At 43.9% G+C, this 287,533-nt stretch overlaps 6 protein-coding genes and 2 long non-coding RNA genes across 27 annotated transcripts; 3 read left to right on the top strand and 5 right to left on the bottom strand.

Moving 5' to 3' along the window:
- Positions 1-3,677: 3,677 nt before the first annotated feature.
- On the bottom strand, positions 3,678-72,561 carry ST8SIA5 (ST8 alpha-N-acetyl-neuraminide alpha-2,8-sialyltransferase 5). Of its 3 annotated transcripts, none has more exons than XM_064642367.1 (9): positions 72,415-72,561; positions 49,136-49,844; positions 34,591-34,698; positions 22,991-23,083; positions 20,707-20,793; positions 17,373-17,517; positions 14,967-15,079; positions 11,462-11,554; positions 3,678-10,434 (listed from the first exon to the last, which is right to left on the bottom strand). In XM_064642367.1, exons 2-9 carry the CDS (start codon positions 49,264-49,266, stop codon positions 9,972-9,974), a joined length of 1,233 nt encoding a protein of 410 aa, XP_064498437.1. In that variant the 5' UTR covers positions 49,267-49,844; positions 72,415-72,561; the 3' UTR covers positions 3,678-9,971. The 3 variants fall into 3 exon arrangements, with proteins under 3 accessions (XP_064498437.1, XP_064498438.1, XP_064498439.1); XM_064642368.1 differs by lacking the exon at positions 72,415-72,561 and adding an exon at positions 50,037-50,144; XM_064642369.1 differs by lacking the exon at positions 34,591-34,698 and having other exon boundaries at positions 72,415-72,560.
- A 24,580-nt stretch (positions 72,562-97,141) lies between these two features.
- PIAS2 (protein inhibitor of activated STAT 2) lies at positions 97,142-122,125 on the bottom strand. Of its 12 annotated transcripts, none has more exons than XR_010426365.1 (15): positions 121,808-121,922; positions 115,807-116,281; positions 113,147-113,231; positions 112,459-112,509; positions 112,263-112,353; positions 109,011-109,145; positions 106,951-107,056; positions 106,286-106,359; positions 105,288-105,448; positions 104,570-104,703; positions 103,972-104,143; positions 101,687-101,826; positions 101,124-101,182; positions 99,820-99,857; positions 97,142-99,134 (listed from the first exon to the last, which is right to left on the bottom strand). XR_010426365.1 is itself a non-coding variant. In XM_064640936.1 (14 exons), the coding sequence occupies exons 2-14, from the start codon at positions 116,276-116,278 to the stop codon at positions 98,928-98,930; spliced, it is 1,869 nt and encodes a 622-aa protein (XP_064497006.1). In that variant the 5' UTR covers positions 116,279-116,281; positions 122,106-122,125; the 3' UTR covers positions 97,142-98,927. The 12 variants fall into 12 exon arrangements, 5 of the variants coding, with proteins under 5 accessions (XP_064497006.1, XP_064497004.1, XP_064497005.1 ...); XR_010426363.1 differs by lacking the exon at positions 121,808-121,922 and adding an exon at positions 100,186-100,347 and having other exon boundaries at positions 99,037-99,108; XR_010426359.1 differs by lacking the exons at positions 101,124-101,182; positions 121,808-121,922 and adding an exon at positions 100,186-100,347.
- Positions 122,126-127,592: 5,467 nt separating this feature from the next.
- On the top strand, positions 127,593-157,584 carry KATNAL2 (katanin catalytic subunit A1 like 2). Of its 4 annotated transcripts, none has more exons than XM_064640940.1 (16): positions 127,594-127,758; positions 135,434-135,504; positions 135,888-136,054; positions 138,102-138,144; positions 138,540-138,660; positions 139,665-139,775; positions 140,258-140,356; positions 140,967-141,044; positions 144,091-144,189; positions 144,748-144,811; positions 146,048-146,166; positions 148,261-148,352; positions 149,815-149,925; positions 155,517-155,679; positions 156,737-156,836; positions 157,165-157,584. In XM_064640940.1, the coding sequence occupies exons 1-16, from the start codon at positions 127,708-127,710 to the stop codon at positions 157,302-157,304; spliced, it is 1,629 nt and encodes a 542-aa protein (XP_064497010.1). In that variant the 5' UTR covers positions 127,594-127,707; the 3' UTR covers positions 157,305-157,584. The 4 variants fall into 4 exon arrangements, with proteins under 4 accessions (XP_064497008.1, XP_064497010.1, XP_064497011.1 ...); XM_064640941.1 differs by having other exon boundaries at positions 127,595-127,758; positions 139,665-139,760; XM_064640938.1 differs by lacking the exon at positions 157,165-157,584 and having other exon boundaries at positions 127,593-127,758; positions 138,105-138,144; positions 156,737-157,056.
- A 2,383-nt stretch (positions 157,585-159,967) lies between these two features.
- HDHD2 (haloacid dehalogenase like hydrolase domain containing 2) lies at positions 159,968-173,989 on the bottom strand. 4 transcript variants are annotated; one of them, XM_064640950.1, is made up of 9 exons: positions 173,764-173,901; positions 173,557-173,623; positions 172,309-172,436; positions 170,966-171,076; positions 168,779-168,987; positions 166,342-166,426; positions 162,242-162,458; positions 161,419-161,482; positions 159,968-160,482 (listed from the first exon to the last, which is right to left on the bottom strand). In XM_064640950.1, exons 4-9 carry the CDS (start codon positions 171,064-171,066, stop codon positions 160,379-160,381), a joined length of 780 nt encoding a protein of 259 aa, XP_064497020.1. In that variant the 5' UTR covers positions 171,067-171,076; positions 172,309-172,436; positions 173,557-173,623; positions 173,764-173,901; the 3' UTR covers positions 159,968-160,378. The 4 variants fall into 4 exon arrangements, with proteins under 4 accessions (XP_064497020.1, XP_064497018.1, XP_064497017.1 ...); XM_064640948.1 differs by lacking the exons at positions 172,309-172,436; positions 173,764-173,901 and adding an exon at positions 173,957-173,989; XM_064640947.1 differs by lacking the exon at positions 172,309-172,436 and having other exon boundaries at positions 173,764-173,900.
- A 1,410-nt stretch (positions 173,990-175,399) lies between these two features.
- LOC135406608 (uncharacterized) lies at positions 175,400-179,916 on the top strand. Its single transcript, XR_010426368.1, has 2 exons — positions 175,400-175,529; positions 179,830-179,916. It is a non-coding gene; the product is annotated as an uncharacterized LOC135406608 (long non-coding RNA).
- IER3IP1 (immediate early response 3 interacting protein 1) lies at positions 176,964-180,343 on the bottom strand. Its single transcript, XM_064640951.1, has 3 exons — positions 180,150-180,343; positions 178,571-178,672; positions 176,964-177,823 (listed from the first exon to the last, which is right to left on the bottom strand). Exons 1-3 carry the CDS (start codon positions 180,238-180,240, stop codon positions 177,768-177,770), a joined length of 249 nt encoding a protein of 82 aa, XP_064497021.1. The 5' UTR covers positions 180,241-180,343; the 3' UTR covers positions 176,964-177,767.
- Positions 180,344-193,096: 12,753 nt separating this feature from the next.
- On the top strand, positions 193,097-196,988 carry LOC135406609 (uncharacterized). Its single transcript, XR_010426369.1, has 2 exons — positions 193,097-194,717; positions 195,176-196,988. It is a non-coding gene; the product is annotated as an uncharacterized LOC135406609 (long non-coding RNA).
- Positions 196,989-197,175: 187 nt separating this feature from the next.
- Positions 197,176-225,059, bottom strand: SKOR2 (SKI family transcriptional corepressor 2). Its single transcript, XM_064640932.1, has 8 exons — positions 222,820-225,059; positions 221,901-221,961; positions 221,504-221,578; positions 214,029-214,094; positions 213,535-213,633; positions 208,766-208,833; positions 200,063-200,127; positions 197,176-197,767 (listed from the first exon to the last, which is right to left on the bottom strand). The coding sequence occupies exons 1-7, from the start codon at positions 225,010-225,012 to the stop codon at positions 200,065-200,067; spliced, it is 2,625 nt and encodes an 874-aa protein (XP_064497002.1). The 5' UTR covers positions 225,013-225,059; the 3' UTR covers positions 197,176-197,767; positions 200,063-200,064.
- Positions 225,060-287,533: the final 62,474 nt, after the last annotated feature.

Here is a 287,533-nt window from a genome sequence, read left to right as displayed (position 1 = left end):
TCTGGAGTTATATGCTCTGGCAGAGCCACATCCATATCATCTTGTAGAGAAATCAAACAAGATTCCCAGAAAGAGGCAGGAGGAACAGTGAGACTCATCCTACTTCAACAAGGGAAGGGAGCTGGTGGACATAGCAGCTTGTACCACACTACAATATTTAGATATTTAGATTAGATATGAGGAAAAAATCTTTTCATGGAAAGGGTTGTAAAGCATCGGAACAGATGGTCCAGGGAAGTGGTGGAGTCAGGATGCCTGGAAGTGTTCAAAAAACACGTGGATACATGGCACTTGAGGACATGGTTCAGTGGTGAGCGTGGTGGTGGTGCTGTGTTGATGGTTGGAACTGGTGATCTTAAAGGTCCTTTCCAACCTTGATGATTCTTTGATTCTTTATTCCCTTCGAGGGGTTTTGGCTGCAAAAGCCACCCACCCTAAATCTCAGCAGGAGGGAGAGCACAGACATGTCGAGCCACCTGGTTATGGGGGCTCCACACACATGAGGTGCACAGGGGAAGAAGCCACTATCCCCCGGGGAATCTTGTCCTGTGAGTGGCAAATCTGGGTCCCACCACCCATAGGACCTACAGTGGGGGCGAGATGGTCATAAAAGGGGCATGAGAGAGGTAAACAGAGGATATTCAGCCAAATTCCCTCCCAGAGACATGGCTATCCTTTCTCCAAAATATTTTTTCTTCGACAGGTTTTATCTACAGGATACTTGGACTATCAGAGCTGGAGAGGGAAAAGGAGAACATCTCCGGTTGCAAGGACAGGATGCATTAGTTCTGCACAAGGATCTGATCCTTTACGAAGGAGAAAGAGAAATATCTGATGGTGGTTAATTCTCATTCTCACCACCACTCAAAGAGCCTATTCAATCCATTTCCACATAGGGAGATAACTGAATTCCATCGCTATTGCAAACCTTTCCCAAGTGTTGCCACTTGAAGTTTCTGAGATGACATTGAGGAGACAAATCTGAAACAAAAAAGCCAAAACCCATTCCAAGTAGACAGTACCTCATGAAACCTATGCAGGAAGTCAAAAATGTCATTAATCTTTTCAGGTGAAAGGGACACATATTCCTTATTTATCATCCTGTGCCACATGCTCGTGGAAACATCCAAAGAGCAGGGCATTAGGGACTTTTGTTTTATTGCCTGATAGCTTCTGGATCGAGCAGCAAAGATGGCATATTATTTGCAAAATTATCAGTGCCTTGGGACTTCTCAAGGGAAACAGCGTGCTTAGAAACATGGGTGTAGCCAAGATTTACTTCCACTGCATGAAAGGCATTTGCCTGCCTGACCTGACTGCAGCCCACAGCATCATCAAGGGCTGCTGAGCAAACAGAGAGTGAGACGAAAACGCTGAAGCTCCAGGCATCAGCTCAGATACCTCAGTAGCATTTCATTCACCTCATCTGGGGCAAGGGTGAACTTCACTTTGCAAAATTTGACTCTAAGCCCAGCAAGGCAGAAAGGCTGTTAAAACTGACAGTGTGATGGTCCTGGCTGTTAGCACAGCTGACAACATCTATTCCTTCCAGAAATAAACAAAAGACACCCTGTAAAAGGAAAAGAGTGGATTTTAGCCCTTATTATTTCTAAAGATGCAATAAAACCGACGGAAAACTCATTTTTGTTGATGAATTTTGTCATGCTTTATCAGACCAGTCAACCCTGGCCTAGCAGCACACCTTGCATCTGGAAGACCTTTAATATATCAGCATGTCTGTAGGTCTCAAAAGGCAGCACTAAATTCCTGGAAGTCAGTGGGATTCCAAGAGTCCCTTGTCCTTCCCCTGCAGGACCAGATATCACAACAGCAAGGACCCTTGTACGACCCAGAGGTCGTGTTGTTGTCCCTGAGGTCTACAGGGACACACCAACCTTCTACATCCCACCTTTACCAAAACACTCATGCTCCCTGAACTTGCTACCTCAATGGTTTTCAGGTGTAGAAAAAACGAGTGGTATCTGAGTGTCTACACATAGGAAGCTTTGGCATCGACATCCTTGTAAACAGAGTGTCTTCTCCACCTAAAAATGTACCTGTGGCAGCACTTATACACAATGCAACATTTTCCTTCTCTGTGATGGGCAGTCATTTCTTTATGGATTTAAATGGTTCATTCCTCTAGCCAGACCTACCAGGATGACTAAAAGATGACTGAAGCCATAGAGCAAGAAAACAACTAGGTGATAAAATTACCTGACTGCTAACACTTAACCACACAGGAGAAGATTTGGGTTAGCAGTGCTAGGGAGGGGGGAAAAAAAAAAAAGGAAAACAGAAAATAAATAGGGATACCTAAAGCTTTCATTCTGAGACAGGCTGCCTGTGATGCCTGTGCTGGGAGAAGGGTGGTCAATATCTGCCCTGGCTCCATCTGGCAGATCCCACAATCCAAAAACACCTTTCTGGGTGCCCTTGGGAACTCACAAAAGCAAAAGGAATCAATTCGTCGTGAACACAGAGCTAGAATCTGACACTCAGTGCCACATAGAATTGCCAGGGCCAAAAATACAAGCTGGCAATACCATTTTGAGGGAATACCAGCAGAAGGGCCATTTATTATTTCCCCTGTTTCTTCTGCTCTTTCCCTAAGTGCCCACTTCTGGGCACTGTCAGACTGTGGTGAAGCATCTCTGTAATTCACTACAGCTTTTTATTGAGACTTTCTCAGAGCCAAGGCTGCAAATGCCACTAAGGAAAATGATGGATGCTGCAGGCTTTAGGAAATGAACCATTCTCTGATTGCTTGCTTAGCCGAGCAATTTGCGATGTGATAGACAGAAATTATATCATCCAGTGTCAATTTGTCTATTCATTTTTCCCTCTCCACATGTTTCCTTTCCTTGATTGAATAATCACTAACAATAATCACAAGCAGCTGGGGGAAGGAAGTACATCCATCAGTTTTAATGTCAGCAGGAATGAGAACTGATTCCTCCAGCATTCACCACAGCTCTGCATCTTCAAAGTCATTTACGTTTTCCTTATACCAGCACTAATATCCAGATTGCATTATCTCTATTACCTACTCCTATTTCAGTTTATAATCTAGGAACAATAGAATGCCAATTGGGAAAATACCCAATTTCAAAAAAATAGATGGTTGTTTCATCTGCTATTCTGTATTGCCGCAAATATTTTTACATTTATGTTTTAATTCTCTTAGAATATTGATGGAAATGTAAGTTTGTAAGACTGAGCCTGAATAAGACAGAGCAGATCCAAGGAATGTGATTTTATATGAAGGATGAGGACTGTAAAGGACAGAGCTGTTAGGAAGGCATAAGTAGGCAAATCCCTGGGACTGCAGAAGCTTTTCAAAGGTTGTCTCTGCACAGATTGCTACTGTCAGTAAAAAATTACCTTACTGTGCCCAGATATTCTATAGGCAACAATCCAGAATATGCACTGAATGTTCAGTGATCAAAATACCAAATTTTCAATTTGTTTCACTTTATAACCCTAAATATACTTTTACATATTTCTAAATGATGCTATATCACCATATAATTCCACAGTGGTATTATCTAGTTTTATGAACTCATTTCTATCAGCTGAGCTTCCAACTCCCTCCCCGTTCAGAGACAGGGAACAGCAGAAAATACAAAATTAGATTGAAGGCACAACAAGTGGCCCAAAGATTTCCTTTCACAGGAAACTGTTAAAGTGGTTTGTTTATTCAATAGAATTAAATCATCTTTCAAACACAGTGACACAGACCAAAAAACAAAAATACCCTGATTACTGTTCTAGTTATGGCTTACAGCAATTGATAGGCTTTCTATTACAACCATAGTACAGCCACAGAAACAATAATAAGCAAAAGTTACAGGGTGTAGGCTTGACAACAGAAAGGTGAGTCAATGGATTAACATCACCATGAAACCAACATGACTGCCTGGATTTCTCCACTCTCACTGTCACCACCTTATAGAAATAAGAAACATGAAACAGCTTTATTTTCACCATAACCCAAGCTCCCCCAGCGCGAAGACACGAAGTTTTACTCCAGTATTCCCGAACAAAGGATTTGTTTTCCACCAGGTGAAAACCAGGGGCATGTTCAACAGGCAGCAGCTGTTCAATATGATTTACGTGGGCCAAATGCAGAGGTTTGATCAGGGACCTCGTGGATGACAACAAGGAGGGCCAAGAAATGGAGCGAAAATCATCACGTCCTGTCTCAGACAGAGCAGGGACGGTCAGTTTTCCTTGTCTTAAAGGGAACAGGCTCTAATGCACACATAAGTGTGTATCACTTGGCCAACACAAGGTTAACAAATAGGGATTAACTCAATTCTGCTTGTTTCACAATGCTAAAACAGGGAATAACCAGAGTCTTCACAAGCCACTTGGAGCACTGGAGATACTTCAGTGTCTTGATCCATCAGACAGTTTCAGGTAGAACAGACAACCAGCCAACAGAGTATCTGATTTTTCTGGCTTAATTTGTCACTGCTTTACATGCTAACACATTTTACAGTGATTAGTACAGTTAAAAACATACATCAACTTACCCAAAGATCAAACACTGAGAACATTTATGGCTTCTAAATAGAAAGTCAAGCGTATTTACATCTTTCAATCCTTGAAGTGCTGAGGCAGATTTGTCTTTCTTTAAGCTTCCCACCGTGTCCCAATCCCTCATTTCTCATGTTTGTTGTATGCTCAGGGCTTTGGGGAGCATTGGAGGTGCTGACACCCTGGGATCCCAGCTCCCTCACCCTATCCTGGCGAACATCAGGATTTCCTTTAAGTTCATTTAAAAAAAAAAAGCACTTTAGTAAAATTTTCAATTGAATACAATTTTTTTTTTTGTTTTGAATACCATGCGGACAACACAGGGATGCCCAGCAGCCTCACCCACATTAGACAGGATGATAATAAGACATAAAATGATAATAATCTCTGAGGGTTTTTGGGGAGAAGCAGGTTATTGGCTTGACCTACAAACATTGAAGACCTGATTTCTCTTTCTACTGAAACCAAATGCAAATATTGTGCTGGCTTCAAAGGGAACAGGCTGCATCCTGCCTTGAACACATTCATATCACTGATGAATTCCATGCTGGTATTTTAAAGCAAGCAGAAAAAAACCCTATTTTCTTGAGGCCTGTGATTCTCGTACATACAGTCGGGTACAGAGGGCCCATGTGTAATTTCATACAGCAATTTACACTACCACGATGAAGTGCTTTGCATAGATGAGCTTGAAAAGATGACTTGATAAAATCTGGAAGGGAGAGTGACAGTCACAACACTTCTGCTTCCAGATGAGCTTGTTCTTTATGCACATTAAAAACATGGTATTGCTACTGCACCATATCTAAAGTATATTAAAAAAAAATGTATCTGAAGTCAAGTGAGTAAGAAACAAGAGGCTGCTCTTTCTGCCCATGATTAGGGCCTGTTTCTGGAGTACATCAAAATTTCCACACACTTCTCTGGATTTCAGAAAAGGCCCTACACATAAATACTGACCTCTTTATTCCTAAAAACCTCAGCTCACTCCAGAATTTCCCAGGGATCTTGGCCCTTCAGGGATTGCAGAATTTTACTCTTCTTCACACGCTCGTGAAAGCACACTCAAATGCCCATTTCAGAGCTCTCCACGTTCACCACCCAAGTGGACAAGTGGACAATCCTCAGAGGATCAAGAAGGGCAGATTCCCTACCGTGCTACGTCTCAGTGTTTATCCACCTCGGTTTCCCTCACACACAAAACCAGAGACTGCTCCTTGCTGCCAGGGAGAGCTGAGCACGGGCAGTCCACCCACACAGCTGCGTCACTACCAGTGTTTTTGCCTTCAAGGTCTGAGCAACGTTTCTACTGATTCACCAAGCCCCCACAGAGTGGACTATTCTTAGAGCTGATTTCCTTCCGTTTCCTACATCTGACCATCTTGAGTGAACATCACCATTAATTTATCATCAGTCAAGCCTGCACGGGGGCAGATTTTTGGGGGACTGGAGAAGCTACCCCTGATTGCTGCAAGCTGTGAAGCTTCATCTGTCATCTCTGCCATGGTATTCCACATTCCGTGTTATTCAGAGCACTAAAGGCTCTGGACCAGAGTTGTGCCTGCAATCTCCTATATTCCCTTCACATTGCTCTTCCCGCTGACCACAGACCTACTCCCCATGGTGTCTCTCCTCCCCAAGATCCCAGCAGGAGGAGCTGCCATGGCGTGGCTCTCCCTTTGCAATTCATGAGCTGGCTTTGACAACCCTGTTGCAATCACAGAAAATATGCTAAAATATTATAATGGCCCTATCACCATTGAATCCATTCTGTCCAACAGCAAAGCTGGATTTCATAAATCAGAAGCAATCAGCTAAACTGTTCTGACTAAATACTTCCTTCCCTTTGATGAAAGCACTGGCAGATTCATAAGCTTCCTCTGTTGACCTGACAATAAAGTCAAAGCAATCCTAGCTATGTTTTTCCAACTGGATTTGTATTGCCAGTGTGCAAATCTCAGGAACTTCTTTATGAGATTCTTCTAAATATGAGGAGATGGGGATTAAACTGTCATATTTCCTCCCTCCCTGTCTCAGATTTTATACCCCTGTCAACAGAGCTGGGATTACGGCTTGAGCTTAGGATGTGGTAGCAGACAGCTGACAGACTTTCTTCCTGGACAGATCAGACTTTTGTATGGGGGATTCCTCTGGGGCCTGAAGCCTTTTCTGTGGGAAAGCATGACATGCTGTGCATGTCCTTCACTTGCAGCAGACACACCTGACAGTCACTTCTTATCACTCAGCTATCCCCTTGTCCAAGGGTTAACACTGGACATTTGGACCTTTGACCACATGGGAGAAGGGAAAACAAAATGTCCTTAAATTCAGACAAAATCATTGATGTCAAAGAGTATTTTCTTATGCTCAGCACACAAAAGAATGATGGCAGAAAACAAGGAGGGTCCTTCTTTCTGCAAAAGCCCTTCTGCATATGGCATTTCTGACAAATGCCATAGTTTTGCAATCACATTTTTTAGCAACATCTGAAAAATGAATCAGAAAGTGAACGTGTTGCAACATGCATTTCATCTCAAGGACTATTTTATATATATTTCTTTAATTATCTCACTGGCTTGCCAATCACTCCTTATATCTAACTATACACCTATGTACACCTTCACAGACATGTCTGGGCCTGCTTCTGCAGTCCCTACACAAATAAAATACCCACTCATTTGAGTGGGAGCTCTTTTCAGATAAATGTGGCAAGATTGGGCCTTTGGTGCATACGCGCGAGTATCCTGCACACACTTTTTAAAATCATTAAAAAAATATAGTAGCTATAGATTTATAAGCAATCAAAATCTAAACACAGTAAAACTGCACTTATTACAGTGAATTTACATTGCTCATTTGTATGAAGCAAACAAAGGAAAGGAGATGTCTGTGACCCTGTAATTACAGATGAACTGTAATACAAGTTTTGCTTGTCCTTTTGTCTGTCCAAAAGGATTTATGCAACCAAAAAGAGGGATTTGCACCATTTCTGTCAACACATGGGTGCTTCTCAAGTGCTTTCCCATCTTTTTTGAAGTATCTTTTGCAAAGTGTCAGACTCCTTTCCGTTGATTTTGTTCACTTCAATCACCACAGTAGAGAAAAAATCCCTTACTAGAGAAGGTAACCTTAGCAGAGCAGCAGCAGCAAAGCAATCCTGAAGTCACTACCAGTCCCAAACTCAGGCAGGATAAGGAGTAAGGGCTCTAGGTGCCAGCTTCAGTGTCATTACTGTTGTCATAAAGCTTTAATGCACAGCAAGACGGCCAACCCGCAGGGTGTCATTGCTCTCTAAATAGCACTTTCATTACAGCACTTCATTGTCAAAGCCCTTTGCACACAAATTCACAAAACACAGCGAAGACAACGATCTCTTTTGCATATGAAACCAAGGAAACCGTTTCACCCACAGGTTCATTAGTGCGCTGCCTACTTCACAGGTAGACCATACAGGGGGTGTTCACTAACACACAGTGTTACTCTAAGATCGAAACCACGACAACACAAACATATAAAGCTTAAGCACTGGTCCTTCACCCGCCCCTGGCTGGTGTTTCTCAAGTGAGTTCTGACACCTTTTTCAAGGATATGGGTTACTTTTAAGGTAATCAGACCTCTGGAGTGCAGTGTAAAGTTTAAGTAAATGCACTCTCACGTACCATCCAGGTCACTGCTGACCAGTAGGGACTTTTGAAATGGTGACCATCAGCTTTCACTTCCTTTGTGATCATTTTATCTGTAGTGTGAGCAAATTTCACAACTCTAAGCATGGCACAGGTGCTTTTAAAAGAAGCTTTGTGCATTCATACATTATAATATCCAAGTCCAGATTTGGATTTAAACCCTCTCCCCCACACCAAAACAACAACAAAAAAATAAAGTATCCCTCATACAGAACTTTAAACTCAAAATCCTTGATCATATATCTTGTAATCTACGTCAGACAAGACAAGGCACTGGACAACAGCCCAAGTGCTTCAGACTAAGAACTAAGACAGGGAAACTCTGTTCATTTAACTATGCCAACACATCTGAAGCAGCAATCCTTACCTTCCTGTGTGTGCAGTCACACCAGTAGAAAAAGGGCAAAAACCAGCAGCGTGCTACAGCAAAATAAACTTCAGCAACCTGTAGCACCTTTTCTGCATCAGGATTTTGCCAGTTCAACTGCATCAGAAAAACTAAGCTTGGCATAAGTGACAGAGTTACACTGATAACATTTAAAGAATACACCAGCCCTTTTACTATCCTAGTAACATTCTCAACATACATAAATGCCGTGTTAAGACATCTGACATCTTGAGATGCATAATTTTAAAATAAGCATCATAATCTAAGCCACAAAATATCTTCTCTGTGTTTTAACTTCATTTCCTGACATTACTTATTACAGATACCTGAAAATGTTAATTCGGCCTGCCCAGTGACTCAACATTCAGATACTCTTACAAAGTCTTTAATAAAAATCAATGAGGAAATGTTTTTTTTTCTATCATATGCTGTGATACTTTAACCAAAAAAATCAACTTGTAAAATATAAGTATGTAATCTCCTTGCTATTCAGCCTGAGAAAACCTTGCAGGAGTGTGAAGGAGCACGTTTCCTCAACAAGGACTCCAATCTGAAGCTGAGATGGTCTCTACAGGAGGAAGTACACACATTGCCCATGGGACAGCTAGAAGGAAAGCATCATAGACAAGGAGAAAGAAAACACGATCAAGCATAGGAGAACAGAAATATATGACACAAGAAGGAAGAAGAAAGAAACTCTAAAACAATATCACAACATGATTCACACAATTACCTGTTGCTGTGAATGGGAGTTTAACATTCTGTTCTATCCTGGCTGAAAAAATTCATAAAGTGATTTTGTTTATTCCTAATACATCTATTTGCTATTTTTGAACAACACTTTGTGACAATACATAACAAAGATCTTAAGTTATATATCCCCATTAAGCTATACTGCTAAAGAGTATTTTCAAAAACCTAAATGCCAGAGAGCAGTGCTCTCAATAAAACCTGACAATGCCCCAAGGTACTCGATTCAGAAACCTATGTAAAGTCGTACAGTCTACTCTGAAATTCTCCACCACTGATTTTCCTCAAAAGTTTGGTGCTTTTCTTGATAGTGAAATGATAAATATATTAATGTGCTCTGTTTATCCCTAAATCTATTGGAAATGTGCTTCTTATCTGACTTGCTTTCCAGGGCAGTGTGTACCCTGGGGCAAAGGAGTTTTTCTCCTCCTACACTATTACGGACCCAACTCTGCTTGCAGGAAAGATGCTGGTATCCTAGATCCTATGGGATGCAATGCCTTGAGGAAATTTATATCAAACAATTATTGCATAATCTCCATGTGTAATAAAACCTCCTACACCATACACAGGCATCGAGTTCCCGTTACACTTTCCCAATGTCCCTGTCAACTGCAGGTCCCCGTGTGAACCCGCAGGATCCCCTTGCTGTGCATGTGGAGGAAATTGAATATTTCTGAGGGCATGGCGTGAAAGCCGGGTCGGGGCTTCACGTTGTCGTAGTAGTGGTGAGTTATAAAAATCCCTGAGGGGTTCATGGGGAAGGCCCAGAAGCCGAAGAGGTGGACCTCTTCGCAGAGCTCCAGGGCAGCAGTCACCAGGATCAGCCCGGTGCTGACCCGCTTGGCCCGCACCCCTTGGCCGAGCCAGTAGCGCGAGACGTTGATGAGATACTGGGGGTGGAAGTAATAAACAGCCTGCTGGGACTCGAAGTCGTCCAGGACGTATTTGACCCGGATGGACACATCCGTGTTGCGGGTGTTGTAGAAAGCTGGCAGCAGCACGGACGCGTTCTCGTACACCTGCAGCACGTCGTAGAAGGGCTTCCTCCACTTCTCCAGCTTGTGGAATCTAGAGGGGGGAGAGGGTGTGAGGGACGGTCAGTCAACACCCAGCACAAAACCAAACCTCCAGTGGGCTTTCGCCGCGGTGTTTCTGATGCAGAGGTAATCGAAGTGGTGTTTCGGTTGCCAAGGGGAATTTGTTTAGATCTGTAGCTGCGGCATCAGTGTGAAATGTAGGGCAAAAATTCAGGGGATGAAAAAATTCATCCTGTGCTCTCTTTTGGCTATAAATTCATTAAACAGCGGGAACACCTTGTAGACATTTCTGATCATGTCTCACTTCTCATTTTATTGTTAGACATATGTCATTCTTCCAAGGTGTGGAGCAGCTGGATGGTGCACTATGCAGTGCAGAGCTGTATAGAAACACCAAAGCTAGCAAACACCAAAGCTAGCAAATGTCTAAAATGTCCAACTTTAACATTTAAAAGAAATCCAACATCAAACAACTGATTTTTTGTTGCTTGAGAAAAGAAACACATTCCCCCATAAGAAAGGAAAGCAGTAATTAGCCCCATGGCCCCAAACCTGTCAGCAAGGTGGCAATAGGTTATTAGCAAATTTTAAATTGAAATCACCCAGCCTGGCCACAAAGTTTAACTGGCATTTCTTTAAAATGTATGACAATGTCTGTTACTTTATTTACTTGATGATCTTTAAAGTCTTTTCCAGCCTTAACAACTCTGATTCTATAATTTAAGTTGCTAAATTTAATTTAAGATTCTATAATCTAGTTGCTTCCACCCTGAATGTTTCTAAGATGTTTGCCTGGGGCTTGCAAACATGGCATAAGACTTCCAGGAAAAGGATGCCTCTGTTGTTTTAATTTTAGCTCATGACCTTTCCTTTTCTATCATCAAAGTGCAGGTTTAAGTGTTTAACACGTTTCTACAAGTTGTTACTTATTCCATATACTGAATAAATTACATGCAGAATTTAAGGTATGATTCATAGTGTCAGTTTAAAGTAATATTTGGGGGAAAAAGTTCTCCATAACAGTTAAAAGAGATGAAAATACAAAAAGCAGAAACAACCTCTCAGTGATTATACTGGGATTGACAGTCACGACATCCGTCTTTACCCCAACATCCATGAAGTATTTCTCAGATATAGGAGGCAAATTGCATCTATAAAGGAAAGAAATCAGTAAGACAGTTAAAAAAAATTCCTTGAACCTTTTCAGGACTAGAAAATAGAACTGATTTCAGCATTTCTGCCAAGCAGCAAATCTAGAAGCATATTGGGAATTTAAAATTGCATCAGAACCTGTTGATACCCAAACTGTGCAGTAAAGTAACAAGTTCTTGAGGGCTGTATGAAGACCTCTTCTCTTCCACCAGCCTGTGAAAGGTGATCCCTTTTTGCAGATGTAGCCAATGCTCATTTTGCTTCCTTAATAGCAGTTTACCTATTTACTCTAGCATTTTAGGATGAGAAATGGGTTGAAGCCCCAAGGCCAATCAGCCAGTAAAATTAAAGGCTTGCTCAGCATTAGCTGTTTTCAATAATTAATAAACTATATCTATAACATCACTTTTAACATGCTTTGGTTTATACCTAAGAGGATTTAGGGGAAATGTTCCACAAGAGACAAATCAATCCAGTCCTAATTAACCCAAAAGTATCTGCTGCGCTTCCTTTTGCATTTATAAGCATCTCCCAGCAAAGTGCAATAGCAGGAATTCTGACTGTACAGGTTCACCACGGGACATCAAGCCTATTAGGAGCAAACTCGTGAAGATTTGCAAACCTTGATTTTGCCCAGCTTCCTTTCACCTTGGCCTTGTCCCAGATACATCATCTCGCAAAATTTAGAGCATCCCTCAAGAGATGCTGAAGTTACTGAAACACACACACATGAACTATCACACAGGCTTGACTTCCACAGGAAACACAGCTGAAAAAAAAAAAGCCTCAGAGACAAAACATGTGGCCTGACAAATAGTTTTACACCCAGTTTAAGCTAGTGTAAGGTACTGACATTTTGAAAACTTTTTGAAGCGAGCTACAGGCCTCAATAAAAGCCATCATGGTAAAGATCCCTACATCTCAAAAATAGTGCTTGATTCACAAAGTTCTCCATATTTCTGAAGATCGTGGCTGAACAGGAGAAAATTGTGGGTAAGACATTTAGGGTAAGAGATGCTTAGTGTTTTCACGTTACCGCAGTTCAGCTGTCAGGATGATTTCTCAGTCAAAGGGAGAGGGCAAGCACAAAAATCCTTCAAAATCCTTCTGAGACTCAAGAGGTTCACATCTGCCTTCCAGAGAGTCCCTCTTTATCAGGTCAGAGAATTTTTTTTTAGCTATCTTTCTCAGAGGTAGTGTTATTTCCAGCACTTTTCTCTGCTAGGTCATGCAACATTCTTCTGAAGTCCTCCAGCATCCTCAGTTCCACCTAGCACTGGGCACTGTGACCATTTGAAAAAGGGTTTTCAAATAATCAGCTTCAATACTTTTAAACAGTAAACTCCCACCAGGACTAAGAATGACTGATTTTTTTGGAAGTGGTAATTCCTTATAAAAATTATAAAGTCTGCATAAACTGTATTTTTTTTTGATAACACTCCAAAAATTCACCCTAACAAAGACAGCATCTCTAAATGCACCCAGTGTTTCCTCACAGAGCTCTGCTCTGGCCAGTAGATGGAGATAGACAATAACTACTAGTAACTGCAATTCTTGTGCATATTGTATATATTCTACTGTACTGCAATTAACTGCTTTCAGAATTCATTTCATAGAACAATCTGGGTTGCACCCTGCTGGCCACAAGCTTCCTGACAAGAAAAGATTCCCCCAGGTGTCCTGAAGGTGTTGCTGAGTGTTAGTCATGCTCCTTGTGAAATATTTCAAAGAATTATTTCATTGGTGATCAAGATGACGATTCCTGATAGTTTGGTGGGCTGATGCCTGGAAAGCAGGAGTGTTCAGACCCAACCCTTCACTTTAAAACTGAAGTCAGCAGATCTTGAGTTTTAAAACACTGTCACATCTTTGTGCATAATCCACATATTTTGGAGATAGATAGTGAACCAGGGGTTTCTTTTGCACTAATAGTGATGTATTTATTCATATTTCAGTTCTACCTAGACCTCTACTTAATTAATTACTATTAACAAATACAACTCAATTTCTAAGTTCTGTAATCATCTGCTCTTTTTTTTTTATCAGTTTCGGTACCGTTCAAGGAAGAGTAACAGTGGTAAAAAAGGGACTTTCACTAGAAGTCCTTAAATGTAAATTATGAGATTTTTTTGATGTCCATTTTTCTGCTTCAGCTTAAAAACTTGTCATCTCCATGTGTAACATGCACTGCTCCTTTCTGATATACTGAGAGCTGTGATCCAACACAACATCTACAATAACTATTTAAACTGTATAGGGTACACTAGGTTTTAAGAAGCAAATTATGTGAAACTTGAACTGTTCCACAGACTCTTTTTTTTCATCAAAAACTAAGACAATAATTTTCTATAAAGTTGGAATGAGGCAAACGCAAGGGTCTGAAAACAATGAATACTGAAAGTAGGACCTGCAAAATTTTGTAACTAATGTGATGTCAAATTAAATTAAGACTGCAATGAGCCAAAACCTGAGCTAATTTTTGGTGGTATGAAGTCAGAGAAATTAATTGTTTTGTTCACAGTTATTCCAAACTGACAACAACACACCCAAGATCAGAAAATAGGCCAACAGAAATAAAGAGATTGTTCTTCTCTCCAGAACAGGTCGTGAATCTTTGAGCTAGCGGTCATATGCCATGACCCAGCCAAAGAGCTTAACGGGATTTAGAAAGGGATTAGTCATGCATATGAATAATAAAAAAAAATAAATAAAAAAAATCTTTCTCATATATATTAAGGATTATAAAATTGCTGCTAGGCTCCGTTATCCAGGACCAGCAGTTGAGGGACATCCCAGTTCATGCAAAACCTGGATGACTCCACATATAGAGGGGAACACAGCAGGAAGACACTCAACCGTCGAAGTTATTCCAGTGTCTCTGCACACCGTGGATTGATTATTGATTACTGTTATTGATAACCCCTGTTATCCAGCACCTGAGCTCTGCACCAGTTCAGAAACACAATTCTGAGGCACGTGAGCTGCTAGCTATTAACATCTGGCCAAGCAATAGAGGCTGTGCCTCTGTTTCAGATCTGCCCCAGTAAACCATGGCCAGGTTCACAGGACACTGCTCATAGGCTAATGTCCATGGAAAGATAAATCCATGGCCTGAGTGACAGGGGCCATCCTGAAAGAGGACATCAAACTTTGTCAACAAGTCAATTATTAACTCCGTGTATTTAGGGAGAAATAATTCCCTAAAGCATAATTTTAAAATAAATATGGTGAGCTGTTTTGTTGGGTTGGTTTTTTTTTGAAACATGGCCTTTCGTGCCAGAAGCAGGCTTGATACAGCCAATTCAGCAAATCCCCTGTTTCCAAGTGAGAAAGAATCGCTTTGGATTGCTTTATTTGTCATTAGAACAGGCAAGAAAAGAAAAAAAAGAAAAATGGAGCAGTGGTGGTTACCGAAACACGAAGTCTGCACTGTCAATCTCCCGGCCACATCTGCTGTTCTTCAGAATTCCTCCATTCCCAACCACTGCACACCTCTTAAACTGGGAGCGGTGGTACGGCATGTCCTGCAACAGCACAGCAAGGAAACAGTTAAAAAGCCAAAAACCACGGAGGTGACAAGTCTCTTTTCTGCTTTTTCCTTTTTTTGTTTTGGTGCACCTTGCTGCACGTGCATGGATCATAGGATGCTGACACTGGTGCTGGGGTGCAATATTCCCGTGCTGTACGTGAACGGATGGGATTGTTTGCTGTGTGATTCAAGACAGCATGGGCCACTAACCCAGATGAAGAAAAGAAAAAAAAAAAAAAAAAGAAAGAAACAATAGCTTGCTTTCTTCCTAAATTGAATAATGGAAGGAGTACTTTTAGGCACTTGCTTTCCTCTATTTGGTTTCCACACGAGGGCATGAACCATGAATTAGTGAACCCCAGGCATTGTTTTCTGAGCTGCCTGCAAACTTCTCGCTCCTCAGGCTCTATGTCCTGCTTTTGGGAAGTCTGCACACAGAGTTCCAGAGCAGCCAGGAAAACACAAGAAGACTGACAGCACACTACAGCCATTTGTCAGAAAACAGCCCAAATTTTAGTGCTTACTACCACAAATTGTACTAACAGTATTACTGGTTATGAATTAACATTTGTATTACCAGCACTAGAGCCTTTGGTCAGACACTTCTTTGGACTTTTTGTAGGAGCATCCCTCGTCTTTCTGTAATCTTTGGGCAAAATTCTGCCCTCACACACAGACCTGCAGCTGCTGCTGGAGCCAGAGAGGGTGAAAAATCACATCCTGGGAACAAACTGGGCTGTTAGGGTGAGAGAGCTGTGATGCAGAGCCTCGCCTCGCTACACCTTATGAATATGTAGAGATGTGCTTATATAAGCATGAGAGTGCTCGTTTTGGTACATACATATTTTATCAATAATTTCATTACTGCGAACTACAGAGGGATGCAGTGGTGGCTTGACATTTCTAGGTGATTATTCCCAGGATCTTTCCACGGCATTCATAAGCCATGAGGCAAAAGGGCATGCAATTACACCTGCCTGAGAAAAGCAGCAGCTGCCTGGCAGAGAGGAAATATAGAGCTGTCTGGGCTTTGTGCAGCAATCTCTTAACACAAAATGCCTCAGCAGCTCTGAAAGAGAAGTCAGAAGCCGGGTGTTTGTGCTCAGTACAAGGCTCCTGCCTTCCCAGTGTTGCTCTTGTGTTTTCAGCCCTTTATCATCTATATTTGCCACGCTGCAGCCCTGCTCTAATGCAGTGGGGTGGCTTTGGCCACATAGGTGCTGCCCTGTGAATCCCAAAGGCATTTTGGTACGTAATAAAGCCTCCAAAGCATCCTCAATCCCACCTGGATCAACACAACAGCAGCTATAGCACACTGCTAGCAAAAGTGTAGGCGTTTAGTCTTTCATGCAATCAGCTGCATAATCAGGCAGGGTTTTGAGGATAATACTCCTGGACTTAGATGTGCCTGTTTTTTGCATGTCTGCAGATGCCAAAGTGCTTTCCTGGATCCAAGCCTTTCCTCTGCTTCAGCCCCAGTCCCCCATGTGCACATTTAGGTAACGGCACTACCCTACCTCTTAGCTCAGAAGGCAACTGGATTAAAAGTGGTTAAACCCTGAAGGGCAAGTTCAATGGCACAAATCTAAGTACTTAACCTGAACGTTTGTCTGATTTCATTTATCCCCTCCAAATACCCCACTGTAAATTGATGAGGTGTGCCCATGATAAATCAGCAGCCACATAAGCCCATTCCTGTGCATCAGTCATTATGTGCAGTGGGAATTGCCCTCTGCTTGTAACCTTGAATGGCCCTGAGGTCAAGGATTACTTGCTAAAAATGTTTTGGCTAATCCCTTTACATTTTATAATTTATAATTTATTATTTGTATTTTTAAACAATATATTTAAAAATTGTGCAGCCTGTTCATGGATAATCTGCAGATGAAAATAGGTTTAAAAATAGTCAATCTTTTTGAATATGAATTATAAAATAATCATGCCAAAAAGAAATATGGGTCTACCCCAAATGGTGGATTTATTATACATGAAAATTGTACTCTGAAAAGTTCTGACCAGTGAGTGTCTCTTTATTCAGCTTTCTTAAGTCACTTCATTAGCTACTTTGCTCCTAGGTCAGAAACACTCTGCAGGAAATTGTATATATTGCAGATGACCACTAAAAAAATAGGATGGTTGGCTAAAATATCGTATGAGAAAGAAACATTTTCAAAGTATAAGCAATGAATTTTGTAGAAATGTCAGTCAACTGCTAAATGCTTGGCTACAGGAATAGTGTCTAGTGCAGCAAGTATAGTGAAGCTGATTCTGCAAATGGGCAGAGGCACCTTTGGAAACATTTTGAAGATTTCTTGGTTGATATGGAAGATTCCACTAGTGTCCACTTCATATTTCAGTTTAGTTCCCAGGGGAGTGTTTTTCTGGGTGGTGAACAGAAAGGCAGGGGCATTGCAACACCTCGACAGAGTAGACCTGTGAAATGAAAAAGAGAGAAATAAGATTAAGGAGCTGAAGGCATGATAGAGGATTTGCAATTGCTGTTACTCCTAAAAAGGGATTTTTCAGCAAAAAGAAACATTTTAGCTGTAGGAGGGGTAAGATGGTGCTTTGCTGGATTTTCCTTCAGCAAATTTTGGATTTGGTGAAATTTTCCTTGATTGAGAAAATTATGGGGGGAAAAAAAAGAGAATAAATGAGACGTGCATCTGTCTTTCCTAGGCTGTGGGAAATACATGTGGAAATTCTGCCCTGCTCCAGTACCTAAAGCTGAGCTTCTGCCCCCAGTATCCTGGGGACACCACCTTAAAAAATTAGGCCTTTCTGCTTTAGAGATCTTCCACACTTTGCAAATTATATTCTCATCACTGGGCAGGAAATGCAGGGGCTAAAGAGTTCATCTGGGGATGTGGATGTTTGGCAGGGCAGGTACTTAAACACAGAAATACCTAAAGGCACTGCCCCACTTACCAGACTACTGTGGGGCACAGCAAACTTTGAGTGGTAAAAAAAAAGCTTTTAAAGGTCTTAGTTTTGCCTTTGGTCCAGCATATGTGCACCAGGAAGATGATGTGGCTCTGACAGGTGGGTGGGTGCCAGGCAAATTGGTCATGGCCATGACTCCAAAATCTCAGACAAATGGCCAAACTTTTCTGTGTCTCTGGGACAAAATCACAGGTATTCTGATGCAAACAAGAACCGCATGAAATCCCAAAAATGGGAATTATGACATGAGAGAAAAAACATTCAGCTCTGAGCCCTTTACCACGTTTCTTATGAAACTTAAATAGGAAAAGCAGCTTTCCAAATAGGGTTCCATTTCTTAGCTCCCGTCTTTCCCTGAATGCTTTTTTTCTATTACTGGTGGAACTGAAAGCCCTGACTTCAGGTCCCTCTTATTCCAGAGACAGTTTATTTCCCAGTCAATGCATTTTGCGCTTTTGATGAAAAATACATGTCATGGCAAATGCACAAACATGAAGACAAAGCCAAATGGCTCTCAAATAACCTAGATTAAATACCTTGCCTCTAGGGTGTGTGGCCTCATTGTGAGCTGAAAAAATAACCCAGTCTTCTTTACGGGCTCTGTTACAAGCACCAGAAAGCAAATACAGAATTATGCAAACATTTCAGTGATGTCCAATTACTATTATGTACTTGACTCATGTGGAATGACACAATATGATGATCAGATCAAGGCAGCAAATGAGACTGTATAAGTCAGTGAATAATCTCTAACAGCAAAATTACTAAATAATTACAAGCAAGTATTGAAATTAAGTTATGATATTTGGGATGTGAAAAAGACTCTTTATTGGTTCTGCATTAAGGAATGGAAAGAGATGTTGTTCCATGATGACCAATTGGTTTTCCAGAGTCACATTCCTTAATGCAAATGTCTGATGTCTGATGGAGGAAGAGACTCAATGAAATTGCTTTCCCTACTCTTCAGATATAAACACTAGCGTGATTTTTGTGCTTCCTCCCTCCCTGCTGCTTCAGTAGCTACCATTTAACTTCTGTTGGATTCTTCCCATCTCACCAGATGGTCCAGAACTGGCAAAGTTCAAAATCCCACAGCTCAGAGCTGTTATACCTTTCAGCCTCCTACCAGCCAACCTCCAAACTCAGAGACTTTGGTCTGGATTTGAGAGGCTGCAGTTCCCACACACACTCACACACCCAAGTCTCTGTCTCATTGCACAGAAATGAAATAGACTTTGAACACTTTTTTTGTTTTGTTCTGTTCTCATGACTACCATGATTGGTGTTCCTGGAACCAGCTCACAAGGGCTGGGTTACATCTAGGTGCCAGTGGGGGTTTCTGACGCGGCGATACATCAATCTCTCCTCTTTTTCTCTTCTCAAAATCGATTCTCTCTTTTCTCTCAGTGCACAGGGAGGAGAGGAGTTCTTTGTTTAACATGCTGGTGTTGGTGGCCTCAGACAGACTGATGCTCCTCCTGTCCTGATGGTCTTTGTATAGTCCCTTGCCATTGCTCCCACCACTGCACTGGTCCCATACCTCTTCACACCTCAGCGTGCTCCTTGCACTCTGGGAACAATCATTACTGCTCTTACTCCAAGCTGTCTGTAAGATAATGAGCTGTAATCTTGAGTGGCTCCTCTCTTCAAAACAGGCTCTGATAATTGCCCACACCAAGTAATTTCCAGGAAAAAAATATAGTAAAATATCTGTAAAAAATTTATGGGCGCAGATCACATTGGAAAACCTCCTGTGTGCCTGGGACTAACAATGTTATTTTTAAAGATGTCAGTGACTAACTCAGCACATGCATTCTCACATTCTCTCATTAACTCCTGACAGCTATTTCCTGGAATCATGCAAAATAATTTGGGATAGAGCTGGTGGCTTTATTCTAAACAACAGCTCTGAATTGTACCAGTGGCTTACAGACTTAACCAGTCTCTGCAATACTTACTCTGAAATAACGTGTTTTGTCTAAACCTACACAAGTATGGCACTTGAATATATCAATATACAGCATTCAAAAATTGTTTTGGCTCCTTTCTACTATTTCCCTCACAAGACCAGTTTCAAAAGCTGTATCTTGAGAGGATCATGGGGGGACCTTCAGCAAAGACAAACTCACAGGAAGGAAGACAGAGTTCTTCAGAAACAAACTGAGAGGTCTTGGGAAACAGAAAAAATTATGTAGGTAGCCTGTGAATAATAGCTGAGAAGCCAATTAAAAAAACAAAAGGAAGTCATAAACAAGGTCTGACAATACCTGAAACACCACAGAAGAAGTCCAATTTTAATATTTTGTCGGCCAAATTTGCAGTATCAATAATTCTAGCCTTCCAGATCACCACAGAGTTAGGTTGATGTATTAGGTGCAGCCATTAAGGCTTGTCTCCATCCTCACTTCTACCTGAATCATACCTGTAAGTCTTTCCCCTACCAAATTCCTTGCCTTTCCTTGAAGACTCTTCCACATGACAGAAAAGCATATTTTATCGTGCTGTTGACATTTCTAAAGTAGGAAAAAAGTCCATATTTATTCAAAAGGACGGTACCCCAAGAGCTAGTGTTATAATAGTTACTCTTGTTATCCATATGAAGGTTTGATCTCTCTACAGGAAGCTAAACTCAAACTGAAGTATGTTTTACTCAGTCTCACTAATGTGAACCATTCTTACTTGAATAAGTTGGCTTCTGTGACATTCATCTCCCATTTGCACATCTGTAGGTTCTTCCATCTGTCGAACAATTCAGTTTGTTTCACCCTAAAAGATAAAATGAAAAGAAAAATAAAAATTCAGTTTATTAGAAGGGCTTCTTTTCCTAAAACAGCTGCAGGCAGGGTACCATGCTGTTGGCTTTTGACCAGTCAGCCTAGCTGGTACAAAATGTGTCATTTTTATTTGTTTTTCTGCTCAGACATAGCCACTCTTAGCCACATGTACACATGTTTGGGAGTGATTTCTGTTCCCTGATTTGCTTTCTCAATTTCTCCAGGATAAAAAAAAACGCAAAATTGACCAAGAAGCACCTACTCTACCAAAATCTGCTGGGAAGCCAGTGAGGGTCTGGCAACTGGGTTTGGATGGGGGAAGGGGAAATTGCATCTCTCAGAAGGGCCCAGGAGGGGGTATTGGGAAAGAGGATACATTAGGCCAACTATGCCTGAGTTTCAGAGAGTTTAACTTAATCCATGAGATCCTACAGGATGGCACTGTAGGTAAACTTATTTTCTGAACTGCAAGAGCACAAACGTGGGGATAAGCATCTGTGATGGTAAGAGGACATGAAAAGCTCTTTACATAAGGAACTCTCCCTCTTCTTCTCTTAATCAATGTACCTGCAGTCACGTTAGAAAATGAGACTCCTATTTCTACTAGGCTGATACAAGATAGCATATTTTTTGGTGATATCGCCAATTCCAGCCACTCCTGCCTTTAAGCTCATATATAGCCTTCTGTATTTGGACAACAGAGATAAAGAAGGCCTTGCAAATATCTAGGGGGAGGGAGCAACTGCATAATTTTGCTAAGAAATTTGGAAGTCCGTGATTTCTTCTAGATTGGTAAGTCTTAATTAGTTCTCTTCAGGCTTGAGGGCTTTGAATATTTGAATAAAGCAAAGAGTTTTAAGATAATTATATATTTAGAGTGAGTAGAACTTAGGATTTCCCAGGCTGTGGAAGTTACAGGAAGGAATTAGGTCATATTGTACTTTCTGTAGCCCACCAGAGCACATTAACTTGGAAATCTTCCATTACCATAAGGTCTGACTCTGGGAATGTAGCACATTAGAAGCAAGAACATCAGTAGAGCCCAGCATAGTAAGAGAGCTTAGTGTCAAATGGCATCTACTGCAGAAGTAAGGATAAATCCATCTGAGCAGGAGCCCACCACCTTCCCTGGGCCGTTGGATAAGATGAAGAAAAATGAGCAATTCCCTGTGCCCTCTGATCAGCGTGCAAAAAAAAAAAAAAAAAAAGGCAATTCAAAACTCCCCATCTTCAGCAGAGGTGTGACATTCTCACCCCTTCCATTTATTTTTAAGCACTGCAAGTCAGCAAGCAGTGCGAAGTGTGTTACTCGTGTATCCTTCATCCAGCACCAAACATGGAAGGCAAGGACATAACCTACATTTTTCTGTGCACAAAGTCAGTGAGGGAGACATGTCCAAAATCATGCAGACCTGGAGCAACAAACTGTATTTTCTGAAGCCTTGACTGCAGAATGTTGTGTCCAATAAGTTCCATTGGCAAACTCACTTCCCTCCACCCCCCCCCCTCAGTTCCATTGCTATGGCTTCACAGACACATCTCATTCAACTAATTTGTTTCCTGATCTACTTACAGGACCACAAAGCACAAATTATTGGGTTTTTGCTGTTGCTCGAGTAACGTTTTCCTTTTTACTGAGGTTTATGCAGTTGTGAAACTCTCTGCAGCTTGAGGAGGTCAAAAATACAAATGGTCTCGGAAAATATCTAAGTAAATTAATAGAGAAGTCTGTTGTCCACTCTGATTACTGAAGTCTGGACTCCATCTGCCACTCCACAAGTCCCCATGCCAATATTTATTATCAGGAAGAGCTGATCTTTTTGCTTCCTTTCTTAGTCTTCACTGCTGGCCACTGTCAGTGATAGACCCTTGAGCTAGAGGGACACTTGCTGTGAGTCAGTCTGGCTGTTCTTACTCTTCAATTACTGGAAATATGGTATTATAAACACTGTATTTGACTCCAAACAATAACACTGAGTCTGACCAAAATGTCTCAATGTGTGGGAAAAGCCCCCATTTTTTTCAAATGGACCTCAGGTCAAATCCAAATGCTGCTTGCACATGTAAGAGAATCTCAGGAATCCCTGCTGAGATCCCTGTTGCATCTTTCGATAACGTCATTATAAGTTATCATTTTTCATATCCTGCCTGAAAAGTAACCTTTTTAGCAAGCTTTGGTTCATACTTACATTGACAAAACCTTCACCTCAATGATATCCTGCCGTAATTCCAGGCATTTGGTAGAGTTGTATTCCAGAGGCCCTTCATAAAACTCAAAATACCTGAAGAAGAACAAGGAAAGATACCATAAATAAGGCTTAGACTGGAATTCTTGTCTTGCACATCAACAAAACTTTGCTGAATATTGTCATTTATGATTTTTACCTAGCTTGAGACTACACTGCCTGGCTCATGGACAGGTTATTCCTTCACAGGAGACCACACATGTCATTGCTGACTGTAGAACAGTCACCCATGTCCAGTTTGTCCATCCCTAAAGGAGTTCATCCGTCCTGTGGTTCCTGTGATCACCAAAAAGGACCAGCTACCTTTTCCAGCAGTCAGCACTTGGCAGCTGGAACTGATCACTTATGGAACACTGTTTCCATCTTTTGGGTGCCCGAATGTGCTAAGAGATGAAAAAAACAGTACCATAAGTGTTGTTCTTGGGTGGAAAGCAAAGTGCTAATGGTGTATCCTGTCTATGGAGACTATTCCATGGCAATTGAGCCTTTCATTAGGATTTAGTCTTTTGCTGCATTTGGAGGGAAAGGAGCCAGGGATTTTCTTCTAAAAAAAAAATTTTGAGAAGGAAAGGATTTGAATGCTCAGACACAGTACAAACAACAGTGTTATTCTTAATTAAAATATAAGCATAAATCTTTACTTTTTTGGTTAATTTTTCTGCCTTAGACATTGGACTGGAGTGAAGGGGAAACAAAACACAATGTTTAGGGGCAAGAGAAAGCTCAGGCTGTCCAGGGAATTCAATGAGTCTGTATTGAAAGAGCAGACAAGATTTAGGATTTAAACCAAGCTCTGTATCAGTTTCACCACTTATCATTAGACATCTGGATTAAAACCTAATTCCTAAAACCTGCACATTCCCATGCAGCAGTTAAGGGGACAACTAAGAAACAAGAGAAGATGACCAGGAGAAAAAGGTATTATGAACAAGGCTAGAGCAAGTTCTTTTGATGGATCCTTGAAAATCTTGGAATTTGTGAGTCCCTAACTATCCCAAACTATCTTTTGAATTTTCAATAGGAAATAAAAACACAATGTTCTTGGGAGAGTGTTATTTAAGCCACAACTGGAAATGCAGTGTCATTGTAAAATAACATCAAAATTAGTGTTTCACCCAAACATATGTGCTCAGTTCTGCATCCTTGAGTAGGAAAGCTTTGTTAGTTTCCTCAGTAGTTCACCTTTACAGTTAGTATTAGAATTTTCAGGGATCCAAAATTGATCTGTTCTGGAGAAGTGCTAAGCACTCACATCTCCATGGGGAACTGTAAAAAGAGAGACTGTCCAGGCATCTCCAGCAGGGCCTCCAAAGGTCAGAGGCATCTAAAATCAAGCAGCTTCTGAATTTTGCTTTTTAAGTTGATCCAGAAATCAATGTGATACAGCAAGAAAAAAAGAAAACCCACAGAAAGGAGAAAGGGACTATAGTGTGTGACTGGAATAAGTCCAAGAGCCTCCCAGAGCAATCTACTGGTAACTGGGAACATTTCTATCCTGTCAAATGCTGCTTTAGGAAGTGTCTCCTTCACCTCTCCCTGAGGTTTCCACTACCTCAGCTTTGCTAAATCCCCAACCAACCAATTCTGTGATCCAGTGAGGGGCAAAAACCTTGAAAATAAAAAGGGAAAGCCCATATTTAAAAGGAGGAGAAAAATGAATTCCTAATAAAGAAGTAAACTGATTACTGTCAGGAAAAAAAAAAAACAAACAACCCACAATAGCTCATCAATCTTTAAAAAATGTGGCTCCTTGAAAATGTGTTTTCCTAGTCTTCAAGGCAAAAAAAAAAAAAATTATGAGTTTTTTAGAGGAAATTACGTATTTAAAGTGTTCCATAATCCATGACAACTCTGTGAAAAGACTTCCTCAGCCTCCCTAAGGGAGATCTAACATGAATCTTCACCTGGGCTCTCACCAAAAGGCTTGGGCTCTCCTTCCAGCTCAATCATTCACCTGGGCATGGAGCATTTACTACGGAGCAGCTGAAATCCACTGCACTGGCACAGCTCCTGCAGTGTTTGTCTTGTTGAGATGGAGCTGAGAAACTTTTGCGTTTTGAAAGCTGCTTCAACTGAATTTGGATTGAGAGCTCACCTGCCTGCCCCAGGCCAAAGCCCTGTGTGCATGTACTCCAGGTAACTTTCCCAAACTAAACCAAAGTCTCTCTCTAGACAGCATCACAGGACTTGGTACTCATCACAGAGTTTGCCAGGGCTTAAGGAGTCCCCTTTGGCTGTCAGTACAGGCAATCTTTTCATCCTTCTGAAATGCTCTTTTTTTTTTTTTTTTTTTACTGTCTTTTGCGTTATCAATTCTTTAGTTTGGTTCTTTGAGTCAGACAAGGCTGGGACCCTAAATGTGGGTGTTCTACACAATAGCTAGAGGCAGGATACACCCCCACACAACACTCAGCACGTTACACACCACTGCTGCTTCTTAAGATGTAGGGGGGATAGCAACGTCTATCAGTCTCACCCTTGCCTGTCACCTAACACTGGATTTCAGTACCTTGCATGTGCCTCAGGACAGATAAGAACAGCAAAAATCTAGATTAGCATGTATTTTTATCTCTCCTGTGCACTTCTGGCTCTGCTGCTAAGTTGGAGAACGGCAGCTCAGATGTCAAGCAGCACATGCTGCCACGTGGGAGCACCACAGCAGGGGAAAGCTGGCTTCAGCCTGTGGCACTGGAGTCAAAGACGTCGTTTTATGAAATGGAGATGGAATTTCCTGTGTCCCAGCCATTCCCTTTGATCGTTGCCTGTTTACGCGATCCACAAACCGAAAATAGAAATGGGAAAGGATGTGCTACCGAAGTGGTGGAAGGTTAAGGAGGAAAGGACTGGGTAAAAAATAAACTACTTCTGGATCTGAAGGGAAATCAATCCATGAGGCAGCACTGCATTTGTAGTAGAGGTATTCCATCAGCCCACAGCTTCGGAGAGCACAGGACTGTCCTGCAAGTCTCTAACTCTCACCACAGCTCCAGATTCCCCAGCAGAGCCACTGGGAGTATTGAATTCACCCTTTGGCACCTCGTGGAAGTGCAGAGGGAGGACATGTGGAAGAAGCTGGATGACACACTGCAGATGGGACACCTCCCTCCTGAGGAAAAGGCAGGGGACACTGACAGCCTTGTCATTCTGCGCTGAAAGGGGAGAAGATACTGCTGGCCACGGGGTGAGCTCGACTGAAACTAACCCAGTGTGCCCAAGCCACTGAAAAATCATCATCTGGGCTGTCCTTCATAAGCCCTGAACCACACTGAAGCAGGCAGCCAGTCACTGAAGCCTCCTTAGTCTTAGTGCTGCTGATGCTGCAGCAGTGAGGTTGCAATCATTAATTGAGGACAAAAACATCATTGAGGATTTTTCAAGGCAGTATCTGGTCAATAAACTAAGAAAAAAAAAAAATAAGATTCCTCTCCTCCCAGGAGTGTTCATGTTATTCATTTGCTTCACAGCAATTCCCCTGCTGCTACAGACACGGAGGCAAATTAGCAGAGGCAGTTCCCTGGAGCACCAGCCAACCTCTTCCCACAGAAGTGCTTCATGTTGTTCTTCCCTGGAATACAGCTTTTGCACAACACCAGGCTCTAACACAAGGAACATGGGTTCCCTCAACCCCCAGAGATGCCCTTTAAACCCAACTCCTCCTCTTGCCAGGGTCTGGTCCTGCTGGGAGTGTTTGGAGACCAGGCCCCCGTGCTTTCCCACAGGAAGCATCACTCTCACCCACTCCCTGGGCTCTGAGAGCTCCTTCTGCCTATTAACTCCCACTCTAAAACATGTAGTTCCCTGTGAAGGAAGATGCATTTGCCTGTCAGAAAGCTTAATTAGCCCAAATGAAAACCGTCCTCCCCATCATCCTCCTCGGTCTGATCTCCAGCTAAGAAGCAACGGTGTAGTTCAGTTTATTTTGATTTATGCTCTTGATTAGTGACAAATGACAAACCTGACTACACTACTTACTCCTTTTGCTACAGGAAAGGTCTATGTTTCAGCTTTACACAAATGACAGTCAAGTTTTATGATCCATAAAACAGAGCTGATGTCACCACCAGAATGTCCTCTCTCTTCACTGGCTTCACTTCCCCTGCTGAAATATAAATAACTTTTATCCCTCAAAGGTCACAAGTCTGCAGGAAAACCAATGCAAGAATTCATGGTTCTTTGCAGTAGAGAGCCCAACTACAAATGAATCACACCAAACAGCACAGTTGGAGTGTCCTTTCTCAGGGCACTATTGTGTAGTGGACACCACACACCACTCACTGCTCTGTGTGCACTCACCTCAATTGTATCTTTCAAATCTACAACACTTTTCCAGGATCAAATCCTGGAAACACCACACAACACGAACACCACAGAAGCTGCAAGTGCTCAGAGGGGATGGGTGTTTTATGGCTCTCAGAACTGAGTGCCTGGAAATGAGATGCTATTCACTCTGTAATTTTCCATTTTTGACTGAGACTTTCTTCTTTTCTAACCTTCATGTCCCCCATTGCAACCTCACTTCCAGCTGAGTAGCCTGCTGAGCTCGCTGGTGAGAAACACATTTGATTTCTCAGCACACCAGCTAACTCTTAGGTCTTTGATCATCTGCAGTTGGGCTGCAGCTGCTTTGATCAGAAGTAAGCTTTTCTTGATCACACTACATGAATAGAAAAGCCCAAGACTTCAATCCTGCCTTCAAGTGACGCTTGGGTTGAGACACTGATTAGTCTGATATGTTGAACAAAGGTTTTAAAATATAATTGAGTGTAATGGTCAGGCATCTTTTAAACAAGATTTAACATCTTTTCCCCCACAGAAGCTGCCTTCCCATTCATTTTTCTCGTTCCTGCAGTGCCACTTCTTGACATTGTTTGCTGTGAGGCTGCAGAGCATTGCAGGAAGGATTCCACCTACCCTGCAGGAAAAACAAAGATCTTTCCAAAAATATACATTATCCAGTGACTAAGAAATGAGAATAAATGAACCAAGCCCTGCAGGCTTCCACTAAATACTTATTAAGAGTGCTGTCCAATTATCAGTGCCTGCTCTCATCAGTATGGGCAGATCCACAGCCAACCTCGAGTCTAGATTCACCTCCCCTATTCAGGAACCTTGCAAGTGGGCCAGAGCACATCCCCCAAAGCACATGGGGACTCATATCTGGCAAGGTCAGCATGGGAACTTCAGGCTCCCCACATGGAGCATATCATGGCTATAGAGGCTCTGGAAAACTCACCCAGAGTAGAAAACAGTAGGTGCTGACTTCACCAGAGGCCGCTGTGAGTGAATGACCAAATCCCTCTGGCCTTTGCTTCTGTTAATATTTCTATGTGGCAACATCAGAAACTACAAGATTTGGTCAAAAGGTTTAAGGGCTTGACATCAATGCAGTGATTTTTCTCCCTCAGAGAGTGCTTCCTATCACTTCACATGGCCTGTTCTCCCAAGATTACTTTGAGAAGGCATGATCCCCATTTGGCAGGTAAAGAAGCTGATGTAGATGTTGATTGACAGGATAGTCCATGGCAGATGGGAACAGAGAACTGGGACTCTCTTTTTGTAGACCCTACCTAAACCATAATTACCACCAAGAAGAGGAACAGTCTGATGGAAATCATAATGACCTTTCCTACCACACCTTGCAAAAGAAAATGCCTGTGGATGTACCAATGTTAAACGAGATCCCTCTGCTCTGAGAATTGGCAAGTGAAGCAGAACTAATTAAAACTTCACTAAGGCTGTGGCATAAAAAAATCACATTGCTGCTTGTGTTGTTTCTGCTGTTTGAGAGCCTGAGTTGACTTGCCTGCAGCAGGATGGTGCTTGAAAAACTGAGCTGAGAAAGAAGAAGCTGTGGGCTCAGTGGAGGAGACTGGAAGAGCAGTGGGTTTCTCTTATGCAGGTTGATGAAAACATTTGACTGTCTCGTCCTCAGAGACAACAAATATCAAAAGAGATGTTTCACATTCCTCCTGGCTACCACCTGCTGATGACAATGTCACTGGCAATAACTGGTTTAAATCCTTTACCATCTTCATCTCTAGTGCTAGTAGATGCATTAGATGTCTAACTGATCATGAACCTTCAGTATGTGTATGTAGGTAGGAACAAAATATGTCACTATAAACTGCGTCGGGTAAAAAAATTAAAATGTAAGCAAGAGGAAATGGCCATACACCTTCCTATACATTGTGTGGTAATAGCTCTTCTGAACTACTGCATCCAGTTCTGACATTTCATCTTCGAGGGTTCAAGATGCTGGCAAGAGTTACAAAAGGACCTGTGGAAATTATATGGATTCTAAAAAATTATGAGAGGCGTATGACGCCTGATCTAAACATATGGTGACTGAGTAAGGAGATACTGCACCAGGAAGCAATTACTAGTGGCAGGAAAGTTTTCAATACAGTATAGCAAGGAAGCCTGGAAGCTAAAGATAGAAATGGCATCTTTAGTTCAGGTTTTCTTTCTAGAAGAACCAGAGTAATTAAAATTCAGGAGCTGGAATTCCTGTACAGGGACTCACTCTTCCCTGGGGATTCATATAGCTGAGGTTAAAAGCTATTGATTCATGAACCTCCTGATCATCCACTTAGGATATTTTGAAATATCCTTAACAAGGTCATAAGTTTTTCTGGGTTTTGATAATGGTAACAGAAATGTCTATCCACCAAGGCAAGAGCGGTTTACCAAGATACCCTGCCTATTTTCCAAATTAAAAGATTTTTACTTTCAGAAAACCAAAAGTGCTCCCACTGACCAGCCCTAAATTCCTAAGTTTGATCTGCACAGAGGAGGAGTGGCTTTAACGTTTCTGTCCTTTAAAGCAATCCACTGGTGGCTCATTGAACCTCCTACATCATCTTAAAAAAAGTGCATCCATCCACCCAACTGTCGTGCCTCAGAGGTGCTCCTTTTGTGCATTCATTATTTAACCTGGTCCCCTGACTTCATAAACATTTTACACACCTATGCAGCTAGGATGATAGCTGTCATACCCCGTGGAGGTGTTTTTCATCACAGCCACGGAAGGTCCTGGCAAACTGGCACTGGCTGCTCTCTGCCACTCTGACTATGATCTCCTGTCTTCATGTCTCCACACACAGATCACCTGGGATTGCTTGGCTATGCTGCCCAGTGCCACATCAGAAGTGTGAACTGACCAAACATCCACTCCTGGCAATGCCACGTTGTTCCCTTCCAATCTGTCCACTCATTTGAGACACAAGCCTCTCTACAGTTTCAGCCTAACACACCACCCAGTACAGCTCCACTGCAACAGCCGGGGGTGTAACAGCAGGAGCTCCAGCAAAACAAGCCCTAAATGGCACAGCAAAGACCAGGCTGCCTCTGCTTATCACCTGAGATAAGCCCACCTTGCAGTCCATGCTTTGGAGTCAACACCACTACCCCCTGTGCTTCCTGGGTCCTCTCTCACACAGACTGCCACCCCTCTTCATTCAGAGGTTTCCCCACTGTGCAATGAGTGAATGATGTACTGCAGAGAACATTGAACTGTAGTTTTAGGGACACTTTGGTGCTTCTTCTCTTTCACCGTATCAAAACAACGCTGTCTGGTGACAAGCAGCAGTGGAGTGTGCTGCAGGGAGCCCTATTTTACCAATGTCATTTCAAAACCCTCCAATTTTTAATAAACTGCTGTGTGGCTGTTTTAATCAAGCCCATTCCCATCACTCTGACTGAAATAAGCTGCTGATGCTGTTATCCATATGAGCACCTAGAAGGCATAACAAAACTCATGACAACATTTATACATCAATAACATCTCAAAAGCCACATTTTGGCTTATTGTTGCAAGCAACTGCTTCTTTTTTTTTTTTTCTTATGGCTCTTCAGATTTTAATATCTTTTTATGAGAAACTCAGCAGTGTGACTTAAGGAACATCCTCAGCTGAGGATGAGTCAAAGGCTCAAGCCCTTACATTCATTCTTGTTATATGTGTATTTGATGAATCCAGTTGATTTTACTTTCTATTTTGGGGATAAAGCCTCAGATTTGTCATACTAGAGAACTGACAGGCCCAAAAGTATAAAGATCACATCTCCTCTCACCCATCAAAGCTTTCTGTGGTCTCACCACTGGAATCCTACATTAAATCTTATCTTCAGCTCCAATAGACTGAAGAGAACAACATAAACCAACCAATACGACAGATAAATCATCGTATCATTAAGGCAGCTTCTTAGCAATGAAAAATCCTTTAGGCATGACAACTCACAATCCCAGAAAATTGCAAAACATTTTATAAGGAGAACAGAGGAATCAGGGCTCTAGGAAGTGGTTGTATATATCACTTCTCATAAACTTCTCATCATCAGATAGAACCCTTTACCTGATTCTCCACGAGGATGCTGCAAGATTTATAACACTTAGCACAAAATAAAATGCAAAAGATAGAAATATGAGTAATGGCTGATACATAATCAAAAATAAGCTGGTATTCAACAACTGGTTGACATTGCATCTGAGTGGGTGTTTCAAAGTGCTGCAGCCCATCTAGTCCTCCTTCATTTGAAATCCCTGTGGCTTTGGGGAGTTCCTGAGTGTTTCACTTTTACTTCACTTTTACCTCTTGCAAGAATTCACAATTTTTTGCCACCTAGAAGACTCAGCAATCAGGGTGGCGAGGCCCTGGCACAGGTTGCCCAGAGAAGCTGTGGTTGCCCCATCCCTGGAAGTGTCCAAGGCCAGGTTGGACGGGGCTTGGAGCAACCTGGGATAGTGGGAGGTGTCCCTGCCCATGGCAGGGGGTGGAACGAGATGAGCTTTAGGGTCCTTTCCAACCCAAACCATTCTGTGATTCTATCCTAGTTAAGGAGTGAATCAATTTCTACTGAAATCAGCTTCTACTGAAATCGGATAACATACTAATCTTCATTTCTGTCTTTCTTGATCATTTTCATGTAACATTTAATCTTCACTGTTCACTGGTTTTGATATGGCCACTATTCTCATGAAGTCTGGCTGTCTTTCAATTCTAATGCACTTATTCTTTCAGTGTGCCTTTGCTTTGGAAGTCCTTCATTTTCATCTAACAAATCACTCCTACAGAATGAGTTGTCAGTGTCTCTACATCCTGTATTAAGTTATGTAATTAAAAGATAAAGAGTAGTTCTAGAATATGTATGGGTTGATACCACTATGCATGAATAAACATGTGTCTATATATGTACATATAAAAGATATGAACTGATGGAAAGCATATTAATATATATTTCAGTCAATAACTTTAACCACCAAACCTTTGACAAGGAGGTGTTAGCACACAGTAACCTGCAGAGCCATGCAGTGAAAGGTATTTACTGTGCTTATGCTGACATGTAATTAATTTTGTGCACTTCAGACATCTCTCTGGAGTCCTGTAAATATACACAAGTAAAATCAGTTCAGTAAAATGTAGTCTGCAAGTTTTCCATTCAGTGGAAAGAATTATTCATCAGAGTAAGGCTTGTTTTCAATTTATATCAACAGCCTGAAGTTGGGTGTCAGATTAAGACTCTCAGGAGATGTCTAGTGACAACACAGTAAGCAAGGTGATCAAAGATAAATAGTAAACAACTTTTGACATGCAGGAGTCACCACACAGTCTTATCTCCACATTTATGAGGTACGTTTTTATTTTCCTGTATTCTCAGCTTTCATACAGTAGACAAAAGCATAAATAACATCTATAACATCTATGTATGAAAATATGTTGCATCCAGAGTTACCCCTAACTCAACACCCCCAACTTTCAGCTCCACTGTCATTAACACTGAATCACGGAATGTTCTGAGTTGGAAAGTCCAACTGCACAGGACACCTCAAGAATCCCACCCTGTCCCTGAGAGTGTTGGCCAAACACTCCTCGAGCTCTGGCAGCCCTGAGGCCGTGACCACTGCCCTGGGGAGCCTGTTCCAGTGATGACAGAGACGTGTGTTGTATCACATGACACAGAATGTGACATATGCATTTTTACTGATATTATAAACTTTTATTGATGTGATAACCTTTTAAGTTTATATCTAGCTTCTGCAGTGTCGAGCCTGCAGTTAGAGTTTTTCGTGTAAGAACCACTTGCATCCCCAACCTCTTTGTCCTTGAAGAGGCTGAAGAGACTGAGAATAGTCCTGTGGTTCAGAACCTCACAAGGATGTATTTTGCATTCAAGGGTTTTGGTTCCCTCTCCTGCAGTCAGTGGTGGTTCAATTGCCTCCGTCAAAGGTGTCTTGAGTGGGAAATCTATATTAATTTATTTTCTCATGCCTTTAAGAAGATATGTGTCTTTGTGTCACATTTAGTTCTTTTATATGCCAAGTGCCTAAATTGAAGACTTCGTATATACAGACTATGTGTGCATACACTAAAAGTGTAAAAAAAATAGAAGATAAATACATACATACATACATGAACCTTTTTTTCCCCTTGCTCTGAGTGAAAAACTTCAGCCTAATTTGGTTCTTTTTATAAGGAGTCTTAACTAAATAAATTAGCAGAGCAGCAGACAACACTTGTACAGGATCACATTACAGCAAGAGCCTTAACAAGAACTGCAGCATTGCTGCAGTTCAGTGACAGGATGATTTTTGGCAGGTTAGATTCCGTAACGTCTGCTTGCCTTTGAAATGCCATCAGCTCCACAGGTCTGGTTGTGTACGGTTACAAAATGATAATATTTTGAATAAATAAGCAATTTACTCAGAGTTTTATTTATACATGATATTAAAGGTAAGGTCCTTTGAATTACTGGGGTTTTTTTTTCTTTATCTTACAGTCTTTCTAAGATTTCCCTGCTACTTATTGAAATTGATACTACATGTGACAGGATTTCTAACCTCTACAACTGACCATGTTCCAGGTAGATAGCCCAAATACTCACCCTACACCTGTGCCTGAGTTTATGCAGATGGCCTGTGATAGCTGTGGAGCTCTTTAGGCACAACTGCTGCCAGTTTCCTGACTATGCACATGACCCTTCAGACACCTGATCCCACGTCAAATTGCTAAGTACAAAAAGTGTAACAGCACATCAGTGCTTCTCATGTTTTCAAATGGTGTAAATAGAGGAAATACTCCAGCCTTATCTTGACAGAACACTTTTACTCTGCTAGGCCCCAGAAAGAATGCAAGTTAAACTATGTTTTCTTAGAATACATGTTCTATTATGAAAACCAATTCTCCAGTGTGCTCTGTGTGCATCAGTACTGACACACTGTGATATTCTCCGTCCATTTTGGGACGTTCTCCCACTGCCACATCTTGACACACAGCACTGGGAGGGGAATAGAGATAGGAGAGACCAGGACACAGAAGTCACTCTCCTGCATGAATGCTTATGGTATATTCCAAAATGTCCCTTAGGCCTTAAAGGGGGAAAACAGCACAGCAGCACTTGGGCACCCCTGAAATCTTCTGTGCTATGAGCAGCAGTGCCAAACAGCCAAAGCACACTGCAAATCCCATTTTTCATACAGCCTGTGCTCACATTTATGGCTCATACAAGGAGAGAAATATCTCTGTAGTCATTCCCTCGGGTGTTGGTACCTGGTGCCTGTGTCACTGCCACTCTTCACTGCTCCGTCATCCGTGAAATTAAAGGTGCCGGTCCAATTTGCCAATTCCTCTCCATTCTGCCAGCTAAACTGCAGCCCTCTAGCAAGAAAACGAGGCAGTTGATATTTGATATAATTCATTAGGTCAAGTCTATCAGCATGAGTTCTCATGTCCTATTTCTTAACATAGAAATGTGACTATGACAAATTCACCAAAACCAATGAAAAGACACCAAGAAGCACATGATATCACTTTACTAGTGGTAACAATTAATTTTCACTTCCCATAGACACTAAAAGTCCTTGGCTGAAAAGAAAATCAGGCTCCCCATCCAAATTTGAAGGCTCACTATTCATCTGTGCTCAGAAACAGGATACATATGTGTGGAGTGGAGCAAGGTAGAAATTTCATGCCAAAAGACACAAGGGCAAAGAGCTGGAGATGTGGAAAACTGCTGCTCCAAATTTCAATTTTACATCTACAGTAGTTGTTAAATGTGATGGACACTGGGTCCTTCCTCTAATTTGTTGGCCATGCTAGCAAAGGATTTGTCACAATATGTTGCTTCTTTTCCCTGTTTGGACAGAAGACATTTTTTTAAGCCAATGCACAACGTAATCATCAGAACTCCCTGTTTTCCAAACTTCCACAAATTCATTCCAAGCTCCATGATACCTGCAGTCTTCTCGAAACTACACCTACAGTTAGGTAGAAATCTAAAAATGCTAAAGAAATATTGGACAACAGTCAAATCCTTCCCCTAGCTCAGAAGTCAACAAAAACGAACCGTTCAGATTGTTATTTTTAGACTTCTCCATTTTAACCCAATTTCATTATTTCAGAAGCCTGGCAGCAGAGTCATGAACATTTGGTGCTGCCAATACTGAAAGTGAACTTTCAGCTGAATTGTGTGGAGATGGCCAGGGAATAATCTCCCAGCACACTTTGTCCAAAAGAAAGGGCATCCAGGACCCCTGTAGTTTTTCTGGTCAACAGGCTTATTACAAGGACTGGAGAGTCTCTCAGACCACATCCACCCTCTGGTCTAATTGGCAGCAGTATAAGCACAGGAAATCAGGAAGGAACAACATGGGGCGTTAAAATATGCCCATGGGACTCTCATGAGGTTTAACAAGACCAAGTGCTGGTACTGCACCTGGGTTGGGGCAGCTCCTGGGATCAATCCAGGCAGGGGATGAACAGATGGAGCAGCCGTGGGGAGAGGGTCCTGGGGGTGCTGGTGGGGGAGAGGCTGGACATGAACCAGCCCAGAAACCCCCATGCCTTGGGCTGATCTCACAGCGTGGGCAGCAGGGCAGGGGGGAATTGTGCCCCTCTGCCCCCTCAGGTGAGCCCCCCCTGCAGAGCTGCCTCCAGCCCTGGGGAACAGCAGCACAGGGATGTGGAGCTGCTGGAGCAAGCCTAGAGGAGGCCATGGAGATGCTCCGAGGGCTGGAGCCCCTCTGCTCTGGAGCCAGGCTGGGAGAGCTGGGGGGGGTTCACCTGGAGAGGATAAGGCTTCAGGGAGACCTGAGAGCCTCTTCCAGTGACTAAAGGGGCTCCAGGAGAGCTGGAGAGGGACCTGGGACAAGGGATGACTTCCCACTGTCAGAGGGCAGGGTTAGATGGAAGGCTTATTGGGAAGAAATTCTTCCCCATGAGGGTGGTGAGGCCCTGTCCCAGGTTGCCCAGAGAAGCTGTGTCTGCCCCATCCCTGGAAGTGTCCAAGGCCAGGCTGGATGGGGCTTGGAGCATCTGGGTCTAGTGGAAGGTGTCCCTGCCCATGGGAGGGGATTGGAATAAGATGAGCTTCAAGATGATCTTTTAATCCCCTCTCAACTCAAACCAATCTTGGATTCTGGGATTCTATGAATCATATCCAAGTGTGTATACATTATGCTACAATGGCTACAGGGTAATTAAGTGCTCTGGATAATTAGGGAGCCCCGTACCTTGTATGTTGCTCTGGCAGTTTTTAATCAGCTGACACTGCTCAAGGTACAATTTCTGAGTATAATACTGGTGTGAAGAAAACAGGAGAAAATGACTAAAACACCTTCACTCTGAGGCTTGTTGAAATACACACTTGTGATTATCTCCCATGCACCACAGTCTAACACATTTTTTGCCACACTGTAACTGGTATAGAAACATGCATCCTTTGAATATATATCTTTGTATAAGACATCTAAATATATGGCCTTAAAAATATCTTATAATTGCTAAGGGCAGCTCTAAGTGATACATGGGGAGAGAAAACAGAAGTGTGGGAAAACCAAGTTGGAATCATACTTTTTAGTTTGATTTAATTTACATATTTGAGGCTCAGATATTTGCTTGCAAACTGAAATAGAGAGCATTAATTCAGATAATTAGCTGGTGTTTGTGTGTCCTTCAGAGGAAGGACACTGGCTAAAAGTATAGCCAGTATTCAAGCAGATTAAATGAAGAATTAAAACATGCAATAAAGTCCTTCCCTTTTCTATGTCTTTACTCCACATGTAACAGCTGGAAGGAAATCTAAGTAAATGCTCAAAGGTGGAGGGGGGTGAATCTGTCCATAAAGCAAAACAAACAGTAAATTACTCTTGAATGCTCTCCTCTCATCAAGCAGTTTTTTGGGAACAATGTGCACTGCAGCAGAGGCACCAAGTTTGAAGGAGGACATTCACATTTTGGGTAAGATCCAAGAGGAGGTGGGAAGACTAATGCTGAGGAATGGTAGATATGTCTTATGATGACCAGCTTAAAATACTTGGCTTTGAAATGGCAGGAAGGGGGATCTAATTAAGGTACAAAAATATCTACCGAGGGCAAGCAAGGGTCTGGGTATGACACCTCCTGTGGTGAGGGTGAAGTAGAGAGCTGTGAGCTGAGCTTATAGAGCCAGGAGAAATCCAAGTGTGCAGCCCCTAACCAGGCAGATCACACAGGGCTCTTCTTCCAGCAGGTACTCCAGAGATTAACAACACACAGGCTCATAGAGACACAAAACACACCACCAAAGAAATGCTGCATGGCTTCTAGGGCTGTGTGTCTCACTCTGAGTCTGTAAGGCTGAGACCAAGCTGCTGCTCTGCATTTTCTGCAGTGGTGGTACAATAAACCTCCTCCTCATGGTAAGAACAACTTCCATGAACAATGGTTTGTAGTATTGGGACTGAGTAGAAACCAAGGATGAGACATTTAAAAACACTGACCTGAATTAATTCTGTTTCTAACAAGATTACTGAGAACTTTACCATTGATTTTGATCAGCCTTGAGTCGGGAGAATTCAATTTTTAAAACATAAAATGTTCTAATCCTCTCAGTTGTGAATTCTAAGTGTCCATAAAAGCTGCCTGGACAAATTTGCAAACAGTCTGAGAAAACAGAAAAGAGACTTGAACTGCTCCATCAGTATATTTCTTTGGCATGTTACTGTAGTTAAATTCTACCACATTCATTCTCAGCACTAACTACATTTAAACTGGTAAACAGAGAAGAGGCAAATTAATCTTCTGTGAATCAGAATTGCAGCACAAAAGCACATGCAGGATGGAAACACATAAAAGGAAGAGAAAAAGCAGCAGAGCATAAAAAAGAGGGTAAAGAAAGATTAAAAGAATGGGAGGAAAGCTGAGGAAGTGACTCAGACATAGAGGTCTACTATACGATTGAGATAGTTCATGTAAAACAGTTTAAAAAAAGAAAAGAAAAGCTAATTTTACACCTGGAATCATTACCAATGATTACCAATAGTGGAACTTTGCCATTTGCTCAATTTGCAAATTGTGATAACTTCTAAAATTACTATGTTTTCCCAACGTGTGATGCTGATGACGACTTTATAAAAGATGTAATAGCCAGAAACACTCTCAGTGCAGAGATGCTATGTTTTGCCCATTCACTGCAAGGAAATTGCTCATCAAGGAAGATGGACGTCATTTATGGACATCATTAATCACAGAAATTACCCCTAACAAATAGGAGCATGAATAATGTTGTGCCTTGCATTGGAGAAGCTCAGTGAAGTTGGATGTCTTAGCAACAAAGACCTGAGTTCCAGGTAAATGTCAAAGGAATATTTTGATCCTAATTGGTAACTGTAAATGTTGAATCAGTGTGTGGCCAAATAAACAGTGGCGTAATGTAAGAATAGCGGGAGGGGGTGAAAAACCAGAAAATTAACAAAGCAGCAGTAATTCTGAAGGGCTTGTCAAAACCGGCTGTCAGGAAACAGCAGGACGCAAATACTAAAAGCCTGTTGCTGCAAACCAAACAAAAAACAACTCCCACACAAGCAGAGGTTTTAATAGCCGAGGATGTCAGGTAATTATGAGGTTTTTGAACTACGAGGCAGGAACGAACGTGTGGATGGGTTGCAGCAAGAAGCTTTGTATCCATCCTGCTCTCACACTGAGATCCCACCTCAGGGGGGTCTCATTGTCTTTCTGAAGAGGAAAGGAAAGGTGAAAATTCACTTTAGACCAGAAGGCAAAGCTTTAAAAGGGAGCCATTCTACAGCTAATAAATGAAGAAGATCCAAAGGGCTTTAAGCACAGCTGGAGGTCCTGTTTGGGCTCTGTCCAGAGAGCAGTCCATGACCATGCATGCAGCAGAATTTATTCAGGGAAGATCCATGGGCTTTCAGGGCATAAGAGCAGTTTGAAGCAAGTGGCTGAGTAACACAGTGATCAGCACCTCTGGGTGACAAGGACAGAGTGGCAACGGGGGCATCACAAAGGTGCTACAAGGAGAGAGCACCTGCCACTCCAGTGAGAACCCATTCCCCAAATACCACCAGCTCATCCCATTTAATCCCAGCCAGCAGGCTATTTCCACTCATCTTTCAAGATGACAGCTACCACTATCCTCGTCCAGTATCCACCAGAGGCAAATTAAACCCAAAAAACAAGCAAAACCAGATAGAAAGTGATGTTGTCTTATGTCAGTGATGCTAAGCCAAGACCTGACTCAGCCTGCTGGCCTACACAAGTGGTCAAGCAAGGGGAAGAAGAGAAGTCTATAGCCTCCTTTTTAGAAGGGGGAAGGAAGATATGAATGCCTCCAGGAGCAAGGCAAAATACTTCATTTTCTTTCTGAGCTCCCTCTATTTCTTGTCTTCACTTTTCCTGCTTTCTAGCAGTTCTCATATTCCTGCTCTGCATGCATTCTCCCTAGCAAAGAGGTCATTAGGAAGTGACAAAAATTCAGGTTTTGTGACTCCACCTTCTGAATAAGTTACAAGCTAATGGTATATACATTCATTCCATATATATCATTAGTAATTTCATAATCTTACTTCTACAGGCCTGGTCACGGTGCTGCACTTCACTGTCACACATTACTCAAACACATATCCAGTCACTGCCCTGACAACCAGACAGTCCAGGCCATGTAAAGGCTTCCTAAAGTCACTGGCAAATCACTTGCACTGTACCTCAGTTTCCCTCTTTCATAATTCTTGTGCCCTTGAAGAGGAGGAACTGAAGACTTTAGTGTTAAATGATCGTGCTACTCCTTTGAAAACGGAAAGTGATGCTCCCAGCCTATTAATGGGGATGTCACAGAGGTGTTGGAAAGTCAGATGGTTAATCCTGCCAGAGATCCAATTCCTTCTTTCTGCAAAATAGGGAAACTATGACTCACTGTTGTCCACAGGGTGTACAGAAAATAAAACGAAAACAGTGGTATGCACGAGTGACCTGCAGATGAAAGTGATTGAAAACACTCACTAAAATGGATCAGAGAGTAAAAGGAGGTTGGGTAAGGGGAACATCAGGAATCTCCAGGGTGACAGACTGCTGCACAAGTGAAGACAAGCATAGCAGCCAGCAGAGATAACAGTAAGAGGAGATCTGGATTAAAAACAAGGGTCTCTTTTTATTTTGCACAGGCCAGAAACAGCAAGTTTATTTACACTGCACTTGAAAAGACCTCAGAGGTGCTCAAAAGGAGTAAAGTTACCATGAGGTAACAGTGAGACACTGAGATCAAACCCAGCCCAGCAGAGTCCAGTCAGATTAGCCTCTGTGTCCAAAACCTCTTCCCTGAAAAAAGGGCCAGGCTCAGTCCCTGAAGACAATGAAGTCAGATGACGAGGACAAGGCAAATGCTAACCCGAATGATTTAATATCACTTCAAACACCCCAATCCATTTTGAAATAAATATTCAAGGCACAGCTGTCTAGAAAGACACAGCACAGATGAAAGAAAGAAATATAAATCTGCCTATAGCAGTCCAGGTCCAATTCACCTGTGCTATATAATGCCAGAAAAATACCATGTGTCCATTGGCTTCTTTCAGTTGGGAATCAATGGGCACAACCCTACTAGGCAGGGCACAAATAAGTAAAATGTTCCTGGGGCCAACTCATGTCCTCGAGCAGGATGCTGTCCTTTTTATGTGAGTCCATATGAAAATACATTTGCATCCAGTGGAAGCAGCATTGGATCTGACCAGCCTGGTCTAGAAAAATAGTTATTTCTCCAGTAAAATTAGCAAAATGCAAGTGTTAGTCTGGATACATTAATCCTTCTAGTTGCTCTCCACTAATAGAGATCAACCTTTGTCTCAGTGACCTACAGCTTTGCAAGTTGACTGACAGTGGGTAATTACTGAGCTGATCACTTGCCATCTTACTGGGACAAGATTATTAAAAGGTTTGGAAAATGTTTGAAAATACATGGAAGAGCAGGAATGGTATATTCACAACAGAAGGAAGAAATGAAATAAAATAGGTCCCATGAAAAACAAAATACGAATCGAGGATGTGGGAAATGAGCACATCTGGTTACACCACACACTTGGCCTTACATTATTATACCAGGGACAAGTTTGGCTCCATGTGTTAGAGGGAAATAATAGTATTAAAGTGGTGGAGGAGTATATTTTGACTAGTGCAAAAAGCAAAACTGAAAACATAGGTGGGAAGCTTCTGGATTATAACCATTATTAGACAGAAAGAGGTTTTGTTTCAAGTATCACATTTCTCATTTGGGTTAAGCCTTGCTTTAGATATTCACATGCAGTGTCTGAAAAACTCGGTCCAAAATCACTTCCCAAGAAGAATAGAACAGACTCAACACCACATTCAACTAGTGGGCTTACAGGGGATGAAATGTTGACTAGGACACCAAGAACATCAAAGGATGTCTTTCAAAGCAATGCAATCTTACCTTTTCTCATCTGTGGCTGGAAGACAAACGTCTAAGGAGTAATAGATAATCTTTATAAATTCTATTTGTAATAAAATATTAAATGATTAAAATATTATTGTTTGTAATACTTAGGGGCAGCACAAAACCCACAACAGAATGAACTGATGGTGAGGCACATTGTTTTCAAGAAAAAAACCTAACAAACTATCAAGCCCCAAGCACAGAGACTCACAAATGTTTTCAGATACCAACAAATTTTTACATTTGAGATGGTATCTCACTGCAAAGATGCCTGATGCAGGCTGAGTACCACAAGCAATCTCACCATAGCACTAGAGATCTGACTAAACTAATTGCTTTGTATCTCAAGTACTAATATACTTAGCATCAGGTCAAGTGTCCCTACCCTGCCCTGAGGATTCATGCTGAAAACAATGAAGAAAATGCCATTTAGAGTCAATGACTGTGTACCCAGTACTAGGCACAGGAATAGGCAATGCTCCCTCTCTCCATGCACTGAAGTGGATGGCACAATCTCCTCCTACCACTTAGCAAGCCCTCAAAACTATTGATGATCTAAGATGTTCAGCTAGGACTGTGAAAAGCCTAGCTTTGGCTTATTTGTTCTGATGGAAAATGCCATGCCAGTGACAGAGGCTGCTTTTAAGGTTTTCCTCAAGAGAACTAAAGCATAAAACCGACTAAATAAAAAGGACATGGATGGACAGGGACTATCTGCAGGGCTGATGAAAAAGCAAAATGTATGCAAGCAACAGAGGGCAAAGATGCCCCAAAGAAATAAGAGGTTAAGTCCACAATTTGCCTGAGGGAGGCATGGACTGCTGAGCAATGAATGCACTTGAATTAAAAATTGAGAAATGAAATGAAAAAGCAATCAAGGGTAAGAATGAGGCACAGCGAAAAGTAAGAAAATACAAAGCCTTGCACAGTGATTATGTCTGAACCAAATCCAGCAAGTGTAAGAACCATCAGGAATCTCCAATCAGGTCAAAAACAGAAGACCAGATTACCAGGTCAGCAACACTGGTCAGTGGCCAAGGATGTGATCCCTCTCAGCTGGGGCTGTGGGGGACTCAGGTGTAGTGCAACCCAAAATAGGAGCACTGGGCTCCAGGTTTGGTTTCCTACGAAGAGAGGCAGGACTGAACCTTGTACCTGCTCGCACACATAGATGCCAAGAAGGTGATTCTCTTCAAAACAACATAAAACAAGTTGATGGCAGGTTATAACAGAGATGTTTTTAACAGAAATGTCAGAGGAGTTAAAACCACTTTGGATGAGAGGGTGTTGAATTCTGGGTATTGGTAAAACTGAACCATTACTTTGTCATACAGAGTGGTTTTGCTATCTTAAAAGCAGACCTGAAACATAACAGTCCTAGAAGTATGGCAGGTCTAGAAGGAGCAGAGACACAAACCCTGTCTATTCGCTGCATCAGGGCCATAGGGAGCACTGCCAGGGAGCACAGGAGAGGAAATAACATACCCTCACACTCTGTACTCTGGTACACCACTTGATGCTTTCCTTTAAAAGCAGATTAAAACTCTGGGTCAAAAACTCCCCCTTCTAAGTAGCAGAAGGAAAGACTTTGTTTTCAGGAGCATTGCCTAAAGAAACAAACAGCAGCAATGAGAATAGAAATGGAATGACCAGTGGGAAGGTGACTGCATCCAGCTCCGGGATCTCAGCACAGGAAGGACATGGATCTGCTGCAGCAAGTCCAGAGGAGGCACCAAAACGATCAGAGGGATGGAGCAGCTCTGCTGTGAGGAGAGACTGAGAGAACAGTGTTTGTTCAGCCTGAAGAAGAGAAGGCTTCAGAGTGACCTAATTGTGACTCCCTTCCAGTACCTGAAGGGAGCTGACAAAAAAGAGAGAGAAACATTATTACGAGAGCATGGAGTGACAGGACAAGGTGGAATGGCTTAACACAGACAGAGGGCAGGGTTAGATTAGATATTAGGAAAAAACTCTTTGCTGTGAGGGTGGTGAGGCACTGGAACAGATTGCCTGGAGAAGTTGTAGGTACCACACTCTTGGAAGTATTTAAAGCCAAGTTGGACGGGGCTCTGAACAACGTGTCCTTGCAAGCTGCAAGGTGTCCTTGTCCATGGCAGGGAGCTGGAATGAGATTGTCTTTAAGGTCCCTTCCAATCCAAACCTTTCTGTGATTCTATCATTCTGTGACTTCTCAGGCAGCTGAGTTTATCTGCTCCCTGCTGGTTCTGCCCCTTCCATCCCATTGTCATCTCTCCCCTGATCCTGTGATCCCCAGTACAGGCTCCAGAGCTCCTCTGACCTCTGAGGAGGTGATTCAGCTCGTCTTTGCCAGGTTAGTTAGGCACAACAGGGATGCCTGCACCCCAGTCCTCATCGCCTTGAAATGCCCTTGGGAATACCTTGTAGAAAGATCAGCATGGCTGGATTCTCAGCTTCTCCTGCTATGCCAGATTAGACACAGTCACTTTAAGGTGATGACCATATTCCATAAATACACATATTTTTTTGTATTATGTGTAGTTTCAAGACTTTGCTTTGTCCTGAAGTTTGCAGTGCTCTTCTCTGAAAAAAACCCACCCAAAGTCAAGACCTGCTTTGTAGCTTTGTGAGGGATTCATCAAGGTGACTCACAGGATACATGTCATTTCTCTGGCATAACTTTTCCCTCTGGTTAGAATTGGAGGCACAGAGCTACCTGACCACAGAGATGACTCACTAGGTGACCTTCAGTTTACGTCTCCTGGGGGAAATATTTCAATGAAAAGAGACTTTTTACACTGGGATAGATGGTCTCAGGTTATAGTTAACACCTCCACAGGGTCTTACGAACAGTCTAGAGGAGCACAGGGCAGGAATGGGGCAGAAGCTCTCAGCTGACCTGAGTTGGCTGTAGTTCCTCAAACAACCAGTTTAGGACAAAATACAACTCAGGGCACATGCAGCCTCTGCAACTCCTGCTGTTGCTGATATAAGTACAGCATGATCTTGTGGTACAGGACAAATGATCTCTCGAGGTGTAGTCCAGGTTTATTTTCTGTAGGTTTATTCTGTGTGTTTATTCCTTATTTGCCCATACAGTGCAAAAAATTATCATAAGCTATCTTTCTTATGTGATAAGGAAAGTGGTAAGAATGTCTAGGAGTTGATTTGCAAGTGTTGAATAAAAACTACTTCAGATGTACAAAAATGGTGGTATTACATGAAGTCATGAGACTCTGATATTAATTAGGGCATACACAGACTTAGGAGCGATGTTTTATTCTCATTTAAAAGATGTAAAGCTTTCAAACAATGCAGGCTGCCTGCATGGGAAGGTTTTCTGCCTCTTGCTGTGTGATTCTTAGAGATATTGTATGTACCCCCTCTGGCAGGCCCCAGGGTAATCTGTGTTTAGAGTCTTTAAAAGTTTTGAAAGTGTGTTCTCTTCACTTGGCTAAAAAAAAAAAAAAAGTAGTTTTAAAGGTGCAGTTTCCCTTCTTCAGGTAACACTCTAACACTCAGTAAAGTGAGGCTGGTAAAACTCCCAGAATTTAGTGAATTTCCTGCCAGTAGAGTATTGGCATATAGGAAAGTATTGCTCTGATATTATTCCCTTGCCAAAAGGAAGGACTGTTCTATTGATGTCTCCCATGCTACAGGTTGGGAGATGAAGACAGATTTCAACATTTTTTTACTGTAGTGCAGTTTCCTGATGTAATCCAGGATTATTCCCTGCTGGCCAAACAAGAGCTGACAAAAAAGGCCAGCCCTCAGCTGAGCATCTGATTCAAAAGAAAATTCAGCTGAAAGGCGAGGACTGGAAAAAGGAGTCAATACCAAAGCAAGAGGCAGCTCTGGATTTAAGCAGAAGTCCACAGCATTTAACCCACTTTAGCAGATCAATGCAGTGGATTTTTAATCATCACATTAATCCTAAAATAAAAATAATTACCCCAGAGATCCGTATTAAAGTCCCTTAATTATATCTCATTTCATCATCCTTTTTTACTTGGGATCAGAAGCTACAGGGACCAGAGCTCCCCGATGTCATTCTCCAGCTTGCAGTTTTTCTCTCTCTTGTTGGGAGAGAGACAAAACTCTCTTTTGTTTTGCCACTACAGGGATGAGGCACTGGCCCTGATGAAAGCACTCACGTCCATCCCACTTTGGGGAAAACTGAAAAAGGGCCAAAAAAAAAAAAGGTGGGCAGGATTCTGCTTTCCAGTGACCCCTTTATAAAACAGCAAAGGAAGGAACAGAGAACATTACGCGGTGGGTGGAAAAGGTGTGAATGCCTAGAAATTCAATCTCTGCGTCCTCCCCTTCTTCCAGCAATGCCAGGAGCTCATCAGTGTCTCATAAGGAGAAAGAGAGGACTTGACCAGAGGCTGGGCCCCTTATCAAATTTCACTGAGCAGAGTTTATTTCCTCTCCTGTCCGCAGTCCTGCCACCCCCACAGATGCTTTGGGAACATGGCCATGGGCAAACACAGACCATGAGCCTCCGGGGAACCTCTATGGACAGTCTCAGGTGGGATTTCGTGGTGATCAAACCAGCCCATTCCCTGTTTTTAAGGGCATCTGGCATGGCACAGCTTACAGCCAGCTTTCCCATCTTTCTCCCAGAAAAGGATGCCTTTCTCCACTCTGCTTTCTGGGACCAGTCCTGAGCTTATGCTGTCCCCTTCACTGAGCCCAAGCTGCTTGCTTTAGGTCAGATGCCCTCTGCCTTGCTGGCCTTTGCCCATTTCCACCATCTTCTTGCAGAGAAAAGAGCTACCCCGTTGTTGTATTTAGACTTAAAAAGTATTGTACATTTACTGGAGTAGCAGTTTTCAGGTTTCTCTAAACACACCGGGGAATTTCTTCCCTCTGCCTTGGGAAGAGGCCTGAGGGCCTGTTGCTGTTGCTGGTGTTGGGATGCAAGTAAAGGCCATCACCAAACAAGCAGCACATGGAATCCCAGTGAGTAAATGGCTGCAGGTTTAGGCAGTGTCCCCAAGATCCAGCTTGGCAAGTGGCACCAGAGATATAAATATCCCACTTCAGCTCTGCAAGGATCCTCTCCAAAACCACCAGCTCCACCGTGGTCCCTGAGGGACCAGTTATAACCTGTCCAAGGGACCTCACAGCCAGCATTGGCCTCTAGGACGGGACTTAACACCAGAGGTTTGTGAAATAAAAGAGTAATTAGAGGTTACAGCTACCCCTGCACTGAGCAGGCTGGAGTCAGACTGCCTGGGAGTGGTCACCAGAAGGTATTCAGGGCGTTAAGACTGAGAGAGGGAGAGGAAAACTGAAAAAAGTAACTTCATGATAACCTTATGGCAACAATGCAGGCTGCTACATAAATCACCTTTCTGTTGTCAATAACTGGCAGCCTGGGACTGCCATGTCCTGCATTCTGATTTCCATGAAAGATGGGAGCTGCCATTTCCCAGCTGAAAGGAGCTAAAGTGCTCTTTCCCTGCTCTGAATGAGGGGAGGGGTGAAGCCCTCTTTGAGACTCTGTCAAATGATTTAAAAAAAAAAAAATTTAGAAAAATGGAAAAGAACAAATAATTACAAGTTGGAATTATAAATAAATAAGCAATTAAATAAATAAATAAATAAAGAGTGTTTTCCAGTCCAAGTGACAAAATGCATGCACATGTCCCTGCTTGAGCCACTTTGATGGTAGAGGGCTCAGAACCAGACTTTCTCCTTTCAATCCTGGGAATTGGACATCAGTCTTTTTTCATTCCCTGATGATGACAGCAGGGGCTCCCAGGGCACAAGGCAGGACAGAGACAGGCCACAGAGATCACCCACTGGAAGAGTTTTGGTTGCATCTTCTCATCATTTTATCTTTACTCTGGCATTTTTCATTTCAGTTTGTGCTTGGGATTTATTTCCTGTTGCTCTGATCCTGTTTCAGTCACTTGACTTAGAAAAACAGGGATTGCTAGGGCTGCCAGACCTCCAGCACAGATGCGAAAAACTGAGAAAATAATGCAAGATGAGACCTCAACTGGCCATAAAGTCACACCCTCAACACCAAGGCAGCTTGGTACTACCTCTTTCTACCTACCAGGTTCCTGAAGCCCCCAAACATGGAGATTTTATACCTCCTTGGATAACCTTTTTCTTTAAAAGTTTTCCATCTGGTTAAATTCAAATCTTTCCTGCTACAGCCTACGCCTATGACTTCTTATCATGTCATCAGTCTTTACAGACATGTATTTATTACCTTCCTCCTGTCAGAAATAATTTGGGTATTTCAAGGCAGTTATCATATCTCCCCTCCTTTTTCTCCAAGCCAAACAAAGATGTTTTCTACACCTCTGCTCATTCTTGCTCCTTCCAAACGAGAAAGTCACATCTTTCTGGAACTGAGGTGCCCAAAAAGCAGACAGAGCCCCCAGTCAGGGGGGCTGTGCAAGGCACACAAGTTTCTCTGTGGATAAACAACACTCCTGTCTATACATATTAATATCATGCTTGTTTTTCCCTCCCAGAGAGAAATGTTTGCTGATTTGCCAGCATTTTGCTTGCTCTTGGCACAAGGCAAACAACTATACGGGTTGCAAACAAGGCAAGAACCAAACCATTGATCTCTTCTGGCAGAATGCAGCTTAATTCCAGTAAAAAATTCCACAGCAGCTGCCTATACTACTGAAACCCATTTACCTCAAAGCATGAAAGATACACATTCCTCTTCATAAAATTGTACAAGCTGGAACTCCTCAAACTAGATTTAAGTAAAACAAACTCTGCATGGGTCAAGGTTAAACACTTAGAGATCCCCACTGGTGTTTGCTGTGAAAAGAGCAGTACCATTTTCAGATGAAGGACTGATGTGCTCTACAGCAGGGCAGTCTCAGCAGCAGTCCATAGGAATAAAACAGTGAGAAAATAAAGCGCTCCCTCAGTTATTTGCAAGAGTAATATTGCCACTTTGACTTTAGGAATTGCATCTGCGTGTCTGTTTCTAAAGACATTAAAATCTAAGCAATGAGCATGCTACCTTAACTCAACACCCCCACCCCCCCCCCGAGGTATTTCAGCCAGAACTTACACAGAGTGGGAATCCCGTAAGGCAGGACCTGATCAGGAGCAAACACTCAGGTGGTGCAAGTCACTTTAAGGTAAATGCAACCTACATTTTTGCAACAGCTGGGGATTAAAATATAACCTGAGAAACTCACAAAACGTTGTATTCTGCCTGACATTCTCCAGCATTCATAATCTAAGACATCACAGATGCCAGATGCACCTTCCTAGATAAGGTGTTAATGTTGTCAGCACAACACCGGGAAGTAGTTTGTACTGTTATAATGGTTTGGCTGGAGCTCTGTAGCTCCCACCAGTCCTATCAGACAACTTTTCCTGTTCCCCAGAATCCCCCCTTACCTTTTGAGATAGTTTCCCCCGTAGAGGATCTGCTGCAGCAAGGTGACCACAGCAAAGGCGCAGATGAATATGAAGAACAAAGTTCTGTTTCCCAGCAAATCCCGGCTTGATGAAGGGTCAGTGTATCCCATCCTTCCTAAAAGCCACGGAAGCTCCACCGGGTAAAATTCAGTTCATTGCCGCCTTCATGCCCTTCTTGCTGGGAAGCGGAGGGGAAAGCTCGCTGGCTTTTCTGTGAGCAATCCAAGGACAAGGTATCCCATTGTTTGGCCCTGCTGCCCCTTCCTTGCCCCTTTTGGATGTTAGCTCCAGGACTGTGCGTAATGGCTTGCTTCCATGGTAAAGTTTCCAGGAGATTCAGACGTGGGTAACATCTAAAATCATCTCTCAGAGCTCTTCCAGCGCAGGCAGCTTATGCTGTGAGAGAGGCATTCTGTTCCCTCTAAGCCTCTCTTGAAAACCCGCTGCTAGCAATTATCTACTTCAATCCCATTTTCATATTCCAGATGGGGGAAGCTGCAAATAAACCAGAAAACTGCAGCCAATGGCAAGCACGGGGCTCCGGCAACCTGCGTTGGAAACACATAGTCGTCAGCTCTTCTCCGCTTCTGCTCAGTGATTCCAATGAAATGTGCTCACAAGGAGACGTGACTGGGGCGTGCTATTATTGAACAAGCATGTAACAATCATGAGGGTTTCATTCAGTCCCCTGCAAATAAAAAAAAAAAAAGAGAGAGAGAAAAAAAACAGAAAGAAAGAAAGAAAAGGAAGAGGCATCAGCAGCAGCAATCTGTCCGGGCTATCAGGAATGTCAGGAAAGCTGCATTCTGTGCAGCAGCGTGCTGTCCCTGCCGTAGCATTTGCATGCGGCATGCAGTGCCTTCAGTCATACACCACTCACTATTTGGGCTCCTCTCTTTCCCCTGGTTATTCCTCTAGAGTAAGCACAAGCAAGGTCACTGTGCATCCCTTCAAGGACAGAGCTCTCAGCTCCTGCATGCTGATTTATTGGAGGCTCCGAGTAGCCTCACAGCCGCAGAGAGGGAGCCTGCCTCTCAGTGCGGGCTCTGAGAACCATTCATTTAAAGAGACAAATATTCTGATTGTTCCTCCACCAGGAACAGTTCTCTTTTGAGAGGGCAAAGCAACAAGACCTTGTCCACGGCCATCGTAACTCCTCTAAAAATCTCCCCATTGTCAGGAGAGGCTCCATTCAGCTCACAGGGAAATCAATGGGAGTTTTGTTGTTCATTTCACCGGGAGCAAAATCTGCCCCCGACCCTTGGCTTCTTAAAACAAGTCCCAGCGAAAAGCTTTATCCATGAATGAAACTTCCAGACTAGGAGGTTGTTTTGCCCCAATAACAGATGGGAAAAGGGTTTTGACAACAAAATGGGGGAGGGGGGGGAATCCTTTGAGTAAGAGAATAGGAAGATTTTTGTGTGAATAAATTTTCCAACAGTTAAATCAGCGTATGCAAAGTGCTGTAGTGTGCCAGCAGCCCAGCTGTGTGAAACAGCAAACAGAGATTGTTCATGGACTTTGTCTCAGCTGTAACTGGTGCTGCATGGGAAGGAGGGCCAAAGGTAACTCTCTGCAACCCTTTCAACCCAGATCCTGAAGCCAGGGCAACAGCAACCTAGGTGAGACAATCAGTGGCTAAAGCAGGCTTTGCCTTACCTAATTTTAAGCAATGAAAATAACACCAGTGTTTAAGGTAGGAACCTGGTCACCCTGAACTCCTGCAGGCAGGACACCAGTCCTTAAGACATCCCTGACTTTGCAGAGAATTTGTAGGGATCCAGCCCCTGAGATGTCCTTCTTCAGTCCCTCTCACAGCTCCCACACCTCTATTTCTGAACCCTGCTAAATGCTTCAATTATCACCTGTGCATATCAAAAGAGTGATGATCCCGGGTCAGATCAGAGTTTATCCAGCCCAGAGCCTTGTTCCTGGCAGTGGCCAGTGATGGATACAAAAGCAAAAGCAGAAGTAGAGGGCAAGGACACACCGACACCCTCTTGAAAACACTCTCCTACCATTTTGTGATTCAGAGTTTCGCAGAACCAAGGAAAGAAAAACAGTATTTAGGTTAGAAAAGTAACTGAGTTGTATGCAATCATTTGTACTGTACTAGGAATAATACACATACCAGGGGACTGCAAATTAAACAGCAAAACCAGTTTGATTCCCTGTAGTCAAAGTCATCATCTCTAGGGCCAAATATGCCTCTTTTGATGATCAGTTTATGTAAGCCCATATAATATGAGATTGTTTCCATACAGAAACTGTACCATTTAGATGGATCTAACCATATACACTTCTAAGAAACAGAAAATCAGAAACAGCCATCAGAATCTCAGTCTGAGACTCCACAAGACTCTATACAGGCAGATTTGTATGGAGAAGCTGAGAGACAAGGCCAGTAAGGTCAGATGTGAAGGAAAAGGAATTTAATGCTTTGAATTGTTTGATTTTTACTTGTAGCTTTGAAAGTCCTCACAGAGAAATTTTCCTCAGTTGCTCCAGGAGTTATTTTACAATAAGAGCAAAGTATCAGAGAGTAGAATTTGGCTTTTTATGACCTCCTATGGGTGTAATGCCTGTCTTGCAGATTCTTATATCACCTAGGTTTTGGTGAAAACACTCTGAGCCTTTCCTCCTTTATTCCCCTCTATCCAAAGGGATTTTTTTCTTGACATCTCTGCTGTAGTGCACCAAATTCCTGAGCTGACCAGCCACTCTTTTCTCCTGGACTGACAGCCAGCCTGGGCTGCAGCAAACAGCCTATGTACTCTGTCAGTCTTTGATTCTCTGTGTCCTCTCATCGTTCTCTGCTGTATCACAGCTGGCAAGAAGACACAGCACCTGAGAGGCCTGTGAGCAGGAGAGCTGCAGACCTAAAGCAAAAAGCAAAGTAAGAAGATATCTGTTATAAGTGTGAAGGGTTTTCTGTGCCAGATCTCGCACAGACATCGTTCCTGATGCCACATGGAAAAGAAATCTGTTTGCTGCCTTCAGCCTAGTGTGACAACAGCACTGCAGAACTGGAAGCAGAGCAGCTCTGTGCCAGCATAAAGGAATAGGATGCCTATTGACTATTTTTCAAACGGTGCTCAAGGTTGCCTGCAATATTTGTTGTGGGTGAAACAGTCATATGGTTCATGCAGAAGGGCTGAATGAGCAACGTCAGCACTCGTTCCCAGGGCCCTTGGAGAGTCTGACTTGTCAGCTACAGGCCTCCTTGAAAGCATCAGGCCTCTGAAGAGAAAAAATTAATTTTTTAAAACAATTTTACACCCTCCACCTAAGCAAGAAACAGGCAACAAAAGACCTACCCCCTCCAGATTTTGAGAAGGGTTGGAAAACATCTCCAAGAACATCAAATCCAACCATTCCCCGATCACTGCCAGGTGCACCAACAACCCATGTCCTCGAGTGCCACATCTACACGGTTTTTCAACACTTCCAGAGTGATAGACACAAGCTCAGAAAGGGTATTCCCATATTGGTTGATGGAGCACAGACTTCAGAGGCTAAAGCAAATGTGGCAAAATGGAACTGCTCATAGCCTCCCTTAATATGAAGCTGCCAGAAGCAGTCAGTCTTACACGTGTCTGGCCTTTATTTGTTGCATGTGAGCTGCTTGCTAAATATCATCAGAGATAATCTGTCACAAGAAACTCCTCCAGCCTGAGCAGGGAGACTCTGAGTCCTCTAACACAAACACAAACATGCTCCTTACAGTGACACCTCCCATGGGAGTCCATCATTTTCTCTTCAGTCCTAATGAAGCAGTTCACAGCTTTTCTTTTGAGAAGAACTTAATATTAAATCTTACAGACAAAGAAACCAAGGCCATGTTACCGGAGCTCTACACAAGGAAAGATGAACTGGCCAAACGGCAAAACCTGGTGAGAGTCAGACTCTACTTCTCCTGGGTGGGGAATAAGCACATGTCATCTCTATCTCTCTGCTGAAAGGACAATGCACAGCCCTTACAACCAAGCTGTAGTTTGTTTTTTAATGCAAATGAATCAGAAAAATTCATTTCTTATAGGCAGGTCTGATTGGGAATTTTTTTAAGTACCTTTCACTGAACCTGTCATTTGAATTAGTGTTTGACTGATCATGCATTCTAATTTCAGCTGAAAGCAAGGGCACTTAGTGCTTGGGATATCAGGATCTGTCTCTTGGTGGTTGAAATCACAGAATACATAACTGGACACGTTAAACTCACAGAATTGTACGGGTGCAGAGTAAAACAAAACATGCCTCACATTCCCCATCAGGGTTTTTTCTCTCCCTGCGTGCTCAGCTGCTCTCCTTTTCATCACTGACTAAAGAACTTCACACTCAGTATAGCAGAGTACTACAGGCTGTAAATGGTTCGAGTAGAACATTTTTCACATCTCATTTTCCCCCTTAAATTAAAATTAAATCATGTCTATTTACAGTTTCTACAATGTTTGTGTAAACTACTAGATCCCTGACTTTGCAAAGAGCTGGCACATAGGTATATGACTAGAAGGTTCTGCTGAATATGAAACTCATAAACATATGCTTATCAATATTAATTCTTTTGCAGATATAAACCATGAATTTATTAGCATAATCTAGTGCTTAACACAACGTCTAGTCCCCCATCACTGCCACAAATCCATATGTCTTAAACTGAGATATTGAAGGCAGATGAAAGGATTCAGCTAAGATGTAAATATTTATTTTCTTCTGAGCTGGGTTAAGCCACAAGGAGATGACAACAGCTAATTTGGCACCAGGCTGCTTGCTACCTGTGGAGGTGCCTGAATTAGAGGAAGTGTCCTGAAGATAACATATGGTCTGTACACTGGATATACATTGCATCACCTACTGAATCACGGCCAATTTCCTTCCAATTATGGGTCATATAGGGGGAAAAATGTCCCCATGCATAAAACATCCCTTTTTTATGCTGCTGACACCATCCCTGTGTGGAAAAGGAATGAAGTCTTCCCCAAAGGAATGTCATCTTCCTCTCACTGGTAGGGAGCTCTGATGCAGAGGCTTCCATGGCTGTAGTGCTGTACATTTACTATTGACAGTTCCTTAGCTAAAATGTATAGCCAAGTGCAAAACCAAGCTGGGCTCAATGCTAGGGAGAGCTTTGCTTTCCCAGGGGCATTTCCAGATTCCTAGAAAATACAGGAAGTTCAGTGTGGCTGTTACGATCCTGTTCAGGCTCACAACAACAACCCTGCAAATAGCTGGGAACAGTGGAAGCTCATTTGCTCTGCAGGGAAAAAGGCACAGGATGAAATTTTGTTTACAGGAATCATCTGCTAAAAGAATTACTTTGATTTTGGAGCACTGCATGAGAGCCTCAGATTTAGCACCAAATCAAGAGGACTGAGATGTTGGTAGAACCACAGAGGAGTCCAAGGGTTTCCATGGCCAACAGTTGCTCTCAGAGTAGGAACATGATCCTGCCTCTATCCCAAGCAAGTCATAGTTCCCACCTAGTTCATCAAAACCCTGTTTAAAACCTTCCACTGAAAGCCTGGAAAGTGCTGGAATCAGTGGCAGCCACTTTACAAGTTTAATGGCAGTTGAAAGTTTGATATTTCTTTTTGATAAAACATTCCAGCATTAACACCACAATGAACAAATATTTCCCATGACCAGAATAAGGGTCATACATCATCTAATGCCAAAAACCACAATTAATAATTCTTTCACTATTTTAACAATGTATTTTACAGCAAAAATAAAAATGTTAATCTGAAATATTTAAAAAAAATCTCTAGTGTGGCATATGAAGTCATTTGCAGAGACCAAGGTTAATTTTCAGAGACAATGTAGCAGATTTTGTAATAAGTTTTGCTTTTTCAGTGAGTAGCACTAATTAGAATGGGGGTAAACACGAAAAAGAAACTATCCCTCTGATTAATCAGCTAATTAAATACTTCAAAAATTTTACACTACACTTATAATCAAGATGTAGAAGAGACCTATTATGGAAAATTATTTAGGAAAAGTTACCTTTGCCTTTTTATCTCAGTTCTGCATTGATTTTGTATTCGAAGGAATTAATTATATTCCTCTTGAATTAACCATCAGCTTCAGTTCACATGACCTTTCAAGCAGCCCAGACACTCAGTTTCTGAACCCTTCCTCATGATGTCTGCCTACAGCACTGATAACATTCCTAACTACACACTGCAGCAACCAGTGTTGTCTCGGGTAGTCTGCCTGTTCACCTGAATTATTCCTCTACCCAAAGCCAATATTCAGACACATCCATGCTAGTCCATGCTTAGTTCAGTCCATGACAAAAATTATAAATTAAAAAAAAATTAAATCTGGCTTCCGTGATCTTCAAAAATCCTCATTCTTCATGAAACATATATTATTTTGCTCTTCTCTCACTGTGGAAATGCTCACTGGAATCTGGACAACCAACCCAAAGAACAGAAACCTCTATCCCTGCAGCAGTGTGACCAAGCACATCTTTCTTCCCATCCTGTGACAGTGTGGATTCAAGTTTTAAGCCCTGCACAGTGTCTGGTCTGACCTGCATGTGGCTGCAGAGATGTCTGTTAACAAAACTGGACACCCTTTCAAATTCCTTCCTTTGGATCTTTGATCTACCGTGAATCCCTGGGTCTTGATTACCTGTATTAGGGTAACAAATGAAGACCGTTCCTGGAACAACTGGACACTGCTGCTGGGCATTAGCAGAGCCACTTCTTGCCATCAGCATTCATAACTTAAGCAGGCAAGAAGGGAAGGTGAGAGAGGGATTTATTAGCCCCCTTGGCAGAGAGCAGGAATTGCGATTTAAGAAGCCGTGTTTGACAGCATGCAACTTGCTCAGCTTGCAAACATGTGCTGGGATGGAAAACCAAGGCAACCATAGTCCATTTGGGTGACAAACAAGCCTGGGAGTCTAACGGGAGAGACAGACAGGCAGGTGGAGAAACTCATCCATGGACTGGGTCTGGATCACCCGTAACCTCTACCAGCAGCTTGAGGTTTCCTGGCTCTAAACATAAATATCACAGCACTGTCACAGGCAGTGCTGACATGGGCAGAGAGATGGAGGGCCATAGACAAGCATCTCCCTGCTCTTGAAATTTTGGGAGTTAGATGAAAATCCCTGTTCAGCTTTTGGCTGCAGGTGAGTTGTCTAGGCCTGTAATTCAAATGAGGACTTACAATGAGATCTTAAACTCAGCTGAAGCTTGGGTCAAGCCTGGGGATTGCCTGACCTGAACATGGCAGAGCGTTTGGGGAAGTTGCAGCTACCCAAGAGCCCCAGCATGAGCCTAAAAACCCTTCCCAGGCTGAAGGCAGAGGTCTGTGCCTTCCCTGCTCACACAATCAGAGACACCACGATCACAGCTGACGCACTTTTAAAAGCATCACTAATGAATGATTGTCCACTCTCATATCCTTCACAAGAAAATGCCAAGAATAAATCTCGTAGCTGAAGCTTTTTACAAGGGCCCGGAGTGACAGGAAAAAGAGGAATGGCTTCACGTGGACAGAGGGCAGGGTTAGATGGGATATTGGGAAGAAATTCTTGACTGTGAGGGTGGTGAGGCCCTGGCACAGGTTGCCCAGAGAAAATGGGTCTGCCTCATCCCTGGAAGTGTCCAAGGCCAGCTTGGATGGGGCTTGGAGTAACCTGGTCCAGTGGAAAGTGTCCCTGTACATGGCAGGTGGTGGGACTGGGTGAGCTTTGAAGTCCCTTTCAACCCAAACCATCTTGAGATTCTATGATTTTATGATTTTATGATTTTGTGATTTTATGATATAACATTTGCTATATTCCACCCACTTCTCTCTAGCACAGGACCACTAGTACAGCCTCCAATCCATCAGACAGAAGGTATTTCACATTTATCCACAGTCTTCCGTAGTCATGTTGACCTTTTGCTGGAGAGCCTGCAACAGGTTATTCATTTAAATAGCTGAGTACAGTCAATTGCTTGTGGTTTTTCTTTAAGAACCTTAAGTGGGGAAGACAGAATGGTAGTTTATCCACAGCCAACATCAACCTCCAACACGGGGAGTTGCAACAGCACCTGGCCCAGAGGATCCAGTGCTGTACCAGCAGATATTAAGGAAATGTCTCTGTCAGGGAGAGAGATACCCAGGAGAACTCTCCTCTGAGAAGAGGGAAGCACAGCATGGCATTTAGCTAGATTAGGTTTTGGGGTGGTTTTTTTTCAGAACGTTCACATCACCATCACTTTTATTTAAACTTCACTTTCAATCAGCTTTTTTATTTTCTTCCAGGTGTATCCAGCTGCTCCTCTGGAGCTAAGAAATTTGTGCGTGGGTTTTCTTGCATGCACTGTGGGCAGGAAGGTATGTGGGAACTATAATTCAGTCACTTTAAATCACATGTAGCTGAAGTTTGAAAGGAAAATAATAATAAATGGTTCAGATTGTCAGGCTCGGTGCAATTCTCCATCAATTAAAGCTTATTTTAGCATCAGGGCAGTTTATTTTTATAATGTTCTCCTGGTATTTTGATGCTTTCATGTTACTGTGTAGCTAAAAGGTCTTGCTGGGAACAAATTACTCTTGGTAAAGCTTTTTCTGAAGTGCAATTTTAGTTTCTGTCATATGACAATAAATAATATATATCTACATGAGCAAGCAGCAGCAAGAAAACAGCTAGTGGCAGTGAGAGAGCAAGGCTTTGGACCTGGGTAACAGAGGAAGATAAATCTGGGACTCAAACACAGCAAAACCATGGTTGTTTGAGTTCAGAGACTACCAAACTATTCTTCATTGCATATGACTTTCAAATGTGATTCAGTGTGTTGAGACATTCAACAGTGAAAACTCACCAATGAAGATATTCCTACTTGTTGCCTTTTTCATCATCTGTCTATAACTAAATATTGCATCTGCACTTTTGATCTTCATTTTGTGATGTCATTTTGGCTCCCATTTCACGCACGTGGATGACACAGGAACACCCAAACCAGCATTCCCAGTCCTCCTTTGCAATCCATGCTGCACTTCACAAAACGAACCACTGTGTCAGGTTACACTGAAAGTATCACAGGTCCAAGAACTGGCTAACTGATAAGGAGAGCTCTTCCCTGATGTTACAACAAAAATCATAACTAGCACTGTTTGTGGGTCCTTGCAGTCTGTGGAAGTAGCTGGCAAACAAGAACAGTGCTGTGAGTTCACCTTCGTTGGAATCACAGGTGAAACATTTGCTTAATAACAGGGGCAATAATCACACTAAATTGTACTCTTTTTTTTTTCAGTGTGACAAAGAGATTAGGGAGGATATATACTGTTGCAGACTGTCATTATAACCTGATTCAACTTTTGCTCTAAGCTTTAACAGGGAAAGAAATTAAAAGCGAGGTGGAAAGGGTATATGAAGAGCGACCTTTACCCTTTTCTAATTTACAGATTTCTAGACTCCCAGTTTCTCTTGAATTTCCTCCTTTAGGCCTGGGGACATCCCTCATAATACACTGCACCAGGTAGAGGTTTTCCACTGACTTTTCCCAGCTGGAAAAATTCACCATTTCAAATACAAAGCAATAGGAAACTTAGGGCCTTTCAGCATAACACAGCACAGTCATCTAATTCCCTCGGACAGCTCATGCTCAGGTGCTATGCTCTCTCCTTGGATACCACTACAGCTTTGCCTTGACAATCCAAGGAAGTTGTAGCTGAGGTCTACGCACAGAGCATCCATTTCTCTGGGGAAAGAAAGGACAAACCTTTTTCCTCAGCATTGCTCCTTCCAGATGATGAAGCAGAACTAGCTTGCACTTCAAAAATCAGTGTTTTCACAACAAACATCGTGCTGTGGCACATGATCTAATCTGGATGGTCACCAGCTCCACAGGAATACACACCTTGCTCCAGGCCACGCACCTGGCAAATCCCTGCAAGTTCTGACCAGCCCTACACTTAGATTCACCAGCTGCTGCCTGGAGCCAGCACATCACCCTTCCCTAAAATACACAAAAAAGCCATTAACTCAGCATTTCATAACCACTGCCTTTCCTTGCAATGTCCACTCTCCCATCATGGCATGTCTGTGCTCCAGAATTTAACGTGTTCCTGTTAAAAGCATTATCTTCCCAGCTGCTAGTGAAAAGTTACAGAGCTACAAAAAAGTTGCAGTTCAATATCCATCCTGGCTGATTTCAAACTACAGCTCCAAGTGCTTCGTTCCCCATTGGTTTTAATAGGTTTCTAATGTTAAATGTAAGAGCTTCGATTAAAAAATTGTTAACAGTTTTGTTATTTTTGCAGAACTATCCACTTCTTTTTTAAACATAACACCTTAAACTTTCTCCCAGTACTCCAAAAGCCAAGTTCATCCTAATCCTCGTTCAAGGGGGGACACGAGCTCTGTCTTCAGCTGATTAGCTGAAGGTTTGGTTTCAGAGCTCCGTATTTTACCAGGCTTTCTTCATGACTGCAGGCAGAGCTGCACCACAGTGCTGAGATCTCCAAGCTGGCTCAGGAAGGCAAAAAGACACTTCTGCAACAGTGTGGCTGCTTTCAGCACTTGAACTGTGATTTCTGCATGGTGGGGAGAAGTCATCTACCACTTTATCAGCTCACCTCACACTCCACGTGCAGTGCAGGCGAGTATCTTTGCCCTCCTTGGCATCTCTTCCCTCATTTCTGAACCAGCAATCATAGCATTTCTCAGCCTTGCAGCTGTATTGCAGGAGTAACAAGGACAACCTTCCAATTACTTCATAAGGCAAAAAAAAACTCCTCTGCCTTTTAACCTATGATTTTATCACTCTGAGGACCACAAGAGCAGGATCCATCTGAATGGGCACAAGACTCACTTCCCCATGCAATTCCATCTTTTACATCCCCCTAGATCATGTAAGACAGACAAAATCATACATAGCTCATGGGAACCAGGAAATCTTGGTATTAATGGCACTAAACATAGATGTACTTGACTCCCACCACCAATGTATGTGCCTACACCTACCAAAATCCTCCAAGCAGTTAGCTGAGATTTAGTCAACACACTCTATGGAGAAAACAGTTCTTTTAATCCCAAGGGATCTCAAAGATGTGTCAAACAAATCACATCCTAAAAATGCCTTTGTCTTTCCTTAGTATAATGGGAGTTTGGGATGACCAGTACAGTTGCAGGTGGGATGGCAAGAGGGCCAAGTGTGAAAATAGCATGGAAACAAGTTGATGTCAAGTAAATAACATGAAAGAGTTGAGTTATGATTATTTTCTCCTTAATATTTAATCCCCGGAAAGTGCCTATATTATATCAAGTGAAGTTGTCACAGAAAATCACATTTCCTGCAGCCTTATACCACAGAAGGGGGACAAAGCCACAGCATTTCACCTGGTTATACTCTGGCCCTCTTATTTCTCTGTCATAGCTACTGTCGATGATCATCAGCAAATGAATAAAACATACTTTCATGCGAATGGAACAACATGTGCCAGCTTTGCTGCTGGCATTCTGTCCACATGAATAGCACTCCCCTTTGCTAACCCTTCTTCCCACTTCTATTATTAACCCTCCTCTCACAGACAGAAGGAAGACAAGGCAAATCTGGGATGTTTCTTTCTCCCCCAGTAACATTAAGAAATGGTCTGGGATGCGTAGAGGCCGGGATTTACATTTCCAGACAACGTAAGAGAATCAGATACTTTGTAATACCATTTCTCATAGAACTGAAAGAATTTCAAAAGCAACAATGGTAAAATAATTTGAAACTGTTAAAAGGAAATGCCCAGTTACATGGCCTGTAGCTTTTGGAACTTCCTGCCTCAACCCAAAGTCCTTACTGTGCTTCAAAAACTCCTCTGATGACCCATGCAAAGGGTAAGAGCACTGACAGATTCACAGGCTGGGTACAAACACTCCAGAACCACTTTGTGAGCCACTGAGACCTTGCTCTGCTTGGCTATTCTGTAGTCATCTGCCAGGAAGGTGGGAGATAGGGACAGCTTGCATGACCTGAAGCATTTATTATTCAACATTTCCTTATTTTCATGCTCTTCACTAACATGCCTGACCTCCAGGTCACCCCACAGGGATGACAGGGAGTGATGACAGGAATATAAAATGAAAAAAATACTCATGTTTGCATAATTCGGCCCCTGGAAGAAGTCTTAGAGTGAAATTGAAGAATCTAGAGATTATTAAGAGACTCTTCCGTGGTTTTTAGGTTATGTTTCACCCTTTGGCCATGTCACTTGCCTACAGAATAAATAACACCTGCTATGGCAATAACAAATACAGCTTACCGGGGGCAGAGCTCCTGGTGCACTTCTTTATTTGCTAAGAACACTTCAAGAAAAGGAATTTGAATGCCTGCAAAGACGCCTTCACTTGCTGCACCATTTGCAGGGTAGCAGAGAAACCCTCAAACAACAAGCAGCCAATGACTGGGTAAATGCCAGATTTCACTGAGTTGTGCCAGGGACGTATTTGGCCATGTATTTTTTGTTTGTACATCCCCCATAAAGTTGAATCATCAGGCAAATTCTGCTTAATCAGAATCTAAGCCAGTACATGTTGAAATCAATGGGAGGCAATCTTGATTTCCAAGGGAGGGAGCAGAATCTAAATCACTTTATTATCAATTCAGACTCACTTTTCTTTTTTTTTCTTTTTTTTTCTTTTTTCCTTTTTTTTCTTTTTTTTTCTTTTTTTTTTTTTTATGTTCTTACAGCAAAATGTACTGCTCAAGTGGTTTTAACCCATCCCTGCTACCACCAGTAATAGAGATCCTTAATCCAGCAACTGGCCAAGCACCCACAAGCTTTTAAAGCCCTAGGGAGAGCTTACAGCAACCCTGGGAAGCATCCAATATCATGCTGCACTGATAAACAGAATAGCTATTTCAAGCTCTTTTTCCCTATTTGTTACCATGCTGGATAAAAAGGCATTAACTAATTATTTTAATTGCACTTTTTGTAGTATTTCTCATGGGACCTGGACTGCAGCTGCCTCAGCTTGATTCCCATCTGGCTGGGGGATGGGAAGCTATTATAAAATGTGCTTTCCCCAGAGTGAACAGGGCTTTCTGCTGCAGCTGTCTTTGTGGAGGTGGTGGAGCTATTGGAAACAGGTGTGTTGTACATAAATGCTCCCTGGCTTGAAAATACCTGATGGACTCCAGCAGGAAAACTTCAATCAGCTTCACGGGAATCAAACCCAGCCAAACTCCCACCCCACCTTTTTTAGTGGGGAGGTGTCAAACACACAACCATTACTTTAAAAAGAACGAATGCGCCTTTGTGGGACTGATGCCTTGAAAAAGGTGTTTATGGATTTTCAACACGAATTTTCTTAGTTTCTGAGGGCAAAATGTTCACAGCTTTTTGGAAGAGTCGTGATCTCACAGGTGACGGATTACCTGCAACAAGATTCAGATCACTTTTGGAAAAATAAGCTCTTAGGAATGGAGCAAAGGAAAACACCCCCACAGAAACCTGATTAATCAAGTACAATTGGCAGCAAGTGTAGAAGAGAGGTTGCCTTCTTTAGGAGACATTTTTTAGTGCAGGTGAGTTCCTGCTTGGCTCCAAGGGATGTTGTTGTGTTTTCCCTGCTCCTGTTCCTGTTTCAGGCCTTGTGAAAGGCTCTCTTGGAATCTCAAACCCCACATGTCCCTGACTCATTTTTGCTTGGGCTACAGCCTTTTACAGGTGCTCTGTGACAACTAAGAGGGGAGGTAATCGGGATTTTCATCCCAATTTCCTCCCAGTTTTCATCCCAAAATCCTGCTTGGGTTAAAGATGAGCTACATCACATAAAGGTCACCGAGTCGGGTGTCAGGCATTCCCAGGAGCTGGTCAGTTCCTCTTCTCCAGAAGTTCCACAGCAACATCATCTCCTGAACATGCTGCTCGGCACCTCTTTGTTCTCAACTCTTTCAGGGAGGGTAGAGGGTGGCAATTCCCCCCTCACACACAGAACGGGATAGCCAGAAGTGGGCATCACTACTTCCCTGTGTCTGATGTTAGAGAGTTAACTTTTCCCCCCTGTGTTATTTTAGTTCATTTTCGGGAAAAAAAAAATAACAGATGTACCCAGGGACCAGGAAAGGAGCTTTGGGAAACATTTCTGTTTTTTCACTAAACAAATTCTGACAAGCCGAACATCCAAAGTACAACAGCTCCCTTCCCCTCTCTGACCTTTGCCTCCCAGCTTGGGGAGGTTGTCAAAGGCCTCTTCTCCTCCTCTCACATTTTCTGCGTCTGCAGCCTGGTCTGTGCATTTGCTTGAAAGATACCCTGGGGTGAAACAGCATCTCCTGATTTGGAAGAGACTGAATTATATAATTATTTTGTATTTTGGGTACAGATAAGGTTTTCTTTGACTCTCCTACATCCGTGCAACTGGTTAATGAAAGTGCAGCATCTGGTCTAATAGGCCCTAATTAAAAAGAAAAAAAAAAAATATGATTTTCTCAAACACTTCCAACTAGGTGTTCCAGACTACATTATTTTATGGAAAAGTTCACGGTGTGCTGGGGCAGAATGGTGTTTTAATGGCTGAAGAAAACATGAAGCTGCAGCCTTAAAAGCACTACAACCTGGCTTAAGCTGGAATACAAATGGAAAAATCACACCTGTCCTGTTCTCATCTACCTGTGTCTGCTCTTGCCCTGCTCCTTCTCTTGCACAGCATTAGTGTTGCCATGGGTTTTTCATGATTAACAGAGAGGTAATCCAGTTTAGAATAAACCCAGAAGAAAAACAATTTAAAAAGGTTAGCTTCCCAGCACACAAACAGACCCCAGAACAACAGAAGAAGGGATGCTAGAGAGGAAGATAGAGATGAAGGAGTGAGAAGATTGGACTCTTCCGTCAGCTGAAAGTGTTTGCAAAATGATGGCCTGAAAAAGTGACTCGTGGTTGAAAAAGTGACTTTAGCAAGCCCTGCTGAATCTTTGGACAGCACAGTATCACATCTCTATCACATCTCTCTATTTTTGCACGGCACAGGCTGATTTTCCAACAAAACCACCCCATCCAAGCAGGCAGGAAGATAAAGATGTTTCACTCGGGTGGCCGGGACAGAAAGCCCAAGAGCCATGTGGAGATGGAGGATTTCAACCAGAGGAGAGCTGCTGCCTCGCCCTGTGACACCTCAGGAGAAGGGCTTGGCCTCTGTTTGCCTCAGCTGAGAGAGCTGGTGGGGAGGGACGTGCGGGTGCTGTGGCTGAGCTGGATGTTGCGTAACCGAGCTGGATGTTGTGTAGCTGCTCGTGGGCAATTATGTCCAAAGTCACAGCAGTGATGCTAGAAAGCTCCAGGCATCTCCACCAGATTTTGCTGGCCATTAATCCAGCAGAAGGCTGCTAATGGCATCTGATCACTTTCCTTTGCGCTACTGCTATTTAAGGCCACTCTGAAGGGCACAAACTCTTCCCTATTATACAATGCAAGACTCGGACAAAATAATAACCCTGGGCTTCAGAGAATGAGTGCTCAAAATGACAATAAACTAACAAGATGTGAAGTTTATTTTTTAAGTCTCCAGCCATGGAACTGAAAAGGAATAAACTCTTGAAAAGCAAGGATCTCCGATGATAAGTGAAATTTCATCTAGTTAGAGTGGATGAAGAATTCATCCACGACACTTCCACTACTAAAAGGCTTTAAAACAACACTCTGGTTATGAACCATACCCACTGCAAAGCTGTACTGCACTGCAGCTCCACCCATCATCCCTGCACATGGAGAAGTGCACAACATCCACCAGGAAATTCATAACATGCCAGTGTGCAGCAAAGATTTTCAATATAGGTCAGAGAGGGATGTGCTTGCTCAGGAAAAAGGGCATCCAGCACTGTTCCCTCACTTCATCCATGCACAAAGAGCTCCTGGAGCAAGTCCAGTGGAGCTTGACAGAGATTGGGAAGGGAGTGGAGCATCTCCCTGACAAGGAAAGGCTAAGGGAGCTGGGGCTCTTCAGCCTCAAGAGGAGACACTGAGAGGAGACCTCATGTCTGTCAGTGCCTGCAGGGAGGGGGCAGAGGATGGACCAGGTTCTGCTCGGGGTGGGGGGTTCAGCAATGGGACAAGAAGAATGGGCAGAAACTGATGCCCAGGAATTTCCACATGAACATGAAAAAGATCTTCTTTGCTGTGCAGTGACCGAGCACTGAACAGGCTACTCAGACAAGATGTGGAGTTTCCCTCACCGGGAATAATCCAGAACCATCTGGACACAATCCTGTGCCACGTGCTCTGCAGTGGCCCTCCTGGAGCAGGGGACCAGATGACTCACTGTGGTTCCTTCCAGTCTGAACCATTTGGGATTTCTGTGAAAGAGGACCAGACTCATCAGCCCCAGCAGGGCAAATTTTCAGCACCTGAAGATGGTATCAAGCTTAAGAGTCTTTCCAGTTTTGGAGTGATAGCTTTTAGTGTGGCTATGCAATGCAGCCCTGTCTATGGCACATTATTTTGGTTTGTCCCTTCCAGAAAAGGTAACAGACACATCAGTCACTGTCTGACTTGAAAAGGACTCACACAACAACTTGGAGCTGCTGACTTTGGCTATTGCTCAGATTTTGGTCTAACATGGGAGGGTAACAGACAAAGCTTTCTCAGAATCTGGAGAGTCATCTATCACAAGCAAAAACAGAGCCAAGCTATTGAGAGAGGCAAGGACTTTGCTTATCTTGACACCCAGGCAGCTCCTTCCAGCCCCGAGGAAAGAGGTCATCTGACTCAGAAAGGATGGTGAGCACCACCACATGGGTTAGTTAATAAGAGATGTTGCTTCACTGCAGATAAAGACAGTGATGTTGAAATTGTGTCACTCGGCATGTGACACTGCCTGCCTTCCTATCTGTCCCCAGGGTCTAATCTACAATCCCAGTATGATCCCTCTTGCCCTGCATAAGGAAAACTCCAGAGGAGAAGGTGTAAGAGGCTGGGAGGGTACTTGGAAGTCAGAGGCACAAACTCAGTGACATGAACCAGCCAGACTGAAAAATACCCCATCCTATGGAACCACTCCACTACAGGACAAGGTTAGGAACAACGGCTCAGCTCTGTCCAGATCTCCTAAAAACACAGTGAAAACACATTTTAAATCACCTAAAAAATGGTGGGTTTTATACAGGCTAGTGAATATCTAGAGGGAAAACTAACCAGCTTGTATAGCGAGTCGAACACAATATTTCATTTGGCTTGCGATCAAAAGAAGATGAAATTATGTACCAAATCCTACCTGCACAAGTACACGGGACAGCAGTGTAGTTGAGAGCAAAATTTGATTGGAAAAAAAAAGGAGTGAACTGACCATTTCAATCCCTGCTGTAAGCATTCCTGATTAACACCAGCTGAGAGTTTTAGAATAGCAGGTCTGAGGATTAAAGTCTTATGTAGGCTGAAAACACTACGTCACATCTCTAAAATTACTTTTCTTAGCATCATTTAATACTCTGCATTCTCTTAGGATCAATTGTTAGGTCCTCATTCACTGATGGGAAACCACCTCAAATCTAGTTATTATTTAGGGTTACTCACTCGCTCTCAGAGTCTTCTGTAAGAGATTGTGCCTCCAACTGTGCTTCATCATATTTTTTCATTTGTACTCTTCAAATGCTACCGTAATGGTTTCCCTGGGAACCAATGGAACGTCCTACATGTAGATTAATGAGAACTACAAGCCCTATTCTTGTTTTACACTGATAATTCTTAACACAAAATAGTAATGCAAAGTCCATTCACTCAAATATTTTAACTGTAAATAACACAGTAGACTTTCAGACTACCATCTGACAAAAAAATTGCACTAAAAAAAATGTACTCAGCTCCTTAATTTCATGATCCCAATGTCCTCTCTTTACATGTTCAGCTTCCAAAGGTCAGGCACTAGCCTGCTTTACCTGTCTTTGCTCTGTTTACTGCAAATAGTAGAAACTACATTTTTTGGATGTCACATTTTACAGAAAGATTCTTTTAAAAAAAGCTTATTACATTAGAAGTGGCAGACAAAATATCTGATTAACACTCAATCTTGATAGCATTAAAGACATATTCTGTGTTTTTTTCTGAACTGAAGTTTTTAAAAAATTAAATACAGCTTCCTTTCTGGAAGACAAGTGTCCTGGGCCTGCTCAGAACATGTGTGGTGCATAAAAAACCAGAATTTGTCTGATTGAATGTTAGCTCTCTTGGTGATAATCTGTAGAAAAGCTGTTCAGCAGACAACTGATATGACCAGCAGATGAAAAAGGGCACCTCCAAAGAAAGTTCCATTTCTTTTTCAGGCAGGTACTGAGGCAAATCAGCCCTTGGGTGTGCTCCTCTATCCCCACTGACTTCAGAAAGTGCTTAAATGACTAATTTAGATGAGACCAGCAGGTCAAGGGAGGAGATTCTCCCCCTCTACTCTGCCCTAGTGAGCCTACACCTAGAGTGCTGCATCCAGATCTGGGATCCTCAGCACAAGAAAGATGTGGGGACCTGTTGTAGCAGGCCCAGAGGAGGCCATGGAGATGCTCCAAGGGCTGGAGCTCCTCTGCTGTGAAGGTAGGCTGGGAGAGATGGGGGTGTTCACATGGAGAAGAGAAGGCTCCAGGGACACCTTATTGTGGCCTTCTAGTGCCTAAAGGGGGATTATAAAAGATATGGAGAGCAACTTTTTACAAGGGCAGAGTGTGATCAGAAAAGGGGAAAGGTTTTAAACTAAAAGGGGAGAGATTTGGATCAGATGTTAGGAGGAAATTCTATCTCAGTTTTGTTGTAAGGCAGCAAGAGCTGTCTTCTAATCATGGAATCACAGAATGGTTTTGATTGGAAGGGACCTAAAGCTCATCTCATTTCACCCCCTGCCATGGGCAGGGACACCTTCCACTGTCCCAGGTTGCTCCAAGCCCCATCCAACCTGGCCTTGGGCACTTCCAGGGATCCAGGGGCAGCCACAGCTTCTCTGGGCAACCTGTGCCAGGGCCTCACCACCCTCACAGCCAATGATTTCTGCCTAATATCCCCACCTGCCATGGCCAGGGACAATTTATTGAAGGTTGTAACTTCTGGACATTCTCTGTTCCTACATTCCACTGGGAGAAAGGTCTACCCTAAACTGTGGCAGTCTGCTCAGGGAAGTTCCAAGGAAATTCCACAGTTTCTCCTAGCAACCTCTTGCAATGTTCAATGAATGCTCCCACAAGTCCACTTAATAAATTTGCCTTGAAATTCTACAAAACTTTATTAATCTGTTTCAGGACAGATTTTCTTTTCTCTCTATCTATGTAATGCTGCCAAAAAATAATCAACACTGAAAATCTCATATAAAAAAATAATTCAGTATGTGGCCCAGAAAATCTGGTGAGTTTTGAGGCCCAGGACCACAAGCAATTTGCTTTCAGCCCTAACTGAAGCCATTTTTTTCCTTTGTCAGATAAAGAAAAGTGCTGCAGATGGTATTCATTTACCTAACTAATAATACCTCTCATTTTGTTCTAAGCCTTAAGAGATATCAAAAGCTTAAATGAAAAGAAGCAGGACCCATGCCACTTTTGCTGAGCTTAAACTGTTTTGCAAGTAACAACACTATTGGTTTTCTGGTGATTTTAATCCCAGGCCAGAAGCCACCAGAAGATGTGGATTGCTCCAACATACAACACAGCAATATTTTTTTGGTTTCACCATAAACAGTACAAACTTCTTGAGAAACAGATCTACTGAGGTGTGAACTGGTATTTTTATTATTAGCTGTCTAAGTGTGAAGTGTATCAGTTTCAGCTGCAGGTCTAGAAAGCTGCCCATTGCTAAGAAATTCCACCAGCTGTTGTCTTATTTCCAAAATTTAGTTACCCATTGAACTTGAGGTTCTTGGTCTATATATGGTTACCTTTACATGAACAAGTACAAAGGCAGTGAAACTGAATGATACTCACTTTTCAGAACAGAATGTTGCAAGCTTGAAATGTCATACACTGCATCATTTAATCAAGGATAGACAAAAGCCCCTTCCTAGGACGCTGAAAGGTATTTCAGAATTGAAATACTAAAAGTAACTGTAAAATGAGCATGATTGAAATATAAGAAAGGTCTTTAACAGAGAAGATACCAGCTAATAGTTTGGGAACTACTACAGAATATTGACTCCTTGCTGGGATCACGTGGAAAATACAGTCCCTCCAACAAAGATGATCACACGCAATTTTTACTTGTAAAATCACTTGCAGGATATTGACAGGAGCAGCAGCAAAACGGAACTGATAACTGAGCACACAGTTCTCACACTGCCAGTAAAAACAGGCCAGCAGCTATTTCCTTCTCAGATCTCAAGTTGGGATATATATAACTGAGTTCACAAACTGGAACTGCTGATTGGCCCAGTCTTAGAGCTCCAAAAAGTGGCATTTTGCTAAAACCACATGAGTAGCTAAGAATGCAAAAATGCTGCCTGTGGTTAAACTTGCCACACAGAAGGGTTCTCTTCTAACTTAAAGGGCAAAGACAGTAGTGTGAGATTTCACTTCAGAGGTTGTACTTCCCCTTCTGTTCCTGAAAAAGGGAGGTGGAAGCTCCTCAGTGATTCTACATCCTCACTTGTAAGCCCAGAGAGACACAGTGAGATTTATTAGTGAGCTCTTTTTTTTTTATTTTTTACTAATTAAAGCTAATTTTCCTAACAGAGACTGTATTGACAGTTATAATCAATAACTTTAAATATTTTACTACGTGTCTTAATACCCAAACAGCAAGAATCACACTCCTGAGAGTTTTGTAAGAAAAATGCATCCCAATTCTTTAGAGAATCATTGCAAAGTTAATAAATGAACACCAAGGGTTAGAACTGACGATGATGAGCAAAGGCAATAAAAAGTAATTTTCTCAGTCTATGACTCTGAGCCCCATTAGAGCAATTCACCTGTCCTGCATCACCTCCTCTGGCACCCTCTTTCCCAGAAATGAACTATTGATTACATCTCCAGTCTGTCACTTTCTGTGACCTAGTAAGCCTCCCACATCCCAATTTAAAAAATAGTTTCCAAGTAAAAACTGGTCTGAAAAGGAGATAGAGGTAAAATTACCAAACTGATGCTCAGAGAACTCAACAAAAAGGGATTCTAATTTAATCCTATACCAATACTGTCTATAGTACCAAAGCTCTAGACAGGTAAGCTTGAGCTGTAAAAGCCACCTGACAACTTTACTAGAGCTTAAGGTTGTCCCTTTCTTCATGCATGGCCCCCCAGGTGTCATTCAGAGTATCCTATCTTCCCATTTTTCCAAGTTTTCTTTCCCATGCAAATCCTGGAGGTCTGAGTCTGCATGTACTCCATCATATTCAGCATAGTCAGGGATAGATCTGCAGCTATCACACAAACCTTTTAATGAAAATTCCCTGGATCTTGGGCAACTGATGTTATATAAATGCAAGTACTGGTTATTCCCATTTTCTCGCTTTTCTTGACAAGAGGACACTGCTGTTTTTCAATACTTCAGAAACATACTTGTGCCTGAAATATGAAGTGGACTCCTAAAGGTAAGTTATAATTACAGTAAACATAATAACAGCCAAGAACAAAATCACTCTGCAAAGACACAGATTTAGATTTGCAGGAAACCAACATTGGTGGTCAAAAACACCTGTAATCCTTAAATGCCTTGGTCCAAAATAGTTGCAGTCTTTCAAAACTATGATTCATACACATATTGATATGCTTTAGAAATATTAGAGTTATTCTCGAAACAAGTGTAGGTGCTTCTGTACACTGACCTGAACCAAGCTTATCTGGGCCCTGTCCAAAATTTGGATCATCTTTGAGCAAAAAACTGAGTTGTTTGGTTACTGTTAATTTAAAATATTATGCCTAATGACTCCATCAAATCCCCCATTCTCATATACCTGTGAAAAAGTCTTTTGAGAAGGGAGTTAAGTGCATAATCATCCTGGCCTTCTGCCAAACAGTGTTGAGCACAGGACTGGTGTGTGGCTGGAGAGTCATTGAGATCTTCAAAACATGGGTGCTGCATCATCCCTCTGGAGTGCAGTTAATTCCAGCTACTGCAGCCTGTGTTTGTGATAGCTGTTTTTTGCCCATGAAATGAGCTGCATTTTCTCTGTTGGTGTTTGTCTGATCTGGTCTGTCTTTTTTTTTTTTTTTTTTCTGGAATCTTGGCTTTTATCTGTTTTCTCTCTTCTGTGATGCCTCAGCATCTCTTGAAAACCTGGCATGTAATTAGAGCGTGTAATGCCAGAGAGGTGCAGTGCTGCCATCAGCCTCCCCTGGATGTGATGGAAAAATTCATTATTGCTGCCTCTCAGCATACTGGTGGATAGTGGATACTAGATCCTAGATAAGAGATTTACTTGAAACCAGGAAACAAAACTCTAAATCTCTCTCTTCAAGGGCAGAGCCAGTGTCACAATTGCAGGGTCAGATGCCAAGAGAGAAGTTTCTTTTTCTCCCATTCCCACCCACACACAGGATGATGTGCCCTGTTATTTTAGTTTGAGGGGGTCCTGTGTGACCTGCAGCCTCAGCAAACGCCCTGATCACTCATCCCTAAAAGCTCATGCTCGTGCTCGAATGAATGTTCGTTTGATTAACTCGGCAGCATCTGCACAATGCTCAGATACCATTTAGGTAGCACAGGAGAAAACACCCTCCAACCCCACAGAAGTCAAGTTGAGGCAAATCATCTCTGAGTCAGATTTAATAGGACTTAATTTGACTTCTGATTTGTTTACACTTCATCACACAGTCAGTTTCCACTATGATCCCTCTTTATATCCTGCTTCTGCAATCTCACACCATTCTCTTAACATACGAAAATACAATCAGAACTATTTAAATACTCCAAGATTTTTTGGCGACTCTGTTCCCTGCAGGTGTTAGCAGCTTGCTAACAGACCTAAAGGAAGCGATCTAAAGTAAACATGAAGTTCAGCAGCTAATTGCAGGAGATCTTTATCTTTCAATTCCCCCCTCCCGTAAAGCGCATGCATCTTACGGATGTGACATACCCGTCTCTGAACTCTCTTTTTTTTTTTTTTTTCCCACACAAATGTACTTCGAAAAGAAAAATCACCAATTGAAAACTAATTCTTTTGTGTTTGGAGTTGATTCACAGTTTTTAACAGGGCTTTTAGATTAAGGTAGATCACTAGATTCCCTGTAAAGCCTTGCACGAGTGAACAGAAACGTGCTGAGGAAAGAACAGCACGCACCATCTGCAAGGAATCCAGCCAGACCAGGAGAGCAGCAGCAACCAGACGTTCTGCACTCCAATTGCCCCTTATTTTACTGTGATTGCTTATTTACCTTCTACAAATGCTGAGGCTGCCCTCCTATTCTGCCAGACCGCCCCTTTCTCCCAGTTTCTCCTCCACTGCCACTCATGGACTCCTGCTTCTCTCGCTCTTTGGATCGCGGGCTGTCCCCCTCTTTCACCTCCCCGAAGCATCCAGATCCAGCCTTCACCTCTGCATCACAGGCAGCTTCCACCAATGCTGGGTTTCAGTTTCCTCCTGATGTCAAGCTTCAGCCCAGCCCACGGCTCTTGCATCATGAGCCGGAAAACCCTCCTATGCTCCAGACTTTTGTGAGGGATTTTTGCAGGGAAGCAGCAGGTTTATTCACCCTGTAATTTATGCCCAACTTCTTTTGCAGCTTTGCTTTCTTATGTGACAAGAAACAGCTGTTTGTGTTGGGGGAAGCCTTTTTCTTGAGCTAAATCCATGCCTTTTCTGGAAACAGATCTTTCAGTTGCTCCAGTGGCACTGAAATCCCCCGAAGTCAATAAAACTTCTCTAAGGAGTGTTTTTACCATCAAGCTTTATTTTCAAATCTGCAAGAAACATTGAGACGGCCTTTAGAGGGGCTTATTTATCTTAAAATATGAACATGATTCTAAATCTAAAATCCTAAATCGATGCAACTTTTTATAGGTATGAGTGCTGAAATGCAAAAAAAAAAAAAAAAAAGAAAAAAAGGGAGCAGGAGACTTATTACTGGCATAATGTTTAGTTAAATGCTGAATCTACAGGATAATCCTGCAAACTGGCTCAAGAGTAACTTGACTCAAGCAGTGACCTGTTGGGGCCACTCACGTTGAGTACAGTGGTAACACAAAACAGCTTCAAATTTGCAGAATCTGGGGTATCATCTTAATATCTGAGTGAGGCCAGGACTGCCTGCTACTGTCTGTTTAACACACAGCACAAAGCAGCTTTCTGCTCCTGCTAAAAGCCTCCGGGTAGATCTCCAGTGAGACTGAACAATAACAGCAGATTGCTGATGACTTATGGAGCAGCATTCCTGCCTTATCAACTCTCCATCAAATTTTACACCGCAAATCACATCTGAAGTTTTAAAGCTGGGTAAATGTGCGAGCTTGATTAGGGACACTCATATAGAAAAGAAGTTACAAGAAGCTGCATTGCAGGATTTCTCCATTTCTGGTACAATTCTGTACCAGATCTCTGTAATTCTCTCATAACTTAGGAGTTTACTTGGCATTCCCACTTGAAAAGTGCTTTCCCCGAGCTCTGAACAACTCACTGAATCTAGAGTTTAACTCAGTGAAATTAATGACTTTACCATGTTCCAACTTTCCCATCGGCAGTCTAGAACTCCCAAACCAGATATATTTGCAGGATTCCCTAGGATAAATGGGGATAGGAGGGATAAAATATTTCTCTGCCACTCAAGTATGCCTCTGATGGAGAAGTGTTGGTGGTCATAAGTAGCTCCCAGCACCTTAGTCCTCACAATACACTCAGAGTCCTACAGTTTATGGGAATGTTGCTCAGAACTTCTCATGAAAGAGCTGGCTTTTTATCAGAATTGTTGAATGTTTTGTGAATTATTTTTTTTTAAAATCAGAATTGTGAATGTTTGCTATATATGCTTCTCCCTGTGCTTTTATTTTTTTACAGTGCTCCCACTCACAGAAATATGACTTCACTCTTGATTTACCACCATCACCAGACGACAGTGGGCTGGCAGGAGATGGACAGAAAGGATTATAAGCTCCTCAGGGTGACATTTCTGCATTTTTTTCAGAATTTTGTTTCATCCCACAGAAGAGGCAGCAGAAAGAAAGAGTTGACAATGTTTTCATCCGATCCTAAGGATCAAGCAGAAACGGCAAGTTCAGACTAAGCATCTCAGCAGTGGCTTTTCACAGAGAGTTGTATCTCAGGGAAACAAAGCAGATCAAAAGGCATTGACGCTAAAAATGTTTTAAAAGTGCATGCACACTGAAGAGATCTGGTGCGTAAGAGGAGTGACAAGATGAGGTCCTACTGCTATTGTTATCAACACAGCAGTGTCCACTGACACCTTTAGAAAGCCTTGCTACCTTCTTTTGGTCTGGTTGTGGAGCAGTACCCTGACCACAGAGGAAAAGCATTAAAACACAAAATACAATAAAATTAAAAACTCGGCGCATGGGCACTGCTAATAGAGCACACACTTGATGTCAAAGCAAGATGATGCTGCCATTTTGCTGCTAGTGTCACAAATGACATTCCCATAAATGTTGCCAACTCTGCTCTGCTCAACATTTGCGAAGTAAGAGCGAGGTTTTTTAACACAGCAATGACGCTGATGAAACCCAAATCCTTCAGTCAGTATATGCAGGTGTCAACATGGGCCCTGCAGCAGGGCAGGTAAAGAAAGGAATGGATGCTCCACGTGCCACTAAGAAGAGGTGATGCCCACAAGTCACTGCTGGGAAGCACAACTCGGATTCCACTTTATAACAGAATCTGCAATATTTGTTTAGCATTCCCTTTGCATGAGTTTGTTTGCACTACTTTGCATTTTCATCTTCCAGGGACAACAGGTATGAAGGAGATAAGTTCAGAAGAGCAAAGGAAGAAGAGAGATGGAAGCATAGCTAGTTTTCAGAAGTGTAGTCAACAGTTCAGTATTCCAGCCCTGGCACTTACAACCATACTACAACCACGCTGCAAAGCTGGCCTTGATTACAGCCTTGCCCAAATATGCATTCACAGCTTGCTTTCAGCCACGCTGGCAGACACATCTTCAGGTTGCAAACACCCCTTTTTGGATACCACAATGCAGAAATGCAGTGTAGACATGCCTTCAGTGCAGGGAACCTTGTGAATGGTCAGTTTTTCTGCAAGGGAATTTGTGCAGATAGAAATCACAGGGGTCAAAAGCCTAATAGGAATTTTTAAAATGGACTGGACAATTCAAATACCCACAGTTATGATAGAGATATGATCTTTAGAGATAACAATGATATATTTTAGGAGACATAAAACCCTTCTCCAGCTTTGGAATAGAAGCCAGCCATGAAACTGCTTATGATCACAGATGAACTTCCCTGCACAGGTTTCTTATTTCAAAACTGCCAAGGGCCCAAGATTTATGCCTTTTTCCTCGGAAGCCACAAGCAACAGCCTCACTCAGAAACTGCACTGTATGTTGAAATAAGATACTGAAACAAATATAACCTCTCCTGCTTTTTTCTATAATCTCTGATTTCACACCTATCTGAAGCATTTCATCACATTCCACAGAAATTAAGGCCCTGGAGATGTGAAGCTCACAATGCAGTCCTAGACATGCATGGCCAAGCACAGGAGACCAGGATGACAGGAACTCAGGTTTTGCTAACACTTCTGTGGCATCATGCCCCGAAGAGTGTGCTGAGAAACTTAAACAATAAACAATAAATCCTGAAATGCAATACTTTCCATACAATCACCTCCAAGGTCAGGAAGGAAGTCCTGAGACCAAGCCAGCTGCACGTCTGCGTTGTTGCAGGGGAACAAAAATTGGCTGAGGACCACCTCTGTTTTTCTTTGAAGCTGCTAGTGCTTCAAGACAGGGAGAGATTCCCTTGCCTGGCATTTCAGGGTCCTAAGGTTTCCATAAAGGCTGTTGAAATCCAAGCCTCTTCAACACTGTAAAAGTGGTTCAAACAATGAGTGAGAAAATTTTTCATACCTCTTCTCTCTTTCTCGTGAGATTTTTTTCTGAAGTGGGACCTGATCAAATAGGTAGTTTAGAAAACAGAGGAGCACTCTATTCCTAGGCACAAACAGAACAGTTAAATATATATTAGAACAGTCATGTTTGCCAGAGGAGACAAGAGAAGGAAAATTCACAGTCAGAGCTGGAATGTTATTGTACCATATGCTTTCCCACAGCCAAGCACAACAGGGTCCCTGTACAGTCCTTGCTTTACTGCACCCTGTTGTATTTCCACCTGGAAAGACATATGGCAGTGCCTAGGACAGAAAATGTTCCTTTTTCTTTTTCTTTTTTTCTTTTTATTTTTACTTTTTCTTTTTCTGTTTTTTCCTTTTCCTTTTTCTTTTTCTTTTTCTTTTTCTTATTCTTTTTCTTTTTCTTATTCTTTTTCTTTTTCTTATTCTTGTTCTTATTCTTTTTCTTATTCTTTTTCTTATTCTTTTTCTTTTTCTTATTCTTATTCTTCTTCTTTTTCTTATTCTTATTCTTTTTCTTCTTCTTTTTCTTTTTCTTTTTTCTTTTTCCTTTTTTTTTCTCTGATGTAAATGTTATTTCCCAGCTTTGTAGGAACATTTGATTATGACACATGCTCAGGTCAAGGATAAAAAAATGTTCCTGTCTGTTCCCACTAATGACAAAACCCAGTCCATCGACCTGTTGGAATTACGACCAAATGAAAATTTGAAAGAATGGCTTGGATGCTACTTTGTCTCATGCGTCACTGACAAAATTGCCTCCTCTGCAGGAACCTGATGCCTCACAGTTATAGCAGGGACACTAAAAAGTACAAATTTTGTTTTTTAGCTCTCAGGGTACACTGTGGGAGATAAAAATCATCCTTCTGCTTATAAAATGAAAAACACTGCTTTGTAGAGAACTGACCATGAACAGATATTCAGCACCACCACAGTTGCTTTTACCTTGATTACAGTCAGTTTTACAATGCCATTTTTTACTGTGAGAACATTCATCATTATAGCAAACTGCTTATGACTGCTGCTGGGTGAAGGAAGTAGTTATGCTAGAAGATGGCAGTCCCTATAATAATAAGAGACTACACAAAAAGCTCTTATAACTACCCTATCATCAGAAATATGTTAACAGTGGTGTTATTGCATCAGTAATGCTTTTTGCCCTTTTTCACAGTAGCTTTAAGAGAGGTATGTTGGATCACTTCTGCTTGAAGAGGGCTATACTTCAAAAAATAAAAACAGTTGATTACTGCAAGCCTCACCACCCCACACCACCACTGGGTAAAAGGGGAAGGTGGTGAAGCTCTGGATTTGCTTCACCAGCCTGGATTAATATGACAACTGTGGAGGGTGGTTCCATCCTCCTTTAGTGAGGATGCCCCTCCTCTGGCCACCCCAAACTGCAGCTTATCCCTGTGCCTCAAAGGGGCACATGTGCCTTGGAAGGCTGTAGCCAGACATTGAGTTTGATTGCCCCAGGCAGCTGATCCAACCGAGCTTTCAAGTGACAGCTCCTCCAGCCCAGATTTGAAAGTGCTAGCAGTGTTTTTACCAGTGTATCACAGAATCAATTAGGTTGGATCTCCAAGACCATCAAGTCCAACCAGTGCCCGACCCCCAATTTGTCCCCCAGCCCAGAGCACTGAGTGCCACGTCCAGGCTTTCCTTGGGCACCTCCAGGGATGGGGACTCCACCACCTCCCTGGGCAGACCCTTCCAATGCCTGATCACCCTTTCCAGGAAGAAATTCCTCCTCATGTCCAACTTAAACCTCCCCTGATGCAACTGGAGGCCGTTTCCTCTTTTCCTATCCCTTGTTCCCTGGTAGCAGAGCCCGATCCCCCCCAGCTCCCCCCTCCTATCAGGGAGTTGCAGAGCCAGAAGGTCCCCCCTGAGCCTCCTTTTCTCCAGGACAAGCCCCCCCAGCTCCCTCAGCTGCTCCTGCTGCTCCAGACCCTTCCCCAGCTCCATTCCCTTCCCTGCACACGCTCCAGCCCCTCAGTGTCTTCCCTGGATTGAGGGGCCGTGTCTGCTGGGCCTGGCTCAAGCTGGGAGCTTTCAGCCTTAATCAGTTCATTTCCTGAGTCATAAAGATCCACAGATTCCTCAGATTCTCCAAACCCCTGTACCCGAGGGTTCACCGGAGGCTGCTTGTTCCCGGCAGAGCACCTTGGAACGTGTTTGCTCCTGCCTGGGCTCTGCTCAGGGTGCACCCACAGCCGCTGCCCCTCGGCCTACGCCGTCTCCTTCAATCAGTTTCAGAACACATCCTGCTCACAGATAAACAGATGTGACCTTTCCAGTGCAATTTGGCAGATGTTCTCAATGTACCAAAGTTACCACAAAGCTGAGTGGTAGCCCTTATTTAATTCACTGCAGAAAATCTGCCTGCGTCCTTCCTGAAGCAGAAAAGCCCTTAATTCCTTATGCTTTCCTTTCCTTTTCATTCTGTTTTTTTTGCAGCCGGAATTGAACGAACACTACAGCTAATCTTTTTTGAATCTTTGATAAAATATAACCAGTTCTACATTCATATCACCATATTATAACTTAAAATAATCATACATAATTAGAAAATACATTGTAATAACAAATTGTGACAAAGTAAGGAAACATTATTAATTTCATTCATAAGCAGGGACCTCTTGGAGAAGAAATTATGTAATTTTCAGTAATGTCTTTCATTCATTTCTCAGTGAAGTCAGATGCCTTATTTATGAGTCCAGCCCCAAACTCTAAGCGAACTCGATTGAGTTACCTACTCATTCTTTTGGTTTGGGCAGACAAACTAGTGTGTTTCACTACCACAAATGGTCACACAATCAATTTCGGATTCTCACACGATGGTCTTTGCTTAGGTCTCATTTTTACAGCTTTTCAAAAACAGTCTTTTGGGGCCAAACTATTTCCAGTGACAACAGAAACCTCGTTGATTTAAGGAGAACAGAATAAAGGCAGCATTGAGACAGCACTTTTGAAAATCATATGTGCTGTTTTTATGTGTTAGTATTAATTCTGAATACTCTTGCACATCATCCAGTGAAGGAGCAGAAATAATAGGGATAGTCAAGGGTTCAAACCCGCAGGGTGCTTGAGGTTGCAAAGTTAAAAAAAAACTGTGGCAACAGATTAGGGAAAGTTCAGTGCCACCCTGGAAAATTCCAAAAGCTGGTAGTAAAAGTATTCAAAAATTATTATACCATACAACTACAGCATACTACTTATGGGATTTTCATTTCACACTCCTGAAAATACAAAAATTTAGGCTTTTTCTGCTCCTTACAAGGTTTACTGGCATCAGGTCCACAGATTTTCTAACGCTGTGTTGATCAGGTTCCTTTTTTTGCTGCCATAAGCACATCCATCACAGGCCTTTATTTGTATAGAAACACTGTAAAGAAGAAGATTCACAGGAATATTTTGAGTATTTTTGAGGTAAATATTTTGAGTATTTTGAGATCCACCACTTCTTGATGAAAAACCTACAGAACCGGTCTCTGTTATTAAGTGAAATCACCAGTTGTAGAGAAACAGCTGCCCCATCAGGTATTTTACAACAGGGAAAGGTTTTGTTGTAGAGTGGCCTAGTAATAAAGTTAGGAGTTTTTTCTTCTTGTTACTAGAAATCAGATCGAAATAGGCAATCTATTGAAACATGGATAAACTTTCTGCCTTCAGAGGAGCCCTCATAGTAGTTAATGGTAGGTTTAAAGAAACGTAATTGGTAAATAAAATAAATAGGCTGCATATTGATCAAGATTAACTGCAGTGTTTTAACAGTATTAATACTGCAAATGAGAAATTATTTTAATCAATACATTTGATTTACAAACAAGCTAAGTTTTTAGCTCAGGTAGTGTCTTCCTTATCCAGGCAGGGTTCAAATCTGATCTGTTCAGGGGAAAATCCTATGTACAAGCAGTTGAAGGCAGACTTGAGTTCCTCAGGTGCCCTTGGAATTCTTGAGATCTCAGGCAGCACTTACACGGAAACTATGGACTAATGGTAATGCGATATAGAATAGTTTGGGTTGGAAGGAACCTTAGAGCTCATCTCATTCCACCCCCTGCGATGGACAGGGACACTTTCCACTATCCCACGTTGCTCCAAACCCCATCCAACCTGGCCTTGGACACTTCCAGGGATGGGGCACACCTGAATTAACACACTCCTGAGAAAAGAGACATATTATTAGCCTGATGGGCTCTTCAGCTTTCAGGTCAGAGCTGGCCTTCTGCTTGGCTAACCTGGATGACAGCCAGAGAAGGTCCTGCCTGTCTACACAAGTCCCTGTATAAACAGCCACTGGTAACACCCACCCTCTAAACCACTGAATGTTATAGAAATGGGTTTGAACAGACTACGGGACCGTTCGGCTCAGTTACAGGCATGGAAAACCAAGTACTCCATGCACTGCAAAGCAAGGCAAATCCGTCTATCTGAGCTGAATATAAAGCAGAATCTAGACCAAAATGAGACAGGAAATACATAGGAAAAACAGGAAACACACAGGGAAAACTTATCCACGTGTATGAGGATCCACTGCAGAACAGGGTAGGTGAAAATGCACAAATAATTCTGAGAAACAATGGAAGTGGGAAATGGCATCTCCTGCCACACAGGTATTAACTAGCATGATATTTTTTTTTGTTGTTCCAACATATCTTTAATGAAAATGATTCTGGCTCTTTGTGCCCTCACTACCATGGTGGTGCAATACTGGCTACAGTCTGAACCAACTTCTTCTCAAGAAGCCTCCGCTGCACTTTAACAAACCTTCTCTTTTCAAAGTTTTCCAATCCTCCAAAATTGCCAATCTGCTCTAATTTACAGTGCCCTGAAAAGAACAATTCATCGCTTTCAAAAAATCATTTCTGATTCTCACAGGCATATCCTGGCATATGAAAAAAAGACAAAGTCTACGCAGAAGGTGGGTACAAAAATAATGTACCACTTCAATTTCCATCCTGCCCTTAAAGTGTGTGCTTAATGGCACACAGCCCTTTCATTCTTCAGGCACAATTTAGGTGATTATATTGAATGTTTTTTTACTGGAGATAAAAGCAGAAAGGGTTCAGTGCAACACTCTCCACATCCACAGCTGAAGGTGGTGCTATGGACAAGAGAATAGGGACAGTAGTTGCTCCAGAAACACAGAAGACTCTGCTTTTAGTGAAAAAAAATGTGGGAAGAGGAATGGTTAGCATCTGTAAGAAGATTTTTCTAGGTAGTGTATAAGCTGAAAGATACTTTGTGCAAGAGCTGTCACTTTTAAATGGAAAGGAGGTCATATAAAGAATAAAATACCCATGAAGATGGCATGCCAGTAAACACTGTGTGGTTTCTTCAGGCAGCCTGTTAACTTGCAAAATTTTCAGCAGTTCTGTAAGGTTTATTTTCCTGCACAGACTGGCATAAATTGTAAAGGAATAAAAAGACAGAGGAAAATAGATTTAATTTCACTTATATGTAGAGGAACATGGCTGAGCACCAGCTGTGCAAAATGGTCCTAAAATTGTGTATTTGCATGCATGTAGACACAAGGAAAAGCTGGTTTTGTCACCAGCCATCAAGTCTTCAGAAAGAACTCTCCTTGCAGACAGAGAACTGTGCACAGAGCTGACATTCAGGCTGCATAAGCAAGTCCCTGCAAGTGCTGCTCAGCTCTTCAGAACAAAACAACAGCACTTTTCCTCTGTTGTGACACAACCAGGTTGTTTAAAGGAAGCTATTTCATATCTACTTTCACAACTTCTGGAAGATATGCTTAAAGAAAAATGAGCCTTCGGGTAGGAAAAGCTTGACAGAGAAGTACCTGGTGAATATTTCCTCTTATTCAGGGAAAAGAGATGAATAGAGCAGCATTTTTCTTTCTTGGCCAAGAGAAGAACTTTGGTCAAATAGATTGTTTTGTCTTGAATACAGGTACTGACCAGGCAGCAAACACATTGGGCTTATGGTCAGCTCAATGTGGAGTTGTGAAGTGTCTGGACAAAGGAGATCTGGAGCTCTTAAATGTAACTTTTCCTCTGTTATGATATTCATTTGAGGAACATGGTGCAGCTACCACCTGCATTTTAATAAAATGAGTAATGCCCTTGAGGAAACATGTAATTCTGAACTCCTGTCTGCACATTTATGACCACTGAAATTGCTGTTTAATAAAAAAAATACAACCTGCAGGCCAGAATTTCCACATCCCCACATTCTTGCCCCTCTCTGAGTGCTTGCTCTTGCTATTTTATTATCTTAAACATAATTAATTGTATTAAACTTTATCCAGTTGAGCAAAATCCTGCAAGTTCTCCGTGGAGCAGAAGCTCTGTGGAAAGTAACAGGACAGCATTTTTTCACCCCAAGGCTGGCAGGGGTTTTAGAAAAGACCATTCAATCTGTATGGCTGATACAGCCAGAGTGTGTTATATATAAATATATATACAATACATGGTTCTTTATATATAACAATATGCTTGTTTTGATATTCATATTTTCTGACCTCCAGTTCTTAGGAAGTATTACCGTATAAATTTTCCCTTAGTTTGGTCCCAGAAGCTGGTGCTTTTCCGTGGAGACATTCACATACTCACTCTGTGCTTGACAATTTAATTACCTAATATTTCTAAGAGACATTTTCGGATGAAAGTCTGTATTAAAAATGTGAAGTGCTGTTATTACTTCAGTGCCTTCTGTGATAGTGAGTTATTTTTAAAGGGACATGATGTCATCTTTGCGTTTCAACAGGGAGCTGATCAGTCATTTAACTGATTTTTAAAGGTAACTAATGAGGGGTTACAGCACCGAGCCTGACTGCCTGCTCCAAGCAAGAAATCAAAACTACACATCCTCAGAGGGAAAACCCAGTGGGGGTGGTCCTTGGAGCAGAGCAGTGAACACCGTGGCTGGCATGGGGCTGTGCCAGGAGAAGTTTAGGTTCGATGTCAAGAAAAGCTTCTTGCCCCAGAGGGTGGTCAGGCACTGAACAGGCTCCCCCAGAGAGTGGTCTTGGCCCCAAACCTGCCAAAGCTCAAGGAGCATTTGGACAATGCTCTCAGGGACAGGAGTTGGACTGGATGATCCTTGTGGGTCCTTTCCAGCTCAGGATGTTCAGTGATTCCATGTTTGAAAAGAGCTAAGCTTTGAATCAGTGTGTTGTGGTAAGACTCATATTCCTCTTTCCCTGCAACTGGAAGGGAGAAGACGCAGAGCTTCCATCATGTTGCAGGACACAATGACCTCATCCCTCTCAGTTTCCTTCACCAGGAGCTGGTATTTACAGTCTGCTTTTACTCTGAGGAACCCTCCTCTCCTCCTGAGGGACCAAGGGGGGATTAGCATGATGGTCGCACTCGGGGCTCTCCTGCATCTCCACATCTGTGCAACTCCTCCAAATTGTGCTGTGACATGAGTTCCCAGCCATGGGAGAACGAATGAACCCGGTATACCACTGTCCCTGAGGTGGAGGTGCCACTACCTCCCTGTGCCCTCCATCCCCTCCTGGTACCCTGGGACCCCAGGAAGACAATGGCACGAGGTAGCGCTGCTGTTCCTGAACGCATCCTTTTCTGCCCACCTGTGGGACTCAAGCACTCCCTGAGCTTACTCATTTGTTTTTACCCCTCCCATCCTCATTTTATTTCATCAGAAAGGTTCCAGGGAGGGTGTTGCTGGTTCTCTCTCTCCTCCTTTTGCAGGTATGGGGAGTGCTCCTGGTCACCACAGGTCACGGATTTGAACATTCCTGTATGTTTTGCCCACAAAAATGTGCCATGAATTCAAGTGTAAGGTTTGGGGTTAAACCCTGATCATCAGTGTTTAGAATAAGAGATAAAAGCACTGCTTCTGACGAAGTAAAGGCTACGTGTATGTGTGTGTGTGTATTATATAGTGCTGCAAAGCACTCACCTTGAGAAAGAATCACAGCATCACAGAATCAATGAGCTTGGAAAAAACCTCCTAGATCCACAGTCTGACCTGGATCAGATCAGCATTTTCTCAGGGAAATCAATAAGTTAGAAACACTGCAGGGTAGTTCTTTTGGTTTTCTTTTCATTTATTTTTCCCCTTAGCAAACCTGCCCTATTATTTTTGAACAGGTTGCCCATAGAAGCTGTGGCTGCCCCATCCCTTGAAGTGTCCAAGACCAGGCTGGACAGGGCTTGGAGCAACCTGGTCTAGTGGAAGGTGTCCCTGCCCGTGGCAGGAAGTTGGAACAAAATGATCTTTAAGGTCTCTTCCAGCCCCAACCATTTTGTGATTCTATTATTTTAAATCACTGCGCTTCTGGTAACGTTTCACCTGGTTTGTATCTTGTTTTATTCTAGTGAATCAGTGATAAACAGATGCTTGTAAATATTTGCATTTCTTGATAATTAATGCTATCAAAACATTTTCCTTTTCTTTCTTCTTCTTTTTTTTTTTAAATTCTTGTAATCTTTTGTTGTATTAATATTATTTTTTACTGAAATAGATATTCTAGTCACCAACTCCAGCTTCCATAAGAGTTTTTATTTTTCTTTTGTTTTCAGAATATTTATTTCTGAGGTGAAGCATGCACTTCAATACAACAACAAATTTAACATCTTTAAGAGAAAGAGATGCCCTGCAGAAGAGGAAGGAGTCTACTCTGGAGGTGTTTTTGGTAGCCAGGGACAGACATCACTGCACTATGGGCTACCCAAATAACGTCATGGCTGGGCTTCGTGAACGAAGATTTGGGAAGGCTCTAACCACATTTGTTACAGGCACGCTGGTGGCTTATGAGGCCAATACGTGACAGACATATCCGATTGCAAAAGGCACAGCAGAAAGACTCCCAGATGGTATCTTCTGCAAGACACGGGTCTTTCTGCGTTGCCTTTTCTCCTTGAGAGTGATCCTGCGTGTGTTCTCGAAGGAGACAGCTGCGTTATAGATGGTGTGTCTCCAGGCCTCCAGATTGGAGGCCAGAGTAGACCAGTTATGGTGATCAATATAGCCAAGGCTGAGATGTTGTTTCAGGGAGTCCTTGTATCTTTTCTTCGGGGCTCCTCTCTTGCGGCAGCCAGTGGCAAGTTCACCATAAAGCAAGATCTTAGGGAGGCGGTGGTTGATCCTTCATCCTGGAGACGTGCCCTGCCCATCGCAGCTGTGTTCTTATCAACATGGCCTCAATACTTGTGACTGCTGCTTGCTCTAGAACAGATGTATTGGTCACAAAATCTGACCAGTGGATGTTTAGGATTGTATGGAGGCAGCGTTGATGGAAGCGTTCTAGGAGACGCAGGTGGTGGCGGCAGATGACCCATGATTCGGAGCCATACAGGAGAGTAGACAGCACTATGGCTCTGTAAACACTGATCTTGGCACTTTTCTTCAAGTGTTTATTACGCCAAACTCTTTTGTGGAGTTTTCCAAAAGCACTATATCCCTTTTCTAACCTGTTGTCTATCTCTCCGTCAATCTTACCATCTGAGGAGATGAGGCTGCCTAGGTAATTAAACTGCTGGACTGATTTGAGCTCTGATTGGCCAATGGTGATGTGGGGATGATGGGGGTGTAACCTTTGTCAACTTCACCAAGGCTTTTGATACTGTGAGCAGAAAAGGTCTGTGGCAGATTCTGGAACGTTTAGGTTGTCCCCCCAAGTTCCTTAAAATTATCATCTCACTCCATGAGGATCAGCACGGCCAAGTCAGATATGGCAATGCACTTTCTGAGCCCTTTTTAATTAAGAATGGTGTGAAACAAGGCTGCGTTCTCGCTCCTCCCCTATTCACAATCTTTTTTAGCATGATGCTCCAAAGGGCCACGGCAGACCTCGATGATCAGGACGGTATCTACATTCAATATCGTACTGATGGAAGTCTATTCAATCTAAGGCGACTGAAGGCCCACACCAAGACCTTAAACCATCTTGTCCGGGAGCTGCTTTATGCTGATGACACCGCCCTTGTCGCTCACACAGAAGCAGCCCTGCAGCATTTAACATCCTGCTTTGCAGATGTTGCTGAGCTCTTTGGGCTGGAAATCAGCTTAAAGAAGACAGAGGTTCTCCATCAACCCAAATAACGTAATGCACAAGTCAAAAGAAGCAAGGTCATTTTCTGCCTGTACTGGCCGTGAAACTTTTCTTGGCGAAAGTGAGGTTCTGTTTGCAATAAAGGGGTGATGTTTCTCCCCCTTCTACAAGTGTTGGTTTGAGCTCACTCATTCTGGCTTGCTGGAGCACATGGACAACCTTAACTCCCCTGTAGAAAGCATCTTATAGCAAGATACCTGTGATCTGGTTGCTGCCTGTCACAGCAGACGAGAAATTCTGTAACAGTTCTTTAATGAAAAACACTTAAAATGAAAGTTGCTGTTAATTTTTAATCCGACTTCATGTTTTCTGTTGTATTTCTGACCAAAAAAACTGTGTCACCAGTGCCTTTCCCTCTCACAGAGCAGCAAGGTCTGTTTTGGCATTTGTGTAAATAAAATGTTTCTAAGTAGATAGCATTTATTAAAACATAATCCTGAAGTTCCTGACAGAAGGTCTGGTAGAACATTACTATTACCACAGGATAACATCCAGGCCTGTTGGAGTAACATGTCCACGACCTTTACATTTAGAATTAGCATAAATGGAAACCTGTAGGAGGTTTAAAATATGAGCAAGAAATAAACTACTGTGGTCATCTCTGCTCCTTTGTCCCAAAATAAAAGAATAGTGTAGCCTGTGTGTATAAATGATTTGGAAACTTGGAGATAACGGGAAAAACACAGGTTTCATTTCAAAATGTGGCATCTGTGCAGGTTAAATGTCAATCAGAAGTGAATTTCACTTGCACCATTAAGAAAGTGTACAATTAGCTAAAACAAAGAGCAGGTAGGTATACTTCTCAACACCTAAGTATTTATTTGCACTGTGAAATAACTGTATACAGCAAGTTCTGGCATTATACTTAATTGTAGTATTAATTGTAAGTATTGGTTTTAATTGTTTTAGCACAGCACAATTTAAAAGTGGGAAAATTATAAAAGTAGAAAAGAATGGCAGGGGTCCTGTTTTCTCTAAATGGAAAAGCAAGAGATCAAAGAAATATTTCAAGGTCTCAGAAGATGTATGTAAATGTTGTGTGAATGAGACATCCTGGAATGTTCTAGAAAAGAAATATCACTGTTTCCTGATTAAGCTGAAGAATAACTCAAAGGATCGAATTCAGAAATGAAGTACCTTCGTGTGGGGTGGGACACTGATGAAAGCATAAGCACACACTAAAAATTGTCTTGTTTGTACTAAATTTTCTTTATCAGCAAAAGAAGGCAGGTGGGTTGGTTGATTTGTGCAGAGTTTGAAGTAGGAAAAAAATTGTAAAAGTGAGAGAGAGTAGGAAAATACATTTTGGGGTGAAGAGGGCAGGCTGCTGCTTAGATATTTCTCATCTCTAAAAAGAACCTGGCTACTTTAATAAGAAGTGTTCATTTTTTTAATGAGAACCAATTTTTGAGAAAATATATAATGCAAAAGTTGAATCTGAAGTTAGTACGAGAATATGCAGCAATACATATATCAGCAGTGTATCTGTTTTTTAAAAAAAAAAATCCTGTTTTGTTCCTTACATATAAGTATACATTTAGCTGGGCTGGGTTGTTTGCTTTTTTGTTTGTTTGTTTGTTTGTTTTTTTAATTAAGATCTTATCCTTGTGTGAAGACAGGTTCCTTGTGTTCAGATGTGCCCAGCTGTGTTGGAAACTTCTGTTGGTGTAGCAGTAGAAATGCATTTCATTTTATTTCTATGATATTTGCAACTCCAGCGCAGACTAGGAACACATCAAGGTGTTTCTTGAGGTCTATTTTTCTTCACTTGAACAAGTATGAACTACTGATCTAGCATGTGATTTTTGTGTTTGCTTGTTTACTCTTCCCTATTATTTTTCCTTCCAGCTCTATCCTTTTCCCTGTTCCTGTGAAGCACTTCCTGCATTAAAAGGGATTTACAAGAATAGCCACTCCTGTGATTTACAGGTGACTCATTACAGACTGAGGCAGGCTGAGATTAGTGACATCTCACCTGCCTTTGCTAAGGTGTCATGTGCTTAATAGACAATCACCAGCACCTCTGGGGGTCAAGATTTCTATGGGGTTGTTTTTCTTTCTTTTCTGCAAGTGAAGGAGGGGAATTATTCTTAGCCAGAGATAGAATAATTATGGAAACGAGAACTATTTCTTTCTGTGATATAATCTGCGAGAGGAGCTCTAAAAATTTTGCTATATTGGTATATGAAAGGATAAGAGCCAGGCTTTTCTGGAAGCCAGAAACATTTGGAAGGGATGAGCCGTTCTGTCTCCATAGGTGGATTCTTCACTACTGTGGTAGTCAACATTTTGTGGTACGAAATCAGAGCTGTGTTTTAAGTCATGCCTCCACTCCTCATACTTACACAAACATGCCAAAAATGTGGGCAGATATTTGTAATACTAAGCTTAAAGGTATGAACAACTTCGTTTCCCCTTTAGATTGTGAATTCAGTAAAAGTTTAAAATTTCACATCAACATCTGTATGCTTTTAAAGGAAGTGATAGCTGATTTTCCAAACTTTTTTCCTCCCACTTCCAGGTGAATTTCATAGCAGACCAGACCAAATCAACCTTGTCATACTATGTGCTTCAGCCACAGCTGAAGAAACCTGATTCACAGACACACAGAAAGAAGAGCGAGAATTGAGTCTACGCAAGATTTTGTTTGTATCTTTCTTCTCTTCCTTTCGTTTTCTTTAAAATCTGGAGACAGAAAAAGGGTTTTCTCAAAGCCTTGCATTTTGCCGGATTTTTTTTTTTTAAGCTGACACGTGAATCAAGCTGAGCACTGCAGAACAGAGGTTCCCAGTTTTCAGAGTGCAATCTGGGCAATCTGGGAGTAGGGCTTTTAGGTGAGACCCAGTGACTGTTTGTCCTGATTCTCCTTATGGAGAAAGATGCTTTTGGAAACCTTCTCAGCAGTAACCTTAATTTTTAGTGGATTTCTTACAGAAAGCCACTGTGATGGGTTGTGTCTCATTACTATCACCTCTGCTTTTGATGTCTGCAACTGCAAATGTAATAAGTTTCAAAGTGATTTGGAGCATTACTCTGCAAGTGTCTTACAGTGATATTGTGCTGTGACTGCTATCTTAAGGTGTTAATTCTGAATAAGGATTAATTACACGCAAAGCAGAATTTTAGGTCCTAAGAACTTTGGAAATTGAAATATTGAAGCCTTCCTGGGGCTTTCCCTTGAAGTACATTAAGCATTGGCACTTAATGTAATGAGTAACAGAGCAGGTATAGTTGCCCGACCAATGCAACTTTTAAAATCAGCAAATTATGAAAAATTATTATTATTATTGTTGTTATTATTATTATTATTATTATTATTATTATTTTCTTCTCTTACAGGGCAATTTCTATGCATTGCAAAGTCTCAGATAGCGACTTGGCCTTCCTCAAACAATATAGGGGTGGTTTGGGTTTTCTTATTAACTTAATTGACTCCCTTGGACACGTCAGTTTCTTCCCTGAAGTCACAGCAGCTCTCTGTGTCACTGATGGTGCCTTCGCTGTGGTTGACTGTTTCAATTAGAAACTGCTTTTCAATTAGAAAGGACTCAGCGTATTTTATATTCTTCTTCTTAAGAAAAGGAAAAATCGTGATGGAAGAAGCTTGTTTCTCTGAAAGTTTAATTTCTAATGGTATGAACTCTGATATGCCTCCTCAACCCATGGCATTTCCTGTGTCTTAGGGCATTATATCCACCCCATACCCAACTTTTGGGTTGAACATAGAGTAACTGAGGAAATAAAGACAACTTTTCAGTGAAATCCTGGAGAGTGGAGCTGCCTGTCTCTCTTCTCCTTCCATCAGAAAACAGAGCTCTACATGCAACTGAGAATGATGGGTTTGATACCACCAAATTCCAAATTTGAGTTTGCCAGTCACCACTCTATCAAGTAGACTAGAGATCTTCCCTGTATATAATGCAAGTGCTAATTGTGCCTGTATTTTATCAAGGGGTTTGTGTACAGACACTGTTCTGGGGCAGGGTATTGCAGAACATGTCAAACCACCACTGATGATGAATAAAATGGACCCTGGTGTGCTGGAACTGCAGCTGGAGATGGAGGAACTTTGCCAGCATACTGTGGAAGATGTCACTGTCATCATTCCCACACATGAAGAAGGTGAAACTGGACCAATGGGTGATACCATTGTAAAGAAAACTTAAAAGCTCTGCTGTGGCTGAAGACTTGTTTTGGAAACTGCCAGCCTTGATAGGAAACAATGGCATTTATTTATGGCAGTTCAGATCCCTGCAACCTGAAGGAGCCATTCTTCCATCCCCTTCCACCCACGTTGCTCCATACTATTCCTTTTGGGGTTGTTTTTTCAGACCAACCAGATGGGGAGTGAAAGCAGCTGGGAGAGAGGACAGAAGTCACAAAGCAGATCATCCTTTAGTGATGCTTTCTCTCTGACAAAATGTGTATACCTCAAGCCAGTTTCTCAGTGTCATTCAAACATCAGATGTCAGACATTTGCCTGGGGCAAACTGCTGAAGGGAAGCTGTGGGTCTTTAAAGCCAGAACATTGGCTTTCTGTGCCTCACTTTGCTGCTTGTGTCACTCACACAACAAGAAACATGACCTTTCTGCTGTCCCCGACCGATAAGACATTTAATTTGCTCTTTTCTCATACCAAGATGCAAGTTTCTGTTTTTCTACCAGTAATTGTATCGTAATGGGCTGGATGTCTCTGGAAGGATAGTTTGATAGAAAGACAAGTAGTATTTCCTGTATTGCAGCTGAGAATTGTAAAATAAAAAAAGGAAAGTCAACCAGAAGTCTTCTCTGGTGGTCCAGCTGTTAGAGTGAGAAATTGTCAGAATTGGGTCACTTCAGATACTATTTTTTTTCAGCTAACAGCTACAAGACAGACCTTCTCACCAGATTTTAGACCTGTTTCCCTTTGTGCAAATGTGATTGTCCTGCACTGGCTTGTTTTACAACTAAAATTGCAGCTTAACCTAGTTGCTGAAATAAAGGTCTCTTGTTTAGGATTTAATTCTGATACTTGGATTCTATGAGCCTCAGCCATTCTTAGCTCAGTCTTGTCTGTCTGGCAGGAATGAGCCATCTCTACTTTAATTGCCAGAGGAGGTTCACTAACAATTCAGTTAATACTCTTGTCAAAGTGATCATCCCCCAAATCCTACGTAGGGCTCTACAAATGTGTTTCTGAAGTTTTTATTTTAGCCTCTGCTGAAAACATTCCCACCGTACAGAACAAAGAGAGGTTTTTGCTTCAGAGCTCCAGCTGAGCATCCAAAGAAAGAGGGAGACACTATGAAAAACCTCTGGGGTGGTGAGTGAGAACTACAACACACATGGAATGGCTGTAGGTCCGTGTTTAGATACCACAGTGACACTCTGAGGATGTCAGTGGCGCATACCAGTGCCTGCCCAGCCTGCAAAACTGAGCTTTCACAGGCACTTAGAGGCAGGAATTTGTAACTCTTAACGACAAAAACATTTACACATTTGAGTGTTCAAGGACGACACTGAGAGAGGCATTTGTTGAGCAGATATGCCGTGAGAGCCTTCTCTGATAACCTGCTCCATAAGAGCAGAGAGAGAAGGTTCACTCCTACAGCTTCAGAGCACAAATGCTTTTCCTGAACTGAGCTACACAGGCACAACACTGTGGAGCAAACACTGCCTTTTGATTTCAGTGAGTATTTCTGTGCATTTTATAAACCTGAAACTGTATCTCATGAGTAGTGGAGTGAATTTCCTATTAGATGTGTACACAATTAGCTGAATTCTTTATACCTGTGTGAAAGCCCAATGTATTTGCCGGTCTTCTGAGGCCTTATAATAAATTAACTTACTCTGACTCTCTTAGCTCATAGGATACTTCCAGGATTCATTTTGGATGGTATTTTAGCAAGGCTTCAAAAGACAGTCAAAGATCACAGGGTGAAGTAAGAGGATTCTTGACAGCAGTATTGCTTGCAGGGCCTAGTCCTCTGTAAAAGCCTAGAAATAATAGAACAGACTGGTCTGGTTTGGAAGAGACCTTAAATCAGCTCATTCCGACTCCCTACCATGGCAGAGACACCTTCCAGTAGATCAGGTTGCTCAAAGCCCCGTCCAACCTGGAAAAATGCATGTTGAAGTCCAGTGTTTATAGTAAAAAACCTCAAAAACCTAAACAAACAAAAAGCCATCCTTTGCCTCCCCAAACTTCTAACAGTTATGGCTATATTCAAATTAGCCACCTTCTGCTATTTTAATCTTGGCTTAAATATGAAACTTTGCAAAGTTGTTGGGGTTCTTTTTTAAAATAACTAAGTGGAAATTTGCGGGAGAAATGGATACTCCTCAAGTTCAAACTGGCTGAATAAAAATAAACATCTCCTTTAGATGTCTTGATCCAGCAGCTGGAAAATTCAGTAAATCAGCCACTAGGCCACAGGGAAAGAAGTTGCTAAGGACATTCTGCCAACTAGTTCTGGATCCTGTTTTTAGGGTAGAATACTATTTTGTCTTCATTTAATTGCAGGGGTGTAAGGGGAGACTTCTTTTAATTTAGCAGGTTAACTTCTAGGAAAGACACCTCTCTTCTAAAGTGGGTCCATACTTCCTGTGGAGACTGGAAACAAGAAGTAAGAACAATGTGACAAAGGTGAGACAGAAGCAGAATACAGCAAATCTGAACGGTCTGTTGCCTGGAATAACATATTCTGCACTTCACTAGATTAAAGATTTCTGTATCTTTTGTGTGAACCCATTCTGATAGGAATTTGAAACTTCTCTGTGAGGGGCCACCTGATGATGAAGCTGCTATGGGTAAAAAACACATTCCCAGAATACCAGAGGCTGCCAAAAATACAAATACACCACCATTATGTTGTTCTTTATGAATTACCAGTACCATTGGAAAAGTTGTGATTTGGGTGGGTTTTTTTCTCCCCCCCTTTCTTTCTGCCACTGTAAACAATCGGGATAACAAACAGTGGATATCCTAGAAAATCACAAAGAGCAGCAAAGATTTTTTTTTTTTTTTAACAAGCTCTTTTTGAACTGTTTAAACATTAACTTCTGTCCTTTGAATAAATGGATTTTCTTAGTACATTAAATTCTTCCATGAAAAGCCTGGAAAATATATTCGATCCTGAAAGTATTTATTTATCAACAAGTGCACCTATTCACTTACCAGTTTGTCTTAACTGCCCTAAAAGCAATTGCAAGATTTTAAAAATCTGCTTTAAAAATAAAATCCAGGCTGCAGTGCTGGGTGATGGGCAGGAAATCTACCAGACCAGTCGCTTAAAAAAATATCTTGGCCATCAGGGCTGAAAAAGGTTTGTGCAAGTAAGGACAGAACAGCAAAATGGAGAATTTTTTCACGTTGGTGGCTTCGTGAGACCCATTGTGACAAAGCAGGGGAGTTTTGCAGCTTTAGTGATAACGTGTCTAAGCCAGTGTGAGGGTTTTTTGGGCACAGTTTTTATCAGAGTGCTTGTCAGCCTGTTATGCCTGTGCATCTCCAGTTCAGAACAGATAGTTTACTCCCTTTTTCCTGGCAGCCAGCTCCCCTAGGCTTTGGTGACAGCAGAGGGTGCCAGAAAAATGTAGCAGCTTTTGCACATTCTGACTTTTCCTTGTACACCAGGCTGGGTTTCCATCATTTTAAGTAAAGGTTTTCCTTTACAGCAAGTTTGGAAGAAAGAATTGGTCACCAGCAGCAGCAGGGTAGAAAATTCAGTACCAATCTGAATCTTTGAAGGGAGGACAGAGTGACAACCTGAGTAGCTTCTATGGCATTATACCCTTCTACCAATCCTAAGACTACCTTGAAAATTATAATGTGATCCTTCTTATGCTGCCCCTGAAACTTTCAGCTTTTCAGTGTGGTACAGAGCCCTGGGGTTAGTGTGTGTGACCCATTTCCCTCCTCCTCATTTAAAAGTGCATTTAAAAATGCACTTCAAGGGTAGCCTGTGACAGTGGGACATAAAGTTTACTGGCTTCATGGGGCACATTTGGAACTCCTCACATGATAAAACTATAAGAAATGGGTTTTATTTTGGAGAGTGCTTCTCTGCCAAAGCACATGACTGTGGTAACTGCTTAAATAATCAGTGATGAAATAAGAGATGGTTGACTTTTAAAGTATAAACTGGCGATTTAACGTCTTAGAAGAATAATTTATATGTGTGTTTGTACGGCTGGTTTTGAGTATTTGGGGATTTTTTTACATGTTGTTTGATTTTTAGCCTTTTGTGTCCTTCCTACCACACTGCTGCCTTTTCCAAGCTGAAGAGTCTGAGCTGCTCAGGTGTGTTCTTTGTGTGGAAGCCAGCCCAGGGCTTCAGTCACCTCTGTTCCCCTTCTGGAACCTTCGCTGCAGTAACTGCTCTGATAATAAAGGAACCACAAAATAAAGGGACAGGCTTTCACTGGACATAATGTTTTGTTTCCTGTTCCTTTCCTAACAGGTACAAGCACTTATTAGGTACAAGAACTACCTAATAGGTACTTCTCACTTCACTTCTGAACACTAAACTGACACTTCTTGGAGTTATGGTAAGCAGTACAGATCTTAAGTTTCATCAGGTCAGTTCCTGAGACACACGAAACGTATTTTTCCCCATATACTTTTCTATCCATCTAAATTGAATTTTGTTTGCCTTTTTATTGCCAATTTTCTTGGTCACACAAGATCTTTCTGCAGCTGGAAGTTGGCCTCCCTTTAACCTCCTTGAAAGAATAACCTGCAAAGTAGTAGTTTCCTAACTGCAGTTTAGGGTTTTGTCTAAGCAGAAACTCACAATTAGCCAGTTTTATTTTTTTTCCCTGTAGCTGGCTCATCCCTTTTTAATTTTAATTTTTTCCTTCCCACTAGGTTTTACTGCCAACTTGAGATACAGCACTGGCAGGCAGGTTTTTCCAGTGCGTCTTTGATCACTGGCAGATTTTGCCTGGAGATCCTTGTGATGCATTCTTATCCTTGGCAGCTTGTGGCTGAAACACATAAAAGCAAAGGCTTGCAGGAGGGTGTTCCACCTGTGGGTAACTTCCTAGATAATTTATAATCACTTCTGTTTCATGCCCAGTTTTGTCCTGATATTGTTTCCTCATAAAATCAGGAAGGAAATGGAAAGCTTTTAGAGGGTCACATTGAACACACACACATTGTTAACCGAGTGTAGTGATGGCATGATTACCCACTAAATGAAAGAAATAAAAATTACATTCTAATTCGATTTATGTGGTTGTTGTTGCCTGTATCTTGTTTGTGATCACCCCTACCTGTGTCAAAAATCCACATTTAAAAAAGTCAGTCACCTATGAGTAATGGTGATCTTTACAGTTTACCTAATCCACAGTCTTTTTTAGCCTAGGAAGCATCTCCCTCCCATTGCTCTTGCAGGAATTCCTGTTGAATTTTTTGAGGTTTTGTCCTCTCAGCCAGAAAACGGGTTCTTTGATTTCTCAACTGGAATCCTCCCTGCTCTTGGAGACTGATGGCAAAAGGCTGGAAAGTTCCGGGTAACCTTTCGATCATCCACCACCCAGTTTTAAAGCAGATACAGAAAATTCCCACTAATGTTGAAATCACAGAGTCATTTAGGTTGGAAAAGACCTCCAAGGTCATCGAGCCCAACCTGTACCCAACCCCCACCTTGTCCCCCAGCCCAGAGCGCTGACTGACACGTCTAATCCTTCCTGGGACACCTCCAGGGATGGGGACTGCACCACCTCCCTGGGCAGCTCCTTCCAATGCCCAGCAACATTTTCTGTGAAGAATTTTCCCCTACTATCAAATTTAAATCTCCCCTGGCAGAACTTGAGGCTCTTTCCTCTTGTCCCAAGTCCTAGTTTAGTCCCCCGTGGGTGGCTGGAGAGGAGAACTGGAGGCACAAAGATCACAGGTTGAGATAAGAATTTACTGGAAATGATAATGACATAAGAAAAGCAGTGGTAACAATACTAATAACTAAAGGGTACAAAAGAGATTCACATGCAAAATGCTCGGGGGGGAGCCCAACCTGGCACTACCCTGACTGGGAGAGAATCCCTTTCCCCCCACTTGCAGTAAGGACCTGATGTGGTACAGAATAACCTCTGGGTCCTGGCTGTGCCCCTCCTGGCTACACGAAAAATTAACCCTGTCCTGGCCAGCCATCACTGTTCCCTGGCAGCAGAGCCTGACCCCATATCTGGCTCCCCCCTCCTGTCAGGGAGTTGCAGAGCCAGAAGGTCCCCCCTGAGCCTCCTTTTCTCCAGGATGAGCCCCCCCAGCTCCCTCAGACGCTCCTGCTGCTCCAGACCCTTCCCAGCTCCGTTCCCTTCCCTGCACACGCTCCAGCCCCTCAATGTCTCTCTTGTCTGAGGGCCCAGAACTGCCCCAGCACTGGAGGTGCCTCAGCAGTGCCAGCACAGGGAGGGCACTGCCCTGGTCCCACTGGATACACTGTTTTCCCATTCAGGAAACACCCAAATTCCTGCTGCTCGACAGGTGCAGAACCTCCTGGAGTATGAAGATCAGAAGTCAGCTCAGGCTGAGAGCCTTAAGGAAGGTAGAGCCTTTCTGTCACTAGGATTTTAGCAAATAGCTCACTTCCAGGAACTGCAGAAAAAGTTGTAGTAAACTGATGGGTGAGGGGAAAAAAAAAAAAAAAAAAAAGGCCAGTTGGTGTAGGAAGGCTTTCATTGCATGCTGTTACCTGCATCTTTAGTTATCTCACCTTCATTCTTTCTGCAGTTGGCTTGAAGGTTTGATACAGTTCACTCAAAGTAGTAAGGTGTCATCTAACTTTTTCTCCAAGATTTTCCTTGTGTGAGAAGTTCTTGGATAGACAAGAATGTATTTGGGAATTTGCCAAAGGAAAAATAAACCAAAACCTCATCTAGCTACAACACAGTCCTGCAGTCCTGCTTAGCAGGGCTTGAGAGGTGCAGGCCTCAGTTCAGTTGCAGCCTCCTCCATCCACCCTCTCCACCCACCCCAACAAATTCTCTGGTGTCTTGAGGAGAGCAAATAAAAGCATCTTCAACAACAAAGACCAGTTTTAAATGCTTTATTTTGGAGCCCCTCTCCACACTCTACTTACAGGTCAAGTCACTGTGCAATGGTGATGTAGAAAGCACTGATCTGCTGCAGGCCATCAGGAAAAACTTCCTGAGAAGCATGGTTTTATAGGAAATAAATCATGCTAAAAACTGATCCTTAACAGGTACAAAAAATTAAACAGATAAGGAGAAGAAAAAAAGACTAGATGCACTATTAAGACCAACATGTGAACTCAAGACTGCTGTGAAATATCATACAAAAAAGGCAATAAGGAACAGTAATGCAGCATTAAAGGTGGGAGTACAGGGCAGACAAGAGTTACAAAACATTCTGCTTCAATATTTCTCATCCATGTACTTCGTTCAATACTGTAACAGCAATGGAGAGCAAAAAGCACCAGACATCCAATTAAAGAAATAACGAAAGAGGAACATAAAATTAGGAAAAAAAGTGAAACCTTCACATTAGGGAAGGAATAATCTCAAATACATTTATTCAACAGAAACACACCACTTGGAAAAGCTGCTATGTCAGCATACATAGACAATACCATTATTCCAGCTCTATGGAAATGACTTGTTTTTCCTAGTCTGTAACCTCTTCCACATACAGTACTGCTGAGGTTATCCCCAGGTGTATGGCAGACACTGCACACACACGAACAAAGCAGCACACTTGGAGGAGTAAAACAGGAGGAAATTGTTCCCTTTGAAGTAGAAAAGCAACAATCAGGAGGCCAGGAAACATGGGACAAAGCATCATTGAGCCCTAAACACATAATTCCAATTAGGTGGGGACATTGTGCAGCTTCTGCCTTCCAAAAAGCCAAGCCTCCCCCACAGTCTAAGTGCAGTATTCCCATGCGGGATACAGCAGTTACTGAAGTGACAGAAACCATGAGCAAGAAATCCTTGCAAATACATCTGCACTTGAGAAACTAATTCCCATTTTATCTCCTTACAGCTGGCACAGAAAGCAACTGTACTCTCAACTGCATAGTTGGAGTTTTTGTGATGGGGATGTGTCCTGATTCCGACATGGCAGCACAGAGACTGTGTAATTCAGGGTTTGCATAGATAGTCTGTCCCCTTCCCAGCCCAAAGAACACAAAAGAGGAAGAAGTCACAGCCTAGGATTTTGTTGCATTTGAGAAAGACATGAAATTAGGAAAAAACCCCCCCAAACAATCCCATTTACAGAGGTTTCTTATATATCCCCAGGTAAGGGGGAGGTGGGAAACAAGACAAACAACACATCATGGCTATTTCAAAGCTTCATTGTCTTAATGAAGTTTATTACAGGCCCCAGTGAAAATATTAAGAATTCACTAACTCATACACTTCTGCACCTTTATCCAGGTTGTTGTTCTAGAGTGATTAAGTTTCTTTATTTATTAAAAAAAAAAAAACACAACCTTATTAATTTTTACATTATTGCTGTTTCTTACAACCAAATTAGAAAACATTTATGGAATCCACCTAGCAAGAAAAAGGCAGTGCTCCCAGAACAAACCAAAAACATAAACACATGTTCTCCAAGGGCCTTTTCTACACCAGCTACTTAATGAGCAGGGGAAAAAAAAAAAAAAAAACCAAAACCAACCATCCAATCTATCGCTTCTGTCTCCTGGCAACAACAAATTTACCCCCCCTTTCCAGAAGGGAAATCCTTTCAAAATAAACACCAGGATGACCTCCGGGGTGATGACGCTGGAGTTCCAGAGGGAGGAGCTGCAGCTCTGTGCAATGCCTGCAGGAGTCCAGTGTTGCCCCGAGTGTCAGTCCAGGGAGATGATGTCCAGGGAGATGATGTCAGGAGCACTGCTGTTGCTGCTGCTGGTTATCACCCCGGCCTCGGGCTCGGCCCTGCCGGAGGAGCTAACGAGCGTGCTGCTCTCCTGGTGGCTGGCTGAGGTGATGATGCTGCCAGGCGTGCTGCTTGTTAAGGTTGAGGTGAGACTATCCAAAAACATAGGAGGACAGTACTGCTTGAAACAAACAATGAAGAGTGAAGAGACTAACTGCACGAGGGAAATGTATTCTCTGAAGATACATCTTCCCTACAACAAGCACCAGACACGTTTCTAGTGGAACACCATGAAGGTGTGCACAGCAAGAACCAGACTTGTGCAAAGAGAGGAAGCAAGCGAGGATGGCATACACAAGCACTTCCCCACTACCTCCCCTTTCTGCTTTTCAAAGAATCCCAGAATGGTTTGGGCTGAAAGAGACCTTAAAGCTCATTTTGTTCCACTGCCCTGCCACAGGCATGGACACGTTCCACTATTCCAGGTTGCTCCAAGCCCTGTCCAACTTGGTCTTGGACACTTCTAGGGATGGGGAAGCCACAGCTTCTCTGTGCCAGGGCCTCACCACCCTGGCTGTATTCAAGTTAGTGCTGAGCAGGTACTTGCTTTAGAAAGGCAAACCGCCAGTAAGGAGCAAGTTTCCAGGCCTGGATTTATCATAGTAAGGCTAAACTGAACCCTCCTCAGTGCACCTCCATTACTGGCTCTCACTGGGAAACCAGATTTTCCTGGGCTGTGGTTAGGTCCAAGCAAGTGGACTGCAAACATGGTTTGGATGACAACAGCACCCTGATAATTATTGGAGCAGAATGTCACAAAAATCAGACTTGGAAATTAACGCCACAGCAGTTCAGAAACTTACCTGTGAATCAACTGGGATTAGCGAAAGAAAATCCAGACCTAGGAGGAAGAGAAGGATAATAAATTGATAAGTCTCTCTTTTATTCACACACAACAAATTTAAGGAATTTTTTTTTGTGGTTGTAGAACAGATTTTGCAATTGATACACAGCTTCTAAATGGAATATACCACTGTGACACCACTCTCAATGACTACTTCAGGCAGCAGCAAAACAAGTTATCTAGTACAAGTGGCTCTTTTTAAGAATGAGGATGACAATGATGTATTATTCACTGGATATTGCAGGGTGGTTCAATGTGGTTGCTTAGATGGAGGTTGCCGTTTGGAGCTGTTGGTTCATAATGCAAGTTTCACTGCATATTGTACCTGACTTGGCCAAACTGGGACATGAAGAGTGTCATCACATTAAAGATGCTGGAATGAAGTAAAGTCACAACATGCACAAGTCCAAAAACAAGCAGCAGGTCTCTTCCTCCACCCACGGGCAGCCAATAAGGAAACATTTCTAATATCATCCCCGTTTTGTGTCTAGACAAATAAAAGGAACGAAGAAGAGGAAACTACAAGTAGTTCAAAGTATATCCTCTAAGAGCAGTGACAACTAGCGTCCATCTTAAACACCATTAGCGTGTAAGCATTTAGGGCAAGATGTTTAGAATTATGAAACCAATGAGAAATTACCACATTTTTTTGTTTTGTTTCTAAATATTGGCCTTGTGTTTGCTATGTCAACAGAAAGAAATGATCGACTTACTCCCTCCCTCTCCCCTCACCTCCACATCTGTTCTGGCCAGTGACATCTCTCCTCCTCTTCTCCATTAGAGAGAAATTTTGAAGGAGATTTAAAGCTCAGTTGCATTTACAGAATTGACAGCTTCTTTTGTTCATGCACATTCTAGAACTTCTGTTGATACAGATGGACAACAGTTCTAGACTTCCATTCTCTCAGCTTACTCTCCTAACCAATTTGAGAAAACAACTGATTTCATAACAAGGGAGAAGTGGAGGGAGGGAGCAGTAAGGGAGCCAAAATGGACAGAGAAACAAGGGGAATGATATCCATCTCATTGCCAAACTGGTGCTGAAAGAAGAGGAAAAAACCCAGAGATGTTGCAGGGGAGGCATGGAAACAGGCAATGGAGCAGGGAGAGGGGAAGTACAGGAGGCCAAAGTGACACCTGTCACCACAAGTCACCACTTCCTGGGCTCTGGGTTTGTTACAGCCGGCCAAGAGAACCCCCAGAGTCCCTATATACAAGTGTTCTTTTCAAGGAGCCAGGATAGAAAACAATCAGTATCCCCACCTTTTGTCTGATATTTAGCAGCAGTGTTGAAGAATACATCATAGGCATTTAGGGTATGTCTAGGTAAAGAAAGTCAATAGAGGTCAGCTCACAGATTGTAGCTCACCTTAACCTTTTTCATACAGTCTAGACAGAGCACCACTACAATCAGCAAGCAGAGTATCTATACCAAGGGCTGGGATGAGTCAGCACCTTCACAACTCTACTAACTTAAACAAGCAACTACTCTCCCTCACTTCTACAGCGCATAACCACAGGATGTTTACACAAAGTCTGACTGAGCACAGCGAGAGCAGTCTCTGGCTGCTGTGCCCAAGTGCCAATTTGTACCCCAAAAGCAACATTTGTCACACTGCTGTTGCAAAATGCAACCTGAAACTGGGCAAACAACCTGCACTGGGCTTGCCTAGACATCACATCAGAGCAATACTGCATATAGTCTTGTTCCATTAGAAAAAAAACCAACAAAGTGTTAATCAATTTTTCAATTTTTACCCCCCTCCTCCCGCCCCCTTAAATTAATAATGCTGTCAGAACACACACGAAAAACATCCAGCACCTACCTGGCAAGTCCGATGAAATACTGGATATTGGTGGGTGATGGAATGGTACTGGGTACTCTGTTAATGAAGGAGGAATTGCAACAGCATCGACCGTCGTCACGCTGGGCACTCTGGCAGTGGATGGCTGGTACATGAGAACCCTGTTTCAGACAGCATGGGAAATTACAAACAACCTGGCCGTTAGTTGCAGAAGGGAAACCACACACTGCTGTGCACTCTCATTCACAAGTCACTGGGTTACAACACAACTCCAGCGTGGCTACTCACTACAAAGTATCCACTCTAATTTCCTCTTTCATAACAGTCTTCATAATAACATGACCATATCTTGGCTCTCAACAGCAGCTGTGACATAAGAGCAAGCTGGCATTAAAACAAAGTACAGTGCTGGAGTCATTGGTGACAAAGACAGAAATGGGTGTCTGTGAGCACACTCAGAGGGATGTGCAGGTGGCCAAAGTCAGGAGTGCTCAGTCTGATTCGTCCTCAGAACTCCTCCTCAGTGCCAATCTGTCATGCCAGGGGCATGACTGACCATTATCCAGCCCCCGGAGCACAGATTATACATGTGGCAATTAAATATAAGGCCACTTTACTCAAAGCCTGAGCCCAAGCTAAGTTTAGCTCTCCAGGAGCATACAACCAGCTCCAACCTTACTGCCTTTCCTCCTGCTGCCCGACCTCTTCACAACACTGTTACAGACACCACCATGGGTGCTCAGGCCACATGAATAAAGTAGTTCATAAACTCCAAGTCAGGTGGAAACACCCAGAATCCTGCACCCAGCTGCTTCACATCACTCCCTCCAGCCATGAGTGTTATCCACTCATGTCTTCCTCCCTGGACTCCTGTCTTTAAGCTACTTCTGGTGTCAGAAACTTGGATTTCAGACCCTCCCTTCAGAAGCACCTCTCACACTTCACCTACCTGCCTATAAGACACCCCACGGTTTTGCCAAAACCAGCAGACAACACTGTTTACAGGAGACAAGTTGTTGCCCAAAAGCCTGGCTTTGACTTGGATTTGAAGAATGAAAATGCCATATCCATACCCAAAAAGCAAGGAAAACACATGGGTCATAGAGAGACAAGAAAACTCAGTCCTCCTACAATTATGGTTGCAGGTAGCCACATCAAACACAGGAGCATGGACAAAAGTCTTGGTGCCTTCTGAAACTTCATTAGGAGATGCACTTGTAGCTATTTTTTCTTGTAAAAATAAGAAATAGAGTCTCTTGCAGAAGGATTCCTCCACAGTCCTCACAAAAAAGCAACAGCATTTCAGTATTGCTGCTGAAAGTGGTTGAAGATGACCAACTCTCTGTTCACCTAAGCCCACACACACATTCTTGTGGACTAGAGACACACAGCACCTGCTCATTTCTTCTGGCGAAACAGAAGGAGTTTGGGGTTATTTACTACTGTTTTACTACAAGACATAAGAGAGACATGGACACGCATGCAGCAACACTAACTGATGAGCCATTATTAAAAGCTGAGCTTGGAGTAGCAAGTGCTGGCAAGCCTGACCAGTGCCCCTCGCTCCCTGCAGGTCTCCAGTGCCCCACAGGCCACGAGCAAGAACAGTATGGAAGCCACAAACAGTACCTGAGCCGAGGTGCACAGATCAGGACAGAGAAAAGGTGGCACAGCAGTAAAGTTAAGCCTGGTGCTGAAGTCAGGCCTGACTATAAAGATGGAGCAGTTGCCAGAGAACTTGGGAAGTCGTTGGCTGTGCCAAGCAAGGTGCAGGACTGACTGATAACCACGGCCAACAACAGCGTTCAAGACATTCCAGAGCTTATCAGAGACACGGAGGAAAAGGTTGTCTCGATTCAAAACAGCAAAGTGCCTCCCTTGGATGAAAGACACCACACAGCCTCGTTCCCTGGGCACCAGAGCAGATTAGATAAAGGGTGTAACAAACAGCAAGATAAAGGATCACACTTTAAGATGACACTAACTTAGCAAGAATGCACAAAACTCCTCCACACGGCATAATCTACTTTCTCATGGGAACACTGTCCACTAGATTAGTCAGCTTCCTTTTCTATGGAGAAACATCCCTGCAAACACAGCGACAGTCAGTGCAAGTCTTTTGTGAAGTGTAAAACTATTTAACAGTGTTTTGCCTGCACAAAGTTACCGTATCAATACAACCTTCTGCAAGGAAAGGCCTAGAAATTCTCCTCTGGAAGTGTGGAGCTGGATCCCCAGTCCATTTCTCCACACATCAGTTTATCTGAGACACTACAGAATAACAACTAACTTTAAAATTGACAAACCCTTTGGTTGGACTCCCTTGTATTTCAGACATGAATATGCACTTCCTTTTGGCAGGAGGATCTTCCTCTTCATCAGAAGAGCTTTCTGTTGTCAGGTCGATAACGTCAACTTTCTTCTTGTTAACCTCACTGGCCACTGTCACAGGACAGGGTTTGCTAACAACACTGGAACCTGAAGAAGAAAATAAAGCACTGTTCTCTAAAGGCTGGTGACATCAGCGGTTTCTATTTGCAACACAACCAGGAACTCAGATCCTGCTTCATAGATCACCTTCCTGGCCACTACAGAGAATGTTACGGCCCAGTAACTGTTCTGTGACCATTCTGTGTCCCATTGAGGATATTAAAGCACAAACTTTCGTCTTCACTTATCAGTTAAGGGATGCAAAAGCAACCTTTTCATTTTCTTAACTGTTATTATAAAAAGGAAAGGCAAAGCCCAAAAGCACACTCTTTGTTTCTTAGTTCAAATTACAAGACAGTCTGAAGTACTAAGCCCTCCACAAAACAAACACCAACACCCACATACATTATCCAAGCTACAATTAAGTCTCCAAGACTTTTTGCTGGTTTGCAATCAGTACCCAGATGTACATACTTTCTATTTTGGTACATTGAGAACTTGAGACTTTCACAGCTTCTTTCTTTGGCCTCATGGGGCACCAGGAGCCATCTTCTTGGAATTTGATCTCATCCACATCTGAACATTCATTAAGAATTTCCATAAAGAGCCTGAAAAATAAATTTTCCCTTTTGAGTCCAATTGAAATTTTTCTTCTAAGTGAAAAGGAGACACAGTAGAAAAGATAATTACGATCACCTTCCACCCACTCTTCTCTCTCCTTAGTTCCTGCTTACCTGAAAGCCTGTAATTACAGCCTTTGCAGATATCAGAAAAGATTATCCCAACCTATCCATATTTCACTCCAAGATTACTGTAATTCAAAGATTTTCATACAAAAGCAGAAATCATCACCATTTGAACCAAGTTTGGCAATTTTTTTATGAGTTAAACTTTGAAGTTAACAGCTTTCAGAGACAGGGACATGTGAAAGGAAGACCTATCCCTAGATGTCACATTTGGATTTCTCCAGAGGAAGTACACTGAGGCTCAAGAGTCTCATGATGCAGTTAGGAGATAACTCACATAGTTCTTTACATGAGAGGAGAAATTAAGAGTCTAACAGTTCCTCCCAGACTAAAGCATTTTGACAAAAAATAGTATGAAATGGTTAAACCTCAAGAACGAAAGTAGCTGTCAAGTACATAATGAAAACTTTTAAGTAACTGTGTAATCTGCAAACCAAGTCTCTTACCCATCTAGTATTAGGCTCTCATAAGCTGCCTTTTTGTCACAGACAGGGCAGATCCAGGTAGGCTTCTTTTCATTCATTTGAAGATAAAGAGCAGCATCAAAACATTGCAGGTGTGTGCAAGTCACAGCCCGGCAGGGGATTGTCAGTCTCATTTTTCCCAGCTGTGGGAGATGCATTTAAAGAGTGTCAGAACTGAAGACAGAAGCAGGTCTGGATGGTTAACAATGAATCCAGAGGCACTGGGTGAAACAGCTCTCTCTGCTCCTACAGAGGTGCCCTGGGATAAGGGTGCTGCCAACAAATCCACCCCACCACAGGACGTACAATGCTCCTAAAGGAACAATTAATCTACATTCAAAGGCTTCCCAAAGCAGAAAACAGTCAGGAACATTTCTAATGGACCTGCAACCATGTTATTTCTAGGATCCTATTTTTAATAAATTACCTACTGAAGTACCTGCTTTCACAATTTTCTTTTAACTGAAAAATTCAGGCATTTTCCCGAGCTCCATGTACTAGTAAGACTCAGAATGACCAATTTCTGCCCAGAAACAGAAACCCCAAGGCAGCAATACCTTGTTACAAGATGATCAATTTTTTGTTTGCTATAGTAGCTGCAGTAAAGCCATCAAGATGAGGAGGTATGGATTTTACTTACTTTTACTGTATCCTTTAATTATAAACCAGCCTGCCCCATTAGCCTCAACACCTCAATATACAAGGTTACTCCCTCTACAGACATCACTATACAGGCACAAGCAGCAACTTGCCTCAGTGCTTCACAGCTGAGGCATTCACAGTTCTAAACCACAGATGGGTGACTGCTGCTACAGCCAGGTGCTTTAGATGCAGCCTTCTCCCCACTACTTTATACTGGCTCATTAATATAAAATACAAAGCCAGTGAGGTTTCTAAAGCAGGGCTTCTGAAAAGCAGCCCAATTCTGCACTACAGATGAAAATACAAATCTGTATCTGTAAATTTCCAGCCATACTTACAGGACACATCAGAGATACCCGCAGACTGGTTGTAGCAATCTCACTATCAGGATCTGCAGTTAGCTTTTCTTTAACTATTGAAATAAAGTAGGAAGTTACACACAGACATCATTATTTCAAATGCTAATCTTGATTCACTGGTACATGTACTTTCTTCCAGCCATCTAAAAAAATTAAGCATCTGGGAAACTAGTTCGTAGCAATATCAAACAACAGCTTCACTACTTATCAGCAATTGGCAAACTGCATCACAACATTATCTGATGCTGTTTGATTGCAGATGCACTAACAGCCACATGGTTAGTAGAGCAAACTCAACCCAACATGTGAAGAGAGAAATGAAACAATTACCGATGAGTAAGGTACGAGTGAAGAGAATTTTAAGATATTTACCTGCACCTCACAGCCCAGCACAGTAAGGGGTGCTCATGGCATTCCCATAAGGACATTTCAGATGGGATCTCTGGGTGTGCTCCCTACCAGCACAGGGGACCCCCACTTAAAAAAAGTGTGATGCCTCAGCAACAGCAAAGGGAACCTGGGACAACCTGGGCACGAACTTTCATCTCAAAATGCTGCAAATCCCTTCTGTATTACCAGGTTTAGCTTTAAAGAGACACCAACCACCCTCCAAAAGTACAGACAGGCAAGTTAATGAGACTTACTTAGTGCTCTGGAATGGTCGGGGTTTCTGATACCTTTCAGTTTTAACCTCTGCAAAAGCATAGCTGAAGTGAGCTGACGGACGAGATACACAGACATGGAGTAACTCTATAAAAAGAGTGATTAAAGGTGAAATGTTGATTTCATACAGTACTTCCACTATGTCAACAGATCACTATTTATACTAGCTGTAGCATACAGTAAAAAAACCAAAAAACTGTTATTAAAAGCATTGACAGAAAACTTCAATTTTGTGGAAGACCAACAGTGTGCCAGAATTCTCTGGCCAATCAAATTCAACTGTCTCACTCCAGTTATGACAACTAAGAAAAATAATTCCACAACCAAGAGACAACCTTGGCTCTTTTCTTGAAAAGATCAATTAGATAATGACACATCTCATACACACAGTCTTTAGGAACTCCTTACATTTGTATCCTAAATCCTTCCCTTTTCACCAGTGTCAGCGGGGAGTTCAAAGGATCACATGACAGAAGATATATGGTCTTTATGGTGCAAACAGTACACCTTCAGATGGCACAGAACTGCCCCAGTTTCTTTGTACCTTTTCTTTAGCTTGTTCTGCACTTCTAAGCCCAGCTTTGTTACACCGTGTTCACTCTGCTGAGCCTGGCCCCGCTCCCTGGCATTTCCTACTCCTCCCTAACTCACACCACTTGCCAGCTTCTTTTGTTCAGTGCTCACTCCCTCTTTGAGGTCACTAATGAAAAGTCTGCAAGCCCCACTGCTGCAGGATAATAATGGTTTCATCTGTATAATGAGCACAATCCATGACCTTTTATTTCTACTCTCTGCCAGCCACCTTCCTCTGGCTCCTGTACTGCCTGGGTACTGCACAGGCATTTTAGACAACACCTACAGCTCTGCTCTTCCTTTACCATGTAGAGGAAAACCAGCTCTCACCTAGACAAGCAGATAAAATGATCTAATTGCATGTGAAGCCACTAAGAAACAAGGATTTTTGGTTTTTTTTTAAAGAACAACCATCTGTTACCTGCAGAGAGAATGCTACAGGCTCAAGTCTGCCCAGCTCTGAGGGGTTTACACCCCCTTCACTCAGCACCCTTCACTATCAACCCAGTCCATGCCAACATCACATGAGCTGTGGATACCCCACGCTGTCCCCCAGGGTCTCACTTTGAGGATGAAAAGCAACGGCTGCTACGCAAGTTCTGGCACCAACTTTAAACCAAAGAACTCGCTTCACCTCTCAGGGCAAGAGGGAGGATGTCCAAGCATTCCAAGTCATCTGCTTTGGCAGTACAGGGGGGAAAGAAAGCAGGAGTCAGCAGGAGAGCCAAGACCACACACAGCACTGGAGTCATCTAAAGATTCTGTGCTTTGATTGGGAAGCAACAACTTAGATCTTTCCCTCCACCTCTGTTTTAGAAAAATTACCCTTTGATGTCAGCACTGCCCTTCATTTATTTTATGAACATTAGCTTTCTCTGCAATTTATTTTTAAAATTTTAATATAAAAGCTTATACTGGAGTCTCACTTTGAAACATGTGGTGCCTTCAGTCCACAGAATTTGATTCTGAAGAACAACTTAAGCAGCAAACTACTTTGGTAACTGAATCCAGAATTTACACAACTAATCAGAGATAAAGGAATAAGTAGTTTTTGACTTGTCAAGAGCTGAAAGAGTGTTGCAACAATTATTTAAACCTAGGATGAAGTCAGAAATTCCTTGCACTCTCCCTTTCTTTCCGTAATAAATCCACAGGGGGATTTACTATTTACACAAAAAGAATTTGCTATTTTTGACATGCATTTCAGGCAAACCCTTAAAGGAAGCCTTCTAATGTGAATCCCATAAGGAAGTCTTTCCATCTGTATGTGAATCTTATATATGTTACTGAAAACTACCACAGTTTTAGAGCAAACTTTGTTTCCTGGCACTGATGGTGAGTTCAGCCACCTAACACTAAACACTTGCTGGTGTGTGCCTTGCCAGCCACATCAGGCAGCAGGGGGACAGGAATGCTAGAAGAGGTTATTTAGACAAACTTCCCACACCCTACAGAACACACAGGTTACCTTTCCAATTTCAGAGGCCCAGGAAATGGAAATCTGGTTTGGCACTGCTGACGACAGCCTAACTAGAGATGTGATATTCAAGGGACGGCCGGGTCGCTTCTGTTCAATTCCATTTTTTGGTGGAGGAGCATATCCCTGCGGGAAGAAAGGACAATTAATGTGTTATCAAGTCTGCTGACACAGACTTGTTTTAAACAGATCCATGGGAAGCATGGATCCAACAAGAGACTGCAGCTTTGTCTTGCACAGAACTGACTGACAGATTTCATTTAGTTCAAGACAGTGTTGTTTTATACAAGAAATGCTCCCAGAAAGAATATGCTGGAAAAATGTGTATTTCTTTACCCGGAGAAACTCATGTATTCACAGACTAGTGCTTGGGAAAGGAGTCACTTTGAAATATGGTAAGTCTGAAAATAAAAACAGTAATAATAAAAAAAAAAAAAGAAAAAAAAGATAAAAACAGCCTCTTCCACCCCCTAGACCAGCAGACCATAGGATAATCACTGCTTTTAGCAGTGCTCACCACAGATGAGTGACCAGGAACCTCACCACGTGTGCTTTACCCCATAACACAGAGGCAGTAGACTCATGGGGACTGCTGACAATTTCACATTTAAAAGATGGAATGATTCGCCTTTTCTTTAACCAGACAAAACAGCTGCAGCCATTTACAGAATATACATCCCTATTGTTTTGCTGTAGTAGGTCTTTCTCTACTAATGAGCTTATGTGGATGAATACACCATTCCTGCAATATTTAGGAGGGTATTTCCACCCATACCATACCAGCCAAAATAACCCTGCTGCCTCCAACATACAGTGAGGCTGCCCTGCTTTCAGAAGAAAAAGAATGCAAATTCCCTTACATTTCCCAATTTTTTTCCTTTTTTAGAGACAGACTCTGCAGTGCACGTGACTCATTTCAGTGAAGTTTTTGTTGAGGTTTTTCTTCCACAGACGTTTTTCTTGAGAACAGATTCACCCTAAAATTCCTACAACAAATTTGAAGCCTTCCCTTCCAATCCTCCAGGAGCTGAGAGCACTCTGCTTGCCTTTCACAACCAGAATGGCCTGTTTAGTCAGGCTGCCAACTCCAGTGGCAAGCAACTGCCAACATTATTTGGACCTTAAGTCTTCCATGCTTCTTCCAAGAACCATATTATTCAAAGCAGGTATCATCTGCTACAGCCAGGAAATTTATCAACAGAAAGAAGACTGCTCTTCTATCTGGCTATTTCCAACCTGCCCTGCCCTACTGGACTTCGGCCTTTGAAAGGGACCTGCAGTGGCCCATGGAGGTCCCCTGAGACGAAAAAGCAATTTATCTTTTGACTTCCCTACAGGAGACTTCTGACAGGAGAAGCCCTCGCTGTAATGCAACATGTATCAAATCCTTGTTACCAGCACGGCAAACTCTACATTTATTCCTTTTAATTCATACCCAACACTAAGAGGAGGACACAGATGTAGGAGTACAAAGAAACACTGTGTTAACATGAGCTGGCACAACCTGAACCAGCATTGGCACACTGGCAGCATTTCCATGAAGCTTCTGGTAAGGACTGCAGCCAAGGAGATGACCAAGAATAACGTACAGACACCTGCAGAGGCAAGAACTGCCATACCAGAGAAAGACAGGTCAGTGCTCACTTATGAACTGTGCAAGCTGGCACCAGAGACTGGTATCATTATTTACCTAACACCAACACTACTGAGATGGACAATGCCGGTCTTTGAGGCAAAGAGGTTATCTTACTCTTCTTGCAACAGAAAGGAACCACGAGAGGATGCAGACAGTGACCACATCAACTAAAAAATGTCTGCAGAAGCACTCAGACTGAGACTGTATTTGTCATTCAGCTCATAGTGAAGGAGGAGGGGAAAGGAAGTTGCCAAGACAACAGTGTTTTTTTCACTTTCTCACCTAAAGTTCTGCTAAACAGATGAAAGAATCATCTTATGACATGCAGGAAGAATCTACAGGATTTAGATCCAAAGCAAAGCAATAATCCAAGACTACAGTTTCTGCCATGACTGTGACAAGTTACACACAAAATGGAGAGTACAACACAGCACAGCAGGGTGTAAACTATATTAACTCCTATAAAAACTGTAAACTGTATTAACAAGACACTGATGTCCACAAGATAACAACAGACTCAACTCTTTTTGGTTGGTTGCTGCAAGAAATTAAGACAATCTGCCAAAGAAAGGAGAAAATGCTCAAGGTCATCGCAGAGAACGTAAGTGTCACTTGCAAAAAGTACTGACCAGAAAACATACAAAAGAAACCCTCTTATACCATGAAGACATAAGTAGGGGGAAGAGAAACTGAAGAGTCTCATTTAAGCTGCATAGAGGCACAAAAAAAAAAAAAGTCATGGCTGCATAAAGGAGGAGGGAAGGTACAGGACAACACATCTGACACACCAAAACAGTTACAAGCATTCTGAAAAAGAAGTTTCACACTTTCTCCTGCCAACCAGCATCTTTGCAAACCCACTGCTGAAAAACACCTCTGTACTATGACTTTTTCCACCTCCTATAGGTTCCAGAACTATTTCTGAGTGGGTTGTGTAAGAGTTTCTCTCTGTTCTCTTGAACAGAGAAACCTATTCCAGAGGTATTTCGAGAATGAGAGTGCTTTTCCCTTTCTGCATACATCCAAGCAGGTGACCCTGCCCATGTACCGCAACATCAGACACCAGTGAAGTGTGACTGCCAACACCGTTCTGTCCCAGTATCAGCAAATGCTGGAAAGCCTCAGAAGTGCCTGTTCATCCCCATAATTAACTCTGCTCTACCCAGAACAGATGCATGGGAATGTACAAGTGGCACACAAGAAGGTGATGCCATTCCCTTGTGACAAGGAAGAACTTAAGCCTATCACAAACTCAGATTGCCCACACAGCAAGAAACACCACCCACAAATAAACTCAGTCTAAGGACTTATGAGGAGGATTCTCCATGCAGACACTGTTTTGTTCCTGACATATTCTGTTATGGTAACTGCAACAGATGAGGTTCACTATAGGTGGCTACAACACAATTAGCCATTACTGCTATTAATCATACTACAGCCACTGCATGGACTATATCATACAGCAAATGTACAAACCACATGCCTAACATTAGAAGAATTTGACTATTTGACTAATAGCTTGACTATTTTAGAAAGCCAACATTACAGAGGAACGCAACCTCCCCCCCATAAGCCACCAAGAAGGCACAAATGATACAAACACTTACCGGCAATGGAAAAAGCTTCCCATTTACTTTAATACACAAACTATTTGGATAATTGTCTTCTTGAGGGCAGCTTGTCTCTGCTAGGCATAACCTGCGTACACAAAAAAGAGAAAGCATCGTTTTCAAGTGTCCCCACAAACACTTATGTTACATTAGCCAATTAAGAAGTTTTAAGAGAACACTACAGAAAAGGTACCTTAGCTGAACTTGGACTGTGTAATCTCTCCTGCCTCCAGGCAAAAAGTCCCTGTGACAAAGAGAAGAAAAAAAGAGAAGTACCCATTAAGACAGCAGGACTCATATCCCAGTCATACACAGACAGAACTGGCACACCTGCTCCAGCATCACTAAACTTTGCTCTCATTTTTCTTTTATTGATCTATGAACAAGTCTTACAAGCGACACTTCTGTTTGGCTACTGCTAAGTTATGCAGGACTTCAGTATCGGCATCCTCTATCAAGAGTTTATAGTAGCCATAAAGTTTGATGATGCCAGAGAGGAAAAAGCACCTATGAATTGTTTTGGTTTACACCAACAGGTCTTGCAACAACATGAACCCTGGGAACAAACGATAAAAGCAGTCTTCCATTCCTGCAGACAGGAAACATGCAGGGAAGAGAAGCTTTCCACCCCTCTAAATAGTGTCAATTATTTAAAAATCAGTCAGTGTTAACTCTTTAATGGGGTAGGATTTATCCCAAACGCACACAAATTCTATGCACAGTAGTTCCTGAAGAAAACACGACAGATAAACTCAGCATAAGTTGAGGATTATCACTCTGCATCTACAGAGCACATGATGAACAAAATGAACAAAAACCCGCACACTTTCTCTTGAAATTTTGCAGAAGTGTACTTACATTATGCCACACTCATTTCTTACCTGGAAATACAGATTTCTCTGACTTGCTGAGGTGTTAAAGCAAAGATAAAAAACTTCTCCTGGAATCGCTGAATACTGCTCTGTACTAGAAAAAGAGAGACACAAAAGAGGTTGAACCACAGTGATTAAAGTCATTGATTAAAGCAGGATCTGCAATTGAGTTTTTCCTGGAATGAGGCATAAGTCATTGAATGTACTCAAATTGTAGTTGAATTGCATGTAACTGTCACAAGGAAAGCAACGGAACAAATCACTCATTCAACTACACTCAGATGGCTTAACATCATGTTACACTTCAGTACTAAAGCAGCTTGGCAAACTGTGTTACAATCCTTCCTCCCAAGGGAGGAAGGCTCAAACAAACACACGACAAAATATTACACTGGATACCTGACATAAGGAGGACCACAGAGATGCTGACAACTTCTGTAACGTACTACAGGAAGAGAACGTGCACCAGAAGTTATCAGTGGGCAACTGGGAAATACAGAAACAGCTAAAGGTAACTAAACTTTTGGGGAGGGAGGGAGACACCACAACCCCTAGTGCCAAAGAAGCCAGCTAGACTTTGTGTCTGGAATTACCCATCGGTAGCATCTGGCAAAAAAATAAATAACTACAACTTTCACATCAGAGTCCAACTTGTCTGTCAGTGACGGGAAGCAGCAAGATTTTAGTATTAAAGGTCAACAGTATGCACGTTTTACTTTTCTACTTTCTTTCAACTTGAAAACTTAAAAATCTTGACCTGAAATAAAGGAAGACTAGACATGTCCAATTTAAAATAAGCAGCAAGGAGGACATATTCAAAAACAGCACAACTAAACCAGGCATACTTGTGAGAGCTGGACTGCCTTGAGCAGCTGCACTGCAGTATAGAGCAGATATCTCTATGCCCAGAAAAAACACACAAAAAAGAAGACAAACTTGAAATAGAGCCCAGGTGGAGCAAACACACATCAAGTTCTTCAAACAGTTACAAACAGCTACACTGTGCACACATGCACATACACACCACAGGAGGCACTTGATATTTTAAAATAATACTTGAGTACATGTCAAAAAGACCATAGAAATATTTTGCTATTTAATTAAGTGGGGGTTAAAACCACACACCTACACTTGTGGTCTCATGTTAGTGCAAAACAATACCTACACTCATCCCTTTTAAAAGAGTTGCACTGAAGTGGACTGAACTCTCTGACCTACTCGTTATTTGAATCCTTAATTCCCAAACGCCCAAAAACTGTTTGTTCCATGTCCCAGTTGCCAATATCTACTAACTGGGAACACAAGCTATCCACATAAATATAAAAATATTAAATAAAAGATGCCAAATTTGCACGAGTCCACAATTCTCAGTCAATGTTACCATATCCCTATAACATCTGAAGGGCCCATTATTTGCATATCAATTACTCCTCATATCTGATTTCTATGCTCATCCAGTACATTGTGGCACTGACAGGTTATCTCTGCAAGGGTAATGACAGCACAGGCCAGAGCTGTCCAACACCAAAATAGCTATTGCACCAATACCGAGGTAGATATTAGACCCTCCTCTAACAGGGTGTCACAGACACAAAGAAGTGACAACTGGCACTGTAAATAACATTTCTTAGTAAAGTTTTCTGCTTTAGGTACTGGAGTATGACCTATGATCAGTATATGCCTCACTGAAATATAAGTCACAGACTAAAAGGTTTTATGATCAGTTTCGAAAATAAAATGTTTAATAGGATGCAAACAGCTTATTACTAAATAGTTAGGGAACTTTTTTTGCCTTTTAAGGTAAGCCACATTGAATTTCAAGACAGAAAATGTAGTTCCAAATAATTAAACATAGAAGACTGAGGCACTTGAGGAAGACAAACCGGATTTCAGGTTATTTGGAAGACAAAGGTCCACTCCATGTTATAACATCCAGTATGGCAACAACCTTCAGGCTAAGAAACCTTCAGCACTCTGAGCTCAACACTGAACATCCCAGCACAAAGTATCTCTTTCAGTGACAGATGTCAGAGCCTGCAGAATTGTTGCAGTGAGATAAGGGTAAAATAGACAAATGACTTTGTTCTCTTTACATTGTTGCAACTTGTAAGTTACTGAGACTCTGAAATCCTTTTCCTATTGACCCCGCCAGACCTATTCCTCATCTGTAACAGGCAGAGTTTTCAGGTCCAAATCTTTCAGTGAAAAAGTGGAGGTTCAGACAAGGTATTAGGGAGCATTTATTTATCAGGAGCGTGATCAAACATCGGAACAGGCTTTTTGGAGAAGCAGTCAATGCCCCAAGCCTGTCAGTGTTTAAAAGGCATTTGGACAATGCCCTTAAATATTACTCTTCAACTTTCGGTCAGGCAGTTGGATGACCATTGTAGGTACCTTCCAACTAAACTACCTGGCTCTATTATTTAATATTCCAAAGACAAAGGTCTTTAATCATATTACATTTACAAAAGAGAGCACTATTTTCCATGAAGTGTAGCTTTGCACTTCTGGGGACAAGTGGTGCAGAGAGGGCAAGCGTAAAGATGAGAAAGGAAGGGTGTTGCCACTTCTCCCCAGGAGCAAAAAGTCATTTAAGTCTGGGCTCAGTACTGTCAGAAGCAACACTTATTTCACAAATTAAGCCATCTGCAGAGGTGGTAAACACTTACCTAGACTCGTGGGTTTTATGAGCACATCAAGTACATCATAGAAAGGCAAGCTTTTCAGCTGAACATCAGGATGAACGGGTGGGATTGGAGGGGACGGCTGCTGCATCTCAAAGTGGGACTTAGTGTCTTGGAGGAGCACGGATCTGACAGGCGAGGAAGGAGACTGAGGCGTGACCGAAGTGGAAGGGAGTGTGTGAATGCCAGAAACGGCCAGGTCAGGCTCCACAGGAGAGGAACTACTGTCCAAGTTGAAAGCCGTAGGTTTTATTGCCGACAAATCTGAAAGTCCCTCGATCGTCCTGGGGTACCGTCGCCTATAGAGTTCTCGGATTTTGATCTGAACTGCCGGGCTGCAGCCGCTTTTCACTAAGTGCAGAGCCCTCATCAGGAGGTCATGTTTGCGCCCACTTTTGTTACGTCCAGCAAACCCCAGTAACACTTGCAGTTCAGAAACACGAAAACTTGATACCATATTCTAGAGAGGAGAGAGAGACAAGCACAGGTGAGCCAAGAGTGCCCCAAGGAGGCCTTTTCAAGGAGCATGATGAAGCATCTACTTGCCATCATCGCACCTTAGGTACTACCCACACCCTGAAAAAACAAAAGAGCACAGCTGGTTTAAAATGAAGAAACAAAGTGTCCAGGATGCAGGTTGAGTTTGGTTGAGTTAATAACTTCAAAGACTTGTTTCCACAGTGAAACAATACTAACAAACCTTTAATGCAACTCATGCAGCATTACCTTAAACTCACAGGCACATTCTGTAACACAAAGTAACTGGCTCACTTCAAGGAACAAGCAAACAACAACAACAAAAAAAAAAAAATCAGATGAATCAGTACTGTAACCTGTCTTCCAACACATTTCAAGCACTTCCTTACTTTATTTCTCAATTTCTGCATAGTTTGTTGTGAAATTCCCTTTATTTTGGACAGAGTGTTAAAGGCAGGCATGAACAGAGACAGGCACATCAGGTTTCACTGCTGAAAGGATGGCACAGCAAGGCAGAGTTTTTAAAAAGCCACATTATATCTTACTGTATACAGTCTATATACATCATACAATAGACACAGACTGTTTAGCCAACAATATTGATTCTTCAAATGTCACAAAAATCTTCCTGTCTTTTTCGTATCACATTCTGGCAACATGTGACACAAAGATCTCCGTTACTTGTGGAAGACTTTGAGGATTGAACTATGGTGTTTTGACTTTGCCTTCCCTAATCCTTACTACACAGAGCTTACACCCACGTGTTCTAACATAGATCTGATCTCAACTGAAGTTATAACACAACTATGGCTCAACCATGGAGTCAGTCACCAAAAAAACTCAAAACTTCCCCTGTGCCCCTGGCTGTTTGGTCCCTATCCCCCCCCCTTAACATTGTGAAAATTGTTTTGACAGTAAGACAGACCACCAAACTGTGTCAGATGAAAACTGAACTTAGAACCACAGAATCATTAAGGTGGGAAAATCCCTCTAAGATCAGAGTCCAACCATTCCCCAGCACTGCCAAAGCCACCATTAACCCATGTGCCCAAGTGCCACATCCACAGACTGTTTATATCCCTCCAGGGATGGGGACTCCATCACTGCCTTGGGCAGCCTCTGCCAGGGTTGGACAATTGCTTCCATGAAGAAATTTTCCCAGATATCCAATCTAAGCACCATCACCACTCCCAATGCAACTTGAGGCCGTCTCCTCTCATCCTGTCCCTTGTTCCATGGCAGCAGAGCCCGATCCCCCCCAGCTCCCCCCTCCTGTCAGGGAGTTGCAGAGCCAGAAGGTCCCCCCTGAGCCTCCTTTTCTCCAGGATGAGCCCCCCCAGCTCCCTCAGACGCTCCTGCTGCTCCAGACCCTTCCCCAGCTCCGTTCCCTTCCCTGCACACGCTCCAGCCCCTCAATGTCTCTCTTGTCTGAGGGCCCAGAACTGCCCCAGCACTGGAGGTGCCTCAGCAGTGCCAGCACAGGGAGGGCACTGCCCTGGCCCTGCTGCCACACCACAGCTGGGACAGCCCCAGGGCCATTGGCCTCTTGCCCCCCTGGGCACACCTGGGCTCGTGTCCAGCTGCTGTCAATGGCCATTTCTTGTGCCATTAAAAGATAGCAGGAATAAGTAGCCAGGACATGACTTTTCAAGGCCACATTATTTGTGCACATCAAAACAGCCATCTAAAAATACTATGGCAATACTCTCATCAGGCACACCCTTTCTTCCTTGTGGAGGAGACATGAATTCAGACACTGAATTTCAACATTTCCAGGCAGCCTGTAAGGATATACTCATGCTTCTATCAAGCAGATATTTTGATCAGAGCTAACACAGCAGCCTTGAAACAAGTATTCCCCCCAACACCCTGTCTATAAACGCACCACAGACACAGGAGGCAGAGAAAACAGTCACATTTGGCATTGAGCGGCTCACCCAAACTTCTGAAGAGCTCAACAGCAGATGTCACCTTAATTTCATCCCAGCAACTTCTTTCAACAGGAAAATAATATAATACAAGAGGAGATGGAAACAGAGTTCCACAGAGTTTGCAAACTGCTGGAGAAGTTTAGTTTCCACCTGGCATTCCCCTTTTACTTTTCCTTACTCTCAGTCAAACAGGGTGAGGAAAAAGTGTTTCAGCATTCATAAAAAATGGTTTGAAGCACTATAATAGCTTTATAGTTATGACACATAAAAGAGGAGCTGTGTTAAAATACTGATATTCATGAATTTACTGAGAACTTGATGTTGCATTTTTCTGTAGATGGCTGCAGAAGTTTGATAGCAACTCCAGCTCCTTTATTTCAGAAGCAGGCAGTAAGTATGATTCTGGATTCCATAATCAGAATGCAAATGAGCAAAATAATCCCTTACACAGATTAAGGAAACAGCATGTATTGCAAAATACCATCTATTACCCTGCCTGCTGCCTTCTGTGCATTCCTGCAAGTTAATCAAGGTGAAATGTGCAGTCAGTCACACCTCAAAACAGCTAACATTTCACAGGGAAATTCCACAAACTAGCACTTCACTACACGATGGATTCCATTTTATTAGAAGACACAGGCTGGATTCAATACCATGGTCAGAAAAATTTTAAATTAACACCTACATTAGAAGTGCCTGGGAGTATAAAAAAATACACATGGTTTTGTCCATTTCAGGTTTTTGAAATAAGTCTTGCAAGGGTAAGGTTTACTGTAAGTATTTAAACACTGGCTTTTACAACATTTCCCCCCTAAAGCTGATTCTACATTCACTTTAAGGCAACAACCACCATGTAAATGAAAACACACCTCATCTGATCAACAAATTCTGCCTGACAAATCTGAAATAAAAGAGGTGAGAATGTGCAAACCTCATGAAGTTCAACAAGGCCAAGTTCAAGGTGCTGCACCTGGGTGGGGGCAATCCCAAGCACAAACACAGCATGGTTAGAGAATGTTGCTCAGCCAGGTGATGCTCTATGGAGACCTTAGAGCTCCTTCCAGTGTCTAAACAGGCTCCAAGAGAGCTGAAGGACTTGGGACAAGGGGAATGGCTTCCCACTGCCAGAGGGCACTGTTAGATTGGATATCAGGAAGGAATTCTTGGCTGAAAGGGTGGTGAGGCCCTGGCACAAGTAGCCCAGAGAAGCTGTGGCTGTCCCTAGATCCCTGGAAGCATTCAAGGCCAGGCTGGACGGGGCTTGGAGCAACTTGGGATAGTGGAAAGTGTCCCTGCTGTGGCAGAGGGAGTGGAACTGGATGGCCTTTGAAGGTCCCTTCCAACCCAAACATATCTATGATTCTATACACATTTTACCTTCTTACTCCATTTACAGACATAAAGTGGACGCTCTTATCATCAACACAGTTTTATGGACACAACATACACTTTGGAGCATTCATAATTACGGTGCAAGGCAGGTATTGCTTCCAACAAACCCTAACAAGTTATTTTCTTTTGAGGTTCCAGCAATATTGCAGAAGACTGCAGCCTAGTTATTAACATGCTTTTCACATCACTCAATTAAGATTAGACATTCAAGTTGTGTCGTGTAAATGCCATCAATTTTCTCTTAAGAGAAGTTCTTTACAGCTGCACAGCCCAATAAAAAAGCCTTTTTAACACAGAAGACCAAAGCTATTTTAGTTTTAATGTTTCTCCATGAACACAAAGAGTAGTTTGACAGAACTCTAAAGAAGGAAATCAGACTACATAATTCAAGCACTTTATATTCCAGAAACACTTTTCCCCCTGAAATTCATACTTGAAGGTCATATGAAGTTTCTTATTACTAAACTTTAGCAACCATGATTAATCAGCAGAAATACTGTTCCAAAGCATTAAGCCGTAGGTGTATCTGATGTATCCTCTTTGTGAAAAAAAAAAAAAAAAAAAAAGGCAGCTAAGGCCTTGCAGGCATGAGGCAGACTGCTACATTCTCTTCCAAAAAAATACCTAGAGCCTTCCCAAAACAGGCCATGAATTATTATCAAACGTATGTTGAACATTTAGAAAAGCTCCAGGCTAACAGATTCATCCCATAGGCACTCCAGTTTACAAATAGGATGAATAGGAACATCAAAAACACGTCTTCAGACAATTTTTTTTTTAACTAGTGGCACCTCTTCTTTTGAGTGATGAAAGGGCAGCCCTGCAGCCAGCCTGAAACCCAGCTCCTTTTCCCCTCCATACCTCCTATACTATTTCTGGCAAGCAACTCAGGTGAGTTGCTATTAATTATCTGTTAATTTCAAAGGTATTTAGGTATCTAATTCCCAGAAGGAGACTATCAATACTTATGGATATCCATCACAGTGCCCTGGGAAACATGGATCACAGCTCCAACTTAAACCTGAAGAGGAGATAAAAGAAGAAGGGTCACCTCTGCCACAAAGTTTACACTGGGGCGTTCGCTAAACCCTTTGAGACACCTTGGAATGAGGGTTGAGAATGAATGAGGACACCGAGCAAAAACACAAACAAGTTTAAAGGGAAAAATAAAAAACAAACAACATAAGGTTACCTTAGGAAAAAATGAACCAACCATTCCTAAACCTAAAACTGAGACAGAGCGCTGTTGTCCTCAGACAAAGAAACTCAGTTCTTCCCATTATATTTTTACAAGCGAGCTCCTCAGCTGCACCCCAGCCGTGTTAGTGCTGGAAGAAGCCTCGGTGTAGGAAATTCTCTGGCGATTGCAGCACATTTCCCTCTCCTGGTCGCACCAACATCAGCTCATCCCTCAGACCTTCCTCTCAACTAAAGCCCAGCTCACAGCGGTTCCTATTTAACCCGATTTTATTCCTTCTGTAGCAAAGTCTAGGTCGGGGGGGACAAGGCGGGGGGTTGGCGTTCCCGCGGAATTCCCAGGAAGAATTCCACTTTTGCAGGTGCGGATGCTGCAGAAGGAACAACCTCCTCCTTCCGAACAAAGATACCCGCGGATTGCTCAGGAAACGGGAGGAAAAATATAAACTGTGCAGTCAGCTTTTTGTGTACACACCTTAAAAAATGAAAGATCACACACACATACACACAGAGAGACAAATCTGCTACAGCACAACATGAAAGACACCGAACTGGAGATAAAACAGGTCTGAAAAGCCAACACCGCGCTCCGCAGGCACAGCTTTCCCGGTGGGAAAGCAGTCCACGGATTCCCACAGATTCCACAACTATCAGCATTTTCAGCAACCCGGGGGTTATTCATCGCCTTCCCTTCGGCTCCCGGCAGGCGCCATGCGAGCCCCGGGGCCGCACGGCAGGGCCGAGGCGGCTCTAAAATGTCGGGAGGCGCGGGGAGAACCCCCCCGGCGGCGGCGGCGGCAGCAGCACAGCCCGCACGGCGGAGATGGAGAACCGGGCACCGAGAGGGAGGGTCCCCCCGGGCAGACCCCGCCGCCCCCCGGGGAGGCCGGGGCGTCCCCGCTCCCTCCGTCCCTCCCCAGGGAAGCCGCGGATCCCCCGCGCCGACATCTTGTCCCGCCGCCGCCTCTCGCCCCCTCCTTCCCCCTCACCCGCAGCTCCTCGAAATCCGCCATTTTCTACCCGCCGCCGCCGGACGCCGCCGCCACCATCATCGTGCACCCAGTGCGCGCCCCCGGCACGTGACGGGGAGGGCGGGCCGGCGGCGAGGAGGGAGGGACGCGGGGGGACCCGCGGGGAAAGCGGCCCGCTGCGGTACCGGGAACCCTGGGGGGAAACCGGCCCGCTGCGGTACAAACACAGCGGCAGCCATGAGGGGAGACAGGGCCGGCGTGCCACAGACACACCGGGAACCGTGAGGGAAATCGGCCCGCTGTGGCGCAGACACACCTGCCGGTGCCGGCCCTGACTCCGCGGGGCTCCTGCGGCAGCTGCGGGGTGGCAGGAAATCCAGCCGTCATGGACGTGATCCCGGTGGGATCACAGAATTGTTAAGGTTGGAAGGGACCTCTGGAGATCATCCAGTCCACACCCTCCCGCCCGCCAAAGCGGGGTCACCAGGAGCAGGTCACACAGGAAGGCGTCCAGGTGGGTTTGGAATGTCTCCAGAGAGGGAGACTCCACGCCCACCCTGGGCAGCTGTTCCAGTGCTCTGCCACCCTCAACATGAAGAAGTTATTCCTCGTGTTGAGGTGAAGCTTCCTGTGTTGTAGTTTACGGCCACTGCTCCACATCCTGTCGCTGAGCGCCACTGAAAAGAGTGGCACCATGCTCTGACACCCACCTTTGAGATGTTTATGTGCATTACTTATGCCCTCTCAGTTTTCTAGACTAAGCAGGTGCAGCTCCTGCAGTTACTCTCTGCTCATCAGAGGAGACTCGTAATCATCTCTGTGCCCTTCACTGGACTCTCTCCAGTCTTTCCGGTACTGAGGAGCCCAGAAATGGACACACCTGCTGTGCTCCCTCCCCTCCAGGATTAACACTCAGCCCTTCAACAGAATTGTTCTGTTACAAACAGAAAAAGAAAAACAGCAAATCACGGAAATAATAAATAAAAAATAACGGGGTATTGCAATTGAAGTGGATTAAATGGAAAGGTTATGATTTTACAGCTTTCTCAGTTTATCCACCCAATCAAGAGCACTCTCATAATTTGTGTTATAATGATGATGCAGCACGTTTTATTAATAAAAAATGAAGGGAAAATGTCACCAGCAGTAAGCTTCAAAAACTGGATAATGGGTTTCCCGCTGCAAGGGAAATGTTGAGACATTTACAGAAAAATAAACATTGAGGTGCAGCTGAGAATATTGTTTTCAAAAGCAGCCAGAGATCATTATCTAGTCACAATAATTACCTAGTCACAATATCCAGTTTCGTTGGCAACTGGGCCGTTAAACCAAACAACCAATTTATTGCAATAAAAAATAGCAAAGACTTGGCCAACAAACAGGCAAGCAGCCCAACCAACCCCAACAAGAAAATGAAGAGACACTGGAAGAGAAAGGAGGTCTGAAATGCAAGACATATTTGGTCATATGAACCAAAAGGCAGCTATTTCAGCACAATTGACAGATTCAAAGCAGTGACTACAACAGTAACTAGTGGGCCAAGGGTCCAGGCTGCTCGGCTGGGGGGGATGCTGGCAGACAATTTTGGGAACAAGTAGCTGAGCTTTTCTAGAGGATACTGATCTCTACCATACACACCAGCTATAGACACTTAATACTGCTACAAGACCTGGACACCAGGAAACTCAATAATTACCGTTACTAGTGGTAATTTTGCAATAGCTTTCTGAAGCAGGCTTTCCTTTTTATTTACTGTCAGCTACTCCAAAATAAACCTTTAGCTATGCTAAAATTTTTAACCACAGGCACAGATATCTAGTCCTCTGCATAAACTGGTTCTGTGCTTGGTCATAGGACACCCATTTCCTTGAAGGTTTAAACATATGGACTTTATTAATTCCAAGCCCCTTTTGTTAGTCAAAACCAAGAATTCACAGGCTAATAAAACATGCCATCTGCCACACCACTGTACAAGTTCAACTCCCAAGTCCATCAAATGCTTGTTTTTCCCTGTGATTCAATACTAGACTAAAGGGGCAAGCTGTAGGTTAGGCTCTCTGAGATCATTAAAACACAACCAGACCAGAGCTTTCTCCTTGTCCTTTTTGCACATCCTCACAGGTTCCTTCCTGCAAGGACACGGGGAGAGACAGCAATGTTCAAGGTCACATCAGAGCCGGGCATTTCTTTTCTCGTGTACATTCACCTCTCACTTCATAACCACATCTTTCAATATTCCCATTAATCCCATCCTCGATATCCGCTGGGATAAGAGCTAACGATATAGTTTATGTTTTAACACCTCACATGCATAAGAGAATAAGAGTTTACATAGTAGCTTATCCTAATTTTTTTCTTAGAGTTCCTTCATCGTATTTTGTTTTCCTCCACCTTTTCCTTGCACCCTTTCTGTTACACATCTCTGGAGCCATATCCTCAAAAAAACCCCAAACAAAACAAAACCAAAAAAGAAAAACACAAACCAAAAAAACACCCCAACACCAAATAAAACAACTATACTTTTGGTCCTCCTCAAGTTTTTTCTTGGGTCCCTACTTCACAAAAGCATAGGCCACAGTCATGTCCTCTCCCATTCCATTATCTCTACACTGAAATTTTTCTCAAATCTCCCTCTTCTGCTTTTACAGTAACAAGAATCAGTCTCCCCTTTTGCTCTGCTTCTTCAAAAATCCTGCTCTTTTATCAAAACTCCTCACACACCTCAACTCTAGGCTTGCACTCCCCAGTTACCAGGCCATCTTACCAAAATTTCAACCATTCCAACATTTCCCTTTCCTCCAAACTTTTAAGAAACCTACCTCAAGTCCCTGACATCCTTCCAGGTTCTGATGCTTCTTCTTGCACTGACTCTTCCTATGTCGCCTGTTTCCCCTCCTCCTTTTCCTCTGGTGATGTGTTTCTGCAGCTTCTAAACCATTCTGGGGGCTCTCCTGTTCTGGGTCTGCAAGGGAGGCCTCAGCACTCTGCTCATCAGCAGCCATCCGAGGAGTTGGAGACCTGCCCTTCCCCAAGGCACTCAGTCCACAACCCCATCTGACAGGTCATCACAGGAGTTTTTTATATTTTTTTTCCCCCAATAGGCTATAATTGGGGCAAGAAGGCAGCCTATAGGTGCTAAGCATCCCGCCCCCTAAACTGAGGCTTATTAGGGAAAAACAATCCATCTGTTTTCAACTTTTTCTAGTAATCTTTCTAGCACTATGAATGGTATGTCAACACAAGCACTGTCTGTTCCCCCAGCTGTGTTAACTACTGAAAGACATCTGAGCATCCAAACAAACCCTCCCAGCCTTCCACAAACTCTGCAGACAGTTAAAAATAAAAAGTTAAAAAAAAAACAAAACAAAACAAAATGAATCAAAACCATCAGTCTACAGCTGTTCCCAGCCATGCAGCAATTACTCTTATCTACATTATACCTCCTCAAACTCCTCCTGTGCTTCTGAACCAGCTGCTAATAGACAATGGAGTGTGCACTGCAAGCAGGGCTGGGAGTCTGGAGCGACTGGCTGCAAAGTAGATTTGTTCTGTGTGTGCCGTGTGTAAAGGAAAGAACTTTATAGGGTCAGCCTTAGGCTTCTCCCTCATCTCTCCTGTCCCATAGTCATTTACTTTAAGGTAAGACACGTTACTTTAAGGTAACACTAAAAGTGGATGGCAAAAATGTTTAAGTCGTGGTCAGTACGTACAACCCTCTTTTGCGAGGTCTAGAGCTGTCAAAGCACAGATTAAATACATGTTTTGCTTGCCCATCCTAAGGTGATACACCTATATTTTGGTTATAAGTCCAACAGGAAAATATTTAAATTTTGCTATAAAGTTGTTTACTTGAACATTATTATTTTTATTTAATTATGTCTATTAACATATGCCTAGATTTCAAAGTCTTGAACACAGCCTCCCTGGCTGTAGGTGAACATTTGCCTCCATGGACAGTTCTTGTGAAAATTACCCTCAAGTTTTCTTCCAAGGATTTGAAGAGTCTCTCTCTTTATCCATCAAAACAATAGAAACCCCCATGTTAAGATACCACTAATCCTTTAACAGTCATGGTGGAAAACTCTCTCCAGTGGAGCACAGCCTCAAACTGAGGCTATTCTCCCAAGAGTAATGAACTTGGAAACATTATTGGGATGGCTTGAATCCTAACTTTAATTCTCTTCACCTCTCTTTCAGAGCCATAAACCAGAAGTAACCAATAATGGAAAACCAAACTTATTACTCACTCTACTACCACGTTAAGGCAAAAAAGATTGAATGCAAATTCTAGTAGGAGGGGACCTGACTTAGATGCAGGAATATGAATCTGATCCACTTTGAAAAAACTCCATGTTTTTTGGGACAGATTTAATAAAAGAGATATATATTTAATTAGATGCTTAACAGGGTGAAAGTACATTACGTTTGCAGCACAACCATCTGAGCTGTGAAGATACACCAAAGTCACGTTTTCGACTGGGACATCCTGGAGATTGAGACATACTGAAATGAGGGAGGGAAGGGTTGTAAGAGGTATGTGCACTTGGAGATACTTGTTGAAGGGAGCTCAAGGGAACACAAAGCCTGTGTTGGCCTATACTGGAATGGGAAAGTTTAAGAAAAGGGCAAGGGAAACATCCTGAGTGGGAACAGTGATACCACAAGAATAAGGGGATATTGACAGTGGTACTAAGGAGTGTTTGAAGGAAGGTCTGGATGTCTGGAAAACATGTTTTTGAGGATGAGATGCTAAGCAAGCATTGGTATGGAATCCCAGAACAGTTTGGGTTGGAATGGACCTTAAAGATTTCATTTCAACCCCACTTCAGTGGGGGACACCTTGCATTAGACCAGGTTGCATTGCATGGGTGTGAGAACCTGGTAGTTACGCTGTCCAAGAACAGCTGGTGAAACTGGGCAGCTGTTGGATTTGGGAATAGGGATGATAAAAGCCTTTCCCACAAAGCTGTTGGGTGCTATGCATGTGTATACCAATCCCTGTGAGTGGAAAGCACAAGTTTTGGGAGAGGTCTTGAGACAGAGCTTTAGGTTTCATCAGCCTCTACCAGGATCATAGGTTCTCCTCCAGCTGGGCTGAAGCCGGACAGTATCCAAGAGGCACAACTGACCCCTCCAATAAATCACACCCTGAACCCAGGAGGCTGCAGCAACCAGGCAGCCGAGTCGTGCTCCGAGGAGGGCCCTTCTCTCAGCCTTGCGGTGCCTCGGACTGGTGGTCTCCATTTTAACACTTGCCAGCATCTTTGACGTGAGGGACCGAGTGGAGTCTGCGTCTGGTTGGACACCCCTCGGCTGTGTCAGGTGAGCCTGGCGTACTTAACACTGAGGTGGGCAGGGCTGTGCTGTTTTGGCTTGGCATGTTCTTGGAATGGTTTGTTTTGGATTGGTTTGGATTGGTTTGGGTTGTTTTCGCTTGTTTTGGGTTGGCTTGGCTTGGTTTGCATGTTGTGGGATGTTTGGGGTTGGTTCATCATGTTTTGGGTTGGCTTAGCTTGTTTGGGGTTGGTTTGCCTTGGTTCGGCATATTTTGGCATGGTTTGGGTTGGTTTCACTTGTTTTCGGTTGGTTTGTCATGTTCTGGGATGGTTTGGGCTAGTCTGGCCTGTTCTGCGTCCCCTCAGCCCGACCCTCCCCCGCTCCCCTCACAGATCCCCGCCGCTCAGGTGAGCCCAGCGCCATTGGTCAGCGCCGCTGCTAGCCCCGCCTTCCCATCGCTCTACTTCACTCTTTATTGGTCGGCCCTCTTGTCAGTCTTTCACCTTCCGGCATTCCGATTGGCTGCGCGGGGAGGCAGGGCGGGCCTGTCCCCCGCGGCGCCCGCGGGGCTCGGCGGGGTGCGGGCTCGTGCGTTCCCGGCTGCATTCCCCTTGGTACTCCCACCGGCATTCCCCGCCGCCATGGAGCTGTCCTGCCAGGTGCTCAGAACCACCTACCAGGCGAGAGAAGCGGTGAGATCCGACAGGGCGGGTGGCCGCGCGTCGCCGTTGCCATGGCAACGGCAGTGCGCATGCGCAGGGGTGTGCGGGGTGTCATGGCGGCGGGGTCGAGGCCAGTTGTGATGGGCAGGGACGGGCACGGACCCCCCACAGCCCCTCTGTTCATGATCCTGGAGCACCAGGCACAGCGAAAGCGGACAGTCCGTGCTCCTCCCTTCCCCGGCCCCTGTTTCCATCGGTCACGGCTATACTGCCCCGCCGCGCCCCCACCTCATCAGCCCCATTCCTGGAAGTGTCCAGGGCCAGGCTGGACGGGCCTTGGAGCAGCTTGGTGTAGTGGAAAGTGTCCTTTCCCATGGCACGGGGCTGGAACTGCATGATCCTTAAAGATCCCTTTCAACCCAAACCATTCTGTTGTTCTGTGATTCTTCCCCCAGAAAGCCCAGAAACAGCAGGATTTAGCTAAATTTTGTAGCCTGTTCTTTTGCTTCCATCTGCTGGTCAAATTACACCGGAGTGTGGGCGACTGCAGGGATGCTAAAAGCCTTTCCTATAGTGCTGTTGGGTGCTGTGCATGCATACACCAATCTCTGTTCCCACTGTGCCTGGAAAGCACAAGATTCCTCAAAAAAGAGGAGTTTTGGAAGGGGTTCTGTTGTCACCGAAAATCGTCGGGAAGAAGTGAAGAGAAGTGAAAAGAAGGGAAGAAGTGAAAACCTCCACCATCCTTAAGTGTTGTTGAGCCAGGCATTGCTTTGTTCTGGGCAGAGACACCTAGTGAATCATTCCAGCCACATAAGTCCCTTGCAAGACTTTTCACATATTTATACATTTTAGCAAACAAAGAAAGTGACATTAATTGGTTCCAAGTTACACAATTCTCTTCATTTAATTAGTATTCTGTCCTTTATTGTCTAATTGGGTCCACATTCTTTGGTTCTCTTATCATTCTTCCTTAGACAGAGAGTCTCTAACTCTCAGTGTGTAATGTCTTTGTTAATCTCCTCTGTGTCTTCTGGTTACTCCAACATGTCTTAGAAGGGTCATAAATTTAAAAACCCAGATGTCCAATCCTCAACTCCCTCAAGTTTTGTTTACTGAAGCTCATCAGAGCTAATCTAGAGAAACTCAAAGCTTTGGTGATTTAATGATCAAACTGACAAGAGTTTGTAAGGGGAAAAAAAAAGGAACCCAGCTAACTGCTACCATTAATTAAAGTTTTAGGAAAGTTATATCATATTGAACACTGAGACTGAGCTTTAGGTTATGTCAACCTCTTGCAGAATCGCAGTACACCCTGAGTTGGAAGAGACCCACAAGGATCATCTGGTTCTGCCCAGGACACCCCAGCAATCCCTGTCCCTGACAGCATTGTCCAAACACTCCTTGAGCTCTGGCAGCCTTGGTGCTGTGCCCACTGCCCTGGGGAGCCTGTTCAGTGCCCAACCACCCTCTGGGGGAGGAATCTTTTCCTGAGATCCAACTAAACCTTCCCTGGCACAGCTCCAAGCGTTCCCTGAGTCCTGTCACTGGTCACCACAGGGAAGAGATCAGTGCCTGCCCCTCTGCTATGTCTCCTGAGGAAGTGTTAGTAGGTTATACATTTCCTAGGAATGGCGTCCTCCTGCAGAGTCTCTTTCTGAGCCCTGAAGTGGATTCAAATTCCAGCCACTGGCAATGGAGCCCTAAGGTGTGGTATTGAAACAGCACTGAGGTGCAGGAGGAAAAGAGGAGGAAAAGGGATCTGATTTGTTACCTCACCAGTGGGTATTTGGGTGGCCTTGGTCCCGAGGATGGTGTTGGCTGCTAAATGAAGAAACATCTGTGGGATGAGGGCCTGGCGCTCAAGCTCTGTCAGCTGTACCACTGGGTTTGGGTTGGTGTGCTTTGTGAGCTGGCTTCTCCACAGCCTTTTGGCAGGATGGATGTGAAGATAGCAATCTGTAGTTTGGGTACAGAGTAGAAGGGAGTTGTTTGTGTTCCACAGAGGAGCAGAAGTTTGGAGCCCTTTTTTTAATTAGTGACTTGAAATGAAGCTGCCAAGAGGATTTTTTGGTTTGTTCTCTAAGGTTTTGCCTCCCTTCTGTGGAGGGAGCCTCGCTACTTATTGTTTGGTTCTTGAATTCCAGTATTCCAGTGGAGTATCTCTAAGTTAGACTGTTATATGTTTAATTTGTAGCACTAAGTAATTACTGGGATTTCTAACTCCATAGTCCTGCCCTTATCTGTACTGCGTTTTCCCACTAATCTGTTCTACAGAATGGAAATTATTATTTTCTAGCAATTTTGGGGAAAAGTGTTTTAAAAAAAAATCCTACATGCAATTCCATAGCTGTTCACAGCTACCCAGTGTAGTCTTACAGTCAAATAAATTTGTCTTGTGAGGCATTTCACTGGTGTTAATTGTAAAATATTTCCTGTGTTTGCTTTGTGAATGCCCCTTGACAAACAATATTATTGTGAACTGCAGTAAGACTTTGCAAATTCCTACAAAGGAGTGGGAGAGTTAATGCTTTATTGAGCAATGCTTTATTGTTAATTGTTAATTAATTTGTAAATCCATCATCCTTAATGTGTATAATTCACCATACTTTGTGTCCATTCATTTTTATGTGTTCATAATATGTATCACTTCAAATTAGTGAGGTCTTGGCAGTGTAAAACCTGTCTTCAGCAGTGTTCCTATTAAAAGAGGGAAATAATAGTGCTCTGTGAGTGGCTCTTAAAATTGGAGCATGAATTAATGAAAGACAACATTGCAGTGAGGGGGAGAAATCAGAAGGTTTTTTGTTTTCAGTGCACCAAACTCAAATTGTAAAATGTCTCTTGATTTTACATGTAACAGTGTCGGGTGCATCCTACTGCTAGGACAGCCATGAGTTCTGTGGTGAGCTTGCTGTATGTCTTTAATTATGAAAGCTCATTGTAATCCTTGAAAACTTTGCCAGCTCTTATTGTTTGCAGCAGCCGTGTGTAATTTGGAAGAGAGAAGAGGGCAAAGCGCTCTTTCTTTGTCCTGGGAAATTCTATTCAGTGGCAGCCAAGTTATACATTGTTTAAAACTCACCAGTTCCCTCCTCTGCTTATGTTTCTCAAAAAGTACTGTCAGCAAGCCAGACAATAACTGAACATTCAGCCCTCTAAAAAGCCTGTCAAGGCTGCAAATATCCAAAGCAATAAGGGGGAGGGAAAGCTGTGGGGATACAGGGTGATGGAGGGGGGAGGAAGACTGGGTGAGCCCATGAAGCCTCTCTATCCTGGCACATGGTGCCAGCTTGATCTCGAGGAACCCTGTTCTTGGCAGCGCCCTGTAATCCTAAAGACAAAGAGGGAAGGGACACTGCATGCGTGTCGTGATAAATTCTTTCCCTGTGCGATGACAGCCTGGATTCCTGACCACAGATCCCTCTGAACTCATCCTATTGACTGCCCCAGTTGGATGTACACAGACACAATGCTAAAGCAGTACAGTTCTCATTCCCAAACTCACCAGACCGTGACTTACACTGCGACCCTTTTTTTTCCCCACCCTAACAAATACATTAATGTAGAATATATAGGGTCAAAAGATAATGAAACATTATAGAGTTTAATTAATCTTTTAGTAGGCCCATTAATTTGATGGAATTACACAAGAGACTTGGTTGATTTATAATGTAAATGGATTTTAATAAAAGGTGTGGAAATGACTAAACAAACAATTGCATTTAAAGATGCACAACTCTATTAGAGCTTAATTTTAAATGACTCAAAGAAAGGAGTACTGCTCTTTTGTTAAGCTAGAAATAAATAAAATAGCACTATAAGTGTTGGAGCTAATTAGTTAAGTGCTCAACTATTTAGTTTTTAAAACAAGATCACATTTAAGTGCCTTAAGCTTTTATTAATTTCAGGGACCCCAAAATCCCCTATAGTAATTGAAAATTTAATTACATACATTTTTTTGTTCTTTTAAGAATGGAAGCTTATTAAACTTTAAACATTTAAACATCTATTGAAATACCAGTGGCTATAAACAACATGCAATTCTAAATACTAATTAAACAGGACGGCTAAATCGCTATAAAGCTAAACTGAATTTTAAGTAACTTTGCACTCGTAAGCACTCCTATTTTTTCATGCTGTGTTAAGATTTACCATTTCCTCTCTGAGCACAGCAAAAGCCCTGGGCAGTGTTAGTGTCTGTCTGTACTGGGGCCATATTTTGTGGACATGTTTGCAGTGGGGGTCGGTCCCTGGAGGATAAACTGGAGTTCAGGACAGCAGACAAGGGTGGGAAGAGAGCTTTTTTAAGGGAACAGCTAAAGCTGTTGGTGACACTGACACAGGCATCTGGCAAGAGTATGTGGTACAATAGGCCTGGTGAAGGCAGGAAAAGGATTGGGCAAGAAAGCAGTGATCTGTGCACCACTGACTCACCAGATTCATGATCTGGTAACAGCAACGTAATGTAAGGTCCTTGATTTTTCTTTTGTAGAAACCTCACAGAACTTGGACCAGAGATATCTCTGTTCTGTGTTTCAGATCCAACCTAATGCAAGTCGTTGTCAGTTGGTCAACTGATCAACAGCTTAGTTAGTTTTCTTTGGACACATCTGACTCCTCAAAATCAACCATTGCTCTTTGCGTTCTTAACATGAGTTAAAGGCAGAATTAACCTCTCAGTCTAAACTCTGCTGGTTTTTAGATGAGGCTCTTTTTGGATGTAAAGGTTCACTTTTCCTTCTCTTGGTCAGCTCAACCAGAACATTACTATGTCAAGGTTGAAGTAAGTGTCTCATACGTAGGCACAATGTTGTACTATACCCAAAGCAAGTCTCTACACACAGTATTTGAGATGCTGCCAATCACTGTATCACTAATTATACTAGAACTTAAAATGCTTTAGGGATAGCAGAAGTAACCCAGAGGGATGTTACAGCAGCAGAAGACATGCCAGAATGCAAACTCTTTTCAAGGGAAGTTCCAAGCATGGATAGTGAGCCCTGTCAGTTCATGAGGCAGAGGCAATTCCTCTCTTGTCAAGAGTATCCATGTTTATTACATGAAACACTTGATGTGTTTGTCTTCTGTGGCAGCTACTGTGTTTGCATACTGTGTTTTAAATATTCAGAGGTAGCTGTGACCTTACCCTTTGATATGTGGGCAAACACAACAGTTAATCTTTCTCAGCAGAAAACATCAGGAGCAGTTGCATTTTGAAGAATGTCCAGGTGGGATTCTCAGCTTCCTTCTTGCACCTCCAACTGTGTTTCAAAAGATTCAGATCATCCAGGAGAAATGGTAAAAGGGCCACAATTCAAAATCTGTTTTCTGAGCACCAGCACCTCAAAAATTAAGAAGGAAAAGATCCTTTTGTCCCAGGATGTCAGTGTTTTCTCTTTCCTTATGACAGTTCTCAGAACTGGTTCATTTCCTGTTGCAGCACCTCACAGGAACCAGTCTGCTTCATTCAAGTGGTGCTAATCTACCAAGCATTTGCACAGTTTTCCTTTCTCACCAGAATGGTTCAGAAAAATTATCTTGGTACCACCACTGAAATGCAAACAGTATTGTAGCTTCCTTATGGACTCTGAAAAACCTTATCAAGATGGTATCGAAGTATCTAAAGGCTAGAAATGGGGTATGGTTTCTTCAGCTTTCCCCAGCCAGTTTTATTTTTCTTTCTTGAAAAGTGGAATGAAGAGTCTATGAATCTTTTTAGTAATATGTGAACTGCAAATACACTGTCACTCTGCTGGAAGTGTTGTGAAGAGCAAGCCCCAGCCCTTTCTCAGTTGTGACACTAGGTGGCCCCACGACTGAAGGAAACATCCCAGGAAATACTTGCTGTACTGGGTTACCTTTTCCCTGCTCTACCCAGTACTTTTTACAGACTGACAGATTTTATTTTAAAATAAAACAATAGCTGACTGTGCTAAATGAGTATTTAAATTAGCAGCAGAATGCTACGTGATATCCACAGTGCAGAGCAAAGGGAGTAGTTAGATCTAATCTGGCAAAGGAGCAGCATGCTGAAGAGGTAAATTGGTTTTGCATCACCCAAAAGCACCTTTGGTTTTAGGAATATATGATTCTCTAATATCAGCAGTTTACTATAATGACGTTTCCTTCCAAGAGATCATCATGAAGGATAGAGGAATTGTCTGTATTTATATTCCTTCTGGGTGCCTTGTGGGATTTGAGAACATAAGCCTTGGCCAGTAGTAATTCTTTGGCATGTCTGTGTGCCAGGCACAGGCAGAGCAGCAGAAGTCATTGCCACGGGTGCTGGGGCTCTGTTTACAGCATGAAGGGGATGGAGGTCTTTGGGTCTGTGACCTGCAGGTCTCACAGTTGGGCTGGGCTTTTCTTGGGAGTGGATGCAGGTGCTGTTCAGTTGGAGTAGGAGGGAGGAGAACTGGGGGGAAGTGGGAGCCTGTGTAGCATTACTGTGCAGTGTGATCAGGAATGTTTCTGTGCTGTGCAAGCAACAGAAATTGCTGCTCTTACCCCATCCACTAAGTGCCACTCTTTCAGCTCACACTGGGTCCTCATAAGTAATCATAGAATTATAGAATACACAGAATATCCCAAGTTGGAGTGGACCCATGAGGATCATGAACTCCATCTTCCAATGCTGAATGCCAGCATCCTAAGAGAGAAAGAATTTATTTCCCTAAATGTGGAGTTGTCCATACCTGCTTTTCCTGTGGTCCCAGCTCCAAGTCCCAGTGAGGCAGGCCAGGGTCAACCTGCTGATTTGTAGAGCTTTCCATGTAGCAACTTCAGTTATGACCCTAAAATCTCAGGGTTTCTCTGCAGTCACTCAGCGAAAACAGCATATTCCACTGGAGTTAGGCCTTGTTCCAGTATCTGGCATGATTTCTGTTTCCACTGCCCCTTTAGCCCTACTTGATACTGCACCTGGTGCTCCCCCTGATGTTGCTTCACTGAATGAAGACAGAGGTGTTTTACACTGCTTTGTTTTTATTGCTGAACTGTTTGCGAATGACTTTGGGTTCTCCACTCTGTGCCAAGGAATCCATGGGACTGAATCCATATTGAAATTTCTGTGTCTTGAGACCTGGTTTTGGTCACTCCTGTGTTAAAATCACGCAAGTTCAGCGCTACCCCAACCCACTACAATTCTGCAGGTGTCTGTGTTTCATTTGCTGTGTTTATATGTCAAGGCCCATGAAACAGGAGGTGCCAACAGTGTTACAGCTGATCTTCGTAGTAGAGCCATGCAAATCCCAGACCTGCTCTCCAACCCCTCCTCCAAGCACTCAGAGAACAGGTTTCTAGTTGCAAGGGAAGGACACAGGCAGGCTGGAGCACTAGATTTCCTTGCACAGCCCCTGGAGATACTGGGCATTGAAGCCTCCAAGAGTCCTGCCCTGGAGTCTGCAGCAGCATGAACATGTTGGACATCCATAACCACAGTAAGGGAAGTAAGCTATTTGTTCAACCTCAAGGTAATTTTCTCTTTTCTAGGAAAAGGCTTCTACCCATCCAGTAGCCCTGATAATGTGTAAGAAAAATTAGATTGAAAACCACTTTCCTTGTGTTTATTAACAGTGAGTTGTTTTACAGTTCTTACATGCTGTTGTCTTAATTTGTTTGTTTCCACAGGCTACATTTAGATGCTGTTTACAGCAATAAAGAGAATATTACATTTGATCTAGAGTTCTGTCTTAATTCACAGGAGGAGATGCGAACAGAAGCTCGTCGAAAAAATCTCCTCATTCTAATTTTGCATTATTTAATGGAGGAAGGGTAAGTGCTTTAAATAACAGGGCTCTACTTTGTGGTACTGTGTGTGTCTGACCTCCTGTACTGTGTCCTTCTGTTGGGTGGATGAAGGGCCTTTGGGCTGATGTGAGAAAGAGGTAAACTACTGTTACATATTCTTGGCATTTTACTTTGCTAAATTATTTCAGTTCCTGGAACAAAAATGTCAACTATAATTAAAAAATACTTTAGATCAACCAGCAAAGGCTTTTTTAAATAGAGTTTATACTTTTATAATAAGTAGACTTGTGGACAAGTTAAAGATACCATATAGTTACTAATGCCATTGTTTGCTTTTTCTCTCAAAAATCAGAGTAAGATAATGACTCTCAGTTTTTTGATCTTTGTTCCTTTTTTTAAATTACTAGATATGTCGATGCTGCAAATGCTTTGGAACAAGAGACGAAATTAAGATTACGTGGCTTTGAAGTTTGTGACAACGTTGATCTTGAGACAATTTTGATGGAATATGAAAGCTATTACTTTGTAAAATTTCAAAAGTATCCTAAAATTACCAAAAAGGTCCTGGACACCGGTATGTGACTCTGTTCCAAAAAGAAAGCTTTTGTTTCCAAAATCTAAAATGTATGTTTGCTTGCTATGCTAGCAGCCCTTTTTGTGTATGTCAGCATTTAGTGTTCCAACCCTTACAGTTACAGACCTATAGTTGTAGCATGGAAGGCATAAGAATTGAGAGATGGGGTTTTGAGCCCTTCTCCTCTCCATTCTCTCATTATGTAGAGGAACAAAAAAGTGGCATTTTTCTGTCTTTTAAAAACTGCTGTGATAGTGGAAAATGTCAGCTAAGCACAAAGCATTATGGCATAGATATATTTATTCACTTTCTTCTCATGGAGAGAGACTAGTAAGGCTGAGGTATAAAAGAATGATACAGAATAAGGCAAGTCAGAATATGACCATTGTGTTATGACCCTGAGAGCCTGAATGGTTTTGTACTTGAGCACAAAATGTGACTTAAGAGAAGCCATAAGAACAACTGTGTAAAAAGCAGTGATGAAGAGCTTGAAGGATACAGATTTGAACTGGATATTGGGAAAATTTCTTCATGGAGAGGGTTGTCCAGCCAGCCCTGGCACAGCCGCCCAGGGCAGTGTTGGAGTCCCCATCCCTGGAGGGATTTAAAAGCCATATGGATGCGGCACTTGGGGACATGGGTTAGTGATGGCTTTGGCAGTGCTGAGGGAGTGGTTGTACTTGATGGCCTTGGAGGGCTTTTCCAACCTAAGGATTCTGTGATTATTTGCATGAAAAAGGTATGCACATCTAGAACATATTAAGTGGTGCTAATACAAAAAGGAACAGCCTTGCAGGACAAAACTAAAGGGATTTGTCATGAATCAAGAGTGAAAATGTATTACAAAGCATTTTTTCACATCTTAGTCAAACTGAGGGGTAGTCAAGGCTCAATCCATGATCTAAGTGAAAAAACAATTCATAGAAAGCCACTCTGGGACATTTAAAAGCTCTCAGGATGCATTTTTTTTGGTCAGTTAAGCCTCTCTGACTTGGAGTACTCCACCATTACCCAGGCTCAGAGTTGTGACTGTGTTGGCAGGGAGGCATCATCCTTTTTCCCTGAAGTGTAAGCAGCTTCCTCTCCTGCATGTAGTTTGCAAGGTGCCCTAAATTGTGCCCATAGTCAGATATGTGTATCTAAACAAAAGGCTTAGTGTGGTGTTCCGTCCTACTTAACTGTTTGCAACACTCTTGGCAAGTCCTGCAGAACTAACTTGGTCATTTCCATGCTGGGTCCCAGTTGGAAGTATTACAGACAAACCCACAGGATTACAGGTTTATCTGTGGGCTCTGCTACCTCTATGTTCCCAGGCTCTTTCAGGGAAAGAGCTGTTTGGGAAGGATTATTTTATATAAGCGTGTGAGAATCTTGAACGGAAGAGCGTCGTACAGAGAACACTGATGGGAGACATGTTTTGGAACAACCAGGTCTGTGCTGATAAGGGCACAAACCCTTGGCTTTATGAGTTCACATCTGAGCTTTGTGAGTTCAACATTTTGTGACAAAAACCTTTTCTTTGACAGAATTTGTTTCAAATTATATAAACGCAAAAAATAGCATAGTTTGATAACCACCATTGCAATGTGACTTTTATTCTGTCTTGTTATGTTGAACTTGATTATTACGAAGAGGAGTAAGGCAAATTCATATTTCCCAATTCAGCAGTGAAAAAATTATTAGCATTAAATAAGCATTCTGTGTGATATATTAAATTATTGTGCTTAATCTAATTTCTGGTAGTGCCCATTTTACTGTGAACATGATACTTGTTTTAAAATGTAAGCAGAGAAACCAAAGACTGAATGAGCCTAAACTTGAACAAACTTGAAGCAAAACTGCTCTCACCAATATCAGTTTGTTTTCAAAAAGTTTTTGCAAGCTTGCAGTGCTTATAATCATGCTGATCCTGCTTATGCATTGTTATTTCCAATGTCACTAATGTATGCTTAAAAATATTTTTGAAGGGAGGAAAAAAAAAAGTCAAATTGCCTTTTTTTTTTTCTATCCTTAATTATTTTCTATTTCAATGTTGATTTTGCCACAGCAGAAAATAAACAACAGCTGCAAACTGGGGGAAGAGCAAGAAGGTAAGAGAAACATGTGGGGTGTTTTTCTGGGCAGAAAATTCTCCTGTGAAAACAATATGCGCCCTGGTTAAAATAACGTTGTGATACTGCAGGAATATTAAAGCCCAGGGCTATGCAGCTGACTGTGTGATGTATTACAGGCAAATAGAGACTTATTTCCCAAATGGAGAGGCAGACAATTTGCAAAGTTTCTGCAGTGTGGATAAGGTGGGGTGAGGTGTTTGTAAACAGTGAGCATAGAACTCTGCTGTGATTGAAGTTGATGCCATAACTTCAGCGGGAGCAAAGTTAGCCCAAAACTGCTTTATTTGAAAACTTTGCCTTCTAATATTTTGCTATTTGGAAGGAAAAAAGAAGTTGTGAAACTGTTTGGTTTTGTTTTTTTTTAATTCTAGGGCAGCAAGCTCTTCTCAAAATATACCAAGGCTCAAGCAACAGACAGCGCAACAACCAGTGTCAAAAACTTCTGGGAGCACAACAGAACCTAAATCATCTGCCAAGGAGAGCCCCAGACAGGTCTAAACATGTTTTATCTTGGTAGCATTACAATTGAAATTAATGTGATTTTATTTTGAGAGTCTATAGGCAGCAAATGTATGGGAGTCACACCATTAATAACTGTGCAACTAATGGGCTTTACTGATTATGTAATTCAAGGATTATAGGTGAAAGACTTAAAGAGAACATGTTTTCTGGCTGTGAGTTGGGGGGCAAGTCACAGGCAAAAATTGGACGAAAAGGAGCCATATAATCCAACCTGCACTGAAAGCAATCAGAGTTTTCCCATTAATATCAGCATATTATCCTTTAGTGCCAGAAAGCAAGACAAACAAATCTAATAGAAAGCCTTGTGTCAGTTGTAAGCATCTTCACAGTGCATAAGGTGTTTGAGACTGAGTAATTTGACCCTGTAATTTTCAATTTTGGGAGTCTCATTTTGTTCAGATTACTGTGAAATCCACTTTATTATCATCCCTTACAGTGAGTCGTCCAGGAATAGCAGGTTGGTGGGCAAGCACTGTGTCTGTTACAGCTTTTTTTAAGGGCTTGTCTGTATTTCCTCTTGCACCAAGAGGAATTAATCTCTGACCTGTTCTTACCCTTAAAATACCCAAAACATTACCGTTTGGATTTTTCAGGAATAGCGGCTGTGAAGTGAATATGTGATAAACTCGTCATCTCTGAGTTGATGTTCTGTGCCTTACACTTGCCTGTAATTTCTACTGTACATAAATGTTGCTTCTTACAACTGTATAAAATGCAGTTTTCTGCTCTGTACATGTAATAACTGGACTGCTGAGCTCTAGAGATGTGGCTTTCACTGCTGTCACCAGTCAGATGAAGCCTAACTAAATGTAAGTGGTGTTGGTCTGACAAGTATGGGATTACTTTTGGAACTTCCATGTAATGATACAGTTCATCTGGGCATATATGAAGAGGTGGGATGATACCTACAGTGTAATGTCTTCAATTCACCTAATTGGCAACACATCTTTTTAAAAATTTATTTGTTTTTTTAGAATAGTGACAGTGCAGTTACTCCAGACCAATCTGGCTTTGGCTTAAGCATCTCAGCAATCAGCAAACCTGGAGGAGACAGCCCTCACCCAAGAAAGGTTGGTGGAAACTTGGTATGTGATTTATCATGGAAATATGTATGAATTAAAAAACACAAAGGTTTTCAAAAATATCAAATGTTAGCCTTCTGAGTCTATATTTTTATAACATGTTCCTGTATAATCAGCTGAAAGGTGAATTTTATGATTTGGGTAACAATTCTTTGCATAGGAAGCTCTGTTTGCATTAAATACTATTTTAGACATACTCAAGAAGGAAGAATATGGTTTTTTTTAAAAACCCAGTGGTAATACCTAAAATTGAAGATAAATTTTGAATTCCTGAATGAGATTATAAGAGGCTCTGCAGTTAAATTGTTTCAATGGCTGAGATACTTGTTCTACTCCTGTTGCTACCACAGATTTTGTGGTCTATTTTTTGCCATAATTAGGACTGTATATGAAGGAAGGAAACCCTGTAACTGCAAACAAAATTTGGTCCAATGTAGAGCTACCGTCGTGGGTAGAGCCTATTACAACATTATTTTCTCCTTTAGGGCCAAGTAATTGACTTCCACGGGATGATCCAGGATGCTGTCAGAATGTCACCAAATGAAATTGCCTTGAACAGCCTTAATTATGATCCAGATCCCTCAGTAGGTGTTTCTGTTCATGTTTCCATCCAGTAATAATAAAATGAGTTTTACACAACCAGAAAAAAAACAAAATAGTGCAACAAAGTCATCTTTGTTCCCAAGTGCTAAAAAAGGGCTTAGATTTCTGAGAGAGATATTTCCTCCTTGAAAGGACAGTCATACTTGATACTGGCTTAATTTGTTGACAGTTGTTTACTTTTTGAACATAAAAGTAAGCAACAAATAGAAATGATACCTTATGATGAAAAAAAAAATAATAATTGCAGAAACCCACAGAACTTCTGAAGGTGAAATTCTGGTTCCTTTGAATGTAGTATGTCTTCAGCATTCGCCTCAGCTGAGACAGCAACGGAGTTTGGATGGCTGAGGTAAATTTTCAGTAATCACTCCTTGACACAAGCCAGACTTCTCAGACAGTGCACCCAGCTCACATGGTGCCAGTCTGCCTTACTGCAAAAATGGCTTACTTCAAAATCTTTATTATTATCCATGTTTCTACACCTGTAAGAGTTGATATTACACCACGTATCGGCTTTTCAAAAAGTATTTAATAGTTTGTCTGTCTAAAAATATTTGAAGTCTGACAAGAACTTACGTTTTTCTTTTTCAGGAACGATTATTGAAACCCCTTAGTGCTTTTATTGGCATGACCGGTGAGATGAGGGAACTTGCAATGGTTGTAAGCAAAGTAAGATCAATCTCCATGTTAGTTTATCGAGATGTTGGTTATCTTTGTCATCTGAGAATGCTGTTTATTTCTTTTTACTGTCACTGAGAGTGCTTATTCTTGAATATGCAAGCTAGTTTTCTTTTCATGCAACTCCCAAAAAGTTATTTCTTTAGAAGTTGTTTCTTTTTTGATAAACAATGGGAGTAATGAAGACCATTCCTTTCTAATGGGGAACATGTAATCTAATCATGCTATGGAGACTGTTGTGGCTTTTCCCTTTGTTCTTATTGCTACAGAAAAAGTACAATTCTTCTCTGAAAAGAGAGATTTAAATATATTAGTTAATACCAACTATCATCTGATGTATTATTTAACTGTAATGTAATGCTGGGAAAAAAACTGAGTCAACCCTGCGGGTGCAGTTTCCATTCAAGGCACTGGGCTTGTGGCAGTGTGGCAGTGTCACACCAGGATCTGAATTCTGAACGTATCTACTAAACAAAAATTATTATTAAACCCTGATATTCATGCACTGTTTAGAATCACAGAATCACAGAATTGTTTAGGTTGGAAAAGCCCTCTCAGACCATCAAGTCCATCTGTTCCCCCAGCACTGCCAAGGCCACCACTAGCCCATGTCCGCAAATGCCACATCCACATGGCTTTTAAACCTCTCCAGGGATGGGGACTCCAACACTGCCCTGGGCAGCCTGTTCCTAGACTTGATAACGCTTTTCATGGAGAAACTTTCCCTGATGTCCAACCTAAACCTCCCCTTGTGCAACTTAAGGCCTTTTTCTCTCATCCTGTCCCTTATTCCTTGGCAGCAGAGCCTGTTTCCCCCCTGGCTCCCCCCTCCTGTCAGGGAGTTGCAGAGCCAGAAGGTCCCCCTTGAGCCTCCTTTTCTCCAGGATGAGCCCCCCCCAGCTCCCTCAGACGCTCCTGCTGCTCCAGACCCTTCCCCAGCTCCGTTCCCTTCCCTGCACACGCTCCAGCCCCTCAATGTCTCTCCTGTCTGAGGGCCCAGAACTGCCCCAGCACTGGAGGTGCCTCAGCAGTGCCAGCACAGGGAGGGCACTGCCCTGGCCCTGCTGCCACACCACAGCTGGGACAGCCCCAGGGCCACTGGCCTGGTGCTGGTCCCATGCTTTGCTTTGTGCAGCTGCATGATCTGGAGTCCTTGTCTCTTCTCACCTGGTGCAGCTGAGAGATGCTGTAACTGCAGGCTCTGCAAGTGCCCTCATCCCAGCACAGGAGCTGCTCGAGCAGCATCAGTGATGCACCGTATCCCAGGGCAGACTGGGGATTCTTCCAGGATGGGAATTTTGACACCTGGAGGGTTCCATGACGTAGTCAGCACCATTTCATTTCACTCATGGGTCAAGGTGCAGTCTAACAAACAGTCCCTGGGCTGCTGGGGATCAGTGGCTACAAAGCAGCTGTGCATGCATCACCTTTGGATGAGGCACTCATCCAAAAGGCTTCACAGTATTTTGTACTACAGTATTTGGTAGTGTTGTGAGTCTTTCTGGATAGAGACATCAGAAATGGTATCAGCTGTTGCTCCCACATACTTATATCACCTGTTTAAAAAGCCTGGAATACTTTTGCTGACTGATTTTTTCATAGCTGTATATGGCCCAAATTCTTCCATTTGAAGTTTAGTAGAATTGAAGTCTTAAGAAATTTCCGACCTTAAAGTAAGAAAATTCTCATTCATTTCAGTTCCTGTCTGGTCTTTAATTTATGGTAAACCTTTAAAATAGTGATGTTCCTGCTGCTGCATTAGCAAGAAAGCAATACGGTTGCTTTCCCTCCATTATGTTATATTTTTTGCATTGTGCTTCATTGTGGTATATTCCTAGTTGCTGTGGTAATTGACACTGTATAAATCAATAAAAATAAAGAGCATGTAGTATCTATTTCATAACACAATCTAATTTAATTTGGAAACAGTTATGGAAGCCTCTACTTAATATCAGAAATCTGATTCATCTTAATTCGCTGTTAATAGAAAGGGAAAGTGCAATCTACTCTATATAAATAATTTTTTCTAATCGTATTAAATCAACTTTTCCCCTTGGATACAAGCAGATAATCCTTCTTCAGTCTATGGGGGCTGTTTTTATTGGAGAGCAGAATTTGTCTTTAGTATCTGTATTGAGGATATGATACTTTTTGCAGAACAATTAGCCTCTGGAATGGAAAGCCACAAAATATTTCTAAGGCAAATGGAAAGATTCATAGAAGATTTGGAAAGTTTGATGAATTAAATGAAATTAATTTAGTGAGTGCTTCAGGGCATACACTAATTACCGACTATCTTTTGATAGAAGCTTAGGGGAAAATTTTCCTCCTGTTGCAGAGTTTCTCAAAGCTTTTCTTGCAGCTTATAAAATCTTGCATAGTGTGGGGTAAATAGCAATTTTTCAGTGTTACTTATAACATGAGTAATAATGTAAGCAATTGGTGCAGCCATAAAGTATCTGAGCATCAAGTTTAAAAAAACAAAAGTATTTTCACATTGCAGAGTGGCTGCTATTGTAAAAAGAGGGAAGAGAAATTTGCTGAAGAAAGAATGTCAAAAGGTGTTTGAACTCAAAGACTAGGATGGAATTTGAATTATTTAAGTCCTGTTGAAGTACACTTGTGGATATAAATTTGAACCAACATGTCAATACCATTGCTTATACTTCTGTTTTTTAAACATCCCATACATGCCAGCAACAGAGGCAAAATATTAGGGTTGATGACCTTTCATATCATGATAGATCTTCATATGTTGGCTGATTACTGAGCCAAACTAACAGAAAACATATCTGAGAGTGTATACATTTGGCAGGAATACATCAGGGAAACTGGGGGTTGGAGGGGAAGCTTGAGGGAAATGATTGCTGTCTATGCTTTCCTCTTGGGAGGTCCCTGGCACATAGGGTTAAATAATACAGCTTGTATCACTTAACAGCACTTTTATTTTATCACCGAGTCGATCCTTTTACTTTGCCAGAGGTCATTATCCCAGTGCAGAAGGAGTTTTACTAACAAGATGTGATGTGTGTTGCAGGACATTTATCTCCATAAGCCCAACGTGAAGTGGGATGATATTATAGGACTGGATGCAGCTAAAAGGCTGGTCAAGGAAGCAGTTGTTTATCCCATAAAGGTAAAGTTCTAAATAGTTTTGGGAAAACCAGTGTTGGGCTCCTTAGCATTTTCCTTGCAATTACAGTGTTGTTTTAGAGTTCTTACTATTTCTGTGCTTTTGTAAGCAGTTCATGTTAGAACCACTCCTGTTCCTGTTTCATGTCAGAACTATTCCTGTTCTCGTTCCATCTGAAATTGCATTTTCTATAGAAAAATGACCTTTCAGGATTAAAATTAACACATTAAAATGTGTCAAGTTAAATTTTTGGAACCTTTGACAATGTAAAAAGTGCTGGATTTGGCCTATATTAATTCCATGAAAAATGACTTACAGAAGAGAATATGAAATCAGTTGCATTTGAAAAAATCACTTAAAACAGATTTCAAATGGTAAATACAGTATTTTTATCAGTATTCAGATCATACATACTACATTGTTTTGGTGTGTTTTTATGCCCCTCTTCGAATTTCATATGTTCCCTGAATGTGTTAGGAGCAGTGAAGGTGGGGACTAGAACTCCTTGCTATTTGTTACAGAGGATACATTTTTAATCCCTGAATTACTTTTCTGCTCCAGTACCCAGAGCTATTTACTGGCATTCTGTCCCCTTGGAAAGGATTATTGCTCTATGGACCACCAGGTATGGAGAGCTTTATACCATATCTCTGTGTTCATCATTGTTTCTGGTTTTGTCCCATGGATAAATCATTGATGTTAATTAGATTAAAGATGTTAGAAAAGAACCTGCTCTGTGATGTGAATTAAAAGGAGAGAGTGTTGGATGATTATGTCCACCACTGACACTCAAACCTGGCCTTTCTCGTGAGCCTTGACTGTTTTTACACCTGAATATTCCAGAAACAGTGTTTATACTAACTCATACCCCTGTTTTTACTGAGCTTGGACCATATTAATCAAGTTTGGCATGACCTGATCCTATGATATGTGAATAAATCTGTCATGGACTCATATCCTTAGTGAAAATGTCCTTCCTTTCTTCTGCTTTTAGGGGTTGTTTTGGGAATGGGTGGAAACTTTGCCCTCTGCTGGGCCAGTTGTGTGTTTTTCTGAGTGTGTCAGCACAGCTTCCCTGCTCCCTCTGCTCCACTTTGACACAAGCACCACCACCATGAGTGTGGCTGGAAGGGGACACAGGGCACAGGAACCACTTGAGTCAGGATGCAGAGGCTGCCACTGCAGTGAACTCCATTTGTTCCTGTGAATGTTTAAATGTACTTACCACAGAAGGCACCTGACCATTTCAACATGCACTGCTTCAGATTCTGGGAAGTGCATTTGCAGTGCTGCATTACCTGAGTTTCCCCAGACAATCTGGAAGGGCCACAACGTGCTCTGAGGGCTGGAGCCCCTCTGCCCTGGAGCCAGGCTGGGAGAGCTGGGGGTCTTCACCTGGAGAAGAGAAGGCTCCAGGGAGACCTGAGAGCCCCTTCCAGTGCCTAAAGGGGCTCCAGGAGAGCTGGAGAGGGACTTGGGACCAGGGATGGAGGGACAGGATGAAGGAGAATGACTTCCAACTGCCAGAGGGCAGGGTTAGATGGGATATTAGGAAGAAATTCTTGTCTGTGAGGGTGGTGAGGCCCTGGCACAGGTTGCCCAGAGAAGCTGTGGCTGCTCCATCCCTGGAAGTGTCCAAGGCCAGGTTGGACGGGGCTTGGAGCAACCTGGGACACTGGAAGGTGTCCCTGTCCATGGCAGTGGAGTGGAATGAGATGAGCTTTAAGATCCCTTCCAACCCCAACTATACTATGACTTTTTTACTGATTTTACCTGACTGGTTGTATGATGAGGGGAATTATTGAAATGTTTGCACTCTCTTTCTTTAGAGAGTGGATTTCTCAAACGCTGTTGTTTGTAGGTACTGGAAAAACTTTGCTTGCTAAGGCTGTTGCCACAGAATGCAATACAACCTTTTTCAACATATCAGCATCCACCATTGTCAGCAAATGGAGAGGTGATTCAGAAAAACTTGTCCGGGTAAGAATTATTCTCTCATTCATTATAATTTACAAACATCAAGTTCCGTCTTAAAGAACTGGGGTTTAAGACAAAACTGGAAAGCAGATGTTCCTCCAGTGCTCATAACCTTCCCTGACTTAGACAAAACACGACTTTGTTCATATGTAGTTCTCAAAATGGGAGTAACATCACTTCTGCACAAGTCTCATAATGGATTCTTGCTGTTGAACTTTGTGATGTAAGATGAAACAGATGTTCTGAAGGCAGCAAAGATCTTTGACTCAATGAAGAACAGACAGACAAGCAGAGTTCCTAACTAAAGCAGTGTTTGCTTAGTGACCCCTTCAGAGCATTTCACATCCTTTTTGCAAGTCTTGTCTCCTAGGCTTCCTACAAAATGTTACCAAATTCCCTATTATTCTTAGTCTTCATGGCACAAAATTGACAATTCCCTTGTCACAAAGGTCTTACAGTCAAATGCACATGTAATGTTTTAAGGAAGGTAGTTTAATGGTAAATAGGCAAATGTATTTTCTAATATGGACTAGTAAGAAGTGTTCATGGCTTAGCTGTGGTCCAGAAAAATTCAGGGGTTCAGGTGTAGCATCCTTGCCCTATGATACCCATCGGAATCTCTCCATAATATCCACCGTATAAGAAATCCACAAGCCCTTAAGCCCTTCCTTTATGCTCATCTCTGATTCTGTGGTCTCTAAGGCTACACTTTGGATAGATGCAAAGCTCTTGCTTTGAATGAATAACCATAACAAACTGTACTCTGCAAGTGGCATTCTGGGCATTGTTAATCTTTCTTGAAATGTTGGCAATGTCTGCAGCACAATTATTCTTCTTGCCTTCTTGTGCCTTTAAAACAGCACATTTTTCTTCTGACAGTCCCCTCCTGTTACTGATCCTCTTAACACCTGTCTCAGTAGCTTCCTGGACTTTTCCTTTCTGGCAACAGTAGGGATGGGACAGTCTGGTTTTTGACACCATTATCCAAAAAGTTCTTGTGAACATGCTGCAGCACGTACATTTATATGGAATTTGTGACATTTTACCCTTAGCTGAGTTTTCGGCAGAATCAAAAAATGAAATAAGATTGTGGACCGGGAGAGCTCTAAGAAAAGTTTTGTGTGAATTTATATCCCAAGATCACACGAGGCTGGTGCAGGAGTTTTCCGAAGTTGTGGAAAGGATACATGGTTTTTGTGGTCATTTGGAGGCATGTCCACTCATCCTGTTTTCCTCAGTTCTACACAGTATTTCTGTGATTTTGTATTTTAGATTTCTAGTAAAATTTGTAATGGTCTACTTGTGACTCTAGGAAAATACTTTAAACCCTGTGTTTTATATTCAAAGTGATGAACATAATAAATATCTTTTTAAATTTGCTTTTTTTAAGTGTTCAGATTAAAAAGTGCTGGATTAATATATATTGCTAGTGATGCTTGTTTAAAAACTCAAAGAACACTTTAGTCTAGAAGAACTGGCATTATGGTCTTCGCACTAATACAGGCCTCTCCATGTTTATGGAAAAATAGATGAAACTTCTTTCTCCAAAGGCAGATCCACATTTTTTGTGTCATCTTAACAGTCCATTTTTTAATCTTGATTGGTCAAGAATTTGTGCTTGTTTTCACCAGAAAAAAAACCAAAATAACTGCTTGATTCTTATCAAGAGAATCAGTCCTATTTCTTTCACTATGGTTCAGCTGACTTGTAGTTTTTTTTCCTCAAATCCTTATTTAAAAAAAAACCTCAAATGGAGCAACAACAAAAGGCACATGTTTAATCTCTGACAACAATTTAGGAGTTCCCAGAATCCTCTGATGGATCATTTTCTTCTATCCCATTATTCTCAGGGTACTCTGATAGGATTTAGCCAGAAAGATTTACACATAAAGACAGGATTACAAGGCTGTGTTCTTTATATCTCCTTTACAAACCTCTCAGAATTTGAGAGGATTCAGGGACCCTCAGCCTACCCAGAGGTTTTTCCCAGCAGATATCCCTTGGAATGTGGGTGCTGTTATTTATCTTCCATGCCAGTGGTCCTTGATGCCTTTTTGTGTCAGTTTATCCTTCACATTTACTCTTCTCTCTGAACAGGTGTTGTTTGAGCTCGCCCGGTACCACGCTCCTTCCACAATTTTCTTGGATGAGCTGGAATCAGTGATGAGTCAAAGAGGCACTGCTCCTGGGTAACTGATGGGACCACTTTGGGGGATTTGAAGAGTGGGGTGTAGGGTTGCTTCAGTTGCAGAGGAGAAGCAAGAGTGAAAGGCAGGTTGTGTGAGGATGAGCAAGAGGCTACGGGGGCAGCAAGGGTCTGAGAAGGAGGGTGGTGCCACAGTGTATAACCAGTGGTGCTGTATTTTAAAATCAGGGATTTGGAGTGGAAGAAATAAAGGCAGTGGTGGGGGAAACAACAGATGAATTGTCAGATGATTTTTTGACACTTTGGACAATCTTAGGCATAGCAGAGTAATATGGAGAGTGTACACACTGGAATGGCATTTTCATTAATGGGACAGATTTAGGTGGCATTGTCAGGACTTCCAGTTGCAGGAATGGTTGAATATTATTATTTTCTCCCAAGGTATAGACAATTTATAGTTTAAAAATTGATTGAAAAGGTTAGGGATGAGAAAGGAGCAAGAGAAATGTAAAAGTATTGTTATAACCATTAGTAACCCATTACAGTGGATTTTATGTACAGTGAATTACGTGGTCACTTTATATTATGGTTTTTGTTTACCATTTATAAATAGAATATGCCCTATTTTAATGATACTACTTGTAATCATTCTCAGTTAATAGATACTAATTATGACCCAAATTTTGCCTTCCTTGATGCATTTTTACATATCCTTATTAAATACTGACTTGGCACTGATGTGTGGATGTCTTTGCAGAAATAAGCCATTAAACCTGAAGTGCAGCTCTTGCCATCTAAGACTGATGTTTTCCCTGGGCTCAATCCAGGAGTTTCCAAGAGTTCCACATCTGGAACCAAGAGTTCCAGCTGGTCTTCTACAAAATTGATTACCTGAATCAGGGCCAGAACTCTTAGGACTTTGCTTAAGTTCTCCTTTTTTTTTTGAGGAAGGATCCTTTCTGTGTGGTCTCTGCCCCATTTTTAAATTCATGTCATTGAGGCATATTTTTCTGTTTGATTTTGATAGAACATTTTGCAACATGCTGAACTCAGTAGTTAGTGTGTCTTTTTGTGGCCACTTAATATTCACTCACAGAAAAATCCCACCCTGAATAGGTAGGCGTGTTAGTTATTTAAATGGCAACTATCACATTGTAAAAATTCCCTTCTATAGATCAGTTAATCAATCAATCAAAGCCTTAGCTGTTATCCAGTAAAAGTCAGCGTTGAGTGGAGATTTAATATGAAGGAAAAAAATAAAAATAAATATTTTCTTTGGATTCAGTAATAGTGAATTCACCTCACTTTAATGCACTGGAAAGAGTCCATTTAAGTAATCGTTAGAAAGCTTGATTTTAATGCTTAGATGTTAGCTAATGGAGCTTAATCATGCTTTGAACTGGGGCAAAACTGTGACAGGGGCTCAGTTGCTGTGAATGACACTTATAAATAAAGATGATTACTTTAATGCACTGAGCAAATAATATTTCTCTGAATCTTGGTAGTGGTGAACATGAAGGAAGTCTGCGGATGAAAACAGAATTACTGGTGCAGATGGATGGCTTGGCCCGATCTGATGATCTTGTATTTGTTTTAGCAGCTTCCAATCTGCCATGGTAAGAGATCCAGAGAGTACATTTTGAATACATTTTCATGAGCTTCTAAGCACAGATAAAGATTTTATTTAGACTTCTGCAGGAAAAGCCTTGATATTTGGTTAAAGCATTTAAAGATTAATTTGGAGCTTTTACTTTTAAACTCTTCAATTCTTGCTATTTGTGTCACATGAGAATAATCCATAATAAAGTCAACATATGCTGATCCTACAGCTGCTAATATTTAAAATGGAGTATTTGAATTTATAGGCAAGTTATTTACTATGTTTAAGCTAAGAAGGGTTTCAGCCTGGAACTCTAAGGTGCTTAAAACATCTGGTGCTTAGAAGGATACTCCATAAATAGGAATGTTGGATTTTATTGGTATGAAATGGGACTTTGAAAAGTTGAGGGGCACAATTCCTCAGTTTTCTTAACATAATTTAGTATAGAAGAATAGACAATTTAAGACTGGAACTGGGGCATTTCATCACGTTGGTTCTCAAACTGGACAGGATATTTTTTGGGAACAAGGCAGGCAGGAGAGGGTGAGGGAGGGAGGTAAGATTTTTGGTGTAACAGCTCTGGATGCTCGGGAGAGGCCAACATGGCCAATGTTTTTGCAGCTGTTGATCCTCACAGCACTGAGGTGTTTCTGGGTGCCCATGTCCCTAAAGGCACACAGACCTAAATGGGCCTATTCCCACCTCCAATGCAGAGGAGCATGAGCTAGGAGTCAGAAAAGCAGTCCTGTTTCCAGGGAACTTCAAACCATAGTCTGGGAAACGTTTGGTGTAGCCCAATGGAAGGTGTTCCCGGGAATGACCTGTGTGAACAGTGGATCAGCAGCATTTCAAGTGGCAATACTTGAAATTTGACATTAAAGGCACTTTGTTCGTTGAGGTGACACTCACCCAGCTTTGCCATGTGACAGCCACAGAGCAGGGCACCCAAAACCAGCTGGGAGCCAGAGGGGGCACTGCACCCACAAAGCACAGGCTTCATTCATAGATTGTTTTTCATGATTAGTGATTTTTGTCTCATTTTTATGGGGTTGCCATAAGGAGAAATGCTGGAAAAGCCTCTCTTTGTGACTTGAGGGCTCTGGGCTGTGATCAGAGCTGGGTGTGTCTGAGTCTAAGTGACAAAGTGTGTATCCCCATCTTGCTTTTGAGTACTTCAACTCCCAGTGTATTTTATTGTTGTTTTCTTTTTTTTTTTTTTTAATTTTATGTTGTTTAACACATAGTTGCACCTCTCAGTCATGGCACACCACCTGACATTCTCTCACAATGTCTGTGGTAATGTTTTATTCCTCTCCTCAGCTGATTCCCTTTTTGATTTCCCTGGCTGAAAGGGAACAGGAGAAGAGAGTTAAACCACAGAAGTGATGTTGGTGCCTGAGAATTGAAGCTCAGAGGTAGTATTTTCCATCAGTCCCATGTGGCCTGTGAGCCTGGCCTGTTGTTGCTGAGAAGCCTCAGCCCTTCAGAGAAGCAGGAGGATGTGGATCCCAATTCAAGTGCCAAAATGGCAGTGTATTCAGAAGAATAGTGTATTTCATCTGCCCCTCTGTCTGTGGTTTGCCCAGAGCATTTAAGTAAGAGAGTGGCTGTGTGGACACCTAAAATTTGTGTAGAAATTAGATGTACAAGTTAGGCTGGTTCCTACCCAAGAGTGTGAGTACAGAGCCATCACAGGCTTTTATAGCCATAATAGCTGAGTCTATGTGTTGGTTTGGGGGATTTATGCCTTGGACAAACTCATGAATTTAAATCAGTACAAAATCCACCCCATTTTGTGTTTCAGTATCTACGTGAAAGGAACGGAGTGGAATTCTAATTATGTTCCAGTTATATAGGAAAGTGCGGAAAAAAAAATAACTGGACAATTAAGTTTGAAAGAGAATTAAGGCATTAATAATCCATTCATATCTTTATGGTTTGTTACTAATACACTGTAAATGTTTATGTTACCGCAGCATCATTGCCCTTTCAGAAGGAGAAACTGTGAGCAGTGCATTGCACCCTTCCATGGACTGAAATTAATCCTGTGAGAAAATTATCCATGCAGAGTGATTCCTGCATGTGTCTTGTTAACCTGTGTCTGCCTTACACAAGCAATAAACTCTTCCTGGGAAGTCATGTAAAAATTACAGAATTCAGTTTTGAGTGTTTTACACATTTGATTTTGGATCATTTTATAACACTGAAGTGCTAATTTCTGCAAAATTGCTTCTTTGAAACAGCTAAAATGACACAGCATTTTTTTTTTTTAATGTTGATCCAAAATTACCGGACTTCTATTTTGGGGGAACTGCCCCAAAAGGAAGCAGACAGTCTGTGTTGATATGAGGGTGGCAGCTGAGATGTTGTGATAAGCCAGCTCTCACTTCTGAAAGTTTTACCTGAGAGCTTAGAACTTCCTTTTGAACTTTTCTCTCTTTTGGGCAGGTTGGATTTTGCTCTTTCTTGAGCAAATCCAATTTATGAATGTACTGATGAGTTTTTCTGGAAGAAATGTCCCTACCACAGAGAAAATACTTTAAGAAGTGGCTGAATGTGTGCTTAGAAAGATGTTTTAGGGGGGTGGAAAGCTAGTGAAAATCATGAGCATCTTACACCATCACTGGGCTCACTAGCCTCAAGGAATTTGGGAGTATCTGCCTCCAGAGAGGGCAGCAGGAACTGAACCTCTCTTAAGATCTCAGTTGTATATTTACAGATTGAATTTGTGAGTAATAGGTGACATTTAGTCACACTGTCAGACCCGGACTTCAGCTCCACAAGAATAGTTAATAACGAACTTTCAAAATACCTGGTGCCACCGTGGGAGGTTTTGGCTTCACAGCACAGCGGTGTGCTCCTGCAAACATTTGGTGTTAAGCTGGATTTCAGGAGATTTGTTTAACTTGGATGTTTATTGATCATGGAAAAAACTGGTACCAAGCTGCTTTTAGATGAATGAAAAGAAGCCTAAACAAAGCTCTTTATGCTGTCCTAAGCTGCACTGCAGCTATTGATCTTCCTCTTTAGCCTGTCCTTGCTGCCCAGCAAGTAGCTTTTGGCTAGTCATCAGCAAAGCATTTCTGTTGACAAATTACTTGCTGAAATGATTCAATGTAATTAAATAAAATAAAGGCCTCATTAGTGAAGGAATAAAATGATCCTTAATCACGTAGTGAATGTTTCCTAATGATTTAGCACATTTAATTCAACTTCCATTGCGGTGCTGCTTTCTCCTCCCTCCCCACCCTCAGGGTGGGTGAAGTTTTGGGGTGGGCTGATAGACTCTTCCCTTCCAATACAAACCAGTCTGTGATCCTGTGATGCCTCCTAATGTTAACCTGGGGGAGTTCTGAAAAGTCACTGACTCTTATGGGTCCTGTAGAACTTTGTGTATCTTTTCATGATCATCTCTCAGTACTTTCATTGGCTGTTGTTGCAGAGAATATTTTGGTTGGCTCAGTGCTTGTTATTCTACTCTGGTTAATGTCACTTAACCTTGCCTAAAAAAACAATTTAGCAAACGACCTAAACACTTAAGATAACAAAAATATTATTTCTTTATTTTGCTCTTTAGCCAACAAGCCAGGTCATTGTAACCTTTCTGGATAAATAGAATCACAGAATGGTATGGGTTGGAATGGACCTTAAAGCTCATCTTGTTTCACCCCCCTGCCATGGGCAGGGACACCTTCCACTATCCCAGGTTGCTCCAAGCTCCATCCAACCTGGCCTTGAATATTCCAGAGATCCAGGGGCAGCCACAGCTTCTCAAAACAGAGCAACTTCATGTTTACAGAACATGGATAGAGAGCTCCTGAAACTGTGATCTTGGGGGGGGACCTGAAGCAGGAGGAGTCATGGAAAACTTCACCATTTGGAGGATTTTCAGGATATTTGCAGAGACTGGCTGTTGTTGTCCTTTGCCTACACGTGCTTTTTAGGGTACCTGTGTAGGCACCTCCAAAACCCTGAGAACTTTTGCCCTCTGTACACAGAGGATGTTAATATGGGTAAATAACAGCAAAGGGGTTGGTCAGCCAGAGCAATTATTTCCAGCCAAATAAACAAATTTCCAGCCAAGCAAAGCAATTTTGATAAGTTGGGCTGAAAAATACATTTGGAAGGTGAGCAGGTGAGTGTGGTTCTTTATCTTTTCTGGGTGGGCCTCTGTACTATTGCACTGGATGTTGGACAGCATCTGAAACAGCCTAAAAATATCAATAATAATATCAATATACTGACAGCCATTGATGAACAAATTCTGGTATTTACTCCTGCAGCCTTGATTAGAAGTACTGAGGTGGATCTGAGCAAACTCCTGTTGTCCTCCGGGTTCCTGTTGATCTGGTTTTCTGACCTTTGTGTTCATTGCCCTTGGCTCAGTGCACGTGGAATGAGGTCTCCCAAACCAAGATGTCATTTCTGGGGAGGGGGACATCGCTGCTCCTGCTGAGATGAGAGCCAGCCCCTATATGGAGTTTTGAGAGCCCCTTTTTGGGTTCCTTTATCATGCGCTATGCCACTAGAAAACATTAGCTCTTAAAAAAGAAGGACAAGTCACCAAATGTGACAGAAACAAGCTCTGTCAGTGTGCTACAGATCCATCTTGAGCTGGCTTTGAGCTCCCTGTAAATTAAAGGGAGTTTCATACAAGAAACCCCATTCATTGCCTGAATGTTGACTTTCCTGGCAAAAATATTTTACCCAGGGAATTGGGAAAAGTAGAGGCAGGTTTAATTTAAGTGTATCACAGTCCCAGGTTGCAGGTACAACCCTCCAACAGCTGGTTCCTTCTGCTCAGCCAGCATGGATGGAAATGGTTCTTGTGGCTCCTGTTCTTCTGTCTGCACAAGGCACGTTGAAGTGAGTTTCCCCTAGATGAAAGTTTCTTGGCAGGTATGAGGATGGAATTATATTTTAAACTGGAATAATGAGTGTGTTACTGAATGGGGCCAGTAGAGAAAGATTGGTACAGAAGCTTTTTCTTATCTTTTTTTTTTTTTAGGCAAACCATTTTTATCAGTTTTGATGTTCACAGAATCATGGTTTTTGGCTCACTGACACATTTATCCAGCCTGTCCACCCTTCACAAGATCCTTTTTATAAGGACAATATGCTTTGTAACTGTATTATTTATAGTTTGTATTGCAGGAGCAGTCCCAGATTGGCGTCTTGTTCTGCCGTAATACATGGCCTCACATCCAAGACCTTCAGTCTGGATCTTATACCTACTGAGCATCCCTTACTAAGTAGCAATTAATTAGTCCTGACAGTGCCCCAGACAGACAATTTGTACTGTCTCCTTAATAGCAGAGGGAGAAAGGGAGAGGTTGTTACTGATGAGACATGCAGCAGATGAGCACCAGAGCCAGGGATGGAAACTGCAACTTCTCATTGCTATTGCTAATCCTCGGTGTCACAAGCCAGTGCATCACTGACATGCTGAACAGGAACACACTGGATAATTAACCCTTTTTTTTTCATTTTGGCACAGTTACAGGTGGGGTTGAAAAATGCCAGTCCCTGCAGCGAGGACCTTGCTGTCAAAGCCAGGTCTCCATGACAAGACACACTGAGATGATCACTCTCCACCTTTGCTTGCAGGGAGTTGGACTCTGCCATGCTGCGGAGGCTGGAGAAGAGGATTCTGGTGGACCTGCCCAGTAAAGAGGCACGGCAGGTGATGATCCAGCACTGGCTGCCCCCTCTGAGCAACAGCGGGGGTGTGAAGCTGAGGACGGATCTGGATTACAGCTTGCTGAGCCAGGTGGGAAGCACTGTGACAGGGACAGTGCCTACGTGGTGCTGGAGGCATTTCTGGGCCAGAACTGTGAACAAGGGTTGGGACAGCACTTTGGTGTGGCAGCTGTGACACACAGAGCTGGGGAAGGACCTCAGCTCAGTCTGAGGCTCCAAAGGGAGACTGGCAGCACACGGCACTGAGCCTGTCACAGGCCTGTGGAAATCACTGGTTTCACACAGCTCTGCCTGCAAAATGGTGTATTCTGGTCCTCTCTGTTGGGCCAACTTTTCAGCCTTAAATACAGGGAGACTTCCAGCAACAGCACATTTTATCACTGTTCTCACCAAGCTGGGAGCACTTCCAATTCACCGGGGTAATGAACAGTTAATTGTGTAGGGAAGGTTTGTCACCGCTCCACTGCTGCGGGAGAAAAGAGCATTTGACAGTGAAAAGATTCACTAGATACCCAGGCTCTCTTCATTTAGCCCTTTGTCACATCCTGAATTCTTTGGAAATAGAATCACAGAATCCTGGAATGCTCTGGGTTGGAAGGGACCTTAAAGATCATCTAGTTCCAACTACCTGCCATGGGCAGAGATGCCACTCACTAGACCAGTTTGCTCAAGGACTCAACGCCTAAATATTTTACAGTTTACCCAGTTGACTCATTTTACATGTGTTCATGGAGAAATACTGCTCAGTTTTGGGTTTATAAATCCTAATAAGGAAACACAGTTATTTTTTAACAGGAAAGACGGGGATGGACACACAAAGGTGGGTTTTATTTGACCTACAGAAAATTGGGGTTTAAAGAGAAAATGCACAGTATTTTTCCTTGCTCCTACAAGGTATTGTGGGCATTCAAAAGAAGAACGAGCAACATAACTTCAAGAGGAAATCATACACATAAAAATAGATATGTGTCTGTGTGTGTCTGTGGGTATACATATACAAACAGATATTTCAGACAGCAGTAGACTTTACAAATATTTTCTATAAATACATGTACAATATATATGCCTGTAAATGGTATTCCTGTCTGATTTGTGAGCTGTAATGCATTGTTCTGATCCCATCACAGGAAACAGACGGATACTCCGGCTCAGACATAAAACTCGTGTGCAAGGAAGCTGCCATGAGACCAGTGAGGAAAATATTTGATGCTCTTGAAAATCAGCCAGGTACCTCAGCTCTGAGCAGAGAATATCAACTGGCAAATGCTGATCTCCTGCTGTAACTCTAGGAACGATCATGTTAACCCCAGCAGGTGGAGCTCTGATATCTGCCTGGAAAAGTTCTAAACTCTACAGATCTAAAACATCTAAATTTCTGAAAACCAGGCCTTCTTTTAAATGTCAGTATCTGTGCCCTCTGCATAAATACAACTTTTTCTTTATCTCACTGCATTTACTCTGTTGTTTCCCTATATTAAGTGTTGCATTAGGCAGGGACATAAAAGAATGTCTTTTGGTAATGATAACGGTATTTATTCACTTCTCTTCTCTTTAGGTAACAGTAAGCTGCCCGTGATCCAACTGGACACGATCACAACAGCTGATTTCCTGGATGTGATCACCCACACCAAGCCATCAGCAAAGAATCTAAGCCGGAAGTACATGGCTTGGCAGAGGGAATTTGAGTCAGTTTGACAGAAAACACACCCAAAACTTCCAAGACTTCCAAAGTGGCATGTCCCCATGGTGATGGGGAAGGAAATGCTGTTGTCTCAGGAAAGAAAAAGCAGCGACAAGTGTCAGAGGGAAATCTTTACTTCCAGAATTTAAGGGTGGGTGAAAGAGTGGTGGTTATTCTTTATTAACCATTTTAATGACCATTCAAAAAACATTCCTCATGGAATTAATGTAATGGCGGCTCCTATGCAACAAAGCCTCCAGCCTTAATTTTATGCATGAAGACTAAAAAGATTGATTGCTTCTCAGTCTTTATTCATGACAACTGCATACAGGTTGGAGGTAGAACTGAAGCAGAAAGCTTAAGAACAGTTAGACAATTAGTGTAATTCTCCTTTCCCAAGACTCACTAGAGCAGCACAGTCAGTGTAGCTGTACCACCAGAGACTTGCACCCTTCTTAATGAAACATGAAACAAGGGTTTCCAGTGAAACTCAGGACCTTAGCAAGGCTTTGTAGATGAGGTTAGTTTGTCATCGTTTTCAGCTGATGTGTCAAGTGTGTTACTTTCCTGTTGGTTTGGAGCATTTCCAAGGTGGAAAAGGCAAGGAATTAAGAGGGATACTGTAGAAAATCAGCAGGTTTAGGCTAATTAACTAGAAACTGTACTGGTAGTTACCCAGTGGTTCACAGCCAGCCATAAAACAGGATCACAGAATCCGAAATGGCTCAGGTTGGAAGGGACCACAGTGGGTCACCTGGTCCCACCTCCCTGTTCCAGCAGGGCCATCCCAGAGCACATGGCACAGGACTGTGTCCAGATGGTTCCAGGATATCCCACCCTTTCTGGGCAACCTGTTCAGTGCTCAGTCACTGCACAGCAAAGATCTTCCTTGTGTTCAGGTGGAACTTCCTGGGCATCAGATTGTGCCTGTTCCTCTCATCCTGTTGCTGGGCCACACAGAGCAGAGCCTGGTCCATCCTCTGACCCTGCAGACACTGACAGACATTAGTGAGGTTCCCTCTCAGTGTCTCTTCTCGAGGCTCAACAGCCCCAGCTCCCTCAGCCTTTCCTCCTCAGAGAGGTGCTCCACTCCCTTCATCACCTGTGTCACCCTCCACTGGACCCAGTGGAGTTTTCCAGTCTTTCCAGTGCAGTGTTTAATACCAGCCACTGTTCTTGCACACACAGCCAGGTGAGCAGTCAGCACTGCCACGTGTCCTGCATTCTGCACCAGCAATTCTGACAAGTCACTCTTTCAGGTCTCACCACTGCCCTTCTCTTACCTGTCTTCCTCACCAAGACACTCTTCCCTCTTTGCAGTTCTCCCAGTGTTTTCCTTGTTCTTGTGTGCATCTGCATTCCGAGTACCAGGGTTGTGCATGCTTTCCAGCACGTCCCAGGGCCCCTGAGGCACTAACAGTCGCTTTTAGATCTAGCATCAGTCATATGTCAAAAGTCTCCATGGGAAATCTCTTCACAGGATTTTGCTTATAGCTCTCCCACCTCCTGAACCTGACTCTGACTCTGGGCCACAGACCTCCCTTATATCCTCCAAGCAGAAACAGGCTCAGAATTGCTGGCACAAAAACTAGATGTGTGAATTTATCCCAAACTGTACGTGACAGTGTGTGAGGGCACACAGACAGTATCTAAAGATGGCCTCTGTTCCTGAGGGGTCTCTGCTCCCAGGTAAAAAGTGACACCATGAGAGGAAACAGCCTCAAGTTGTGCCAGGGGAGGTTGAGGTTGAATATTTGGAATAATTTCTTCACTGAAAGGGCTGTCCAGCTCTGCAGAGGCTGCTCAGGGCAGTGGTGAAGTCCTCATCCCTGGAGAGATTTAAAAGCCATGTGGATGTGGCACTTGGGGACGTGGGTTAGTGGTGGCCTTGGCAGTGCTGGGGGAATGGCTGGACTTGATGATCTTAAAAGGGCTTTTCAAACCTAAATGATTCTGGGTTTCTACTGCAAAATCTGCAGAATCCATCCACACGTTCTGGCTGTGACAGAGATTAGATCTGAATGTAGTAACCACCCACCAAGTGAGGCTGCAGAGAGATGCTGTCACATGTCAGGAAATTCATTCATCACGATGATTTTGTTTAACAAGAACGAGCATGGCTCATTAACACAAAACTGTATTTTCAATAAGGTTAATACTCCAGTAATGCATAATTACAATCTAATAATTTAACACTCAGGAGCACTGTAAAACAACTGTAAAGGACTTTGATTATTACAGTTTGCAAATGGACCAGAAAAGCCATTTACCATCATTACAAAGTTGGTTCATATTGGGGGATGTAGAGCATAGGAAAAGCATTGCATGATACAGAATTAAATTTCATTTTACAGCTCTGCTAACCAACTGTAAAAACTGGAATGTGTCCCCATGGCTCGTGAAGGATTTTCCCCATAACATTAAAAAGAAACAAAAAAATCCCCAACAACAGTGAAATTTTGCAACTGTAGCACTAATAGGACCCTGCTGAAGCCTAATTTTAAAAAGTCACAGTCTCTGAGGCATTTAATACCAGAGTTTTGTTTCTGTATCATTCTTTTTAATAACAGCATCTAATTAAAACATCTGTAAAATGCTGACAGTTTTTAATTTTATGTAAAATTTGAAAAACAAAGAACAGGATCTGCTGTAATGAGAGGAAAGACAGCCACAGTAGTTATTATTAAGCAATAGTGGTACTTTAATTTAAAAGTCACTTCTAAATGTGCATAATCTCTACCTTTAAGTAAGAGCTCAGTGAAATCACTGCAGGCCAACTAAGGCTCTGTTACTGTTGGTATTTTAGTGCATGTTTTCAGAATAAGTCTCACTTATTCTTCAGAAAGTGACACTTTCCAGACAGGGCTTTTCATCAGATATTTCCTGAAAACTGAAGATGAGCAGAACTCTGCCATGCTCCCTGTGTGTGGTGACTGTGCTGGGCCCACTCGGACCCTTTGCCCCTCACACCGCAGGCAGGTTTCTGATGCCACACATGCAATGACTGATCTTGGGACCTTAATTTTTGAAGCAAGAATGAAGGAAATTATGTGAAGCAGATGGTCCTCCAAACCAACTACTCCCTTTCTCACAGCATACTCTTTAGGATGTGTTCCACTGCCTCTGGGAAACTCTCACAGGTTAAGTAGGGAGCTGGATTGATTTTGTCTTCATCTGCTGGTCGATATTTACCTGTAACAGATTAACAAAATGATCCATTTACCAGGCTCCTCTGAGTATCCTTTATTTATTTTTTTTCCCCAAAAAATTAGAGCCTCCTCAAATCAGTACCAACCAGGTAGGAGGAATGCCCATCTGAGGTTCTCCTGCAACAAACATCCCACAAGGCTTCCCTAAACATACACTGAAGATTCCTCCAGGGGCAGCTCTGGCTCTGAATTACAGTTACTTATGCACTGGTTCACAATGCAGTACTGGCACTGTTCTCTCACTGACTGTTCATACGTCCATGTTGAAGGTTCTTGAAATGTTATTTTCACTTTTATAGAATCATAGAATCCCAGAACGGTTTAGGTTGGAAGGGACCTTAATGTTCATCTTGTTCCACCCCTGCCATGGGCAGGGACACCTTCCACTATCCTAGGGTGCTCCAAGCCCCGTCCAACCTGGCCTTGAACACTTCCAGGGATGGGGCAGCCACAGCTTCTGTGGGCAAGCAGTGCCAGGGCCTCTCCACCCTCCCAGCCAAGAATTTCTTCCCCATATCTCTAACCTGAATTTCATCTTTTTCAGTTTGAACCTGTTACTCCTTGTTCTATCACCACAGTTCCTGATGAAAAGTGCCTCTCTGAAGACTCTTCTGAGGAACAGCAGGATTACTTCCTTTCATGTTCAACATAACAGTGTAGCATGAGCAACAGCCACCTCAGAAAGGCCTCACCCAGTCCATGGTACCATCAGTAACACCGTCAGTCCCTTCACGTTCCTCTCTTACTCAAAGCAAAATTATGCTTGTAGTGACCACTGTAATTCCTAGGTGGGCTGTTACAAAGCACCAGGGCTGGCCACAGGGTGCCTTCACTCTGGGCCCAGGGGCTGCAAGTATCCAGAGTGAGATCACTGAAAGCACCACCATCTCCCAAAACGACTGACACGTGGACTACTTACCCGTCCTCACCAAAATCCCACGCATGCCCGCGTCCTGGGCACCACCAACATCATCCCTGCAGTCCTGGGGCAGAACAGAGAGCAACTGGTTGGTGGGCATGGACACTTCCAGAACAATTTCTGCTTTGCACATCACTTAAAAGCAGCGACATGGAATCGAAATCTTTTAGCTGCGTGTCAGTGAAACTGTCACAGGAGTGGTTTGCTGAGTGCTTTTTGCCCCATCAAGCAGTGACTGAAGTAAGAGAACCCATCCCAGGTATTACCCATTAAGTCCTGTAAGTTTTCATGGAAATGTTTAGGCTGGGAATGACCTCAAAGATTGTCAAGTCTAACCATTCCCCCAGCACTGCCAAGGCCACCACTAACCCCAAGTGCCACATCCACACAGCTTTTAAATCCATCCAGGGATGGGACTCCACCACTACCCTGGACAGCTGTGCCAGGGATGAACAACCCTTTCCATGAGGAAATTTTCCCAAATATCCAATCTAAACCTCCCCTGGCACAACTTTAGGCTGTTTCCTCTTCTCCTGTCCCTTGTTCCCTGGCAGCAGAGCCCGACCCCTCCCCCGGCTCCCCCGTCTTGTCGGGGAGTTGCAGAGCCAGAAGGTCCCCCCGAGCCTCCTTTTCTCCAGGCTGAGCCCCCCCAGCTCCCTCAGCTGCTCCTGCTGCTCCAGACCCTTCCCCAGCTCCGTTCCCTTCTCTGGACACACAAAGGGATGATTCCAAAGGGCGGAACCATCCCTTTGCAAGCAGTGTGCACAGTGGAGATGAGCACTGTGTCAGTGAGCAGGTGATGAGGGTGTTGGTCCCCACGTACATCTCCGATCATGACGGCCTCCTCTGGGGCACAGCCAGTCCCCCTCAGGGCTTCCAGGAAGAAGGTTTTCTCTGGCTTCCCCACCACCGTCGCTTTGGTGTCCGTCGCGTATTCCAGCCCTGTCACAAAAGGCCCAGGTCCCAGAGACAACCCATCTTTCTTCTTGAAATACCTGGCTTTATGGATTGCTATAAGAGGAGCTCCGTCCAAAATCAACCTAAAGAATGAATGAAGAAGAAAGCACAAAATATTAAAGAAGTTATATTTACAGCTGAAGGCCTCAATGGCTTTCACAAAAAGGTGTGGGTGGGAAGGGACCTTAAAGCCCATCCAGTGCCACCCCCTGCCATGGGCAGGGATACCTTCCACTATCCCAGGTTGCTCCAAGCCCCATCCAACCTGGCCTTGGACACTTGCAGGGATCCAGGGGCAGCCACAGCTTCTCTGGGCAACCTGTGCCAGGGCCTCGCCACCCTCACAGGGAAGAATTTCTTACAGGTACAGGACAAATCATTTGACCTTAACTTTGTATTGTAACATGGAAGGAATTACAGTAACAAGTTACATAACCCACAAAGCTATTTGCTGCATTCATGTCCCACTGAATTCCCCAGTTAACAGTGCTATTACTGAGCCTGTCAGGAACAAAGCTGGATTAGAGCTCCTTCCTTTTCCTCACATCAGACACAGCAGCTCCCTGTCCTGCAGGGAAGGGCAGCCTGTGTAGCTGCTGCACTGCAGGAACCCTCCTGGACCACCAAGCACAGCCATGTTACTGCAGTTCTCCCCCCTCCCCACGTTTCAGTGCAACAAGAGCCCTCCAGACAGCATCTGTAAAAGCTGATATAATGAGTGCCAAGTGCTTCCCCAGGTACTGCATGTCATTCCAACAGGTAGGAATAAGAAACAAAGCAGGGGGATAGAGGAGAAACACTGGCTGTTATCCTCGGGGCAGAAAGGAGGATTCCTTTGCCTCTTAACACCACATGATTTACAAAACAAAACAAAACAAAAAAGCCTTTAAGAAAACAAACAAAATCCTGCTGTGCTCCTGTTGCTTGAGGCTGGCTGAGGTGAGCTGGATGCTCTCTGGAAGAGGTCTGCTCCTTCCTGCCTGCTTGCAGAGCAGCCTGGCTATTCTGAGCAGTAGATAAATGAAAATACTTCATTTCACTTCATTATCACAAAACACCTCCGTTAAACCAATGCATTCCAAAGCAAGCTCAAACAGAAGAGAGCTGGTGTGTGTATCTGTGAGCAGCCAGACACTGTTCATGATGGGAGGATGCCTCTAGGACACAGAAAAATTTAATTTGACAGCAGCACCACAACCACTACATCCAGCAGTTTGCAGGGAAGATCTCACCTGAGAGAATTCTTTTAAGCGTGGCATCAAAATCCCATGTACACAAAAAGAGAAATTTAGTCTCAGTCATTTCAAATGGTGCCTGGAGAATGGCCTTACTCTGTGCACCTCGTTTGGGGACTCATGTTGGGTTAGATTTACCTAATGTTGGGTGTCAGTGGAATAGCTGCCTACCAGGTAATTAGTCAGCATGGGCTCTTCACAGCCAGTGCAGAGGAAAATGCACTTCTAGAGCACAGTTCAACTGTCCTATTTTAAGCACTACTAGAGGAAAGATGCCTTACAAGTGCCTCCTCCTCCCTCCAGAGCCCAAGCACCTGCACTGTAGATACCTGCATTTAATCAGATTCCCTTCAAAGTTTTGCAATCCCAGTGCAATTCCACTTGCAGTGCAAATCCCAACTGACTCAATCACCTGAGCAGTAAAGGAGAAGGAATATAGACATGGCATAGGGGAGGTTTAGGTTAGATATTAGAAAGAAATCCTTTACAGAGAGGGTTATCAGCCATTGGAATGGGCTGCCCAGGGAAGTGGTGGATTCTCCATCCCTGGAGGTTTTTAGGATGAGGCTGGACGTGGCACTTAGTGCCATGGTCTAGCAACTGTGGTGGTAGTGGATCAAGGGTTGGACTTGATGATCTCAGAGGTCCTTTCCAACCCGTCTGATTCTATGATTCTATGATAAGACTCAATAAGAAGAGAATGTGGCCAGTGGTTAGTTTTTCCATCACGCCAAACAGAATTGACACCAGCAAAAGTTTACCCTCAATAGAAGACTGGGGAAAACACCCGGAACAAGTCAGTGAGGTGTTACAGATCAGACAAAGCCAGTCCTAGGGCCTCTGCAAAGCCTGAAACACAGGAAAGCACCAGGCAGAGCCAGGACAGGTTCACAGAGGATGAAATCTTCCTCCAGGCAGACAAGCCAGGAGTGGCTGGGAATGTGTCTGCACAAGGCAAGGAGAGCTGAAGGACGCAGCCTTGCCCAGCTCTCAGCCACACCACCCAGGCAGTGCTGGGTACGGGGTGCTCAGGCAGCACACCCACTGTTACCCCCTAATACCTCTCCCATGGGCACCAAGGCCATGCTGCACCCACTGTCCTCTGCAGGGGACTGGATTTGGCCCTCAGCACTTTCCTTCCGTCACCAGAGCTAGCATCCAATTCCATGCTTAATGCATAAATCCCGAATCCAGCCTGGGACAACCTCGCCCACCCCCACAGGGCCAGTTCCCCAGGCATTCCCACATAACCTGGGAGCCTGGAACCCTCAAGAGACTCTCCATGCCATCACTGGTTTCTTGCTTTAAATGCCCTGATCTCCAGCCCCAGGCAGCGAATGGATATGATTCAACAGCTAATATAGTCAGGATAGAAATATCAATAAATGAAATGATGTAAGCCCCGGGACACACCATGGGTTAAGCTCATGCAGTTGTGAAATTGGAGTCCACTCATGACTGCACTGTAAAACTCCAAAATCAATGCCTTTGGCAACATGCACTGAGGCAGAGGCAGTTTTGGTCAGTATGTGTTGTTATGACACATAATTGGCAGCAGATAAGCACAGCACTGGCCTCCTACCCCAAGGAAGATCCTGGTCAGCAGTAATTCATACTCCCTTTTCGGATTTTGTGGTTATAAGGACAGATTAAAGTGCTTGAGATCAGGGTTTTTACCAGATTTCAAGGTGCAAAACTGTGTGGTAGCCACCATCCCATTGAGTAAAAAGAGTGGAAAGGACTCTTCACATCCATCACCCAGGCTACACTCAGCAATAGGCTCACACTCAAGCCTCTTCAAGCTGAAGGTTTTTGGAGTTAAAAATCAAAGGTGTGGTGTCAAGCCAGAACCAGAGAGAAGGAAACAAGGCTCTGCACACACTACTGCAGGCCTGGCTCATGGATGATGACAAGCAAATTTAGTCTGATTTACCCTTTAGCCTATGGACAAAACAAAGAGTTTTAAAAATAAGACACACTGGATCAGCTCCATAGTTCACCTCATCTCACCCATGTTGTGCTGGCCACTCCTGAACAGAAGATAATTCAGAAGATATTGCTGGATATCCTGCATTATGTAGGTAAGGAATAATCTGCCCTAAACACTGGATTTCATTCCCTATAATATTTTGGATCTGAAGGCTAGGCTTTGAACATGGAAGCTATCTCTCCTCTTGGACAAGAGGAAACAGCCTCAAGCTGTGCCAGGGGAGGTTCAGATTGGACATGAGGAGGAATTTCTTCCTGGAAAGGGTGGTCAGGCATTGGAAGGGGCTGCCCAGAGAAGTGGTGGATCCCCATCCCTGGAGGTGTCCAAGGAAGGACTGGCTGTGGCACTCAGTGCTCTGGGCTGGAGGGGGAACTCGATGGTCTTGGAAGGCTTTTCCATCCTATCTGATTCTGTGAATCTGTGCTTGCTTCCCCACATCCTTGCTTTTGTGTATTTCCTCTTGAGGCATTGCTAACTTTGCCCCCTCCCAGTCACAATGGTGACTGTACTTCTGCAGTTTATTTACAGACTGAAAGCTGTTAAAATGAGGTTCTGGGCCACCTGAAGCTCATGGTGACGGCCCCAATCCACCAAGATGAGTGGCTCTCTCACACCCTGCTCAACAGTGATATTCCTACCACCCTCTTCTTCCCACAGGAGACGGAATTCCTCACACATGCAGAGGTTTAGAGCCCAGCACAAGACAGCCACCACCCAAAAACCCACGAGGGGCTGCCTTACCGAAATGCCCTGTTCATCATCTCATAGTGGAAGTGCTCAGGAGCCAGTCCCACCACCACTGCATTGGGGTCATCAGTGCCTATCCCTGGAAAACCAGAACATGACTCTGAGCGAGCAGAGTTCAATTCACACTTAGCAGCACACAGTCAGCAAGTGCATTTAATCACTTTACAGCAAAAATGAGCATTTTCAGACACAGAGTATCTAAGAGACTAGTTTTTATGTCTTTTAAGAATGAAGAAAACATTGTGCAAAAGGTGTTGGTTTATCCAGATTCTGCAATCCTCCAGGATCAACACAGCTCTGGAGCTGAACAGTCTTAAAAACAACTGTTGAATGATTGTCTCACTGCCTCCCTTGAAAGGCAGCAGACCACATAAATCCCTCTTTTAACTGAATGATGTTATTTGAGTCTGTTATTTGAGAGTCCCTCTCTACATATATTTATCTGCTTTGTAAGACAAGCAAAGCAGGAAGGCTAGTAAATTTCGCCCAGTTTTTCTATTCCCTTTTGTCCCAGAAAACTTCACTGAGGGTCTAAAATCTGTCTCTTGTTCCATTATCAAATTATTTATTTGCTGTCTGGTTATGACAGCAAACATGGTACTGCAGCATGGCCTAGAAGTTGTTACTCGAGATTAGTGTGGGCTCTTCTGGAAGATCTCTTTTTTTTAATGTGAATTTAGTGCCCTAGAGAACAGCCCCTTTGTCCTACACTGCTCCTGAGGAGCAGGACTGTTTTTGCATGTCAGTGCCACCTCTGAACAGAGCCAGCAATGGAAGCAGAGCAGCAGCAACTGGAGAAACAGTTTTATTAATGACACGTCATCGGCTGCATCCTGCACTTGCTGTGAGTTTTGTTCCACCTTCCAACGTACCAGAGTTGCCCTGTGGATCTGTGACACCACCCAGAAGCATCTGGGTCCTTTAACCAAGAGTGGATTATGCTCATCCGTGACCAACTTTGTAGAGAAATTGGCCAGGAACAGCAGCCAACAACAGGAATTTGAAGCATTCTGCACTGTACTTAAATGTTTCAAGAGCAGCACTGAAAACAGGGAAGCAGCCAAACCCCTTGTAGCAAAAAGAAACAAAACAATCCACTCCAGACCCAGGCAACACCAATGAACCCAAATGACATCTCTGTCTGTTCCATCTTTTACAAAATTAGCATCAGTGACTGCAAAACTGATGGAAAGGTCCCCAAAACCACAGAGATTAAACTGATTTAAACGCTTTCAGCGAAAGAGCTGCTGTCTCTCCTGTTTCTGACCCAAGAAAGCCTTCCTGGGAACACAAACACAGAGTATTGCTGGGGGCAGACTTCTCTGGATACAATGTTAGGCAGAGCAGGTTATCAGGTTTCACTGCTCTCATGGCCCGCAGAGCCTCTTCCCCTTAACGCTGATATATCTGGAGATTACTGACTACAGCACTAGAATTTAACAGGAAATTTCTAGATCCTAGCAAGATTAGAACCTACTGAAATTACGCAGCCAGAGGGATTTCAGTTTTGTAAGACAAGGGGCAAGGAGCAGTGATAAGCCACCCACGTTTCTGCTGCCCAGACTTTAAATGAAAAATTGAATATATAGTTTTTCAATTCTGAGTGTGTTAAAAACACGGTTATCTTCACTACTCTCGAAACAATGACATGGGTCTAACTTCAGGCCCCTGCCAGACATATGAAAACATACCATCTTCTACTTCCCTTACTGCTGAGGGAGGGAAATGGGAACATCTGAAAGCAAAGCAGGTTTCAACCACGTCTTTAGAAACTACAATCTAGAAATGTAAGGGTGGGGAACCTCCTGCCACCAATGAAGGTATCCAAGTACATGGGGTGAGACCCAGATGTTCAACACAAGATAAGCAACAATAACTACCTGGAGATTTTGCATTTAATAATAGTCTGTGAAGAGAGAAACAGCCTCCTGCATGGCCTACACACTGTTTTTTTCATCTCTTTATGAGAAAAGCCTCTGTTGGAAATCAGGTACTGCACAACCTGACACATCCTTGCTATAAAAAAAACCAGCACTGGTAGGTGCAATAAATCTCCAATAACCTACTGCTAACTATTACTGGTATTTTTTTTTACACTGGAAATTAATGGAAAGTACTGAGTTTTACCCAAATGATACTCTGAGATAAGCTCAGTTGTTTAGAGCATAGTGCTAACACCACCAAGGTTGTCGGTTTGATTCCTGTATGGGCCAATCACTTAATGGTTGGACTTGATGATCTTTGAGGATCCAGCTCAGAATATTCTGTGATTCTACTTGGAGACCTCGGCTGCCATTTCCACTGCTCCTTCAAGAAGCTATGACTTCAGGCTGTTTAATTTAAAAAGAAGACAGGTCTATGTATGACAGAGAGCACTATGTTTCCTTAGTCATTCCCTAATTTCCCCCCTTCAGTTCAGAGAGCCCCTCACCTGTAAAGTCAGGCAGGGCCTTGTCGTCCACCAGGAGCAGAGGCCGCACGTGTTTCTGCTCCAGGAGGTTCCTGGCTGCTGTCAGGGACGTGAAGATCTCGTTCTCTGCAATGTCAAAGCCCAGCCTCGTCAGCCTCTCCAGCAGGTCCCTCTTGCTCTCCTTGGTCGTGTTGGTCACGAACCGGATGGTGACAGGGGCACTGCGCAGCCTGTGGGGGAACAGCACACCCAGAGTGGCAAGTGATCCAACCCTTCTGTTTGCACACTTGTACTCCTCTGTGGGGCTAAAAAAGTACCATCCGTGGCTGCAGAGGAAAACACCAGAGCGCTGGTGCTACACGAGAACTTCTGTGGGCTGGAGGGTAGCGTGAAACAGAGAGCAAGAATTACAGCTACCAGGGCAAAACCAAGTCTTCCCCCAACTCCTCTTCCCCTTCTCCCACGAAAATGCCAGAGGAAAGTGGTGATTCCAAGCTCCACCTTCACAGCAGTAGCAAACACATCTGTGATCAACAACTAGTTTGAAAAGCTTTTTAATTCAAACTAGATAACAAATAAACCAGCCCCACATTTTTGATCAACGGCACCCTGAACCAGAAATAAACACACCAAAGAAGCTTGCTGCTAAATTAATACCCCTGAACTCCACGTGGTGGGTGAATTCCCAGCAGCTGTGCCTCGCTCTGAGGTGTAGGATGCTCCAGGAACCTGTGTTACCTTGATGGTGGTTTTATGTCAGCTTTTGCAGCCATTTCTCCCCTTCCTGAGGAACACCAGGATCACATAAACCCACATTATTCCCCTGCACTGACAGTACATGCTACCAAACAATCAAATAATTTTAAGTAACAGTTTCAACAGCATTCCCTTTAATTATTCCCCCACCATCACTTTCTCTGTTGCTATAGGAACAAACACTGGCATCAGGACTGCACGGAGAACATCAGAATAAAGTTGGTCAGTGCTGGAGACTTTGCTTGCACCTGCCACTTCCTTCTTGTTTGTCAGATACACTGACCCTGCACAGGCATGAACTGCTAAAACAGTCCCCTGGCTGGTACTAAAATAAAAATTGATACAATTTTTTCCTGTGGACCTCAATACTGAGAAGAAACCCTAAAAATGGCATCTCTCCATTTGTTCCAATGCCAGTCATCCCAGCTCCTCTTCAGGAAGGACAGTGACACGGATTAGCAGAAAAGAGCATGAGAAAATAAATTTTTTTCAAACCTTTAGGGAAAAAGACCTGAATCTTAAGGTGTCCTCCCTCATTCACCACAACAGGATATATCACTCTGTGGCTTTTCCTCATCCATTACAAGATGTCTTCTCCAGGAAAACAGTGTCATATCACAGTACAAATACTCCTGGGATTGTGTATCCTATTTCACCACTGACTTGGTCAGATTAAATCATTTTGCTATGCCTCAGTTTCTTTAGGCACCCTTTCACCACAAGAGCAAGAGGTATTTAATTCTCGCTTTTATTAATATATCGAAATTCCTACAAAAGATGATGAGCTGTATTATCAAACGTTTCTCAAACCAAAAAATTACCAGGTTGTTTACCTAGAAGAAAGAAACTTTAATAATAATAATAATAATAATAATAATAATAATAATAATAATAATAATAATAATAATAATAATAATAATAATAAAGAAAAGTCCTGTCTGAATGAAATGAGAATTCTGCAGAGTTTGCCTTGCTCACTAGGCCAAGCTTTTCTGCTATTCCATTTTAGCTTAGCACAGATCTAAGGGCTCTGACACAGGATCAGGCTCCTGCAGTTTCACAAAGCCTCGAGGAACAGCTCAGCTGAAGCGATTTTGTGTAAGTGGGGTAACTCAGGTGAACTCAACTACTCTCCACTTTGGCTAAGGCTGTAGTCATATGTGAATCAGTGGAAACACCTTGAATATTGAGTTTTTTCTACGTGGAAAAGGGTTAGAAAACACACAGAGAGCCACTCAGGAAAGCTGAATTTTCTGAGTTGCCTGGGTGTTAATGCAGGTGTAAATAAAAGCAGAATTTGGCCAAGTCTTTGCTCGCCACAACAGCGTGAAAAAGGCAGAGGCTCCAGGGCTCACCTAGAGAAGAGACTTTGTGCAAACAGCACCGACACAACCTGCCAGAGGAAATTAAAAACAAAACAAAACAACAGAAAAACAAAGAGGTAAAACTTGCCTTTTGAGAGCCTCCTGGGCGCCTGGCACAGCCGAGTCTTCCACGTGAAGTGTTCCATTGAGATCCACCAGGACGGCTTTGAGCGCCCGCCGCGCTGCCATCGCCCCTCCCCTGGGACACAGGAAAACAAATGAAACCACAAACTGGCTTAGAGACAATGGGCAATAAAAACAAGGAGCTCAGTTAAGCGCCTCGTTTGTGCCAAGCCCGGTATTACTCACAACATTACTCCCAGCACTAAATGGGCCCCTCTAGACTGGGGGGAAATAAGAGGCAGCGCTTAAAAAAACAAAAAACAAAACCAAAAACAAACAAACAAACAAAAAAAGCCAACATAATTGATGGAGTGGTGTTTTTTTCTCCCAAAGACTCTATATATGGAAATCAGGTGCTGTCTGTTTTTTAAGTGCCTTCATTTGCGCGTCAAAAGGAAAAAAAAAAAATTCTCTGAACAGCTCAAGAGTGCTGGGAAGAGGATCACTAGGTCTGGTATTGCTGGTTCAAGGCCTCAGCAAGCACATTTCAGCAAGTCCCACCTACGCCCGACGGCGCTGCTGAAGTGAAAATAAATACACACTGCTCTGGTTGTAAAGCTCAAAACGCTCCGCCGAAGTGGATATTGTTAATTTTTATTTTTGTAAGCAAGATCGAGGGTGATCCAGCGCAAACCATGCCCCGGGAGCCCTGACTTTGAGGCTGTTTGGTGGTGACAGGGTGGAACTTGCAGATTGTTACACCCATCAGCACGATAGAGTCCAACTCCTGGCCCTGAACAGGACACCCCAATAATTATTTCTTCTTCTATTATTATTATTATCATTACATAATATCACTTACTATTATTTTATCTTTTACCTTCAATTATTATTAATAATATTATTAGTCATACTTATTATTTCATTATATTTTCAATTTACTGTTATTTTATTATCTTTTACCCTAGATCTCCATGGGTTCTCCTGTTCAAAGGGTATTTATCTAGAAAATATGCACGTTGCCTGCAGAGCCAGTTTTCAGCACAGCCTAATTTTAAGGATATCACTCATGGCCTGGCAAGGAAGTCCCAAAAAACCACTCCAGAACCTCATTTTTCATAATCACAGCCCCACGAAAATTCACCTGGTCAGGACAAAGAGACCCCCCAGCCCAGCTCCCACCTGGTCTCAGGGCTCATGGATACCCAGCACCCCAAAGGGCTGGTCCCTGTTCTCTCAGATGGGACAGCCAGGCAGGTTTTTTTACAGCGAGCTTCTGGGTCACACAAAAAGGTACAAGAGACTCAGCCCATAATAAGAGCCAGCATTTGAAGGGCACAGGCACTGTGGAAGGAAACAGCAAGTCACCTGGATAAAATCCAGCCTTCAGAAACAGCTCTTTCTCCTCACGTGAGCTGCAAGTGCTGCCTTTTGCTCCAAAAGCAAGTCCTGCTGAGCTATTTCTTAGAAAGTGTCCAATGCAGACACACACAGTCCTGTTCATTAGACAATAACAACTATTGGATAGGCTGGGAGAACTGGGATTGTTCAGCCCGGAGAAGAGGAGCTTCGGCATGACCTAACTGTGCCCCTTCCAGTGCCTGGAGGGAAGCAACAAGAAACATGGAGAGAGACTATTTACAAGGGCCTGGAGGGACAGGACAAGGGGGAATGGCTTCCCACTGCCAAAGGGCAGGGTTAGATGGAATATTGGGAAGAAATTCCTGGCTGTGAGGGTGATGAGGCCCTGGCACAGGTTGCCCAGAGAAGCTGTGGCTGCCCCTGGATCCCTGGAAGTGTCCAAGGCCAGGTTGGACAGGGCTTGGAGCAACCTGGGATAGTGGAAGGTGTCCCTGCCCATGGCAGGGGGTGGAACTGGATGGATTTTAAGGTCCCTTCCAACCCAAACCATTCCATGAATCTGTGATCTGTCACCACTAGCAAGGGATCACAGTTTTTATGTTGAGCTATTTTGGTTACAGACAACATGTGACATGTTTGTACTTCTAAAACAGACACAGGTTAGAACCTGCCTCAATAAACTTAAATTTCCCTCAGTTTCATCTCTGCAGACAGTTTAATCAATGATCATGTGAAGTTGGTGTCCCAGCTACAAGACACACACACACACACAGAGAAAACTTTGAGCCCCTACGTTCATTTTTCCTGCTGATTCTCTGCAGTAAGAAAATAAAAAAAATATTTTACAGTATTCTCTGTTGCTAAAAAGGGCCAAAGTTAAACGCTTATGATACAAAGCTGGCAACAGAACTCCTAAAGGAGCCTCATCACCTCCATGGGGAAAGGGGGCACCTCAAGAATAAATAATTTCTGTTGTTGTTCTTCTATTATTATTAATAATAATAATAATAATAATATATTTTTTAATTTTTATGGCGACTTTATTTTTAATTACTATTATTTTTACTCTCTTTTACCCTAGATCTCCATGGGTTCTCCTGTTCCCAGGGTATTCATCCAGAAAATAGGCAAGTTACCTGGAGAGCTAGTTTTCAGCACAGCCTAATTTCAAGGATAACGCTCATGGCCTGGTAAGGAAGTCCTAAAACACCCCAGAACCTCGTTTTTCACAATCTCATCTCAACGAAAACTCACCTGGTCAGGACAAAGGGACCCCCCAGCCCAGCTCTAGGACAAGGACACGAGGGACACAAGGCACGACCTAAGGGAAAGAGGGGTATATTATATAATTATATACGTGATTATATACGTGGGGAGGATGCTGACAGCACAGGTGTGCCCCCGCCGTGCCCTCCCGCTCCACACAACCCCCCTGCGCATCCCCCCCCCAAGAGATGGTACCGCCTCTCCTCGCCAGCACACAACGGGCAGACGGGACGGCCCATTCGCCACCGGGGGAATCCCGAGCGCGGCGGGCTCCCCTCTTCCTGCCGCGGATGGTTCCACCCGCCCGTTGGCGGCCGAGGGCGGCGGGCGCGCCCACTCTGAGAGGTGGGGGGAACGCCGCGGCTCCCGCCCCCCCCGCGGCACTGACCTGCTCCCGCCGCCGCCGCCGCGCACGGCCCGACGCGCCGTGGGGCCCTCGGGTGCCGCGGCCGCCCTGCCCAGCGCCAGGGCCGCCTGCCGCCGGCACGGCGTGTAAAAATTATAATGTGATTATTATTGTTGTAAATAAACACCGAGCTCGGCCCTCAGGGAGTGGGGTCGCCGGTCGGCGCCTGGCAGTCGCGACAGGCAGCGCGGCGGGCAGCCCGCGGGGCCCTGAGGGCCCGGGCCGCCTCACAATATGGATGTTTTTATAAATGATACAAATTACATTAATTACATCAATTGTGGCCATTACACCCGTATTATTACATCCAATGCTTATCTTTTTTATCTGATGTCCTGTTTATAATCATATCGTATGTGGATATCACAGTAAATTATATAAATTATATCTAAGGGTGTGATAATGAATTATATAAATTATATCCAATATCTCCTATATGGATACAATTATACCCATATCCATACACTATGGACATCCATAATACATATATTTTTAATATATCCATAATCCATATGTTATGGATATTTTATAACCCATATATCATGGGTATATTTGATCCTATATGGATATTACATATAATAATAATAATAATATGATGATGATGTACCCATGTATGGATATTATGATTATATACAACTGCATATAATATATAAAATAATATATTATTATGCCCATACATGGATATATCTATAATATAACCATAACAACATATATATGATACTATATGTTTTATATATAAATAAAAGCTTTATATGTACTTATATATATGTTGTTATATGTTTTATATATTCCATATATATGGAAGAAATTCTTCTAAGCATATATATTATATAACTATAGATATCATATTTTGTTATATCCATAATAACTAATCCACTTATTATATCCTTAGATGGATATTATGATTATATAGAACACATTCTATCCATATATACATATATTATATCCATAATATAACCATTTTAAGATAGATAGGATATTAGGAAAAAATTCTTCGAATTACATATATATAATATTATATATATAATTATATCCATACTATATTCATAATAACTAATCCACTTATTATATTCATACATGCATAAGATTATATTGATATTCCAGGCTGCCCAGGGATGTCGTGGAGTCTCCCTCAGAGGGGACATTCCAAACCCAGCTGGACCTATTCCTGTGTCACCTGGTCCAGGTGACCCTGTCTTGGCAAGGGGATGGAACCGGGTGATTTTAAGGTCCCTTCCCACCCGAACCACCCAGTGATTTCCATGCCAGGTACAAGTGATGATGCTCTGCATGGTTTGAGGTGACCCCTGGAGCGCGGCCTTGGAGCTTTTTGCCAGGGGGAAACTTCATTTTGCACATTCCCAGTCCTTACAGAACCCGAGCCCCGGCCGGGGTTGTTAAGTCACAGCAGAGCTGTTCCAGAACTGCTCGAAGCCACACCAGGAGACAGCAGTGTGGTTATTCCCTTGCTGTTTCTGCACTCCCTTGTCCTCTCCCCTGCTCATTACCTGGGACACCTGATCTCCAGCTGCCCTTCAAATCTTGCATCTCTCAGGTAAAACTTGTCCCAGTTTTGCCTCGAATGCAGGATTTCCTGCTGCGTGAATCCGCTGCTCCTTCTCCCTGCACGTGCCTCACCAACTTGGAAGGGATCTGCCCACGTGCTGTGAGCCACACACTGGAACTTCACCCCTCCTGGAAGGACAAGGAAATGGGGGAAATCAGCTTTTACCCGTTTTTAAATCTGTTTCTTGTAATATTTAGTATTGGCTTTTATTTTAGTATTTTAACAGTCAATAGATATAAAAATTAAATGATACACAAGCTGTGCTTCAAATCACTCAGCACTCCAATGAAACAACAGTGGTAACATCAACCAGTGCTTTTCTTTCTCAAAATTTTACAGCAACACAAAGTGGTTTATCATTTCAATCCACTTTTTATCAGTTCCACATAACGTGCTGCCCATTTTCTATGAAAGACAGATACATGAAAAAACTGAGACAGGCTGTACCCTCTTCACCTCTGAATTACACAAAGATTATATTAAATAAATGCTTTCTAGCAGATCCACCTACTTCAGAACTTAAAGAACCTACTCTGCCTCAGGCCAACGTTGCCATGGCTCATTAGGTTTGCTACATAAACCAAAATACAGCTTCACAGCAAAGATATGATGCCAAAATACAGCTTCACAGTGAGAGAGCTTCCCTTCTCTCACAGGGATGTGGGAAAAAATTAAGTATTTCCTGTAAGAACAGTAACTCTGATATCTGCAACAGGATGAAGATGAGTTTTGAGATAATCCCACTGTACAGAGGTGGAGGGTGAGTTAGGAAAGAGAGTGCTTAATTTAGAAATTCAGAATTTATTTACAAAAATCACTTAAAAAAAAAAAAAGGAAACAACACAAAATTCTCCTCCTGGATATATTTTACTCTGCCAAAACACTGCAACTGATCATTAAATGCATTTACACATATTACAGATTCATTTTCATATACAACGTCAAGGTGTCAGGAGAAGAGATTATAAACTAAGCTGTTTTAAAATAATGAAATTGCCAGGTTTCCCTTGGCATCCCCTCATTAAAATTAAGGTAAAACACTTTAGCAAAGAAACAGACACAAGAATTCTAACTTTTCTGAAAAGTTAGAATTCATGAGAATGAGCTTCTTCAATCAGACCTAACTCAGCAGCCTAACTGAAACCTGTACCAAAGCAATTATCAATATTCTCAGAGACAGAACTGCAAAGTCATTTCCACAGTTTCATTTTCGAAGATGTTAATTTAACAAATGAAGATGGTGGGTGGGGGAAGGAGCAGTAACAGAAGAGGCTGCAAATTTGCGGGTTTTTAACAAAGAAATGCATTTGAAAGGGCAGCGTATTTCCCCTCTCCCATGATATTCCCCTCCTCCCACATTTCCCAGGAATCTCAGAATACAAATGCTTCCCCACTTCGACCACACTAATCACCACGAGGAAGTTTAACACACAAAAAAGTTTAATAACTCTTGACAAAAGAGTAACAAATGCTAATCATTAATATCCCCTGCTAGGCTAAATTAATACAGAGTTGCCCAGCTTCAGATACAGGTGGGTTTTTTTCTTTTTTTTTTTTTGATTTTGCACAACAATTGCACCTATTTTTAACATGCTGACTTTACCGTCAGCATGAACTACTGAAGAGATTTGAAGAGAAAAATCCTGTTCTCAATCAAACCAGGAAAATTCAACTTTCAATGTGAGCCAGAATAAGAACTTTACCCAGCTGGTTTTATCTCCATATCACAACTGGACTTCAGTCCCCTATAACGTGAATTGAATTCTTGATAACGTGTTCATATTCTATGAAACAGTGCTGTGGTAGTAACTGAAATTAAAAAAAGAAAAAAAAAACCCACACCAAAACATTGCTGTTTTCCTCAATTTAAAAACAAATTGGAAAGCGTACTGAAGGAAATTCATCCCTGAGTAACGAGACATTTAAAAACTGCATCTTATATTAACAGTCACTGCAATATTCTATGACATCAACACTATGAACAGGCAGAAACAGAACTTGTCACAGTCCAACACATTTGCAGCATTGTTGCATTGATCCCCGTGATCTTGGTTAATGAAACTGAAAGGGAACATGGGGAAATAGGATGAATAGAAATAGTGTCTTTATTATTTTAAGTTGGATGTCAAATTGAGAGCTAAACCGTGCTGGATCCCAGAAAACTCAGAGCAGTGATGGTCAGCAACTGGCTTCTTTGGATGTCCAGAGGATTTTCACGAGGTGTCTTCAGCCAAACAAAAGGAGGAGAATGATTGTAATGGAGTTCAGTGCTATTAATGGCACTGCAGAAGGAAAAAGAAAAGAACATTAATTGTGAAAGCTTTCCTTTCCACATCACAAAACCACCGAGCTTCATATTATCTTCAGAGAATACCTTGGGAGAAGGAGCAGAATCAATCAAAAAACTAAAAAATACACTTAAACTTTCCTACGCAAAATTGGGACTAGTGGAAGGAGCCAGGCTCAAAGCCTGAGATACTAAAAATTAGTAGGAAGCAACAGCAGAAATACTTTTCTATGGCCTGTTTTAACTTTAATCCAGAGACTTGAGTTCTGTTTTAACTTTAACCCAGATATCTCTTTCTCCAAATGAAATTAAACCATCTCAAAGTCAGTTGCTGTCCTTGGCTTTACTGTGATTTAGAATAAATGTTTTTCCCTCAGTGGTGGGCCTGAGAGGTAAGATTTGCTACTTCTTCTCTATCATCACATAAAAAAGGAATTTTTGCCGTGCTTTATAATAAAAAGCTATCAGTAACTTACAAATAAAGCATATTTTCCCCCCATCTTCTGAGGCACAAAAGCCTGGTTTACCTCAGGATCCCTGAAATCACATTTCCCTCACCAGGTACTTGCCATAAAACTGAACTTATACAAGGTGAAACTAATTGCACACTTTGATTGACCACTGAGATTCCCCCCAGCTCCCAAACTCCAAGGGAAGACAAAACTCAGAATGGTAACAACAAATAAACAAACACAATATAACAACAACAACAACAACAACAATAATAATTATGTCTCCTTACCTCTCATGACAGTTCGTATTGATCGAATAAGGTTCATTAGCTGTGCTTTAATTCCTGGTTCCTCTCCAAATCCTCCAATCCCTTGGTCAGTTCCCCAGCCAACTGTGTCACATAAAAACAGATAAACACTTTAGGGAAAAAAGCCCAAAACCGTGAAACCAATGCTGTAATTTTAATGAACAATCCATCCTGAACATGGTTTACACTAACACTGAAAGGCAAGCCACCTATTAGCTTTATTCCATGATCAGATTTTCATAGAATAGACTGGAAACTGTTAAACCTGATGTTAAGCAGTGATAGATCCATGCTCCTGTAAAGGAAACCCTCAACTTTTTAACACACTACTATTCCCCAAGTGCCCAGAGAAACACCAGAATTCATTTGGGCTTCAAAAAGACACCTGCCAAAATTAACCCAAACCAACCACAGTCTGTTCACAGCCCTGAAAATAAAACAGCAAATCATTGCATATGAGGGTGAAGTGATGAAGCCTCAGCGCTGAGAAAGGAAAAACAGCCAGCACAACTTCAAAAGTCAGGATGACGACTTTGTACCTGCTATAAAAAAAAAAAAGAGAACTTTTGGGAAAAAAATGGGAACTTTTCCGAGCAGGACCGAAGTCCTTAAGGTTGTCAAAGCCCTCCAAGGGAGTCCTGACCCTCTGCAGGGAGGCACAGCTACGGGTTCAGGGATGTGTCCAGGGATTTCTGAGACCTGCCAGGCACAGCCCTTACCATTCAGGGGACGAGTGGAGCATGGAGCAGCTCTCTGTATTCCAGTTCCAATGCCCAACCTGCGAGTTCCTGTTCTCCAGGGACGACTTTTGTGGGATTCCTCCCCCCCCTTCTGTCTCCCTCGCTCAGCTGGCACCTGGATGAGAGTGGTTCGTCCTCTCCCTCACCTGCCTCGCAAGGTGCTGTTTCCCACTTGGATGAGCTTGGAGCTATTCCCAAGTCTCCCGAGGCCGACAAGTGGCTTCACCCATCCCGTTAGCCCCCACATCCCCCTTTTCCCGCAGCTGCTGCTCATCAGGAAAGCAAAAGGAAACCCCAAACCCACACCCAGCAGATCCCTTGTAGCGATTCCAACTGGGGAACGGGAGATAACCCTTTGCACTCCCGCCAAAAATCCCAGCTCAGCCTGACGTGGAGAAAAGACGTGGAGAAAAGTCAGGATTCTCCAGATCAGGGAACTGGATTATCAGTATTTTTTTCCACGGCTTTGCAGATCCGTGATGGATTTTCTCTGTTTTGCAGAGCTTTGGTTCCCGTTGAAGGACAAGGATGCCCAACCCTGAGGACCCCGAGGGCCGAGAAGCGCCATCTCATCAAAAAACCAGGCGCGGCGAGAGGAAGGAAAACCTTTGCACGGCACCAAACATCCCGACGGGCGTGGAACAGCGGGAAAGGGCAAGGAAAACACACAATTACAGGGAAAAAAAAAATAAAAAAGAGAGAAAGAGAGAGAGACAGAGAGAGAGAGACAAAGCTACGACGGGAGCGGCCGGGAACCCATCCCCACATCCCAGACGAATTCCCAGATCCCTCCCCCGGGCCGCGCGGCCCTCCCGGCTCACCGTGCCGCAGGAAGCGCTCCTCGTGCAGCACGGCCACGGCGTTCACGATGAGCAGCGAGGCCTGCAGCAGCGAGTACAGCGTGAACGCCATGGCCCGGCGGGGAGGGGCCGGGCCGGGACCGGGATTAGGATCGGGATCGGGAGCGAAGCCCGACCGGGACGTGGCGGGGGGCGGGGCTTAGGGAGGGGCGGAGCTTTGCGGGGCGGGGTTTCGTGGGCGGGGCCGTCGCTCTGGGCATCCGCGAGCGGAGGGGGCGGGGCCTTGTCTACACTGTGTGGCGTAGGGGCGTGGCCTCGGGCAGCGCGCGGGGCTCGCCCCACGAGGGCGGGGGGGGCGGGGCTTCCCCCTCACGGCAGCCGCGTCCTGGAGCTGGGACCGCCCGGGGATTCTTGGGAACCTCCCGGTCCCTTGGATCCGTGGATTCCTTGGAGCCCCCTAAATCCCTCGGATCTGTAAATCCCCTTAGAGCTCCCTGGATCTCCCCCTAAGCCCCGTGGATGCCGCGTGTCCGTTTATTCCTCAGATCCGTGGATCCCTTGGAGCCTCGTGGGTCCCTCGGGTCTGTGGGTCTCTCGAACCCGTGTGGATCCCTCGGAGCTCTCTGGGAGCTCCTCTCGGAGCCCTGCGGATCCCTCGGATTCATGGATCCCTCGGGTCCGTGGATTCCTCGGATCCATGGATCCCTTGGAGCCTCATGGGTCCCTCCGGTCTGTGGGTCTCTTGGAGCCCTGTGGATCCCTTGGAGCTCCATGGGTCCCTCAGATCCATGGATCCCTCGGAGTCCCGTGGGTCCCTCGGAACCCTCTGAATCCTTCGGGTCTGTAAATCCCTTGGAGCCTCCTGGATCCCTTGGATCTGTGGATCCCTGGGGTCCGTGGATTTCTCAGATCCATGGATCCCTTGGAGCCTCATGGATCCTTCAGGCCTGTGGGTCCCTCAGAGCCCTGTGGACCCCTCAGATCTGTGAATTCCTCGGGCCTGTGAATTCCTCAGGCCTTTGGATCCCTCAGACCTGTGGATTCCTCATGTCTGTGGATCACTGGGATCTGTGGATTCCTTGGTGCCCCGTGGGTCCCTCGTGTCCATGAGTCACTTGTGTCCATGGATCCCTTGGGTCTGTGGATCCTTCGGAGCCCCATGGATCCCTCAGAACCCCCTGAATCCCTTGGGTCTGTGGATCCTTCGGAACCCCGTGGATCCCTCGGAACCCCCTGAATCCCTTGGGTCTGTAAATCCCACGGAGCCCCCTGGATTCCTCGGAGCCTCCTGGATCCCTTGTGTCTATGGGTCACTCAGGTCTCCGGGTCCTTCGGGTCCATGGATCCCTCAGATCCATGGATCCCTTGGAGCCTCGTTGGGCCCTCGAGTCTGTGGGTCTCTCGGAGCCCCATGGATCCCTTTGGAGCCCTTGGTGTCCATCGGATCTGTGGACCCCTCGGAGCTGCGTGGATCCTTCGGTCTGTGGATTCCTTGGAGCCTCGTGGAACACTCGGAGCCCCCTGAATCCCTCGGATCCGTGGATCCCTCGGACCTCCTGGGTCCCTCGAAGCCCCTGGATCCCGGCACAGGCGGGTGACCCGCGGGAAGCTCCGCTCTCCGCGTACCGAGTGCCCTCGGTCTCGGTGGGTGCGGGAGGAAGGCGCATCCTCCTCCTCCTTCTCCTTCTCTCTTTCCTCCTCTTTCTCCTCCTCCTCCTCCTCCAGTAACGCAGTAACGTGGCGTCTCCCGGCGGTGGGAGCCGGCAGGGAGACATCGCCCGGCGCGGGGCAGCCCCCGTGGCCACCCCTCGTTAGTAAGCTGGTTATCAGTGGAATTAATCAAAAACATATGCAAAAATACGCGGGTTTATATTTTTATTTAATCTTACGGACAGCATTTCCCCTTCCACCCCCCACCTCCCCATGTTTCCTCAATATATATTGATTTTTGTTATATCCCCGACTAAGGGTTCTAGCAGGAACTCAGCCCAGATCCCAAATGTCGTTTGTCCAACATGTAAATGATGCAAAATCCAGAAGAAAACAATTATCTTTTATGTTGGATTGATCAGGGCTTCTGGGCGGTTCTGCAGTCAAATAACAAAAATAATAGCAACTGGAGCTCAGGGATACTGTATTGAGGGATATTGTTATTGAGGCACAAATAGGCATTTTTTTCCCATTGCATCCCTCAGTCCTATTGGCTGAAGGGGGTGATTTGCATAATCACTCTGATTTTATTTCTCAGTAATCATACAATACACAAACCCCTTAACTCCGGATGGTTGATAGCTTTTATTGCTCAATCAGGGTACAATGATTTGCATAATCACTATGCTTTGATGGTTATTAGACCCATTCACTGCGACAGAAATCATAACTTTGTGCTTAGTGTGGTGGACTGGAGAGACCCCAACCTCCACTGTTTGCTCTGCCACAGATTTCTGATCTGGGCAAATTGTTCACCATTTATCAATATTACATCTCCATGTTAAGACCCACTCACCAGCAAACATGAGATGATCTGATACTTCAGCAATTAATTAAGTGTTGGGAGCATATAATCAATAGATGCTCAGACACCGCCTGGACAAAACCACACTTCAGCTGCTTCTTATCTTCATCTTTCTCTTCAAAAATACTCACTTTGTTATAGTCAGTGGCATAATATTATGCATCTTAATAATCATCACTATTAAATAACATCACAATTTATAACTGGAACAGGAGGCAAGAGAAAGCACCCCATCATCAGAGCTGTAGCATATTTTGTTACTAATTTACCCACAAAATTAACTGCTATGAAATAAGAGAGATAGAACAGAGAACAAAAATCAAACATATCCATCAGATTAACTTCACATATGTCAGCAGCTAGTGGGGATACCTGAGTGTACTGGCACTTGCAAGCTGAAAACTTCCAACCTAACTTCTTTATTTCTCATCTAGGTTTTTAAATTTGGTATAACTGCAAAACTCCTAATAACTGTCCATTTAATGTTTTTAATGGAGCCATTTCTAGGTGCCCACGGCCTCCCGAAATTTGACCAAAATTTCAAGTTTTTATCATTCAAGTCATCTTTTTCCATCCATAAGTAATAAAAAAAAAAAAAGCTGAATTTTGCCAAACTCCATACATGCAGAGAAAGTCAATACTGGGCTGAAAGATCTCATCCCAAAGGCCATTACCATTTTTTAAGAAGTTGTGAGTGGTGGCATATAATGGTCTCACAAATAAAGCTGACTCTTGTTCTCAGATACACTTAGGGCATTATGGCAGTAATTCTATAATTAAATACAGATAAATAGGGGGGGTCACTAACAGGCTTGTCTAATAACCACCATCATCAAGTAGCATTTCCTGGGCTACCTCCTTGCAATATCCAACCTATAAATAAATGCTAACCTCAGTGAAGAGCTAATGCTTAGAATTATGTCACCAAAAAAAAAAAAATGAGGTTTTTACAATAACTATACAAGTTATGGCTTAGTATTTTTACCCATAATTAAGATGTATTTCCAAAGAGCAGCTGCTATCAAGCTTACATAAACTTGACATGATTTTCCCCTTTGTAAAATCCATCATGGCAACTTAACAACCACAGAGTCTTATCTCTGAATCATGTTACGTGGTTGAAGGGAAAACCAGACAAAGTTGCTTGCATTAAAAGGAAAGGGTTTTTTTCCCCCCCCTTCATTAAGGTGTTACGTTTCAGTGCAGTAAATTCCTGTGGTGTCATCTGCAGGGTGCAGTCAATCACCATAAAGGAGATTTTTAAACCACCTTACAGATGCCAAAGGATTGAACTTCAGCCTGGTGAAGTATTGTGGAGTCCTTGGTATTTTTTATTCTCAGTTTATCATTCACTATCGTCAGACAGAGCACATCTCACTGGGTCTCACTGTCCCCTGCAGAGAATTAGGCTTGTTCCTTGTGAGTTTTCAGGATTACACTGGTTTATTCCTGGTGAACAAATACCAGGCCAGAGGAAGACTTGTCATGACTTCAACCCTTGCTGCCACCTTCTTCTGAGTTTATTTTCTGAACTAGTTTTAGTGATTTCCTTCTTTAGATATTTTACATACCCAGACATATTCAGTAAGAGTGTTTTTGAGGCACAGGAAAGGCTGGAAATTGGCCTAAACCATCCCAAGCTGAAAGTGAAGAAATGTGTTTCGTTGGCAGCAACTTTCTTACCAACCTCTACCGTGAGTAACTCCATTAACCGAGAAAACCTGTGCATGTGAAAAAATTTAGGTTCTGTGGCTCAGTCAGGTGCTATAAATAAATCTCATTGCTACATTTCACAGTGGAACTAAAGCCTTTGTCAACCCTTGCTCATCACACCTATAGCACTGTCAAACTGCTGTAAAGGTTGATGATGCACCTGACTCACAAATTGAGTAGCTGATTTAATGTCCATATGATTTTTTTCACCACCAAAGCTGGGAGTGCAACAATATTTTGTACAGTTGAGAGAACCTATATCTGGTTCTTACCCTTCAGCAGCTAGGTACAGGAAAGGTCCTTGTCTTGTCCGTGAGTCATGGATCAACTCTGCCCTTGCTTGTTTGGGAAGTGAGGAGCTTCCCCCTTCAAAAACACAGCCTGCCAGCTTTGCTAAGGTTTGTGCCTTGAGAGAACATTAATACAGCATCATACACAAAAAGTCTGCCTGGGGATTGATGAACGAAATGAAAACAAATACAAAATTTTGAATTTGCACCCAAATTTATCGATGCTGTTTCTTAAGTTTATTGTACTTGACTCTGTAACTGTAACAGCCTTTAAAAGCCAGTTGTTGCCTAGTGCTGACACAAAAACACACACACATGCTGTTGTTCATCTTGGTATCATCACTATTCCAGTATTGTCATAGAATCATGGAATGATTTGAGTTGGAAGGGACCTTAAAGGTCAACTCTGTGACACTACCTTGTTCTATGATTATTGGCACCGCTTGTGTTGTGTTTTTGCTGGAATACACCAGTCCAGAACCAAATCCTGTTATGCTCAGTGCCAGATATTTTGCAGAGGTGACAGGTGTAGGACTTTTCCAGTCCATGTCTCAGCTGGAAGACAGTGGATATCAAAAACAGACCAACGTGGGCAGCAGGGCAGCAAGGAAACAAATAGACTTTGTCAGAGAGTTAAAAGTCTGTGCTTAGCCCAGCCTCCTTGCTGACAGATGGGCAGGATTTGTAGGTGCTGAGGCAGCAGCAGGTCTTAGGGAGGGATTTAGAAGCTGGGGAATCAGCTTCATGAATTTTGAAAGGGGTTGGATTTTGTCCTTTTGAAGAAGGAGCAGGGATATTACAGACAGCAAGGGGAAGGGATGTCTGAGGTTGGTGTTACAGCAGCAGACAGGCAGGAGTGGCTCCCTCAACACAGGTGTGGAAAGAGGGAAACTCAAGTGGCTCAAATTCCCACAGGCACAGAGTTGGTGTTTGCCACCACAGACTTGTGCAGACGTGTTTCCGTTGGATGATGGGAAATATGTGTCAGTAGCAGTGTTTTGAATGGAGCCATGGCTAAAGGATCATGTTATCTCGTCAAAGGAACCTGCTGTGGCTGAGCATCCACCAGGGATGGCTGATGTGCCTGCAGCTTCGGAATCAGGTCTGGCTTCCACCTCTGCTAATAGAAAAATTACTGAAATTGCCCTTTTAGGACAAACCCGGAGGAGTTTCAGTGGTGATCAAAGTCCACCTGCCTCTGTGGCACAGATTTTCATTCAGGTCTGTGAAATGCCTACCGGCTCTGTGCAGGGCACCCTCATCTTCCTGCGCCTGCTCCAACTCCCTCTTTTGACAAGTACCATATGCAGGAACTGACACGAGTGTGTTGGTGTCCCAGTGTGTCCTGCTGGGGCCAAACTCTCCACCAGCAGCTTTCCCAATGAGCCACTGGCCCCATCTAAGCCTTGAAGAGGAGGAAATTCATAGGCTGTAACCCATGGGTTCCTAGCAGCAGTTAGCAAAGGGCATGAAGTTGGAATAGGCTGGCCAGATGCAGGGAGCACACTGATCCCTCTTGGTGCCAGATCCCAGACTAACCTGATCCCTATTATCTGCCACCTGAATGGGGAGAACAGTCGGGCTTGTTCCCAGCAAGCTGGTGCCATGCCAGAGGCAGAGGTCATCAGTGATGGGGAAGTTGCAGTACTAACTAAAGATTAATAGATGGTATCCTTCATCAGGCTGTAAAAGTGGGTGGGTAAAAAACCAAATCACAGTCGTGGTGACTTCAGAGAATCACAGAATATGCTGAGCTGGAAGGGACTCACAGGGATCATCGAGTCCAACCCTCAGCCCTGCACAGGACCATCCACAAGGGTCACACCCTGTGCCTCAGAGGATCATCCAAACACTCCTTGAGCTCTGGCAGCCTTAGTGCTGTGCCCACTGCCCTGGGGAGCCTGTTCAGTGCCCAACCACCCCCTGGGAGAAGAACCTTTTCCTGAGATCCAACCTAACCCTGCTCTGACACAACCTCAGGCCATTCCCTCGACTGTGGCCTGTCCAGTAATGTTAGCAGAGCCACAGAGTCCTGCGGTTAGTCAGAAACCATGTGCAAAAGGTTAGGCACCTGCGCAGCGTCTGGGATTCACAGTGAGTCAGAGGGATTGGGAAATCTTTGTAAAAATAACCAGGAATCCCCCCCTGTATTTTATTCCCATGACTCATCCCACAGGAAGAGACAATATGGGCAGTTGTAAATCTCTACAGTAAATTTTTAACACAACACATCACAGAGATAAGGTACATGTATCCACGCTTTTTCTCCACTTCCATTAAAAAAAAAAGTAATTTTCCTGCATTTCCTAATACTTTTGTGGTACGAGTTCACAGTCCAGCGCTATGGTGGAGAAAACGAAGTGCACCATGTCAGTCCATCCACTCACTAGCACATATCCCTGAGCCCTTTATCCCCTTTTCTCTCCGGAGGAAAGCTGCAGATTGAAGAAATTGTGGACCATCGTTGCTCTGGCATTGCAGTTGGGGGGGGTTTTAGCAGGAGAAGCAAAGAAGAACACCAGCTCAAAAATGGAAATCGTCTCTTTAGAGATGGTAGACTCTGGCTGGGGGTGCATTTTGCTTGTCAGGAAGGTAATTTACACATGCTGGGCCAGCCAAATCCACCGTCGAGATCTTTTCAGAGCTGTTCTTTGTCACGGTAACGTTTTCCACCACCGCGGGTGTCCTGAGGTTTCTTGAGGAGTAATTCGATGTGCAGTGCCTGGCACAACAGAAATGGAGAAAAAACAAACTGTCGGGTGTCCTATCAGCATGAGGAGCTGCTGGTATTTTGAACCCAATCCAATTAATAACAGGATGTAACTAATGACAGCACAGAACTGATAGCTGGGATAGAGCGGATTTATTTAATTATGGAGGTGGCCTTTTTCCTCTCCCCTCAATTTTCTGCCCTTCAAAAAAACACATCTTATGACCTCATTGCCCTCCTTAATTTGGCTAGATGCATTCAAACTAAAACTGAACAAAATTTTGCTTTGAAGAGACTTCTCAAAACATACAATTTACTTTCTCATTAGAGAAACAAAAATCACAAGGAATGTCCGTCTTTTTGTGGCTTCAGGTTCATTGAAAAAAATTAAAATGTTGGCAGTAGAGAGAATTAGGGGCTTGGGTCTCTTAATTTGCCTTAATTGAATTTTAATACAGACACACACACACACACATACATATATATACACAATATATGCAAAATCTGAGAATGAGGAGAAAAATTTGGACTAGATATAAATTGATATTATGCAAGCACCCACCCTAGTGATCTTCCAGCCACTGTTATTGCTGATGAAGGAGCCTGGGAAGACCCCAGGAAGCACTAGGGCTTGGCAGACTCGTCCCATGGGCTCCCTGATCACTCCTGGCTTATGCAGGAATTCATCCCCGCACACATTCCCTTGGTGACTCTGGGTCCCCTCCTACTTCCCCGACACTCACCTCCGGAGAACATTTATTGCTACACTGATGGCAACCAGCAGCAAGAGGCTCCCACTGAGAGACACCATGACAATTGCATAAGTGGAGGGTGGTGAACCTTGGAAAGAACATGGAAGTCAGAGGTTAGTTTTGCCAACAAAGAGCTTTAAGAAATGCAGCGTTTTGTGAAATGACCCCAGGTTGTTACAGGGTGCAAATGCTGACGGTCCTTCTGCTGCAAGCCATGGGGTGGTCAGCTCTGTGTTAGGAGGGTGTTCCTGGGGACTACTCTTTGTTCAAAAATCTCACAGTTCAGTTACTAATTTGTGGCTCTTTACCTACCAAAGAACAAAGCAAAGCTGCTTTTCAGGGCTGGGACTGAAATGCAGCCCTATGGATCTCAGGGTGGAAGAGTCTGCCCTGCACTGTTAGACCACAGTGTCATTCCACATATTATCCACCTGTTCACAGTAAAGCCACAGTAGGATCCTGGCTCTTACTGCCTCTCCAGCCAGCACTTTCCATCCACTTTCACCCTTTTCAATATGCTTTCATCCAATTTTGCTCTTGGATTTAACTCCAAACATAAAGGAGTGAAATTTTTCTCATATCTCCCATCTAGCTCTGCCTCCAAGTCCTCCTCTTGTCTGGTGCAACCCCTCCTTTTATTTGCACCACTCTTCCCACCCTAAAAACCCAACAGAAATGGCTCTATCATGACTGATTCATCTATTCCTTTTGAGCCTGTTCAACACTCTGTATCTGCCTTACATACTTGATAACACTCTCAGCAGTGTCACCACACAAATAAAACACTGTCAAACTTATTTAAGATTCTAATGGAAACAGACAGGAGAGTAAAACACCTTCTTCCTCAAAAACCATCATGTTGTGGAAACCTTCGCCATCAGCAGAGGCCACCCTGAAAAATTAAGCAGACAGACATTCAGAAGGCTGTTTAATGTTCAAACCCAGCACATTCATTTTACATTCCTTTAGGACATCTGACCATTTCACTATCTTTAACAGGTATTATCTTTACAACTGACTTACTTTGCTATCACTGTTCTGCAGACTGGAGATTAAAGCAGCATGGGTTAAGGGACAGATCCAAAAGGCAGAAGTTAACCTGACCCAAAAAAACTGGATTTTTCTTTGAAGGCAATGAGCTTGACTTGATGTTTGTCTACGGCATCTAATCTTTATAGAATCACAGAATCCTAAAATGGTTTGGGTTGGAATCATAAAGCCTGTGTAGTTCCAATCCCCCTGCCATGGGCAGGGACACCTCCACTAGACCAGCCTGCTCCAAGCCCTGTCCAACCTGGCACTGAACATTTCCAGGGGTGGAATCTTGGCATGGACAAGAATGCTGGCATCACACTCCAGCATATCTAGTAGACACTTTTATCTACTCCCAGCCAGTTTGCCTCAGGACACAGAGCAGAGGTTACACCTTGTCTTTTACTGCCTCCAGAAGGGGACAGCTTAACTGCTGTAAAAAATCTCACTCATCACTTAATAAAGGGTAACAGGGACCCAAAATACAATGTCTTGCTTTGTGGCAAAGAACATTACCTTACCACAGCAATACCAAAACCCTCATCCAAGCACCAAGTTTCTCAAAATGATGAGTAAAACTTTCTTTGGGCACAGGTGTATCATTAACCAAATTTCAAGTGAAACTGAGGCTAACTATGAGTCTTACATGTGTGAGAGAGTCTTCTTCATGGATGGGAGTCTCAAGGACCCCTCTTGACTCTTGATTTTATGATTAATATTCCACTTGGTGAAACTTAAAGCTGCAACATCCCTTATTATTGGAAAGTATAATGTGTAAAAAGCAAGTGTTCAGGTCAGATTCAGGTGTCACCCTGCATGAATACTGGCACAAAATCACAGACACACACATAAGCACCCACATATTTCCAGACATTATTATACTCTATTCTAGCTCCTTTTTCTGGAATAGAAAGAAAATGTGGAATCACAGGATGTATCCAGTCAATAAATATAAGAATAAATTGTCTGGCAATATGTTCTGAGGTCTAAAAGTTCCACATAGAATGGGACCTCCGAAGGTCATCAGGTTCCAATCCCCCGGCAGGGACATCTTCCACTAGACCAGTCTGGAGCTTGCTCCAGCCCCATCCAACCTGACCTTGAATGTCTCCAGGGATGGAGCATCCACAAATTTCCTGGGCAGCCTGTGCCAGTGCCTCACCACCCTTATCCTAAGCTATTTTTTCCTTCTATCTAGTCTGATTTTCCCCTATTTTAGTTTAAAACCATCACCACTTATCCTATCACTACAGCCTATCAACATGAACCAGAGTGACCTGCAGGTCCTACTTTTTCTAAAGCTTGGATGGTAAAACCAGGCAGTGTAATTTTGTGAAATGTCCCCAAGCTGTTACAGGCTGCAAATACCAATGGTCCAGGCTTTGCATCTTGCCCATTAATGCATGTGAATAAACTGAAATGTTGGCCCAGTGTCTGTGTCAGGATCTCGTGAAATTTCCCCCGGTGCAGGGAGAAATGGGCAGAGGGACACTGAGAATGGAAAACCAACTTGATTGCTAGAGAGTCCTCCAGCCTCCCAAGATACCACCTCTTTTTGTAACATCAGTAAGGTGTCCTAAGGAGAACCTTGAGCTTGAAAAAGTCAAGGAAATACACTACATTAATTAAAATATAGAGTAGAATAAAATCACAAATATCTGGATTACCTTGTGACTGCTGGAGATCCCTGTGTCAGCATCCTGCTGCTCAGACCTTGCCTGAAAGTAAAGCTGCTCTGAAGGGCTTCAGGCTAATTGCTCACTTCATTTGCCTCTGTTGATTGCTTCCTTCTCTCCGAGGTTTTTATTAGGGCAGGATAATCTCTTCCGTGTGTGGACAATCAATAAAGTGTGGAGGTGGATCAAACAGAGGGTTTACTCACCATCCCTTTGTTAAGCAATTCCTTTTACAATCTTTCTGGTGGAGCAGGAGGCACCGTTGGACTCCACCCAGAAGCCTGCCAGGGCTTCCGCTGGGCACGGGACCCTCCGATGTGCATAAACTCCTGCAGGAAAACCGCCTCTGTAGCTTGTGCTCAGGAGTCACTGCAGGAACATGCCATGTCCCAGGAGGGGTGCCTTTGGGCCCTTCCTCCTTCAGAAAGCTGGGTGGAGAAGGCAGGGTTTGGGTGCTCTCCAGGCAAGGAAACCCCATCATCTTTGACCGTGGGACCATGGCAAGTCTGAGCCCCATCCTTGCTCTCTGGGTGTTACACAGCCTGACCTGGCTCTTTGCACTGAAAGGAACAAGGTGGGAATTTAAGGGGATGTTGTTGAGCTGTCCAGTGGAGAGAGCCAGTTCAGGGTTTCAAGCGTGGTTCATTGTGGTGTTTCTTGCAGCCTGGCTTCACTGCACCATGGGCAGGAGGGTAGCATCAATCTACCTCTGCAGCACCCACCTTTTCCCATGCCTCAGTATGGGGGAGTCACATCTCCACAGCCCAGGACTTCGTTTTGCTCTGCAAAAGCCCCCATTCCCTACACCAGACTGAAGCTGAGCTGGCAACTGCACCAACTTCTCTCGTGAAAAGCTGTGGTTACCTGTGCTTTGTGGTCAAAGAGGGAGTGGTGCCCTAGGGTGGAGGCTCCTTTTGTGTTAATACAGGTACTAAGAAAACATTAATAAACCCCACACCGGCAGGTGTTCCAAAACAATAGAGATTGACAGGTTTTTCTGCTGTGCTTGGATAAATAACTGCACAACAACTTCAGCGCCTCTTACGTCACAGGACCAAACAGGACCAAAGCACCTCTCCAAGTCCCCTGGAGATTGTTTGGAAGGTGTCCACAGTCCAAGGCACTGAGCACAACGACAGCTGTGAATTTTTGACTGTGGCTTAAGGAAACAGCAAATTAACTACATTAAACAGATTTTACGGAGAGAGGAACAGCAGAGAGCAGGCCTGCAGATACATTTTTTGTTAAGCCACACATCAGCTATCCATTCTGTGTCACCCACAGAGGAGAACACTTGGTGTGTGGGTACCTTCTCTTCCGTCCTCTAGGGCATAATGGCCTTTTGTTTGGCTTTAAGACAGAACAAGCGTGCTGTTAAAGTAGTTTCTGTGTTGTCGATGCCACAAAAGAGTTCCTGAGAAGGGAGGACTTTATATTCTGGCAAGTGCTGGTTCTTTCCTTCTTTATCAAACTAAGAGAAAGTTCGAATCAAAACTGAGATTGCTTTGTGGAAACCATTTGTGATTTTTGAGTCTGATCCAGACTCCAAAGGTCACCAGAGCTAATGGGAATCTCTTTACTGATTTCTCTGGTATTCAGATCATGTCCCAAGGGAAAAAGCTGCTAAATACAGAGCAGGCCTCACTCCTGGAAGCTACTGAACATCTATATGGTAGATCTCCATCCCTTGTATGTGCCCAGTGTGAAGATGTAATGGAAGAAACTGGGACATGTTCTTCTCCACAAATTTCTAGTATAAATGGAAATTCACTTTCACTGAAGTTTCAAAGACATTAAGGAATAAGCAGTGGATGCTCTGAATATTCCTGAAGGGGAATATTCTTTTTTTTTTTTTTTAATTTAATACATATTAATTTTTTTTTAAACCCCAATATCCACCTCACTTCAAACTCAGTTTTGTGGAGAAGCTTGAGATCAGAGAGCAGGGAGCTGTGGTGGAAGAGGCATCTCTTTCCTGCAGAAACATCTTATCTCACATGGATTGGGTGCAGTCCACTACTGCAAACTGCCAGCAGAGATAAAAACAGTCCCACTGAGACCAGGGGAACCAGCCAAGTGTGTCCGAGGCCACAGAGGTGCACACCACAGGGCACAAGCTGTATGCAAGGCCAGAGCTTTAGCACCACGGTAGGTTATTACCTGCTCTGGGATTTATTAGTGAATTCTTGGCTAGGAGTTTGGAAATAAAACATTTCATAGAGGAGGGTACGTATCAAGCATAATCTTAATGCAACGAAATAAAAAGCCCTCTCAAATAGTCCAAGACAGTTAAATAAAATCGTGTTGAAGTACATTTAGGATCACAGAATCACAGAACGATTTGGGTTGGAGGGGGACCTTAAATATCATCTAGTTTCAGTCCCCTGCCATGCTCATCTAGGCATAAACTCCATGGATAAACCCTTTAGAGGAAGAAAAAAGCTACAAGACGTGACAGGAAAACAGTAAGATGTCCTACAGGAGCTCTCCCAACAGTTTTGCTGAGCAGAGTGATTCATCCCTAAAAGCCAGTGGGGTAAAACTGGTTATCCAAGAGGGTCAGCAAATGCTACACTTTGTTTTTGTTAATTCCTTGTTGATATAGCCTAAAAAATACAGGTTTGCTGAGGAGGAGCTATCTTTTGTACACTGCAGAATTTATACAAAACTTTTGGCACAGTTGCCTTGAGGTTTCACGTGAAAATTGTGGAAAAGGAAAAATAACTTAAAGAAATCTGGTCTTTAATTTGTCACAGAAGACATAAGGCTGCAGGAATTGAACTGATCAGTAATGAAAAAAAAATCACACATTTTTTCTTTACTATTAATTATTAGGGCCTTAACCTGCTTGCCATACACACTTCAGACAAAACTTCTGTATCTTTACCTTTAATTGGCCTATTTTGGCAGAGTCAACTTTTTTTTTTTAATCATTAAGGCATTTATTCATCAGTGTGATCGATCTCAAGAGCAGTGAACGCTCAGTCTGCTTCCAATGGCTTGTTCATGACTCACAGGGTCAGGCTGGATGGGTCTTGGAGCAACCTGGTCTAGTAGAAGGTGTCCCTGCCCATGGCAGGGGATGGAATGAGATGGGCTTTAAGGTCCCTTCCAACCCAAACTGTTCTAGGATTCTGTGGATTGCATCTGCCGTTTCAGAACAAGGTCAACGAAAGGTAGACAAGGTCACTGAGGGAGATGGCTTGAAGGCACCTAAAATTATGGTCCTGAGAGAAGGTGTGTTCCCATGCCCTGGAACAAAGGAAAGCACACACCTTCATGCTGTTGCTTGCTGCACTTCTTCACCAACATAAATAACTACGCTAAAGAGTCTCAGAAGCAAAGAATGTGTGTCCTACATCCTGGACAAGCACCACCACACCTCAGGGACGGAGCCCAGTTTGGAAATGTTGTGAGCAGTTCATGGAAACAACTCCGTGGGGTAAAAAGTGATCCCATCAATCCAAAATTCAGATCGCAGCTCAGCACGTGGCCTGTGCTGGGGTTTTTTGCCGTTCTCAGGGGATTTTGATGAACAGAAGGCTAAAGCTAAGGTCTGTTAGACAGCTATTACCTTTTGCCTCTCATGTGATAATAGCCGTGGAAGTGATATTTGGTCACCTACGCAGGTTTCCTCAAGGTGTTGACAAGCTGCACGTCATGTGTCAGAAAAGCTGAATGTTTATTTTCCACACTAACATGTCACTCATTTTATGTTAAGGGCAGCAACAGTGTGTGCTGTTCCATGTGAGTAAATTAAATGTGGCTGGGGCCGTTCCCACGTGGCACTGAAGAGCTTCATCCACCCAACGAGACATTCATCATCTTTTAGCTCAGGGTGGCCACATCCAAACCACTTTGGGAGAAGCTGCAGAGCTGGACTGACTCCCCATCCATGCTGGTAAGTGCTCCCCAGGACTCCAGTGGGCTCAAACACAACCCTGCCAGGGCCACGGCAGTGATTTAGCCAAGTTCAAATACAGGGGAACACCCCCTTAGGGAGTGTGTACTGCATATAGAACCATACCAACTACTGGGTAAATCTTCCAGTATCCTTTTTTTTTACCTTTTCCTTATGATGCCAGCTGGTGGAAACATTGAGGGTTGAGTCCCTGAAACACTAGTGTTTAATGGGATCCTTGTCACCTTAATGTGTACAAACTTTGGCACAAGAGGAAAGCAAACAAAAAGCTTGGTGATAAGAAAGCTTCCCTGGTTATTTATCGAGGTAGATTTGTTTAGGTGGCAACTGCTCTTTGTTTGTTTTCTAGGATCACATTATTAGCGTGAGGAATGATTATTTTTTTAACTCAAAACATCTCATTCATGCTTGATTCTGAGATACATGTTCCATTGCAGCATTTGCAGTTGTGCCCTGTGAATCAGTTACAACCCAGGCAAGTGGTGTTTCCATTTCCAAGTGGAAACTGGACATTTCAAGCTTGAATGTTCAATTCGAAGCGTATTTGTTGCTTATTCAATCTGTCACGTGTGTGAACTGTGCATTTGACACAGTTTCTCAACTCCAACAGCACGTATAGGGGGCTGCTTACTTGCTGTGGGAAGTCCCTGGGGAACACGATGGTCTGAACACTGCTGAGCTGGGAGCAGAAAACAAATAGATCTGCAGGGGATGCTTTGTGTCTGCTCCTGGGCCTGAACAGGCTGGTTCTCCAATGGTGAGGGACAACAGGTTACTCTGCTGGCCTGACCACATCCAGGAGCTCTGGCACTCAGAAGCCATTAGGGCGGTAATTTCTTATTGAGCAGCGGGATTGCTTTATGTCTGGGCAAAATTTTTGATCTACAGCGGTTAAGAGATTTTACCACCACGCTGCAGCCAGGTTCATTCATCACGGGAAACAGCACTGTGTCACTCTGTACAATAATCTATACGGGATCCTGTATCCTGAATATTCTGTGCAGCTAGTTCTCCATCTCATAAAGGATGCAGGTGACTGGGAAAAGGTTCATGAAGGCTACAAAGCTGCGGGACTGCCTGTGTTGGAGAGATGACTACAACTCAACCTGGAAAAAAGACAACCTGAAAGTTTCACAGATGCCTATGAAATCATGACTAATATGCAAAAGGTGGACAGGGATTGCCAGCAGTCAACAGGCAACTGGTCTCATCCAGTACAAGTAGCCCAGGGCACAAAATGAGGCTAAATTTGGCTGCTCAAAACATCAGAAACTTGTTTTCCCCCACAACCTCTATTTAAGCTGTGGAGTTTATTGTCACAGGATGCTCTAAGCTGCTAAAAGTGTGCCTGGGTTTTAAAAAGTCACTGGTTGTGTTCATGGAAGAAAAAAATCCATTGAGGGTTATTAAAAACAAGACATCATGTCTAGGTCAGAAAACCCATAACCAGTAAATCATGAGTAGCTAAAACAATATTCTGGGAACATATCTCTCACTGCTCGTGTGCTTTCACAAAGTGTCTGCTTTCATCTGTAACTGGGAACAGGGCACTGGCACGGATGGAACCTGGTCCAGCTTTTCTGGTGCTTTTGTTGCTTTTTTTTCACCCTACAAAGGCCATAATGCTGCCAGTTCAGTGAGTCCTGACAGCCCACCTACTACCAGAGCCTATGCAGGGAAAGGGCACAAAACCAGGCTTTACCCTTCCCACCCTGGCTTCCAGATCTTCTGGCTGCACCGAGGAGCTGTAAAGCCTGATGGTTTAATCTCCCAGGCCTTTGCTGGGAACGAGGGGAATATTGAAAGAGCGACTCTGCAACACATCCAGGTGCTGGGGATGGACAAAACCACTTTGGGGTGCTGGTGGTGCTGTACTGGTGTGGGAGATCTTCTGGATCAGGGATGACAGTGTCTGGAACTGAGACCTTTAGCATGGAGATGAATTCACTCAGGAAAGCCTTGGCAATCAGGGTGTTGCACACTACCAAGAAAAGACCTGGAGGACTATGTCTGCAGTCTCAAAAGTCAACTTTGGCATGTCTCCCTCTATCTCTGTGGATCCACAAGGCACTTCCTGAAATGCTACTAAATCTACTTCCAAACAACCAGAGGCAGAGAATTTCCACCATGAAACGCTTCAACATATTATTTGTGAATTAAAATACTTATACAAGGATATTCTTGGGGATAAATTTCCCAGTTGTTTGCTTTAGTGGAGTAAGCATAGCATTAAATTACAGGGAAGCGCAACTATTATCTCATAGTTTTCTTTTTTTTATTATAGACTTTTTATCCACATGAATGATAAAGAAACTACAACAGAGTTAAATACTTTTTTTGATAACAGTGATTATATTCTTAATTACACTCAATATTAAATTGTAAAATATTTCCAGAGGAGTACAATCGTAATTCGTACAGCAGGCAAAATACCAGGGGAGGGAAGGGATGAGGGAGAGGGGTGTGAGAATCTCCAGTTTGCTTTTAAAAAGCACTGTGTATGGCTAACGCTGCTCTATCCATCCATCCATCCATCCGTCCGTCCACCCAAATCTGGTTCTGGCCCATCTGGTGAGACGTTCACTTCTTTCCATAAAACAACCACTATCCCAAAGCAAGAGATGAACTGGCAGATGTTGTCAAGTGTCTGTGGCACTGAAAGGACCAGCAGTTCCTTTCACAGCTTATCTGCACGATTCGTCAAAAGCATTTTCTCTATCAACTTCAACAGTCCTTCTAAAAACACAAAGACTTAAACTTTGGTACCACCCAAAAAAAAAAAAAAAAAAAAGATCAAGGACAGGCATTTTTTTTTTTTGTGGTTTTGTGTTTACTAATAAATGGCTGCTACATTCTATTTGACATGGTTGTCCATGATACTATGAGGTCACTTGTCCTTAGGTTCAGAGGAACCTGATTTTTTTTGTTATTTAGATCCCCAAACACTTCCATTTCACAGTCTATATACAAGTCAGGTTTCTGACTGGGTTATAACTTATAAGGTAACAGCTGCAAAAACTCTTGTGCCTCTGGGAATTAAAAAAAGAAAAAAAAAGAGAGAGAGAAAGAGAAAGAGAGAGAAAGTGTTACCAACATTAAGTCCAAGTTTGAGACACTCACAGAATTATGACACTTATTTGCAACCCTTGAAAAAGGGACACACATAGGTCGCCTGCCCTAGGAGCATCCTTTGAGAGTTTGCTAGTGAGTATCTGCAGGGTCTTGTGGAAATATCCACATTAATGATAAAGTGCAAGTTTTAACTGACTACAGTGTGAATAAACACAAGAAGACCTGCTGTGGAAAGGAGCACAAGGCCCAGCAAGGGCAGCTGAGGAACACAGAGCATGAACTGAGGGTCCTCACCCCCTGGGTGTACTGTGTGGGTAGGGATGTGCTTACGTGTCTCTTCTCGAGGAGACTCTTTTCTTCTGCTTGGCATATCTGAGGGCCTGAAATTGCTCCTGAACAATACAGTTGTGATTCTCTGCTTGACTGATTTAGCTTAGCAGTTAAGTAACAACTAATCTTCCAAAAGCACCAGGGCCTGCTTGGAGAAATCCCTGTTGTCTGCAGGGATGGTGTGCCTCTGGAAACAAAAACAGCGTGAGGAGCTCATCCATCCTTCACACTCTCGGCAGACAGGCAGGAAATGCTCGTTGCTGTGGTGCCAGCACCTTCCTTGCAGGGATTGTCAGCTGATGGAAACCTGATGCTGGGAAGAAATGGTGCCTTTCCCTCTGGTGCTGCCATCCTCAGGCAGGCTTTTATTATTGTACAGCGAGTGCTGTGGACAAGGCTCTGAGAGCAGGGCCTGCTGCTTCTCATCTGGGGAGGCGTGCTTTTTTATGCAGGGTATTAATATCACTGAATTTGTTTTAAATCAGCACTCAGATTAATCTACACTCAACCAGAAAGTGCTGGCAGTCAATAAGAAAGTCTGCACAAGAGGCCAAAACAGACCAACTAGATGCTTAGATTAATCTCCTTATCTCAGCAGGCAGAGCTCAAGGCCACAGATATTGGTTATCTGGTTACTCTATACTTACCCTTAATGTTTTTATTTTTAAGTATCTGCTTCTTCCATAGCTCAGGCAAACCTCCTTCATCTGTACTATCAAACCCTTCTCAGATGTCCCAGACTTTCTCTTGAATACATCTACTTTGTGCATTGCTGAGATCTCTATGTATGAATAGCTCTTTTTTTTTCCTAATCCCACTACTTCTCCTCGGGGATTTTTTCAGTGAATCCACAAGCCAGATTTTGTGACATAACACAGTAGCAGGGCTACCAGCTTTTTGCCTCTGTCTCCAATCCCTAATCCTCTTGTTTTGGTTTGGTTTTTGGTTTTGGTTTTTTTTGGTTTGTTTTTTTTTTTTTTTTTTTCAAAAAAAAGAAAAAGGGGGACTTCATTTAAATGTCAAGACTTTAGCACTCAAAACTGGACTCTCCCAGGCCACTGTTGATGGAGATGGTGTTTCTACTGACTGAATACTTCTAATAAACAGTTCTGAAAAATGCAGTGTTGGGTTTAGGAAGGCCCTGCACATGAGCAGCAGGATAATTTCCTTCTGCAGGACACTGAACTACAGATCAACAGTCAGTGGGGTCCTGTAAAAATCCAAATATATCCTAATATGCCGCTCTTTCCTGGAGCTAAAGGAGTTCCACTAAGGGCAGAAAAACCCATTCCTACCTGCTGATGCGTGAACATTTTTCTACACTGTGAATGCCAAGGTATTTCCCTCCTTCCACTGGAAGTAAAATGACCCTGATGACACTTCCAGGGTCAAGAAAAGCACATGCTCAGGTGATCAGAACCATAGAATCATTGAATGCTTTGGGTTGGAAGGGACCTTAATGTCCATCTCATTCCACCCCCTGCCACGGGCAGGGACACCTTCCACTATCCCAAGTTGCTCCAAGCCCTGTCCAGCCTGGCCTTGGACACTTCCAGGGATGGGGCAGCCACAGCTTCTCTGGGCAACCTGTGCCAGGGCCTCACCACCCTCATAGTACAGAATTTCTTCCTAATATCTACTCTAAACCTATCCTCCATCAGTTTGAAGCCATTCCCCCTTGTCCTGTCACTGCAGAACCCAATGATCAACTCTCAGCACTATCTCCCACTCCAGTGAAGCCTCATAGCTCATGCCACATGTCAGTTACCAGCTTCAGCTTGTATCGAAACACCTCCACAGACAAGGCTCTGACACCAGAATCACTAACATCAAACAACAGAATGATCCCATTAATTCTGGCAATGGCTGCAAATAAAGACACCAGGTCAGGTGGAACAAAGGTTCTTCTTTCACAAGCTCACCTTTAGCTTTTGCTGAGGTGTGCACCGAGCTTTTCTTTCCTGATCAAACTTGCTGCATAGGGAATCTGGAATGACACAGAAACAAAGATTCTGCTTTAAGCCAAGGTTTGGTTAATGCAATATCCAAGCTGGAGACTCCCGCAAATGAAAGGGTTTATTTGCCTTCCTGGAAACAGTGAGGAATTTTAGGAAACAATGCCTTAAATTAAAAGTTTGAAGACTTTAGGAAACTAAAAAATGGCCTGAATTAAAACAACAGATAGATCTTAAAATTCGGTGTAAAAGATGTCTTCTGATGCTTTGTTTCTATCAGTTGCTGACAAAGAGTAAAGCCACCTGAGAGATCACAAAAAATCAGCTGTCTGTGACAGAGCAGGCAATGCACACTGATCCCTGCACAGCCAAGATACAGTAGGTTGGGAGTATGAGACTTCATGTATTTATATCACCATAATTAGGAAGTTCATAATAGTTATCTCTGACTTGCACCAATCTGAGGGGAAGCCACTGAAGTGGAACAAATAATTAAAGAAAAACAGAGAACATAGGCATACTAGGGAACATAGTTATATTTAGAAACAAAGTGGGATGATGTGCTCACTGGCCACTGGGAATACAGCGCGGGGCTGCTCTTCTCCAATGCCTTGCCTTTAGAATGCAACAAAACTAATTTGCTCTGAGATTTCTCCATAGCTGGGAATCCAAGTGACTACAAATTCTTTGATGATGTCTTTTGGAAGGACCTTTGGAGGAATTCAGGCTGGGATAAAAAAAAAATCAGTGTCCTTACGCTCGTAGGTGCTGCTGCACTGAGGTGACCTGATTCTGCTGCCAGGATCTCCAGGATACTCTCACAAATAATGTCAAATCTGTTACTGCAAGCTGACAAAAATGGCATCTGAAGTCAGCAGTAAGGCCTTAAGCTGCACAAACAGCAGAAGCAACAGAGGCAAATGCACTGAGTTCAAGCAACCTGCCCCACACACCTAAGGACATGGTCAAGCATGTGAATTTTCATCCATATCCACTGATCCCATAAGTTCTTGAACATCCCTGGTTTTGATTTTAAATGCATTATGCCCACAGTGTGTGAGGATGTCTGTGTGAATTGTGCTCAGCATGTGTCTGGGTTGCTGTAAAACATTGTGTCTGCAATGGCAGTGAGAGACACATCCATCCCTGACTACCTTAGTAAGGAAAAGAGCAGGGAAGGATCAGGATGAGGGGAAAGAACGGAGCATCTGCAGCTCAAGAACTAACCCTTTCATTTCTCAGGGAAGGAGGTCAATCTGATTGAAAGCAGCAGCACAAGGAAGCAGGAGTGTCTGTGGCTGAATGAAAGCAAAAGCCTTTCCTGGGGGGCACACTGCTTCCTCCACCACGCAGCCCTGGACAAAGGGAAATGTGTGTGCACAAGCCACTGATGGCTGGAAAAGACTAAGGACCCAGGTGTTTTAGCTGACTACTCTTATAAGCCCCTAACCCTGGCAGAAGCTAAAAGCCATCAGGAAGCTTGCAGCCAGATCGCCCCGAAAAACCAGAGCTCTCCCCTCCACTAACAGAGCTGCCTCCCTGTGCTTGTGAAGGCCAGAAAGCTCCTCCCCAAACTGCAGCAGGGAGGACGGTGCAAAGAAGCTGTTTACCTGATCACCCGTGGCCACGGTTTAGATTCAAAAGGGAGCCACAGACAAAAAAAAACCCCAGCACGTTCCAGCTGGGACCTGTGATGCCTCACCCTCTGCTTTCTGCCTCTCTCCCACTCACCACGGCCAACAGGCAACTTGGGTTTGCATGGCCGCCAGTTATGTAGGACATCTCCCAGGCTGTACTGACCTAGATAATACAACGGGGTACATTCTGTCAGAAATTAACTGTTCTTAATCCACTTCTCCGCTATATTTGGCGCATCGGCGCCTCTTTAATGTGCGTTGGTTTATCCACTCTCCTGGTGATAAATGTCACTGGGAGAGGTGGGTGTTCAACAGGGAAATGACTACTTTCTTCGTGAGTTAAATCACCTACAGTGTCATCTTCTACCTTTCTCATTGCAAGAGCATTTGGCAGCTCTGGTGCTGCTGTGGAATAGTATTTACACCCCTTCAGTGAGTACAGGGTGACTGTTGTGATGAAGATGGGATCAGCACTCAAATGGGCATGGAGATCCAATGGGTGGCCCTTAACAAAGGGGTCTATAGCAATAACAAAATTGCAGGCAGTTTGGATTCAAGCAGTAAGAAATCATTTTCTTATGACTAAGCCCACATTAACAGGAAATATGACACAGTGAGGGCAGATCTGAAGAGCAACCCCAAGGGAACTGCAATATGGACACTGGGTCCTTCTTCCTTCAGGCCAACTCCAGTCTAGTCCTGGGTACTGATCACCTGTTAGGAGGTAGAGCACACTCCTACGTGCATTCCTTGAACACATCCTCATTTGTTCCACCTGGAAGGAATCCAGACCCAGGCTCTGGGTCTGCTCCACAACACGAAGCAAAGCGCAGGAAATTGGGTGGGACTGGGGATTGATTCATTTCTAAAGTGCAGTTCTGATCCCTGCTACAGACACTTGGACACCAAAGGAGCTTTGGCACACCATCCTCTTTCAGAGCCATCACCTTTTCAGCCCATCTCTAGTGGGGTACACGAAGACACATCACCCTGACTTCTGTTGCTTAGAAAAAAGATTTTGCACCCAGGCAACAGCAGAGGATGTGTTTGTGGTTCTCTGTACATCCACGCCCATTTTTGATCAGACTTTCTGCAGATTCTAAGGGAAAGGAAGCTCTTGCTTCTATTTTTAATATCTCTGCAAGGCGTTCTTTTTCTCTAATATCTGAATTTACGGGAGAAGGAGGCCCAGATCTGTGCTACCAAGGCATACACAGATGTATTGTCAAGATAAAAATTTTGCTCACTTGTCTTTAAAAAAAAAAAAAAAAAAGGAACAGTAGCAAATAGAATAGAATTCTGGTGAAAATAGCACTTGTCAGCTCACTTTTGTGTGCCCATTCAGGGATGTGTATTCTACCTTCGGCATCAAAAGGACATATTCCCAATTCATAACACTAAACCTAGAGAGAACTCCACCAAAAATCAAAGGAGGATAACAGAACACACAGAAACAGACCAGCAGTGTCATCCCAACTGCTAGAGCACAGAAGAAAAAGTTAATTAGAATTTCTGGTTTGGGAGGGCAAGGTGATGAAATCTCCCTCGGAGTCTGCAGGACACACGGTTCCAGAAATGCTCTTTTACCCGTCATTATATGTGTGTGCCTGTGAACAGGCACTCGAGCACAAGATGCAGCTCAAGAAATCCAGGAGCCATTCTGCTGAACAACTGTTTGCCTCTGACACTCTTGTCAAGGTCAGCCATTCCAGCTGGACCACTTCAAGGAGAGGACAAAAAGCAGAAATGCCCATAAAGCACTGCAATTTCGTATTTCCTCTTCTTGAAACTGGAGTGACAGCTGTGCAGAGACCGAGGCCTCCACACACAAAAATAAGGATACTCCTTGTTTGTGTAATGAATAAATTAGTTGTACAAAGCACCAACTTTCCATGTACAACCTAAAAGAGGAATTAAACATTCTGGTGGTTTGTTTTGTTTGTTTTTTTTTTTAATTACAGTGGCACCCAGAGGAACATGATCTCATACCTCTGAAGATTTACCAGTATTACCACATAGTAGACTTTTTTTCTTCTTTTAAACATTCCCTGTGATTCTTTAAAGATGATGCAGAGATGGAAATCAGTTTTGCAGGTGGAGAGTTCCCGATTTATTTTATTGCCTGACTCTGAAGAACAGAGTTGATTCAACGTAGCACTTAGAGCAGAAAGCCATAAAACATAGAAGGGTTCCAGATGGATCCAGTTATGAGCTCTGAACATTATTATCAGCCCAAAGTTAGGCTACTAAGGAGCAAGTCAGTTAAGAAATTAAAATACCCCAAACAAAACCAAACCAACAGTTCCCATTTAATCTGGAGAGACAAAGGACTGCCTGAGTATTTCACATTTTCTAGCAAATCTCAAAAAACTGCCATCTTTTACCCCTACATAAAATTAGTGGGATTGGTCACTACCTGATGTTCTAAACCACAGTGGGTGATGAACTGAGCTTTTCCTGATGGACAGGTCACCACTGAGGTCAGCACTCCCTGGGAACCCAGAAACTACTTGTAAGGGAGCTCTAAGAGGAAATTAGGAAAAGCAACTCTGTTTTCAGGAGACATAAATTTGCTCCTTGATGTTCTACTTCTCTGTGGCAATGTTTGAGAGGGGTTCATGAAAACATTAAAGGATAAAAATCATCACGCTGGGAATGCTGCTCCTGATCTTTTTCTCTCACCAGGCAGCTTGGAAGAAAGTTCATGCCTTTAAAATTTGATCAACTAACACAGTTGCTCAGAAAACAGTATCAGAGAGATACAGAGTCTCAAGTAGGAGCTGATCTTAAGGTGCTGCACTGTCCTGGCAGATGAATTCTGGTAAACACTGGACAGAAACTGACAACTCTAAAGGCAGGTGAGGCTCTTCTAAGGCCATACCATGTGTGTCATGAGAGAATTTACCTGAGAGAATTTACCTGCCTGGAATTTGCAGCAATTCCTTCTCTCTGGCCCTTTTTGTACGGCTTAGTGACAACAGCCAGATGATCCACCAAATCACAGAACCTTTTAGGCTGAAAAGCCCTCTAAGATCACCAAGTCCAACCATTCCCCCAGCACTGCCAAGGCCACCACTAACCCATGTCCCCAGCTGCCACTTCCACAGGGCTTTTAAATCCCTCCAGGGATGGGGACTCCACCACTGCCATGGGCTGCTTGTGCCAGGGCTTGACAACACTTTCAGTGAGGAAATTTTCCCTAATATCCATTCTAAACCTCCCCTGGCACAACAGGATTCATATGCAAACCCCATATTTTATATATGGCCTCTGAGTGCCCACACTGTGCTCAGCCAATCTGGGAGACTGCACTTTGAAAGAGGAGGTAGAAAAAAATTCATTCAGTGATCTGAGATTCATTTTCCAGTTAAATATGAGTGGAAATAAGTTGTTCCCTAGCACTTGGTTGAGAGCTTGGCACAAACAGGTTGCAAAACTTTCTGGTAGCTGCTCCAGACACCGATCAAATCCTTTTCTCTGAAACACAGGGAGTTCCACCTCCACATCAGGAAGAAATTCTTCACTATGAGGGTGACTGAGCACTGGAACAACCTTCCCAGACACGTCGTGGAGTCTTCCTCACTGGAGATATTCAAAAGCTGCCTGGAAATGCTCTTTTACCTGTTATTATAAGTGTGTGTGCCTGTGAACAAGAACAATTCTGAGTAATGTGCCCTGGGGGAATCCTGCTTGAGCAGGGAGGTTGGACTAGATGACCTCCAGTCATCCAGGTCCCTTCTAACCTGAACCATCTTGTGATTCTCAGCAAAACTGGTGGCCACACAACGTCCTGCTGCCCCAGCACCCTGCCAAGCCAGGCTGTGCCCAAAGAACTCAACATCCATCCCTGAACACAGAACAGGACGGGACCCACCCCGTTTTCCCAGTGGTCAGAGCCTTGCTTCCAACTTTCAGGAAGACACGAAATATTACTATTCTTTAACCCCGGCGAGGGCAGGGCACTAAAACAACCCCCCCGCTGATTAAGCCCAGCTTTAAGCGAGGCTTTTGCCGAGGAACGGAGAGGCCCGGCCGCCGGCGGGTGCAGTGTGGGGCGGGGGGCGGCAGAGGGCGCCCGGCCCCTCCGATCCATCCCCGCGGCCGCAGCTCCGCGACGGATTTCCCAAAAAAAAACCGGGATAAAAAAGCATCACCGGCCACTGTTCAGCACCGTCCGGGCACGGACCGTGCACCACCTTCACCCGGTGCTCTCCGTGCAACACTCAGCCTACAGCGGGAGCTGGAAAGCTGGAAAGCTGTCAGGTGCAATTGTATTTGCTTAATTTTTTCCCTGCCTCTTCTATTCCAGATATTTTCGACACAGGAAACACGCCAAAGATGGTTTAAGGCAGCTTGAGGGGTTATAGTTCAGGGGGAGTGAAACCATCGTTCTGGCAAAACCTGCCTGTGGTGATCACGGTTACAAGGGATCACGGAACCACAGAATTGTTTAGGTTGGAAAAGCCCTACAAGGTCATCAAGTCCAACCATTCCCCAGCACTGCCAAGGCCACCACTAACCCATGGCCCCAAGTGCCACATCCACGCAGCTGTTCAATCCCTCCAGGGATATTCAGGAAGGACTAATTTAAGTTGTATAATCCTTCAGCAGTGAGAAGAGCCAAAAAAAACCCCCTGACTCTGGGCATTTACATTGTTTGTAAAATAATTTTTAAAAAGCAATTAAACCAAGTTCTGTGGCTAATTATACCAGTAAATTTGGAGTTCAACACTGCAAAGGTATACATCTGTAAAGGTCTAAGTAAAATTAGGATTTAAGTATGCATTAAATACTTCTGCTTTTCTCTTTGCACTTCTATGTTAACAGGAAAATTCGGCTAAAGCTCTGTTAAAGCAACAGTACAGCATCTCAGGTACAAAAGAAAACAACCTGCCACTGGTTAAAAAAAATAACAACAATAAAAAAAAAAAATAAATCAAAAGTAGCCATGCTTCTCATGTATTCTGCACCAAAAGCTTTAATTCATCCATGCCATAACCCAAGAAGGCCAAAGCAGTTCTATCGTTACCACATTCAGTTCATTAATCTTAATTCTAGAACATAAACATACAAGATATATTCACATGAATGAATTAAAGTAACTGCAGGGATTATCACCTCAAAAGTGCTGACTCCATCTCAGTTATCAACCAAGACATCAGCTGAAGATTTCTTTACCAGTCTTAAACAGACACAGTCATTATTTGCAGCAGTCTCTCACTTCTGCATACCCAAATATCCTTTTATGTGTCTCAGTGTCACAAATACGAGCATAAGGACTTGACTTGATGATTTGACAACATTCCTATTAGTAATAATTAAACTCAGGCAGCGACAGTGCGGGAAGAGGTCCTGAATTGCTGGGGCAGTGCATTAAATGTTGAAACTATTCCCTGTAAGTACATTCAGACAGCTCTGTTTAATGATTAAATGACTATTAGTCTTTCCGTAGCCTGCGTCAGTAAGTGGAAAGGGTGTGAATTACATGATCGTATTTCTTTTCCTGCCCAAGAAAATCAGAAAAAAATGACCACAGCTGGCTCACTGGAAGTCTGGGATGTCCAGTTTCAGAAGCAACTTCACAATTGGGACACAAAGTGAATGGTAGGGGTGATCCATTCTCTCTTTGGGAAGGGGAGCTTGTTAGCTCCAAGCTCAGCTGACACAAGAGATAAAGGCTGAGGTGGCCCTGTAAACTCTGTGCTTCACAGCAGGAATTGGGCAGGTGACCTGCCTCAGATACAAAGCAGTAGGGGTGCTTTTCATGGTGGCATCCTAATTAACATCTTCTGTGACAATGAAATTCACAGATCAAGCCAAACTCCCTGCCTGGCATTAACAAAGAGGGATGTGGTAAGAACTGGACACATTAAATGAAAAGAGTGGAGACCAGCAGCAAAAAAAAAAAAAATATCCAGAGATGTTCTGGACTTGAGTTTCCTCCATTACCAACCTCTTTCAAACACCCTCCATCTCTCATTGAAATCTCTGAAGTCAGCAGGAACAGGGCGCGTGAATGTTCGGCAGCTCTAAAAATAAGGCCAGTCCTAAATGCGTCCAAACGCCGGCACGCAGGTTTGACAATCCTGGCCTTCAGCTTTGTTTTTATGTCCTAACCCATCAATTAGAAAATGACAGTACCAGGAGGCTGGACGATGCCTTCTCTGCACCATGGTCCATGACAAGCAGGAGGAAAATTTAAGGTGCTGGAGCATGGGGTTGATTCAGGGAAGTGGGGATATTTGGCAAAGCTGCCCCGACACAAAGGGCTGTTAAATAATGGCAGACTGATCATGGAGAAAACACTAGCAAAGCAAGTATTAGCTGACAGCCTCCTGTTTGTTACCATGCCCTGCTCTTAAAACCACTAATCAGTGTTCGAGTATGAAACATCTTCCCATGCTCCAGCCGCCTTCCTTGCACTGGATTAAGCATGTCAAGTTTTCAAAACAGCACAGTTGTATGTGATGATCTAGAGTTGCACTAACACACAGGCAAAATCCCTCTTGATTTTAAAATAACAAGCAAGAGACCCAACAGTAAAGTGTGCCTGCACTGAACTGTGTTTTGGCAACTCGATCCTTTACTGCTGAGTTAAGCACTTCTTCTAGTGTCTGAAACGTGAAAAAGACACATCCTAAGGTTTATTTGCTGGTGAGAAGCTGGGCTCGCACAGATTCCCTACCGAGGGCTGAAATGCACCCCTTGGCAGCTCACATGAGGTAGAAACATTTAACTGTTTGCTGATTCAGTGCTCCCATTCCTCCCTGCTGAAGCACCTCTCGGTGTTGAGTCAACACATTTCATTTAGTTGAAACATGAAGACCCATCTGGTTACTGTATGAAAGTAAATCTCCAGGTAATTAGGCTCTAAACCAGCTGAGAACTGCACACTTAGGTCTTGCTAACTACAAGGTAATAGGAGCTCGGTGACAGTGCATCTGCATGGCTCACAAAGGAAAAGTTTGAGGTATGCATTTAAAGAACATAAAGCAGCAGCTCATAGCATTTTCAGTGGAGAAGGCAAACTTACAATTTGTAGCTGCTGTACCATTTCTTCTCTGTACGCCAGTTCCCGCTTCATCTGATCTTGAAAATTATCTGTGTGAGGGGGGACAAAAAAAAAGTAGATGCAATAATTAAAACAGAGACCACACAGCAGAATTCATATAAATCAAATTATATCAAACCCAATCACCACTGAGGAACTGAAGCACTACACAAAGCCTTTCAGCCAGTTAAAATGCGTGCCTAAAAAAAACTTATGTATTAGAAGACACTACAGACAACAGAAAAACTGTGAAAAAATCAGATTTGGCTACTTCCCCAATCAGCAGATCTAGGCTGCTAAGTTTCTGTTGCTATCATTTATTCCCAGTTATTTTTCTTGATGGGCAAGACTCTGCAGTCATTACTCAAACTTGTACCAACACTGAAGAGAGGAGCAAACACTGCTCTCCCTTTGCTTTGGCATAAATCTGTTGGACATCAACAGCGATGTCCAACATGTGAGAGGAGAAAGCGTTCAAGGATGCAGGGTTTGATTTGTGGTGTGTAACACTGTGCTGATGGCTTTGAATAAAACTCAGACTAAAGCTCTAGAAACAGTGACGTGGAACTCAGAAGGGAAAAAGTCTTTGAAAGAAAAGACCCTGAACAGCTGGGCTATAGCACAGTCCTGCCTTCCTGCTCCAGTAGATCCTCCTTCCCTTATTTTCCTCCTAAGTAACCATTTCAGACAAAATTTCATTCGGTAGAAGATTAACTGCTGGTCTGTGCTCCATAACATTGCTGTTGGAGGGTGGGAAAAACATGAACAAAACTATTGACAAGAACCAAATAACTTGAAGAGCTGCCTTGGTGGAGATCTGGGTGCAGTGATGGACTGTTAAATGGAAGGGGAAAGAAAACACCCATTCCAACCAGTATCATTTCAACCCGGGAAACTAGCCTGTCCTGGAGCACGGAACCAGTGAGGTGAATGCCATTGGAAAACATCATGGAGAGCCCGGAGAAGGGAACTGCAAGGCCAAGGTAGCTAAAATGGTTTATTTACAGGTAACCAATTAAAAGAGTTACACAGTCATGCTGGCTGCTGGGACACTAGCCTGGGAGTCAGGAAGCCTTTTGGCTCTGCTGGACTCCGTGTGTGTCTCCACGTCTCCTTTCACTACAAGCAAAGCAGGAGTAACAGCCCTGCTTCACCTGCCAAGTGGGTTGGGAGGATTAATGGATTAAAGGACTGGGATGCTTTGATAGCACAGCACTGTGAGTGGCAGAACTGCCTAAAATGCAGTGGAAAGATCTGGGCCCAGGTGAGACTGTGCAGCTCCTATAAATAACCTGTGCTGCTGCAACGCTGGGAACTCACCCACTCCCAAACTGGTCGTGCAGCCTCTGCACCACTTCCCAACCCCAAAAAACAGGAGCAGGAAGGCAGGAGAGCAGCTGTGGCATGACTCAGTGGAGGGGAAGGATGTCCCTCATCTGCAGGGAAAAGGGGATTTGTTGCCATCAAGAGTGGGCATAGCAAGGCTGGAAGAAAGTACAAGGGGGCAGAGCTCTGTCCTCCTCTTTTACACGTTAATTTTGCCCTCTCTGAATGAAGAGTCAAGTTGCTATTTAAAAGACAAGGAGGCAGGAAAAGAGCAGTGAAACAAAGAAAGGTAAATTTTGGTGGGCTGAAACCATCAGGAGTCCAGCACTGTCACATAGAAAGGGACATGATAACATCCAAATGCAGTTCTTCGTATTTCAAGTAAATTCCCAAAGAACTTTTCAGCTTATTCCCTCTACTACTCCAACTTGATAATGGAAATAAGCCAACAGAAATAAAGCAGGTTTACAATTCCTCTTTTCCTACCCCCAGAAAAGTCATGCTGTATAAAAAGGTGATTCCCTCCTGCCCTGGCCACTGAAGGCTGATAAATCTGTGCTAATTCCTATTGAGGTCCTCCAGCTTCACTCTGAGCAGGCTTTAAGGAGAAATTTTCCATCTTTCCTCAACACTTTCATCCTGACTGCCTCTTTACGGGCTCATCACCTCTCAGAACAAATAGCTCAGAAATCTTTCTCAGTCCTGCACGGCAAATGTCCAAGCTCACAGTGGAAATGGGTGTTAATGGCAGGGATAGTGTTTTTTTTTTTTTTTCCGGCAGCATTAATCCGACTCCGAATGCTTACAGACAAAGCCATAAGCAATACCCAAGAGAAAAGATATGAATATTTAAATAGCTTTCTTAACACAAAATTAAATACTTTAAGTACCCAGACTACTTCTCCACCATTTTATTGCCACGGTTGTTAAATGCAGACGGACAAAACGCGGAGCAGCCGACACCAGCGGCACAAACCAGCGGAGGGTTCCAGGAGAACCTGTCACCAGGCACAGGTGCTTGTATTTCTATCAGGACAGCAAACACCCCGATTTTCTACAAGTGATTTGATCTTTGGGGTTTTTTTATTATTTTCTTCAGGTGATCTCTGCTTTGAGAGATCTTATGGGAAAACCTCACCTGCGGCTTTCAAGTACAACAGCAATATGAAACATTACAGGTGCAAGCAGCAGAAGACAAGGTCTGCTGTTTTATAAAACACCACAGTCCACGTTTCAAGCAGGTACAAGAAGCCACAGAGAAGCTTGGAGCATAGCACTGCTGCAAGAGCTTGCAAATGAGCTCAGTTCTCATTTAAGAGTGATTTCCATGAGGAGAACTCTGAAACCAAACACCACTTACACACAAGAATGCACAGCCCTGTTGTGGATAGTGGTTTATGACTATTAACGTGTAATACCCTGAATGTGCTGTGTTCCAAGTGCAAGACCCAACAAAAGGTGACTTTGGAGTTAACTCCAGGTAACTTGACAGAAGCACTTTCTAGAGAGACATAGTAGTACCTTTCACATCTCATGTGTTGCCTCCCCGCTGAAACAGGGATGAGCTTTCCGCTATTTAAAAAAACATCAAGAAGACTTGAAATTCAAAGGCTTCTTATGCATCTGAACAGTTCAAAGCACAGGGAGATCCACCACCAACCATCGGAGTGAGAATTACCCTGGCAGTGTGTTCCTGTGCCTGGCGGCTTTAGGGATGGGACAGAATTCCAGTCTCCATGACTGCTCACCCCGGTGCTGCACGGAGCCAGACTGGGATATAAAAACTTGTAACCTGCCTGCTCTTCGCTCCCTCCTGCAGCCTCAGGTATTTCCAAGCCATGATAAATCCATCAGTACAATTTTAATTTTACCTCAACTTTCATTTAGCTGGATCTCCAAACACTTCTCTCCCTAGCTCCTCCTTGCCCAAGACCACCAGAGGCAGTTTCTAATTTGGGAAACCTGGCAAAGTAGTTTTTAATACTTGATCTAAAGCAACAGCCCTGTTCAGCATCAAGAGCCTGGAACAGAACCCCTCTCTTTTGCTAGAACACATACTGCTGTAGAGGGCAAACCACCCTTATCATGGATTTACACTAATTTGCTTTACAAAGACCGTTTTTCTTGTTCTATTATACGTGGAGGAGGGGCGGGTTTTTTTGGTAAATCTAAATCTGTAAATAGGTTTTACGGTCACTTGTAAGTATTGTTTATAGCACATTATCTGTTTTCTATTTTAATCCTGAAGAAAATTGACCACTACTTTGTGGTACGTTGAAACCACATATTTTTCAAGCCAGCATACAGCAGCCACCACTTCCTTGGTCGGCCGTACGTGTTCTTTTCTTTTATTTGAATTGTATTTCATGTGGTTTAATTGCAGTGTTTATTTACATGGGCAATGACAGAGCATTAATTTTACTGTAGAAGAACAAAAGGATAAATAAGAGACCTGAATGGCAAAACTCCAAGGTGCCACTTCGCCAATACCACACGGCAGTGTTTTGATCTACACAAATTATTTGAAAATTACCTCACTCCCAAACCCAAGTAATGACAGTATTTATTCTGAAGGATGAGGTTATACTCCTTTCATTAGTATCTGTATCACGTCAGGCGACTCTTTATTTATGGAGCTGTCTACATATTTCAATATTTGGGCTGAAGACAGAGTCATTCCCAGAGTCTTTGCACTTCCTTGCTTCTCTAAACTTGCCTATCTGATGCTATAGGAAGGGGAAAATCATAGTTTCTTTAAACTTTAAACACATGAACCCTGCTAGGTGTCCATTTGGTTTCATTTAACACGTGCTCAGTGCATTCTGTCACCCCGGGATAGCAGCACTGCGCTCATCAGCTGCGGTCCAAGGGCCATCTCCAATAGCCCATCTCAGGGGGAACAATCTAAACAGGTATCTCTCATGCTTAAACACAGCCCAAATGAATTCTCCAGCATCAGCCAGAACCACCTGAAAATGGCTATGAAGCACCTTTTCAAAAGCCCCTAAGAGGCTGGTTAAGACCAGTATCACTGTACCCCGAGAGGCTCCAGAAGCGTTGCTCCTTCCTGTATTCAGTGTTACCAAAACCAGTAAAATATACACCAGAACAGACATCCAGCTTTATATCTTCCCTACATAAGATCTGCCTGGGCAGCCTGCAGAACCACACCAGAAGTGCCACTGTAGAATCATGGAGTGGTTTGTGCTGGAAGGGACCTTAAAGACCATCTAATTCCAACCCCCTGCCATGGGCAGGGACACCTTCCACCAGACCAGGTGGCTCTGAGCCCCGTCCAACCTGCCTCAGCAGAACTAAGCCAAAGATCCTGGCAACACAACTGAGAGCGTAACTCTCCCGTTTTATCAACCTGGCAACAACCAACCACGCACACACGACACCAAAACCACAGAGATGTGTCTTACTGAAGACTGGGAAAGACGCGTTTCCTTTCAACACCTGGAATTCCTGTTCCAGTCTCCTTCGTAAGTCGATCTGCTCAAACAAAACCTTCTGGAGCTCCTCTAACAAAGAGAAGAGAAAAGTGGGTGTGATAGTCCGTGTAAATAATTCTTGAAGGAACAGTTGCAGAGCAATTCATTACTATAAGACAAAATATTTTAGCGCTTATTAGGAAAAAAAAAAAAAGCGTTGCATAGACCTACAATAGATTTTGTGCAGAAAGCCATGAATATAAATCAATGTAATATATTATTTTAAAGTATTATATTACAGTGTCATGTATTGATTGATATATATGCATTAATCTCAATTATATCCACCCAAAGGTCCATATATTATTCATATGTTACTTGACAAGCTTAAAATATGGTGCAGAACAAAAGTGCTCCCTATTACCCTCATATTCTATTAAAACAAAGAGCAGTTTTATAATGTAAGAGGCCCTTATTTATTTTACCTTTCCCCATGTTTTCCACATCCTTCTTCAGCGAATGAGGTGAATTGGTTTCTTGTGTGTGTTCTCCTTAAAAAAAAACAAAGAAAGAAAAGAAGTTATTGATTTACTGATAGTGCCTTATGTTTTTTTTTTTGTCAGTGTTGTCCTTACTATGCAGCCGCTTCAGAGAATCTGGAGAAAAAAAAAAAGGGGGGGGGGGAGAAAACACAAAGAAAGAGTAAGTTTGAGCTTTATCTACATTATCTGTGTGTGCATAGCACAAATATTTCGGACACTCATGCTTTCTTCTCGTTTACTGAAGTATCTGCCTACAGCACAGGCTCTTGCAGACAGTATCTCCTCAGCATCCAGGACAGCTTTTTTGGCCAAACAGATCCTTGCTTTCCCTCTAACCCCTCTTGAAGATGCTCTTATCAGAGAACAACCAGGAGCAAGCTGAGAAAGGGAAGAGCCTTCTCCACAGCCTCATCTCTCCTCCTCGCCACGGGAAGTCTGCGCTGTCCATCTGGGCAGGACCCCGCTCCAAAATCCACAGGCAAAATCCCTTTCTTTGCACCTGCCTTTTTGCCTTCGTCAGCTCTTCAGCTTTATCATCTCCCAGAGCTCCGTGGCACGGGCATGTTGTAACTGGATATAATTTATATCCAGCTGAGATAAAATTGACATTAGTGGTATTTGCATCTAAAAGATACAGCTCTGAGGTCAACCAATTCAGGGGCTTCAGTCTTAGGTTGCTCAAGTTAACTTTTGATCATACTATAGCACAGAATTTTCTAGATAAGAGAATTTGACTATTTCCAGACACATGCATGCTACTTCCTTCAGCTTTTTTCCTTTACAAATTAAATTTAAAAAAAAAAAAATCTTCACCTGCCGTTGAGTTCACCTGGATGACAGTTTGACTTAAAAATCGAACCTTCTGACAAAAGGTGTTATTTTCATTATCCTCTGAAACTGTGAAATTTTCCTCTGATTTCTATGAATTGGGTTTTGAACAAAAAGCTATGAAAAACTGTTTTTAAAAGAAAAAATACCACTTTAGCTGAAATTGATGGGAGATTTTCTGTTATTTACAGCTGAAATAGAAATGGACTCTCGATAATTAAGAGAATATTTGGTAAATAACCAATTATTGAAGTAATTGGATTAATTCTTGTTTTAGTCCAGCCAGTAAATACACATCATTAACTCTGCTGATAAGTAATCACAAGAGACATTTATATAAAGCTACTCATGTGTTTATGTATTTGGAAGAGAGAATCATGGAGAAAACATCTTGGTTTTTTGTTGTTTTGTTTGTTTGTTTTTTTTAAATAAAAATCCATAGCACTGAATAGGTCACCACACAACAGACAACAGTCACTTTAAAAATAATTGTGTCATCACAGTGGGCTAATTTCAAAGTTGAATTGGAAAGTCCTGTTATATATGCAGTCAGAAATCTTTCTGCAAAACATTTATTTCTGTTTTTAAAAATCGATGCAATCTTATATCCAGTAAACCTTGAAGTCTTACTATATGAAACCTGTCCAATAGCTATGCATTTTATCATTTGCTTTCTCTTCATTCCTTAAAAAAAAAGCCAAAAAGCAACCACTCATTCAGGCACATACATTTACACAACTGGTATCTGGTGCCAACAATTCCATTTTAAAAACCTGTTTATGTAACATAGTGATCAAAAAAAATATTTTTTTAATTTTTTGTTTTTTATAAAAACGAAGTATTTTCGAGAGTTGTCTCACCGCAGTAAAAGAAATAGCAAGCTTAAAAATATATCACTTTTTGGGCAGTGGTTCAAGGAGCTTCCACAATGCAAAAGGGTATTTTTTTTTTGTTTTTTTTTAGCTAACATAATTGTGTTTTAAACTAGATTGATAACCAAATAAATATAGGGTACACTACCATCAAAAGGGAGGAATTTAAGTTTAGGAAGGATATTTATTGAATTATAAATACCAGTAGGTTTCCAATCCATTTCTTCCACCAAGGCATTCTTTTCTGAAAGTTTTATGTGCAATTTTGAGGGATAACAGGCTCACAGACAGAAGGTAACTGGATTTTTCAAGGGGGAGGAAGAAAAAGGGGAAGACACTAGAGCATGGTGACAACATAGCTCCTTCCCACTGGCTCGTTTGAGCTTTCAGGGCCATATGATTTGAGGCTGCTGACTCGCTGAGACAGAAAAAGCTGCATCAAAATGAAAATAAGGACATGTAGCATGAAGAACAACTTCTCCAGCATCTGCAGCCTCCCTACTAAGCTGACAAAAAGGCTTATTATAAAATCCTCCATCCTTACTCCTGAAATAAGTAAAGAATGGGACTGGAAACACGAAGGTATTTAAAGGCAAAACCCAGTATATATGGTTTTGCAGAATAACGGCATTTTTAAACCACTTTCTGACGTTAAATAAATAGTCTCAACATTGTTGTTGTTAATGGCAATAATAATCAGATGGGTTTCACCTTTCCAGTCCCCCTGAAAATGATAATCAGGAGCCTGCTCTTCTCCGTTTTTCCGTACTTCCCAGAGGCCTCATCATGCCTTGTGTGCTGCTCTACCTTAATTGAAAGGGAGGAGGTATTGAATATTTAACCAGCTTCCTTTCTCTTAAATGTTAATTAAAAGCTAAATAGGTGTTTAAAAACAAACAAACAGAAAGCCCAAAGAATTTTAATCAGTCTAAGGAAAAAATCACTTCCCCCTCCTAATAGCTCCACCATAACTCTCCTGGGCCTTGTCTACACACAAACTTGTAGCAGGGTTTAGAACAGCACTGAAAGCTGGGCAGCCCCTGGCGTGGACACAAAGGCTTTCTTTAAAAGAGATTTATTTAAGTTTACTAGGAAAAATCAAACTATCTCATCCATCTGCTGGAAAAGGAGACGGAACTGTTTGCAGCTGGTTTAAGCCACCCCAGCGAAAGCCTCTGGTGCCTCTGTTCTTCCCGATGAGCTCGGGTGCACAGACACTGTTATGGCTTTCCTAACCTGGGATGTGAGCATTCACCCACATGGGTGGGGGGGGGTATACAGCAGAGATGATGTCTGTGATTAGACACACCTCAGAATGACTCAAAAATCAGCACTGTGGCAAACAGAGATCCCAGTCCGTGCGCCGGCACAACGTCGGCTCTCGTGGTGCCGCCACTTTACGAGCTCTGCGCCCGCTGGGGCAGCGAGGTTTTGAATTTTTAACGTTCGGGTTTTCAACGTTTCTAAATTTATTCTCCCCAAAAAGAAGTGCACTTTGACCTCGTTGTAAAAAAACCCAACCAGACGCGGCCAGGTTACCTCTTTGTGCCGTGCCGCCTGTGACAGCGGATATCCTGCAATCCTTCCCGAGGAAGCTCTCAGAGCGCTCTTCAAACAGCAGCTAGAAAAATTCCACACTGTCCCAGACAACTCCACTGTCTCAATGGGCAGCTGAATTGTCCAGCACAGAGCTCTGATGGTCTGGGAATATAACCCCATCCTCCTGACTCTGCGCCTTGTACCCAGCTGGTGTCCACTACAATCCTCACTACATCTGCACTGTCAGATCACATCATCCAAAATTATCCATTTGCCTGTGCCTCCACATCATCCCTGTTATTCCCGGACAGTAACTGTGCATCACAGAGCACACCTTATCTGACAAAAGCTCTTCACCTCACTCCCAACGCTCTTAAGCCCGTGGCATCGATGGTCTATCACAACTTAAACATCCACCGGTACTTTTAGCTGGAAAGCACTGTCTGCAGACATAAAGACCACAGCAGCAAGTTGTTGGTATCTTCTGGATATAAATACATATATATATATATATATGTATATATATATATCTATTTAAAAAATATAGGCAGATGTGAACCAGCAGACTTTCAGAGCTCCAGAGGCTCCCTCTGTATTTGAAATTAATTACTCGCTCTTAAGACATGCAAAGTTCTTGTGTATGTCCTGAAGAAATTTTAACCTTACTGAGAATATTCATGCATCCTGCATATTCATGCTGCTTTTGGGGGGGAATAATCAATAGGATAATCAGGACTTAGCAAAATATGCCTACTTTAGCAAACTCAATATCCATCTTTTAAGTCTTTTCCTGTACTGGGGGCTGGTAAACATCTTAAAAAAATCTGCAGTTTCAAATGGTATTTTGCCCCCAAAAGTGATTTAACTTTAAAACAAACTAGTTCTTTTTTATGCACAGATAAAGCCTCATTTTTAACATCCAAAACATGAACATCTGATTAAAAACCATCTGCACTGAAACACTAACAGAGAGGGGGAAAAAGAGTTTCAGGATTTCAAGCCAAACATTCAAAAACTTGGGTGTGACCAACTTAAAAATACGAAATGTTTTAAAAAGATAAGAAATCAGCTGCCTTTCAGTCTGAACTTTATGCATACATCTGAGACCTATTTCATAATTTTATTCTAGAAGCGCGAGAACTAGTAAATTTCAAATCCTTGGTTTAAATGGAAGGTGATATGCTCACCACCTTCCAGAAGACAAGGTTTTAAAAAAATAGACAAAACACACCTAATATTGTGAAACTTGCAAAAAATAAAGAAATTTGGCAACTATCCACCCTCTTTTAATAACTCAAAGAGAGTTCCTGAGCTCTTTAGTAATAACAGATGAGGAATGAGAGAAATAGTAAATAAGGATGCAGTCCTGCAGTCCTACACTCCGTCTGCAGTTTTGTCTGTCGTGCAGATTCATGTACATATACGCAATCTTATCTATTAATATGCAGTGCTGGATCCCACATTTGAAACTTCATCTTGTCTTCTTCCATTTAAACTTTTAACCTCTGTGGGTTTTTTTTTTGTTTGGGTTTTTTTGTCTTTTTTTGGTTTGGTTTGTTTTGGTTTTTTTTGCAAACACTTTCCGTAATAAGATTTGAAGTCTGGATTCAACTTCTGGATCCAACGCTTTAACACTTATCCCAGATAAGGCTATATGTGATAAAAGCTGGGCTGTTTTCAACCCTCCATGAAGTATTGTAAATCTACAGTAACAGCAGTATTTGAAGAGTTATTCTGGAAGTATATTTAAGAGTAAATGAAAGGTATCTGGCTCACCATTTCTAGCGTGAATTTTCCCGAAAATGCCTGACAAAGCATCTTTTACAGATCAAAAAATAAAATCAGGGAAACCGTAACAAGATTTGAGAAGCTGACTTCCAGCTGACACCCAGTTTTTGGGCTCCCCTTTCACATTAGAGCAGATTAAAAATTAGATTAGTTGGAGAACAGCTTACGGAACTCAACTTCTCTTTAGGAAAAGCACAGCCTTGCAAAGCTGTGGTGTGCCAGACACACACAGCTCTCCCACCCTCCAACCCCCACTGATGAAGGAGGGCTGGGATGGCAAACCACACTGTTCCCCCCCCCCCCCAAAAAAAAACAGACCAGTTACATAAGTTAGTCACAGTTATCTTTCTGAACTGCCGTGGGACTTTGAATAATCTCGAGCTCTTTCCAAGCACTGCCTGACAGAGAAGAAAGGGAGATTTTCCCTTGACAGTTTACTGGCTGTGCAGGATGAATGGCTACGGGATCTTCAAGCCCGTACCTATTTCAGCCTTGGAAAAGAGCTCTGTTATGAATCTGTAAGTTCACTGACACATTGAAACTAAGCACCCAACACACGCACTTGGAAACGACAGTCTCTGGCACAGAAAATACTGCTTTTGTTTTAAGACTGTCTTTACTAGGTTTAGTATATAAATACCAAGTCTGTCGCGCGTCGAGAGGAATTCCCAGGATCATTTCATCTTTCTTAATCTTATTAGGAAGGTAGAGCTTTAAGTAACTCACAAACGTATTAATCACGTTAAAGAAATTGGAGAAGCGGAATATTCTGCAAAGTAGTTTGACATCCAACCAGAGAAGCAGCAAGAGTAAAACCCACTAACCCTGAAGAAGATTAAGAAGGCCCAATCCTACACAGACACCCCTCTGAAGACAACAGAGCTCGTGCTTAGAGAGTGCACAGAAATCATCTTCAGAAATGAGCCCTTAAACACTTTGCATTTCTTTACAGCCGGTTCATCTCAGATCCAGTCCCAACAGTGACCTTCAAACACCCAGGCGCTCCTCTCAGTTCACTCAGTACATTCAAGATTCTCCTCAGAGTTGAAACATGCAGGGCAGTTAAAAAAAACCTAAAATTTACGTTTAAATTTACCATGAAGATAAACGTATGGCTACGGTGGACCTTAGTGTCAGTGAATAGAAAACACTTGGGAGTTTCAGAGAGAGAGGGGAGCTGCAATATCTAAGTAAAAAAAAAACCAAAGTATGACCATAATCTACTGGATAAAATGATCGTGGATGGAATAATTTTCTAAAAGACAAAGAAAACCCCAAACTTTTTTTTTTTTTCCCAAAATAAATTGGCCACAGTGCAGGACACTGACTATACACAGTATACTGTACTCCTAAAAATTATCGTGTTCTTAAGGTTGACTTCTGCTAGTATCACTGCTGTGCTCTCAGTGGTAATTATTTGAAAGTGTAGAAGATAATGAGGTGTTATCCATTGGTCCACGACCTCGATCCCTCAACCACAAAATTTGCAAATATGTAAACCACTGGTAAGTTTCTTCATCCTATACCGTTGCTAAAGCAGGTCTTGTTATTAAGTATTTCTAAAAAAAAAAAAATCCTCTTCGAAATGGGATACATTTGCAAACGTTTGTGATCTTATATTGTTCTCTGCTATTATATAAGATTTCTATAAGATCCCATTTCTTCATTTCCACTCCGTGTACAACTCTCTCTCTCCCCGCTTGCTCTCTCTGTCTCATTTGACAGGCAAATTTGCAGACATTGCCTGAGGATAACAACCTCGTTTGACAGTCAATTAACCGTGAATAGTCAAAGCCAAGGCAGTTTGCATTACATAAATGGAAAATTAGATTCCTTTTTCCCAAGAAACAAAAACCTCTCCTTAAGACACTGCAATAGACAACTTAGTATCAAAACTTCTAATCACGTCTTTCCCAAACCCCTTGGAGACATTTAGCAATCAGTAAAAGGTGGTTTCATTTAATTTGTATAATGTAATTTTTGTAAATGTATTATACATTTTGTGTAGAGATCATTATCATGGAGATAATATAAATGTTGGCATAGATGTCATAAAACACCTTTAATGTCTTTCTGACAGATATTAAAAGCAATAAGCTGTGATCCTTTTTAATGGAAGGTTTCAAAGAGAACATTTCAATTATTGTCATTTTATGCTTTTCCAGCCTGTTTCATTGTGTAACCTGATACATTTCGTGAATTTCTGCTGAAATATGCCCAGCAATTAATAATCTTATTCCTATTAATGTCACTGCTTTCCACCTATTTGCATTTCTCTCAGTTATATTTGCTTGGAATTGTTTTTATCTTTACCCTTGTACTAAATATTCAGACATTTGATTATGAATTTAAGCCTCTGCCTCTTTATCCTCTACCTTTTTCTGAGCCTACCTGCTATATCTCTCCAGAAGTCTCCTCCTGAAGGCTCTGAATCTGTGATGAAAAAATTATGCTCCTTGTTCTTATCTGAAATCCAAACAAAATGCAGTGCTTAAAATGCTTTTACCACCAAGAAACCCCAAACCAAAATGAGTATCAGAATCCCAAGGAAATAGTAAATATATATTTCTACATTCACCAGGCACAGAGACACATTTTGGATGCGAATGAATATAATGCTAAATTACAACCATAGAGAGACTATTAGAATGTTTAATGGATTTTTTTAATTGAAATCACGGAAGTGATTTATTTTTATTTAAATCGAGCCATGGAGAACAAACCCACTCAGCTCACAACTCTGAATTCCCACCTCGTGGTGAGCGGACAGATCCACATCTGTACTCACCTGAGAAGGTGTCCTCCTTCGTGGGCAAGATGACCTGATTACTCTCCTTGCTCTTCTGATTCTAGAAAAATGGGAGTGAAAAGCACAAGATCAGTGTGGAAAATGACAAGGAGCAGATAAGCAGTTTTGGGTGGTTTATTAGCAGTGAGCACAAATAGTGCCCAGGGAAACAAAACAGTGGGGAATCCCACCGTGTGGGCATCTTCCACAGCCACATTCACGGAGGAATCCCAACGTGGCCTCATCCACGGCCACCTTTATGGAGGGAGCACATGTCCCACTGGAAATTTGCAGGGAATGTGCAGGGTGGATGAGGGCACCATCTCAAAATAGGGGCTGGACCAATTGCCCCATGTGTTAATCTGAATTGAGGGGGTCAGGCCGTGGAGCAATACCCACTAACACTGCAACACCCTGCTGGGAAAGGCACCCACCAATTAAATCTGACAAATTTATTTTTATTAACTTTCAGGGCTGCTCTGTGGATGCTGCATCCAGGCCTGGCATGCCTGGGACTCTATACAGCAGTGCCACCGTTGAGGTGGCTTCCCACGGGGATGGGTGTCCCTGGGACAGTTGCCCACTCTGCCCTGGGCAAATGGGTTTGGGCAACCCTGATTTTGGGGGTGAGGGGAGCAGGGTGGGATTGACCATGAGGCCCTAGTGGGCCATGTCCGGGCTAGCTTGGGCTAGCTTGGGGCTGAGCACCACAGGCTGCTGGGGATGTGGCACCTGACATGATGGTGGGAGGTACCCGGTGCCTGACCTGGCCATGAGGGATTCACAGTGCCTGACCAGGAGGCAGGGAGTACAGAGTGCCTGACATGATGAGCGCCGTCTACTTCCCCCACCCAGAGGACCCCTCCCGCCCCGGTTTCAGTATCCAAAAACACGGGAAGGGGCCTGCCAGGACATTTACATCCTTGTAGAGGGGCTGCTCCTCTGGTGCCGGGAGGTGCGCGGGGCTGCTGCTGCCACTGCCTGCCCGCGGGGCGCCGGGAGGCGGCTGCGAAGTGGCTTGGCCGTCCCCCGGCTTCTCCTCGACGGGCGGCCGGGGGAAGGGGCAGGCGGCAGGGCGCTCCCGGCCCCCCTTCTCCAGCAGCCCCCGAGCGGGCGGGAAGCGGCCGCCGGCCGCCAAAGGGTCTCCGCCGCGGGGCTCTTCCTCGCCCTCCTCCTCCTCTTCCTCTTCCTCCTCCTCGGGGGGCTTATGCCCTTCGACGTCCACCTCGGGCTCGTCCTCCTCCTCCTCGTCTTCCTCCTCCTCGCTGCTCTCCTCGCTGGCGAAGCTGCAGCTGGTGCCCCCGGGGGAGAGCAGGCGGTGCGCGGCGTGCGGGGGATGCGGGTGCCTCTCGCATCCCGCATCCTCGGGGGGCGGCGGCGGCGGCGGCGGCAGCAGCAGCTGCAGGGGCGAGGCGGAGCGCGGGGGGCCGCCGCCGCCGTGCAGCTTGGCCAGGCTCTCCGAGTCCTCCTTGCCGCCCACCGGGCGGAAGGCGCTGGAGTGGTGGTACCCCCCGCCCGCCTTGCGCCCGCCTGCCGCCTCCAGCAGGTGCGGGTGGTGCGGGGGGACCCGCCCGGCCCCGCCGCCGCCGCTGCCCCCGTCGGAGGCGGCGGGCGAGGCGGGCTCGGCGCTGCCACCGGGGGGCGACTCGAACAGCGGGTCCCGGGCGGCGGCGGCGGGGGCGGCCGGGGGGGCGGCGGCGGGCGGGGTGCCCAGCCCCGCCGGTGCCGTGCCCAGCCCCGCCGGTCCCGCCTCGCCGCCGGGCTCCGACAGGTCCAGGAAAGCCTGGCGCAGCAGACCCGCCCCGTCCCCCCCCAGCGAGCATCCCAGGGCTCCGGGGGGCTGCGGCGGCGGCTGCAGGTAGGTGGGGACCGGCAGCCCGCCCGGCGTGCGGGGCGGCCAGAACATGCAGAAGGGCGGGTAGAAGGCGGCATCCTTCCTGCCCGGCCAGAAGAGCCCCGAGAGCCCTCCGCCCGCCGCCGCCCCGCCGGCCTTGTGCGTGGCCGCCCCGCCGAGGGCATCGCCGCCGCCGCCCTCCTCCTTCTTATGGCAGAGCCCGAAGGCGGCGGCGGGGAAGCCGTAGGGGTGCGGGAAGAGCCCCCCGCAGCCCGGGAACTTCTGGAGCATGCCGCCGAAGGAGCCCTTGCTGGGCACCGGGATGACGGGGTAGCTCCGCGGGCTCTTGCCGCCGTGCGCCGCCGCCACCGCCTCCTGCAGCTCCTCGTCTTCCTCGAAGCGGGGCCGCTTCTGGTGCAGGTCGGGGGGGGCGGCCAGGAGGTGCGGGCTCAGCAGCCCGCCGCCCACCACCGCCGCCGCCTTCACCGAGCCCAGCGGGTGGCAGGCGGCGGGGGCGGCGGCGGCGGGGGCCGGCGGGGCGGGCGGCAGGGCGCGCTTGCGACTGCCGCCGTTGAACATGGCCTTGACGTCCTCCCAGGCGAAGACCAGCTCGTCCTGGGGGTTCTTGTCGGTCAGCTTCAGGTGGCGGCGCCAGGAGTTGAAGTTGGCGGCGTCGGGCTGGGTGTACTTGGCGTCGGGGGTGCGGTGGGAGTGGAAGATGAACTTGTTGGGGGAGAAGTACATGCTGCAGTAGCTGCATTTGATGCACTTGGCCCGGGAGCTGTTGTAGCGGGCGGGGATGAAGCTTCCGCGGCAGCCCCAGGCGCACTCGTGGGACACGTCGAAGGCGAAGTTATCCGGCAGTTTGGGGGGCCGGTTCTCGCCCAAGAAGGACTTGCAGAGCCGCTCCGCCTCCCGCTTGGTGATCATGCCGCAGCGGCGGGAGGAGATGGGCATGGCCCCGGCCCGCCGCAGGATCTCCAGCTGCACCGGCGTGCACTGCACACAGGTGATGCCCAGGGCCACCCGCCGGTTGTGGATCTCGTTGTAGCTGAAGTTTTTGAGGAGGGTGTTGGAAATCTGCGCCAGGCACAACCGCTCCTGCCCGTCGATCACCAGGGAGACGATGGGGATGCCATAGAGGATCACCTGCCCCACCTGGTTGGGCTTCATGGCGGCGTGGCCGGCCCTCGGCTGGTTCATGGGGTCCGGCGGGTACGCGCTGGATGGCGACGGCAATAAGATATCGGTGGGGCCGGGCAGCGGGCTGGTCGCCATCGTCTCAGCGCCGGGGGGGCTGCTCTGCTCCAGCTGCGGGAGGGGAGGGGGAGAGAGACACAGCGCCGTCAGCCGGGGACTCACGGGGATGGGGGTCTCCGCTGCACGCACGGCATTCCCCCCCCCCCCCCGTCCCCGCTCCGAGTCTGCCGGCATGAGGAGGTGCTACCCGAGGGGACGATTGTTCAGCGATCCCGACCCCCCCAAACCTCCTCTGGCCTCGCCGGGGATGTCGGCGGAGCCGTCCGGCCCCGCGCACCCCGGTTCTCCGACGTGCGCATCCCACCACGGCTGCGGAGATGACGGAACACGAGCGAACCGTCCCCGCTTGGAATAATCCCCGACCCGCGGCGGCTCATCCCGAAACACGCGGCGGAGGCGCGTTTGCATCTCCCCGTCCTGGGAACCCGGCGCTATCCCGGGAAGGGGCTCCGCGGAGCCTCCGCGGGCAGCCGCCGTGCGCCGCGGCCGCAGGACGGGCCAAGCGCGGGAAGAAGAATGAAAAAAAAACCCAAACCACAAAGTTTCGGTGCTCCCCGCGGCTGCTGGGGCGTCCTCCCCGCCCGGAGCCCGTTACCTCCGCGGCCGCGCTCCAGCCGTGCCGCGCCGGTCCCTCCTCCTCCTCCTCCTCCTCCTCCTCCTCCTGCAGCGGCCGCCGGGAGGGAGGGAAGCGCATCCCCGCGCCCACCGCCGCGGAGCCGCGCGGCCGGACAGAGCCCCCCGCCCCCGGCGCGGCCCCCCGTGGGCTCGGTGACGTCACGGCCCGGGGGGGCGGGCGGGGCCGGACCCGCCGTACGAGCCCCCCCCAGACGGTGGGTGGTGAGCGGGGCTGGGGGCGGCTCCCCCATCCCCTCCCTTCCTCCCTCCCCCGCACCGCGAGGGGTTGCGGGCGCCCCGTCGGGGCCCGGCCTCCCGCCACCGCCCCCCGGGCGCTCCCCGGCTCCGCGCACGGTTTCCCGGCGAGCGGCAGGAACGTTTGGGGGTGGAATGGGCTTTTGCCTCCTTTTTTTTTTTTTTTTTTTTAATGTTTGCCTTTTTTCACCTTCTCCTCTCCCCGTCTGTCCCCCTCCCCCACTGTCTGAGCCCAAGCGCTTCCAAGAAAATGAATATTCTCGTTATAAATCCCGCGTCTTTTCGGAAACGGTATTTTTTAACGAATCTGGAGAAATTACAGGGTAACGGTGGAGGGAGAGAGAAAGTTGACTTCTTTCCACAGGCATGTCCTCACGGGCAGGAACAGCTGCTGGGTCAGTACGGCCATTCCCAAATACACCGGAGTCATTCACCGAAACTACTTTCAGAACCGCCCGGACTCAGTTTCTCTCTCCCACAAAGACCAACACGGCGCAAATCTTTTACTTTGTGGGAGTTTGGGGTGTGTGTGTGTGTGTTTGGTTTTGGTTTTGGTTTTTGGTTTGGTTTGTGGTTTGTTTTTTTTTTCCGTAATTATTTTATGCCCCTGATTAAGGAAAAAACCAGCCCAAAGCAACAAACAGACTGCAGCACGGGAGCGGTATCTGCCTTTTATACATATATATACATATATATATATGTATATATACACACACATATATATATGTTTAATAAAGTGAAACCAGTGCACGAAAAATGTAGATTTTTCCACAATCTACCTCCGAAAGGTGGTGGGTCCTAACTGCCTCTCTGTGCAGCGCAGGGTGAGGACGGAGTGACCCCCCCCCCACAACCCCACCGCCCCAAGGCAGGAAGCTAATACCACTCAACTCCGGTGCTTTCCAGAGAGGAAAACTACGGAACCGGCTATACCCGGGAAAATTAAAAACTCGTTTCTAGCTGAAACGGAGAGACATAGGGACCATCAGGTGTTTTCTAATACCCTTCTATTTTCTTTAAAAAAAAAATATTTGAACGTTTGCATCTCTCTTCTTCTTTCCATGCACATGACCGGTACTTCATATTTCTGCACATTTAGCTATGAGAACTTGGGGTTTGGTGGTTTGGGTTTTCTGGGTTTTGTTTGGCTGTTTTTTTGGAGGTTTGTTGTTTTGGCTTTTTTTTTTTTTTTTCCCCGGGCATCACAGATCCAGGCAAAAGTCTCTGCACTGACCTTTCCCAGGACAACCACGCTAAAGCTCATCCACTCTTTCCTCTATCCGAGTATTGCTCGGGTCCTCGCTAACTTTAATAATAATAATAGTAATACTAATAATATCACACTTCTCCTTATTACTTCCGTCACTTCTTATTAAACCTTGCTCGCCCCCATGTCGCCACTGTCGCACGGAGACTCCCCCCTTTCCCCTCCCTCCTACTTTTCCCCGATCCTCTCCTGTACGGAGCCTGCTGCTTTCGTGTGAGCAATGGCTATAAGCCTCACATTGGTGACATTTTAATCAATGCTTCCTAGCCAGGCTGACATGAATTTTACACTTCAAAACTCTCCTCCGTCACCTAATTGATTCAAATTGTTTTATTGGTTAAACCCGTGTCACACACTGTATGATCTATTACCACGCCACGGAGAAAATCTCCCCTCCTGTCTTCGCTCCCAGGTCGGCACCTGGAGGGACGGGGGTTTTTAGGGAGAAGCCGGCTGATCCTGTGGATGCTCAGTGCCTGCATCCCCGCAGCGGCCGCTGGGCAGACCGTTCCCCTCTCCCTCGGCCCCCCGGTGGCTTTTCCCCGGTAGTTCCCAGGAGAACCTGGGGATGGACAACCTCGCCCCAGGCTCTCAGCCCGGCGCTGGAAGAAGAGGAAAAGCGGTTGCAGAAGGCGAAAGGGATGAGAGGGTTTTGCAAAGCGCCTTCAACGAAGCAACCCACAGAACTGCGTTCTCGCAGCCCGGGAGAAGTGGAAAACTCAGGCTCAGGACGGGGGCGTCAGTAGCCGGCGTCCGCGTTTTATTTTGTGGTGACTAAACGAAAAGCAAAAATAAATCGGTTTTTCTTCACCTGCTCAGTCCTATGGACCCTCATAAATTCCATTGTAAAAACTGAGTGGCTTTTGCCATTCCCTTTAAAGGGAAAACTGAAACCCCTGGGTCAGAGTGTCCTAGTCCCCGCCGTGGCAGAAGAGGGTGGAAGACCCTGCGTGCCGCACGGGCACTGCCTGCAGCCGCACCAAGTGCCCTCGGCTCGGTGGAGCTCACCGAATTTGGGGCAGACACTGACCCGCACCAGCACCGTAGAGAAGCGGGACAAGAATACACCGTTCTCTCCTTTTCCCTACTTAAGCCTGTTGGGATCGCTCGTGGGGGTAGCACGACCCCAGTAAGGGCATGGCGGGGGTGAGTTTGGTTTTATGGAGAAAGGTCCGTCCACCCAGGGGCCAGGCGGATCCCGCAGGTGTTCCCCAGGCCGGGGAGGCCCGACGGGGCTGCTCCAGCCGCCGCCGACCCCATCGGTGCCTCCGCGGGCCGGCTGGAGCCCATCCTGGACCCTGACGAGAGGCGGGAGGGAGTCCCCGTTTGAGGTGGGGTGTCCACACTCCCTACCACGGGCAGGTGCAGACCTGGGCTCCTGTCCTGTTGTCCACTCCAATTTCTTCCGTTCATTTCGTTATTTGTCTTGGAGTCAGCTCATAAGAGAGGAACGGGGGAGGTGGACAAACTTCTCACAGAAGCCTGGAAGAGCTAAACGCGATTTTTCCCTCTTCTGGCTCCTTTTCCCTCTTCTCTACCGCGATTCAGCCTTGGAGCGGCCGAGCGGGAGGCGACAGCAGCTCATCGTCTCGCTGCGGGTCGCTCCGTGTAGAAACGAGCAGCCGGGAAAAGCGGCCAAGTTCAAACCACCCCAACCCACCCTCACGGCCTCTATTTACTTCCACAGCGCTTAAATATTGTAGCAGAGAGGCCACGGGGGGCAAGATAACCGTGGCGCGTTTAAAAAACCACAAAACAAAAAACCAACCCCAAAGCGGATCCATCCCCTCCTCCCACTCCTCCACATCCCATTGAAAGTTGCAGCCGTGTAAGTAGCAGACACACAAGGTATCGTTGTAAAATCTCTTCTCCTAACAAAATTTAGGCAGCAAAAGTGTTTGTTTTTTCTTTCCTCTTTTTTTTTTTTCTTTTTTTTTTTTTAATACTTATCGTGTAGATTTTGCTTGCATTGCTTGGTCTAGAGCGAAGCTCTTTGCTAAGTAGTATTTTTTTTTTTTAATCGTAGTTTATTATGTTAAGCAGAAAGGGCATTTGGAACAGAGGTGGTCCCATCTGGAAAACCCCGGAGCTCATTTAGATCACATCACTTCGGGCTTTTGTCTCTGCTCTTGAATAACCCAGCTAGACACAACAAAAGGGCAGAGATCTCTACGTGGAGTTTTTCAGTGGCAGGAGGACGCCTCGGAAAGATACTTCTATAATCGTAATAACGAGGGGGGAACCGACTCAACGCGATCTTCTTCTGACTCTCTAAAGATACCGGGGAGAGTTCAGGGATGGGGCATTTCTAGGTAGTTTGTTATCCCTCCGGTAGCTGAAAACCAGCACGGCGGCTGAAGGGAAGGAACCGGAACGGCATCTTTTGTCTGATGGAGCTCTCTTAAACTCTCAATTTAATATGCTCCGAGCGATCCAAACCCGAGGTGGTCCTCGCCGAAGGTACGTGCAGACCTTAGCCAGGAGATGCGGATACCCCCGCAGGGGGAAGGCTGCCCGCCAGCCCCCACAGCGTCACCCACCCGAATAGAAACAGCACCCAAAAAGATGCGATTTGTGATTTTTATTTTGTCCTACGGGAAGCGACTGGCAACTCGGGAGGAGATGGGTGCTCCATAATCCGCCCGACAGCGCTTTAAAACGCGAGGGTGGTCATTTCTGTCCTGCCTGGGAATGGGGCGGCAGGGAGGAAAAGACATTAAAGTTTAGGTGTGCGTGAATTAACGCCCAAGGGGGAGGGGGGGGACCAGGAGGAGAAAAATAACCCAAACGAAAAAACCACCTCAGCTATGGATTTTTTTTTAAAACGCATAAATTAAAGCGCCCTGAACATGAGAAACGTGCCTCCTCCGAAGCATTTAAATGAGCGACGAGGGGAAGCGGGGCCCCAATCAGGCTGTGATGGGGAGCAGCGATCCCAAACTTCCGAGAGAAAAGTGACGAAGAGTCATCACGTCAGTAAATAATTCAATTTTGCGTCTTTCAGAACCCAGTAACCTTGGGTGTCTTAGAAAGCAGATTGTACAAACAGGCAATTAAGATGAGCACAGAGACTTTCAGAGGAGATATAATGAACCAGCTTTAATTACTATCTTGAAATTAAAAATGTAATATACAGATTTAAATTTATTTTCACCTAAATTGTGTATAAAATTATATGGCCCTTCCCCCCCCCCCCTTTTCCCAGGCTAAGAAACGAATTGCCACCAAGCTTGCCACTAAAAAGTCTGAAGTACTTTCCAAACCCTGTTCCCCAACACGCAGTAATAATGATACATTTATCATTACTGATGACCGCCCACTGGTTTATTATTGCTTTGTTGCAACTATTACAATCAAGAGATTTCTTTATTTACTGTTAACATTCACTTAAAGCTGAATGTTAATGACTCTTCTGAATTCACCAAAGACTTTTCCGTTATATTTCAGGAGTAGTTACGGTTTGGGTTTCAAAAACGGCAGAAAAGGAGGAGAGATGCTGGGTGGTGGTTTGCTACTGGTTTTTTATTTTATTTTTTTTTTCCTTCTTAAGAGGCTGTTTAAGAGGATTTATCTAAGTCGGATTTTCAACAAAGAGTTGCAAAAGCCTTGGCATAATGTACGTACTTGACTGTAGCTAATTATGAGTGTATTTTATTACAGGAGATTCATTCATTATTGATAAATGTTTGCAGTAACTTCCTGCTATGTAGAGTTGTATTTTATGAGGAATAAACAACCTATGGGGATTGGGATTGTTCGGCTTTTACGCTTCTGCACTCTTTGACAGTTCCCATTACCCTCTTCGGGGGCTGGCTTTTCACCTTCTCCCTCCGTACACCCAAAAGCAACTTTTTTCCTCTCCCCTCACCACCACATCCCCCTCGTTCCCCTGTCCCTCACCGTGATTTCGGGATTATTATATAAAAAAGAAGTGATTTGAATAGTAGAGCGTTCTACTATGGGCACGTTTCCCTAAAGCCAGGTCCATATAGGCGCCTCCGAAGGGTTGTATAGACCGTGATGAGCTCCCGCTCCGGGGCAGCCGATGGGCAGCAGCTGTGCAACAAGCACGCAACACACCGAGGAAGGGCTTGGAGGGCGGGGATAAGGGCTTTCCCGAGGGCTCCCCGCTTCTGCTCCCGCTCTCGGACCCCCAAATCCTTGGGGGTGTAGCCGGTAAAAAAAATAATAATGAACAATAATTTAAAAAACCTATCGATTTCCTCTGGCTTTTAAACATCGGAGCCACTGATTAATCGGAGCAGACGCCTCTCACAGGATGGTGGTAGCCTCTTATCCCACCTCTTCCCCAAAATAAGCCCCTTCCCGGGCAGGGAGGGTCGTTCCAGGGGAGAGAAGCCGAGCTGTCCGGGGGAGAGGCGCAGCGCTGCACACACACACACGCACCCCCCATCCCATTGCCGGCAGGACGCGGGATGCTGCGCGGGCGCGGAGAGCTCCGCGCATCCCCCTCCCCACGGGGCCGGGAGGTCCCCGCTTTGGACATGGGGACAAGCCAGCCCTACTCGTCCCTTCCGATCCCCAAACCTGGCCCAAAGTTGACGATTTGGTAGGAAAATAAACCCCTATATATATATATATATATATATGCATGTATACGAGACACGGGAACGAGGAGCCGCGCCGCTCCGAGCGCGGATCCAAACCATCGCCCCTTCCCTCCGCCGCAGCCCAAACTTGCGGGGAGCTCCTCTCCCCCACCGGGGCTCTCCCAGCCAGACCCCACCAGGCACCGGACAGCCGCCTTCCACTCGCTCCCCTACCCGCGACGGGCAGCAGGACCCCGCGACCTATCGCGACAGCAAAACGACATCGCTGTTTATTCCGGGCGGGGATGAATACACCCCAATCGAGAGGTCCCCACGCACCCCATCCCGCCCCAGCCCCACGCTCACCTGGACGCCCAGGCTCCATGGGCTCCCCGGGGCCGCGGCCGGCGCGGGGCCGCTGTCGCTGCGCGGCGCGTTAAGTTTGGCTCCCGCCTCTGCCGCGGCGGCTGTGCCGCGGGTGGGTCGGGTCTCGGACGCCTTCTAGCAGCCAGGCAGCGCCTTGCAAGCGGTGCGGGGAAGCCGCCCCCTTCCCCGGCCCCCTCCCCTCGCCGCGGGGGGAACGGGCGGCCGCCCCCGCCCCGCCGCTGCCCCGGGGCAGGTCCGCCCCGACGGCCGCGGAGGATGGGAGGAGGGTACCCCCCGCACCCTCCCGCCTAGAGGGGGGGCAAGAGGGACCCTGTTGCAGGGGAGGACTCTGGTCCCCCAAACTCCCCCCCGCCCCAAATTTCTCCTCTTCGCCCCCCAGTTTTTCCTTTCCTCCTTCCCTGCTTTTCCCGCTAAAAGGAATGCGGGCGAGTACCCCCAAACCGTGAGCGCTTTATGGGACGGCAGGAGGGGTGTCCCCCCCCGCAGCACAAGTCCCTGAGGAGGATAAAGGGATGGGGGGCACTGCCGCCTCCCCCAGCCCCCACACCCCTGCAGAGCCCCCGTCCCCAGCAAAAAGCTTCCCGCGGATCACTCGACGTGCGGAACAAGGCGGCTGCTTAAAAACACAAAGCCGAAGCCCTAATGAGTTCAATTACAATGTGGTAAACACATTGCCTCTACGCTTTAATTAAGCCGGCTGTCCAATTTTAACTCATTAGTAATTCATTAAGAGAACAGCCTTTAGCTGGCTGCAAGGAGAGGAGTTCCGAAGCTTGTGCGGTTACGCGCTGCGTATATCCCAAGGTATTTGAGGATGGGAGAGCGATGCGTGCCCGTCCTCCCACAGCTAAAGGGGCTCCTGGACCTCAAACGGGGATCACCTGTTGTCCTGGCTGCTGTAGGACCCCCCCTCGTAGGGGAAAAGAACCCGAAGATGTTGGGCTGGGTAGAAGAAGCGGAGTTCTGGGGTTACTAGGGACCCTCTGACTCCCTTCCCTAGGGAGAAGCCGGACAAACTTAAGGGTTGGGGGAGCGACCGCGGAGTCCCCGCGCCCCGTCTTAAAATAAGGAAAAAAAAAAAATTAACAGAGAAAGTATTTGAAACGTATCTGGGCCAAGAAACAGGTCAAATTTGCCCGAGAAGCAAATTTGGTTTGACGAGTGAACCCAGGGGTCGGCAGGGCCGGGTCCTGCCTCTGCGCCCCGCGGAGCCTGAGGGGAGCCTGAGGGCCGGGGCGATGTGAGATGCCGGGTGTGGGGGTGGGAGGTGCCCCCCAAAACACCCGTGCAGGAGCTCTCCCTGCCCAGCTGGGCGCACCCCGGCACCCCGCGCATCTCCGCCACGGTGTGGCGGCCGCTGCGGGGTCACCGCGACAAAACGGTTTGGGGTGGCCCGCGTTTCCTGCCACTTTTTTCCCCGAGGAGCGATGAGCCGCAGTGTCCCGCGTGTTCCTGCAGTGTCTCGGCTGTCCCCTCACTGTCCCCGAGCCCCGGGGATTTAGGGTTTCCCGCTGCAGCTACTGCCCCGTTAAGGATTAAGGTATTTTTCCTTCAAATACCTGTGGGGCGGCTCTGAGAGGGTCCGGACTGGACAGCCCCCAACCCTTCCCCAAATCCCATCCCGCTGGAATCGCTGCTGTTTGAGTGTTTACATTACGAGCGTAGTTACCGCTATAGCACAGCTCCAATAGGCAGGAGGTTGCACTTATTTTTCCAGACTAGTTGAAAGCTTCTTTTCTTTCGTTCTTTATTTATAGCTATCTTTGGTATTTAAAATCTGAATATGCAGAAGGATTTAGCAGACAGGAGCCCGTTCAGTCTCATCCTCCTTTACTGGTGCCAGGTGCTTCAGAGAGAGCCGCTCAAGATTACAAAAAACCTTTCAGAAATAAGTTTGGGTGGGTTTTTTATTGTCTGCAGTTTTTATTTGCTTATTTGTTTGCTTGACCGCAGACATTTGTCTGATCCTAGGCGGATTCGGAAGCCCTGATTTTTTTTTTTTTTTTTTTTGTCCTCCCTCTTTGTCTGGGCTCCTTGCGGTGTCCCCAAGTGCTGGGGGGCACTTGTCACCTCTGCCGTCCCCCCAACCAGGCTTAGGTCCAGCTCAGTGGAAGGAGACAGGGGCAGGACCTCTGGGCTACCATGTGGTGAAAGGCGGGCTTCAAACTCCAGGTCTGAGTTGTAAACGACTAAATCCCTTCTGAAGAAGCCTTTAGGCAGACATCTCAAGAAGAAACCCTTAATAAGAGTCGTCTCCTTTGGGGAGTAGATTGGGAGCAGTTATCTCTTTAAAGCAGTTTTTCTTTTTTTCACATCGCAGGCCCTCTCTGCCGTAGTCTTGATTTTCATTTGGCTCCAGGCTTGCAAAATCGGATTGCCTGGAATTAGGAGATTTGGATATTGTTCCTCTTGATGTCAAAGAATTTTTCTTTTTCCCCCCAAGAAACTATACCATAGATGCAGGATCAGGCCCCGGAGGAAGGCAAATCTGTGGGGACCTTACTCAGGGCTCAAAAGCAGTGATATTTAACCTGTTGCTCTGTTGCCTTTGCCACCTTCTTTTTATTACCAGATCTTTAAAGAAATTGCCCCAAAAGTGAAAAGAATGTGGCTTATCTATGCCCAGAAACATCCTCCACTCCTTCATCTTGACTTGCAAAGCACTGGTTTCTGGACACATAGGAGACAATATTTCTCCAGAGCCTCCTGGTATAAATCTAAAAATCATCTTGAAGCCAGTGGGCTACAATTCATTTTATTACCCCAGTGTTAATCTAGAATAGGTACATAAAAACTGTTAGGACAATTAATCTGAATTAATTTCCAAAGTGAATTAAATTAAATTGAATGAAGACCACCTGAATTCTGAATAAGAACAACCTTCACAGGGGTTTCACGCAGTTTAATTAATCCCCTTTTAAATTCTCACCTTCAGCTAATTTGGGTTATTTTCCTGAGTGTCCCCAAGTAGGCAAAAATCTTAGAGGTAAAAGTGGCTCAGGGGAATTCCTCTGGATTTACTCAGATGTAATTTAGAACAGAAATGTATCCTCTAATACTCTTTGACCATGGCACAGAAATGATGCGAAAGTAAAGGATATATAAATTGTGCTGCTGCACGAAGCTCAACTTTATGAAGGAAACCTTTCCCAAAAATTTATTTTTTTATTGTTTTTTCCGTTGCCCCTCTCCTTGTACCTCTGTGTGTATAAATGCATGTACATGTGTATTTATGGGTGTATACTCTATTTGACTTTGCTCTACTCGTTTAATCCATTAAAGGTTCTCCTCTGTGCACGTGAGACTCCCATTGAAGTTAAACTGGGAGCTAAAGAAACATCAGGATCAGCTGGCTGGGGGACAGTTTAGCACTGCACCTTCAAAGCTGAAATAGGACGACAAATCCGAAATCCATGGCCACTCAGGGCCCAGCAATCTAGGACAAAATTACAAAAGCAATGCTGTCTTTCAAAGAGCAAAACCCCTTCTACTGGCTGGGGAAGTTTCATCAGTTTTATAAAGGTTGTAGGTACGTTTTCCAAGCGATGTCACAATATTATCACAATATTGCTGTATTGTCAGTATAGTAGTCCTTTGCTTTTAATGGTCCTTGGTGAATTAAGGAGAGCAACTGGAGCAGGCGCGGGAAGGTTTCAGTTGTGTCCCCCCCAAAAGCCATTTCAAGCAGCTGAATTGTTATTTATTTCAGCAATATAAGGGGACTGCACCGGGCACCTGCTCTTTTTAAACAGTTATTTTAAGCATAAAGGAAATTATTCTTCCTTCCAAAACCGGTGGTTGTAGGACTCACGGGTTAAAGCTCCCTCCATCACATTTCGTAGCCAGTGCCATAGAATCATTCGATGGTTTGGGTTGGAAAGGACCTGAAAGATGGTCTGTTTCTAACCCCTCTGACACAGGGATGTAATGAGTCACTTTTTGGTACCTCTGAGATCAGACTCGCTGGGTCAGCGCAGTCTGCTTTGTGGAGGTGCTTGAGCTAAACAACCCAGGTTGTCACAATAACAGCATCAGTGAAACAACTCTTCAAATAACCACATTAGTGGGGTAAGGCATGGTGGTATGATCATGCCAGAGCCCACGCAGAAACCTGGACTTTCACTCCTTTGTACAATGAATTACTGCGTGACCTTGCAGAGAGCCATTTATAGACCAGCGTTTTAAAGATAAGCTCTCAAATAAGAGTGCCCTGTGAGTAATCTGGTGTGCTGCCCATCTGTCCAGACGGGGCATTTCTGAAAATCAATCTCCTTTGGATTGGGATTTCTCAGTTGACATACCTAAGTTGGAAAAATATGACATCTTCTTCAAGCCTCAATTTATGCACCTGGAAAGGATGTGTGAGTGTGTGCGTGTGAATGTGTTTAGGGAGCATCATTCATTTACCAGCATCTCAGAGAGATTTTATAAAAGGTAGCTGAGTTAAAAACTCACCCATATCCCAGCTTTCACTCTCACTTCTTTATAGTGCAGTTGAAAATAAATAAATAAATACCATAGCTAAAAGCATAATTGAAAAGCTACGTAAAAATTAAAGATTCCCGAGCATAAAGCAACTATGTAGTAACTCCATAATTTGACTGAGGTATTTCCAGACTCATCAGGACAGTGGATTGCTGCCAGTCTCTTCTTCTTGTCATCCAAATTTTAATTTCATGCACCACAAGGATGCCGTGAAAGAGGTGCTAGTTATTAGCCCATGGATAGCTCTGGACTGGCTCTCGTGGTCCTGTGGTCCTTGTGGTCTGCAGGAGACAACTGGAAGCCACTGGCTCAGTACAGAACCTGGTCCAACAGTCGTTGAAATGAATGGGACATTTTCATAATTTTGGAAGCATTTTGGGAAAAAATCAAGGCCAGGTTGGATAAAGCTTTGAGAAACCTGAGGTAGTAGAAGGTGTCCCTGCCCATGGCACAGGGTTGGAACAAGATGGTGTTTAATGTCCCTTCCAACTCAAACCATTTGATGGTTATATAACTTAAGGGAAAATGCTCCTACCAATTTGTTTGCCAAATTTAAACTCATAGCAACAACCCCATGGAGTCAGTCTTTACTATGGGCACAGGGGATTTTCAAAATAGGCAGCAGCAAATTTCATGGTACCCACATCTATTGTAAAAGGTGAGGAAGTGGCCTCAAGTTGTGCAAGGGGAGGTTTGGATTCGACGTTAGGGAACAGTTTCTTTATGGAAAGGGTTGTCCAGCCCTGGCACAGCTGCCCAGAGCAGTGGTGGAGTCCCCACCCCTGGAGAGATTTAAAAACTGTGTGGTTGTGGCATTTTCCAACACGGGTTAGTGGTGGCCTTGGCAGTGCTTCGGGAACACTTGGACTTGGTGATCTTAGAGGGCTTTTCCAATCTAAATGATTCTGTGTTTCTGTGATTCTTCTGCCTGATGCTCCCACCACCTCCCACCTGGAGTTAGGACCACTCACTTTGGCAAGGTGATGGCTTCTGCCTTGCCATCAGCTCACCTGAGCACCTCTACTTCTGCCTTGCCAATTCTTTTGTTGCTGCCATCCCAATAATTATAATTTAGGTATTTCCAGAGCCCAGGACTTCAGTCGTGTAACAGCAATTTCAAGGGGTGGTGAGTTTTCACCAGTGGCAGAACCAGTTTAATTCCCATCTTCCCTTTCCTCACACCCTGCCGATGTTTCCAGTTCCTCCGCGATGGTTTAGCTTCCCTTTATCTGTGATAACACATCTGTCTGCAGGGTCACCTTTCAGCCTCAAATAGCGAAATGCTCCAGGGCAAAAAAAAATTTCCTACCTCCACAAGAGGGGTGTTCCTCATCACAACAGAGAAACACAGAGAAGAGGCTTAAAAATATCTTCAGCCTATTTTGACATCAGGAAGAAATATGACAAGGATTTGTCCCTAACGTTCTTGTGAGTAAGACCCTATATTAGGTACCTTAAATAAGGTCTTTTATTTTACAGCATTGCTAACATACTTTAGTGAAATGATGTTTATAAATCAAGCAAGCATATAACTGATTTCAAAGAAGCACCATTACAGACTAGTTTGGCACAGAAATTAAAGTCTTTCTCATCTGCTTTTGTTCATGATTGTTAATTAATTGGCAGGTAATAAATATGGACACCAGTTTTGACAGCTCTGCAGCAGCAGAAATGCAAGGATATTATGGACTGGCTTTTCTGTTGTTATGCTATTAAGTCACAGTCCAATTCCCGGGAAAAAGCCGCCGTAGAGAAGATGTGGGAGGTGTTTTTGAAGTGGTGCTTACAAACCCTCTGCAGTCCAGCTGCTTTTTGTACAGCAGTGTGCCCTGACCTTGTTGGTTTGTCTCTTTTACAGTTCCAGCCCCAAAGTGGGGTGCATGGTTGAAGTCCTTGGTCAGGGTTGGAGTACACACCAGATCTGCAAGGCAGTCCCAGTCAACTCCTTGCCTTGTTACCAGCTGTTACTCATAGTCATGTGCAAGCCATGCAAGTGGTTTTATCTCACTTTGTATGAATTCACAGAATCACAGAATGGTTTAGTTTGGAAGGGACCTTAAAACTCATCTTATTGCAACTCCCTGCCATGGGCAGGGACACCTCCCACTGTCCCAGGTTGCTCCAAGCCCTGTCCAACCTGGCCTCGAATGTTCCAGGGATGGGGCAGCCACAGCTTCTCTGGGCAACCTGTGGTGGGACCTCACCACCCTCACGGGGAAGAATTCCTTCACAATATCCGACCTAAACCTACTTCCTTTCAGCTTAAAGTGATTCTCCCTTGTCCTGCCAAGTTCTCCCCAGAACAAACCTAAGTGCCCATCATTGCAGGGATTGAGGAGATCTCTCTGGTGCCTAGTTTGCTGCTGGATTATGCAACAAGACCTTTGCATGACTAGATTTGGGGGATATGGATTAATTCATAGGACAAATCCTCAAGAGAATCTTTAGAAATAGTGTAACAATTTTGGAGGATCAGTGCCGTAGTTCCACTGCATTCCAGTCACACTAAGTGCACTGACAAGTGGGTAACTGATTAATAGTGACGATAAATAAGGAGAAAAGTGCAATAAAAGTTGCTAGGGCACTGGGATGAAGTGAGGATACAGATGCCTGGACCATGCATTGTGCTTTTACCTCATGAATTCCTGTCCTAGGAAATAAACCCATAACACTACATGGTGAGACACCCCTCTGCAACCCACTCTCCCCAAGCTCTCTGGTCCTCACTCTAACAAGTGCCACTTCCCCTGCAGATAAGGCAGATACGTGTCCCCCTTGGGGAGCCAGGAAAGGCAGTTTCCAGTCCCCCAGGGACAAATTCGGAGAAGATCTCCTGGATATTCAGTCAGCCACTTCTAACTTGAAAAGGCGTCAGTTTCCCAAACCTCACTAACAGAAGAAACATTGTAAGTGTGTCCCTTTGGCTGAGTTCGAGGAAGGGAGGAGTTAGAGCATTTACTTTGCCTATTTATATTTGCTGCTGCCAAAGGAAGAGAAAGACCATTAGCAGCTCAACTGGTCTTTTGCCATTGGAGCTAAACACCTTTAACCCCAGAGGGCTTCACAGCAGTAGGAAAAACCCCATGCTTGCAAGGTCTCCAGCCCTTTATTACTTTTTTCCATCATGATTACTTTGGCTCCAGAAAGTTTTAATACCGTTCAAAATTCAATCCAGTTTTATTGACATCTCTAGTTTTGCCAAACAGTTAAACTGAAGCAGACAGCATGAATTTCAGTCAATCAATATTCATTTAAAACTGGACACCCATATGTAAGCACACTCTCTCCTTGGCAATGAGTAAGGAGGCTGAACAATCAATCCACACTTGTATTTAAACTCGGCGACTGTATTTTCAAAAACCCCCACATAAGGCAAAATTGAATGGTTGAATAAGGCAACATGTGATTTCTGTTATGTTATTATTAATAATTAATAATTCACTTAATAACACAGCAGGAGCCTAATCCAAAACCCACTGATGTCAATAGATTTCTTTCCAGTGCTCTCAGTAGCACCGAAACAGACACAAAAGCTCAGGTTTTTCACAGTATTTAAGCACCCACATCCCGTGCTGAACTCAGATACCTTCTGCTTCATGGCCTCCTGACCCAGAACAAGGCAGTAAAGTGTTTGTGATACGGTATGGTGAATAATGGGATATGGTGAATGTATGGTGAGTAGTGGAGAGTGTATCAAGAGCAGTCTATCTGCATGTGAGAGGGCTAGATGTAAATTTTGGCCTTGCTGCACTGATTGAATATGTCCACCTCTTCTATAATGCATATACACCCTTATATAGATGTGTGCATATATATATATATATATACACACACATACACATATATCTGTAAGACTTGTGTTTATTCTGTCATACTTCAATATCACAAGCAGATTGCATGAATTATTGACAGGCTGAGAGAGCTGGGGGTGTTCAGCTGGAGAAGAGAAGGCTCCAGGGAGATCTTAGAGGCCCCTTCCAGTGCCTAAAGGAGCTCCAGGAGAGCTGGAGAGGCACTTGGGACAAGGGATGGAGGGACAGGACAAAGGGGAATGGCTTCCCACTGCCAGAGGGCAGGGTTAGATGGGATATTGGGAAGGAATTGCTGGGATAGTGGAAGGTGCCCCTGCCTACGGCAGAGGGACGGAATGAGATGGTCTTAAAGATCCCTTATAACCCAAAGCATTCTGTGATTCTGTGATTAATAGCTATCATACCTTTTCTACATCCCCATTTTAGGCTCTGGCCCTGTGCAGTCAGAGTCTGATGTGTAAAAGATAAGAAGATCCAGGAAACAGCAAGCTGTTAAGTTTACTTAAAACTTTCCCTGGCCTTTTCCTGGCTGCCATCAGCATCTTTAAGGGCAGCTTCTGAGAAGTCCTGTGGCAGCAGACACCCGGGCCCTGGACAGCTGGACCTTAAAGCAAATATTATGGTTGTTATTATTACCATTTTGCCTCCCTAATTAACTGGTTGGGCACTTGCCAGCTCTTTCTATCTGTATTGCAAGGGTTGTTTCCATTGGGTTTAGGCAGACAGTCTTACTTTAAGATCCCTATTGATCAGCTGCCATTCTCCCATGGTTAAAGCACTCCTCTTGGGGAACTCTCTCGTGTTTTAAGTGCACACAGTTACTCTCATGACTGGCTTGTAAACAGGTTTTAATGGGGCTATTAGTGTAAAAGGACAGGAAACTTTCAAAAACAGCCTTTTAAATATTCATGAAGATGTTTAATCTGGTGCTTAATCACCACTGTTTGCATATCACAGAAGTGGGGGGCAGCAGTGCGTCGCTGTTGACTCCAACAGGACATTGATAAACGCTTTCAGACCCACAATTAAAGCCCAAATGGCAGCCAAACCCTTAGGTTTTGCAAAAGGCTCCACCTTTTGCAGAACTCTCCAAAACCGGTGTCCAAGGAGAGCATCAGCTCCCAGGAGAGGAGGTTCAGGGCTGGACTCTGCTCTTGCTCGTGTTGAGCATGGCATGATCTGCACCTTCTGCACTGGCTGCATCTCCCTGGGTTGTGGGGGCATCAGAGTGGACACCTCTCCTGTGTGGGTGTCCAGAGCTCCAGGGGACCTCCCAAAAGCAGCCATGCCCAAGGGGGATGTGTTGTGTCCTGTGGCTGTCCCTCCCTGGGGCTGGATGGACACCCCAGGTGATGCCAGTGTCTCCCCACTCCTAATATCGGGTTCCTTTACTCATGTTTTCTTTCCAGCAAAGCCTCTGGCTCAGACTTTCATCTGGTGTACACTGGCTGAAGTGGTGTAGGGGCATGAAGGACCCCATATTTAACTAGTTTAACCAGTGATTTTATCCCAGTGTCCCATTCTCTCTAACCCCTCGTGACGTTTCCTGGTCGTGCTTGTGGTCATACTCATTCACTCTCTACTGTCCCAGCAGCCTCAGGACTTGGGTAATGGAAGAGTGAGCCAAACACAGAATTTCAGCCTACCATCTGTGTCACTTTGGGGGTGGGTTTTAGCCATTTCTTTGGTAATTTTTGTAATACATGTTTTATTTTCGTTTAAAAAAGTAAAGGCGGAAAGGATAACATTTTCCCAGTGGGAGAGACTTCATGCAATTTTAAAAACGTGCATTATTTAATCCAATAGGCATTAAGATGCCTTGAGCTGTTAACACCTGTTGTGGAAATCCATAATACACAGGCTTAAAAAACCAACAACCCTGAGAGACCCATAAAGGTTCCTGCAGAGCTGTCGTCGCCTCTTGTGTCAATGAGTACTTAAGGACCCTGAAATCTGTGGCTGAGCTCACTTACTGAGCATGTGTTTTCTCTTCAGTTCCAAAAAAAATAATAATAATAAAAAAAAATTCCTTAGGATGATTTCATTGAAAAAAAATATGCATATGAAACACCAGTGAACTGCATTTCTTACACAAACCTCTCATGAATTTTTCATACATTTCCCCACCCAGGCGCCTAAATGCACCAGCTTATAGTCTGTGTTACTACCTTGTAAAACTCCACGTAAAACTCCAGCCAACATATTTTTTTAATGCTTTGACATGCTGTCATTTTAACATATGTCAAACCCAGGCAGCCTGCCCTCAGCTGGGGAGGTCAACTTTGTCTTCCACGAAAGCAGATAAAAAAAAAATTATATTCCCAATTGGAAATGCAAGGGGAAAGCAAAATTCCCCCTGGAAAGTGTGGAAGAAACTCTTAACGTGATTTCGCATTAGCAAGACCTGTGCTCAGTTTATCTTCACAAGCAATAGGAACTAGCTATGCTGTGAAGTCCTGGCTGGGCTGAAGCCAATGGAAGTTTTGTCAGCAATTTAATGATGGTACCACCTAAAATTTAGATGTTCGACTTCAACAAGGAGCTAAGAGTCTGGTGCCATTTGGACCCCTCCAGGGTGTGCTTGTCGACCTGTCAGCTGCCTTGCTGGCCCGTGTCAGATTCTTGACCCCACCTGGATGCTTCTCCCATCCTGGGGTGTCTGGGAAGTCCCAGGTGGGTGGGAAAAGGAAAACATAATGCCCATCTTTAAAAAGGGAAGAAAGGATGACCCTGGAAACTACTGACTTGTCAGCCTCAGCTCTGTGCCTGGGAAGATCATGGAACAGAGGCTGTGATAAGGCACATGGAGGACACAGGGATGATTTGAGACAGCCAGCACAGCTTCACCAAGGGAAAATCCTGTCAGACCAACCTGGTGGCTTTCTGTGATGGAGTGATTACATCAGTAGATAAGGGAAGATCTACAGGTGCTATTTATCTGGACTTCTGCAAAGCCTTTGATATGGTCTCCCACAACATCCCTCTCTCTAAATTGGAAAGTGATGGATTCGCTGGGTGGACTGTTGGTTGGATTAGGAATTGGTTGGACAGTCACATCCAGAGGGTCATGGTCAGTGGCTCAGAGCCCTGATGGACATCAGTGACCAGTGGTGTCCCTCAGGGGTCCACACTGGGACCAGTGTGATTTAATATCTTCATTAACGACACAGAGGAATCAAGTGCACCCTCAGCAAACTTGCAGGTGACACCAAGCTGAGGGTGCAGGTGACACACTCGAAGGACGGGGCCATCCAGAGGGGCCTGGACAATCTCGAGAAGTGGCCCATGGTAATCTCACACAGTTTAACAAGACCAAGTGCTGGTGCTGCACTCCAGCTCTGGGGTCCCCAAACATGGGTACCTGTTGGAGTGAGTACAGAGGAGGCATCAAGTTCATCAGGGATGGAGCAGCTCTGCTGTGAGGAAAGGCTGAGGGAACTGGGATTGTTTGGTCTGGAAAAGAGAAATCTTCGGGGTCATCTAATTGTGGCCTTACAGTACCTGAAGGGAACCTACAGAAAAGATGGAGAGAGACTATTTACAAGAGCCTGGAGTGACAGGACAAGGGGGATTGGGTTCAAATTGAAAGAGATACGTTCAGATTAGATATTAAGAAGAAATTCTTTACTCTGAGGATGGTGAGGCCCAGGCCCAGAGAAGCTGTGGCTGCCCCATCCCTGGAAATGTTCAAAGCCAGGCTGGACAGGGCCTGGAGCAACCTGGGATAGTGGGAGGTGTCCGTATCCATGGCGAGGGGGTTGGACTAGATGGTCCCCTTCCAACCCAACTCATTCCATGATTCTATCTAGCACCACTCCTGCCTTTTAGACAGCTGGATCAAGCCTGAGGAATCTGGGCTCCATCTGTGTTGAGGAACATTTTCAAAGTGATGTATCTAAGGCAGGAAATGGGATCTGTGGTTGAGGGATATGTGTCATCACTGCCTACACCCGGTGTTTGGATGGGGCACAGGGGTGTCCTGGTTGCTGGGGGCACACAGGTGTCTGCACGTGCACTGGTGTCCAAACTCCCAGCAGAGCCTGGAGGTTGGGATGGATCAAGCTGTCGATCTGGATGATAAAGACATAAATGTCTATTGCCATGCGAGATGTCCAGGGCTATCTGCAGTATCACCAACAAGAGGACTGTGAGGGGGCACAGTCCTTCTGGAGCAAGAGTTAAGGCCTGGTGAGATGACCAGGCTGAGGTGTGGCTGGACACTTTCACAGTGTGATTCATGGGGTGTCCTGTGCAGGACCAAGAGCTGGACTTTGGTGATCCTTGTGGGTCACTTCCAACTCAGGACATTCTGTGACTCTGTGACTTGTGTTAAGGTGGCTGGATCGAGTCCCGTGTGTTTGCATGTGCAGCCAAAATCCCACCCACCAGGCTGATCCTGCTACAGGAGATGGGTCCCACCTTGCTGCAGGGTAAGACAAATCCTACAGCTGCAGGAGAGTTTCGTGGTGGGGATAATTAGAAACTTCTCTACCTGCCTTTATTAACTAAATAATTTTATAATTAGTTTTGCAGCACTCAAGCCATTTCAGCAGCCGCCGTAGAAACCCACGGGGAAGGCAGGGAATACCAAGATTGTTTGTTCATGGATCCTAGGAAATTTTTCACCGTGACTGTCTCCTGTGGTGAACTCCTTGGGGAGAAGCGAGAATTTCAGCAATTTTATGAAACTTAGTTAACAGTCTACTGATGTTCAGATGAGGAGCACAGTAGGCAGGAGGGCAGGTGACACCACCTGAAGGAAGTCAAAGGCAAAGCTGTCAGGGATGTGAGGAAAGCCATGGTCGGGCTCAGACTGGGAACTCGTGCTGGTTGTGATTATATGCCTGGCACAGGATCTGGGGAGACTACTTTAGCTCCAATTAAATTTTTCTTCTGTTTCTCTGTTGAAATCAGAGGATTTTTTTACATCATCACGCAAATTAGATGGTTTTTTTGACCTTATTCTTGATTTCTAAACATCTCTGTCTCAGCAAGGCACAGATTAAGTCCCACTTTTTTGCTTGAGTTTTACTCTTGGCATTTAGGTGATGATGCCTTTCTTGAAAAGACCTCATAGTGTTTGCAGAATAAGGCTTTTGGATTCACAACACAATTAGGTAGGACCTTGTTTTCAAGTAAAGCTGCTCAAAATTATTCAGGCAGAAAATCTGAGGCTGAAAACATACCTGTTAATTCTGTTTTGTAAACCATACATAGCGTATTTTTAAATCAACATTAATTGAATAATGTATTAATTTTTTTTTTTCTTAAAATACTTATCTCTCCCTCATTTCGATAAATTTCAATGAATTGCTTTGGGAAACGTTTCAGTAACAAATGTAGGACTGCCTTGAATTAGAAGGGTCCTTAGAGATCATCCCATTCTAATTCCCTTGCCCCTTCCACTAGATTGAGTTGCTCCAAGCCCCTTCCAAGTGGCCCTGGCTATCACTCCTCAGAGATTTTCTTTGCAGTTAGGTGCTTCAGTCCAGCATCATTTCTTTGGGTTCTCTGGTCATTTCTGACTGATAGCGACGGGGTTGAGATTAAATCTTTGTTGACCAACCTTGTTTTCTCCCTCCCACATCCTTTGGGGTAAATCCATGACTCACTGTCCCAACTCTTCCTCATGAAAGGAGACCACCAGGTCATCAAAAGGTCCGCACAAGGAATGACAACCCTTGGTATTTTTGGGGAAGAAACAAAATAACCCAAATGACAGGACAACCTCATGGTAATCCTTGCACCCACAGTGGCAAAGGGCACCACTGGATGAAATGAACCCTTAAAGAACAGACCACTTCTGGAGACATCCCTAAATAGATGTTTATTTTTAACCCTCACATCCAAGCCTGGAAGATCCTGATCTTTCTGCAGGAGTCCTGTATTAGTGCTCCAGCTGAGGAACATGCATTAACAACTCTTAGTCTCTTGTACTGAGCATTATGTCTCATCTTTGAAGTCAGATTAATGGAGATTAGTGGTACCACTTAAGAGTTTAAACATCATTCTGACCCAAATTGGTTGTGCAGGCCCAATGTATAATGTTGCACATGCAAGGCTCTTAATGTCCAGAAAGTGATTTCACTAATTGTTTCAGAGAAGAAAGCTTGTGTTACTTTCTGCTCTAATCCTGAGGTACTGCCCCCCATGCTTTTCACATCCACTGTCAAACACATCTGGTTATCCATCTACGTAAGTATCCATTTAATAATCAAAGATCATTCTGTTATAGCTCCAGTTGGCCTGTCTGTGAGTGATTTCATTCATGCCTCTGATCTGTGGGATGTCTGCTCCAGTTCCCACTAGGAGTGACACTGGACGTGAGGAAAACAGACAAAAAATAAACAGGCACAGCACTGCGGAAACTGTTGCTCTGTATTAAAACAAATGGTTTTAATTATTTAAAATTAGATGCCTTGGCATAAACCGTGCAGAAACTAAAAACGGAGGAAGCAAAAATATTGTTGTTTAAGACTACAGAAATGGAATCGATCCTAATAAGTCAAGTTTATTTTTGCGAAATAATTAAAGAAAACCTCTTGCATTTCTCTGGCTGTGTGACCAAAACCAATTTGGAAACATGCTGAACTTTTCAAGAAATCATTCACTTAGTTGGATTTGGTCCTGGTGCTATAAAAAATACAAAAAAAAAAAAAAAAAAAAAAGGAAAAACACTTTCCCAGTGTTGCTTTTAGCATTTCCCATGGGACTGTCTACTGATGTCAGCTGTTTTTTGGATGGAGTGCTAAGAAGAAACTCTCATTTCCCTGTTCATGGGCCTGGCAGCCCTTGGCTGGCTCACAGTCTTTGTTCTACCTCGAGGGTCTGCAGAAACATCTGGGGCCAAGACCCAATTTATGCCTGTGTTTCAACGCAGTGGTTGTCCTGATGTATGGGACCAGATTCTCCACCCAGTCAATGGAAGGACATAGATGTCTTTGCACGAGATTGAGCACCCAGGTTAGGCCGACATTTTCTGCCTTGGTTGGCTTTCAAGAGCACCTCCACTTGGCAGAAGAGGAATTTATGTGCCTATTTTAAGAAGAGTCCCCCTTCCCTAAATAATGAAGATGGAGGTATCTGAGTTAGGCAGGCTAAATCACCACAGTGACATGTCTCCTGGCTCTGCTGAGGAGCAGCAAGTGTCAGCGTGCCGTGGTTTACTGTCTCCTCCCGGTGACTGGCCAGATGTGTGCTCTACTCGAAATTAAATTAACCCAAGTCCAGGAGACAAATTCCCACCTCTCTCAAGAACTGCTCAGGCAGCACTTGCAATAACTTACGTCCATCTCTCCCATAACATGCTAAAGACACTACACTTCCAACACAAGGAGCAAGGAGAGCGCTACCTATTAACCACCACCCCTTCCTGCAGCACCCGGGTTTCTCCCTTGGGGTTTCTCATCGAAACACTGACCCACCCTGACCCTGTTTAGCTGTTGAGATCTGACAAGATCACAGCCTGAGGTTGTATGGCTGAATTTACATGTGCTTAACAAATTGCCTGTTCACTCAATTACATTTTATTTAATCATCTGTAATCATATAAATTATGCCTGATGGTAGTAAATGTTCGTGTCAGTTCCTAATTACAGATTGATTAATTGACTGTGGTGATTTGTATTACTTATATAAGAATATATGAAGATGATGATAAATTATGATTAGTATGCAACATTTCATATGAAACATAGCCAGAACTAGGGGAAACTTTCCTGTCTTTGACACTTACATTTCAGTGTATCAAAGACGTTTTGCATTATCCCATGCCCCAAAAAGGGACCCTTGCACTACATTAAAAAAAAAAAAACAGAGGAAGGGGAAATATGGTGTGTGTTGCCTGGGACCTCAGATGAGGCTTCAAGCAAGTAAAAAGCTCTTGAAGATTCCACCCACCAAGAATTTGCCTGTTGCTTTCTACTCACGTCAGTGTTGATGAATAGAGTCATGAATGCACTCAGGTTTTAATTCTCAGTCATTCCCAGAAGGTACCTGGAATTTTTAACTTGTCTGCCACGTCTGCCACTCTGTGTCTGTTAACCCAGTTCTCAAGGTCACCTGGCTCCTCCCTCACAGCATGTCAGTCCTCCACAAACTGATGTCTTTCACATTTTCAGAAAACATTAGTAGAAAATGTCTACTTTTTGTGCCAAGGTCACTCACAAACATCTTAAATATGACTACTGAAAAAAAAGCAATCCCTGAGGAGCTCCACTAACAAACTGTCCCCCATCCAGCACTCCTTCTGTCACTAGAGACTCTTATTTCCCCTACAGGTAAACACCTCACTGTTTTCTTTTTAAGCCCCTATTTCTCCAGCTTCACTAATCCGGTTAATCCCTCTCTGAAGCAAGGATAAGTGACACCTTTTTCATTCTCTTTTCTAAAAGTTAGGTCTGTTATCAAAGGAATATGCTAAACACAAGTGACACTTTCTGTCTTTGGAAAACCCCAGTTATATTTAAGATCACAGCTCTACCTTTGTGACCATTCTTCCCTCTAAATTTTGTTCAGGTTTTGTCACCTTATTGAGGTTAAAGCACTTATTAAACTGCAAAATTAAAGGTCTAATTTATGTTCTACCACTTACATCTGCAATCACCTAGACTGCATTAAGATCTCCATCATTTTCTTACATCTCAGAAGTGGTAATTTCCAGGTTCTTCTGCCTTCTTCCTCAGTGTCCAGCCTGCCTGTGCTGTCCTGCTCAGCTGCATCCCCTCCCTGAACCCTGCACCAAGGTGTGTGGTTGGATGTGGAGAAGTAAAACCAGTGTGTGTCTGACAGTCATCTGATAAGAAGCTTTTCTTTAAAAATGTCTCCACTCTCCCCTGTACCCTCCAGAAATCCATGGACACCGACTTGCAATAGTCCTTCCCTGTGTTTTGTCAAAGTGGGTGTCTATCCTTGGATCCACAGGATGAGTGACCACATTTTGGCCATTGCCCATTCAAGGAACCATTCTCTAAGCTGTTACTGCAATGATTTGTTGCTCTTGGGAGTAACATCCAGATAATTGTCGTTCTACAGTCCCTTCCAAGAGCAAATCCTGAACTACCCACAAAGGATAAGAATTGGAGCCCATCTCAACCCCCTAATTGCTGAGAGCCAAATAACTTCAACATCTTCTTGTTCTCCTTATATTTTACAAATCGAGAAATTTTGATTAATATTAGCATGCATGATGAAAGCAACCTGTTTCTTACACCAGAATTTTGTCCTGTAAAATGAACATGTTATTCGTTCAAACAGGATGGGTAACATAAATTAGTTACCCAGAGTGAAGCTTTTAGGTGGATCTGCTTGTCTTCCAGTCTGTCTGTCTGTCAGTGCTGTCAGGTGTGGGAGATCATACTTTTTGCCTGGGATATGTCTCGGCATCCCTCTGTTTTGACAGAAGACCTTTCTGAAAGGATGGGTGCTCCTGCAGCATGGGCTTTCTCTTCCCCGAGTCCATGAGTAGTGCAGGTGTCACTATTATGATTTCTCTCCCAAAAGCAGAAATTATCTTGTTTTTTTTTTTTTTTTGCTAGTTGTTTCCCTTTCCCTGTTAACAACACTGTGGCTTTTTCTCGGATGCTTTTGTAGCCCACTTGCAGAAACTTGTCCTGGTGGACGCCTGACTCTCACTGGGACCTCTCACTGCAAGAGGAATGCTCATTCTGCTGCCCACGAGGATGTGATGTTGGATAAATTACTTACCCATCACTGCCTTGGCTTCCCTACCAGAAAAATCGGTACAAAACCGATTACGCAGTGAGGTCTATTTAGCTAATGCTGATAAAGAGCTGAGGGACCGGGCATGGAGCACGCAATAGAAATATCTACCCATGCTGCTGTTAACATGGTCACTTACATTCCTGTGTGTAAATAAATCTTGAAGGGGGAAAGCCTTTGGGATGACCAGGAAACACACAAATGCTGGAAATGTCTCATCCATTTACGGTGATCTGAGTTTCTAAGCCGGAGAGTGAGTGGAGTTGTTCTGTTTTATTTTCGCTCAGGACTTTAGGTTTTATATTCAGGCTTGACCATGTTCCTTCTGGGGGCAGAGAGCATCTTTTTGCTCTGTGCTCCTGCCCTGCAGCCTATCCCAAATGTTGATGCTAGAAGCAGTTGTGCCTGGGAGGGACTGGGAGACTCCTCCACCTCCATCCACCTCCCCATCCTTTCACCTGTTGGTTGATATGTCCACTCGTGCAACAAACTGATCCTAACAAAGCTCAAACCCCCCCCCCCCCCAGATATATATTTCCCACCGTCTTTGAGTCTCCTCAGCTCAGGACCTGCCAATACACTTGCCATAATTAACAGGATCCCACTCTTCTTTTTTTTTGACAACCCTCTAATGCTTTCCATGAGCAGGGCGGAAAATGCTACCCGGCAGCTCAATAGACATTTCCATAACCAGCTGTTTAAATCATGATAATTGTTTTTACAAAACTAATCTGTGTGGCCTAAGAAGCAGAACTACGCTGGTGCTTTTTAAAAATGCAGCAGGTCTGTAGCTGATGCGTTAATATCAGTTAATTCTCATGAAAGGTCATTAATGGTGCGTACAGCGAAGTGGAGGACTGGGCAGGCTGGGTCGGAGAGAGATGGTATCTGCATGACTGATGTGCAATGCTCAGGGGTCAGAGCATTACAAAATTATTCTCTTCAATTATTTATGTCCCTCCATCTACTGTGTGGTGGGCTTGGTCCTGCGCAAGGAGTTTCTGCCGTGCTTGCGCCGCTCTGCAGGGCTTTTCCTTTTCCTCAGGAACGGCATTCGTTTGAATAAAAATTATCTGGTGCAGTCCTGCCCTGTTTCCTGTGACTGGCAAAAATTCAGGGAGGAGAGTGGGTGGTACTGCTGCAGTCGTTCAGGGCTGGGGAACCCTGTGCTCCCTGGCACCTGCGTGTAAATCCTGCGAGTCCACCCTGTATGAGTCCCTGGAGAGGAGATCCCATGGTAAGGTATAAAAATGAGGCTGGGGAGAAAGACTAAGGCTGCCAATTTTGTAACAGATGATCTATCCTTGTTATCATCGTCAGCAGCAACCAACAAGAAGTTTAAACGCTTCTCTCTCCCTCTCTAGCTCCCCCCATACTTTCCATGAAAGAAATACAACTTGATTTTTTTTTTTTTTACCTTTTTTTTTTTTTGCTGATGGCAACAGCATCAGGCAAGCTATATATCAGCCATGATATATGGCCTTACAAGCTGACTGTTGACAACTTATGGCTCTTTTGTCTGGGTTTGCCTACTTGGCTGTTTAATTACGTGAAGTGCCTGTTTTCCGTGTGACGTTCACACAGCGGCTGCTGGAATTCATGGGTGATGCTACGCTTACATCAGCCATCAAGCTGATACTCAAACACATTAGCATGACCACAGTGTAAAATACATGGTAGGTGGAGCTGCTATTGCAGTTCTTTGGTTCATCTGCGTGAGCTAAATTAGCCAGAAGAATATTTCTTAGAGTAAAATGATAGAACTCTTATGATTCTGGGAAAACGTGTCTCTTCAAACTTTCAATACTTCCTTGCATAGCTTTTTTTTTTTTTTAATGTTAATGGAATTTAAATTATTGACCATATCAATTTCACTTTTGATAAAAACAGCAATTAATAGAGAAGACATTAAGAGAAGAATCCTGAGACTTTATGAGTATAGATTACTGTAAGGCTACGTAATAAAATGATTACAGCATGCATAAAAGGTCATTATTACTGTAATAATGCTGTCCCAAAGTCCATTTTTCATTCTGCAGAACTGAAGCTTGTTACCAAACCTAAGTGAAAAGCAGAAAGTTATGTCTCAGACCTCTGTTATTGTGAAAATTTAAAAATTAACCCAGAAGTCTGGCAACCATTTTTGTTAGTATTGTCCAGGAAACTATTTTCCCATCCCTTTATCTCCTGAAAGATGAAAATTTAAACACGGAAAGGGGCAGAATTTTTAAAGGAGGAAATATGGAATATGAGTTACAAGTGTCACTGATGTTTTTAACAAACTTTAAACAACTACTGCCCTTGCTGGGGTTTGTGTTTTCTACCATCTAAAGTAATAAAAAAGCCTGGACCAGAGGATCTCTTCCATGTTTCTGTTCTCTTTAATCTACAGATGGTGCTTGTGAAATAATACCAGCTGAGTGGACATCTTGTCTGCTGAAGAGCTGATTAAGTGTTGTCTTATGTTTACTTGAATGAGCATGTTTTCTTTTTTTCTCATATTTGAAACAAAATAAAATTTCTAGTTTGGCTTTGTATCTTCGCGTACTCTTCTGAAATGAAAGGGAAGCAGTTGAAATGAGAACTGAGAGAAAATAATCCAAAGTCTGCTAACTCCACCTGAAAAATCAAGTGTTTTCTTCCTGAAATTTTGTGCTGGGTCTTTCTTGTATATGAAGCAGTCACTCAGATTCACCATGAGCGTTCTACAAGTCTTGGTTGCCTTCCAATGGTGCTATTTTGGTATTAGGTCTTTAAAGAAACTCTTTCTGCTCCATCTAGGACGCAACTCTCCCATTCTGCTTCCCTTTAATACTTCTGTTCCATCCTCCCTCATGTCCATCCAGCTCAAACCTCTCAGCAGCTGAAGGTGATGGCCTTTCATCAACCATCCTCATGGTGGCACTTCTGGCAAGGCCAAAAGTTTGTTCCCCACTTTGGGTCATCCCTTTGCCACTAAATTCTAGTGGATTTAGAAACACAATTCCTATTAGCCTGTAATAGGATTTAGGCCCTTAAATCTCTCTACCCTAAAAAAACTTAGGAGAAACTCCACTGAACATTGCAAAACTTGAGGAATTTTCCTTTTGTGAGACACATAAGTGCTATGGATTTGTTTTACGGAAAAGGAATATGATGTAAATCCCAACAGTCTTATTAATCTTCAGGGGCTTGGTCAAGCCTTGTAATTCTAAACAAAGTGATGGACAAAGACTGTCAGAAAAATCCCACCTTGTATTCTCATCTGTGTAGCTACAATTGCTCATTTCCCATTTTAATCTCTGTCCAGAGGATGAGCAGGCATAAGGCATATAATTTCAATTAATCTGAGATTTGACAGTATAAGAAGCTATAAAAGAGCTTATTATTATTTATTTCTCCAGGCGTTTTATTCTTCTGCCATTAGAGATCTATAGCTAAATATACTTCCTATGTCAATGATGGTACTCTATGAAATGGCAAACATTAAAAATCCATAGGAGGGGTTATTGTGTTAAGATTGGATGGAGGTTTCAGTAAAATGTTTGGGTGGTGTTTCATCTGGATGCCAGAGAGCTCTGTACAGGCACACAGCTATAGAGACCTTCATCTTCCCCTGTGCTGGCACTGCTGAGGCACCTCCAGTGCTGGGGCAGTTCTGGGCCCTCAGACAAGAGAGACACTGAGGGGCTGGAGCGTGTGCAGGGAAGGGAACGGAGCTGGGGAAGGGTCTGGAGCAGCAGGAGCATCTGAGGGAGCTGGGGGGGCTCAGCCTGGAGAAAAGGAGGCTCAGGGGGGACCTTCTGGCTCTGCAACTCCCTGACAGGAGGGGGGAGCCAGGTGGGTGTCGGGCTCTGCTCCCAGGGAACGAGGGACAGGATGAGAGGGAACAGCCTCAAGTTGCCTCAGGGTTGGCATAGGTTGACCAAAAGGGAATATTTCTTCAGCGAAAGAGTTGTCCATCCCTGGCACAGCTGCCCAGGGCAGTGGTGGAGTCCCCATTCCTGGAGTGATTTAAAAGCCCTGTGGATGTGGCACTTGGTGATATGAGTTAGTTGTGGCCTTGACAGTGCTGGAGGAATGGTTGGACTTGATGATCTGAGAGGGCTTTTCCAACTTAAGTAATTCTATGGTTTTACCCATAACACGGGGCGTGGTTGGGTTTTTAAGATGAGCAACAACCCTGTGCATTGATGTATTCAGTACCTAAAGTGCTATCATCTCAGTAGGTCCAGTGTGACTTGAAGATGCTCTACCTGTCTGTTGGTGGAGGTGGAAAAATGTCAGAAGTGCTGCCTTTTTCTTTAACCTTTGTCACACTGTACTTGGTTAATTGGAGCTGTTTAGTTTTTGTCTGCGAAGGCCCTGAAGACTGTGTAGAAAATTAGGAAAGTGAAAGGGGAGGGAAAGCACATACAGAAGGGCAAGCAGATGGTTGCAGCTTTCCTCCCGCAACTGTAGATCACAGAACTGGTGACACTTAGCAGGATAATTTCCCTTACTCTTCCCTGGGTTTGCTACCCATCTTTGTGTGCCACAGGTACCCAACTTTTAGCACTTACCAAAGCTTCTCTATATTATTACCTATAGATGTACAAAATACACAATCTGTATTATCCCCATGCTTGGGCTTGTGTGCATTGAACAGAGGCTTGCTGGGTTAAAGATCTGAGGTAGGAAAGGCCTCCTCCCTGTTCGAGTTGGAAGTGTGTGTTACAAATGATTACACATTACATGGTTACAAAGGTTACACATTACACACTCTGCTGACTGTTTGATGCCATCCTATGGTTCCCTCGCTTGTATGCTTTGTATCTTCAGATCTTTCTCTTCACTTCCTTGTCTTCTATGTGTGAGAAGCCGGTTGTTGCTTAATCATGGCTGGGCTTTGCGAACGAAGATTTGGGAAGGCTCTATCCACATTTGTTACAGGCACGCTGGTGGCTTATGAGGCCAATACGTGACAGACATATCCGATTGCAAAAGGCACAGCAGAAAGACTCCCAGATGGTATCTTTTGCAAGACACGGGTCTTTCTGCGTTGCCTTTTCTCCTTGAGAGTGATCCTGTGTGTGTTCTCAAAGGAGACAGCTGTGTTAGAGATGGTGTGTCTCCAGACCTCCCGATTGGAGGCCAGAGTAGACCAGTTATGGTGATCAATATGGCCAAGGCTCAGATGTTGTTTCAGGGAGTCCTTGTATCTTTTCTTCGGGGCTCCTCTCTTGCAGCAGCCGGTGGCAAGTTCACCATAAAGCAGGATCTTAGGGAGGGGGTGGTTGGTCCTTGCAATCCTTGAGACGTGCCCTGCCCATCGCAGTTGTGTTCTCAGCAACATGGCCTCAATACTTGTGACTGCTGCTTGTTCAAGAACAGATGTGTTGGTCACGTAATCTGACCAGTGGATGTTTAGGATTGTACGGAGGCAGCGTTGATGGAAGCGTTCTAGGAGACGCAGGTGGTGGCGGCAGATGACCCATGATTCGGAGCCATACAGGAGAGTAGACAGCACTATGGCTCTGTAAACACTGATCTTTGTACTTTTCTTCAAGTGTTTATTACACCATACTCTTTTGTGGAGTTTTCCAAAAGCACTATATGCCTTTGCTAACCTGTTGTCTATCTCTCCATCAATCTTACCGTCCGAGGAGATGAGGCTGCCTAGGTAATTAAACTGCTGGACTGATTTGAGCACTGATTGGCCAATGGTGATGTGGGGATGATGGGGGACTTCCTGAGGTGCAGGTTGATGGAGGACCTCTGTCTTCTTCAAGCTGACTTCCAGCCCAAAGAGCTCAGCAGCATCTGCAAAGCAGGATGTTAAACGCTGCAGAGCTGCTTCTGTGTGGGCAACAAGGGCGGCGTCATCAGCATAAAGCAGCTCCAGGATGAGACGGTTTAAGGTCTTGGTGTGGGCCTTCAGTTGCCTCAGGTTGAAAAGGCTTCCATCAGTACGATATTGAATGTAGATACCGTCCTGATCATCGAGGTCTGCCATGGCCCTTTGGAGCATCATGCTAAAAGAGACTGTGAATAGGGTAGGAGAGAGAACGTAGCCTTGTTTTACACCATTCTTAATTAAAAAGGTCTCAGAAAGTGTGTTGCCATATCTGACTTGGCCGTGCTGATCCTCATGGAGTGAGATGATCATTTTAAGGAACTTGGGGGGACAACCTAATTGTTCCAGAATCTGCCACAGACCTTTTCTGCTCACAGTATTGAAAGCCTTGGTGAGGTTGACAAAGGTTACATAAAGACCTTTGTTCTGTTCCCTACACTTCTCTTGCAGTTGTCTGAGAACAAATACCATGTCTGTGGTACTTCTGTTGACTCTGAAACCACATTGGCTTTCAGGTAGGATTCCTTCTGCTATAGTGGGTATTAGTCTGTTCAAGAGTATTCTTGCCAGGATTTTGCCAGCAATGGAGAGCAGAGTAATACCACGATAGTTTGAGCAATCTGATTTAATACCTTTCTTCTTATACAAAGTGATGATGACTGCATCACGAAGGTCTGATGGTAGTTCGCCAAGTTCCTGACAGTGCACCACAAACTTGTGAAATTTGGTGTGGAGTGCAAGGCCCCTATGTTTCCAGACTTCGGGTGCAATTCCATCAACCCCAGCTGCCTTGCCAATTTTCACCTGCTGTATGGCCTTGAGGGTTTCTCCTAAAGTGGGGGCAGTATCCAATCCATACTTTACTGGTTGTTGTGTGATGGACTGAATTGCTGAGTCTTGGACTAAACGGTTGGTACTGAAAAGAGTCTGAAAGTGTTCAGACCATCGATTCAGAATGGAGGTTTTATCTGTCAGAAGCGTTTGCCCATCAGCACTGAGTAGAGGGCTTTGGACTTGGTATGTAGGCCCGTATGCCGTTTTCAAGGCCTCATAGAAACCTTTGTGATCACCTGTATCTGTGCATAATTGAGTTTTTTCAGCTAGATTGGTCCACCATTTGTTCTGGATGTCACGGAGTTTCTGTTGGAGCTTGCTGCATGCGAGACGAAAGGCTGTTTTTCTTCTGTGACAGGATGGCAGTGCAAGGTGTGCTTGTGGGTGGTTCTCTTCTTCCTCAACAATCCTCCTGGATTTCTTGATTGTTTTCGTCAAACCAGTCCTTGTTCTTCTTGAGGGAGAACCCTAAGGATTCTTCAGAGGATTGCAGGATGCTGTGTTTAATATGGTGCCAAGTTGATTCAGGGGAGGAATCTGCAGAATCTGTGGAATGGTTTTCAAGCCTAGTTTGAAGGTTTGCCTGGAATCTGTCTCTTACTGTGGCTGATTAGAGATTGTTAACTTGGAGTCTTCTCCTTGGGATATTGCCCCTCTTAGGTTTGAATTTGAGACTGAAGTTGAGTTTACAGTGCACAAGCCGATGGTCTGTTTGGCATTCTGCACTGGGCATCACATGGGTATGGAGGACATCGCGAACATCTCTCCGTCGCACCAGGACATAATCGATGAGGTGCCAATGCTTAGATCTGGGGTGCATCCAGGTTGTCTTCACACTATCTTTCTGCTGAAAGATAGTGTTAGTGATGGTGAGCTGTTGCTCCGCACAGAATTCTAGCAGAAGTCGACCATCATCGTTGCAGTTTCCAACACCATGCTTGCCTAATATTCCTTTCCAGGCTTCAAAATCCTTACCTACTCTAGCGTTGAAATCACCAAGGGTAATGATCTTATCATCTACAGGCACCTTTTGGGTAAGGCGGCGCAGGTCAGCGTAAAATTTATCTTTTCTGGCAGGGTCAGCTTGGAGAGTTGGGGCATATATACTAAAGAGGACAACGTGTTGTTTGTTGTGGACTGGAAGGCGTAGGGAGATAATGCGGTCAGGGTGACCTGTCGGCAGATTTTCGAGTTTTGGAACAATAGAGTTTTTGATCATGAAGCCAACTCCTGAGAGATGTTTTTCTGTTCTGGGCTTACCTGAGCAAAAGAGGGTGTAACCGGCACCATGTTCTCTGAGGCTGCCTTCCTCGTGAAGGCGAACTTCATTGAGAGCAGCTACATCGATGTTAAGACGAGCCAGCTCATGGGCAATTAGGGAAGAACGTCTCTCAGGACGTCCGCTATCTGCAGAATCGAGCATGGTTCTGATGTTCCAGCATGCTAGAGTTAATTTGGGTACACCTTTGGAAGCAGGTGCGTGCCTTTGTCTTTGGATCTTTGTGCGACCGCATTGGAAGAAGATGCCCGTTGGCCTGCGGTTAACCAACCGGGTGAAAGTGGAGATGAGTTTTGTTTAGGCCACCTTTTCTAGGCCTCTCTCCAAGTGGAGCAAGCAGTGCTGTCCTTGGAAAGGCTGCTAGGTGGTTCAGGGTGCTGCCCCAAGAGACTGTCATCTCCGGTCAGTCTCAAATGACCAATATCCTGAACCGCCTGCATGCAGGGTTGGGTCTGCGGCTCCCAGTGCACCTTTCACCTGCTGTTTCAACCCTCGCTCATTGCTACAGGACTTTTTGCATGTGGGTAAAGCCTTCAAGCCTGCGCAGTGGATTTTTTAGGTGAGATGCAGTATGCGCGGAACTGGGCCCACCCTTTAATCCTGAGGTTCATCTGCCAGGGCCGAGCGAGCTTGGATGGTGGCAGTGAGGTCCTCAGGACATAGGTTTGATTAGAGTAACCTTGTCTTAGATGGATGGCCTTACAGGGTTAAGTGAGCTCCATCTGCCCGGGTTTGGGATTGGAGTTGTCCTTCTCCTAGGATGACTACCAGAAGGCTAACGAGCTCATCCTGCCCACGGATGTTGCTTAATAGGCTGGTGCAACATCTCCCCATGGAGCGCTCCAAAGGGGACTGAAGAATGATGAAACTTCCATGGTGTGCTCCACAGGACAGAGAAATTACGTCTGGCACATCCTGGTGCTCAGGAAACGACTGGGGAGTGGGAGAGGCATTGGTGGAGGTGTGCATGCCTCTCTCTTGGCAGGTTTTTATGGCCATAGTTTATGACAGGACTCCGGGCAAGGCCTTTGGTCCAGCCCAGTAAAGCCCGTTCTCATGTTCTTACCTCTGCGCCAGGTTAGGACTCAAGCCTTCAGAAGGTCAGAATGACCATCAGCAGGTCCCCACCATTGCTGGGATTGCTGTGACTGTGGAGCCAAAGCCACATGGAAGTCCCATGGATCATCAGTGCTGCAGCATTAGGGTCCCCAGGCTGCCTAACCAACATCAGCTGGCTGGGGGAGAGGTGATGCTGCTCCTGAAGAGCTGAGTCATGGAGGAGATCACAGGACCACAGGATGGTTTGGATTGGAAGGCACTTTTGAAGGGCATCTAGTCCAACCACATTGCAATGAGCAGGAACACCTCCCACCAGATCAGGTTGCTCAGAGCCCCATCCAACCTGGCCTTGAATGTTTCCAGGAAAAGGGCAACCACCAGCACCCTGGGCAACCTCTACCAGTGCTTTACCACCCCCAGTGCAAAACATTTCTTCTTGTATCTAGTCTGAATCTTTCCGCTCTTACCTTAAAGCCCTTCTCCCTTGTCCTATTACTACAGGCACTTGTCAAAAGTCCCTCTCTGCTCTCCTGGAGCCCCTTTAGGCACTGAAAAGGACTCTAAGGCTTCCCTGGAGCCTTCTCTTCTCCAGACTGAACACTCTCAGCTCTCCCAGCCTGACTCCAGAGCAGAAGGTCTCCAACTGAAATTGCTGCTGAGCCCTAAGCAGGTTGTCCAGAGACCTGTCAGGGCCCCCTAAACACGGAGCACTGGAGGAAGGAGGGATCCCCTGAGCACAGGGAGGTTGGGGAGTTCCTTGGGGAGTGGGAGGGAGGCACATGGCCATCAGCAGCACCTTGTACAAGGGTGACAGCCAGAGTGATGCTTTGTTCCTGGAGACTCACTTGGATGTTACAGTAGCTGCTGCCACCCTTCATCATGTTTTCCTGCCCCTGCCCCCCTCCCTCCTGTTTTTAATGATTAAATGACTGCATTTGGTAAAGGCACAATAGGAAGAAAAAAAAAATTAATAGAGGCTCCTTCCTCTCCTCCTGAGGGGGGGCAATGGCACAGAGGCATCTGTGTGCATGTTTAATGGGTTCAATTTCCTTTCCCTGGCATGGTTTGGTGGCTGACAAGGGAATGCAGCAAGATGGTGGTTACTGCTGCTATATTGAATGGGACTCCACGAACACTCACTTGGGTATAATGTGAGCCCTGCCCAGGCTTCTCTCTCCTCAGCATCTGTGCACGTGGCCAAGGGCAAGTGTTTCTTTGAGAAGGATCATCCCCCTTTCCTCTCCTCTCCCCCTCCAAAGTAGCCAAACTGACACAAAGGATGCTGGCGAGCTGGATGTGCTGGAAAAGCAGAGCTCCTGGAACATTCCTTGGAGGGCCATAAACGTGTGTCGAAGGAAATTAATTGAATGCTGTATATCAAAGGAAATAACAATAACAATAATCATGCACATCCCTAGCAACTAGAGAGGGAAAAGATCTATGTGGTTCTTTCATCTCTTCTCTGCCAGAGAATGATTGTTCTCCTCCCCAGTTAATCCCACAGCCATCAGGCAGATATTTTGAAGAGGGGGGTGTTTTTTGAAGGGCAGGTAGGTGCTAACATCAGGAGAAGGGTCATGATCCTTTTGCAGGTTTTACAGAAGCTGGAGGTCTCACGGTGGTGCCCATTATTAGAGCCAGCAGACCTGATGCACAGTGGCCATGAGGACCAGGAAGGAGGACATGGAGCTCCACCACCATGTGTGGGCAGCACAGCAGACAGAATCCCAGAATGATTTGGGTTGGATTTAAAATTCATCTAGTCCAAGACCCTGCCATGGGTCTTGGGGACACCTTCCACCAGACCAGGCGGCTCCAACTGCAAGGTTGGATTGGCTCTGCTGGCAAGGACTGAGGTCATGTGCTGACACTCTACTTGGGGCAGCATTGAGAGAAAAATGATCATTTTTCATAGAGGAACTTCAGATCCCATATATATGGAGATTTTTGCCCATTGGTTGCTCTGCTGTCCTCAAATTTGTCTTCTCTGATACCACCCAGTTTATCCTGGGCTGCGAAAAACGAAGATATTTTCCCAACATCTAGGCAGGGATTGGCAGCCACACATGGTTCTCCTCTCCTTCCCTTGCAAGACACCTTCTTCACACAGGACCCCAGACAAGCCCTGAGCTGCAATATCTCTGTGACATTCAGCAGCTGATGAGTGATCCCTCCACCCCTGGGGAGGGAGGATTGGGGAAAACTGATGTCCACTGTCACATAACAGGAAACTGTGGAACACGCTTGGAAGAGCGGATTGGGGATAGGATCTATCTACAGGATGATCTTCAAGGATATAACCGAGGGGTGGGACGTGTCTGGCTGAACAAGTGCCTGTGAGTTGGATGGACTAAATCCAGCTCTTCCCTTGAAACCCCGACAGCTGCTTTGCCTCGCTGCACCTTCGTTCCCCATTTATAAAGAGCTGATGAGAATATGCTTCTGCCTTCTCTCACACTGAGGCTTCATTCATTAATACTTACAAAAGGTTTTGAGATCCTCAGATGGCCAGTGCAAGAGAAGTAATTATTTATTAACAGCCTCCGTGAAGGTGTGGGCAGCCATATTACCTCTCTCCTGGGTATTTAATTTAGGTGCTGAGCATTTATTGTGAGTCTGAGAAAGTAATTGCTGATCTGGGCTGCTGGAGGTGATTTTTTTTTTTTTTTTTGTTTTTGTACCTGAAAGAAACGCCTATAAATGCAGATCATATTTCTTACAACAGAGATAAAGAGTTGATATACCTCGGGACCAAGAGTCCTTGAGACTTTAACTGAGGCCGAGACGTGTCTTTGTTCGATTCCGTTTTGGAGGGCATTCAGGGATGGTTGGGGTGATGGAGGCAGGGGTGCAGTGCTGCTCTCCCCATTGGGCATCCTTCAGGTGTGGGGGATGATTTGCTTTGAGCCCAGACAGGAATGGCCGAGCACAGCCGAGTATCTCCTCACAAATTTCCCCTGGGCTGGCGTTCGCCTTCCCCTGCCCTCCCTCCCGGGGCAGACACCCCCCTGCCCAGAGCTCCCTGTCCCCTCCGCAGGTGTGAGGGGACACAGCTCACCTCTCCCCCTTCTCACAGGGGAGAGGCAGCACAACACGGGCCTTTTGCCATTAAGCATCTTCCGTCTCCTTTTCTTTTGTTAAAGCCAAATGGAACAATGTAATTAGCTTGTTACAATTAAAGTGACTCGACTGGATAAATTGTAATCACCCAGACTGAAGTTAGGCATCCCTGCAGGTCCCGGCCAGAGCAGCTGAGCTGCCTCATTTGCATAATTAAAATATACAAATGATAATGGATTTTGTACTCAATTTCCAGCGGCTGTAAATTCGAGAAACTATGAAATTAGAATAACTGAGATGGAACCCGCCTTGAGGTAATGAGGATGACAAGTTTTGACAGTAGGGGTGTTTATAACACTAGTTTCTCGCTGCAAAATAAATAAGTACAAAAAAGATTAGACAGTGATATTAGTTAATAGTTCCACGGACAGTGGGGAAAGGAGATAGACTGGTGATTACCTCTGCAAATTTACGCTGCCTTTTTGACAAGCTCACTCCTAACCTTAGGGGACACCTTTCTCCTGATTATGAGAAATTGAGAATGAATTAAATGCATAAAAAGGGTTGTCACAGATAGACAAACTAAAGGAAAAGAAATGAAATTAGTCTTGCCATTTTAGCTTGCCGCAGGAGGAGGGGGGAGAGGGAAGGGGAAAAGGCTGGGAGAGAGGTTCCAACGCTTCTGCAAGGAGGAAGCGAAGAGACCAAGTGGTCCAGGATCAAGGTTGGTTTCACAAAAAATGGAAAGTCCTTGGAATCCTAGGTGAAAAAAAGCAGAGGGAAAAAAAAATGGGGGTAGATAACGTCTTGGCCAGAGTAGCTCCATGTTCTGTCTGGCAATAAATTGTGTTTTTTTCACGAATGGCTTTTTTTTTTTTTTTTTTTTTAATTTCTCACCAAATATTTTCTGCCTCCATTTTTAAGCTTCTAGATCTCCTGAGAATCCCTCAGAGATGCAAACCTGGGCTGAGCCAGGGGTGGGCAGGCTGCCTGCCATCTCTGACTTTTCTTTACAGGCACATCCAAAATCACTGCAGTTTTAGGAATACACACACAAACATAAGGTTGTTCTGCAAAGCCAAAAAAAAAAATGACTGTTTCTGTTCTCCTCAACTTCTCCCCTTTGTCCTAAAGAATTAATTAACAATCGAATGTTGTTACTAATGGTTTTTTGCAACTTTTATCTCCCTCTCAGTAGGACACTGAAGAGCATAAGGAGACCTGGACCTGGTAAGACCAAGTGTTGAGGAGCAGATGACCCTGGAAGGGTAATGAAAATAGGGAGCAGAGGGTTGGACCTTCTGGTGGCCAGGATTTCCCTGCTTCCAACTCCTGTAAACCAACCCTGGGATATGCTGTTTCTGCCTTTTTTTTGCTCTGATGGGAACTGCAGTGGTCAGCTCAGGTGGAAATCCCAATCTGGTAGGTTTTCCTAGGGATAAAAACCCTGACATTTCCTTGGTATGGAATGAGGAAATCAATGAAGAGCTGGTTGAAGGAAAGCTGGCACAGTGCTGGTGCTGTTTTCCTAGTCCCCACATGGAGGTGAGGATGGGACCATGGATGGACAGGAGCACTGAGGAACAAACCTGCCTTGCAGATGGGTTTGGAAAGGAGTGATGACAGCTCCACTAACCATCCTCCTTCTCCAGGATCCCTAGGAGCTGAGCACATGGACCCCCATGCTCAGAAGCATTTAAATGCTCTATATTGCAAGGAAATTCTAATGATTGCATTGACAACCTGTAAAGAAGGTGGAAAAAAGATGGAGGAAGGCAAGAGAGAGGGAAAGGGGGTATAAACAGGGAAGAGAGGAAGCAGAGGAGTAAAGAGAAGAGGTAAGAAGGAAAGACCCATAAAGCAGAGGGTGCAGAGGTGCTGAGAGAGATGGGCTGGGGCTGGAGGGCTGCAGGGATCCAGAGGGTCCCATCTCCACCCACAAGTAGCAGCAGGAGCTCCTTCTCACCTTGCCTGGGAATATTTTTGCAGCAACTGCATGTTCCCCTCTACTTGCCCATAGCCATGGGTCAAAACAGTCCAGTGCTCTGTATTTATCCTTTTAAATGTTACCTGAATGAATCCTGCACTCCTCCAAAGAGTGCTGCTTGTTTTCAGGCACACTGGGTACAGCTTCCTCTCCTCTCTCCCCCCTTTTCCTAGCCTCCAGTGTGTTTTCAGCTCAGGTACAGCCGTCATTTACGTTTTATAGTTTGCTTTACAGCATCTTGTTATGGCGTTATCTGTTAAAGAATGTATTTTTAATGTGTTTTATAGCATGCTTTATAAATAAGTTATTAAAGAATGTACCTGCAGCTAGTGATCACTTAATAAATATTAATAAAGCAATTCCAGATGAGGCCATCATTAAGAATGTTGCAGAACACCCGCTCCAGTTACCTAGAAAGTGTTTCTGTGCTGGTTACCAAAAAGTTCACGAGGGCTGGGATGGGAAGGGCTGGGAAGCAGAGGGGGGAAAGAACATGTTACCCAGAGAATCCGTGGATGCCCAGTCCCTGGAAGTGTTCAAGGCTAGGCTGGACAGGGCTTGGACCAACCTGGTCTAGTGGAAGATGGGTTGGAACGAGATGATGTTTAAAGTCCCTTTCAACCCAAACTATTCTGTGATTCCAAGTTTCTATGAAGGATACAGTTTTGCAAAATCTTTTTGCCCTTTAACTCCAGTCTGAGATGGGGTTTTTGGGTTTTGTTGTTTTGTTTTGTTTTGTTTTTTTTCCAAATGAAATACCAATAGCAGGTGGGGAAGGTAAAAAAAGGAAGAGGGGACTCTGAAGATATACTTAATTTTGTGACAATTCCGAGTGAGGACCACAAAGATGGCTTCACAGGAAGGCAGGATTTATCTCACTTCTCTGGCTTTTCCTCTCCTACCTAAAATGTTATCTTAGCCCTGAGAAATGTGGAAATTTAGTCAATCTGTATTTCTGTTTCCATATGAATGAATCTGTACTTTTTGATATTTCCATTTTGGATCTGGAGCAGCCAAACCACTTGCAGCCCCACAGTAAATACAGTCATTGCTCTCCATTTTGTAAATATATTTTGGTTCTAGCTAGAGAAGGCTTATAAGCATCCATGGATGGGAGATTTAATGACAGACATTGTCCTTTTCTGTGGAAAAAAATACTCAAATCCAGACAATTTATGTGCTTATTTAATGTATAATAATGAATTTTTTGTGGTCAGCAGCTGAATTAGTCACACCACCAGGAGGACCCGCAGGGGAGGTTTAGTTTGGATATTAGGGAAAATGTCTTCACCAATAGGGTTCTCCAGTCTTGGCACAGGCTTTCCAGGGCAGTGGTGGAGTCCCTATACTCGAAGGGGTTTAAAAGCCACATGGATGTTGCACCTGGGTACATGGGTTAGGAATGGCTTTGACTGTGCTGGGAAATGGTTGGACTTTGAGGTCTTTTCCATCCTAAGTGATTCCATGGTTCTATGAATCCTGGGACCTTTGGAACACTCTTCAGAACTCCTTATCCATGCTCCTGGAGCAGCAAACCTCTGACAAACATCTCTGCCAGACATTGATATCTGCCATGTCTTTTTTATATGTGGTGCCAGAGTTAACTATGACCATTGTGGGTACATTTGTGTCTCCATCAACATCAATCTCCTTTTCAAATCATGTGTGAGATTCCTCCCACCCACCTTTCCCTGTCCTACTCCATGACTCTTACTCAGAGCAGTGTTTCCAGCACATCACACATGCTCTGAAAGGGGAGAAAGTTCTTCATAAAGGAAAAGGTAGCAAAGATGACTTCCTCCTTCCACCTCCCCTTCTTTGCTCTCATGATGGGCCAGGTATTCCTCTCCCATAGCCCAGAAAGCAAAGGATGGGTTCGAAAGTTCCCTTTTCTCCCTGCAGCTCCCATAATTGCCTTTGACACTGTTTATCATCTGTGATAATACAGCTGTGCTCTGTTACCTCCAGCTGCCCTAATTCGTGTTATCAGTCTGGCACCAGGGAGAGGGAGGTGAGAGGAACAGAGGAGAGGTGAAGCCATTACAGAGCTGACAGGGCAGTGAGAATGGAGCGTGGTGATGGACTAGCCATCACTTGACCTGAATGCAAACATACATCCTATTGGATTGACCTTTCCCTGAGAGTAATGGATCTCCTTGTGCATCATTTTTGCTACATTGCTGGCCATTCCAAGGAGATAGTTTCTGGTAATTAAGATAGATCCCTCATATAATCCACCCACAGCGACAATCAATAGGCGCCTCCAGAGGGATATTTCCAGATTATTGCTATGTCAGCGCAACTTTTGGAAGCTTTGTAGATCTAATCATGAGAAGCAGAGTCAGGAAAGCAGAGCAGGGGTGACTTCTGGGGAGGCAAGGCATCTGCAGGAGCCACGCAGGTGTCTGTAGGTACATACGGGTGACTGTGCCCTCTCTTGTTTGGGATGAGAAGTGCACAAGAGTTGTAAACCCTGTAATGAAATGTCATTGAAGAAACTCTGCAGTCCTGCATGATCACAAGCCTATTACAGCAACAAAACAGGTTCTTTTATTCAGGATGGAATGATTGCAGCAGGTGTGCCTGGGGGGCAAGAGGCCAATGGCCCCAGAGCTGTCCCAGCCGTGGTGTGGCAGCAGGGCCAGGGCAGTGCCCTCCCTGTGCTGGCACTGCTGAGGCACCTCCAGTGCTGGGGCAGTTCTGGGCCCTCAGACAAGAGAGACATTGAGGGGCTGGAGCGTGTGCAGGGAAGGGAACGGAGCTGGGGAAGGGTCTGGAGCAGCAGGAGCGTCTGAGGGAGCTGGGGGGGCTCATCCTGGAGAAAAGGAGGCTCAGGGGGGACCTTCTGGCTCTGCAACTCCCTGACAGGAGGGGGGAGCTGGGGAGGATCCAGGCTCTGCTGCCAGGGAACAAGGGACAGGATGAGAGGAGATGGCCTCAAGTTGTGCTAGGAGAAGTTCAGGTTGGTCATCAGGAGGAATTTCTTCCTGGAAAGGGTGATCAGGCATTGGAATGGGCTGCCCAGGGAGGTTTGGAGTCCCCATCCCTGCAGGTGTCCAAGGAATGACTGGCCATGGCACTCAGTGCTCTGGGCTGGGCAACAAAGTGGGAATCAGGCACAAGTTGGACTGGATGACCTAGACGTCTTTTCCAACCTAAATGATTCCATGATTCTATAAATCAAACTCTTACTCTGTGCAGAAGGTACTTTCTTACTCATGGTTGCTCCTTCTTATGTGTTTTTTGAGTAGCTATAAAGCAGTATACAGGTACAAAGCTACAGGTACAAGGTACAGACACTTGCAAAGGTGGAACTAAGAGAAGAGTTTTCTTCATTTGCCAGCTGAGCATGTTTGATGAAGATGGCCTTCCAGGAGCAGACATGCAGAGGACACAAGGACCTCTTACTGCTCTTGATTCAGCCACTTTTCTAGTTGTTAGCCAAAGCTAATACCACAGTGTCTTCAAAATCCAAATATGGATCTAGGAATGAAACTCCTGCATGGTACAGCTGTGTAAAGCAAGTTATCCAGTTTGTGCTGCCCCCTTTAGTGGCACAAAAGCTATCAGTGGACTGAGGAAATTCAGAATTTTTCTTCAATTCCCTGTCACTTGAACCAGGTAAGTGAGGATACTCCCTTTGACTGCAAGTCAAAGAGAAGACCTGGGATCCAGGGAGTCTCTGCATTGGATCTTTGCATTATCCACCAATTCCTGACGTTCTCAAGAATGTCCTTTTGCTTCATTTTGACTCAGTTTGAGCAGGTCTGAGCATATTAACAGCCCATCGTGGAGTCTGGAAGAGAAATGCTAATTCTAAAGAAACACTCTGAGGTCCCAAAATATCAGAGATGGCAATATACAGCATATTTTACGACTCTCACTCTGTGAATCTGTAAAATCAAGAGTAAAAGACATGGTTTTGAATAGCTGAGTCTGCCCCAGCATGTGTTTTGGGGTTCAGTAACCCATCTAATTGGGGAGACACATCAGCAGCATTGGTGTTTTGGAGCTCCAGAGTGAGGGTTGGCTTTGCAGCTCTTGAACTGTGTGGTAAAACTGGTCCTGACAACAAGAGGCCCTGAAATGGGTTCCCTTAGTCGTATTGATCTAAGAAATGCAGCCAAACACGAGTTGGGATATGTGCTGTAAAAATGTCAAGGGAAAATTATTTCAAGGTCTGAATATATATGAAGTTAATAACTTGGCTCTTCCCATTTCCCTTTTTAGCTTTTATTCTGGATCGGTGACCTGATTTTCCAGAAAGGGATATTTGGTGGGTCAGTGGTAGGGAGGGATGCAAATGATTCCCTGTAAGCTTCAGGCACCATTTTTTGTAACCAGAACCTGATCTTCTTGCCCAGTCCTCTGAGGGCTTTTGGGCTGAGAGGAAACCTCCAGAGTGTGACATTTTTTTTCTTACTGAGCACTTTACATTTACCGATATACATTTTTCATCTGAGTCATCTTCTAATTTGTCTTTGTTCTGGAAACAGCATCTCTGGATGCTCTGGTGAAAGGGAAATGTAGGAAAACCCTCTTTCAAGGAAAAATCTCTTATGGAGGTCCCTGACCTTTGAATTACATTTCAAACATTGAGACACAGAGATACTGTCTCTCGTCTCCAGATTTTGTTGTTAATGTTTATATGAATTTGTGGAACATTTCTGCTCTCTGTCCCTCCTAATCTTTTAAATCAGCTTTACATACCTTCTATGCCCACTTTGATCTTCACGGCTTTTCATGTTGTTTTTTTTTTTTTTTTTCATTATAGCTTTCCATTTCATGTTAGCACATAAAGAAAAATGCATTTTATTGGAATAGCTATGTCACAGCAAAGATTATTTTTCTCCCTGTGGATGAAACCAGATAGTGTTGTGCCATGTGGCTCACGTTATAACAATCTCACTCTGGCTGTATGGCCAAAACCTAATCGAAGTATTTTGAGAGGAAATTCTTATTATTTAAATGCAGTTTCACCCACGATACATTTTAGAGACATAAAAGAACATTAACTGGTTCTTATTTTATTTGTTTCATAATACTAAAGGTTTATATGAATTGATAAAGCTCTTAAAAAGTCGATTATATTTGTACCTCTCCACACTACTGTGTGTAAAATTTGTAAACAGGAATAAAAAGAGATCTGTGCACCACTCAGTGAATGTAATACCCTTATTAAAAGGTATAGGTGACTTTCTGATTGGACTTAAAAGAGAAAAAGCATCTGATGGATGATTTCTGTTAGCCCAAATCAGCACTGTCCCTTGGAGGGTACAGAGGCAAACACCACAGACCAAACAGGCAAGATATTAAATATGGACAAATCTTGGTCTTGCTTTTGGGTGCAGTTATGTAATACCAAAACATAGCTACTTTGGAGAAAGCATGTGACAGAAGTTTTTATTGAGCAACTTGAGTTTTTAAGACTTCAGAATTTCCTAATGGTTTTTTTTACCTCTTCATAATTCCCTAAGAATCGTAGAATCATGGAATGGCTTGGGTTGGAAGGGACCTTAAAGATAATCCTGTTCCAAGCCCCTGTCAAGGGCGGGGACACCTCCCACTATCCCAGGTTCCTCCCAGCCCCGTCCAACCTGGCCTTGGACACTTCCAGGGATCCAAGGACAGCCACAGTTCCTCTGGGCTACCCATGCCAGGGCCTCACCACCCTCACAGCCAGGAATTTCTTCCCAATATTCCATCTAACCCTGCCCTCTGGCAATGGGAAGCCATTCCCCTTTGTCCTGTCCCTCCAGGCCCTGGTAAATAGTCTCTCCATCTTTCCTGTGGACTCACTTCAGGTGCTGGAAGGCCACAATTAGGTGGACCCAAAGCTTCTCTTCTCCAGGCTGAACAATCCCAGCTCTCTCAGCCTTTCCTCATAGCAGAGCTGCTCCATCCCCCTGATCATCTTGGTGTCCCTGTGAGAAACGGCTGCCAACTCACTTGGCTGTAGGATTAGTAGCTCCCCACTAATTCATCGTTCAATTCATGTTACAAAGTCATTGACTTGCCATCCCAGGCTATTGCCAGCACGTACCAGCCCATCAGATCAACCACTGGCTGCACATAAGGATTGGCTTTGGAAAAAAATCCCCAAAATCTTCTGTGACTCGTCTAATCTGATCTTGAAAATAATTCCTAGTAAATAAAAGATCATGGATATCTTAAGATCCTGAGAAACAATCGTTTTGTGTGTGTGTGTGTTTGTGTGTGATTGTGGATTAGTATCTTTCTGAGCTCCAGTGAAAGGGGCCATTATAAAAATGAGGTTGGCTGAGATGATTAAATGTTATTTACAGAAAGGACACGGGTCTGATTAAATCACAAGGAGGGGGGTCTCTTTTATGGTAACAGGAAAAATACACATCATTCAACAGAGGTGCTTGCTTCATTTCAGTAATTAGGGACTAAAGTAACTTGGACAGTCTGTCAGCTTTGATATGGTGGAGTTAACTAGTGGATCATGTAAATAAAAGCTGTGTGATTAGATCAAAAAATTAAAGGCCCATAATTTTCTCTGTTATCCTGCCAAGTACTGTTGAGGTCTGTTGAAATGCTCACACCAAGCACACCCCTCCAAGATCAATTACTTATACGGCTACATTTTTCAAACCTACTTTAATAGCTTCCCTCTAGAACCCGGATAAGCAACCAAATTTTGGGACACTCTGGCTAGACACCTCCACAAAAAGACCTGATGGTAGCAAGGCTCAGCATCTGAGGTTCCTATTAACTGCTCTTTTCAAAATCAGACCCTAAAAATTTCTGCTATAAATATTTTTTTTTTTTACCTAGTCTTGGTTCCAAGTTTATTTTATTAGTGTAGGCAAGACAGAAAGAGATTTTAGTGCTTTTCCAATAAACTCCTTGGCATGACAGAGGTATAAAACACAGCTATCCCATCCTCTGTGTATCCTGCCCAAGGTTTGGGCTACACTTGAATCATATTGAAATGTGGAACAGCATAAGAGGGATTGGAAACCCTTGTCAAGCACTTTAGTGAGGGCAAGTATTAGTAAATTATGGGAGCTACAGAGAGAGGAGGAACCTTTAAATTGCTAAGCGTTCACAGAATCGTGGAATACTTTGAGTTGGAAGGTACCTTTCAAAGGTCATCTATTAAACACCTGCTTCTTCCAGGGTAACTTCCACCTGGGGGACACCTGGCTGGTTTTGGGTGCCTCAGGTCTGAGCCACTGTTGGGGTGTGGAGAGAAATGAGCAATCTGTTTCATCCTTGCACAGATGCTAAGAACAGGTTGGACAAATTGCACCCAAAGAGGACACATTTCTCCTGCCCAGCCAGCAGGTCAAGGAGCTCCCTACACCCCCAAGCACGTGGCCTGGTGAGCTGGATATTCTGCAGCAGCAGCCTTCGAAATCCATTGGGCCTCTCCCACTGACAGCTGTGATTTTGCCACCTCTCTTAGTCTTCTGCTCTGGGCAACTACAGTTTTGTCTCTGCTTGCAGCCAGCACCAGCATCATCAGCCCAAGACGTGCCTTTCCAGAAGTGTGATCTAGACAGAAACCAATAAATTGGTTTCTGCAGTTTACACAGCCTGAGGTGTGCAGGATGCAGCTCCAGGGTCTTTCTGACCCTTGGAAAAAATAGAAAAACCAACCTGGTGGCTGGCGTCTCTTTCTCTGGGAGGTCTGTTGGGATACTGCCTCTGGCTCTTTCCAAAGGGACAAAGTAATTTCCAAAGCGTTTCCAGTGGTTTTGTATTTACACTCCCCGCATTAAAACAGTCGCCTGGTTGCACTTAGTTTTGGGCACACTCTCAATATCTGTTTAATCAATACCTGAAGCGTTGTATTTGTCTGCATTCTGCTTCCAGAGCCAACATGGATACTGGCACTGGGGAAAGGCAAGGCAGGTGTGTGCCTGTCTATCATCAGGGGGTTCATACCAGCTACTTTTTATCTTGCTTTTTTCCCTTTTGTGGCACATAAAAGAATTTTGAATAAGTTGATTAGGTTTAGTGGTCTCCTGTGACGCAATGAGGTACTATTTCAAACCCATAAAAAAACAGAATAGGATTAAAACCAGCACTCTAGCAATGCCATTCCTGGCAATGGCACAAGTTCTTTGCTTTCCAGGACTCTTTTGTTATTTTTTATTTATTATGCATTCTGTAGTTGCATCTAAAAGTGCCATTTGGAGACCACTGCGCAAAATGCTGAGCATGAATACATATCAAAATAACAATTTTTTTTTTTTTTTTTTTTGGCAAATAAACCTTAAAGACTTTTTTCCACTTACAAATTTCATTGCTGTTTCCACCAGGCTTTCCAGTGGGGTAGGGCATTGGCTCAAAATGCCTTTTGCTGTGTGCAAACTGCCGCTTTTATTCCTTGTTCACATGAAGGGACTGCTCCTGCCCTCCTGCCTCTCTGGGAATGGGGAGTCGCAGGTGGTGTGGGGCCAGGGCAGCTCTCCTGTGCCAGAGGGGCCAAGCACACAGTGCCCTGAAGGAACTGCAGGCCTGCAGTCCTGCTGCATCCTCAGCACATCCCCCCAGAGAGGAGACGGGGCGAGATCCATCTGCCCTGCCTCCCCCAGGCTGTTGTTGACAGTGAGTAGCAGATATGAACGAATTTTTTAAAATTTTTTTCCTTTCAGTAAATAGATCCAAGGACCAGGCTGGGCTAGACTGATGCAGAAAGATGCCAAAAGACAGTGAGAGTTGGGACAGAAAAAAGATGATGGCCAGGGTATACCCATTCCAAATTTACTCAGTGATCATATGGCAATTATACTTCCTCCTATATGCACAGCTATTGATTAGGACCCTGACACCTTTGCTTTATTCTACCTGACCCATCAATAGAAACCCCTATAAGGACAACAAGCATGAAAGCATAGGAAGAAGTTAAGAAAAGTTCTTCCTGTATTCGTATTGATGTCAAGCCATCTGCTTGTGTTCAGAGCCCACACAACCATATGGAAAATTGTTTTCTCATACCTGTGATTATTTTTTTCCTAGGAAAATGAAGGGTAAGGGAAAATTTAATATTTTATTGAGTGAAAAAATTGCTTTGCTTACTCCTGTTTGAGTATGACACAACCAGTGCTTCCAAAAGTCTGTAGTTAATGGCTGTGGTTGCATTTATTACACTCCGTACAAGACAGTTGAGACACACACTTGGCACCTGGCTTTTGGTTTTATTTTAGGTGAGAAGGTGCTGTCCTTGCCATTATGAACTAGGGTGTGCACTTCCCTGAACTACAGAGCCCAACCACTTCCAGGATTACCAAGTCCAAACATTTCCCAGCACTGCCAAGGCCACCACTAACCCATGGCCCCAAGTGCCACATCCACATAACTTTTAAATCCCTCCAGGGATGGGGACTCCACCACTGCCCGGGCCAGCCTGTGCCAGGGCTGCACAACCCTTTCCATCATGGAATTTTTCCAATATCCAGTCTAAACCCCTGCTAGTGCAACTTGAGGCCGTTTCCTTTCATCCTATCCCTTGTTTCCTGGCAGCAGAGCCCAGATCCTCCCCAGTTCCCCCCTCCTGTCAGGGAGTTGCAGAGCCAGAAGATCCCCCCTGAGCCTCCTTTTCTCCAGGATGAGCCCCCCCAGCTCCCTCAGACGCTCCTGCTGCTCCACACCCTTCCCCAGCTCCGTTCCCTTCCCTGCACACGCTCCAGCCCCTCAATGTCTCTCCTGTCTGAGGGCCCAGAACTGCCCCAGCACTGGAGGTGCCTCAGCAGTGCCAGCACAGGGAGGGCACTGCCCTGGCCCTGCTGCCACACCACGGCTGGGACAGCCCCGGGGCCATTGGCCTCTTGCCCCCCTGGGCACACCTGGGCTCGTGTCCAGCCACTGCCACCAGCACCCACAGGGCCCTTCCTGCAGGGCAGTTCCCACCACTCAGCCCCCAGCCTGGAGCACTGCGTGGGATTGTTGTGGCCATGCGAAGTTAACTTAGATTTCTGCTTTCAGGTCTGGCTCTGGCCCCCATGGGCTTGCTGTAGCTATTTACTTCACCTCAGAATTGCCACTTAATCTCTGTGCTGTTGTTTCCCCACTGGTGAGATGAGATCAGGACCAGCGATCTGTTAATGTTTCTAACGAAAGGGAGGAAAGCGCTGAGTGTAATTTTAATAAATAGCAGTGTGAAAGTTTTCTCTGCTCCACTGCTTTCTCTCGCAGATGATATAAACCACTCAAACTATCTGCTCTCCTTCTAACGCTCCCTTCACTCCAGTGGAGTTAATTTGATTTAATGCATTTACCATCCCGGCAGTTACATTTTAAGTGGCGGCGCTTTCTGTTGCAAAAGATAACCTTTTAACGACGTTTCCCCCAAAGTGCGGGTGGCTGCAGCTCCCTTGGCACCCCCCTTTCTCCCCTGGGAAAAGCGAGCCCAGACCCTGCCTCAGCTGAATTGAGCCCCGTGGCTTTAGCAAGCTCTGATGACAGAAGGTGCATATCCCACCAGACCACGTTTTTCCTGCCACAGGGGCTCTAGGTTTGAATCCCATGACCAGATTTGCAGCCCAGGGTCTTGGTAAAGGGGGTGCTGTCTGCCAGAGGACGTTTTGCTGTGTTAGCAGGCTCTGTGCTGTGCCAGTTGGGCTTTTCTCCTCCTGCTGCAGTTACAGTTGGCACCATTAAACTCTCGGTGTTCACTGCCTGGGGATGTGCAATTATTGTGGAGCCTTCTCCTAGTTACAGTAGGAGACACTGCGCTACTGCGGTGACTACAGAGTGACAAATGAGGTTTTAATGACACCTACTCTACCTGGAATTATCTGTAAACTACAATTAAGGAAGTAGCTGCTCAAGGAATTAAAGATCAGAGAAAAATGACATGCCTTTATGGTGACTTACGGGGAGATCTGTGAATTCGTGATAGTTTTCTGTGGAACAGGTTGAAAGATGCAAAAGAATACAATAACTTTAAATGATGTTTTCTCCATCATCACTGCAATGTGCCAGCAATGCTGTTAGTGCCTCTCAGGCAGCTCACTGCTGGTGCAAATCTGCAGGGGCTCCACTGGAGTCAGTGGTCTAGAGAAGACTTGGCTGACCCATAACTGTGGATTTTGAGGGGCTGGTGTGAATTCTGGTGGATTGGTAATTTGAATGTCTCTGCCACCTGGGCCTGAATTTGCAGGGTTGTCAGGGATTTGCAAGGGACTCTGAAATGCAACATGGTCAGGCTAAAGGAGCAAGACCGAGTTAGCCAGTTGATCAGAAGGAGATACAAAGTGGCTGGGGCAACCTGGAAGTTGGTTTAGGGGTCCCAAAACTGGGAGGTGCCCAATGCATCTTGCAGAGTGGCCCTGAATCAGGTATTCATCCTATCCTTGTGGTGGCGGTGTCCACACTTCCTTTGCAAACATATCCGTGTGGAGGAATGGTCCCACTGTTTTGCAAGGGAATAAAAGAGCAAATGAAGAGGAAATCAGATTAAAAATCATAGAATCATTAAGGTTGGGAAAGGCCTGTGAGATCATCTAGTCCAACCAGGTCCAACCCCTAATATAAAATACACAAAACATATAATTTACTGAGTCTGTCTTCAATCAAATCTTCTGCTGGAGTCGCAGCTGGGGCTAAACAAACTCCCTAGGATTTCACCCTACAAAAGCATCCAGCTATGGATGAGCCTTCAAAAATATTGACTGTCTCTGAGGTGATTTTATCATGGGAATCACTCTGACAGCAAATCTTCAGAGATGACCCAGGAAAGAGTTGCCAAGTCTTAAAAATAGAATTACACTAAGCAATGCCTTTTTACTTAGTCATCTTTCCTTTTCTGTGGTATTTTATTATTGCTATTCCAATGTGCTGGTTATTGAGTATATGATTATTCTTTCAAATGAGTTTGGACAGCATCTATAGCTTTGTAGCAATTAAGAGGCCACAGACTTTAGCAGCTGAGGAGAAATGGAGCAGGCTTTAATAGCTTTATTTATCTTTAGCTTCTGCAGAGCTGTTTGGACTTCCTCAATGGTGGGCAGTTTTCTATCAATAAAAGGATGCTGGAACTTATTTCTTGTAAATGCAAGCAGGTCATTATCAATGGCATGGGGAGCCTTGCACAGCGCTCGAGAGAGACACTTTCTGTCTTAACTCTGTCATCAATTACAAATCTGCCAATGAATCTTGGAAAATGTGAACAGAAGCATTTTACGACCTGCCTCGGTAAAAGTCTGGCAGGCTGTGATGCTTCCTTGCTGCTGTTAATTGTCTTCCTCACAGTGCCTGCTGCCAGCTTTTAATGCCCTATGCCTACATTTACCTGAGGGCAATGGAGTGGAGTCTTGCCAGGTAAGTCAGGTAGCTGGTGCTGTTAAAGCAGCTCTTCTCAGTTAGTTTTATAATCTTCTAATTAATTAAATTAGCTCTCAGGTGCATGGTGTGATTCTTGGGGCTGTCCCGTGCAGGGCCAGAAGCTGGACTTTGATGGTCCTTGCTGGTTCCTTCCAGCTCAGGGTATTCTGTGATTCTTGCTTTATCTGTTGTGAATAGGTATTTTACACATAACCCAAGTTACCTGTTAAGAACCCTTTATCTGTGCTAATTACTCATGCAGGTTTGGGAAGGGATGAGGGGTGACTACTGTTCTCAGCATCCCAGCTTTTCTTCCTCTTTTAAATGATGAGATATCAGCCCTTTGGTGCAATCATACAGTTCATCATCTTCATCATCCTGCTGCTGTCAGTAGATTTCGTGCCTGCCTCTGGCACCTATGTTTGAAAGGTTGGTTGCAATCCGATGGACAACCAGAAAACAAAGCCTCTCTTTATTTTGAGGAACACGTGTTATTGACTGAAGCTCAAACATTGTGATTAACTTGTCACTAAAAGCTGAAATTGTACAGGAAGAATGGGAACTGGTCCATTAGAGGGAATCTGCATCCAGCTCTATTTCATTAGCTCCTTTCCTCGTCAGGTGATTAAGAATCTTATTTTCCTGGTCACCTCTGATCTATGGTATTCTTAGCACTGCACACTTTGTGTCATGAGTTCTTGCTCAGTGTTTATTTATGGCAGTTCCCACTGGAGCTGTCAAGCAGCCTCACTCCAACAGCCCACAGAAATCAAATCCATGCCGAGCCCTATTCGAGTTCAAACTTAAACACCATCAGAGAATTCTGTTGTACAGTTTTTGTTGTACTTCATTGAGTGGGTCCAAGAAATTTCAGCATCCTCAGGTGTTTTCTGTCCCCTGACAGCATACCAAAGAGATCAGAATAGCACTGAATAATGGTGCACAACGAGGGAGCTTTTCCAGTCCTGCCAAATGACTCAAGGCCTGATTCCTGACAAGTCTGTTGAATTGCACGAAATGCAATAATTTCTTGTATGAAACGAGGTACTTCTGTCTCGTGCTTTTAATGCAAGGGGAGTTAAGAAACTTCTTCCTTAGTGGTATCCTGAGGATTATAACTCATGCTAAAACAGAGTCCTCCAACACTTGTGGTTCAACTGGCACTGGTAAACCTGTGCATAATTGACAGATCCTTGAGTCACTACAGGTGCAAATGATGTTTAGAGATCTATTCAAAGTGTCATTTTCCTCTGCTGAGCTGCTATTTTTCAGTTATACTTTCGCTTTTTAGAAATAATGGAGTTCTTACTGCTCTCAAATTCTGTCTAAATGCCCTTTTCTTCAGTGCAAAGCCAGGGGCACTTAATACATTGTATATATATCTATTTACACATATATATTAATAAATTAGTAATATAAATATGTCTATATGCATGTTTGGGAGTGTAAAATCAACATTCTGAGAAAAAAAAATCTTCTGTTGGGCATTTTTGGTCTAGATTAAACACACTCCTGTGTTGCAAGGACAGAGATGGGGAGCTAAAGTTCAGCTTGAAGTTGTCAAGCCCGTCTGGCAAGATGCAAACCCAAATTTCTCACCTGATTGCTCCTTACTGCCTACAGGGTAAATGCTCCAAATGATGCACAGGAGGTGTGTGGACAAAACCTATTAATAAGTAATTGGTTTTGTACCCATGCCTCCTGCACACTTTTTTTTTGAAAATTCCCTTCTCTTTCTTGCCTCCAAGAGTCATTCACGGGAGTCTATAGAAAATCAGACTGAAGAGTAAATGCAGGGCAGGAAGCAGTGCTTAAGGGAAGAGCTCTCAGCTGTATTCCCCTCCATCTGAGGTTATGAAGGCAGACAGAATATTTCCTCGCACTGAAGGACATTTTTGTTGAATGCATATTCCACGTCACGTAGCATTTTCCTTATCGTCGCGCAGTAACAGTCCCCAGGAAGAGCAATGCGGCCCTCAGGCCTCATAATATCATCCTTTATTAGAAATAAGAACAAAGAATGCAATTAAAATACAAATATTTCGCATCCCAGAGGTCTAGATGCTGTTTGGCAGTTCCCAGGTGGTTCTGCCTTCGAAGAAACGTCACGGATGTGGATGCTCACGAGGGGAGGCACCGCTGCAGTGGGAATGGGAATGTGGCTAAAGAGGCACAGATATGCTGGTGGGGAAAAAAAGGAGGAAACCTTTTAAGGACATTTTCTCTAGACAGTTAGAGATGTCCTGAAGGCAGTGCCTGAAGCCCCAGGTGCTGGGGATTTTTAGGCTTAGCGTTGATTTGGGCAGACAGGGGATAGATTATCTTGAAGGTCACAGCCTTTCCCTGTGTGTCTCTGCTCTTTGTGCTGCAACCTTGCTAGAGAAGAGAGTCTGTGAAGCTCCTGGATAGACAGACACTGTCCTCAGCTGTGATTTTACAGTACTGAATAACTCCCCTTTGATTTGAAAATTCCTTCTGGTGTAGCTTAAGGATAACCACTCACTACTAGCATTGGTTTTAAAGAAAATTCGTTCTTAAGTTCATAAGAAAAAAACCCCAAACCCCAGATCTTCTGAGTTGTGCTTTGCCAAAAAGAAATGGACAAAGTACCAATTGAATTCTGGTTTTTTGCAACTCCAAGAAATAGGTAATATCATTGTATGAAGTGTTATTGATAAATCATGTTGACTTCTGCCCCATAGAGTATTCAAACCCAGGTGAACAGCAGTTTTTCACTCAGATCTCTTTAAAGTGCTGGTTAAAGAGGCTCCAGTGCCCAAAGAAATCAGGTGCATTTCTGGAGATTGCTATCCCAACAGATCCCCAATGTATTTGTCAATGTCAGTCCACAGGGGAGGAAGACTCACCTTGGACACATCTACTTCTGCACTCTGCAATAAGAAGATTCTGATTTTGCCTGGCATATGTGACAAACTTCACCCAAGCTTCCTGTTGAAAAAGAAAGGGAGGATTTGTGTACTTTCCCTTCTCATAGCTTGGTGCTGTGAGTGCATCCTGGCCCAGGATCTCCCTGTGCTGTTCGCCCACCACTGCAAACCTGGGGTTGCTCCTGCCTGTGGCTTCGTGTTCCCATAAAATTCAAGATTTATCATCCCTTGACAATCGATTGGCCATTCCTGAATCAATACTTACCACTTGGGTCAATTAATCTTGATATTCACTTTAAGAGTAGTCAGTATCTACTTATTGATTTTAAGAATAATGAAAAGTAAGTACATGGGACCCAATCCCTGGGCTCCTGACTGGGGCAAAACCTCCCACCACAGTTAGGCTTTGGCAGACATTGGAGCCAACTCCCTGAGGGCTACAATTCCAATTTTGCTTTTTCGGTTCTTGACTCTTTGTCCCTTCCAAAAGGTGTCAGTCACTCAGAAATGTGAGGTGCCCCTGTGACATTTCCAAGGCATGCAAGGAATGGTTGAACAGTGGCAAACTGAGACAGCAGCTTTGGAGCTCTTGTGGGCTTTCTTTGACACCAGTCACAGGAGATATTCTCAGAACAAAAGATTAAAGGATGTCATTCCCAAACTAGGCTTTGGTGCTTTATGGTTCAGACCTCCCAACATTTCTGCTTGGAACAATCCAAGAGGCAGGTGGTGCCTAACTACGAAATTGAATCAAACAACTCATAAAAATAAATCTGTTTCAACGTTTTTTAAGCGGTTCTTGATCGCCTATGAGAATTTAACCTGAAAAAGCTCAAAGAACCACAAAATCTGGGCCTCTATTATTAATTGATGTGTTTGCAGCAGAGCATTGCATACAATTTTACGCATGAAATGTAAGAGTGTATTTCTTTGACTTGAAAACAAAACAATGATGTATCAGTAAATTCTTCCATGACTACAAATTTATATCCTGGAAAGTGTTCATGACACGTGTAGCTATTTGTATTCTCTGTAGTATTATTTCTGTATCTTTAGAATGCTCTGAGAATAACAAATGAGCTGCCAGTTTAGAGTGACAATATGTTCAATAAGATGGAAATGGGCTATCTAATATTTGCAAAAATAAAATAAAGAATTACTCCCTGGAGGTAATTTTTAATTTCTAGAGTTTTGTGTAAAATAATGCAGCAGACCAAACCATCATTGTAACCAAAATGCATCTTTCTTCAATTAGTTGTCAGAATGAGATTTTTATTCTTGTAGAGCGAAAAGCATTTTCTTTCTCTTTTTTCTTTCTTTCTTTCTTTCTTTCTTTCTTTCTTTCTTTCTTTCTTTCTTTCTTTCTTTCTTTCTTTCTTTCTTTCTTTCTTTCTTTCTTTCTTTCTTTTTCTTTCTTTCTTTCTTTCTTTCTTTCTTTCTTTCTTTCTTTCTTTCTTTCTTTCTTTCTTTCTTTCTTTCTTTCTTTCTTTCTTTCTTTCTTTCTTTCTTTCTTTCTTTCTTTCTTTCTTTCTTTCTTTCTTTCTTTCTTTCTTTCTTTCTTTCTTTCTTTCTTTCTTTCTTTCTTTCTTTCTTTCTTTCTTTCTTTCTTTCTTTCTTTCTTTCTTTCTTTCTTTCTTTCTTTCTTTCTTTCTTTCTTTTTTCTTTCTTTCTTTTTTCTTTCTTTCTTTTTTCTTTCTTTCTTTCTTTTTTCTTTTTTCTTTCTTTTTTCTTTTTTTCTTTCTTTTTTCTTTCTTTCTCTTTTTCTTTCTTCTTCCCTTTATCTTCCTTCCTTCCCTCCTTCCCTTCCTTCCTTTCTCCCTTTCTCTCTCTCTTGCTTTCTCTCTCTTTCTCTTTCTCCCCCTCTTCCCCTCTCCTTCTTTCCCCCCCCCACCTTCCCAAACCTTCCCTTCCCAAACCTTCCCTTCCCAAACCTTCCCAAACCTTCCCAAACCTTTCCTTCCCAAACCTTCCTTTACCAAACTTTCCCAAACCTTCCCTTCCCAAACCTTCCCAAACCTTCCCAAACCTTCCCCTTCCCCTTCCCCTTCCCCTTCCGCTTCCCCCTCCCCTCCCCTCCCCTCCTCTCCTCTCCCCTCCCCTCCGCTTTCCTCCCCTCCATTCATATTACTAAGAATACAACCATATCCACATAAAGAAATAAAAATGCCCTTCCAAATAGGGTGACAATCAATTATGAAAAAATTAGACATCAGTGCATAAAGGAGCAGAAGAGGAAGCTGAGTGCAGCCCGGCAATGGTTTGTTTAGTCTAAGGGATTAATTATTCAACAGTTGCCGTCATGATGAGAGTGTGCACACCAGACTGAGACTGGCACAGAGGTTAATTGGTATCTAAGGGCTGTCTCTAAGTCACCCGATACTCTTAAGTAGCATGGTTGCTATTTTAGTACCTTTCTGGACTTTGAAAAGAACCCACAAAAGAACCCTAAGTCACACGTGAGGAGGTGGAGGCATGATTTCCTGGCATGAGGAGTTCGGGAAATTGGTACCCAGCATCAGCTTACCCAGCAACGAGGGAGAGGTCTCGTGTGCTTGCTGCAGCTGAAAAATGGATTCCCCATTGCTGCTGGTTTAAGCCTTATGGGTGCTATTTAAACTTGGCATGTCATAAATCCAGTATCTACCAGAGCGTTTGTTCTCCATCCCATTTTATTTGAGAGCAGAGAATTGCAGTGGTGCAAACAAAGATGTGTCATTCCAGCCAAAACCAAGCAAGCCCCAAACTTTGCTTCCTCAGGAGGGGCAGAGGAGGGGCAGGCACTGGTCTCTCTGGTGACCAGAGACAGGACCCAAGAGAATGGCTGGAGCTGTGTCAGGGCAGGGTTAGGTTGGATCTCAGGAAAAGGTTCTTCCCCCGAGGGTGGTTGGGCACTGAACAGGCTCCCCAGGCCAGTGGGCACAGCACCAAGGCTGACAGAGCTCAGGGAGTGTTTGGACAACGCTCTCAGGGACAGGGTGGGATTGTTGGGATGTCCTGGGCAGGGCTAGGACTTGGTGATCCTTGTGAGTCCTTTCCAGCTCAGGATATTCTAAGATCCTGTGATTTGCCAGGAGCCTTCTTCAGTTGAAATTTTGGAGGAGCTCCACAAGACTGCCAAACCCACTCTGTCTGACAAGATATGGATTTTGTGTGCACAGGTCTCAGAGACTTCAGGCTTGACCTGATGAACCATTAGTAATTATCAGAGCAGCAGGGCAAGCCAACACATCCTGCTGTGCTTGGAAATGACCCTGGCTTCATATTCCTTATTGTCTGTTGGGACATTTTGTTTCTGGTTCAGAAGACTTTCCTGGACCTGGTGTCCCAAGATGTCTCTCCTTTTCTTCACTCTCTGCTTTGGAAATTGGGATATTATCTCCTGTTGCCTCCTGCATGGAGGAGAATCTCTGCAATTCCCCTGTTAGAGAAGGCAGTGATGGTTACAAGTCAGAATGCAAACCACATGCAAATATCTGGCTGTGCCACAGCCCCTGCTGCCACAACATCTGAGTGTGTGTACAGCAAATTTTTCGCAATTGACAAATGTCCAATGGACTTGGAGGCTTTGAATCCTTCCAGGGCTAGGAAGTGGAGTTATTTTTAATGTCTTCTGATATAAAGATGTTTGGAAATGGGAAACTAATGCTCATCTGTGGCTTACTGATAACTGAAAAGCAGGGGACACTGGGAGCTGTGCACAAGATGGATTAAACTGAAGGAGGGATGTAGGTAAAATCTTTGCAGGAAATAACAGGAGCCACTTGAACTTGTAATGCGAGAATGTGGTGAGATGAGCCAGGGTGTTCAGGAATTTAGAGAGATGTCGTTTGCTCTTCTCTAAATTCAAGTGATGCAGAAATGATCAAGTCCTCTGTCGGGGAAATGGGGAAGTAAAGCAGTCAGTGTCAAGTAAGAAGGAGAAATTATATTTAATGAAATTGGATTCGGAAGTGTTTTTGTTCCAGCTACTTTAAAACACCACTGGCATCATAACTGAGGAACTGCCAAGAAGATAATCTTTTCTTCTGCTGTGGTAGCTTTTCTCCCCCCCCCCCCCCCCCCCCGGCTTTCTTCTTGGGAGCGGTTTGGCAAGTGATAAATCATGTGCTGGAAAAGTCCATGTCTCTTCTATTTGTCTTTAACATTGACCTCAGCCTTAGGGAGCCTCAAACAAGAGGCAAAACCTGTCTTGGCCCAGATTGTCTTCTGCGTTACATCAAAGTTTCTTCACAGTGAGAGGAGGGACTTCATCTTAGAAACCACGTAGACATCTCAAACTCAAACACTGGGGCTGAAACACCAATGAAAATCAAAGCTCAACTATGTTGCCGAGTCAATTCAAAGGGACAAAAATGTCCAGATAATATTTCTAGCTATTGACATCAGATATTATCATGAGCTAAAAGAAAGCAAATAGTTTTTAAAATACTCTTTTTGCAAGGGCCTTGAGTTATTAAAGAGCTGAATGAATAGTTTTTAAAATACTCTTTTTGCAAGGGCCTTGAGTTATTAAAGAGCTGAATGAACAATCACAGAGAAAACAGAACACTTCTGTGTGAAAAAGGAGGTTATTTTCAGCATCTTTGATGTTGGTAAACTCAGGGTAGCACACGCAAATCCTGAAAATCCTGTTTTGCAAAGGGAATAACCATTGCTTCTGTGTGCTCACCTCCGACCATCTGCAGAGCGTCACGCCCACCTCCCGCGGTGAACGTCACATAACATCCCATTTCCCACATCTGTTTCGTGTGTCAGAGCAGCAGGCTGGACCCTGGAGCTGCTTGGGTGTGTGCAGCTCCCAAGACCACGCAGTGATGAAGACATCAGGCCAAGGATGGAGCTTTCCTGGTGTCATGTTGCGAATCCCTCTGGTGAACGCGTGGGGGATGAACCCCCTTCTCGGGTGTCACGACAAAAATCCTATTTAGCAGCACCGTCATCGAGGACGAAATTGAAAAATCTTTTGTTGAACAAAGCACCTTTCACTTAAAAAACCCAGGCAAGATAAAATGACACGTGTGCTAATGATGTATTTTATGAACCGCCATCTGTCTCGGGAAAGGTCAGAGAAAAATGGCAACCGCTGCTCAGGTGATTGGTGGTGGAGGGGGGAAAATGGCCTCATCTGAACGTGACAAGAAGCTTCAGTGACATCATATAAATGCCATAATTGGGAAGTGGTAAATTGAACAGGGCTGCCTTCGGAATTTGATGTGTCAATAAACAAGTTCAAGGTGACACGTTGGATCAATACGGCACGACAAGAATCATCCGACAAATTTACTGCAAAGTAATTGGGTGCAAAATGACTCAACTCAACCTTCACACTGCAGAAAATCAAACAAACAGGCAACCTACAGGCAACAGTTTGTATATGTCAGATGCTGCTTAAGGTAGCTTGCGCAGTACTAATAGAGTTGTTTTAAAGAGAGATGGGGAAAAAAAAAAATAAAAGTGAGGTTCCCATTATTATGAGTGTGACCTGAGGCATTGCTATAACCCTCTATGCACCTTGAGGGTGTATAAATAGAAAAACAAAACACACAATTGCTAGAGGTAGTCTTAAATATTGATATTTTTCTTCCTGTCTGTGTTGAGATGACAAAATAAACTATAAACTGGGAATACCTTTTTTTTTTTCCTCCAAAACAAGAGGCTTTTCATCTAATAGGTTTCTCACCTCTTACTGTCCTTATTTTTTTTATAAAGGAAGGTGTAACAAGTCACTTCTGTTACAAAAACCTGTCTCCCACATTACCCAGAGCTACTGAATGCAAATTTCTGGCTACCGTTAGAATTAACCATCCCCACTTACTCCTAAACCTGAAAAGAGTCACTCAGACAAGTCTCTTTGGTGCATTAATTAGTTGACAACAAGTTTGATGCTTGTTTTGTCCCCACGCGACAACCTTTAATCTTGAGTTTCTCTGAGGGAAAAGTTGAGAGCTTATTTTTTCCCAAGAAATCTGGGCTCTCGCCAAGGCTACAAGAGAAGCCAGTGCACTGACTGCACACTTTGGAAATGTCAAAGAGATTGATTGTGTTTTAATTGTACATTCATTCTGGAGAGAGGAAAGAGGAGAAGATGAGTGGAAAGTCATAGCCAAGGAGAAAGATGCTGTTTGTGTTTTCATCCCCTCCCAGAGTTTTAGCACAGACCACTTTTTTCTTTTTTTTTTCTTTTTTTTTTTTTTTTTTTGGCCACTGGTGGCTTTGTGTGTCCCTGGAAGTGATGGGAAAGCCTCACTTCTGCCTCATACCCGGTGTTGCTGGAGCACAGGGGATCCAACGCAGACCTCAGGACGTGGCACTGACACATCGGCGTCGCTGGCTCCAGCATCCACATAATTTACAATAATCCGAAAATGCAGGAGAGCAGACAAACCCAACAGCTGAGCTTTATTGATGGACTGACGCCACTGGATAAAGCACTGTGCCGTATTGGTAAGCTTTGGGCACACTGAGAATTTAATGGATGTCAAAATGTGGACGGGGAAAAAATAGGAAGATTGAGACAGAAGATTTGTGCCAGGGATGGGATTAGTATGAAGAATTATGAGTGCAGTAGTTATGTTAAAAAAACCCCCATCCATATATATATATACATATATATATTATAGAGAGATTTGCCCCTGGTTTCCCTCTTGGAGTCCTTGTGCTCCCTTGGGCAGGGACATCCTTGGGAGAACTGCCCAGGGCCAGGGGCTGTGCAGCCTCTTCAAACCCAGGAACCTCTTGAGATTAGTAATTGCTGCCAAGACAGCTGGATTGTGTCCCATGCAATAAATGAAACCTGAGTGAACAAAACCCCAGTGGTCCGTCCTTTTGGGGGAAAAATATTTTCACATCTAGTCAGTGACCTAATGCTGAGGTGTGGAACCAAGTGTGTAACACAGAAGGGCCAGCTCTCCCCCTTTGCCTGCTGCCAATCTCAAAGTTATCCTGCTATTTGGCAGAAAGGGAAAAATGCCCATTTTTAACCCAACAGTGGTCTGTGATGCCCTTAAAGCCCAATACTCTGAAGATAAAGGGCTTGCAAGCAGAGAGCTGCCACCAGAATTAAGGACAAGGCTATTCACTTATCAGAGGATTTCCTTGTCTTTCAGGAACGACTTGAAAAATCAGCTGGAAAGTGGGAACCATCTTATCATGTAAGATTAGGCAGGTCATTCTGTAGACCTGACATTTCTAGAGGGATATTTTAATCCCCTCACTCTGGCTGAATCACAGAGGAGTCACAGCAGAACATTACCACCGGACAGCCTTGGCTGGAGGAAGCCATGTAGTGCAAACCATCTCCCAGTGAGGCTGAATTGAGCTCAAAAGTTTCAAAATAGGTCTTGTATCACCTGTCCAAAAGGTATCTTGAGGTAGTTTTACTGTTTGATGGGCCTATTTGCTGGTATAACGCATTTTTTGCTTTGTTGTTTTTTTCCCCCCTAAAGTATTTGCATCCAAGCCAGCTCTGGCTGTGGAAGGAATCCCACAGGATAGCTGGAAAGCTGGGAAAGTAAAAATGCGAGGATTTTTTAATTTCAAATTTTTTGGGGAATATTTGGACTATGAAATTGTTGTTAATTTAACTCCATTGCCCTCTGGGCAGAAAAAGTTACACTTGGTAAAGCTGACAGCAACACATCTCCCAGGAGTATCACGAGACAACCTGGTATTTCCAAAGCATGAAGGGAACAAGTAAGTTCTGCCAGAGCTGCCAGACATTTTAATTTCTACAGCAGTAGCTGTAGATGCCCATGTGCCTCTGCACCCTTCTTTAGTTTGAAGCACCTTGCACATCTGAAAACATCACCTCTACACCTGAGAGAAGCATCTGGGATGTTCATTTCCCATTAATTAAAGTGGGAATCAGATATCCAGTCTCTCAGGTTGCTGTGCAAACAACACCAGGAGGGAATCACACTTTGCAGGGCACAAATGGAGAGCTGACAGACTGGTGGCACTTGAGTTCATCGAGGACATGGCTCCACAGTTCAGGGTTTCCACCACCTGAAGAATAGTGGAAAACCCCAAGCCAACAGTTCTTTGCATTAATTTTGCTGAATCTCTTATCCCTGAACTGAACTCAACTGATTTTCTCTCCTTGAATGATATTGATTTCCAGTGTTGTTCTGATTTATTCTTTACCATCTTTGTTTACTTGTAATGATTATTTTGTTGTTAATTGATATTTCTGTTGTGCTCCTTAAAAGCCTGATTGAAAATCAATCC

This window comes from Pseudopipra pipra, chromosome Z (genome assembly GCF_036250125.1).
Source record: "Pseudopipra pipra isolate bDixPip1 chromosome Z, bDixPip1.hap1, whole genome shotgun sequence".
NCBI classification, from domain to species: Eukaryota; Metazoa; Chordata; class Aves; order Passeriformes; family Pipridae; genus Pseudopipra; species Pseudopipra pipra.
The sequence above is the reverse complement of the archived record's forward strand: the minus strand, read 5'-3'. Positions and strand labels throughout refer to the sequence as shown.

What these genes read in the sequence shown, in the direction of transcription:
- PIAS2 (XM_064640934.1), bottom strand. Translation starts at nt 121,831, where the DNA reads ATGGCGGATTTCGAGGAGCTGCGG. An exon ending in CATAAAACCCACGAGTCTAG is followed by an intron (nt 113,232 to 115,806) that starts GTAAGTGTTTAC and finishes CTCTTTTTCTAG; the next exon opens with TACAGAGCAGTATTCAGCGA. An exon ending in TAATCCCAGTTGATTCACAG is followed by an intron (nt 99,138 to 99,819) that starts GTAAGTTTCTGA and finishes GTTTGTTTCAAG; the next exon opens with CAGTACTGTCCTCCTATGTT.
- ST8SIA5 (XM_064642367.1), bottom strand. Translation starts at nt 49,266, where the DNA reads ATGGGATACACTGACCCTTCATCAAGCCGGGATTTGCTGGGAAACAGA. An exon ending in GGCAGTGACACAGGCACCAG is followed by an intron (nt 23,084 to 34,590) that starts GTACCAACACCC and finishes GTTCTTCTTCAG; the next exon opens with GTATTTTGAGTTTTATGAAG. An exon ending in ACAGAAGCCAACTTATTCAA is followed by an intron (nt 17,518 to 20,706) that starts GTAAGAATGGTT and finishes TTCATTTCACAG; the next exon opens with GTCTACTCTGTCGAGGTGTT.
- HDHD2 (XM_064640948.1), bottom strand. Translation starts at nt 171,066, where the DNA reads ATGGCAGCGCGGCGGGCGCTCAAAGCCGTCCTGGTGGATCTCAATGGA. An exon ending in GCCCAGGAGGCTCTCAAAAG is followed by an intron (nt 168,988 to 170,965) that starts GCAAGTTTTACC and finishes GTTCCCCCACAG; the next exon opens with GCTGCGCAGTGCCCCTGTCA. An exon ending in TGGGATTTTGGTGAGGACGG is followed by an intron (nt 160,483 to 161,418) that starts GTAAGTAGTCCA and finishes AATCTGTTACAG; the next exon opens with GTAAATATCGACCAGCAGAT.
- KATNAL2 (XM_064640940.1), top strand. Translation starts at nt 127,708, where the DNA reads ATGGAGCTGTCCTGCCAGGTGCTCAGAACCACCTACCAGGCGAGAGAA. An exon ending in GAAAGGTTGGTGGAAACTTG is followed by an intron (nt 139,776 to 140,257) that starts GTATGTGATTTA and finishes TTTCTCCTTTAG; the next exon opens with GGCCAAGTAATTGACTTCCA. An exon ending in ATTGCTCTATGGACCACCAG is followed by an intron (nt 144,812 to 146,047) that starts GTATGGAGAGCT and finishes TGTTGTTTGTAG; the next exon opens with GTACTGGAAAAACTTTGCTT.
- SKOR2 (XM_064640932.1), bottom strand. Translation starts at nt 225,012, where the DNA reads ATGGCGACCAGCCCGCTGCCCGGCCCCACCGATATCTTATTGCCGTCG. An exon ending in AGCAGCCCCTCTACAAGGAT is followed by an intron (nt 221,962 to 222,819) that starts GTAAATGTCCTG and finishes CCATTTTTCTAG; the next exon opens with AATCAGAAGAGCAAGGAGAG. An exon ending in CTTCTGGAGAGATATAGCAG is followed by an intron (nt 214,095 to 221,503) that starts GTAGGCTCAGAA and finishes TTTTTTTTTAAG; the next exon opens with GAGAACACACACAAGAAACC.
- IER3IP1 (XM_064640951.1), bottom strand. Translation starts at nt 180,240, where the DNA reads ATGGCGTTCACGCTGTACTCGCTGCTGCAGGCCTCGCTGCTCATCGTG. An exon ending in GGAGCGCTTCCTGCGGCACG is followed by an intron (nt 178,673 to 180,149) that starts GTGAGCCGGGAG and finishes TATGTGACACAG; the next exon opens with TTGGCTGGGGAACTGACCAA. An exon ending in AATACGAACTGTCATGAGAG is followed by an intron (nt 177,824 to 178,570) that starts GTAAGGAGACAT and finishes TTCCTTCTGCAG; the next exon opens with TGCCATTAATAGCACTGAAC.